A 288,358-nucleotide genomic window follows, 5' to 3' on the forward strand; every position below is an offset into this window, starting at 1 on the left:
GAGTTCCAAATGAGTATGGCAAATAGGTAACGAGTACTCGGGAGAATTGAATGACACAAACATCAAGGTTGTATCTAAGCAAGTCTTAGTTTATTACTTATGGAAAGCAAATACTTATACCACATTGGGGCCAGTTCCAGTTATACACCCACGCACTTTACATGAAAGTCATGAAACATCTGAACATATAGAAATACTTATAAAGCAGAAGGTATAAATGTCATTTAACCGCAGACTTTCTATACAAAAACGAGACATACATTGATCAGAATAGAGGAAGTAGATATGGCACATATAGCAAAGGTGGGGGCTAAGTTACTCCTTCTCTTATCTAAAAATGGCTGCTGTAGACACAAAGATGGAGTCTCATCCCTCACATCTCCTCCATTTGAGACCATGGTGAGCCCGTAAGATCCGGCCAGACGTACCCCAAATATTCCACCTCATGGATGAAATATACATCTGCTGGTAGCCGTGGAAAGTTCAGTTGCAGCGGGGTTCTGAGCTCATCCATAGTCTCACTACGGAATTGGTAAAAAGTTACTTCTGTCTGCAGTCTTTTCAAGCAGTCTTCTAATACATGGCAGAATACAATATACCACTATTACAAGCAAGATTATGACAACAATCAGTGAACTCTGGCTTAGGACAACATGGAGTCCTGATCCAAACAGGTATGCAATTATTCAAGATGGACCCTCCATCTTTGAGACATCTGTGGACTGTCACCGCCCAGAAGTACTTCAGAACAAGCTAATCTTATTCTGCCCTTTGGGATCCCTTCTGGGGAAGGGGGGTGACAGTACCACAGATACACTCATTAATCTCGATATTGTTTCTTCTTCTTCTTCTTCTTCTTACAAACTTTATTAATACACATAAGCATAAGCTTGATTATAATGTAAATGACTAATATAATTACCACTACTTGTACTTTTGTTTGAAAAAAGTCCTTTTAATCAGCCACTCCACCCTTTGAACCAGTTGGCACAATTGAGAAAGGAAAAGGTGTCTCTCATGGTCTTCACCTTTTCTATTTCAGCTTTTACCTGTAGGTTACCTTGGGGATCTATATCATGGCAACAAGTAGGTCCTACAACCTGACACATACCTCCCTCCTTTGCTGTCGGGTAGTCTAAAACCAAGGTGTGTTGATTGGTGACAATGATTATCTGATTCTGGACAATGTTAGAGGCGTTCATGAGTTTTAACACCTCCCATATCTGATCTTCCAAACAGGGGCGTAGCTAAAGGCTCATGGGCCCTGGTGCAAGAGTTCAGCTTGGGCCCCCCCTTCCCTCAGTACTTTGTGGCAAGGGACAGGGAAACACATAGCCTTCATGCCACCTGAGGCAAAAATTGAAACGGCACCTATTTTCTTGACCTTACCCCTTCCCTTCAGCCAGAGGTGTAACTTGACCAGCATATACTTTCTATAATTCCAGTGTCCTCTTATATGGCACAAGGGTCTTTGTGCCCCCTCAGGCTCCTGGGCCCGGTAGCGACTGCTACCTCTGCACCCCCTATAGCTACGCCCCTGCTTCCAAATAATCAGTTGCCACCACTAGCTTGTCCCACATCTGCATTACCATGGGGTACAAGAACAAGGTACTGAAGAACTTATTGGTGATGCTCAGCTCTACTACATGGGGTTTACCATTTGGTCTGGGTATCTCGTCCTTAGCCCTTCGATAAAGAGTATGTTTAGGTACAGCTTGCATGTCGGAATGGGGTATTATAAAGGTTGCAGGAGTAAGTCGGGCAATTGTACATAAACCAGTGACATTTCTGGGCAACCACTTGTATGCCTTATGCCCACAGACTAGGAATATACTTTCTGGGACTGCAACCACTGTACTATTAAACAACTGAGTTATCAATTTGGCCAGTAGGACACCTGCTGCCAGTTTTGATCCCTTTTCCTGACTCTCTGAGGAGTTAGAGGTTATTCCGGCAATTAAATAGAGCTATAATCAAATGGTGGTCCTGATCTGTTTACCATGAGCCAGGGTGGCTCAGCCCATCCTGCAATGGGTAAGGGTACCAACTTGTTTTTAGTTTTGGACTTAACCTGCTTCATGCCTGTGAAAAAAATAGTAGAGTTGGCCAGTTCAGTCAGTTCGGAAAAACTGAGAGGCACGGCGAAATAGGGCATACTGGCTGAACTCACAGGACTGTGAGTACAGATCCAACAGTCTCTCAATTTTTCAATGTCATTCAGTCCTTCAAACAGCAACTGATGGTGCCGTATCAAAGCATTGTCCCATTCATCATTTAGTGGACGAAACACTGCTGACATGCTCACGGTCAGGGTCCCTGCCAACAGAAGGACCCTCATCCTGTGGTTCCAAGACTTTCTTGCAGTGAGAAGCGTAGACCCAATTCATCCTTCCTTCAACTTTTACAGCACTCTCAGTTTTTTGTAAAACTTGGAAAGGACCATCAAATCTGGGCTCAAATATCTTTCTCGCGTGCCTTTTTATGTGAACCCTATCCCCAGGCACCAGGTGGTGTGTCCCTTCCACTGAGTCCGGATCTGGAATGGAAGCAAACACTTGTTTATGATAGTGCTCCAACCTGCCGGTGAGGGCCTTCATGTAACTGACCATGCTGTCAGTCTTGAGCTGCAACTGTTGAGGAAAATACAGTCCTAGTCTAGGCACAGATCCAAATAATATCTCAAAAGGGGATAAACCAGACCTTTTTCCAGGGGTGGTTCTGATGGAGTACAGGGCCAGTGGGAGGCACTCTGTCCAGGGCATTCCAGTCTCTCTCATGGCCTTCTGTATTTTTAGTTTTATCGTGCCATTAAATCTTTCGACACAGAATCTGTTTTGGGGGTGATAGGTCATGTGGAAAGCCTGATTGACTCCCAGAGCTCCCATTATCTCCCTCATCACCTCCCCAGTGAAATGGCTTCCTCTGTCTGATTCTATGACCTCTGGAACCCCATGCCTGCAGACAAGTTCACTAACCAATTTCTTTGCTATATTCTTAGAATTTGCTGCCAATACTGGGTAGGCATCCGGCCATCCTTAAAAGAGAGACGATCAACGCACACACAAGCACATATTCGTATACTCCCACTTTTGATAGTTGTATATAATCTATCTGCAATCTCTGAAACGGGTAAAATGGCCTGGGTGTGTGTTTCTTGGGTGTTTTTACTACCTTTCCTGGGTCATTCAGAGCACAGATCATGCAACCCTGTACAAACCTGCTGGAAGTTGTGGAGAAACCCGGTGCAATCCATTTCTTCAGCACAGTGTCCACCATTGGCCCTTTGGCCAGGTGTGTAGGACCGTGGGCCTCTTGTGCCATCATAGGGTAGAAAGCCCTGGGAGGCAGATTTTACCTGAGACCTTGCTCAGTCAGGGCTGCTCCTTTCTTTACCCAAGAGCCTCTCTCTCTCTCTCTCTTTCATTCATCTGCCTGAGCAGACAGTTTAACCAGCACGTCTTCAGACATGTGGTGCGGCTTCAGGACGATGACAGGGATGACCTCGGAGTTCCAAGGCTTCAATGCCGCCTCATCATGTACATGAGAAAATCCAGATGTTTCTTGTTGCATCAATTGTACACAGTCATGTGAATCATTTTAATTTAAATCATTTAAAAGAGACCCTGTACCTCCCTGCCCCCATTTCTGAATCTGTAATGGGCAGCAACGTTGCAAGATTCAGAATCGTACATCTTTTGAATGTAATTGAGTCAGGCATAAGGAGGCAGCACTGCAATCTAAGTTGACAGGCCATTGATATGTTCTTTGGCTGTACTTGACTGAGGATTCCTTGAATGTCATGAGGAGTCTGTACCACCAGGGGTAATCAAGCACAATTTATGATGCTTTTTCCACCATGAGTTGCACTGCCGCAACACAGGAAGGGGCGCCGCGCGCTACAGGATCTAATCTGGCAGAAAAGTAGACAACCGGACACTGCCTGTCTCCATGTTTCTGTGTCAGGACTGAGGTGCTATGGCCACTAAGCTCTGAGCAGAATAGATTAAAAGGTTGGTCATAGTGGGGTATGCCCAGTGCAGGTGCTGACAAAATTGCCAATTTGAGTGTAAAAAGACTCTTCTGCTTGGTCACTGAGAGAAAAAGGTTCAGTACTCAGGCAGTTGTACAAAGGCTGCATCAACATGGATGCATTTCGAATCCAGGATCTGCAATAAGACACCAGTCCCAAAAACATTTGGAGGGGTTTTTGCCCCGAGGGAGTGTGATGTCTTTTACAGCCTGTTTTCTTTCCTCGGTGAGGTGACGGGCACCTTCTGACAAACAGTGACCGAGGAAAGTAACACTGGATTGGCAAAATTGCAGTTTGTCCTTTGAAGATTTACAACCACTTTCTGCCAGAAAGATCAACAATGACAATGATGCATTTTTACATGTTTCATAACTGGGGGCACAAAGCAACAGATCATCAACATATTGCAAAAGGACTATACCATCTGGAACTGACCACCCTGTCAATGCGGACTGAAGGGCTTGAGTATACATGGTGGGTGAATTCTGGGCACCCTGTGGCAGTACTGTCCAGGTATACTGTTTACCTTTAAAGTTGAATGCAAACAGATATTGACAGTCCTTGTGGATAGGAACACTGAAAAATGCATTTGCAAGATCAATCACAGTATAACAGGAAGCCTTTGAAGGCACTTGTAACAACAAGGTATGTGGATTGGGGACAATAGAGATCTGTAGGACAATGACCTTGTTGCTTTCCCTTAGGTCATGTACCATCCTATAAGTTATAGGCTGACCTTTTATGGCCTTTTTCTTGACCAGAAACTGGAGTATTGGCGGGTGAGTTGGTGACCACCAGGACCCCCATTTGAACATATTGTTCAATCTACTCGGTGACAGACTGTTTTTGTGCGTGACTCAGAGGATACTGGCGGACCCGAGGTATACTGCACCCGGGTTTCAAATGAACCATGAAAGGAGTGACATCCAATCTACCAATATCAGTTTTACCCTTTGCCCACAATTTTTCGGGGACTGGCTGCAGGTCCTGCTCCAATTGTACCACACAGGATGTTTGGTCCGGCTCCAAGTGTAAAGCTAGAACCCGGGTTAAAACATCATCGGGAGGGTCAATATCTACATGTGTGGTACCATCCTCATTAAAGTGAATATGAGCCCCCAGTGCCTGCAGGACATCAGTACCCAGCAAATTGAATGGGATATTTTCTTTTACTAACTGAGTCACCACAGTACTACCTTTTGATTTTCAACTTCATGGGTATAGTTTCGGGAACAAAAACAACTTCCCCCGTGAACCCTGGGGTGGGTACACGTTGTCCACTTATCTGCCATGGTTTCACATAATCTGGATTAATTACGGTTTTGGCTGCCCCCATGTCAACTAAAAAGGGAACCAAGACGGAATGTATAATGTGAGTATTTACTGTGATCTATGTATTTGTATACTGCCTATTTTTCCGAAATAAAAATTGTTTTCAAAAAAAAAAAGGGAACCTGCTGATTGCCCACCTGAACTTGTATTTCGATCCGGCATGGTCATGGCAGATAAGGACACGGGGTTGCCAATTTCCTATTGTGAGGTCACCGGACCAGGAGTGTGCACTGAACCCTGGTTCTGTGAGTTCACCTGTTGTTCTTGAGGGGGTAACCGGCAATTTCTGCGTATGTCACCAGGTTTGCCACAATTGTAATATCTGAAGTCACCCCTCCTCTGTCTGGTCTGTCCCTGTTGACCAGACCATGGTCTCTGTTGTCCTTGTACCATATTGATTTTTGAGGATTTGGTAGTGGACATGTCTAGTTCCAAACCCTTAGCAGCAGCAACTAACTGAGGTAGTGCTGTCACCCTCTATTCAGGCTTACATGCCTTTAGTTTTGTCTAGACGGCAGGTCTCAGTCCTTCCATGAAAGCGGATGTCAGTAACTTCTGCCCCATTGGTCCAGTGGTATCCCAACCCATGTCTGTCCACACTGTCCGTAGTCTAGACTCAAATGCTACTACGTCTTCTTTAGTCTCCTGTACTACGTCTTTTAAACTACGGGCGCTGTAATCTTCTTTTGTCCTGGCCCATCTACCAAAATCATGCAATATTCTATCCCGATGCGTCGGCCTTTTCCCAGTCAGACCATGAGGACTGGTCAGTTTTTACCCTTTCAGCCAGTAACCGTTCTTTTAGAGGGTTATATGGTGATTCTCCCATTTTTAAGGCCACTAAGTCATTTAAGTCAGCCCATGTTGCCCTATATGTTGCTTGTATCTGTTGTAACATACAGTGGGCAGGCATAGGTCTTGTCAGCGGGTCAGGAATTCTACCTAAAAGTCCCATCTGATCCTTAGGACTCCAAGGTAAATATGACAGTATGTGTTGTTGTTCATACTGACCACTCACTGGTGGGGCTTGGGGAGCCTGATTGTCTGCCCCGTCTACTCCGTCTGCGGCCCCGTCAACTGGTGGTGGTGCTGGTGGTCGTGGAATAAAATTTGTTCTGTTAGTCACTGGGTACAGTCCTGTCCGTGGTCTGGGCTTCGGTGCCGTACAAACTCTACATGTCTCAGTCCAGTCAGGGTCCTGATTTCCACAAACACCACATGTCCAGTATCCCGGGACACCCGTGACCATCGGATAAGAGGGCGGTTAGTGTATCAACTATATTACTGTCACGGCCATGGCTATGACCGTGACTCCTGAACCGCATGCGGTTGTCAGCGGTTTTCTTTGGTGTTCAATCACAGGTGAGGGCTGTGGTATTTGCCTCACCTGTGGTTGCCGCTGGCAACAGTGTGTATGTGGCAGCGTAGCAGGCTGAGCTGTGCCATTGCAGCTCGCTACGTTGTGCATGCGGTTTTGAGTTATGTGTGTATGTGTGCACTTCCTTTTTATGTTATTGTGTGCACGTCTCCTTTAAGTGGTGTTTTCCCTTCCCTGGTGTTGGAAGGGTTAATCTCCTTCCTAGTGTGTGTGTGCACTGGGTGTGTCCGACTGTGGGGTGTGGCTTCTTGGCCTATAAAGCCTCACTGCTTTTGCAGGCCTGCAGGTTGCTTCAGCCATGCTTAGCTGAGAGCAGCCTCATGTCTTTATTACCTGCCAGTAAGAGCCACCCCTGTGGTCATAACCATAATGTCGCTTTAAGTTATTTCTAGTTATGTGTGATGTCCGTGTGATGTTTTATATGTGATTTTGTGCAGCTATGGATCTGGGTCCCTGTGTGGGGATGCGTTTGTGATCTGCACCCTGCTAACACAGGGATCCAGTCAGCAAGGCTGTGGCAGGTAGGTGGAACTCTTTGTTCACCTGCCATATCCATAGAGCTGTTTATGTCTCCCCTTTTCCTGCAGCTTGGCCGTTGAGACTCCTGCTCCTCCGTGTCTAGGAGGAGTGGGCTTGTCTTACTCAGCTCCTAGGTGAGGGTCATCTTGAGGGCTAGCAGGGACTTTTAGGTTCCGGAGCATGGGCCCTCCTACCATCAAGGTTGGCTCATGTAGCTAGGAGCCAGGGTCAGGTTAGGGATGCGTTTAGGAGGTGACCTGCTCCCTAATCCTGTCTTCATGGCCAAGCAGCCGTAACATCACCGGGCTTCACACGGCTGAGGATTTCCCCCATCCTCAGCCGTGACAATTACAGATAGGAAAACTCTATATTGTCTTAACACTTTCTCAGAGGACTCCACGGTTCACTATTTCTTCAACGGGCATTTTCTGTGATATGATACAAAATCCAAACAACCAAGACATATATAACAACACCAATCACCAATCCAACTGTTTCCCAAGACCAATCAAATTCCATATCTCAGGATAAATAGGTTTTTACCATAATAGGCTTGAACGTCAGTAAGACTTCAATAGACCCGCTGCCTCGGACCCGGTTAAAGATACGTGAAACACAGATATATTGTGTAAGAATAAAGTTCTTGCCTTACAGCGCATAATATTTTATCTATGAGTCCAGTTGTCCTCCCGTCGTGGCCGGAACTGCAGGGTCAAGAGTCCACTGGTCAAGCCCCACGTTGGGTGCCAAAGAATTGTCAGGGCAAAGACCCCTACTCTGATTTATGCTGAGTTCCAAATTAGTATGGCAAATAGGTAACGAGTACTCGGGAGAAATGAATGACGCAAACATCAAGGTTGTATCTAAGCAAGTCTCAGTTTATTACTTATGGAAAGCAAATACTTATACATTGGGGCCAGTTCTGGTTATACACCCACGCACTTTACACGAAAGTCATGAAATATCTGGACATATATGAAATGCTTGTGAGCTCCGTTTGAAGGGTCTCACAAGCGGCCCCGAACGCATCCGTCCAGCTACCAATGCATTCTGAGTGGATGCGGATCCGCTCAGAATGCATCAGTCTGGCAGCGTTCAGCCTCCGCTCCGCTCAGCAGGCGGACACGCAGCGTTCGGGTGTCCGCCTGGCCGTGCGGAGGCAAACGGATCCGTCCAGACTTACCATGTAAGTCAATGGGGACGGATCCGTTTGAAGTTGACACAATATGGCTGAATTTTCAAACGGATCCGTCCCCCATTGACTTTCAATGTAAAGTCTGGACAGATCCGTCTGAACAACTTTCAGACTTAAAATTTTTTCTAAACTATAATGCAGACGGATCCGTTCTGAACGGATCCAAACGTCTGCATTATAGGAGAGGATCCATCTGTGCAGACACCAGACGGATCCTCTCTGAACGCTAGTGTGAAATTAGCCTTAACCACAGACTTTCTATACAAAAACTAGACATACATTTATCAGAATAGAGGAAGTAGATATGGCACACCAAGCAGTTTCCATTTCTCGAGAATAGCAAAGGTGGGGGCTAAGTTACTCCTTCCCTTATCTGAAAATGGCCACTGTAGACACAAAGATGGAGTCTCATCCCTCACAGAGGGGAAATGCTAAATCTCCCCCTCCCCTGGGAAAGCACCCACATCAGAGAGGACCACCTTCCAGGGACAAGAAACCTAGCTAAGAGCTGAGAACCTCCTAGTCATCCTCTGTGGTTTACTGTTCCTAGGAGGTAGGAGACCTGGGGTAAATATTGTGATGTTCTCACAGATATGGGGGACGGAACTTGTTCCTCCTTCTCATAGGACATGGCAGTGTGGTGATGTGATATTCGTGTGGGTGCACACCTGGCATGTCACAGGGAGCATGTTTGCAAGGATTATAGCATGTGTGTCCATCTTATGCTAGCCTTCTGCATCAATCATGTGTTCGGTAAAGTGGTACAGTATGTGAGGAATTGTCTTTTTTCCACTCACCTCCATGACGGCACTTTACTATGAAATTATCCTCCTCCTACCAGGCAGGGACAGGAAGCTTCAAAAAGGGCCCTCCTGTCACGATCAGTGTGGGGGGGAAACTCCACACTGAACACAGGAGGGAAGGGGAACAGTAACTGGGCCTGGAAACTAGGGAAGAAACAGGTCACCTCCTAGACAACCCTAATCCGGGCCCTGACTACCTATCAATATGAATAGACCTTAAAGGTAGGAATATTCATAAGCAGCATACCTAGGCCCTGATTTCCCTATAAGGAATGGAATAAGTATAGGACAGAGACAACCCATTTCTCCCCAGATGGACAAATGGAAGTCTCTATCTCAGGCCCAGATACAACAACAGGGAGTATAACAAATACACGACACAACTTCTGTAGAGATGGAAGAACAGGAACACCAGAGAGGATCTCACACCAGCTCAGCCAAACCCAAATGAAGCTATCAACCGCATAGTCAGAAGGGTGGGGTGAGACTTTAAAGGGTAGAAGTAATGACCACTGAGCAACAGCTGAGAAAAGGGAAGTGGTCCTTAACCCTATCAACACCAAATCCAGAGAAATCAAGGAGGCTGTTAGATTCCTCCACGCTCAGCCAATCTCCTTGATTTCCTGATATCAGTCACCTGAGGGACCGTGACAGTACCCCTCCTTCTACGGGTGACCTCCGGGCACCCAGGACCGACCTTATCAGGATGGGCTCTGTGAAAGGCCTTCACCAGACGATTCGAATTAACATTGGCCCCTGGAACCCACATCCTCTCCTCTGGTCCCTTCCGGTGGACGAGATACTGGAGGGATCTACGGAGAACTCGGGAGTCCACAATCCTGCTGATTTAAAATTCTAAATTACCATCCACCATGACAGGAGCGGGAGGCAAGGAGGACGGCTCAACAGGTTCGACACATTTCTTCACACGCTTATACCTGTTGCCCATCTTTTTCAGGTTATTTTGAATTTTACGCCAAATCGAAGACAAAGAAGAGGAAAAGCGTTCCTCCTCAGGAATACAGGAAGTTTAAGAACCAGAAAATGTGTCAAACGGTGGATGGAATCCATGTGCTCCAAAAAACGGCGACTTATCAGTGGACTCCTGTATACGGTTATTAATGGCAAACTCAGCTAACGACAAGAATGCAGACCACTCCTCCGGGTTCTCCGAAGCAAAACATCTCAAGTAAGTCTCCAGATTCTGATTGGTGTGCTCCGTCTGTCCGTTCAACTGAGGATCAAAAGCCAAAGAAAAGGACAATTGTACCCCCAGTCGAGTACAGAACGCTTTCCAGAATCTGGAAGCAAACGGAGTCCCCCGACCAGACACCACATCAGAGGGAATGCCATGTAATTTCACAATGTTATCGACAAACACCTGTGCAAGAGTCTTGGCATTAGGTAGAGCAGACAATGCTATAAAATGCGCCATTTTGCTAAACCGATCAACTACCACCAGTATCACGTTTTTGCCCGAAGAATTTGGTAAATCCGTGATAAAGTCCATGGACAAATGCGTCCAAGGTCTGGACAGGATGGGTAACAGAAGGAGAGATCCAGAAGGCCGAGTATGTGTCACCTTAGCACGAGCGTAGGTACAACAGGCTGACACATAGTCCTCAACACACGCGATACCTTATGACGTAAATCTGAAGGAACAAACAATTTCCCTGGAGGACAAAAGTCCAGAGCATCCTCTTGGGCCTCCAACACCTTAGGCTAAAGATCAGGGTATAGGGCAGATATGACTACCCCTTCAGACAAGATAGAACTAGGATCTTTAGAATCACCCCCCCCCCCCCCCCTCGCCCTCCCAGGAAAGCTGCGCGACAAAGCATCTGCCTTGACGTTCTTAACCCCAGAGCGGTAGGTGACAATGAAGTTAAATCTGGTGAAAAACAGCGACCATCTGCCGTCTCAGACCAAACAGAGAAATCGACCCCCTTCCTAGTCATGTCTGTTAAAGGTTTAACCACAGTTGAATAGTTCAAGATGAATTTATGGTAGTAGTTGCTGTGTAGAATGGCGCATTCGCACAACATTCTTCGGTTTCATCCCGATGAGCAAAGATCTTGGTTCAGTGACGTGAACGGCGCATGCTCAGTATGCATCTTCTCTCATTGGAATAAAGCCGAAGATGTACGCACACGACATTCTAGAAAGCGGGAGCACAGGAGCGAGATCTCAGCGGTAGACCAGAGATCTAACGCTGTCAATCCATAGGGAGGGGGGCATCAGTTGCTGGAGAGGGGCTCGAACAGCTTGTGCCCAAGCAGTTTCCTCAAGAAGGCACTTTATGGCTTATTTTCAGGGGATGTCTTATTTTTATTAAGTATGGTACAACAATCTAAATTTATTCAAATACAGTTAAGTCTACTTTCACACTGGCATTTTTGCTTTCCGTTTGTGAGATCTGTTCAGGGCTTTCACAAGCGGTCCAAAATGGATCAGTTTTGCCCTAATGCATTCTGAATGGAAAAGGGTCTGCTCAGAATGCATCAGTTTGCCTCTGTTCCATCTCCATTCCGCTTTTTTAGGCGGACACCAAAACGCTGCTTGCAGTGTTTTGGTGTCCGTCTGACGAAACTGAGTCAAACTGATCCGTTCTGACACACAATGTAAGTCAAAGGGGACGGATCTGTTTTCTATGACATAATAGAAAACGGATCCGTCCTCCATTGACTTTCAATGGTGTTCAAAGCGGATCCGTCTTGGCTATGTTAAAGATAATACAAACGTATCCTTTCTGAACGGATGCAGACGTTTGTATTATTATCTGAACGGATCCGTCTGTGCAGATCCATGACGGATCCGCACTAAACGCGAGTGTGAAAGTAGCCTTAGTCGTCTTCTTCTGGAACATCGTCATAACTCTCCAAACCCAGAATTCCATCCTGAATTTTTTGCGACTCCATTTCCCACAGACTGTTGATTGTTGGTGCTGGGTGAGAGAGACCCACAGTGCTGAGTAAAACGGCAGCCACAGCTTTATTCTCCCCCCTGAGGACACACAATACCTAAAGCAGAACTTCCTGCTCCTCACTTCACTGAGGAGACTTTCACTTTCTATGCCTCCCTCTATGCCTCAGCTTGCAGCACACACAGAAGGACCTGGACCTGACAGGGGGAGCCGACCTTGTTGATGGGGCTGCCCGCACCTCTTCAGTCACCTGTGAGATAGCAGCTGTGACGATGGGGCAGATGAGAAGGGCTGCCTGTCTTCTTTACCGCTCCACGCCGTTACGCTTAGCCACGCCTATCACTATGTCTTATTTTCAGGGTATGCGCAAATACTTAGAAATCCTGCTACGGCTTATTTTATGGGTATGTCATATTTTCGGGGAAACACGGCACCTACAGATAAAAGATAGGTATCATTTTAATCAGCATCAGCAACCCTACCGGCCTATATTCCTGGTTGTATAGGGTTGACCTGGGTGACAGAGCCACTTTAAAGGGGTTGTCTCACTGCAGCCAATGACCTTATTATGTAGTTAAAGCGGACATACCCATATTTTCACCCAGGCAGCCCCTGGATTGCGCAGGGCAAGGGCTTTTTATTTACAATAATACACTGCGGGGTGGAGGCTTCCACCCAGCAGTGAGTTCGGTGACGTCACCGCCTCTGATGGGCGGGCTTTAGCGCTGCCCTAGCCGTTTTACAGGCTAGGGCAGCGCTAAAGCCCGCCCATCAGTGCCAGTGACGTCACCGGGCTCACAGCTGGGTGGAAGCCTCCACCTGGCAGCCCTAAGGAGAGACTGGTTCGTCACCGGAACTCCTGAAAATGCCTTTTTCCTGCGCGATTCAGCATCGGAGCTCTTGTCAGTGCAGAATGGGGTGGTCGGGACAGGAGCTGATGTGCATGCATGCCTATGCGTGCTCCCTGTGCTTTTTCCTACAGTGTGCTAGCACAGCCACTGCTGCTGGATTGCAGAATGGTCGTAAATAGTGTTAAGCAAACTTGTGTTTTAAGTTCGCGTTCAAAGTTTGGGTTCAGGTTATCGAAGAATCCCGTTATGGATTCCGAATTCCAATATGGTCCGTGGTAGTGAAATCCATAACTGAATTCTTCAAAAACCCGAACTTTGGACGCAGAATTTAAAACAGAAGTTCGCTCAACACTAGTATTAACCCCTGGTTCTCAGCAGTGTATAATGTGATGAAAAATGACTCAAGCCAGCAAAGGTGGCAATATGGACAATCACAATACATGTATTAACTTTCTGTACATGGTAAGTGCCATTTGCTGAAGTGAGACAACCCCTTTAACCCTTTCGCTACCTGCGCCGTACAAGCATGACGCCCACTTGCGTGTGCAGCGGGCGTCATGGCCGGCAAGTCTCTGAATTAAATGCTTTAGATACCGTGATCAAGTGAGATCACGGCACCTGAGTGCGCAAAAACGCAGAAGCTCACGCTTCCGTGTTTATTACTGAATCCCCGTGCGGCCAATCGGGACTTCAGTACATGCGCTGAATGCTTCGAATCTCTACGAAGAAATTCAGAGCATTAATGCTGCAATTCTTATTTTGGCCACTAGATGGCAGGCCAACATAAGAAATGAGCAAAATGCAAAGAAATTGTCATTTTTTTAATCGCTAAAAGATCAAAATAAAAAATAAAAAACATCATTTATAAAATCATTTATGAGCCTTAAAATGATGATAAAAAACAAAATAATGTATATATTTTACATTATTTACACATAAAAAACCTATACATATGGGGCATCGTAATCGTACTGACCCAGAGAATGAAGGGCATGGGTCAGTTTTGCCGTAAACAAAACACCGTGGGAAGAAAACCCGTAAAACGGTGGTGGGATTGTGTTTTTTCTCCAGTTCCACCCCATTTGGAATTTTTTCCCCGCTTTGGTGGCATTAGAAAGTACAACTTGTCCCGCAAAAAATAAGCTGTCAGAGTCAGACAGCTATGTGACCGGAAATATAAAAAAGTTATGGCTAACCTAAAATAGGGAAGAAAATGAAAACGCAAAAATGAAAAAACCTCCGGTATCCTAAGGGTTAAGCCACTGTCAGACAACCCTGAGATCTGTAAAAGTCAGTATACTCATCGAAGATTTGTTGCAGAAATGTCTCAGTTCCTTTTCATTCATGTTGCAAGCAAATGACCTTCTGCAAGAGATAAGAATGGGGCGGCACAGAGCCTGACTCCTCCCAGACATGTGACTGATCACATGATCATGACGTCATGAAAGGTCCTTTGCTCCTGCAGTATGTACCATGGCTGACGCCTGGAGGGTGAGTGTGGTGTCTGCTGTGTGACTTGTATGTGCTGAAGGACACGTGACATGCTAAGGCTATGTGTCCTGCCTTGTGGCAATCCGTGGCAGTGTCCACAACGAGATGTATGCATTTTGCTCACATATTCCTCAGACATTCTCGGCCCTTGCTGTCCCCAGTGAGGTCACACTACATTCCCTGTCAGGATGGAAAGTGGCAATACCTGGAGGAAATCCATGCATATGACCTGAGCCCTGTCAAACAGCTGATTGTTGGTAGTCTGCCCCCTGCCCATCAATATTGTATTCCAGGAAAATCCCCTGCAGCTCCGGTGGTCTCCTCCGCAAGACTGTTGAGGCCAGTGACTGGCTGCAGCTGTCATGGGCACGTCATCACTGTGGGGAGTTAGAGATCGGCAGGGGCCAACATTTTGGTGATGCTGGAGCTACAGGGCGTTGATTTAAAAAAAAAATTAAAGCAACTTTCCTGCTGTTAGCCCAGTTTTTAATTTGCCAGACAATCTCTTTGCATTGCCTGCCACTCCTTTAGACCCCAAGCACACAACCGTGCCTGTGTTTCAGTCCAAAAACCACAGATCCGCAAAATTCGGATCTCTTTTCGGTGCGTACTTAATTTTTTTTTCCACCCCTTCCATAGAATGGCTATTCTCGTGCTCAATACAGACCAGACCAGGGGTCAGTAGAAAATGTGGAAAGCACACGGATCCGGCAGGGAACAGCCTACCACATTCAGCATTGCTGGATCCCCATTGACTATAATGGGACCCGCCCACTTTCTGCCATAAATGCCGGGTTTCGGATGGACAAATGATGCTGCCTGCAGCAGTTTTTGCCCAGCCGGCATTTATACTGGAACAGGCGCCTCCTGGATTTAGAAACTCAGCTGTGAATGTACCCGTAGTATCCAGCAGATGATTGTTTTTCCTGCATTTAAAAAGTACAGGACCACAGGTCATTGCTATTACAAATTGGTACAGCACTTAAGGAAGAGCAAGCAACTACCACTGCCGACACTACATTGCCACCTCCCTGCTGCCAGGTAAGAGCCATGCCTGGAGCTCACTGTGGACCTGGCTGGCATATAGGGCTAAGGCTACTTTCACACTGGCGTTTTTGTTTCCATTTGTGAGATCCGTTCAGTCACAAGCGGTCCAAAATGGATCAGTTTTGCCCTAATGCATTCTGAATGGATAAGGATCCGCTCAGAATGCAGCAGTTTGCCTCCGATCAGTCACCATTCCGCTCTGGAGTCGCACACCAAAACGCTGATTGCAGCAAACGGATCAATGGGGACGGATCCGTTTTCACAGACACAATAGAAAATGGATCCGTCCTCCATTGACTTTCACTGGTGTTAAAGACGGATCAGTTTTGGCTATGTTACAGATAATACAAACGGATCCGTTCTGAACGGATGCATGCGGTTGTATTATCTGAACGGAAGCGTTTGTGCAGATCCATGACGGATCCGCACCAAACGCGTATGTGAAAGTAGCCTTATTTATATGTCCATAAATGGAGTAAGGGGAAAGTAATAGTAGTAAAAATAAACAATTCATAGTTTTCATCCATTTTCTCTTACTTTCTTCTTCTCAGCCTCCCCGAGACTGTGATGACTATTGGGATGAATGGAAGTACTGCAAGAGCTTTAAGAACCGTTTCCACTACTACTACACTCATGGTGGAAAACCAGCCTGCCAGCAGTGGAAGGCAGACTACATGGCCTGTAAGGAATGGGAAAAGAAGAAGAGTCAAGCAGCCAAGGTGACATTTTCTGAAATCTGTACAGTGACAAAGTAGCACACAGTTTTTCGAGTTGATTATGGCTAAACTATTTTTCATATCTACTTGGGTCATGTTTATTTGGCAAACTTTGCACGAGTTATATGCCGATTTTGACATGCATTTGCTGTGGATTTCACTCTGTGCATTGTAAAAACCAGCTGGAAACCTGCTGCATAAATGTACATGCTGTGAATTGAGGGTAAGTTCACGCAGCATCTTTTTAAGCTAAATATATGGAGAAATCTGAAATCCAGGTGCTTTTTTGTCATATTCATCAGCATATTTGTTTGCCAACATATTTGCTGTGTACTTTGGTCTGTAAGGCTGGGTTCACACGGGCGAGTATTCCGCGCGGATGCGATGCGTGAGGTGAACGCATTGCACCCGCACTAAATCCGGACCCATTCACTTCTATGGGGCTGTGCACATGAGCAGTGATTTTCACGCATCACTTGTGCGTTGCGTGAAAATTGCAGCATGCTCTATATTGTGCGTTTATCACGCAACGCAGGCCCCATAAAAGTGAATGGGGCTGCGTGAAAATCGCAGGCATCCGCAAGCAAGTGCGGATGCGGTGCGATTTTCACGCATGGTTGCTAAGATGACAGTCTATTCACTGTGTTATTTTCCTTTATAACATGGTTATAAGGGAAAATAATAGCATTCTGAATACAGAATGCTTAGTAGGTCAATTGAGGGTTAAAAAAAAAGAAATAAAAAAATTAACTCACCTCCTCCTCTTGATCGCGTAGTTGCCGATCTCTTCTTACTTTTTTAATCATGAGCTGCCGGCTATAGGACCTGTGGTGACGTTACATCACATGGTCCAATCACATGATCCATCACCATAGTGATGTACCATGTGATTGGACCATGTGATGAGCTCAGTGACGTCACCACAGGTCCTTTGACCACATAGGTTGAATAAAGACAAATGTCCACCAAGTTCAACCTTTCTCAAATTAATTATACAACACTAATGTTAAAGGGGTTATCCTGTTAAAGGTAATGATGACCAATCCTCAGGCTAGATCATTATCTCATCAGTGAGGGTCCAAGTTCCGGCGCCCCTTCTGATCAGCTCTTTCAGGGGGGCCCTGCTCTCATCGGGGCTCCCAGCAGCTTTCCAAGCATAGCACTGTGCATCGTATAGTGGCAGTACTTGGTATTGCAGCTCAGCCGCATTGAATTGAATGGGTCTGAGCTGAAACTAGGCCACATGACCGTTAAGGCCTTCTGCAAATGAACGTGCGCGCCCCATGGCCGTGCAGCCGCAGCAGATCATGGACCCATTCGCTTTAATGGGTGTGCGAGCCGGCCGTTCCGCAAAAAGATAGGACATGTTCTATCTTTTTTTCGGAACGGAAGTATGGGATGAAACCCCATGGAAGGACTCCGTAGTGCTTCCGTAGGGTTCCGTTCCGCACCATTCCGCATCCCTGGATTTGCGGACCCTTTGAAGTGAATGGGTCCGCATCCGTGATGCGGAATGCACACAGAACGGTGCACGTGTATTGCGGATACGCAAATGCGGATCATGTGCAATAAGCCTAAGGGTCCATTCACACGTCCGTTTTTTCTTTCCTGATCTGTTCCGTTTTTTGCGGAACAGATCTGGACCCATTCATTTTCAATGGGTCCTGGAAAAAATCGGACAGCACAATGTGTGCTGTCCATTTCCGTTGTTCCGTTCCGCATGTCCGTTTAAATATAAAACATGTCCTATTCTTTTCCGCCATATTCGGATCCTGGTACAATACAAAGTCAATGGATCCGCAAAAAACGGAAGACATTCGGATGTCATTACGTATGTCATCCGTTTTATGCGGATTCCGTTCCTGGAAATTACATTTTAATATTATTATTTTTTTTTTTTTTCAAGGAAATCCAAACAACTTTATTTGCTTATTGAAATTTATACATGTTTCCGTTTTTTGCGGATCTGCAAAAAACGGATGACATATGGAAACATTTTCAGGAACAACGGATCCGCAAAAAACGGACCGAAATTCGGATTATAGAAAAATACTGACGTGTGAATGTAGCCTAACTGTGATGTCACTGGCCTAGGAAGAGGTCTGGCCTCTTCTAACATCTGATCGGCGGGGTCCCAGGTGTTGGACCCCCGCAGATCTGATATTGATGACCTATCCTGAGGACAGGTCATCAATATCTTTTGCCTATGTAATATATTAACCACCTCAGCCCCCAGTGCTTAAACACCCTGAAAGACCAGGCCACTTTTTACACTTCTGACCTACACTACTTTCACCGTTTATTGCTCGGTCATGCAACTTACCACCCAAATGAATTTTACCTCCTTTTCTTCTCACTAATAGAGCTTTCATTTGGTGGTATTTCATTGCTGCTGACATTTTTACTTTTTTTGTTATTAATCGAAATTTAACGATTTGTTTGCAAAAAAATGACATTTTTCACTTTCAGTTGTAAAATTTTGCAAAAAAAAACGAGATCCATATATAAATTTTGCTCTAAATTTATTGTTCTACATGTCTTTGATAAAAAAAAAATGTTTGGGTAAAAAAAAATGGTTTGGGTAAAAGTTATAGCGTTTACAAACTATGGTACAAAAATGTGAATTTCCGCTTTTTGAAGAAGCTCTGACTTTATGAGCACCTGTCATGTTTCCTGAGGTTCTACAATGCCCAGACAGTACAAACACCCCACAAATGACCCCATTTCGGAAAGTACACACCCTAAGGTATTCGCTGATGGGCATAGTGAGTTCATAGAACTTTTATTTCTCGCCCAGTTTCCTTGGGGGACACAGAAGACCTTGGGTATAGCTCATCTCCATAGGAGGCGTGACACTAAGTGAAAGCTGTTAAGCCCCTCCTCCACAGCTATACCCTCAGCCTGGAGAGAAAGGCAGCCAGTTTTTGCTTAGTGTCCAAGGAGGCAAGACACTCCCTGCTCTGCAGGGCTGGTTTCTCCTTGTTTAAATTTTAGATTTTTACTCTTTTCTTTTTGTTCCAGATCATCAGGGATAACAGAGTCGCACTAGACCTCTCTGTTCTCCCGGGGTTGAGCTGCGCCAGTGCCGGTCACCCGCACTGCTGCCTCCCCCACAGAAGGCAAGGTGGATCAGGGCAGCCCAGCTCCCCTACATCCCGCCAGCGCAAGGGTCGCCCGCACGCCAAGTCCCTCTTCCAGCGTCCTGCCACTACGGTGCCAGTAGCTGAAGGGGCGACCCTGCTGGAATGGACCGAGGGTGAAGACGGCTGTGGTAAGAAAGAGGCTTCTCCAGCCCTACGTCCCCCACCCCCCCCCCCACCCTCGGTCTCCTGCGTGCCTAACCCCCATACTGGGCCTCTAGTCCCCTGCTGGATCTATGCTGGCCCCTGGGGTGCCGCAGAGCGGCAATTTCCTTCTGCCTCCCCCTGCCTGGCTCCCATAGACATGCAGCCAGTGGCTGTCTCCACAGCCAGCTACAGAAGCGGCAACTAACATGGGTGGAAATCAGCACAGGCATCTCCTACCGGAGTGTTGCTCAAGGCCTGAGGCTCCTGACGGCTGTGGAGTAAGGCCTCGCCTCCGGCCGACATTGGTAGTCCGGTGCGGCCGGGCGCCGCAAAATCTTAGCCCAGGCTCCGCGGCCTGCTAGGCCGCCATTCCGGGTCCCTGACTCTTCCGACCGGCGGGGTGGGCTCCCGCGGCCGGCAAGCCGCCATTCCGAGCCCCTGACTCTTCCGGCCGGCGGGGTGGGCTCCCGCGGCCGGCAAGCCGCCATTCCGAGCCCCTGACACTCCGGCCGGCGGGGTGGGCTCCGGCGGCCGGCTTTGGGCTTGACGTCTATGCCCAGCAGGCCCCGGCTGACCGTTGGTGCCGGTCGGTGGGGCTCCGCTAATTTAGCCCAGGTTTCGCGGCCTGCTGGGCCGCAATTCCGACCGGCCCGCGGGGTGGGCACCCGCGGCCGGTTTTGATGCCCCACTCCGCCTCAGGTCCCGGCGGTACACACCGGGCGCCGCAAATTTAGACCCCGGCTTCACGGCCTACTAGGCCGCAAGATTCCGGCCTCTGGTGGAGGGGGCGGGAACTTCTCCAGGCGCGAATTCTTCCCGCCGGGAGGTTCCTCCGCCCCCAGGGGATCGCAGCGCCGCCCTCCAGGCCGGATCCATGTTAACCCTTTGGGTACAGGCCGGCTCCCAATGGGCCTGTATGGCTGGCCCCCCTTTTCCTGACTATCTGTGCCCCTATAGGTGGCCCCCCTTTAGCCTCAGAGAAGCTGTGTTTTTAATTAAAAAAAAAAAAAAAAAAATGAAAATAAATAATAATAATAACGATTTCTATTGGACTGCGCAGGACGCTGCAGCCTCATCTGTAGTGCTGCATGTCTGCATGCCCTCTTTCCACAGGTGGCATAGTGTTGCGCTCCCAACCTGCGTAGGTGCTAGGGCATTTCCCTTTTTAGGTGGTTTTTTCTGCCCTCTTCCAGGATACGGCGCTGGCCAAGTGCATGCGGCCCTTCTGTAGGCAGCATTCATCATCTCTCCAGTTATGGTGCCTGCCATGTGCATCCCCCCCCTCCTAGGCGGGATACTGCACTCTCCCTGGCTGCCGGCTGGCCAGGTGCATGACCCCCTTTTAGGCGGAATACTGCACCTTCACCGGATACGGTGCTGGCCATGTGCATGACCCCCTTCCATAGGCGGAACGCTGCACTCTCACTGGTTTCACTGCCGGCCATGTGCGTGACCCCCTTCCATGGGCGGAACGCAGCGCTCTCACTGGATTCGCTGTCGGCCATGTGCGTGACCCCCTTCTTAGGCGGAACGCTACACTCTCACTGGATCTGTTGCCGATCATGTGCATGACCCCCCTTTTTAGGCGGAATACTGCACTCTCACCGGATACGGTACTGGCTATGTGCACGACCCCCTTCCATAGGCGGAACGCTGCACTCTCTCTCATGTGCTATGATGTACTTATGTACTATGTTGCTATGCTGCACTCTCACTGGTTTCGCTGCCGGCCATAGGCATGACTCAGGCAGCATACATACATCCCTCCGTCTGTGGTTGTTTTCTCGCAGGTACGTTGCTGGCCATGTGCAGGTACCCCATACATGGCAGGGTGCTTGCACTCTCGCTGGATCCGCTGTCGGCCATATGCATGACCCCTCTTCCGTGGGCGGTGTACGCACTCTCGCTGGATTCGCTACCTGCCATGGGCATGCCTTCCTTCCTCAGGTGACATACACACATTCTCACTGACTGTGTTTGTCTCTCACCAGTACGATGCTGGCCATGTGTATGACTCCCATATATGGCGGGTGCACGCACTCTCCCTGGATGAGATGCTGGCCATGTGCATTACCCCCCCCTTTTTTTCTGGGCGGCATGCTACACTCTCACCGGATACCTTGCTGGCCATGAGCATTGCCCTCTAACATGGGTGGAACGCTTGCACTCCCATTGGATACGGTGCTGGCCTTGTGCGTGGCCACCCCTCATTCCATGGGCAGAATTTGGCACGCTCATGAGATTCACGGCTGTCCTTGTATGACTGTGCTGGACTTGTACATGTCCCCCTTCATTGGCAGAGTAGTTGCACTCTCGCTAAATCAGTGTTGGGTGTATTATTGCACACTCACTTAATGCTAGGATAACCCTGTGCATGTTCCCCTTTCACTAGGTGGACCTCCTGCGTTCATGCTGGATTATAGGGTATGTCCTGCTTCTCTGAAGTAGGTACGGCCTTAGGCATCACTCCCTTTTGGGACCTGCCTTTGCACTCTTGCCAACTGCAGTTTGCCAGATACAATTTCCCCCCTTTTCGGGGCGGACTGCTTGCGTTCCATCGCATGCTATACTAGGCTTGTGCATAACTCCCTTTCAGGTTGCACTTTGCAATTCCGTACATGCTGTGGCACTCTGTGGCGAGCCCCCCCTTTCTCGCTAAATTAACCTTTTGCAGTGAGCGGACGTTCTTGTGCGTTGTTTGGGCCGTGTATGCCTTCTCCTCCTGTAGGTGGGTTGGCCTTCTCACTGCTTACGGGCTGCTCGTACGTATGCCTCATCTACTTCCTGCGGCATACTTTTGTTTTCTTGGGATACGATGCTTTGCCACAAACCTTGCACTCGTCTCTAAGGAGTTCATTCTGTCCACCTGACCCGGACGGGCTCTACTTGCTCTCTGCTGCACGGAGCTGGGTGGTACTCATTCATTAGTTGGCCCTTCATCCCAGGGAATGTTCGTGGTTCCTAGATGCGTGCCCATTCGTCCTTCCGCGGTATTGCTTCCCTGCGCTAGTGGTCACATGGTCGAGAGTGCGGTTGTCTGGAGCGCCCCTCGAATTCTTCGTTGGCTCTGGCAGGACTGCGGTTCCCTTGCCTGCTGCAATTTCCTCCTCTTCGGATGTAGTGTGGTATGAGTCCTTCCTCTTGGCGCCTCTACGCTACAGTCTGATCTGCTACCAGGTGCGGGCCGCTTTTCTCGGGAAGGTCACCCAAATTCTCTTGGGTGCTCGATTACCCAGGTCCGGAGGACCTCCGCCTTGGGTTCTTCAGGGTATTCTCCTTCTGCGAGGCGGTGAACCGGGCATCTCACAGTGTAGCAGGGTTCTGCTTTTGAGCTGTCCTATGGCTTCCCTGTTGCCCACTCCTCCGTTCGGTTGGAGGGTGTTATGCCGGCCTCTGTCTCGACTACCTTATCTCGCCGGCTCTGTTTGGCCCCCGCTCGGTACAGATCACTCTGATGTGGCTTCTGTCCCGCCAGACTTCAGAGGTTGTTCCTTCACTGTCCTCCCCTCTGGGGAGAGCATGGTTGTCATGTGGATGGTTCCGGTGTTCCTTTTGGCCTCGTACTGTCTCCCTTGTTCACACTGGCTGTATTAGCTGTGCCGATTTATCGAGTCTACCGCGTTCTGTCCTCCCGCTGAGTGCAGATTGTGTGGTCCATTCTAAGACAATGGTCCTGCTGTAGACTTACCTTCTCGGTAACTTGGGGGGACTACCTTTCGATCCAGATTGTCCTTTGATCTCCTACACCGGGACTGTAGAACATGGCTACATCAGCATGGACTATAGCCTGTCTTGTCCTGGCATCTGGCGGATGCTGGGCGGACCCTTTTGGTTCCTTTCCGTCTGTCCTTCTGCTCCCCCACTCGGGTGGATACGGGACAACGTTGCTCGGGGGCCGACGGGACCAGTTTGTCAACTTCTGCCCGTGTTACTGGTCTGCGCCTGATCACATTTGGCTTTTCGCCCGCTTGCCAGGCGACTCCAGCGGGTTCGCTACTGCCCGCTCCTGGCTGTATTTCGTCCAGGATCTGTCGTAAGACTTATGGTTTTTTTTTTTATCTGGGGTTCTGTGGGAAGCTGTGCATTCCCCACTCTGACTTTTCTCTCCCCATGGTTCTGTCTTTTTTCCAGTCCGGCCTGGACCTGGGACTGGGATTCCTTTACTTGAGGTATCAGTGTCAGCGCTGTTCTTCCTCTTCCAGCGTTCCCCAGCCCTCTGGGCCTGTCAAGACCTTCTTACTCGAAATGGCTCTTTGGTTCCTCTGTACTGTCCTTCGGTACCGCCCTGGGAACTACATACTGAGTTCTCGGCGCTCCAATCTTGTCCTTGGAGCCGTTACAGAAGTTCTCTCTACCCCTCCTGTCCTGTACGGTTGTGTTTCCGTATCAGTCGTGTCTCTGACGGGTGCCTGAATGGCCCCCTTTTTGTTCTGAGCCTTCTGTCTTTTCCCAGGACAGGGCTGTTCTACATCCCGTTCCTTCCTTCTGAAGGTGGTGTTTGCCTTTCGCTTCAACACTTCACCAATTTGGACGTTGTTTGGGCCTTGCAGTTTTTACTTGGAGATCTCCGACTCTTGTCGACGTTCGGTCTCTTGGGTTTCCTGGAGGTCCGCGCTTAGAGTTGACGGACTCCGGGGTGGTTTTCCTCCGCTTTATCAGATTGGCTATTGCTGAGGTTACCGCACCGAGGGCAGGATTCTGCCTTTACTGTCACCGTTCATTTCACCAGAGCGGTCGGTGCCTCCTGGGCCGGAGGCTTTGGGCTTCGGCCATGCATTTGAGCAAGGCGGCCACAGGTCTTCCTTGCACGCTTTACAGCGTTCTACAGGGTGCATACTCTGGCTTCGGCGTATGCTGCCTTGGTCCGCCTGGGTCTGCAGGCGGCGGTTCCTTGATGCCTTCGGGTGCTTCGCCTTGGAGCTGTGGTCCCTCCCCTTTTGGACTGCTTTTGAACGTCCCAAGGTCTTCTGTGTCCCCCAAGGAAACTGGGCGAGAAAACGAGATTTTTGTATAACTTACCAGTAAAATCTCTTTCTCGCTCTTTCCTTGGGGGACACAGCACCCACCCATTCGTTGTTTTTCTCTACACGGTTTCCGAGTTTGTGTTACCCGTTGGGTAGTTGGCTTGTTGGTTCCTTGTTGGACTTTGCCTTTTCTCACTGCTTGGACACGCAACTGGCTGCCTTTCTCTCCAGGCTGAGGGTATAGCTGTGGAGGAGGGGCTTAACAGCTTTCACTTAGTGTCACGCCTCCTATGGAGATGAGCTATACCCAAGGTCTTCTGTGTCCCCCAAGGAAAGAGCGAGAAAGAGATTTTACTGGTAAGTTATACAAAAATCTCGTTTTTTTGTCACAAGTTAGTGGAAAATGATGATTTTTTTTTTTTTTTCATATAAAGTCTCATATTCCACTAACTTGTGACAAAAAATAAAAACTTCCATGAACTCACTATGCCCATCAGCGAATACCTTGGGGTCTCTTCTTTCCAAAATGGGGTCACTTGTGGGGTAGTTATACTGCCCTGGCATTCTAGGGGCCCAAATGTGTGGTAAGGAGTTTGAAATCAAATTCTGTAAAAAATGACCAGTGAAATCCGAAAGGTGCTCTTTGGAATATGGGCCCCTTTGCCCACCTAGGCTGCAAAAAAGTGTCACACATCTGGAATCTCCGTACTCAGGAGAAGTTGGGGAATGTGTTTTGGGGTGTCATTTTACATATACCCATGCTGGGTGAGAGAAATATCTTGGCAAAAGACAACTTTTCCCATTTTTTTATACAAAGTTGGCATTTGACCAAGATATTTATCTCACCCAGCATGGGTATATGTAAAAAGACACCCCAAAACACCCCAAGACACCCCAAAACACATTCCTCAACTTCTCCTCAAGAATCATCATTTTCCACTAACTTGTGACAAAAAATAAAAAATTCTAGGAACTCGCCATGCCCCTCACGGAATACCTTGGGGTGTCTTCTTTCCAAAATGGGGTCACTTGTGGGGTAGTTATACTGCCCTGGCATTTTCCAGGGGCCCTAATGTGTGGTAAGTAGGTAAATGACCTGTGAAATCCGAAAGGTGCTCTTTGGAATGTGGGCCCCTTTGCCCACCTAGGCTGCAAAAAAGTGTCACACATCTGGAATCTCCGTATTCAGGAGAAGTTGGGGAATGTGTTTTGTGGTGTCATTTTACATATACCCATGCTGGGTGAGAGAAATATCTTGGCAAAAGACAACTTTTCCCATTTTTTTTTTTATACAAAGTTGGCATTTGACCAAGATATTTATCTCACCCAGCATGGGTATATGTAAAATGACACCCCAAAACACATTCCCCAACTTCTCCTGAATACGGAGATACCACATGTGTGACACTTTTATGCAGCCTAGCTAGGCAAAGGTGCCCAAATTCCTTTTAGGAGGGCATTTTTAGACATTTGGATACCAGACTTCTTCTCACGCTTTGGGGCCCCTAAAATGCCAGGGCAGTATAAATACCCCACATGTGACCCCATTTTGAAAAGAAGACACCCCAAGGTATTCAATGAGGGGCATGGCGAGTTCATAGAAAAAAAAAAATTTTGGCACAAGTTAGCGGAAATTGATTTTTTTGATTTTGTTCTCACAAAGTCTCCCTTTCCGCTAACTTGGGACAAAAATTTCAATCTTTCATGGACTCGATATGCCCCTCAGCGAATACCTTGGGGTGTCTTCTTTCCAAAATGGTGTTATTTGTGGGGTGTTTGTACTGCCCTGGCATTTGAGGGTCTCCGCAATCATTACATGTATGCCCAGTATTAGGAGTTTCTGCTATTCTCCTTATATTGAGCATACAGGTAATGAGAATTTTTTTTTCCGTTCAGCCTCTGGGCTGAAAGAAAAAAATGAACGGCACAGATTTCTTCATTCGCATCGATCAATGTGGATGAAAAAATCTCTGCCAAAAAAAGAAAAAGGAGGGGAAAGGCGTCTGCCAGGACATAGGAGCTCCGCCCAACATCCATACCCACTTAGCTCGTATGCCCTGGCAAACCAGATTTCTCCATTCACATCAATCGATGTGGATGAATAAATCATTGCCGGGATTTTTTTTTTTATATATACAAAGTGTTTGCCAAAGTATATGAACACCGCCACCTCCTCAGCTCATATGCCTCGGCAAACGTATCTTTTACTGCAGAGGAGAAATCTCGTCTTGCAGCGCCGCATACACCGACTTGCGTGTAATCTGACAGCAGCGCAATGCTTCTGTCCGAATGCACATCAGTGCTGCAGCTAGTCGATCGGTTGGTCCACCTGGAAGGTAAGAAAAAACCAGGCCGCAACGCAATAACTTTATTAACTTTAGAACAGAACATATTAACTTTTTTTAACTTTTTTACTTACCGGTAATTTTTTTTTTGTTTAGTTTTTTTTACCTTTATAGAACAAACCTCTCCTTCCCCATGGGACAATGTGCAAAGCGCAAATCGCCCAAAGATCTGGCAAAGTACGTTATGCACTTTATCCCAGGTGAAAGGAGAGGTTTGCAGCAGCTGTGAGTAAAAGGGCCCTAATAGCCCTGTGTGCCTGTCCTGTGAGATGCAATCCCTATGCTAGGTGTACCTGTGTGTGGTACTTCCGGAAACACTCACCAAAGCATAGGGCAGGGTGGTCAGGACAGTCAGGACAGAAATAGCGGGTGTCACGCCTTATTCCATTCCTGCTACAGACACGACATCTTTTTCGGGGTGACGGTTGGGTTGAGGTACCAGGAACGACACTGGGGAAATGTCGCTCGTGTAGACAGCTAACTACACTGGTGGATGGGGCCACGGAACCTCCTGGATAAAGGAGGTTCTCGATGATCTCTTCCTGGAATTTGAGGAAGGATCCTGTTCTCCCAGCCTTACTGTAGAGAACAAAACTATTATACAGCGCTAATTGAATTAAATATACAGACACCTTCTTATACCAGCGTCTGGTTCTGCGGGAAACTAAACTGGTCATTGAAGTCCACCCCTCCCATGAGCGCATTATAGTCGTGGACACAGAGGGGCTTTTCAATGACACGGGTTGCTCGCTCAATTTGGATTGTCGTGTCTGCGTGAATGGAGGAGAGCATGTAAACGTCACGCTTGTCTCTCCATTTCACCGCGAGCAGTTCTTCGTTACACAAGGCAGCCCTCTCCCCCCTTGCAAGACGGGTGGTTACAAGCCGTTGGGGGAAGCCCACGCGACTAGTTCGCGCGGTGCCACAGGCGCAAATCCGTTCTAGAAACAAATGCCTAAAGAGGGCCACACTTGTGTAAAAATTGTCCACATAAAGATGGTACCCCTTGCCGAATAAGGGTGACACCAAGTCCCAGACTGTCTTCCCACTGCTCCCCAGGTAGTCAGGGCAACCGACCGGCTCCAGGGTCTGATCTTTTCCCTCATAGATCCGAAATTTGTGGGTATAGCCTGTGGCCCTTTCACAGAGCTTATACAATTTGACCCCATACCGGGCACGCTTGCTTGGGATGTATTGTTTGAAGCCAAGGCGCCCGGTAAAATGTATTAGGGACTCGTCTACACAGATGTTTTGCTCGGGGGTATACAAATCTGCAAATTTCTGGTTGAAATGGTCTATGAGGGGCCGAATTTTGTGGAGCCGGTCAAAAGCTGGGTGGCCTCTGGGACGGGAGGTGGTGTTGTCGCTAAAATGCAGGAAACGGAGGATGGCCTCAAATCGTGCCCTGGACATAGCAGCAGAGAACATGGGCATGTGATGAATCGGGTTCGTGGACCAATATGACCGCAATTCATGCTTTTTTGTCAGGCCCATGTTGAGGAGAAGGCCCAAAAAATTTTTAATTTCGGAAACTTGGACTGGTTTCCACCGGAAAGGCTGGGCATAAAAGCTTCCCGGGTTGGCGGATATAAATTGTGTGGCATACCGGTTTGTCTCTGCCACGACTAAGTCCAAGAGCTCCGCAGTCAAGAACAGCTCAAAAAATCCCAGGGCCGAACCGATTTGAGCCGTCTCAACCCGAACTCCAGACTGGGCGGTGAAAGGGGGAACTAATGGTGCGGCTGAAGTTGATGACTGCCAATCAGGGTTTGCCAGCACCTCAGGGATTCTAGGGGCTCTACGGGCCTGTCTGTGCGGTGGCTGCGACGGGGTAACTACTGCACGTGCCACCGTACCAGCTTCAACTGCCCTTCTGGTGCTCGCCACGTCACCATGTTGTACGGCAGTGCTGGTACTAGGTCCAGGGAGGGCTGCGCTGCTGGTGTATGCCTCACCACGTGATCCGGCAGCGACAGCCCCACTCTGCTGCTCTTGAAGCGGATCCTGCATAACCTGTGGTCTAGCGACACGGGGCCGGGTACGCCTGGTGCTGCCAGGGACCTCAACCTCCTCGTCCGAACTTTGGGTCAGAGAGCCACTGCTTTCTACAGGTTCATATTCTGACCCGCTAGATTCGTCAGATGAGGGTTCCCACTCCTCATCCGACTGGGTCAGAATCCTGTAGGCCTCTTCAGAAGAATACCCCCTGTTTGCCATTTGGACTACTAAATTTAGGGGTATTCCCTGAGACTACCCAAGAAAAAAAGCAAGCCTGTCTTACAAAGGGGAGGCTAGCGAAGTACCGGAGGCCGCTGCGGTTGATAAAAAAATATCAAAACTGATTTTTTTATCGCCGCAGTGCGTGTAAAATGAATGTGCAGTGATCAAAAAAATATATATTTTTTGTCACTGCGGTGGGGCGGGCGTGGGTGAACGCACGTGTGGGCGACCGATCAGGCCTGATCGGGCAAACACTGCGTTTTGGGTGGAGGGCGAGCTAAGGTGACACTAATACTATTATAGATCTGACCGTGATCAGTTTTGATCACTTACAGATACTATAAAAGTACAAATGCTGATTAGCGATACGCTAAACAGCGAATAAGTGACTGCGGTGTGGTGGGCTGGGCGTTAACTCACGCTAAACTACCTAACCAAGGGGCCTAAACTATCCTAAAACCTAACAGCCAATACTAGTGAAAAAAAAAAAGTGACAGTTTACACTGATCACTTTTTTTCCTTTCACTAGTGATTGACAGGGGCGATCAAAGGGGTGATCAAAGGGTTAATTGGGGTGCAGGGGGGTGATCTGGGGCTAAGGTGTAGTGTTTGGTGTACTCACAGTTCAGTCTGCTCCTCTGCTGGATCCAACCGACGAAAAGGACCAGCAGACAAGCCATATAACAGATCCTATTTACTAATATGATCTGTTATATGGCTTGTGATTGGATTTTTTGAAAATCGCCAGCCTGCCAGCCAATGATCGATGCTGGCAGGCTGGTGACGAACTTGTTCTTTTAATTTTGCCGGCCCGCGATGTGCATGCGCGGGCCGGCTTTGAGCGAAATCTCGCGTCTCGCGAGATGACGCGTATATGCGTGATTGTGCGCAGCGCTGCCACCTCCGGAACGCGAATCTGCGTTAGGCGGTCCGGAGGTGGTTAAGATACTGCGCTAAGGGACATTTTATGATAGGTCTTAATGTACAGGTGTTGCAAATATATGGTGACTAGCACATGAAGGTAAATCACTATACAGGTACTAAGCTGGTTTGAGACAGTGTACCTGTAATGAAGGCTTCTGTTTGCGTGCTTCTGTCCGCGTCCCCGTACTTGGTAAGGCGATATTTTCTTCTTTACTTTTGTTACTATAATCGATTTTTTTCTTTCTTAATGTTCTGATTCAGAAAAAGAAATCCAGATGCAGAATAGTTCGGCGTGCTGCCTCGTGCCCTGGCCGGTGGCGCACTGCTGCCGCAAGTGGAGGTGTGTGCAGAGGAGTGGTTGGCGCTCACTTGGAGCTTGTGAGTGACGTCACTGACAGCGGTCATAGAGATACCAGGTATCTCTTTCTCCAACGCGTTTCGAACAGACGCTGTTCTTCCTCAGGGAGTGTTACCTGGCTGCTCACGCTCCTTCCTTATAAGCACTTCTCCAAAGCTTTAACCCCTTCCCTGCCGATCCTGCATGAATTTGTCACCGCTCATTTATTCAAAGGCAAACAGAGGTTCATAAAACTGTTTAATGCCGAGGAGTATTCCTGTAAAGGGTTGTATTTTGATTTAGGTTTTAGATCAGTATGTTTAAAGACGTCTGTTGGCTCCTCCTCTTTTTCTTTTTCCTTATATTGGTTTTTATGAGGCAGTTGGCTATTTGCAGATTTTTTTATAAAGTATTTTTTCAGGGCTAAGTTTCTCATAAATTTTCTGACCCCAATGAAGGCCTGAAATTTATTGAGGTACACCGTGGGGGCAAATTTGAGTCCCTTTTTAAGGATTTTTTCCTCTCCTGGTTTTAAAATATGGTTACTCAGGTTATATATTTTTTGTCCCCATTTTTCATCCGTTTCTGTTTCCCCTATTTGATTTTTTTCTCTTTTTTGGAGAATTTCCCCCCTCTGCATCCCCTTTTTTGTTTGTGTTTTTTCAGACCTGAAAAAAATCCTTTTTTACTGTTTTTTTGAGGCTTCCTTTCTTTTTCCTTATTGTCTCAGTTTTGTGGAGTCGAAATAATACAACCAAACAAGAGGGGAGGGGACTACATTAAGGAGATGTCCAGGAAGGAAACAAAATGGATATTTAATATGGACAGCTTAATACCCAATGGTCTAAATGCGGAGGTAGAACTGTTTGCCTTTGAATAAATGAGCGGTGACAAATTCATGCAGGATCGGCAGGGAAGGGGTTAAAGCTTTGGAGAAGTGCTTATAAGGAAGGAGCGTGAGCAGCCAGGTAACACTCCCTGAGGAAGAACAGCGTCTGTTCGAAACGCGTTGGACAAAGAGATACTTGGTACCTGGTGGTCATTGTATGACCGCTGTCAGTGACATCACTCACAAGCTCCAAGTGAGCGCCAACCACTCCTCTGCACACACCTCCACTTGCGGCAGCAGCGCGCCACCGGCCAGGGCACGAGGCAGCACGCCGAACTATTCTGCATCTGGATTTCTTTTTCTGAATCAGAACATTAAGAAAGAAAAAATCGATCATAGTAACAAAAGTAAAGAAGAAAATATCGCCTTACCAAGTACGGGGACGCGGACAGAAGCACGCAAACAGAAGCCTTCATTACAGGTACACTGTCTCAAACCAGCTTAGTACCTGTATAGTGATTTACCTTCATGTGCTAGTCACCATATATTTGCAACACCTGTACATTAATACCTATCATAATATGTCCCTTAGCGCAGTATCTTAATACATTACATTGTCTCCCCTGTGCGGCAGATTTTTGTGGTTCTGCCGCGATACCGCTGCTCTTTACATATAGCATCCACTGAGCGCCACCTTTGCAACCTCTCATCTCCAATATCTTTTGCCTGATAACGTTCATGGTTGATCTGTCGGGAACAGCTGTTAAATGTCTGAGAGCACTGTTACATATATACGTCTGTGTATTTTTTTTCCATACCAACAGTACTCTAATCAAAAGTTTCAATTTGTCTCCTCTCCAGGAAGCACTGATACAGAGCGAGAAAGCAAGGCAAAAGGAGGGGCAGAATAACAACCCCGTGTGGTCCATGAGAAAGCGCCCTCCTAGAGACTGGCATCTACCTCTGAACAGAGAGAAACCTCAGGAGCAAGACTGAGATTTCTTTCCTGGGACTGGATTTATTTCAGAGCTTATGCCATTACTACTTACCTGGAATGTTATTTTTTTTACATTTATTTGTACTTACATCATTTAGAGATTTACATTCTGTTGTAAAACTGAGCATATAAAGACTATGTTTTTTTTTTCTCCCGTGAAAACAAATGTCGAGAAAAAACAGCAAAGGGAAGAAAATATAATTTTCCTGCTTGGATTGAAAATGCAATCTGAAGTTGCTTTACTTACAGTAATCTGCCATAATTAATGTGTGAGGCTAAGCAGTCATCATATGCACACATTTATGGCAGGCTTTTCCGGCAAATAAACTATGGGGGCCATTTATCAAACCATATTAAATGACCCCCAGTGAGTGCAATGCATCATAGATCTGTAGACTGTCCTCCAGTTCCAGACTGGTACAAATGTTTGACATTTCCTACATTTAAAAAAAAAGAATTTTGCATAGTTATCATTTTTAAAGCGATGGCCCACCTTTACTAACGTGAGTGCACCTATATTTTACTGTAAATTGCACCAAAATGTGGTGCATCTGGGTTTAAATAAATTATTTGTGCATAGACTGACAAGGGGATGTGGCCCAATATGCAACATTTTGCACCACCATTCTGTTGCAAAATTCTGTCTCAAACTAAGCCAACCAATAATTGATCTGATGTTAGACAAAAGTGTCTGTCCCTGCACCAAATTTATCATCCAGCCTGAGCCACTGTGATAAATTTGGTGCAGGTTTAGACAGCCGGTCTGCCTCAATGCCATCGATTTGATTATTAAATTTGCTCTTAGGCTAGGGCTACATGGAGATGTGTGTTGTGCAACAATAAGTCACACGGCAAAAAGTACTACATGGCGATATTTTTGTAATGATAGTCACTGGTGTCACACTGTGACATTCTGCGACTGTGACGCTCACACAAAAATCCAACTTGGATGGATGTTTTTGTCCTGTCGCACCATTGACAATCATAACAAAAAATGTCACAAGTACCATGTCACCGTGTAACCCTGACATTTAGTGTTGTACAAAGTCGAGTCACATTATTATGACCACTTCCTACTTTCAATGTCAGTAGCGCATCACTCCTGAAGGAAGTCACGGGTCATGAGCTGGCGTGGTTGGTATATAAGGTGCGATAGGCTGTCTGCACATATATCCCTTGTTGCTGTCATGGGTAAAAGGGACGATTTATCAGAGTTGTAAAAAAGGGATCCGTATTTTGCAGAACGCAAAATACATACAGTCGTGTGCATGAGCCATAGGCCTCATGCACACGACCGTTGTGTGCATCCGTAGCCGTTGTTCCGTTTTCCGTGATTTTCTGCGGACCCATTGACTTTCAATGGGTCCGTTGAAAACTCGGAAAATGCACCGTCGTTCATCTGTGGCCGTGATCCGTGTTTCCTGTCCGTCAAAAAAAATATGACATGTCCTATTTTTTTGACGGACAACGGTTCACGGACCCATTCGAGTCAATGGGTCCGTAAAAAAACACGGATGCACACAAGATTGGCATCCGCATCCGTGGCCGTTGGCAACTTTCACACAGACGGATCACAGATAAGTCTGCATAAAAGCTTTTTCAGATATGAGTTTTCACTTCGTGAAAACTCATATCCGACAGTATATTCTAACACAGAGGCGTTCCCATAGTGATGGGGACGCTTCAAGTTAGAATATACTGAGAACTGTGTACATGACTGCCCCCTGCTGCCTGGCAGCACCTGATCTCTTACAGGGGGCTGTGATCCGCACAATTAACCCCTCAGGTGCCACACCTAAAGGGTTAATTGTGCGTATCATAGCCCCCTGTAAGAGATCAGGTGCTGCCAGGCAGGAGGGGGCAGACCCCCTCCCTCCCCAATATTATATTCATTGGTGGCCAGTGCGGCCTCCCCTCTCCCACCCCCCAGTTAAAATCACGTTCTGAATCCCCCATTATTGGTGGCCAGTGCGGCCTCACATCTCCCCCCCCCCCCCTCAGTTAAAATCACGTTCCGAATCCCCCATCATTAGTGGCCAGTGCGGCCTCACCCCCCCCCCCAGTTAAAATCACGTTCCGAATCCCCCATCATTGATGGCCAGTGCGGCCTCACTCCTCCCCCCCCCCCCCCCAGTTAAAATCACGTTCCGAATCCCCCATCATTGGTGGCCAGTGCGGCCTCACATGTCCGCCCCCCCCCCCCCTAGTTAAAATCATGTTCCCCCATCATTGGTGGCAGTGGAGAGTTCCGATCGGAGTCCCAGTTTAATCGCTGGGGCTCCGATCGGTAACCATGGCAACCAGGACGCTACTGCAGTCCTGGTTGCCATGGTTACTTAGCAATTTTTAGAAGCATTATACTTACCTGCGAGCTGCGATGTCTGTGACCGGCCGGGCGCTCCTCCTACTGGTAAGTGACAGGTCTGTGCTATAGGCAATGCGCCGCACAGACCTTTCACTTACCAGTAGGAGGAGCGCCCGGCCGGTCACAGACATCGCAGCTCGCAGGTAAGTATAATGCTTCTAAAAATTGCTAAGTAACCATGGCAACCAGGACTGCAGTAGCGTCCTGGTTGCCATGGTTACCGATCGGAGCCCCAGCGATTAAACTGGGACTCCGATCGGAACTCTCCACTGCCACCAATGATGGGGGAACGTGATTTTAACTAGGGGGGGGGGACATGTGAGGCCGCACTGGCCACCAATGATGGGGGATTCGGAACGTGATTTTAACTGGGGGGGGGAGGTGAGGCCGCACTGGCCACCGATGATGGGGGTTTTGGAACGTGATTTTAACGGGGGGGGGGGGGGGAGGGGGGGCTGCACTGGCCACCAATGAATATAATATTGGGGAGGGAGGGGGTCTGCCCCCTCCTGCCTGGCAGTACCTGATTTCTTACAGGGGGCTATGATACGCACAATTAACCCTTTAGGTGCGGCACCTGAGGGGTTAATTGTGCGGATCACAGCCCCCTGTCAAAGATCGGGTGCTGCCAGCCAGCAGGGGTCAGTCATGTACACGGTTCGTAGGATATTCTAACTTGAAGCGTCCCCATCACTATGGGAACGCCTCTGTGTTAGAATATACTGTCGGATATGAGTTTCACGATCTAACTCAAATCCGATGGTATATTCTAACATAGAGGCGTTCCCATGGTGATGGGGACGCTTCAAGTTAAAATATACCATCGGATTGGAGAAAACTCCGATCCTATGGTATATTAACTCCTGACTTTACATTGAAAGTCAATGGGGGACGGATCCGTTTGCAATTGCACCATATTGTGTCAACGTCAAACGGATCTGTCCACATTGACCCACGGATGAAAAAACGGTCACGGATCATGGACCAACGGAACCCCCGTTTTGCGGACCGTGAAAAAATACTGTCGTGTGCATAAGCGAACTCTACTCCAAAGTAGACAAATGCTCACTGCACCTCTGCTAACAAAGTTGTATCGGCAGAAACTGCTTCAATTTTGGCAGCAGTATCGTAATTGGACCTCCTCTGATTAGCAAAGGGCTGCCTTCTCAGATCAGTCATGTTTTCTGCTTCAGTGGATGGATGGACGTTGGTGTGTCAGGTAAGAAACATCAGAGAACAAACACCCTGCAACCATTACTGGAAGAACACAAGCTGGTGGTGGCAGCGATATGGTCTGGGGAATGTTGTGTGACATTCTCTGGGCCCACTCAGCCATGTGGAAGGCACTAATTTGGGTATGATTCCATCCTTGCAGATCATGTACATCCATACATGCTGATTGTCTTCCGTGGGGCGTATGGGATCTACCAGCAAAACAATGCAACGTCACATGGCCAGAATTGTGCAGTCTTGGTCATGGTGGAGCATGACCAAGACTTCCAAGTACTCCACAGCCCTGAACCCAACTGAGGATTTGTGGGACCACCTCGATCGTCGTGTTCGCTCTATGGATCTGGATCCTCTCCCACACACCCTCCAGCAGCTGTGGGATGCACTGCAGTCAGCATGGCTCCAGATACCTGTGACAACCTACCAGGAGCTTATTGAGTCACTCCCAGCCCGTCTAGTCTCGATATTAGCTGGTGGTCATAATAACGTGACTGGAATGTGTATAAACTACCCTATTGATAGCTGACAGTAAAGCTCAAGCTTCACTGTGCATTATCACATCACAATGTCATGCATTAACTGTCTAACGTGCCTGTGGGTGGGACCTTCTGTTCTGTGCAGGTGCTGAACAGCAAATGGACACATCCAGCGCATGCACAGATACAGAGAAATATGTTGCCTGTATCTGTGGATGCGTCAATTTGCTGCAGAGGATGTTTATTTCATTGCGGGACAGTATACAGTCATCCATGCATTTATGGAGCATGTGACTGTATATGGCATTTTGACAAATTACACTGGAAATTGACTAAGCTCTTTAAAATAAAATGATCACAATATTTATCCTGTGTGGCAAACATCATAAAAATGAACTTTAGTTGAATCAAGTCATTTTTATTGAAGTTTCCAATTTTATACATACATATAGCTGGTATATATTCATTTAAATGAACAAATAAGTACCTAATTTGGGTGAAACAATAACCAAAGGCTAAACATATACAATTGTATAACCCCCCTTACCCGCACCATGCCATGTTGACATTATACCTGTCTCTCTTGATTCGTGGTATTATAATTCCTTATCCCCACTATGTCCTACCTGTCAATAGAACTATATTATAGTGTTCCCATTTGTTCATTGTCCATCAGTTTCACCCCAGTTGTATAGTTAGGAGGCGTCTAGATGGCAGTCCTGGCGTTCGTAACCATGGTCCCCAGATAGACTCAAATTTCTTAAGTGTTCCTCTTTTATAGTACACTCCCCTCTCTAGTCCAATTATCACATTCATACGTGCAATGTACTCCTCTTTAGTTGGTACTGTAGTGCTTATTCAGTATTTCCTAGCCTGATATAGTGATCTACTTTTACCAATACTAATATCCTCTGTGGAATCGTCCTGTAACAGGCCTAGTATACATATTAACGGTTCGGCTGGAAGTCTGATTTTATATACCTCAAAGATGATATCCAGAACTATTTGCCAGAAGGGGCCCATGGCAGTGCATTCCCAAAACATGTGGAGTATGTGCGCTTCAGGAATATCACATTTAGGGCAGTTAGATGTGGTACATATACCCAGCTTATAAAGAAACATAGGTGTCCTGTATACTCTATGTATTAAGTACAGTTGTGAGAGTCTGTGCGTCTCACACAAGGATAGCAAGGGGCCCTTAGACAGTACCTCCAACCACTGTGCATCGGTTTATAGGACTACCTCTCGGGACCATTTCTCCCTAACATTCAAAGGAAAACGGTCCTGATAAAATGAGAGCAATAGCTTGTAGAATCCTGAGATCACTCCGGTGGTTTCTCCTCCCTTTCTAATTTGTTCTGCTATCATAGACGCCTGTATAGTCAAATCCATTGTCTTCCCCTGCACTGCCAAGGCATGGCGTAATTGTAAATATTGGTAAAAATATGTATTGGTGAGGTTAAACTCTTCCTTCAATTGTTCAAAGCTTTTGAAAATCCCATTAGTATAGAGTTGTGATAACCAGTATATTCCCTTTTTTCCCCCAAGTATCAAAGCCTTTCAGCTTAAGAAGTTCGGAGAGATTGGGATTGTTCCAGAGAGGTGTAAGGGCACTACATCCCGAAATTTTAGTGATATCTTTTAATTTCTGCCATACTTTACAGAATAAAGTTATGCTTGGGACATATCCTGGGGGACGAATAATTGAGCCAAGTTCCAGTATATACCCAGGCAGGCCTCCCTCCCATCAAATAAGACATCAGTGCACCCACTGAGCCCGAGCTGCCAATTGTACCACATGTTTTGCTCTGCTGAGCCTGTGCCGCCAAAAAGTACAACCACGGGTTGGGGATCTCCAGTCCACCACCATCCTTGTCTCTTTGTAGGGTTTCTAAGCGGATTCTTGGAGACTGCTTATTCCATATCAGGGATCTGAATAAGCCCTGTATTTTAGAGAAATGTCGCATTGGTATCCACACTGGGCTGTTATGCAAAACAGAGAAATTGTGGCATTAGTACCATTTTAACTAAATTAGCTCTTCTAATAATTGATAGTGGCAACCTACACCAGCTAGTCACCTTTTTAGTACTCCTATCAAGTAATGGGGTCAAGTTTAAATCGATATAATCTTGTGTTCTATATGACACCTGTATTCCTAAGTATTTGAACGTCGTGGCTAATTGTAGAGGGGCTATCTTATCCTGGAGCGATAGCGGTACAGAATCTAAAGGGAGCAAGACTGATTTGTCCCAATTTATGGTTAGACCTGAGTAAGCACCAAAATCTGCAATAAGCTTCATTACATGCGGTATAGACTGGTCTATTTTGTCCAAAAAGAGCAACATGTCATCAGCATAGAGTGCAATTTTCTCTTCTATGCTTCCATATACTAGTCAGTCACTTTGGGATCAGTACATATTATCTGTGCCAGTGGTTCCACAGCCAGAGCGAAAAGCATTGGCGACAGCCCTGACGTGTACCTCTCTCTAAGGTAAATGTATCAGATAATAACCCATTTATGCGTACTTGGGCTCTTGGTCTTCCATATAATAATTGTACCCAGGACATGAGTTTAGAACCAAACCCCATAACTTCCATTACCCCCTATATGAACTTCCACTCAACGCTGTCGAAAGCCTTAGCATCATCGAGCGAAAGAATTTGCTCGGTTTCCCGTCTTTCCGCTAGACATCTGCAAATTAAGGAACAATCGTCTAATATTGATGGCTGTAGATTTACCTGGCATAAAGCCAGTTTGGTCCCTATGGACCAGGCTAAGGATTACCTTTGCCAACCTATTGGCCAAAACTTTGGCCAGCAGCCTGACATCTGTGCATAACAAGGATATAGGCCGATAAGACCCCGGGCACGTGAGATCCTCACCAGGCTTGGGCATCACTATTATTATTGCCTCTTCCATGGACTCAGGCAATCTACCTTATGCTTCTGCCAGCTCAAAGACTGATAGAAGCTGTGGCAGCAGGAAATCTTTATATTTTTTCAGTAGCTCCCCTGGTATTCCACCCGATCCTGGTGCTTTCTCATTTGAAAGTCCCCCCACTGCCTCCTCTAGTTCCTCCAGGCTTAGAGGTTCTTCAAGACTCACTATTTGTTCCGCCGTCAGCACTGACAGCCTAATGGAGGCGAGAACGTTCCGCATCTCACTGTCACTGCGCTGTAATTTGGTTGAATACAGTTGTTTATAGTACTCCCTAAATACTGTCATAATGTCCGGGCCCTCCGTTGTCAATTACCCGTCGCATCCAGCAGGCATCCTATAAAGGAAGGACCCTACTGAGCTTTAATGACAGGGGCCAGCATATGTCCCACACTTTCTCCCTCCTCAAAGTATTTTTGTTTCCAGAAAAGCCTTTTACTGTTCGCTAGCTCCAACTGATGATCCCTATATATTTGCTGTGCTTCTTCCCAGTTAGACCAATTCATACCAGTGGGACTTTCTACATATTTACACTCCGTGTCAGTGACTCTAGACTGCAATTCTTGTGTCAATTCCCTACTTTTAGATTTATGCCTTTGAATACGTTTAATGAACATCCCTCTAACAAAAGCCTTGAATGAGTCCCATACTACCCCCATGTTTATTGACATGAACTCTTGCATCTCTGTCAGTATTCCCACTTCATCCCTCAATATAGTCAGCCAGAAAGGATTTAGCCTCCACAGACCTTTATCTCTTCTAGATGCAGAACCTAAGCTCAATTCAACCCTAATGGTGGAGTGGTCCGAGAGACATCTGGGCATGGGGATATGCCTGATCAGTTCTTTTCCGGTATAGAGCTCCTGTGACGGAACTCAGTGCTGTAAAAGAAAAACGCTAGTGTGAAAGTACCCTAACCCCCATCATCAAATCCCACAGATATCATTCCCCGGACTCCCCCCCCCAGTCTACTAAACTTTTACCACTGTTAAATTACCTCTAGTGAGAATTATTTTAGTACAAAGAGACAGTATTGCGGTCATGGTGCGGTTCCCCAAAACTTACAAACATAACATAGTTATATAAACACATTCCCCTCTGCGACGCGGGGATTTAGGCTATAAACCAAAATATACCTAACGGCTATAGGCAACGTGAGTGTATATACTACCTAAGATAAAGAATAAAAAATTCCCCCTGAACTATTCTTGCTCTCACTATCCTTACACTATTCTCCCGTACTTTTCTTGCATACTACACAGATATGCATCCTATTTTACTTAACTTAGTGCAATAATCTATAACACACACCAATACTTTAAGCTACATTTCCTTCCCCAGAACAGTCCCATATTTCTCTGGTACCCTTCAAACTGATGTCACAGCCCCCTGCATATACTCATCATCCCGAAGGTGGCTCCGGATTTGTTGGTAGATTTGTAGCTTCCAGCCATTGCGCCGCTGCATTAGCTGTATCAAAGATGTGAACCTTTCCTTCTGCCACTACTCTAAACCGGGAAGGATATAACATTGAGTACGGTAGCTGCCATTCCCTCAGGCGGCGTTTCACTTCCACATATTTCGCCCATTTTTTCTGTACTTCTGCAGATAAATCCAGAAAGATGAGCACTTTTCTGCCATTTATTAGCAAATCTTCATGGTCTCTTGCTTTCCTCAGGATAGCATCTCTGTCCTTGAAATGCAGCAACTTCATCAGGATAGGTCTTGGAGGAGCCCCTGGTGGTGGTGAGCGGAAGGGCACTCTGAACTCTTTCAATAGCAAACATTAGACAGGGAGTCCTTTCCAAATTTCTCAAATCACCCACTGCTCAAAGAAAACTACAGCATTTGTGCCTTCCACTTTTTCTGGTACACTCACAAGGCGCAAATTATTTCTGCGAAGTCTGTTTTCCAGATCATTCGCCTTATTTAGTAGATAAGAGACATCATGGGTGACTTTTCCTAAGTCTTTTCTTAAAGGAGACACTGTCTTCCACGTCTTTAATTCTCTCCGAGACCATGCCTAATAAAAGACATGCTTTTTTGCAAGCTCCCTACTTGTGTATTAAGAGAAATAAGGGCTTTGCTGCAGTTAGTGACTGCTTTAAACACATCAGTTATTGTGGGTTCAGTTGCTCCCTGTGTAGGCTTTCCACTACCTTCTCTCTCTCTCTTCCTCGGCCGTGCCTGCCACATCCTCTCCCTCAACTCCTCGATTCTCCATGCTGCCTGAGTTGCCTGCCGACATACCAAAAAGTGAGTACACCCATCGCTCAGTTTCTTCCCTCTGCTGTTCCTCGTGGACTGCCAGGGTGCTTGTAGGATTCGGTCTGGCAAACTTCTCCAGCTGCGGTCTCTGCAGCCTTCTCTCCCGCTCCTGCACCATCTTGCTTAGCGCACGCCGCTGGCCCGCTCTCTTTCCCCTCCCTCTCCTCCTTACTTTGCCACTTCATAAGAAGGGTGGCTAGCCTGCCCGATCTCCTGTACCGTATATCACTGTTTTAGAGGTCTTTATGTAGCTCTATTTTATGGACGCAGGAGAATTTTCAGGATGTTTGCACATACCGCGCTAGGCCACGCCCCCCATAAATAGGAACTTTTAGTACCAGGCACAACCACTACCATCAGTACAGCGCTATGCCTGGGGAACAAAGGAATGTGGAGCGATGTGGCCTCTCCAGTCAGCTAATCGGTGGGGGTGTCTAAAATTGGACCTCCGCTGATTTGATACTGATGGCCTTTTCTAAGGAAAACCTCTTTAAAAAATCACCTTGTGCTTTATTACAGGTCACCTGGATAAGATGACATCTGTGAAGAGGTTCATGAGGAATTTGTGTTTGGTCTGTGTGTCCGTCTTTTGCCCTCCGTGTGTCATCCATATTCCATGGACCATGCTAAATGGGAAATTAATTTGCAGAGTATCTCCTTGCAGTGATTCCCTGACATCTCATAAGGCCTAATTGCGTCACTCGCTACCATGGTGTAATATAGGAGCAAATCCGGTCCTTCTGCAGTAACCGCTGATCAATGTTGCAGAGGCGGTGTAAGGTTTAGTGCTAGGCTGGAAAGAATACCATAACGCTCCTTCTCCTGCAGCCAAAGAAGGGTGTGTTGTACTCTCTCAGGAGTAAACATTGTGATCATATCACATTACCCTGTGTAACCTGGGATTTCTGATGCTCTTGACTCAGGTTTACAATAAAGCTGGAAAAAATAAAAAATATCTACCTTACGTATCTCAGCAACGTAGAAGGGAAACTGTCCAAAAGGAAACATTTTGAAGTTCTATCTTTCTCCTTCATGGTAGGATTCATTCCTGTTCCATTTCTCAAACTTGTGTGGTAAATTTACCAATCACATGAGACCTAGACGCAATCAAAAACATTACAGGACCCTTAAACCAAAAGGCCGTGTTCACATCAGCACTTATGTTTGCTTCAGACAGTAGTAATAGATCACTCACACGACGGACAAGAATAATGTCTGAGTATAATGGGATCCACCAGTTTGTCATGCGACCCGACATTTTACCAGACAAAATAAGTGTAGCAGGTTGCACTATTTTATCACACATTTGACTCTGCAATGGCGCCTCTGACGCAAACACAGCCTTAAGTACCCTTTACACTAAACAATTTAGCAGACGATTGACGGGAAGGAATCATTCCTGGCAAAGCGCCTGCTCGTCAGTGAAGGAGACCGCTGCTATTACATGCATCGATCTCCTCCACAATATGGGGGAGGAGCGATCGCTAAGGTCATCCCCCATACAGAATCATTGTATGCCGGCAGCAGAGTGCAGTTTAGACGGCCCAATCTACTGCCAGCCAATGATGATTTAGGTGTACGCACAAACGATCATATTATCCGATAAATGATCATCAGCGCAACCTTTACACCGCCACAAACACTAACGAGCATTCCAACCAACACTTGTTAGCAATTATCTGTCTGATTCTCAGGCCACACTACCGTTTTTCTTTTCCAGTGTTGAGTTCAGTCATGGGAGCTCAATACTGGAAAAAAAAAAATGCACTCGGAATGGAGAGCATTCCGTTCAGGATGCATCAGTTCAGTCCCTCTTACGTTTTTTTGGATGGAAAAAATACCAAAGAATGCTGCAGTTTTCTCTCCGGCCAAAAATACTAAACACTTGCCGGAATGCCGGATCCGGCATTAATTTACATTGAAATGTATTAATGCCGGATCCAGCACTAAGTGTTCCGGCAAAACGGATCCAGCTTTCTGGTCTACGCATGTGCAGACCTTTCAAAATACAAATTTTTTTTTATACCAGATCCGTTTTTTTGGATGACACCGGAGAGATTGATCCGGTATTTCAGAAAACCACAGAAATAAGATAATAATGCACTTAGTAAAGTAGATGCAAACATTATACATGGACAAAGTCCTCACTCTGATATAATAATATCTGAGACACTTAGTCAATATATTTTGATCAAAACACATCTAAGCCCGCCTACCAATGCCAAGGTGGTCTCAGGTCAGGCGGGTCCTACGCTAAACCTACCTAAGCCTTGGTTCTTCTATGTTCAGGAGCGCAGACTCCGCACAGATGGTGTGCTGCTCCTAGTCGCCTCCATGTACATCAAGCAACCAATGGGAGGAGGAGCCAGCACACCCATATGTACCACCTAATCAAGGCGCTCTATTGGATAGGAAGGGCAAAAGTGCAGAGAAATGCTACTCCCAAGATAAAATAGGTGCACATTCACACTTGAAGGTGCCACTCCCTCAAGCAAATACTACATAGACAAAAAATCCGGTATTTCAATGCATTTGTCAGACGGATCAATCTGAAAAATGATGTATTGAATGGATATGTCGCACTAAAATAAGGTGGAGATCCAAACAGAGGTGCTCCCACTAACAGACAACACCCAGTCTGAAAGAGGTAAAAGGTATAAATAATTGAGGTGGGGCACACTCTAAAAGTATAGGGATCTTTATTAACATATAACACTATTTATCACAATACGATATGGTATCAGCATATATAATTATAGAATAGAAGAGCAGCAGATAAATATTATCACCAATATTAAGATAGTAAGTTTAAAAAAAACAACAATAAATAGATATACAATAAAAATATATAATCGGACAATAAATATAACTATGGATCCCAATAAATATATTGTGAAGTTCATACAATCTGTAATAAATTGAACTGTTCAATGATGATCATACCAGTTAATAATAATGATCGTGCAGATGATCCACTGATCGTATTTGGTATATTAATCCATAAATTTTTAAATTTTTAAAATTTTTGTTGCGGTAATGCAGATAATCCTCTCCTGCAAACAGTCCTTGATCACAATTGTTAACAATAGTCAGCATCCCAAGCGTGTGCAGCCTGAAGACAGTCCTTAATCACAATTGTTAACAGTAGTCAATATACCAAGCGTAATCAGCCTGAAGATTTTATTGAGCAGTGAACTGGCTGTTCATACGCACAGCGGCGTCCCGCTGTATTTGCTATGAGAAGCGATCGCTTGGAAGAAGTATGCAAGATCTTACCCAAGGATTTGGTTGTGCTGGATAATGCGCTCTCGACTCGGCGTGTCTGTCGTATCTCCGGTCTCAAGAGCTGATGTCCAAGTTTGAATTTTGGCGCCAGTGAAGTGTGTTTGCTACACGAGGTATGAGCCGATCGTATAGTAGCGATTAAATCACTGCGGCAATTCGTTGGTTTGGACAGCAATCTTCCAGGCTTCCTCGGTCTTGCAGGGTCTCTCTTCCCAATGGGGGGGATTAACACCAGACGCGTTTCGGGGATTTAAAGAATGACCCCTTACTCAGTGGGGGTCATTCTTTAAATCCCCGAAACGCGTCTGGTGTTAATCCCCCCCCATTGGGAAGAGAGACCCTGCAAGACCGAGGAAGCCTGGAAGATTGCTGTCCAAACCAACGAATTGCCGCAGTGATTTAATCGCTACTATACGATCGGCTCATACCTCGTGTAGCAAACACACTTCACTGGCGCCAAAATTCAAACTTGGACATCAGCTCTTGAGACCGGAGATACGACAGACACGCCGAGTCGAGAGCGCATTATCCAGCACAACCAAATCCTTGGGTAAGATCTTGCATACTTCTTCCAAGCGATCGCTTCTCATAGCAAATACAGCGGGACGCCGCTGTGCGTATGAACAGCCAGTTCACTGCTCAATAAAATCTTCAGGCTGATTACGCTTGGTATATTGACTACTGTTAACAATTGTGATTAAGGACTGTCTTCAGGCTGCACACGCTTGGGATGCTGACTATTGTTAACAATTGTGATCAAGGACTGTTTGCAGGAGAGGATTATCTGCATTACCGCAACAAAAATTTAAAAAATTTAAAAATTTATGGATTAATATACCAAATACGATCAGTGGATCATCTGCACGATCATTATTATTAACTGGTATGATCATCATTGAACAGTTCAATTTATTACAGATTGTATGAACTTCACAATATATTTATTGGGATCCATAGTTATATTTATTGTCCGATTATATATTTTTATTGTGTATCTATTTATTGTTGTTTTTTTTAAACTTACTATCTTAATATTGGTGATAATATTTATCTGCTGCTCTTCTATTCTATAATTATATATGCTGATACCATATCGTATTGTGATAAATAGTGTTATGTGTTAATAAAGATCCCTATACTTTTAGAGTGTGCCCCACCTCAATTATTTATATCAATCTGAAAAATGCCATCCATTTGCGTCCAAATTGTCGGATCTGGCAGGCAGTTCCGACGACAGAACTGCCTGCCGGAATCCTCTGACGCAAGTGTGAAAGTAGCCTAAAGGGGCCTTTAAATGCGAACACCAGGACTCAAGCACCCAGCTAGCCTAAATAAGCTTCCCAGGATCCTGAAAGAGCTCTATGGGACAAGAGAGCCAGGACCCAAAAGCCAGCAACTGGAAATAGTCCATTAGGATACCCAAAATAGAACAAGGTGGGGCTCAAACATCAAAAGCATATAGGGAGCATTGTAGGACCCAGGATATCTCAGAATCAGTGATCCAGATAGCCTCTCACTGATCCCTAGAAACAGGGCTAATGGCTTGAATTTGATAGGATTCAGGAATTAAGATCAAATAACATGCAAGATCCTGAACCTAAGCATAAAACCCAGGAGTTAAAATCCAAAGGTGGTATGGTAACCTGAAACCAACATGCTGTAGCTAGCACCACTTGTCCCTGGAGTCAAGAACCAGGTGTGACAGCCGCCACAATAAAAGTGAAAGGATGGAACCTATGAGGGGGATTCAGATTTCAGAAATGATGAAACACAAGTGTCAGGAGACAGACATGCAGGAAAGCATTCACATGACCAAGCCAGTGCGGAACCCAAGTGTCAAGACCTAATACCACATGAGACATATAAAAACAGGCATTAACCCTAGGTATGTACCTCTCACTCAGAAGTTTGCCATTCTTTTCAGTTCAGTTATTACTTTTATGAATGTTTTCGTTGTCACACACTTCTTTGGTTAAAGAAAGTCACAAACCTCCCTTACTGACACCCAGGCAATACGTGCTAAATGTTTAGATCTTGTGTCTGCTTCAGAAAGGTCTACAAAGCACTGGCAAGAATAAACTAAAACGAGTGCAGAAGAAAGCGACATTGCACGTCACCTCCAATCAGATTCGAGCTCCATTTTTCCAAGGTCCTTTGGAAACTTGAAGCATTTACCCGATCGGCTGCTAGGCTCTGTGCATCATGTGTAACCTCATCAATGTCACCCCACAACCCCTAATGGCTCCTGCTTCCTAGGAAATGCATTAGAGACATAATAAAATACACTGCTATAGTTCTAGGCGAAATAGGCCCTAAACAGTTAAAGGGGAAAGTATTAACCATTCCAACACTGTCCAGGTTTTGTTTTACGTTGATTATAGAGTTTTATTAACCCATGTTCATCATAGATTTTATTTGCATAACTAGCACGTACACCTTTAGAATTAAAATCAGCACAAAACTCCGTATCCATTGTTCCTTTCATCCTGCTTAGAAAAGTGTCGCAATTCATAATCACCGTCACGCACCCCATGCCCCTTCATTGCTGGGTGTACACTTTAGTTATATCATTGTACTTCCCATCAGGTGGATTGTATTTGGAGATGGGCGGAGTGTTACATGGTCCTGAATTTTCCAGAGGCAGCATTCCTGCGTCACAGCGGATAGCGGCATTATAAAGCTCCTCTGACTCCAGGCGCAATTCTTCCAGAGCTTTTCTTTGAGATTCCAAGAGACATGCAATACCCCTCTGTTCGGCATCATGTTCCTGCTGCTTGCTCCAAGACCACTTTTTAATAAGTAGAGCCCGTCTTTCTTGTTCTTCTTCAGAAAGCTGTGGTGGTTTCCTAATTCTATGAAGAAAAAAAATACACATACATTAAAAATAAATAGTAAAAGGCTCCATAACCGAAGACTTTATTATCACTCTAAACAGCCAAGAAGAGCGAGGTGATCGGGGAGAACCAAAAATAGGACTAGAACAAGATCTTACTTTGCTTCGTAACCTCCCTAAATACTTGGCTACATAGATTTCTTTTAAAGGGATTTCTAGTTTTTATTTTTAATTTTTTTTTCCCAGAGAAAGGGCTGTATGAGGAAAAAAACAACAACTCACCTTCTGATTGTTCCTCCGATCCTGCGCAGCCACTCTTGTTCTCATGGGCTCTGATCCCTGCTGTGCCTGCAGTAGTCACGTGTCATTTATGGTTCACTTGACTGCTGTCGCCAGTCACTGGCCTCAGTGATCATGTGCACATGAATGTGACCGCTGCAGGCCCAGTGGGGAACAGGAGGGACATTCAGAAGGTGATTGTATAGTCTTTATTGTTACAGTCCTCTGGCAATTTTTAAATTACTACTAAGTGTATGTCTAGTTCTGATCATCATATGAAATTAAAGCGGATGGCCAGTATATATTACTAGCTGCACATGCATGCAGCAAGCAGTAATCTATATTAAACTATCAGCACTGACGTCAGATATTTTAATAAGAATAATTCACATTCACAGGCAGGTCCCCTGACCTGTGTCCCGGTACTGCGCTGGGAACATGGCTGCTGAAGGAGGATCCCGTCCATCAGCTGACTGTAGACGGACAGTGAAGCTAGTGCATGCGCAGTCTGTCTCCAGTATAAGTGAATGGAGGGTGTTGATGGTTGGTATCATCCATTAGCAGCCACATGCCCAGCTCCAGTTCCCTAACCTTCGTGTAAACAGGAATTATTCTTATTAAACTACCCGACATCACTGACGATAGTTTAAGGCCGAATGCACACGGCCGTGTTCCGCGGCCGAGAGCGGTCTGTGGTATGCCGGCCTGGAATCCTGCTGACAGCAGGAGCGCACGGCATCATTGGTTGCTATGACGCTGTGCGCTTCATGCCGCCGCTGCACTACAGTAATACACTCGTATAGTGTATTACTGTAGTGCAGCGGCGACATGAAGCGTACGGAGTCATAGCAACCAATGACGCCGTGCGCTCCTGCTCTGAACAGGAATCCAGGCCGGCATACCACAGACCGCTCTCGGCCGCGGAACACGGGCGTGTGCATTCGGCCTAATAATGATGATCACAAGCTGTATGCATGTGCCATTACCAGCTATTAGTATAAACTGACCAACCCCTTTAATCTACACACAAGTGGAGTCATTTTATAAACACATTTCATTACTTATCTTTTACTGATCTGTTACACACTGTGTTGTGCTCCAGAGCTACATTCACAATTCTACAGGTTTCAGAGCTACCTGTAACATTCCTTGCACAAACACAATGTATGAACAGAGCCGGAAGCATCGTCATAACTAGGGATCAAATCGATATTGATTTTTTAGAGCAGATACCGATAATCTGTGAACTTTCAGGCCGATAGCCGATAATTTATACCCATATTCTGTGAATTTTCATTTTTGAAAAAAATTCCTACACAAATCTACTGAAAATGAATGTTTTTTTTGTAAATTTTTCTTTTTCATTTATACGTAATATTTTGGTGTGTTTTTTTTACTAACTTTTAGCCCCCTTAGGGGCTAGAACCCTTGTCCTATTCACCCTGATCGAGCTCTATCAGGGTGAATAGGACCTCACACTCTCCCTGCTGCCCTGTGCATAGTACACAGCAGCAGGGAGCTAACTATGGCAGCCAGGGCTTCAGTAGCGTCCTGGCTGCCATGGTAACGGATCGGAGCCCCAGGATTACACTGTTGGGGCTCCAATCAGAAGCTTCCACTGAGGAGGAGGGGAGAGGGGACCCTGTGGCCACTGCCACCAATGATTAATACTGGGGTTGGGTGCACCCCAGTCTCTTGCCACCAATGAGAGGAGGGGAAGGGCTGTGGCCACTGCACCACCAATGAAGATAACTATCATTAATTCATATACAGGAGGCGGCCTCCTGTATATGAATTAATGAGAGGGTTATCTTCATTGGTGGTGCAGTGGCAACAGCCCCTCCCCTCCTCTCATTGGTGGCAGCGGCACAGGGGGAGGTAGACACTGCTTCCTTCTCCCCTGTGCTGCTGAGGGAACACGGATCGCACTGCAGCAGCGCCATCCTTGTTCCCGATTCGTTATCGGCAAAATAGATGCCGATACCTATAACTTTCAAAATCCTGAATATCGGCCGATAATATCGGTAAAATCGATAATCGGTCGATCCCTAGTCATAACACCAGGCAATGTGCAGAAATCCATTACAGAAGCTCAGCAAAGCTAGAAGAAGTGTGTTTGTTGGCAATCTTGCTTACGGTTTCCAATAATGAACAAGCAGTTGTTAAAATTGCACTAAATTATACATAAAGTGTAAGTGTTGCTCGTAGAGGAAATACTCTCTGAAGTTTAACTGTCATTTCACTTTATTTTTAATGCTCTGTAGGGACAGGGATGTTAAGCATTTTGTAATATACTTTATTAGGGGAATGTGTGTTTTGTCCCCTATAAAACAGGGTGTAGGGTCTCCTCAGCAGTCCTCTAATGGCGCCCATCTTCAGCATCCGTCTGAGCACTGAAGATGTGGACCATACAGAGGCAGGTTTCTCAGTCTATTTTCTAACTAACTCTCCCAGCGCTGACCACTGCAGCCCCGACACTCTTCCTAGAACTAAACACACTGGGAAGATAGGAAAAGGAGTGGGGCTGCAGTGCTTAGCACTACGAACCTCATCTTCTCTCTATTTTTACAGTGTGTTCAACAATGGGAAGATAGGGAGAGGATCAGGGCAGCAATAATCATTGCTGGCAGCAAGTGAGACGGGCAGGGATAGTTAGGGAAGATTGAGGAGGTAGGGGCTGGGGGAGCTGAGACGCCTGCCTCTGTATGTTCTACTGTTGTCTTCAGTGCTCATTAGGAGAATGAAGACTGGCCCTTCTTAGAGGCTTGATAAAGAGACTCTTTACACACAGGTTTCTAGTTTACACACACATTTCTCTAATAAAATATATTACAAAAATATTTAACATCCCTGCAAATGTCACATCTGTGGATAGAACAAACTGTAAAAAAAGAAAGAGGTCAATTAGGCCTCATGCACACGGCCGTTGTTTTGGTCTGCATCCGAGCCGCAGTTTTGTCGCCTTGGATGCGGACCCATCCACTTCAATGGGGCCACAAAAGATGTGCTGTCCGCATCCATTGCTCCGTTCCGTGGTCCGCAAAAAATATATAACCTGTCCTATTCTTGTCCGCGTTATGCGGACAAGAGGCGGCAGTTATATCAATGGCTGTCCGTGCCATTCCACAAATTGTGGAACGCACAAGGACGCCATCCATGTTTTGCGGATCCGCGATTTCCGGACCGCAAAAACACACAACAGTCGTGTGCATGAGGCCTTACTGTCATCTCTTCTAGTGACCCCAGGTGAGGGATACACGATATCACTCCCCCTCCTCAATGCCCACTTCAGTTGTGGTAGCTTTGTGCATGTAAACCTAGGCCTTAGGGTCCATTCAGACGTCCGTAAGTGTTTTGCGGCCCCCAAATCGTGGATCTGCAAAACACGTATACTGTGATAGAAATACCCTATGATAGAAATGCCTATTCTGGTCTACGATTGCAGGCAAGAATAGGACCTGCTCTATATTTTTTGCGGGGGCCGCAGAACGGAACTATGGATGCGGACAGCACAGGGTGTGCCGTCGGCATCTTTTGCGGCCCCATTGAAATGAATGGGTCCGCACCTGTTCCGCATGTGAATGGACCCTAATTGGCACATATAAAGTCAGCACATCTTAAACGTTTACGCTGGGTTCACACCAGAGCGTACGCTCTGTATGTGCGATTGTAAGGGCGTTTACAATCGCGCCGCGGAGACAAGCGAACGCCCATTGTCGCGCGTTCCCGGAAGTCTATGTACGGGAACGCGCGACACTACGCCCCAAAGAAGCTCCTGAACTTTTGGGGCGTCGGGCGTTTTACAGCGCGATTGTACGCGCTGTAAAACGCCCAGGTGAGAACCATGCCGATAGGGAAGCATTGGTTTCTCCTTGTTGAGCGTTTTACAGCGCGTAGGAACGCGATGTAAAACGCTCAGGTCTGAACTGGCTGTTACTTTTGGAAGATCTTGTGCACCCAAGGCTGACCATACACTTTAGATGGCTGTTGGTCGATCCTGATGTCAGGGGGAGAGCCAGGAGAGCCCAGTGTTGGGGAAGAGACAAGAGACCCCTAAACACATTAGACAGTTGTCTGTCTCCCACCCAAATTGGTGGGTTTAACACTATGATAGGACTTTTTATTGATGTACCTGCTTTCATCCAGAAACTTTGCTGATGAATGTGTAAAGTCCTCAATGGGTATAAGTTCAGGTGGGACACGCTCCAGTTTCTTAAGTCTCTTCCTCAGGCGCTCCTTTGCTATTAGTTCCCTCTTGGGATCCACCTTCTTCTTCTTTTTAGGTTCAGCTCTATATGTGGTGGAAACAGAATATTAATGATTCAAGGGGTTGTGCCATCTGGCTGCTTCCACAGTCAAATGGGACTAAGTGCCAGTCCTAGCTGGCTGGGCTTACGAAAACAGCCGAATGGGAGCTATGCAACTAGCATGTAGTGAATGGACGCCATGCAAACAATGTAGCTGAAAAAGACACACTGCTCCCGTAACAACCAGGAGGTACGTAAGCCGCGTGGCTTTGTTCTACGCTGTTTATCTCCTATTCACTATTATGTCAGTTATGGAAAGAGAGGAATGCCGGCCCTCTCGGCTGTTTCTGGAAGCTCAGCCACTAGGGCCAGAGCTTAGTTCCATCTCGCTGTTTCCACGGTGAGATGGGACTACCCCTTTAAATGTTGACCACAAACGGCAAACATAACCCATAGACAGTCAATTAAACTAAAATTAACTTTTATACCATACACAGGTATTCAAAAACTAATCAGAAATAATAAGAATATACTGATCTCTTCTTCCCTCCATATTAGGCTACTTTCACACTTGCGTTCGGGGTTCCGCTTGTGAGTTCCGTTTGAAGGCTCTCACACGCGGCCCCGAACGGATCAGATCTCCCTACCCCTGAGTGCGCACGTGCCCAAAAATCATCAGTTGCAGTTCATCCTTACCACAGAGCTGAGTGCTGGATACCGAGCTCACCAAATAGTAGAGCTGAACTGCAACTGATGATTTGTGGGCGCCTGCGCACTCAGGGGTAGGGAGATCTGATGAAACATTTTGCGCTGCAAAATCTCTATACCCCTAAGTGCGCACGCGCGGTGTACGAAGTACTTCTATCACGGCGTTGCAATGATTCTTTGCTAAGCCGGTGGATGTGCGCTTCCCTCCTCCAGCTGATTCCTGTGCGGCGTCACTTCCGGTATAGACTTTTCGCAAGGTATAGAGATTTGGCAGAACACCGGCATTCAGGCAAGTCTTCCGTTTTTTTCGCTGGAGATAAAACCGTAGCATGCTACGGTTCTTTTGCCTGATCAGTCAAAACTACTGAACTGAAGACATCCTGATGCATCCTGAACGGATTGCTCTCCATTCAGAATGCATGGGGATAAAACTGATCAGTTCTTTTCCGGTATTGAGCCCCTGTGACGGAACTCTATGCCGGAAAAGAAAAACGCTAGAGTGAAAGTACCCTAAGAAATGAAAAGCGAGCTGCCACACATTTTTTTGTTGTGCGCTTATTGTCTATTTTTTTTTTTTTATATTTGAACGTTTTTTCCAGGCTATGTCCTTCTCTGTGGAGCAGTATAAAAAAATACAGTAAAGACAAAACGTCATGCAAAAACGCAATAAAAAAAAAAAATGCAAAAAAAAACAAAAAACAAACAATGGATGTCTATGGGCCAAGTTTGCATTTTTCTTGCTCGCATAAGGCAACAAGCTATGCTATCCTGAAGCAGCAGAAACCTTTCAAGTACACTAATCTTGGCCATTTTCTTACCTCATAGGAAGTACTGAGCGAAGACCTAGCAGAGAGGTTTGCCAGTGACTTTCACGCCTCCATATCCAAGGCGGGCTGCAGAAGAAAAGTGGTAGGAAAGACTTAGCCCAATAGGTAAATGCCCAAAATGATACAAGTAGTTAAAAAAAAAGTTAAAATTGGTATTCCAGTTAGGATAGTGGATTAACTATTAGACTGGTGGGGCCCACTGGGACCCCAGCCAATCATGAGGATGGGGGATCCAGTTGAACTTTATTGCAGACTGCTGGTAAAAACTCATTCATAAACTTCTAGAAGTAATAATAGAGGAATGCCACAACATGGAATTATATGAACAGATTCTCCAGAATGATTATCACATGTGGAATGCAAGTAGTTACTAGACATATCAGAAGAGGGGCCGGGTCCTCTTTAAAAGGGTTATCTGGGAATCAAATATTAATAGTCTATCCTCAGGACAGGTCAGCCATATCTGATTGGTGGGGGTCCAAGTCCTGTCATCCCTGCTGATCAGCTGTTTGAAGAAGCCGTGGTGCTCCAGTAACCACCGCCGCCGCCTATTACTAGAACACAGACATTTGTGTTCATTGGGCACATGGCCTAGGAGCAGCTCAGTCCCATTCAAGTGAATAAGGCTGAGCTGCAATACCAAACACAGCCACTATACAATGTACAGCGCTGTACTGCGTAAGCTGTAAGGAGTTCAGAGCGCTGTGTTCTCTTCAAACAGTTGATTGCGCCCCACCGATCAGATATTGACCATCACCTCCTGGAAAACACCTTTAAAAAAAGGCAAAAAAAAAGTGTTTCAACGGGGGACTTTCTGAAGGACCCTAAGCCGGCCATGCTCCAGCCTCAGTTACACATACAGGGTTGCTCCCTGTTCATTACACTACGTGCCGTCTCTTCTGTAGCGGCGGCGTGGTGTAAGTACTTGCTCCATTCAAGTACTTGAAATTACACTCGCTTTCGAGATGACGGACAGTGTAATGAAGAGGAAGCAGTGGTCACATAAACAGCTGATCAGATATTGATAGGTCCTGACGATAGGTCATCAATATATATGGCAGGACAACTCCTTTAACCCCTTAAGGACCCATGACATAGCTGTACGTCATGGGTCCGATCCCTAAACATGGCGCCCGCATGCGCCGAGCCCAGTGACACTATTGAGGCTGTTGCCATCAGGAGCCGTAGGATCGGACAGGCGCAGGCCGTCGGCGATACTGCGGCTGCGCGAGATTTCATGGGCAAGAAAGGAGGACGCAGGGTTCGTCTGTTGAATAAATCATATGACGTAGCGGAGGGGGCGGCGCCGTTCGGCTCGGCTGTGGGAGTAAATTTATTTATGTGGAGGCGTGCTGGGCTTGAAATAAAGGCGGGCTGGGCACTGCAGGGGGGCGTTACTGGGCACTAGAGGAGAGGAATAACGCCCCTCTGGGCACCTTGAAGGTTCATTAGCATATCTAAATGACAACAGGAATAAAAGAAAGAAGACCCTTGCTGGAATGAAGGCAGTTGAGTGAACATTGCTATGTTAACAGTTTAATATGCTCAAACTAGGTGACAGATTCCCTTTAAAGTTGGTATCACTGAAAAGAACAGATTGTCCTGCAAAAAATAAGCCCTCGCACAGCCCCGTACACATAGCTACAAAAAAGTAATAGGGGTCAGAATATAGTTATGAAAAAAAAAAGTAAATAAAAATTTCCTCAAAGGTTTTAAATTTATTTTTCTGTATTAAAACGCAAGAAAAATTATTCAAGTGTGGTATCTTTGGAACCGCACTGACCTGGAGAATGAAGATAACAGGTCAATTGTACCGCATAGTGTACAGTGGGAAAAAAAAACTAAAAAAAAATATCTTATGGCCGTGTTGACAGAAAATCACTGGAGCTTTGAAAAGTGTTTTTTCAGATTTATTTTAATGTCTCCCTTCAGAAGAGCCACAGAACATGGGGAAGCAGGCAAGAACAGGACCCTATTGGGTGGTGGGGGGGGGGGGGGGGTATGCATTTAAAAAGGAAAAACCTGAGATAATCCCTTTCAGTATCAAACTAGACTGTGTCTTTAAGGGGTTAATATTCTAACCCAAAATACTTGTGGAGTGCTGGAAAACACTCAACTCAAATTGAACCCTCATTTTTCCTTTTACAGTAATAAGACAAAACAATGGCTCCCGGCGATCACATCCTGGCACAGCCTCCTATGAGCGTCCACACAGCAGTCGGTACTCACCAGCTGCGGCTGCCTTGTCTGCACGCCTGTAGAAGCGTGTTACACGCCGCCGCATTCATGCTGCCTGACTCCAGACTGGTCTGCGGCTCTGACTCCTCTAACCTCGGCTCGCACGGCTTCAGAGCTGTGCACCCTGCGCTGGGACCGGCCGGAAACTAAAGCGCAGCCGTCGGGTTCCTGTGTGAGAGGAGTGGCCAGGAGGGGCGTCCTCAGTGCATTATGTGATAGGGCGGTTTCTGCAGATGCCAAAACCTGGCACAGCGGGGTCAAATGGTGGATGGATTGTTATGCATGCCTCCCAAGCCCCTCTTTTTGACCTGGGGAACGAATGCATAGATGTGCATTAACAAATGTACTAAAAGTGCTCCTTACTGAAGTGTCTGTACAACTTAACCCCAAATCACAGACAGGCAACATTTTTTACGGAAATTGGAAAACCATACTGAATGATAAAGATTATAAGTAGTCCATGTCTATAGCTCAATATACGGATCAGAACTCATTACCAGCATTTACTGTGAGCTGTAGAATCATGATGATTACCACCACAATAATCTAGTCAGGTACCACCAGCCTCAAAAAAATCACGGACACATCTATTTTTTTTCACGGACAGATGAAAAAAGTTGCCGATTTTTACGGACTGTCCAGAAATTTCTGGACGGTTGGCAACCCTGATTCCCTCTGGATCCTTGGTTTTCAGGAAAATAGCTGTTTACCTGCAAAACCATGCAGCCATTAAGAGTCTTGGAATCTGCGCTGCCATGCATAAGGGCACAGATTTTTTCCACTTGGATTTTAACCCATTTGTGACATCCACTGTACATGTACGGCAGAAGTTGATATGGCGCCTGCTCAGGAGCTTACTGGGACCCACAGCCAACTGGTGACTGCTGTATTATACAGCGGACACCTGCCAGCAGTGTCCGTGATCGACGATAACTCTTGTTATGGACAACCACTCCTTCTGAGGGGTAGTTTACCAGCAATTTTACCATAGACCTCAATGGCAAACCATTGCAGTCTATGGTATAAGCCAAGGTTCTGCAACTTTCGGCACTCTAGCTGTTGTGAAACGACAAATACCAGCATGCTCTATTCACTTCTATATGAGTTCCATGAAGAACCAAGCAAATTAGAATGCTGAGAGTTTACAATAAACAACCGTTTGCCAAGAGGTTAGCAACCTTAGGTACAAGCAGTCTAATCATCGCATGTTGAAGGGTATTCTGGTAGGTACGAGTTATCCCCTATCCACAGGACAGGGGGTAACTATCAGATTAGTGGGGGTACCACCAGTGAGACGGGGGCCCACAAGTTATGGCTCTTGGAAGGCAGGGAAAAAAACAACAACTGCGTTATAGTAGCTAGGTGTAGATCCACCAGACCCTGTCAGTTGGTCTCATCCATGCACTGAAGTATTTGATGGATATTCTTTACTATGGGACTGTTATTTGTGATGTTCCCCTATATACTCTATTTGGCAGGTCTAACATTATTACATTTTTGCTTTGCAGTGATTGGTTCAATTATTTTGCCTACAGGAGTTGGCAAGAGAAGATATAGACATTGAGAACGTGGTGCATGTAGCCTAGGGTGGCTCAGTGGTCAGCACCGTTGACTTACAGCTCTGAGGTCCTAGGTTTGATTCTAACCAAGGACTCCATCTGCCTGGAGGTTGCATGTTCCTCCCACACTCCAAAGACATAGTGATTAAGAATTTAGATTGTGAGCTTTGCTGGGGACTGTGAGTGATGGCAATGTCTGTGGAATACTGGCACAACTGCTGACCACACTCACCACTGTCTGCTTTCCAACTTCAGTATAACTGCGCAGGCTGAAATAGGAGACCAAATTAGTTTTATCATGATTGTTTTTAACCATATCAACATTTAGGGGAGTCTGTCAGCACCAAAGTCACACAAGTGCAACAAGGGTAGGCCTCAGATGCTCAGTGCACCATAGCTCTAGCCCTTTCCCCTCCCAGCGCCTTCCGTTCTTGCTCCATTGTGGCCAATGCTTTGTCCAGGCTTTGCCCATGTTAATGCTGGGCCACAGCTATGGTGCACAAAGCCTATCGTTCCCAGTTCTTGGTGGTCCTAAGAGATAACCTGTATATGGATTAAAAGACATCTTTCTTCATTTCAGGATCGGTTCTGGCAGCTAAAGGTATGGATATAATATGGAGAGGCAGCCCTCCGAGGCTTTGGGCACAGTTGGATGGCACACAGTGACTATCTAGTCAGGTTGACTGTTAATGTAACCATTGAGCTGAGTATGTTTTAGTGGGTAGCATGGTTTCCTTACAGCACTGGCATGGGGGCAGAAGGGGACTCGGAACTTAAAATGGTCGTGGAAACCTAAAAGTGTCCCCAAGTTGTAGGCGAGTCCAACTGACAGAAGGCGGGATAACATAAGTAGGCAGCGCCACCAAAACTGTAGTGCAGCACAAAATTCCGCTGCTGCAGAACAAAATATCGCCGCCCTTGCTGTAGTGTTCAAGTGTATCACTGTCCTGAGGATGGCGATGCGGGTGAATTCAGGAGGGGACCTGCAGCCACCGTCCAGGTGCATAAGAACCTGATGGGATCATTATGTACCCAGTCAGTGGCCGCGAGAAGGGCTCAGGTGGCACTCCTGGAAATTTGTCTATGGCCAGTACATGAGGGTAACTACCAGGGTTGCAGGCGTAGTAGCTGCTGTGGGGCCCAACAACTAAGGGGCCCCTATTCACTCAGACATAAGGTGTAATTTTACTATAGTCTCATGGTTACTTCTGCTGTTTGCAGTTATTGTTTTTGCATTTTTTGTCCTGTTGTCTCCATTATACTTGCATATGATGTCACTGATTGCATCATTTCAGCGTTATAACATCAGTGAGTAGATTTCCCTGTACCATGACTCTCCGTATCACTGTGTGCATTACCATGACTCTCCGTATCACTGTGTGCATTACCATGACTCTCCGTATCAGTGTGTATTACCATGACTCTCCGTATCACTGTGTATAACCATGACTCTCCGTATCACTGTGTTTATTACCATGACCCTCCGTATCACTGTGTGTATTACTATGACTCTCCGTATCACTGTGTATTACCATGACTCTCCGTATCACTGTGTGCATTACCATGACTCTCCGTATCACTGTGTGCATTACCATGACTCTCCGTATCAGTGTGTATTACCATGACTCTCCGTATCACTGTGTATAACCATGACTCTCCGTATCACTGTGTGTATTACCATGACTCTCCGTATCACTGTGTGTATTACCATGACTCTCCGTATCACTGTGTGTATTACCATGACCCTCCGTATCACTGTGTGTATTACCATGACTCTCCGTATCACTGTGTGTATTACCATGACCCTCCGTATCACTGTGTGTATTACCATGACTCTCCGTATCACTGTGTGTATTACCATGACTCTCCGTATCACTGTGTGCATTACCATGACTCTCCGTATCACTGTGTGCATTACCATGACTCTCCGTATCAGTGTGTGTATTACCATGACCCTCCGTATCACTGTGTATAACCATGACTCTCCGTATCACTGTGTTTATTACCATGACCCTCCGTATCACTGTGTGTATTACCATGACCCTCCGTATCACTGTGTGCATTACCATGACTCTCCGTATCACTGTGTGCATTACCATGACTCTCCGTATCACTGTGTGCATTACCATGACTCTCCGTATCAGTGTGTATTACCATGACTCTCCGTATCACTGTGTATAACCATGACTCTCCGTATCACTGTGTGTATTACCATGACTCTCCGTATCACTGTGTGTATTACCATGACCCTCCGTATCACTGTGTGTATTACCATGACTCTCCGTATCACTGTGTGTATTACCATGACTCTCCGTATCACTGTGTGTATTACCATGACTCTCCGTATCACTGTGTGTATTACCATGACTCTCCGTATCACTGTGTGTATTACCATGACCCTCCGTATCACTGTGTGTATTACCATGACTCTCCGTATCACTGTGTGTATTACCATGACTCTCCGTATCACTGTGTGTATTACCATGACCCTCCGTATCACTGTGTGTATTACTATGACTCTCCGTATCACTGTGTGTATTACCATGACTCTCCGTATCACTGTGTATTACCATGACTCTCTGTATCACTGTGTGTATTACCATGACTCTCCGTATCACCGTGTGTATTACCATGACCCTCCGTATCACTGTGTATTACCATGACTCTCCGTATCACTGTGTGTATTACCATGACTCTCCGTATCACTGTGTGTATTACCATGACTCTCCGTATCACCGTGTGTATTACCATGACCCTCCGTATCACTGTGTGTATTACCATGACTCTCCGTATCACTGTGTGTAATACCATGACCCTCCGTATCACTGTGTATTACCATGACTCTCCGTATCACTGTGTGTATTACCATGACTCTCCGTATCACTGTGTATTACCATGACTCTCCGTATTACTGTGTGTATTACCATGACTCTCCGTATCACTGTGTGTATTACCATGACCCTCCGTATCACTGTGTGTATTACCATGACTCTCCGTATCACTGTGTGTATTACCATGACCCTCCGTATCACTGTGTATTACCATGACTCTCCGTATCACTGTGTGTATTACCATGACTCTCCGTATCACTGTGTATTACCATGACTCTCCGTATCACCGTGTGTATTACCATGACTCTCCGTATCACCGTGTGTATTACCATGACTCTCCGTATCACCGTGTGTATTACCATGACCCTCCGTATCACTGTGTATTACCATTACTCTCCGTATCACTGTGTGTATTACCATGACTCTCTGTATCACTGTGTGTATTACCATGACTCTCCGTATCACCGTGTGTATTACCATGACTCTCCGTATCACTGTGTGTATTACCATGACCCTCCGTATCACTGTATTACCATGACTCTCCGTATCACTGTGTGTATTACCATGACCCTCCGTATCACTGTGTGTATTACCATGACTCTCCGTATCACTGTGTGTATTACCATGACTCTCCGTATCACTGTGTGTATTACCATGACTCTCCGTATCACTGTGTGTATTACCATGACCCTCCGTATCACTGTGTGTATTACCATGACTCTCCGTATCACTGTGTGTATTACCATGACTCTCCGTATCACTGTGTGTATTACCATGACTCTCCGTATCACCGTGGGTATTGTACCAATATTATGACATCAACGTGGGCTTCATTGTACACATTATTGCGCTATTATTACATCAATGTGTACATTATCCCTGTACTTTGACATCACCATGCACAATGTTCTATGCATTTATAAAACATATACAGTTGCAAGAAAAAGTATGTGAACCCTTTGGAATGATAAGGATTTCTGCACAAATTGGTCATAAAATGTGATCTGATCTTAATCTAAGTCACAACAATAGACAATCACAGTCTGCTTAAACTAAAAACACACAAAGAATTAAATGTTACCATGTTTTTATTGAACACACAATGAAAGTAATCACAGTGCAGGTGGAAAAAGTATGTGAACCCTTGGATTTAATAACTGGTTGAACCTCCTTTGGCAGCAATAACGTTAACCAAACGTTTCCTGTAGTTGCCGATCAGACGTGCACAACGGTCAGGAGTAATTCTTGATCATTCCTCTTTACAGAACTGTTTCAGTTCAGCAATATTCTTGGGATGTCTGGTGTGAATTGCTTTCTTGAGGTCATGCCACAGCATCTCAATCGGGTTGAGGTCAGGACTCTGACTGGGCCACTCCAGAAGGCGTAACTTCTTCTGTTTAAGCCATTCTGTTGTTGATTTACTTCTATGCTTTGGGTCGTTGTCCTGTTGCAACACCCATTTTCTGTTGAGCTTTAGCTGGTGGACAGATGGCCTTAAGTTCTCCTGCAAAATGTCTTGATAAACTTGGGAATTCATTTTTCCTTCAATGATAGCAATCCATCCAGGCCCTGACGCAGCAAAGCAGCCCCAAACCATGATGCCCCCACCACCATACTTCCCAGTTGGGATGAGGTTTTGATGTTGGTGTGCTGTGCCTCTTTTTCTCCACACATAGTGTTGTGTGTTTCTTCCAAACAACTCAACTTTGGTTTCATCTGTCCACAGAATATTTTGCCAGTACTGCTGTGGAACATCCAGGTGCTCTTGTGCAAACTGTAAACGTGCAGCAATGGTTTTTTTGGACAACAGTGGCTTTCTCTGTGGTATCCTCCCATGAAATCCATTCTTCTTTAGTGTTTTACGTATCGTAGATTCACTAACAGGGATGTTAGCATATGCCAGAGACTTTTGTAAGTCTTTAGCTGACACTCTAGGATTCTTCTTCACCTCATTGAGCAGTCTGCGCTGTGCTCTTGCAGTCATCTTTACAGGACGGCCACTCCTAGGGAGAGTAGCAGCAGTGCTGAACCTTCTCCATTTATAGACAATTTGTCTTACTGTGGACTGATGAACAGCAAGGCTTTTGTAGATACTTTTATAACCCTTTCCAGCTTTATGCAAGTCAACAATTCTTAATCGTAGGTCTTCTGAGAGCTCTTTTGTGCGAGGCATCATTCACATCAGGCAATGCTTCTTGTGAAAAGCAAACCCAGAACTGGTGTGTGTTTTTTATAGGGCAGGGCAGCTGTAACCAACACCTCCAATCTCATTGATTGGACTCCAGTTGGATGACACCTCACTCCAATTAGCTCTTGGAGATGTCATTAGTCTAGGGGTTCACATACTTTTTCCACCTGCACTGTGAATGTTTACATGGTGTGTTTAATAAAAACATGGTTACATTTAATTCTTTGTGTGTTATTAGTTTAAGCAGACTGTGATTGTCTATTGTTTTGACTTAGATGAAGATCAGATCACATTTTATGACCAATTTGTGCAGAAATCCATATCATTCCAAAGGGTTCACATACTTTTTCCTGCAACTGTACAACACTGACCTATACACACTCTTTTTTTTATGGTTCCAGTTGGCTGTTCCGTCCTATTCTGATCTGTTTTTACAGATCGTTCTCCCCCAGTGACGTCTATGGGACTTTGAAAAAAATTGGATTGCAAACGGATGGCTCCGGTTTCTTTCACACGACCGTTTTTTGTTTCCGTTTACAGGCCATTTTTTGCATTCCGTATACCGTCCGTATACGGAAACCATTCATTTCAATGGTTCCTTAAAAAAGACGGAATGTACTCTGTATGCATTCCGTTTCCGTATTTCCGTTCCGTTGAAAGATAGAACATATCCTATTATTGCCTGCAAATCACATTCCATGGCTCCATTCAAGTCAATGGGTCCGCAAAAAAAATGGAACACATACGGAAATGCATCCGTATGTCTTCCGTATCCGTTCCGTTTTTTCAGAACAATCTATTGAAAATGTTATGCCCAGCCCAATTTTTTCAATGTAATTACTGTATACGCCATGCGTAAAAACGGAACGGAAAAATGGAACAGAAACCGAAACACAACGGAAACAAAAAAAGGAACAACGTATTCGTGAAAAACGGACCGCAAAACACTGAAAAAGCTATACGGTCGTGTGAAAGAGGTCTAACTTAGTGTTCCTTAACTCTATCCCTCAGGGACCACCTACCTGCCCATGATTTGAGAATATCCCACAGAACAAATACCTGTGGCAGGTCCTGATGCACTGACACTAATTATATCACCTGCTCAATACTAACGAAACCCTGAAAACATGACCGGCAGGTGGGCCCTGAGGACTGGAGATGAGGAACATTGCTTTAACTGATCAGTTTCCTACTAACACCAAAAGACAAATCAGAAAATGGCTTCAAAGAAGCCTGGTACAGACCTGTGCATTACGGAGACACTTCTAAAGACCCTGTGTCAGCACCATAGGCCCACCTAGACACCCTTGTAGACCATGCCAAAAGTGTGACAAGAGACTCCTCGCGTTTTTTTTTTTCCAGAAGGAAAATCCAGATGTAAAACTGAACAGAAATGTACACAAAACAGATGCAACTGGGGGGAAAAACAGACGGTATTGTCCATTTTTCCTGATTGAAAACGAACAGGACATGAAAACGAACAGGACAAAGGACTTGGTTTTGTGCATGACCCTTTAGAGGAGTTTCTTTTGTTGAGTTATTTCTATCAACAGCCAATTTTAGGGTTTGTTCACATCTACGTCTGAGGCTCCATTCAGGGTCACTGTTGCAGACTTTTCTTGTCTGGTAAAAAAGCAGCATCCTGGACCGAAAGCTATTGGATCCCTTTACAGTTAATGGGGTCTGTAAGGTTCTGTTATGCGGCGAATGAGGCAGTTTCATTATTTTTGCTCCTCTATTAGCAGGGCAAGTTCTAATACTGGTGTTAACCCAGACATAACCAGTGATAAGCAACAACTGTGGTATTGTGGATTTACAAGGAGAAGTTATCTTTACAGAGCTGAACCCGGACAAACCTCTATTTTCACCCAGGCAGCCCCCTGACTTGAGCATCGGAGCAGTTCATGCTCCGATGCTCTCCTTTGCCCTGCGCTACATTGCGCAGGGCAAGGGCTCTTTTGTTTATAATAACACACTGCCAGGCGGAAGCTTCCGCCCGGCAGTGTGTTCGGTGACGTCACTGGCACTGATGGGCGGGCTTTAGAGCTGCCCTAGCCGTTTTACTGGCTAGGGCAGCGCTAAAGCCCGCCCATCAGTGCCGGTGACGTCACCGAGCTCCCTGAACAGCCGGAAGAAGAGGCTTTGCTCGCCTGCAAGAGACCTGGTACGTCACAGAGTCTAAGAAAACAGTCACTTCCGGCTAAGAATTTCCTATATGAAAACAGGGCTTCATGAATATGTGGGCAAAGGTAGGACATGCATGTATGTAATATGTACAGTACAGACCAAAAGTTTGGACACACCTTCTCATTCAAAGAGTTTTCTTTATTTTCATGACTATGAAGGCATCAAAACTATGAATTAACACATGTGGAATTATATACATAACAAACAATAGGGAAACAACTGAAAATATGTCATATTCTAGGTTCTTCAAAGTAGCCACCTTTTTGCTTTGATTACTGCTTTGCACACTCTTGGCATTCTCTTGATGAGCTTCAAGAGGTAGTCCCCTGAAATGGTCTTCCAACAGTCTTGAAGGAGTTCCCAGAGATGCTTAGCACTTGTTGGCCCTTTTGCCTTCACTCTGCTCCAGCTCACCCCAAACCATCTCGATTGGGTTCAGGTCCGGTGACTGTGGAGGCCAGGTCATCTGGCGCAGCACCCCATCACTCTCCTTCATGGTCAAATAGCCCTTACTTTCAAAGTTTTCCAAATTTTTCAGCTGACTGACTGACCTTCATTTCTTTTTCTTTACTTAGCTGCTTTTTTCTTGCCATAATACAAATTCTAACAGTCTATTCAGTAGGACTATCAGCTGTGTATCCACCTGACTTCTCCTCAACGCAACTGATGGTCCCAACCCCATTTATAAGGCAAGAAATCCCACTTATTAAACCTGACAGGGCACACCTGTGAAGTGAAAACCATTTCAGGGGACTACCTCTTGAAGCTCATCAAGAGAATGCCAAGAGTGTGAAAAGCAGTAATCAAAGCAAAAGGTAGCTACTTTGAAGAACCTAGAATATGACATATTTTCAGTTGTTTCACACTTGTTTGTTATGTATATAATTCCACATGTGTTAATTCATAGTTTTGATGCCTTCAGTGTGAATCTACAATTTTCATAGTCATGAAAATAAAGAAAACTCTTTGAATGAGAAGGTGTGTCCAAACTTTTGGTCTGTACTGTATGTCCCTCTAATACTATTAGGGCTCTTTCACACTTGCGTTGTCCGGATCCGGCATGTACTCCACTTGCCGGAATTACACTCCTGATCCGGAAAAACGCAAGTGTACTGAAAGCATTTGAAGACGGAACCGTCTTCCAAATGCTTTCAGTGTTACTATGGCACCCAGGACGCTATTAAAGTCCTGGTTGCCATAGTAGTAGTGGGGAGCGGGGGAGCAGTATACTTACAGTCCGTGCGGCTCCCGGGGCGCTCCAGAATGACGTCAGAGCGCCCCATGCGCATGGATGACGTGATCCATGCGATCACGTGATCCATGCGCTTGGGGCGCCCTGACGTCACTCTGGAGCGCCCGGGGAGCCGCACGGACGGTAAGTATACTGCTCCCCCGCTCCCCGCTACACTTTACCATGGCTGCCAGGACTTTAGCGTCCCGGCAGCCATGGTAACCACTCTGAAAAAGCTAAATGTCGGCTCCGGCAATGCGCCGAAACGACGTTTAGCTTAAGGCCGGATCCGGATCAATGCCTTCCAATGGGCATTAATTCCGGATCCGGCCTTGCGGCAAGTGTTCCGGATTTTTGGCCGGAGCAAAAAGCGCAGCATGCTGCGGTATTTTCTCCGGCCAACAAACGTTCCGTACCGGAACTGAAGACATCCTGATGCATCCTGAACGGATTTCTCTCCATTCAGAATGCATTAGGATAAAACTGATCAGGATTCTTCCGGCATAGAGCCCCGACGACGGAACTCTATGCCGGATGACAATAACGCAGGTGTGAAAGAGCCCTAACACCAATGTCCCAAATCCCAGACAACCCCTTTAATAGAAAACTGCAATTCCAGCGTGTTGTTTTTGGCGTGGATTCACACCAAAAAACATGCAGACACTTGGGGGGGGGGAAACAAAAACAAAAAAAAAACATGTGCTGCCTCCTATTGAAACGAATGGGAGGCTGTTTAGGCCTCCTGCACCCGACCGTGGTTTGGTTCCGCATCCGAGCCGCATTTTTTGCGTCTCAGGTGCGGACCCATTCACTGTCCGCATCCGTTGCTCCGTTCCGTGGCCCTGAAAAAATTATAGATCATGCCCTATTCTGGTCCGTTTTTGTTTTTTGCGGACGAGAATAGGCATTTCTATAACGGGCCGCCTGTTCCGTTCCGCAAATTGCAGAAGGCACACAGACGGCATCTGTGTTTTGCGGATCCGCAAAACACGGCACGTTCGTGTGCAAGAGGCCTTAGAGGCGTTTTTGGCATAGAAAACGCACACAAAACTCAATGTGAACTGACCCTTAGGGTACATCCACTCCGTCAGGTTTCTGCCTCTAGTTTTAGAAGCCAAAACCAGGAGTGGATGATAAAAGGAGAGAAAGTATAAAAGGACAGATACGACTTCTCTTTTTTGAGTTTACACCTAGTTTTTCCTTCCAAAACTGCATCCGGAAACCTGACCGTGTGACTGTGCCCTAAGTCCAACCTAAGTGACTTTGCCTGAGTGGCCATTTTGGGCTGAGGAGAGGCTGACTTTTGTGGTCCTCTACAAGATTAGTGAAAGGAAGTCCAGAAAAAGGTCTCCTCCCCTTAAGAACTACTTTATCTCAAAAATGATTTCCATTGCTGAAGTGACTGATGTCCTTTAGTAAACTGCCCACCCCTGTACCACAGAGCACCCCCCCCAGAAATGAGCCCTCAGCTCTGTCTGCCTGTACCCCAGGCTGAGGTGTGAGGAGCCTCTGCCTGCCGCTCATCTCTGCTGCTGGTGTCCCTCCCTCTACACAGCTCTTAACAAGGAACGCCTGCTTCCAGGTCTATGTTTCCAGTAGGACATTTTTAAACCTTACTTCCCGCGGGCTTCCGGTCTTGGTGCGGGTTGCCGGAGCGGGATGGAGCGGCGCTGAGAGGCGGCTCCGAGAAGCCTGCACAGGGGAAAGCCCCGGTGCTCAATGGGCGGCCGGAGCTGACACCCTGCTCCGGGCACAGCGGGACAATGAAGCTTCTGAAACCCACCTGGGTTAATCACAATGGTGAGGGGGGGCCAGCAGGTGGGAGAGAGTGGCCCCCGGGGGCCACAGAAGTTGGAGAGCTCGCTAAATTATTCGCAACTTTTAACGGTCTTGACTTTGAATGGGAATGTGCCTGTGTGTCCTATTTCAGTCTAGGCATTGCAGTGCCCACGGAGGCTGCCATAGATACCTGTATGGGCGAGGTCACTGCTGCCAGGAGGAGCAGTAGGAGTTCTCTATGATGTCTGTGTGATCAGAATACTCCCCATACAAGCAGCTGTCACCTGCACAGGATGATGCAACACCTGGCATGGTGGTACCTCCCTCCGGGCACTGTCCATCACTCTGGGTCACCAGTGTGGACGCTCTTGTAGATTTGGGTTGGGGTCGCCCTTCATCCTTGCGGCGGATGACAAATATCGCCTTTCTTGTGTCATGTGAATTAACCTGAAAACCTCTCTCTGATTTTAGGTAAACCAATCTTTTCCGTGGACATTCATCCCGATGGCACAAAATTTGCTACAGGAGGACAAGGTGTGTTTTCTGGTACTGTTTGGCGTAGACAGGGGCAGGTTTTAGCTGCATGTTGTCGGCCTGGATTGTGGGCACGCAACACTTAGGGGCCGGAAATGCCACGGCTGCGATGCAGGAGAGGTGATGGCGTCTAGTAACTGTTGTACAGCAGGCAAATTGTGCGCGGCTTTGGCTCACATGAGGACCTGAGTATGGGTGAAGCGTATAGTTACATTGTGTATGGGCAGGGTAAGGGTACTTTCACACTAGCGTTATTCTTTTCCGATATTGAAATCCGGTAAAGGGTCTCAATACCAAAAAAAAAACTAAACGCAACAGTTTTGTCCTATTGAATTCTGAATGGAAAGCAATCCGTTCAGGATGTCTTCAGTTTCGTCCCTTGTACGGTATTTGACCAGACAAAATACCGCAGCATGCTGTGGTATTTTTTCCGGTGAAGATCCCGGAACAATACCGCACTTGCCGGATACTGCATTAATTTCCGTAGAGATCTATTATTGCCGGATCCGTTTTTCCGGTCTGTGCATGCGCCGGGACATAGGAGGAGCTATTTTTGCTTTTGAACTTTAAAAAAATTTAAATACCGGATCCATTATTCCAGACTGGATCCGCAATACACCCGACCGGCACCCCCATAGAAATGCCTATTCTTGTCCTCAATTGCGAACAAGAATAGGACATGTTATTTTTTTTTTTTCCGGAGCCACGGACCAGAAGATCGGCGGCACGCTCCGGAAATGCGGATGCGGACAGCACACTGCCCCATAGAGAATGAATGGGTCCGCACCCGTTCCGCAATTTCCGGAACGGATGCGAACCCATTCTACAGACGTGTGAATGGACCCTAAGGTTCTGTTGCGGGAAAAAAAAACATCTGTTGCCATATAAATTTTTTGCTGGACTCTGCAGGATGAGAAAGCGTAGTGTAGTACTCCTTTTGTTTTGTTTTTTCCCTTTTTCTCCCCCTAATGTATGTAGTGGTGTGAACAGCCCATAAGATGTATCGCATAAAATAATTTTAACAGTTATGGACACCTTTTGGGAGCATTTATTTAAAGGCTATGTACATCTTCTGAGGCAATTTTTGTTTACGATTGTATTTTACTCATTTTTGGCTAAAAATCATATTTTCAATTGGCCTTTATTAAAAATTTAGAGCCGTTCTGTCACAAAGTTAACTATTTTCTAACTGTGTGACGGGTACTTTCACTTTGTGCCGGTCGTCTAATAACCCTTATCTCTAATTTACTAACACTTATTTAAGCCACATTCTTATCAGTAAGATAAGAACTAAGCTATAATGAGTGTTTATGTCCGAGATCACAGATAAGGAGCCCGTCAGATTAGCTGGCTGACGGAGCATAGAGTACATTCAGATCCCTCTATTAGAGCATCTCAGCTCTGTACAGAGATAAGGGCTCCATATTTGTAATAAAGACCAATTAAAAAATATATATATTTAGATCAAAATGAGTACAATGCAGTAATTAAAGAAATTGCCCCCAAAGGTTTACCTAGCCTTTAAAGGGATTTTCAGAGATTATTATTTTTTTAATTGATTATCCCTATCTGATCGATGAGGGTCCGACAACTGGGACCCCCCGCCGATCCACTGTTTGATAAGGCACCAGCGCTCACAATAGCGCCGTGGTTTTCTCTCAGTTCACCAAACACAGCGCCGTACATAGTTAGCGGCTGTGCTTGGTATCATGCTCAGCCCCATTCACTTCAATGGGGTTTAGCTGCGCCTAGGCAATGTGACGTCACATGGCCTGGGAAAAGCTGAGAGAAGGCCAGGTTTTGCGCACTGGTCCCATCTCAAACAGCTGATGTGCAGGGGTCCCAGGTGTCAGACCCCCACCGATCAGATACTGATGACCTATCTGGAAGATAGGTCATCGGTTAAAAAAAAAAAAAAATCTAAGAAAACCCCTTTAACTCATTTTGGGTTAAAAAAATAATAATCGGCCTTTATTAAAAAATTTGAACAGTTTCTATCCTCTACAGTCTTCAGTTTATCGATATACTATTGCTCTTTGCCTCACACTTACACCATCAGGGCTTGATGTGTAGCCCTTATCGCTTCACTCCTGACAGCTTATAAACAGTCATTATAGCTAACCTCTTACCAAACTGGTAAGGTTATGGCTTGAGTGAGTGTTTATGAGCTGTCGGGAGTCCAGAGATAAGGGATCCAGATGTGCTCATAGATTTTAATACCAATATGGTTAAACACTCATATTGAGATGCACCAGTATTCCCTCAATAATGTCGTCCATTCCCAGGGCAAGATTCTGGAAAAGTTGTCATATGGAATATGCCACCTGTTGTTAAGGAAGAAGATGAGAAGAATGAAAGTATTCCCAAGATGCTGTGCCAGATGGACAACCACTTAGGTACCATCCTACATGGCAGATAACTGCTCTGGGGGTTCACATGTCTTGTTTGAGCAAGAGGCAAGATATAAGATGGTGTCCAAGAAGCCAGGGATGGTGACTGGCACTGGAAGAGCGCACTGAGCAGTCTGTGCTGTCACTATGGAGTTGGATTAATAATTGCGTACACTCTGTTTCAGCCTGTGTGAACTGCGTGCGATGGTCCAACAATGGAGCCTATTTAGCGTCCGGAGGAGATGACAAGCTCATCATGGTGTGGAAGAAATCTGGGTGAGCTCAGGACAACTGCACCCTGGCTTGTACTGGAGTGAATTGGTTATTACAAGTTTTTTAGTATTTTTTTTCAGATGGTGAACTATAGTGGTAGGTTGTAATGAGAACTCATCTCTAGGAAGCCAGAGAGATCGCCGGCACGGTTCTTGATCAAATTGGATGCTGACAAATACAGAACCATCAGGCATCGCTCTCGCTTCTCATCACAGATGTCCGGGAAACTTCATAAGAGTAAGGCCTCATGCACACGTCCGTTGTGTGTTTTGCGGTCCGCAAATTGCAGGTCCGCAAAACACGGATGGCGTCCGTGTGCGTTTCGCAATTTGCAGAACGGCACGGACAGCCATTAATATAACTGCCTATTCTTGTCTGCAAAACGCGGACAAGAATAGAACAGGTTATATTTTTTTGCAGACCACGGAACGGAGCAACAGATGCGGACAACACACGGAGTGCTGTCTGCATCTTTTGCGGGCCCATTGAAGTGAATGGGTCCGTATCCATGCGGCTCGGATGCGGACCAAAACAGCGGCCATGTACATGAGGCCTAATGTGCAGCCCTTTCAGCCACTTTCTGCTCTGCCAGCAGATTCATGTTACCACAGGCATTCGGAAATACAGGCTCCTTGATAAGAGTGAATCAGTTTCCAACTTTCATTTTTCGGAGCTCCTTTGGAAAATGAAAGTGGAATCCGATTGGTTGCCATGGGCAACTAAGCCAGTTTTCCTTTACACCAGTTTTGATAATTCTCCCCCATGTTCTCGGTGTTATTTTAGAGAAAATCTAGTTTTAAAAAAAAGAGCGCGGCCTGAGGAGAAGTGTCCACTGGAGGCTTCCCTTCAGCATCTCCCTGCCTGGCCCATCTTGATTGTACCCTTATATGCAAATAAGGAGGCACCTGCCAATCAAATTGGACCGCCACTCAGCGGACACTTCTCCCCGAGCCATTAGATTTTCCCTGAAACCATACAGGGATCAGAGTAAAACATAACCCATCATGGAGCCTGTCAGTATTTCATGCTGCCAGTGGTTTGGGTGACACAAATCTGCTGACAGGTTCCCTTCAAGCTCTTCACACTCTCAGCTACATTGCTAAAGGACTATCGTTAGCATTGCTGCATATGTACACACACAGATATCGGATACAGTCCTCATAACCGCTGCGTGCCAGATAAGACCAGTGACTGTATGTTGGCTATACGGTATTAAAGTACGGAGTGACATTGATGAGCTCTTGTGTCTTAATCTCTGAACAAGTCCCAGGACCTCTGCGGAAGCAGCACATAATGGATCGTAGTTCAGTATTGCTTCTTAGAATGCATGGTATATCCTGCCTCCTCCTGAAACCTATAGGAAGCTGTTCTGCTTTGTGCTCGTGTCTTAGATACATCGGACCCAGTACTGTTTTTGGCTCCAGCAGCAAATTGGCAAATGTAGAGCAATGGCGTTGCCTCTCCATTCTCAGGAATCATACAGGAGGTAAGTCACTTGGTGCCCTACCGTCTGTAGTTTTGTGTGTTTTTGTATTTGACTACCCGTGAATTTAACTGTCTTCCAACTCCTTTTAGATGTCATGGATGTCGCATGGTCTCCACATGATGCGTGGCTGGCTTCTTGTAGTGTCGATAACACCGTTGTGATATGGAATGCCCTTAAATTTCCTGGTAAGTTGGCTAAATATACATCATTTCTGACCCTAATTATTTAGTCAACCACTTTGAGGCATTTTCAGGACGCATCCACCTGTGGCAAGTTCACTGTGGTAAATGTGCAGCAGATTCGGAGGAAGACTAGTGCAAAAACCGCCTGAAATGGGCTGATCTTCGTAGTAGATTTTCTCCACTGCTTTTAACTTTTGTATTGCAAAGGTTAAAAGCCGTGGGTTAGGGTCCATTCACACGTCCGCAATTTCGTTCCGCATTTTGCGGAACGGAATTGCGGACCCATTCATTTCTATGGGGAAGCATGATGTGCTGCCCCCGACACGGAATTGCGGACCCGCACTTCTGGGTCCGCATTTCCTTTCCTGAAAAAAATATAACATGTCCTATTCTTGTCCGCAATTGCGGACAAGAATAGGCATTTTCTATTAAGTGCCGGCCATGTGCAGTCCGCAAAATGCAGAACGCACATTGCCGATGTCCGTGTTTTGTCGATCCGCAAAACACACACGGACGTGTGAATGGACCCTTAAACTGACAGCGTAGAATTTACATGCCGCAGATTAAGGACCTGCAGCACAAGTACGCTGCGAGTTTTCTCTGCAGCCTGTGGATGAGATTTCTAAAGTTTGGTTGTACTGTAAAATGCTATTGATTTGCCGCAAGCAAATCCACTGGGACAAACCAGCAGCATTTATACCATATGTGTGAACCCATCTTTAGAGTGTTTGTATTTGATGTTATCTTGCAGAGATTATAGCCACGTTGAGGGGCCATTCGGGGCTGGTTAAAGGACTTACATGGGACCCTGTGGGGAAGTATATTGCTTCTCAAGCTGATGACCATAGCCTAAAAGTCTGGAGGACCATGGACTGGCAGCTAGAAACTAGTATCACTAAGCCATTTGATGAGGTACCAGGTATATCATGATCACAACGTCACAAAATTCCACATAACCACTTGCTAAAAGCAGTCTTACACTTTGCAGTGTGGAGGAACTACCCATGTCTTACGTCTTAGCTGGTCTCCTGATGGACATTACCTTGTATCTGCTCATGCAATGAACAACTCCGGTCCTACAGCACAGATCATTGAGCGTGATGGTTGGAAAACGAACATGGACTTTGTAGGCCACCGGAAAGCTGTCACTGTAGTCGTAAGAATCCTTTTTTTTTTTTTACTGATGAAATACAAGTCATATGCTAAAACCCAGTTGTGCATTTGAGTAGTGCAAATATTTGACACGAATACTTAAAGGAGGTTCCATCCTTTAAGCGATGGCCTATCCTCAGGATAGCCCATCAATTAAAAATGGCTGAACAACCCCTTTAAAGGGGTTTTCCCGGACTAGGGCATTGGTGACCGATCATTTGAATAGCCTGAGGATGGGCACTACACAGTTGTGTTCTGGCTCCGTACACCGTTTACTTCCTGAACTGTGGTGATGCCGGGTGTTCGACTCCCACCAATCTGTTATTGATTACATATCCTGTGGATAGGTCAGCAATATATTTGTCCATGAAAACTCCTTTAATGAAGCTTTCCTGTCTTGTCATTTCATTTTTAAGTACAGTAGATAAGAAGTTATTGGGCCAGATTTATTAAGACTGCCGTCTTTATATGCCAGCCTTAGCAAAAAAAAAAAGTATATTGGAGTAAAATATGCAGAATTGATCAAGAGGCACAGTTCTTTGAATACATTTGCTACATCTATCTGCTGTCCTTGTGCCAGAAACTGAAAAATTTCACACCAGCTTCTGGCATAAATGAGAGTAAATGCAGTGGTCTGTGGGAGGCCACACTTCTCCTGCTACGTCCCACTTTTTCTGGCCACTTCTGAAAAGTGGCAAGAAGCTTGCAAAGTCTCAAATTATGCTGCACATATAGCCTGCACCATTATTTGCGACTAACTTTTCTTGTTTAAAATGTGCCCTGTTTTGTGTGTAATGCTTTGTACCTTTTTCTGTGTTAAAGGAGACCTACCAGAAAAAAAACTGGTCAAATTCTGATGACATTTCCTTTTCGGTTGCAATACTGTCAGGGAGACGTTGTTGTGGTTTTTTTATTTTTTTTATACACCAAATCTATTTCCTGCTTTAGGCCTTGTTCAGTTTTTTGCCCTCTGTGTGTTATCTGTATTCCATAGACACTGCTCAGCTGAAAATTAATTTCCAAAGCATTTTCAATCAGTGGTCAGTGAAAAACGGACCAAACACAGAAGCGACACGGATGCCAACCATGTTTTTTCACTGACTCAGACTTCAATGGGCATCTTTGGTCCGCATCACAGACCAAAGTAGCTCAAGTCTCCTTTATTTATTTTTATTTTTTCACTACGTGAGCAGACACATTAGTCAATGGGTACATTTGCTGTTCTAAGAAAATGCAGATGGCACACATCGGTGAAAAACAGAAATGTGAATGAGGCTTTAGTGTGAATAGTGGCAGTCTGTAGGTGTACATAAAGGGACATAAATATATTTGGTGTCTTTAGGTAACCTCTGCACCTAACAAAAGTTACATGTCGCCATATCTCTTGTAGTGCAGCTTTTTTCTGTTAATCTTAAAAGGGTTTTCCAGGAATTAACTACTGATGACCTTCCTCTAGATAGGTCATCTGTATCAAATCGGTAGGGGTCTGACATCCGGCCCCCCCCCCCCCCCCACCAATAAGTTGTTTTTAGAAAGGCAGCGGTGATCCTGTGAGCAGCTGATCAGCAGAGTTACTGGGTGAACAACTGATCGGCGAGGGTCCCAGGTGTCAGACCACCATCGATCCGATACTGATAAGGCTTTGTTCACATCAGCGTTCAGCCTCTCCGTTCTCCTGCTCTGTTTAGGAGCAGGAGAACGGAAAGGATGGAAAAGGCACATAACTGACGCCAAACTGAGTCAAACTGAGCCCCATGGACTATATTGGGGGTCCGTTATGTTTCCGCTCAGAAGATGATTTTTAAGCGGAGACAAAAGTTGTGCATGCAGGACTTTTGTCTCCACTTAAAAATCATCTTCTGAGCGGAAACATAACGGACCCCCAATACAGTCTATGGGGTCCTAAGGGCTCAGTTTGGCGTCAGTTATGTGCCTTTTCCGTCCTTTCCGTTCTCCTGCTCCTAAACAAAGCAGGAGAACGGAGAGGCTGAACGGTGATGTGAACGAAGCCTAACCTATCCTGAGGATAGGTCATCAGTAACACAAAATATCGGAAAACCAACCTTATGCTAAGTACTTAAATGGGATGTAAAAACATCTATCCCCAAAATCTGTTTGGTGGGGGGTCTGACTCCCAGCACTCCTGCCTATCAGCTGTTTGAAGAGGCCGCGGCACTGCAGTGAGCACTGCGGCCTCTTCCTAGGCCAGTGATGTCATGTTCATTGGTCACATGGCCTATTTACAACTCTGTCCAGTTCACGTGAATGAGCCTAGACTGTAAAACCAAGCACAGCCACTATACAATGTACGGCGCTGTGCACTGTATGCTTTAAGAAGTAGTTGATCGGCGGAGGTGCCGGGAGTTGGACGCCCACCAATCAGATATTGATTAACACACCCTTGGAATAAAATAAGAAAGTAACTGGTTTACTAGCACCATTTAAATACTGGAAACGTAATTCTTTCATTGCATTAAAATATTGTTGTGTTTTCTTCCAACAGAAATTTAATCCAAAAATCTTTAAAAAGAAACAAAAAAATGGAAGCTCAAGCAAGTCCGGCGGTCCATACTGCTGCTGTGCAGTGGGGAGCAAGGACCGCTCACTGTCTGTGTGGGTAAGGAAATCTATCCCTGGTTCACCGATACATTAAAAGGGTTTTTCAATATTTTTTTTTTTGATCGGTGGGGATCCGACATCCGGGGCCCTGTCGATCAGCTGTTTTGAGAATGCAGAGGTGCTCCTGTGAGCGCCGCTGCCTTCTCTCAGCTTACCAAGCACAGTGCTGTATGTTTTGTAGCGGCTGTGCGTGGTATCGCACTGGCTCCATTCACTTCAATGAGGCTGAGCTGTGCCTAGGCCTTGTGACTGAAGAACGTTTCGTCACTGGACCTAGGGAAAGCTGTGAGAAGGCCACAGCAGGAGTGCCCGTACCTTCTCAAACCGCTGATGGACGGGGGTTCCGGGTGTCGGACCCCCACCGATCAGATACTAATGACCTATCCAGAGGATAGATCATCAGTAAAAAAGAAAAAACTCAGAAAACCCCCTTATGTACAAAAGAAACGGATGATACAGAAGAAACGGATGCACTCAATTCAGCCAGAAGAAGGTATACACATGCTGTTTCAGCCGTCCTAAGAATTTCTGCAAGACTGCCTTTACCCTCTTCCTGATTTTTATTTTATTTTTTAAATATAAATATGCTTAATATTTAGAAACCATTTTGGGAGGGGGCATATACAAAATCACCAAAATCAGAATTTTCACTGATAGGAGAAGCTGCTGCTTATTATAAGCAGCTCTCTTAGACAATACAAGCCTGATGAAGGATTTTTACTGCCCAAAACCTTGCACCAGCCAATGAAGAGCACATGGCAACATTGAAGAATATTGCAGATAATTTGCATATTGTCTTCCCCTTGCTGGTTGTTTCTTTTTCATACAAAGCATGCTCTGCTGTGGAGCATTATGGGTATGCATGTGCAGTAGCCTGAACCCTCTTCAATGACACGGAGTATGTGTGGACTGCGTAACGGATCTTGGCTTTGGTGCTTTAGGCTCTTCCCACCAGCATTTCTGCAGTTTGCAAGCTTTTTTGTTTATCGATGTTAGTCACATATTAATAATTTATTGAACTGCATATAGACATAAAGGTGAATTTACACTGCCCGGTTGTCAAACGAACACTTGTTCCTGATAATCTGCCCGTTAAAAGGTGCCGCATATCACCAAATGATCATGCGAAATGCTTGTTCATCGGGTTAGACAGACTTTCATGCGGACACCTAAATTATTTCTGGGCAGCAGATTGTGCTGTGTGAACAGTGATCTGCTGCCCTGAAACAATGAATCTGTATGGGGAAGAGCGACTGCAGTAGCCATTGCTCATTCCCCATATAGTGGAGGTGATTGATGCCTGTAAATGCATTGTTTGATCTCCCATTATTGAGCAGGCAATTGTCAGGAAGGAACTCTTCCTTCCCGACAATAGCCTGCTCCATAGGGCCATGTAAACCTGCCTTAAGGGTATTTTCTTTGGATTTATATACTTCTTTCTATTGCAGCTTACCTGCCTTAAAAGACCATTGGTGGTGATCCACGACCTTTTTGACAAGTCTATAATGGACATCTCATGGTAACTAATGTATACTCAACCACTTTACTGTAGCTTTTCTGTACAATTCAATAGTATAAGTGATCACAAGGGCTCCTGCTGTTCACTGTCTCCGAATTGATATTGACACCTATGGAGAGGGGAGGAGAGCGAACTGCTGAAGCAGACAGAAGGCAGAGATGAGATGCGGTTGCAGCTACAACTGAGTGATTTATATCACGCCGGAGCTGTATTATCAGGTGAAATACTATGCAGCTCTGGGTGGGATAAATCACTAGATGAGCAGCATCTGGTCTCTATCTGCTGTAAGCTGATCTCTACATTGTATGGACTTCCATATACGGATTTCATCAGTCAATTCAGAGAACGTGATGAGCGCAGTCACTGTACTTTCACACAATTTCACTTAATAGAGAATGGTGTAACTAGCAAATTTCTAAATCGCTTCATTTAAAAAATATGCCTGCATCCACCTGAAAGAAAGCTGTAAATTCTAGTGATGTCCGGATCATGACCGAATCGTTCTTTTGAATCGATTCAGTTCACTGAACCGGAAGAGTCGGTTCCTGTGACTGAGCCGATCCGAGTGAAGCCGCTCAGTCAGATTAGCATAGAGGCAGCAGCAGGCAGTGGAAGCTAGACCCGCCCTCCAACCAATCAGAGGCAACCAGCACTGACTCACAGCACAGGGGGAGTCGTGCAGGGACTCAGAGAATCGTCTGAGAGTTTATTAGTTAAAAGAATCGAATGAGTCAGAGACTGTGTCACCGAGTCCCTGCCAGGCCTCCTGCTCTGCGTCTCCCGGTCTCCCGACAAGTCCGTCCGGGGGGAGGGGGGGGCATTAATATAGCATGTAGCGGTGCTGTGTGTGTACAGGGTGCATGCAGCAGTGTAGCATGTAGCAGAGCAGGAAGTCTGGTAGGGACTCGGTGACACGATTCTTTTAACTCTAAGAATCAAATGAGTCTCTGACTCATTCGGTTCTTTTAACTAATAAACTCTCAAACGATTATCTGAGTCCCTGCAATAACTATACATTGTAATTACATCACAGTCTGCTCCACTGCATTCACTGCAGCAGAGCTGTGTTTGCCAGGAGCGAGTCCCTCCTGACCTTCGGTTCACTTGAGAGCCGACTCAGCAAGTGAACCGAAGATCTGATGAGCTGAGCATGCGCATTGATCTTCGGTTCACTTGCTTCTGCCGGCTCAGGAAGTGAACCGAAGATCCGATTCATGAATCGGTTCTTTTGAATGAACTGATTCAAATGAACCGATTCATGAAAAAGATCCGAACTACCTATCTCTAGTAAATTCATGGCCACTAGGGGTCCCACTTTCACCTAAGTTGCAGTCCACTGCCTGTTATCAGGCAAGATCCATCCTTAGTAATAGAGACAGAAGACGACTCACAGGAAATGGGGGCATGTCAGAGCTAGCTGAGATCCTGAGCCTGATAAAAGAACTGCTTCTACACTGCTTTTGAAGATTACAATAGCCTCCTGCCTTTCTGCAAGTGTAATGTCCCCCTCCTTATCTGTGAGCTCCGAAGCTGAAAACAAACATAGTGGGAAGTAAGGGAAAGGATGTCACAGCAGTGTAGGGCTGACAGATTTTGCATAAGGCGACGCCCCCTGCTTCTGAGTGAAATGCATCTAGTTGTGCAGCTGAAGAGGGGAATGATGAGGCAAAAAAGATCTATTCCTTCATAGTTGTACAAAGAAAAGCACAGCCATTATGCAAACCTCAGGTACGCTTTAAATAAAATATATTAGTGTTCACTATTTTCACCTATATGGGTACTGAGCAGTGATAGCGTCTGAATTATTTTGATAAACTGGCTGCTGTTGATTTTCTCAGGTTTTTATAACAGCTTCATATTGGAATTAACATAAATATATATTTTCTATATAAAACATATACAATTGTGTAAATTTTTGGATTTCAAGATTATGAGTATATAGAATAATAAAGAACCAAAGAGTAAAAGGTTTGCCCTTCCAGTCATTCTAGCCCCAAGGGCATATCTGAACCTCTGGAGAAGAAACAGAAGCTTTTATCCTATCACTCAATCACTTCTGCCAATCGTTACATTTCATCATAATGTCACAAGTGGCAAAATCCTGTTGTCTGTCTGGTTGGATTACAGGACCCTAAATGGACTTGGCATATTGGTGTGTTCTATGGATGGATCAGTTGCATACTTGGATTTCTCACAGGATGAGCTGGGTGACCCACTGAGCGAGGAGGAGAAGGTACTGAAATATGCCTTGCTATTTTTTGCTTTTTATCTGCTGTTTTGTAGCTTTAATATAAATAGAAAGGTGCTCATTTTGTGTATTTATTTTTTTATTGTGCATCAATAATTGCAGAATCACATCCACCAAAGCACTTATGGAAAAAGTCTTGCCATCACAACTGAGTCCCAGCTGCCTAACACCATTATTGAAAACCCCGAAATGCTAAAGTTTCAACAGAAGCAGCATTCACATCTGGATGGGGAACATGCAACATCTGTACAGAAAGATATCCCAGTGCAGAAAGTGGCTAGCATGGTAAATGGTGAAAGCTTGGAGGACATCAGAAAGGTAGGAAATTGCAAGACCACTGTTTTTGTTTTTTGTTTGTTTTTTGTATACGGCTGTATAAATCCATAAATCATTAAAGGGGTTATCCAGTAATTTGATATTGATAGCCTATCCAAAGGATAGGACATACGGTAATATCAGAACGGCGGGGCTCCTGGGAGTCCCTTCACAGCATTCCAAGCACAGCGCTGTACATTGTATAGCGGCTGTGCTTTGCATTGCAGCTCAGCGCCATACTCTTGAATGGGACTGAGCTGCGCCTAGGCCACATGACTGATGTGCAATGACATCACTGGCCTAGGAAAGGACCTAAGTGCTCACGGAGCGCTGCGGCCTCTTCGAACAGATGATTGGCTGGGGTCCTGGGAGTCGGATCCCCGCTGATCTCATATTGATGACCTACCCTGAGTATTGGTCATTAATATCGAATTCACACATAACCCTTTAAAAAAGATTTTCCCATGATTTTTTAACTGATGATCTATCCTCTGGATAGGTCATCAGTATCTGATCAGTTAGGTCCCGACACGTGGGACCCCCGACGTTCAAATGTTTGAGAAGGCAGCGCTGCCTTCTCGCAACTTACCGAGCACAGCACCGTACATTGAATAGAGGCTGCGCTTGATATCACGCTCAGCCACAATCACTGAATGAATGCTTCTGCAGTCAAATATGCAAAACGTGCTGCTGTTTAATTAGTGCCACTAAATTGTTAAAGTTTTTTTTTTTTTTTTTTTTTTTTTTTTTTTTTTGCTACTAAAATATTGATGAACTATCCTACAGATAGGTTATCAGTATTTCAGTGTGAGTCTGACTTCAGGCAACCCTGTCGATCAATTGTTTGAAGGGACTACAGCTATCGGATGTTGTGTAGTGCCTGTGCTTGGTATTGCAGCGCAGTCTCATTCACTTAAAGGGGTTTGATTGATATAAAAAAATCGGACATCATATAGTACATGATAATACCTTTCTAACACGGCTAGAACCAGCCCCGTACCGCACAAGGGTCCAGAGATAGATTATCTTCAGCTTGGCAGCTCAGGGGGTGTATCATTTCTGCTGCATTTCTCTATCTTTAACTACCACAGCTTCTGAAAGAACATATGGCTGGTGGCAGTTGAAGTTTTAAACTAAACACGTTTAACCCCTTAAGGACACATGACGTACCGGTACGGCATGTTTCCCGAGTCTTTAATGGGTTTAAAACGCGATTGCGGTGGGGGTTAATGAAATCATTCAGCGGGCATCCTGTCACAACGCCGGGGGGGGGGTCATGTGACCCCCTTCCCCCCCCCATATCGGCGATCGCAGCAAACCGCAGGTCAATTTAGACCTGCGGTTTGCAGCGCTTTCTGCAGTTTCTGATCCCCGCGGTCCCTGACCGCGGGGATCAGAAACTTTAAAATGCCGAAATTAAAGATTTTTCACCCCCCCCTGCACCCCTGAATGATTTTATGCCGGCGGGTGGTGCAGGGGAAGGGGGTTGCAGGCGGTGCGGCAAGCGGGATCGCGAACCCCCCGCCCGCCGCCTCTTGAATATTCATTGGCGTCCAGTGGGTATACCAGAGTGTCAGCACATTGCTGACACTGGTATAAACGGCTGACATCTGTGCTGTGATGTCAGTCGTTTAACCCTTTCCATACCACGGTCCGTACGGACTGCTGTATGGAAAAGGTTAACAGTCAGGGAGCTCCCTCCCTCTCCCATCGGGGGGCTGCTGTGCCTTTGCAGCCCCCAGACAGGATGGTGTCACAGAGTGAGGGAGCCCTCCTCCTTTTCTGCTCAGTTGTGTTACACGGGGAAGGTTCCCATGGCAACAGGACGCCTTCTCAGGCATCCTGCTGTCCATGGTGCTGAACAGATCTGTGCTAAAGGCATAGATCTGTTCAGACAAAGTGTAAGTAAAATACAGTACAATACACTATATAGTGTACTGTATTATACAGACATCAGACCCACTGGATCTTAAAGAACCAAGTGGGTCTGGGTAAAAAAAAATAAAGATAAAAAAAACACATTTATCACTGAATAAAAATAAAAAAAATAAAATACACTACACATATTAGGTATCGCCGCGTCCGTAACGACCTGATCTATAAAACGGTCATGTTACTTTCCCCGCATGGTGAACGCCATAAAAATGAAAAAAATAAAAACTATGAGAAAATTGAAATTTTGCCCACCTTACTTCCCAAAAAAGGTAATAAAAGTGATCAAAAAAGTCGCATGTACGCCAAAATAGTACCAATCAAACCGTCATCTCATCCCGCAAAAATCATACCCTACCCAAGATAATCGCCCAAAAACTGAAAAAACTATGGCTCGTAGACTATGGAAACGCTAAAACATGATTTTTTTTTTTTGTTTCAAAAATGAAATTATTGTGTAAAACTTACATAAATAAAAAAAAGTATACATATTGGGTATCGCCGTGTCCGTATCGACCGGCTCTATAAAACTATCACATGACCTAACCCCTCAGGTGAACACCGTAAAAAAAGCAAATTTTTTTTTTGTCATCTTACGTCACAAAAAGTGTAATAGCAAGCGATCAAAAACTCATGCACCCCAAAATAGTGCCAATCGAACCGTCATCTCATCCCACAAAAAATGGGACCCTACCTAAGATAATCGCCCTAAAACTGAAAAAACTATGGCTCTCAGACTATGGAGACACTAAAACATGATTTATTTTGGTTTCAAAAATGAAATCATTGTGTAAAACTTACATAAATAAAAAAATTGTATACATATTGGGTATCGCCGCGTCCGTGACAACCTGCTCTATAAAAAATGCCACATGATCTAACCTGTCAGATGAATGTTGTAAATAACAAAAAATAAAAACGGTGCCAAAACTGCTATTTCTTGTTACCTTGCCTCACAAAAAGTGTAATATAGAGCAACCAAAAATCATATGTACCCTAAACTAGTACCAACAAAACTTCCACCCTATCCTGTAGTTTCTAAAATGGGGTCACTTTTTTGGAGTTTCTACTCTAGGGGTGCATCAGGGGGGCTTCAAATGGGACATGGTGTCCATAAAAACAGTCTAGCAAAATCTGCCTTCCAAAAACCGTATGGCATTCCTTTTCTTCTGCGCCCTGCCGTGTGCCCATACAGCAGTTTACGACCACATATATGGGGTGTTTCTGTAAACTACAGAATCGGGGCCATAAATAATGAGTTTTGTTTGGCTGTTAACCCTTGCTTTGTAACTGGAAAAAATATATAAAAATGGAAAATCTGCCAAAAAAGTGAAATTTTGAAATTGTATCTCTATTTTCCATTAATTTTTGTGGAACACCTAAAGGGTTAACAACGTTTGTAAAATCAGTTTTGAATACCTTGAGGGGTGTAGTTTCTAGAATGGGGTCATTTTTGGGTGGTTTCTATCATGTAAGCTTCATAAAGTGACTTCAGACCTGAACTGGTCCTTTTAAAAAGTTGGTTTTTGAAACTTTATGAGAAATTTCAAGATTTACTTCTAAGCCTTGTAACGTCCCCCAAAAATAAAATGTCATTCCCAAAATGATCCTAACATGAAGACATATAGGAAATGTAAAGTAATAACTATTTTTGTAGGATTAATATGTATTATAGAAGTAGAGAAATTGAAACTTGGAAATTTGCAAATTTTTCAAACTTTTTGGCAAATTTGGTATTTTTTTTTAAATAAAAATGAATTTTTTGGACTCCATTTTACCAGTGTCATGAAGTACAATATGTGACGAAAAAACTGTCTCAGAATGATCTGGATAAGTAAAAGCATTTTAAAGTTATCACCACATAAAGTGACACTAGTCAGATTTGCTAAAAATGGCCTGGTCCTTAAGGTGAAAATGAGCCCGGTCCTTAAGGGGTTAACCAGCTCAGTGAGATGGACAAAAAAAAAGGAAAAGAACAAACCGCAAGTGACGCTATACAGAAATTTTATTGAATAGCTCAGTGACTATATTAAATTGATATGTAATTAATTACTTACAGTTACAAAAGTATTTAGATCCAGGTGCTGTTTTGAAAAGTATGTGACACAACCCTTTAAATTGAGACTAAGCTGCGTAAAGGCATTGTGATCAATAGACTTCACATCCCAGGCTGAGGAAGAGGCTGCTTCACACCCCTGAGCTCCACAGCCCTATCCAAAAGTTGATCATTGGTGTTGCTGCCAGTTGGAGCCCCAATGATCAGCTATTGATGAGGCCTATCCTGAAAATAGGTAATCAATATTTAAAAGGCAACCTTTCACCATGAAAATGCAAAATCTGCAGATAGCATGCTATAGATCAGGATTTGATGTATAGTTTATGGGAAAAGGTTCAGTATAACATGTATTTAATTTAATTTTGTGTTAATTCTGGGCTTTGAAGTCCAGGAGGCGGTCCTATCTGGGGGAAGGCTGTCAATCACTGATAGGACCACCTCCTTGACTTCAAAGCCCAGAATAAGCAGAGATATAAAGCAGTAAACTACAAGTTAGGGCTTGTTCACAAGACCCTGGTTTGGTTCCACATCCAAGCTGCATTTTGTTTTTTTTGCGGCTCGGGTGCGGACTCATTTACTTCAATGGGGCCGCAAAAGATGCGGACAGCAGTCCGTGTGTTGTCCAATCCATTGCTCAGTTCCGTGGCCCCCGCAAAAATTATGTCATGTCCTAGTCTTGTCCGTTTTGCGGACAAGAATAGGCATTTCTATAAAGGGCAAAGGGCAAATTGCGGAAGGCACACGGGCGGCATCTGTGTTTTCCGGACCGCAAAACACAGCACAGTTGTGTGAACAAGCCCTTATACTGAATATTTTCCCATAAAACATAGATCAATCTGCTCAGCTCCTCCTGCTCTATATTATGCAGGCCTACGCTCAGACACCATGTTCAACATAACAGGTTTGATTTAACTTCCAGAAAACCCCTTACTAACACACTCAACTGGTTCTAAGTAAGTTTTACTGTAGTGAACATTTTGAGATGCCAGGCAGACATATTCCTTGTTGCCAAGTATAAAATAATATGAATTTAAAAGGCATGCGGTGTGAGTTCTAATTAAAAAAACTAATGACAAAACCCAGTCGGCTACACTTTGTATTGGCTCATCATTTTAAGGCGTCATTAGTATCCTCCCTGTCCATGCCCACCCCTTCAGTGTCACTTCTCTGTCTACTTAGTGGACCCTTTCGGCTGGCATTAAAATGGGTCTGACGTTCAGTACTAGCAGACCTATAGTCATCTGTGCGCAGACATTTTCCATGGAGACGGCTGGTCTAATTTAGCCTTTTCTTCTTTCTCTGTCTTCATGTCCAAATTGTCTAAAAAAGGACATTTTCTCTAGAGCGGCTTTCTTTGCTTCACTGAAATAAACCTTGTATTTTATTAGTTAATTATATAGAATTATTATTTTCAATAGAACCTTTTAAAGAAACAAGTGGAAACTAGGACAGCGGATGGACGGCGTAGGATCACCCCTTTGTGCATTGCCCAGCTGGACACTGGGTTTGTATGAAATATTAAACTTAGAATTATCTTTTTAAATCTCAATCATTTAATTGACTATGTGTAGTCAATCCTGCACTATGTTGTATGCACTTCTTACTCTGGCTATTTGTATTTGCAGGGATTTTTCTACAGCTTTTTTCAATAGTATTCCTATATCTGGGTCAGTCGCAGGATCCATGCTGTCATCTCAGAGCAACCAGCAGCTCTTATCCCTGGATTCAAACACCAACAGCTCTTTAGGGGCGAAATCCACCCTAGAACCCACAGGGAATGCAAAACCATCAGAAGAACCTGCCAACAAAGAGAGGTATCATGAAATGAGAGGATGTCTAATGGTGCTAACCATGGACTGGGAACGGCTAGTTCTCCTGTCTCTCCTAGTCATACAGAATTCTTCAATGTGGTAAAATTGATCCAATTATCTTGTGAATCCATATCTTGAGGGAAAATGTTCCTTGTGTAAAATATTAAATAGTTTTGGACATTAATATACACTATACCAACCAAATACCTAAGATTGCAGCAGCATTTGTCCCCCTCCTCTCTCAGCAGGGGGGGGGGGGGTAATGGTAGGGGGTAAATAGGTGACATTATTTATAGCACATCGTTTATGGTTATTGTCGTGATTATAATGCATGGACCGTCTTGATTTTCTGCAGAATAGGCAGATTTATGTATGGATCTGGAGAAAACTGTATAATATTTTTTTTGTGGCACAACCCCTTTAAAGGAGATTTCCAGAATTATGGACCTTTTTAATAATCACCTGCAGAGTATGGTAATTAATGAAAAGAAAAAAAAAATCATACTCTGCAGTGATGTCTCCTCAAGGTGCACATGACCCAGCAGTGACGTGCACACATGAGCCTGTCCATACATTTTATAACTTCACATTGCCACGAGGGATAATAAAAAAGGCCATAATCCAGAAAACCCCACTGTGAAACTGGTATAAAATGTCTTCAATTTTTAAACCCTTTTACAATTTTTCATTTTAGTGCAAGCATTGCTCCCATTGCTTCTTCAACGCCCACAAGCGTCTCTGCCCAGCCGAAGATTGAGCCCATGAAAGCACTTGATTCTCGATTCACTGAACGATCAAAAGCCACCTCAGGGACAACAGGAATTTCACATGTGAACCAGGTCGCTAATGACCGGTAAAAAAAACTAAAAATTTACAGTATCCGATACAAAATTCTATCATATTTTTATTTATCGTTAGTCTCTGTGAAATGCCTGATGGGTATGTGTTGCTAAGGCTACTTTCACACTAGCAATTTTGCTGGATCCGGAAGGTTTCATCAAAAACACTTCCGTTACTGAAAATACAGCCATCTGCATCCATTATGAACAGATCCGGTTGTATTATCTTTAACATAGCCAAGACGGATCAGTCATGAACTCCATTTAAAGTCAATGGAGGATGGATCCGTTTTCTATTGTCAGAGAAAACTGATCCGTCCCCATTGACTTGCATTGTGGGACATGACAGATCCGTCTTGCTCCGCATCCCAGGACAGAAAGCAAACTGCAGCATGCTGAGCTTTGCTCTCCGGTATGAGAACGGAATGTATTTTGAGCATTCCGTTCTGTTCTGTTACGTTTTGACCCCATTGACAATAAATGGGGACAAAACTAAAGCGTTTTTTTCCAGTATTGAGACCCTATGACGGATCTCAATACCAGAAAATATTAACTCTAGTGTGAAAGTAGCCTGTTCACCCGCCGGAACAGCCTGCCAGAGTTCCTTGCCGCTAGTGTGAAACTAGCCTATGACAGTTTTTTTCATTTTCTTACCTTGAATAGACCAAAAGATCATAGTGCATCAAAAGAAGCAAAGCCTCGTGACTTAGAGAGCAGTAGTGACAGTGAAGAAAAAAATCTTGCAACTAAGTCTCTCACCAAACGAAAAGCTGAAGTGGATACAGACCTTGGAGAGAAAAGAAAAAAGGGGCGACCTCGAAAAGACTCTCGGCTTATGTCCGTTTCCCTCGCTGTGCAGGTTACTGGAACTTGTTTTTATTCTTAACACCACCAATTGTGCAATGGGCAACGAAATGTAAAGTGCTGTACAGTCTTTAAAGGGAACCTGTCACCTGGATTTTGTGTATAGAGCTGAGGACATGGGCTGCTGGATGGCCGCTAGCACATCCGCAATACCCAGTCCCTATAGCTCTGTGTGCTTTTATTGTGTAAAAAAAACTTTTTTAGATATGTAAATTAACCTTAGATGAGTTCTGTCAGAGATGAGTCCAGCGTTCTCTGACTGAGCCCAGCACCGCCCCGCATCCTCCGAATCTCCACCTTGCTCCCTGACGTCACAAAGCTAGAGCTAGCGCATGCGCAGTGTCGGCATAATGTTCCTTCCCTGTGCTGGCATCCGCCTCAGGAAACTAACTACGCTAGCTCGTGCATTGCGAGATTACAGAGCTCTAGCTTTGTGACGTCGGGGAGAGGGCTGCACAATGGTAAAGTGGCACACATTTGTGGGAGTTTTTATCATGTAAAACAGAAAATGATTACATTTTAAAACACAAATGCACATATACTGTAGGGTACACTGTACAATTACAGTATAAAAAATGAAACTGCAGTAAATAGACACTCTTATACTCACCTTGCCAATCCACTGGCATTTTGATGGCGCCCGATTCCCCCTGGCACTCCACTTCCTGCTCCTATCTTGACACTGCAGCCAATCACTGGCTGCAGTGATGATGAACCACTTTAGCCTGTGATTGGCTGAGCAGCATTGTCCAGTTGTTTCCTGCTGTCTAGATAGGAGTAGGAAGTGCAATGCAGCAGGGACCCAGGCATCATCAAAACGGCAGCGGTGGGGGATTGGCGAAGTAAGTATAAAGTGTTTACTTTTTGTAACCATTTGATGGCCATCAGAGAGCTTTTTTTTTTTGTACTAGAAAGCTCTTTCTTAGGTCCATTCACATATCCGTATGTGTTTTGAGGATCTGCAAAACATGGACACCGGCAATGTGTGTTCTGCATTTTGCAGACCGCACATAGCCGGCACTCTCGTAGAAAATGCCTTTTCTTAGAATAGGACATGTTCTATTTTTGTCCGCAATTGCGGACAAGAATAGGACATGTTCTATTTTTTTTGTGGAACGGAAGTGCGGATATGCAAATGCGGATGCGGACAGCACATTCCGGCCCCGTTGAAAATGAATGGGTCCGCACCTGTTCCGCAAAATTGTGGAACAGATGCGGACCCGTTTTGCGGACGTGTGAATGGACCCTTAGGTGTATAAAGAAAACACTCCAAACTCATGCCGTGGGTTTTTCATCTCAATAATAGATATACATTAACAGTTAATAACGTATGTATTAGTTATGACAGTAGTTGACATATTACTGTATTTTTGACACATATTGGCAGATATATTTAAGGGCTTCTTCATGATTTTCATAAGACAGGTCATCAATATCGGATCAGAGGGAGCTCCCGACTCTCCCCCTTATTTGCCTGATACTTTTGTTCTGGCATCGGCTTTCTCCTCTCTTCCCATTAACAACCCTAAGGCCCCTTTCACACGGGCGAGTATTCCGCGCGGATGCAATGCGTGAGTTGAACGCATTGCACCCGCACTGAATACCGACCCATTCATTTCTATGGGGCTGTTCACACAAGCGGTGATTTTCACGCATCACTTGTGCGTTGCGTGAAAATCGCAACAAGCTCTATATTGTGTGTTTTTCACGCAATGCAGGCCCCATAGAAGTGATTGGGGCTGCGTGAAAATCGCAAGCAAGTGCGGATGCGGTTTGATTTTCACGCATGGTTGCTAGGAGACTATCGGGATGGAGACCCGATCATTATTATTTTCTCTTATAACATGGTTATAAGGGAAAATAATAGCATTCTTAATACAGAATGCATTGTAAAATAGCACTGGAGGGGTTAAAGAAAAATAATAATTTAACTCCTCTTAATCCACTTGCTCGCGCTGCCGGCATCTCGTCTGTCTCCTTCTTTGCTGAACAGGACCTGTGGTGACGTCACTCCGGTCATCACATGATCCGTCACATCAGGTCCTGTTCAGCAAAGGAGACAGAAGGAGATGCCGGGCTGCGCGATCAAGTGGACTAAGGTGAGTTAAATTATTATTATTATTTTTTTAACCCCTCCAGCGCTATTGTACTATGCATTCTGTATTCAGAATGCTATTATTTTCCCTTATAACCATGTTATAAGGGAAAATAATACAATCTACACAACCCCGATCCCAAGCCCGAACTTCTGTGAAGAAGTTCGGGTTTGGGTACCAAACATGCAGGATTTTTCTCACGCGAGTGCAAAACGCATTACAATGTTTTGCACTCGTGCGGAAAAATCGCGCGTGTTCCCGCAACGCACCCGCACATTTTCCCGCAACGCCTGTCTGAAAGATGCCTAAGGCTAATTTCAAATGAGCGAACGTACATCATCTTTGCGTTCATGAAATATCTATATTGTGCATTTTTCAATCACCCCTGTCGCCATAGAAATTAATGGGGCTTGCTTGAAAAATGGAAGGCATCTGGATGCAATGTGTTTTTCACTGATGGTTGCTAGGAGATTTATATTGTTTTTCCACAATTGTGAAGAATAACATCAAAACTAATTGCATTTGTGTGGAAAAACAAAATGAAACCCTGAATGCAATTGCAGAAATAAATGATTAAACTTGTATGCAAAACCATCAATTTTTTCCTGTACAGATCCTGACCCAATCCTTATAGGTCATCGGTATCTGATTGGTGGGAGTCCGACTCAGGGACCCCTGCTGATCAGCTGTATGAAGAGGCTACTGCACTTAGTGAGAGCTTCGGCATCTTTCTAGGCCATATGATGGCACATTCATCAGTCACATGACTTAGACACAGCCCAGTCTCATTCAAGTGAGACGCTGTCCAGTCAATTTGGAGCGCTTCACAGTGATGCAGAAGATATGGCATTGATTAGGTAAATTTCGCTAGGTCATCCAGTGTCAACAAGTCATTCCAGAGCGTCTTCCCCTCCAGTCACAATGGCGTCTGCTCCGGATAGGCTCGCTTACAAAGGCTGATCCCGCAAGAGTATTGCAAGAACATCATGTCTTCTGAATTGCTGTGAAGTGGTCCGCATTAATTGGACAGTGTCACATCAAGGGAGAAGGTATCATCCATTTTTAGACCACATTTTATAAGTTTTGATGGCAGGATACACCAAAACCTGTGGAAGACTGACAAAATAAGACTCAAAGTAGGACGGGAGAAAAAATTGGTAGAAAAGTTGTCTTTCTGAAAGTCATGTCTAGCATGTTGCAAATTATATAGAATTGTGGCCCATACACTTCATATATTTATGCTACTTTCACACTTGCGGCAGTGTGATCCGGCGGGCAGTTCCGTCGTCGGAACTGCCCGCCAGATCCGCCGATCTGCCGCTGACTGAAAGCATTTGTGAGACTGATCCGGATGCGGATCCGTCTCACAAATGCATTGCAAGGACGGCTCCGTCTCTCTGTTGTCATGCGGACAGACGGATCCGTCTTGCACATTTTTTTCACATTTTTACTGGTCTGCGCAGGCCGGAAGGACGGATCCGGCATTCCGGTATTCTGAATGCCGGATCCGGCGCTAATACATTCCTATAGGAAAAAATGCCGGATCCAGCATTCAGGCAAGTCTTCAGTTTTTTTCGCCGGAGAGAAAATTGTAGCATGCTGCGGTTTTCTCTTTTGCCTGATCAGTCAAAACGACTGAACTGAAGACATCCTGATGCAAACTGAACGGATTACTCTCCATTCAGAATGCATGGGGACATACCTGATCAGTTATTTTCCGGTATAGAGCCCCTGTGACGGAACTCTATGCCGGAAAAGAAAAACGCAAGTGTGAAAGTACCCTTAGAGCAGCAGGTTTGTGCCACAAATTCTGCCGCAAATCAAGACACTTTCCGGACACAGTGATATTGATGTATCGGATTGTTAAGTGAAGATCGTATTCATATGGATTATTTATTTTCATTTATTTCACAAAATTTCTTTAACACCTGGCACTATTTTTAGTGATAATGAATTAATGATTGATGTAGATAGTTAGTTAGTTAATTACTTGTTTTATATTTCATTAAGAAATTTAGTGAAATAAATGAAAATAAATAATCCGGGGGGACATAATCTTCACTTGATCCAATAGATCTCCCCCTTGTGTTTATGTTCGGCATATACAGTGAAAATGCTCCTGAACATAACATAGTTTGCCAATGTATTTTTCATTCAATTCAGTATCTTTCTGAAGAAATGAAGCCTGGAGGTAAAACAAAAGGCCAATAATCCACAAAACAGCGGCTATAAATGAATATACAGCAAGAGCTGGAGTCTTTGGAGGATGTCATGGCTTATTCCCCAGCATAGCTTTGGTTTTAATCTATCTCTCATTTTAAAGGTTGTCTGAGAAATCACTTTAATTTTTTTATTACCAGTCTCAGGTGGCTTCAACATCCGAGAAGGACTTAACATGTGTTACACCAGCATTATCAGTTAGACTGCCGATACCAGCCATTCAGAAGTCCTTTACCTTACAGGTCAGTCATCTATACATTTTTACATATTGGGGGCATTCACACAACTGTGTTCATTTTGCAGTCAGCAAATTGCAGATCTGCAAAACAAGGATGACAGTTGTGTGCGTTTTTTCCGTATTTTATGAATCAGCAAGTCCCGCCCCTTTGTTAGAAATGCCTATTCTTGTCCGAAAATGGACAAGAATAGAACTAGCTTTGCAAACAAATACAGTTAAAACCTAACATAAGCACTTTTTCATGGTACTTGGGTGCCAATGATTTGCTTAACTTTTCAGATTAGTCAAGATCCCTCAATATACATTGAAGTAGAGAATGACCTGCGGACAGTAGGAGGATCAAAACTAAGCCAGCTCAAGTGTAACCGAGAAGGGAAGGAGTGGAAAACGGTGCTCACAAGCCGCATTCTTGCAGCAGCAGGAAGCAGGTTAGTGGCGTCCCATGGCTGTCTCCTCCTAACAATGTTATGCATGCAATATATTTTGAACAATATTTTTCTTTTTCAGTGAGTTGGTATGTGTAGCCTGTGAGAAGCGAATGTTATCCATGTTTTCCGGTAGTGGCAGACGAGTATTTCCTCCTATCATTCTACCTTCCCAAATCTCTACTGTACAATGTACAGGTCGTTTTGTCATGGCTCTTACATCCTCAGCTGCTCTTTCTGTATGGTAAGAACAGTTTTGCCTAAGGTGCTTGCCCACCGTAGTGTATATACATTGCAGTGTAATAGGAGATTCCAGGTATATAATTGTGTAGCAGCTATACATATTTTTTATCTTTTTTTGTTTTTTGTAGGGATGTCCTGAATCAGAAATCTGTTGTAAAGAATGAGTCTTTATTGCCTATTTTAGCAGGTAACCACTTTTATACTGTTCAGATTTTTAACCATATTATTATTATTATTATTATTATTATTATGGTCTTCACATTAATTGATAAAATGCCACTATTTCCTTCCTTAATATATTCTTTTTTTATCACTATTTTTGACTCAGGGAGTGATTTGACGGTTTCTCAAACATTACTTACCCAGAGAGGTATACCTGTACTAAGCCTGTCTAATGGGAAAGCATATTGCTTTAATCCTGCACTCTCCACGTGGTAAGATTTCTAAGTGTTTTTACAGATATGTCACTATTAAGATCAGTCTCTATGCTATTAGTCAGTTTTCCAGAGCTCTTCTTTCCTGTTCAGATCCTATAGGCAGCCATGAACATAAGATTAAAGGGGTTTTGCCGTTTGTTTAAACTGATGATCTATCCTTTGGATAGATCATCAGCATCTGATCGGCGGGGGTCTGACACTCAGGACCCTTGCCGATCAGCTGTTTGAGAAGGCAGCGGCGCTGGCAGTAGCGCTGCGGCCTTCTTGCTGTTTACCGCAGGCCCAGTGACGTCACGACTAGTATCAATGACCTGGGCGGGGCTAAGCTCAGTTCACTTGAATGGAGCTTAGCCCCGCCCAGGCCGCTACCTTCTCAAACAGCTGATCGGCGGGGGTCCCGGGTGTCGGAACTCCGCCGGTCAGATGCTGATGATCTATCCAGAGGATGGAATATAGTCATAGTTTCAACCAGTGATGAGAAAATCCAAACTGTCAGATATAATATTTTTTCAAATGAAGCTGTACCGAAATGGTCAAAATTGGTCACCTTTTGGCTGACTTATCTTTTATGATACAGTAAAAATTAAACAGTTGTAAAACCCTGTGAAGTGGATTGTTTTGTGCTATTCAAAATCTAATTATATTAAAGGGGTTTTGTAAGACTAATATTAAATGGGTTGTCTCACTTCAGAAAATGGCATTTATCATGTAGACAAAGTTACCACGAGGCACTTACTAATGTATTGCGGTTGTCCATATTCCCTCCTTTGCTGGCTTGTCATTTTTCTATCAAATTTTGCATTGCTTGTTTCCAGGGGTTACGTGCACCCTGCAATCCAGCAGTGGTCGTGCTTGCATAAGCCAGATCTTTTTGCTATAGTGTGCAAGCATGGCCACCTCTGGATTGCAGGGTGGTCGTAACCCCTGGATATGAGCAGAGTATAATGTGATGGACAAATGAATGAAGCCAGCAAAATATGGACAATCAAAATACATTAGTAAGTGCCTTGTATTAACTTTGTCTATACAATAAATGTCATTTTCTGAAGTGAGACAACCCGTTTAATGACCTATTCTTAAAAGGTTTGTCTTGCATTTTGATACTGACAGCCTATCTTCAGGTTAGGCCATCAATATCATAACATCTCTATCCATTACACAATGGACGGAGCTGCGCTCCAGAGCTACAACGAAACAGCTGATCAACCAGGTGTCGAACCCCAACCATCTGATGTTGATGACCTATCCTGAAAATATCAAAATCCTGGTCAACACCTTTCAGCTCTGACATTGAAGACTCTCCTAATAACAGTCAATCAATATTAAAAAGTCCCAGAAAACACCTTTCTACTGTTTATTACCTAAACCTACCATAAACACTTAAAGTTTAGTTCATGGGATTTGGTAGCAATTCGATAATGCCTATTCCTCAGCCAAAACGCCTTACAGGAACACTAAACCAAAAAATTCATAGATGTCCTCACTGTTTGCTGAGTCTGGAGCACATTCTGCATGATCAAAACAGGTTTTGTACAAAAGGAATACACTTAGAGTATGGTGGCTCACTCTGTACACAGCTGTGGAAGTGGGTGCTGCTAAGTCTACTATGACTCACCCAGTCATAAAAGGGATTGTAGTATATGTATGTAGAGAGACTGAGCACTCGCCAGCTGGGCCAAGTGGAGACCAAGAACAAGTATATATAATGTAAGAGTAATTTATTGGTGGAATATTAATAAATGGCTCTGAAATTATAATGCAATAAAATATAAAATACAATACTAATATAAAATGATGTAGTACCCAAATAACGAATTAAAATGTAATAATAGCACCTACATAGATACAATAATATAACATAGACAATGCTAAAAAGAGATAAAAAAGGGCAAATATAGTAATATAGATGATATAAAAAACAGTATAAAATGTAGAAGTGGTTATATATTCGATAAGTATTCGGTATATATTCGATGAACCACTGCACAGTCCAGTGAAGAAATATGCCAGGTATAGTGTCCGATGATAAAAGCGGATAAATGTCCCTGTATTTAAAGAGATAGATTCGCTTGTATAGAAACAAATCAACGTATAGTCTAGGAATAGGAATGCACCTGTTATATGCCGTCTGTTGTGAGTATAACCGTGGCGTCCCACGAGGCTCACTGAATCAGATTAGGCAGTACCTGGGTCTAGTCGCTTGCTCAAGGTGGTCATGTAGCTCTCAGCATGAGAGATTTCTTGATAGCTTTTCACCGATGTTGCAAGCCTGGACCTAGTTGGTAATTATCAAGGCGTCTTACTTCGTTCGCATTTGCGCGGTGTCACTGTTCCGGCAAAATTAGAATCCAATTGTCGGGATGTTAGGGTCTCATAAATGTTCATCAGCTGATGTCCTAAGTGTACAGAAACCAAACGCGTTTCGGGGTCCTTTCCTGGCCCCTTCCACTGAGGAAGGGGCCAGGAAAGGACCCCGAAACGCGTTTGGTTTCTGTACACTTTGGACATCAGCTGATGAACATTTATGAGACCCTAACATCCCGACAATTGGATTCTAATTTTGCCGGAACAGTGACACCGCGCAAATGCGAACGAAGTAAGACGCCTTGATAATTACCAACTAGGTCCAGGCTTGCAACATCGGTGAAAAGCTATCAAGAAATCTCTCATGCTGAGAGCTACATGACCACCTTGAGCAAGCGACTAGACCCAGGTACTGCCTAATCTGATTCAGTGAGCCTCGTGGGACGCCACGGTTATACTCACAACAGACGGCATATAACAGGTGCATTCCTATTCCTAGACTATACGTTGATTTGTTTCTATACAAGCGAATCTATCTCTTTAAATACAGGGACATTTATCCGCTTTTATCATCGGACACTATACCTGGCATATTTCTTCACTGGACTGTGCAGTGGTTCATCGAATATATACCGAATACTTATCGAATATATAACCACTTCTACATTTTATACTGTTTTTTATATCATCTATATTACTATATTTGCCCTTTTTTATCTCTTTTTAGCATTGTCTGTTATATTATTGTATCTATGTAGGTGCTATTATTACATTTTAATTCGTTATTTGGGTACTACATCATTTTATATTAGTATTGTATTTTATATTTTATTGCATTATAATTTCAGAGCCATTTATTAATATTCCACCAATAAATTACTCTTACATTATATATACTTGTTCTTGGTCTCCACTTGGTCCAGCTGGCGAGTGCTCAGTCTCTCTACATACATATACTACAGGTTTTGTACAAATCCTGAAAAAAAACTAAGGGTTTAAAGAGGACCTATCGCCACTCCTGACATGTCTGTTTTAGTAACTACTTACATTCCCCATGTGATAACAATTCTGGGGCATCTATTCATATGACAGCAGTTCTGTCACTCATCTATCACTTGCCAGGTGGATTCGGTCAGCGAATCGGAGCTGTGGCCGCGCAAGCGCGGTGTGCTCCCATTCACTTGTATGGGGAGAGTGCTTGGCGGTGGCCAGACCCTGGAAAACCCGGGGTCCTCCAGCCACCACTCTCCCTGTTCAGTTCTCGGCATAGGTGTGGGGCCCAGAGGTGGGACCCGCACCTATCAGACAATGGGGGCATATCCTAGCGATATGCCCCGGTTGTCTGTGATGGGAATGCCCCTTTAAAAAAACCTGTTATGTTCTTTAGTAAATTGTTTTTATGTATATACTATTGCTGGTTATTGTTTTAGTTTTGTGTAGTCATTGCCAAAGTACACATTATTTCCATTTCTTAAGAGGTTTCTCTTAATTGCTGACTTCTGCACTTCAACAGGAACCTGGTATCTGATAAACAAGACTTCTTGGTGCAGTGCGCAGATTACAGGAACTGTTTGCCCTCACAGGAAGCCATGATATGCTCTGGACCACTAGCCATAATCCAAGGACGAGCGTCCAAGTAAGAAAATCTTATTATATTCCAGCAGGTGTTGCTAGGTGATGAATTAAAAAAATTTTTTTTAAGGATTATTCCCATCTCATACATTGATGGTATATTGCTAGGATATGCTATCAATGTCAAATAGGTGTGGGACCCACCTCTGGAACCCATTCCTATCTCCAGAACGGGCACCCCAAAGTGTAGGAAGAGCAGCCGCACAAGCATGGCCACCTTCCGTTCTCAGCTATGGGACTTTCAAAAATAGGTGAGCGTGCTCCCTCAGCTATTTTTGGAATTTCATTAGCAGTGAATGTAGAGCACGCTGCATGCGCAGTGTCCTCTCCTTCACTTTGGGGGTCCTGTTCTAGAGATATTGATGGCATATCCTAGTGATATGCCATCAATGTCGGAGATGGGCCAACCTCTTTTAAAGTATACCTTCAATACTACTAAAATGAAAACCTACACATTACATAGTGCCTTGTAACGTAAGTCATGAGGTGCTGAAACTGTTAAGCTTCCAAGGAGCTTCTTTGCCCTGCTAACAAACAGGTGGCATTTTTTTTAATTCATTTTTTGCACCTGGTGGGTCCTTACACAGATGAATTTGCACTGGCATTTTTTTGGGCTGTGAAAACGTCAGAATATCCACGCGCCTCTTTTTAGCCACCTACATTTTTTTGCAGTTTCGTTGCCCACTAGCGTTGTCTCTATGGAGTAAGCATGCTGTGTTTTTGCACAGAAACCAAAGAGATATAAAATGGCACCTAATTTGCCAATACAACAGGAGCAACAACATGTCCTGTGTTTTATAGCTCCCACAGACCTTCAGCTAACATCTGGAGCTGATATTTTTACCATTAAACATGTACACATGCAGAACAATGTAGTGAACCTAAATGTTTCCAGACTTTGCCTTGCATCAAAAACTATTAATTAAAAATGCTCGTATTTTTTATTACCTTTTAATCATTGATTTAATCTCGTGTCACGTGCAGTGCAGGCAGACAGGCCGCTCACCTTTTTACAATGCCTCACCAAGTGCAGCAGGAAACAACCATGGCTTACCTTGAGAATCAGATTGCAGGGGCCCTGATACTACAGTCAAGCCAGGAATACAAATACTGGTTGCTCATCTATGCACGTTACTTGGTTAATGAAGGTGAGTTTTGATCTGCTTTGATCTTACTGTTTTCCCAAGCAGTCTTTCATTTAGGGTCCATTCACACGTCCGTACGAATGGTCCGGATCTGTTCCGCAATTTTGCGAAACGGGTGCGAACCCATTAATTTTAAATAGGGCTGAAACGAATGCGGACACTGTGCTTTCCGGATCTGCAATTCCATTGCCGAAAAAAATAAAAATAGAACATGTCCTATTCTTGTAAAAAAAAAAAAAGGTATTTTCTATTATAATGCCGGCGATGTGCGGTCCGCGGAATGCACAGTGCTGGTGTCTGTGTTTTGCGGATCCGCAAAACTCATACGGACATGTGAATGGACCCTACGAGTGCAAAAATATATATATACACTAAGTAAACAGTTATTGTACATTAAAGCAGATATGAAACATAATTGTCTTTACACTACATAGGTTTTGAGCAAAAGCTTCGTGAAGTGTGCCAGGAACTCCTTGGCCCTGTCCATCACTCATCTGACAGCCAATGGGAATCTAAAATATTGGTAAGCTACTTGGTATTCTTGTAAATACAGAATTATTTTAAATGTTAATCTGTGTAAAGGGACCTTTAGAGTATTATCTGGCACAAATAATCATATAAATCATTGTTTCTGCACTGCAGATCATGCTGTGTAAACAGCGATCCACTGCCCAGAAACAATGGTTCTGTATGAGGATGAACAATTGCAGTAGTAATTGTTCTTCCCCATACTGTGGAGGTGATTCCTGCATGTAAATGCAGCTCTCGCCTCTAATGAACAGGCAATTATCTGGAAGGAGTGGTTCCTTCCCGATAATTGACTGCTCAATCGGCACATGTAAGGCCTCATTCACACATACGTGGATTTTCATGGACCACGGTCCGTGAAAAAACGTCCTGCTAAGTGCTCAAGCGCACGGTGTCATTGGTTGCTATAACGACGTGAGCTTCGTGCCGCCGCTGCTGTACATATGGGAGGTAAAACCTGCCAAAATTAAAATTAAATTGAAAAACCTAAAATTATCATTAAAATAACATTTTAATTTCATCTAGTGTCTGCAAAATCCATGCCAACATTTAAAAAGAAAATTCAATTCCTCCATTTGAGTTTTCTTTTCCAAGTCAAAAATAAATGTAAGCGTGAATAGCCTTTTTCATTTTAAATTTCCACTTTGTCAATTAATTCTCCTCTTCATATAGTGAGTTTTTCATGTCAAAATAATAAATTAAATGAAAACACCAAGTAGAAGCCTGAAATGGTAGATTGAGATTTCAAATTAATCTCTTGCAGGCATTTTCCCTGCCAAAGTCAAATGAAAAAGCCCATTTGAATTTTCATTTTAACGTTGTACTAACATTTACATTCATTTAAATGAGCAGCAGTGGGCGTGGTGCAGCATGCAAAAACTAGACTTTCTCGCTGGTATCATTGGGGGACACAGGACCGTGGGTATAGCTTGCTGCTGCCACTAGAAGGCGACACTAGGCTGAAAAGTGATAACTCTTCCCCTGCAGGCTATACCCCCTCCAGCCTGGAGAGAGCATGTCAGTTTTTAGCTTAGTGTCGTAGGAGGCAGGCCTCCCTGCTTAGCAGGGTGGCTCTTTTACAATTTTGTTTTTATATTATTTCTTAAGGGGCACAGATTCGCATGCGTCTGTCTCCCTGGGAGGCTGGCTGGTGTTGCCTGTTCCACCGCCCAGCCTCCCCCAAGAAGACAAAGCGGACCAGGGCAGCCTCGCTCCCCTGCTTCCCGCCAGCAAGAGGGCCACCTCCTCCCCAGCCCTTCTCTGCCTGGACCCCTGATGCCTGGTGTCAGCGGTCGTGGGGTGGCCCTGCTGGTACAAGACTAAGGGTGAAGAACACAGATGAAGACAGGTGAGTATTACTCTCCCTCCCTGTCCCCCTCACATGGCCCCCTTCTTAAGGGGGTAGCGAATCCTCCACCCGTCGCCCATCTCACCTCAGTACGAAAGGGTTAATCCCATTCCGCGGCGGCATCTTATTTTCTGTCTCCCACCCCTTCCTGATCTAGACTTATCAGGAGGGAGCATTCAAGGGGATTCCGCAACAAACAGGCACCTTCGGCGCCCTATTCCGGACCCCCGCTCTCCGACCGACCGGGTGGGCTTCCCGGTTGGCCAAGCGACACTTCTCGGCGACTCCTTTTCGGGCGCCCGCTAAGCCATCCCAGGAGGGCAGGCAGAACGGATCCCCTTGTCCGCCGAACGCCGCAAAATCTAGGCCCCGGCTTTATTTTGGGCCTACTGAGTTATTTCTTTCTTTTACCTCCGGCCGCGTTATTACTCCTCCGATGGGCTTACGCGGTCAGTGAACACAGGCGGCCGCATTCCGGATATCGATCCAGGTACGCTCTGTTTTGACTAGTGGTGAGTCCCGGTCGGCCGGCGTGTTAATTTAGTCCTCGGCTTTGCGGCCTTCTAAGCCGCAACTTCCTCCCTCAGGTATGGGGGAAGCGGATCCTTTTTTCTAGCGCGAATCTCCCCGGGAGCCCGCTGGCTCCGCCCCGGTCCTTGGGCGGCTTAACCCTTCCTGCACAGCCACCTTTTTAAGGCCCCTGTTTACTCTAGGTTTCTATCTGCAGGCTCAATGTGCCTTAATATGGCGGTATACAGCCCTTCCTGACCTCCTCTCCATATGAGGCTAGGTCCTCACCTAGAAAAAATTAAAAAATAATAATTATGCGCCATACAGATCCTGCCCTCCTCAGCCCACATCACCGCAGGATCACCTTGTCTGGTGTACCAACTGGGCCTGTACTCCATCCTGGACAGTGGAGGACTTCTCTCAGTTCTCCCAATCGCACTCCGGGGCTGTTGGTGGATAACGGTCCACCTGCGCAAATCCAGTGGAGTGCATCTGAGGATTCCCAATCCGCCCTCCGGGCCGTTTGGTTGATTATGCTCCAACTGAGCAAATCCAGTGCAGTACACCTTAGGGATTTCCATTCCGCCCTCTGGGCCGTTTGGTTGATAATGCTCCAACTGCGTAAATCCAGTGGGGTACATCTGCAGGATTCCCAATCCGCCCTCTGGGCCGTTTGGTTGATTATGCTCCAACTGAGCAAATCCAGTGCAGTACACCTTAGGGATTTCCATTCCGCCCTCTGGGCCGTTTGGTTGATAATGCTCCAACTGCGTAAATCCAGTGGGGTACATCTGAAGGATCCCAATCCGCCCGCTAAGGCCGGTTGGTTGATAATGCTCCAACTGCGCAAATCCAGTGGAGTACATCTGCAGGATTCCCAATCCGCCCTCTGGGCCGTTTGGTTGATAATACTACAACTGCGCAAATATCAAACTGCGCAAATCCAGTTGAGGACAACTGAAACTTCCCATCCACCATCCGGGGCGTTTGATATTTCTCCTCCTGCGCAACACAGCGGAGGACCTCTGCAAGTTCCCAATCCACCCTCCTGGGTCGTTTGGTTAATAGAGCAGACCTTTAGTTCCATTCCACCTACGGGTAGTTTGGTTCTTATGTCAGCACCGCCACAGCCTGCAACAGCCATGGGCTAGAGGCTGAGAGGTGGAACTGCGCACGAGCGGGCCGAAGCAGGACATTTATTCGGACTCTGACATGAATCCGGATCATTTTTACAAGATTTCATCCGTGCTAGCCGGTTTTGGTGTATGCATTAACCCCTTCCTTATGCATTGGTGTATGCATTAATGCCTTCTGTCTATCGCACTACCCCCTTTCCTAACCGGAGGATTGCGCTACCATTGGTTGCTATTCCATCTCTCATTTGCCATCACATACTTCCTATGGCATTACAGTCTACAAACGATCCATTAACGGGGGAATCACTATGCATCTTTGCATGCTGTATTTCAACTACGCCACGTCTCTAGATGCCTTGGCTGCCTTCACAGGTGGTCCGTGGCAACAGTTGGTACCCGCTGGTACCTGATATTCTCCATCTAGTTCTAGTGGCATATGGATACTAGGGATATTCCTATATTGTATCCCTCTTTTCTTCATGCACTTATTGGAGACACAAAAATGTTTGCCTTTGTGCTCTCAGGGGGGTCACCCAGCCTTATGTGTCCTAGGGTCTCCCCATCCCCATGAGCCTCCACCGTTCAGGTCAGTCACACTGCACAGGGTACTGTGATCAAGATCCAGCAAGCAGGATATTCGACTGACTCCGGATGCTTCGTCCACCACTCATCCTTATCTAAGTGAGGGTGTTATGCTGGCACTCCGCAGTGACTACTACAACGACTTCTCCTTCGCAGGGTAGTCTTCACGCTAGGGCTAGATGCTCCTAATCGCTGTAGCGGGACAGCCCCCCTCAGGTAGGGGTTCTACCCTGGTACTTATTTGGCAGTTGCTCCTGTTCAGTGCCCTTTTCAGGTGGAGGGTTTAAGCTTAGCTCTACTAACTGGGCCAGCTTGATACCAGGTCTTCTACTGGATGTCCTCAGGCCTTCCCCTCATGTCCACGCTGGCGGAGCATGCGGTAGCCCCTACCGCACGAGGGGTGTTTGAGTCACCATTACATGCTAAGGTTCCTACTGCATAGTTCTTTCGTCAGGCAACGGATTCCCCTAACACGAGAATCGGTGACCTCTATGGTGTGGCCTACTCCTCAGCTGGAGTATGGTGTGAGCATTACTCTTGGGGCTTCCCTTGTATGGCCTCCTCTTCAGGCGGAGTATCGCATTACCACTAGATTCTGTAGAGCGCCAGTCTCACATGGGAATGTGCTTTTAGTTCTGGCCTCTTTCTGGTTTACTACCAATAAGGGTCCGTGGCTCTGACAACTGTTGTCCTTCTGTCGTCGGCTCGGGCGTGGCGATGGTGTAGTTACCATGGCTGATCAGCACCTACCTTTGGGTGCGTTCTACTGGGTAGTTCAGTCCCTACGGCACTCGTCAACACTAGATTGCCGTTCTAAGCGGGACTTGGATTCTAGTAGTCATTCCGTAACGCCATTGGTGCTACCTCTCTTCAGATATCAGTAATGTCTACGTCACCTCAAGCCAATGGTGGTTGTTCTTCACTGCTCATTCCAGGGGTATAGCGGGTGTCTGTTACGACGTCCCCCACTAGTAGGGGTTTTGTCCCCGGAGCAGATCACATTCTTCCTTTCCGATCTCTCCTCGAGTTGGATAACTGATCTCCTCCTTATCCTTCTGTCTAGCTGACCAGTAGCCATGGGTTGTACGACTCTGGAAGCCCATCTCTATTTTGAATGCATTGGACGTCGTAATCGAACTTCACCTGGCAAGAGTATTTCTCTCATCTTTGTTCCACTCATCTGCCCTTCCAGGCAGCGTTGCCGCTTGGTTAAAATATGGTCACTGACGGGGCTTCCCATCACTGGTGGTGCTCACATTGGCTTTACTTTACCTTTCTCGCGTGGTATTGATGCTTTGGCCGGCAGTGGGGGTTTCTTAGTGATTCTCAGCAGCTTCTCTCACTAGAAATCTCTCCACAAGCCTCTACGGCTATAAGGGCGTTGGTCTACCAATATTCCGCTCCCTAGGGGGGCGTTCTCTTGACCAGAGGTGAATCCTGCGGACTTGGCCTTTTGGTTCTACTTCTACAGCTGCGGCCAGGAGCCAGCTGTTTGGTGGCGTTATTATTATTTTTTTCTCAGAGTTGGTACGCCTTCTTGTACGTACTTTTTTCTTTAAGTATGAACACAGGGCAGTGTTCCGTCCAGGATCCTCTTTTTTCGCAGAAGGTGGTCGCCTTTCCACGCCCTCACAGACATGGGCTTCTCTTCTTTCTCTCTCGCATTACTCAGACCGAGCTCTCCATCAGCCATGTGATATGGCCTCTGAGCTTGCTTGTCCTTGACTAGCGCTTACAGCCGTACGGACTTCTACCAATTTTTATCCTGGGGGCCCTTGTCAATGCTGACTGCATCCAAAGGATGTTTTCCAGATAGATCCGTTCTACAGTTGCTCAGACATTCCGCCCTTGGGTAAGGCAACGCCCAACTGAGTCTTGGCCCACCCGACCAGCGGACGGCGCTTCTCGGGTCCATCTCCTTCATGCAGTAGCTTTCCAGTGTGGAAGGCAGTATCTTGGTCCTCCGGCACACGTTTTTCTCCATGGGCATGTGATTTGTTCCCTCCCCGTGGACTGCTTTAGGACGTCCCACGGTCCTGTGTCCCCCAATGATACTAGTGAGAAAACGAGATTTTTGTGAAACTCACCTGTAAAATCTCTTTCTCGCGTAGTTCATTGGGGAACACAGCTCCCACCCAGTTATTTCTGTTTGCCGTGATTGTTGGCAGTTGTGGAGCCAGTTTTGATCCGACTGGCGTTGGCCAGTTGGTGGTGGTTTAGTTTTTTCTCCTACTCCTATTGCTTGGGCACAAACTGACATGCTCTCTCCAGGCTGGAGGGGGGTATAGCCTGCAGGGGAGGAGTTATCACTTTTCAGCCTAGTGTCGCCTCCTAGTGGCAGTAGCAAGCTATACCCACGGTCCTGTGTCCCCCAATGAACTACGCGAGAAAGAGATTTTACAGGTGAGTTTCACAAAAATCTTGTTTTTGTACTTGCCGTAAGATCTGTTTCTCTTCCATTCATTGGGAGACACAAGGCGGCAACCTGGTCGTCTTTGCACAACTTTTTCAAGTTTTACAGGGTGCACACCTTCGCGGCTGCGTACGCGTCTCTGGGGCGTAGAGTTTTTCAGACGGTGGTTCTTTGATTGGCAGAAGGGTTCTTTGTTATGCCCACCCTTGGGGACTGCTCTGTAACGACCCATGGTCAAGCCTGTGCCCTCCAATAATACGGATGAGAAAACTACATTTCTCGTTAATGGCATTGGGGGCACAGTACCATGGGTATATGCCCAGCTACCACTAGGAGGCACTTGATATAAAAAAAAAGGTTGGCTCCGCCCAGGTAAGCTATACGCTCTCCACAGCACTAGGCTGTTCAGTTTTAGTCTAGTGTCTGTAGGAGGCAGATCTGACCTGCTTTTTTTGCTGCAGGTCTTGCTGCTATTTTATTTTATTTTTTCATCTTAACTTTCTCTTGAATGCATTGGGGGACATAGCACCATGGGTATATGTCAAACTGCCACTAGGAGGCTGACACTAGAAGTAAAAAGTGTTGGCTCCTCCTATCTGGGCTATACCCACTGCAGATGCACGAGCAAACCAGTAGGTGGTCATTCCACTTCCTTTGCGGCTCCCCCGGTCCACTCCAAGGCCTCCCATCTACTTTAGTCCCCGGCTTTTGCCGGGACTAGGCTGCGTTTTCTCCGCCCCCCCCCTGGTGCTTCTTTTGCCCTGTTTTTCCCCTCTTGATTCTCGTGCAGGACACCTGGTCCTGTCCCTTATCCTATAGCACTTTATTTTTTTTCCCACGTTGGCCCTTCTTGTAGGTCTTGTTTCCCAGGCACCTGTCCTTGGGATCCTGACTGTCTCCAATTTTTTTCTTTTGGAACCTTTTTATGCTAGGGTCTCTCCTGGTCCTGTTGGGTCACATGGTTCCTCTGCACCTGTGCACCCTTCTTTTGGCATGAGTTTTCTACCCCACCCTCAAGGACTGCTTTTGGACGTCCCATGGTACTGTGTCCCCCAATGCGATTAACGAGAAAATTAGATTTTTGTACTTACTGTAAAATCGGTTTCTCATTCAATGTATTGGGGGACACAGATCCCACCCTCTGTTTTACTTACTCTCCCTGTCACCGGGCTGCGGTTCTCGTTTTCCCTTCCCGGTCCAGGATATGTTGGTTCTTCGCTTTTGTTTCTCTCTCCTACTGCTATTGGTACAAACTGAATAGCCTAGTGCTGTGGAGAGGATATAGCCCACCTGGGCGGAGCCAACCTTTTTTGATATCTAGTGCCTCCTAGTGGTGGTAAAAAATCAGCACCCAACCATTCTTTGTTGATGGTCCTTTTCGGGCCTGTGTGGTTCTGGGTTTTCCTGTTTTTGTCTTGCATCTCCTACTGCTTTTGCACTTACTGATTTAGCTTCGTCCATGTAGGAAGGGTATAGCTGAAGGGGGAGGGAGGGGGGGGGGCCCTCACACCTTTTGTGCTTAGTGTCCGCCTCCTATCGGCAACATCCTCTTTTTGAGGAGTGAATTATACTAGGATTAAGCATCTGCAGTGGCATGCCGGCAATCCCACATAAGTGCGAGTTTGCTGAAGCGGTGATACTGTGGCGCCTGAAGACGCCGGACAGTAAGTATCTCACCTGTGTCCATGCCCGATGGGGTCCCCCGGGTTAGCCCCCCTTTTCTGGCCAGGGGATGGGATTCACTATTATTCCGGTGTTCTTTTGTTTCCCCTGCCCCCCCCCCCCTTTTTACTTATCCCTGTTCCATCCTCGTGGGGTGCTTTCCCCCCCCCCCCCCCACCCCTTCCTTCTCCTTTCTGGCCACCCACTCCTCTCATCGGCCTCTCCTTCTAATTTAGTCCCCGGCGTCGGCCGGGACTGGGCCACATTTTTCTCCGACCTGTCCCTGGGTCCCAGATGCTCCTTTTGCCCCGTTTTTCCCCTCCCCGTGTGTCGCTTTACCACAGGAGGACCCCCCCACCTGTTTTTCTTTCTCCGGAGGGCCCCCGTTTTCCAGCGGTTCCTACCCGCCGGCGGCGCACCTTTTTTCGGCCACTTCATAAATCAAGTCCCCGGCTTTTCCTCCGTCTAGGCCGCATCCTTCTCCCGCCCCGCTTCCCCAGCTTTTTTCTGGGGGGAGGGAGTTTTTATTTATTTTTTTGCTTCTTTTCTCCTAGCCCCTCCATTTTGCGGGGACTTTTCCAGTACTCTGGGGATCTCCTCGTATCTCTCCTGCAAGCTTCCTGTATGTTTGGTGGCTGCTGCAGCACCTCTTCGGGGGAACAGCACCTGGGGTTTGGTAGGTTGGCCTCCGGCTGGCAATTTTTTTTTGCTTTTCAGGCTTCCCCTCAGTCTCCATGTCCCCTTCCTGAGAAGACTGTCCCAGTCTTCACCCCCCTGGGTCGCCACGTACTTACGTGCGCCTGTTGCAATAGGAAGTTGCCATGCGGTTGGCCTGACCCTCTTTGCACGCAGTGCCTTGTCCCCAGACTCCCTCAGGGCTCCCCCCTTCTGCGTAGGTCCATCCCGAATATGCCCCTTCCCTGTCCCAGGCCATAGGGAATCTAGCCCTACCCTCCCAATCCATGGTGGAGTTATTGGACCGCTTGCCTGCCCAAATGCGTCCGCCTCTGCCCCCCAGGGTCTCCTCTGCTGACTGGGTATGCTCACACTCAGACCAGGTCCAGTAATCAACCTAAGGTTGTCTCAACTAGGCCCTGCTCCTCTTCTGTGTCCTCGGGTCACTTCCAGGACAGGTCTGAGGCTGGCGATGACTCCTCTCCTATGCACTTTCTGCTGCTTGGGGGACACCTCTGACTCAGATTCTGGATCTGGGCAGAGCACGATCCGGTCTGTGACCATACAGACTAGGGTCTCCCCTCATAGGTCCCGCTCATACTCTACATCCTGGTTTCCTGCAGAACAGGACTAACTCTGAGGGAATCACCTCGGGTACCTTTTGCTTCATCAGGGGACTCCTCTGCACCAATTCGGTCTCTGAGCAGAGCACCAGGCTGTCTTCCACCATACAGAAGTATCTGGTCGGAGACAACTCTCCACTGAGGGACGTCTCCTCTCTGTGGTTGGTTTCCCCTTTAGGAATTCTTTGTTAGAACTCCTCTGGTTGTAAAGGTACTTCCCATCCACTAAGGTACGCCAGTTTGATGCCTCTCCAGTGTGTGGGGGTGCCCTCGCCAGACCATTGGCACGCCTATGCGGTGCCCCAGGTACGTATGCCTCCCCCTTCTGGGCTGTAGCCCTGTTCTGTTCGTGCAAACTGTGGTCTATTGGCTCTTGCACGGCTCTTTCTGGTTTTACTGTGGTCTGAGCAGGGGATCTTCCAGTTCCTTCCTCTGGCTCTCCAGTGTGCATTTGTTAACCTCTATTTCTACGCAGGACATCTGCCCTGCTTCCTCTCCTCCAGAATTTTCTTTTTTCCCAGCCTTGGGTCGAGCTGGGTGTTTCCTTTTTGCTTTTTTCTTGCATTTGGGATTTTCTCCCAGGCACTTATCCTGCGATTCTGGCAGTTTCCCACTATTTATCCTTTGGGATTCTCCCTGGTCCTGGAGCCTCTCGATCCATTCCTTAGTTTTCCTATCCCCCATTTCATGCTATGGCCTCTATTAGTCCTGTTGGGTCGCAAGATTTTCCTGTACCTGTACACCCAACCGTTTGCATGGCTGTTCTTTCCCACCCTCAGGAACTGCTTTGGGACATTCCATGGTGCTGTGCCCCACAATGCCACTAATGAGAAAACTGGATTTTTGTACTTAACGTAAAATCCCTTTCTCGTTTAATGCATTGGGGAACACGGATCCCACCCTCTGTTTTTATAGCCCACCTGGGTGGAGCCAACACTTTTTTCTTTTGCTAGTGGCAGCTGGGCATATACCCATGGTGCTATGTCCCCCAATGCATTGAACGAGAAAGGGATTTTACGGTAAGTACAAAAATCCAATTTTTTTTTCTAATTCCACCCCATTTGGAATTTTTTTACCGCTTCCCACTACATTTTATGCCATAATTAATGGTGGCATTAAAAAGTATAACTTGTCCCGCAAAATATAAGCCCTTATACAGCTATGTGACCAGAAATATAAAAAAGTTATGGCTCACGGAAAATAGGGAAGAAAAATAAAAACTGAAAAACCTCCGGTCTCCTAAGGGTTAAATTAATCTGAATTAGTACAATGTTAAAACGAAAATTCCAATGGGCTTTCTTTTTCATTCTACTTTTGGAAGGGAAAAATGCCTGCAAGAGATGAAATTGAAATCTCAATCTACCATTTTCAGCTTCTACTTGTTTTCATTTTGATTTATGATTTTTGACATAAAAAAAACCCACTATAGGAAGAGGAGAATTAATTGACCAAGTAAAAATTTAAAATAAAAAAGGCTATTTACGTTTACATTTATTTTTGACATTTATTACCCACACTGGACTTGGAAAAGAAAATTCAAATGGAGAAATTGTATTTTCTTTCTAATTTTGGCATGCATTTTCCAGACACTAGATGAAATTAAAATGTTATTGATCTATACAAGTGTATTACTGCACAGCGGCGGCACGAAGCGCAGAGCGCCAAAGCAACCAGTGACGCTGTGCGTTCATGCACTCAGCAGGACGGGTTTTCACAGACTGTGTGATCTGTGAATGAGGCCTAAAGGCACCATAACGCTAGCCATACACATTTACAGTTTATTGGCCATAATGCAACCAGTCACACGTCCATGGGGTTGTTTGTATGAACAATCCCACCAGCAATTTGCCAGACTATACTAGCAGATCACAGATCATTTTTTTTTTATTAAAAACAGGGCAATTTTATGTGCAAAGATTATACCATACATATCTAATGTCAGGTTATTACACATGAAAGTTTCCAATCTGATCATATTTTTGAGACCTAAATCTGCTGTTTATGTAAAATTCTCAAACAAAGGTCTGCCAAAATTGCCTATTTTTAGCCGACTTTTATGTTATGTGTATGGGCAGTTTTAGATTCCTATTTATCCTCTTAAATAGGACCTTTCATAGTGTTTTTTTTTTTTTTTTTTTTTTGTTAAACTAAGTACCTTTACAAGCGGGGTACACTCAGCTAATGTTGAAACGCCCTTGGCTGCCCACTGTGCCACCCTTCTGTTTTCGCGCCCTGTATGCTAATAGTATCCGTACAGTGAAGAGGAGATGCCAGCGCTTCTCAGTGGGTGTCCAATCACAGCGGACCACATCACAGCCAGGGAGAAGATGAGTTGTTTTTTTTAGCTGTGACGTGGTCCGCTGCGATTGGACTACACCACAGTTGGGGAGAAGGAGACGCCCACTGAGAAGCGCTGGGGACTCCTCTGCCCTGTACCGATGCTATCTATTAGTATACAGGGCGTGAAAACAGAACGGGGGCACAGCACAAATATACTCCCAAAATTTTTCTGACACACAGTGCATATGAGTTCAAATGCTGTAGTGCAGGGATGCCCAACCTGCGGCCCTCCAGCTGTTGTAAAACTAGAACTCCCACCATGCCCTGCTGTAGGCTGATTGCTGTAGGCTGTCCAGGCATGATGGGAGTTGTAGATTTGCAATAGCTGGAGGGCCGCAGGTTGGGCATCCTTGCTGTAGTGGATTTATTCATTTACACAGTACAGTTTTTATTCTGTGAAAATGTGGATTTTAGGCCAGTCTTAAATCTTCCCGTGTACGAACAATGTCTATTTTTATTTCTTTGAATCCAGAGTTATATTATAATGTAAAAACACTTTAATCTGTAGAAAATGTAAATGGTAAAATAAAACTCCCTTTCTTGACTGTATTGGATCACTGTATTCGCTTTGACCTCCGCACATCTGATGACAAGTTGTGCATTTATTTCTGATATTCCAGGGATTCAGGAAAAGAGGTCTGCTACAGGAATTGCTCCCACTTATTGGACAAAATCTTCGCTTCCAACGTCTTTTCACTGAATATCAGGAGCAGCTGGACAGTCTAATGGACAAATAATTAATTCACAACTTTAACCTCCATTTGGTTGTTTCCTTTGTGTGCTTGCCTGCTAGTTTGGGAAGATGACCAGCATGGCAGTGTCCACTGTGAGAAACAAAGGTGCTGTGAGGAACATGCATGGACATAAAGGATGGGTTTAAATAAGCCTTTCTTGGCCTGTCGAGCAGCAGCTAGAAGCCCTGTAATTATTCCGTCTTTCATGTTTGCTGGAAAACTGAAGATTTCTGTTAATAGTAAAGGCTGAATGACAGGATGTTGGCCATTGTTTGAAAGAAAAGCACAGTACGTTACTAAAACACTTGAATTTCGTTGCCCCCATCCGTATTTAGGGTTGTGTCCCATTGCTTAATCAAGACCTTGCACTATAGAAATGTAAAGATGGCGGTCGCATTGGAGTGGTTTTTTTATGTTGTTTTTTTTTTCCCCAGCCAAATTTCATCTGTGAATATAAGAAGAATGCTGCCCCACTTCAGACTATTTTTATACTAGACTGTACTAACTTGTAATGCACTGTCCACAGGCCAACAATCACCCTACTTGCCCGCTGAATGTAGGACGTTCCGAATATGACTGCTGTGTTTGAATAATCTGATTCTGTACTCATTCAGTTTTTGACTTTTAAATGTTTGTAAAAGACAGGGTTTTTTCCATTCCTTTTTTAACTACCAATTAAAAAAACAAAAAAACATTTTGCATTACACTTCTATTTGTAATCCGATTTAAGTTCCTCAGATGTAGGGAAGATGTATGGTAATAAACAGTTCAAAGGCTGAGCGTGTGCAGTACACGCTGACTTCTACACACTGGCCACACAGTATATAATACAGTGAGGGTCCATTCACATGTCAGTATTTTTCTTTTCCAAACTCTCGTTAAATTTTTTGCGGATCCGTGTTTCCGCAAAAACCTTCTGTTTTTACCAACTGTGCATCCGTTCTGTTTTTCTGCAAAAAAAACTGAAGGAGGAATATATGTTGCTAGGGTACTAAAGAATTATTTTTTTCTCGCTCGAATCATTGGGGGACACAGGACTGTGGGTATAGCTGCTTGCTGCCACTAGGAGGCGACACTAGGCTATACCCCCTCCAGCCTGGAGAGAGCATATCCGTTTTTAGCTTAGTGTCGTAGGAGGCAGACCTCCCTGCTTGCAGGGCGGCTTCCTTTTGTTATTTTATCTTTTTTCCTTTTTAGGTTTGGGGAAACAGAGTCGCCTAGCCACTCTGTCTACCCCGGGAGCAAGGCCAGTGTCGGAATCCCTCACCGCTCGCCCTCCCCAAGAAACAAAAGTGGACCAGGGCAGCCCAGCTCCCCTGCTTCCCGCCAGCCAAGGGGTCACCTGAATCCGGCAAGACCCTCCGCCATTCCAGTCTCCTGCCACTTCGGGTGCCAGCGGCTGAAGAGGTGACCCTGCAGGTACTCTGAGAAAGGGTGAAGAGAAGAGGATGAAGATGGGGTGAGTAGTCCGCATTGGGTAAGTATACTCAGCCCCCCCTCCCCCTTCCCCTTGGTCACCTCATCATAAGATGGAGGACATTTTTCTTCAAGTGAGCCATTCCCTGGTGAGGGCCCCACATTACCTCAGCCCCCAATGTAGGTTTTGGGCTTCTGTCCATATCTGGGTTCCCCTATCTAGTTATTTATATTCGTTCCGGCCTGCGGGGTCTGCGTCCGCTATCTAAAGGGCGCATTTCTAGCATTCTGCAGCCTCACGTTATACGGCCTGCGGGGTGAGCTCCCGCGGCCGGTATGCAACCAGGGTGCTTGAGAGCGCCGCTCCAGACACTCCGCTTCCCGGCCGGCTATTTGTTAGGCCGGGCGCCGAAAATTTAGGCCCCAGCTTCTCTTCGGGCCTGCCGGTACTCGGCCCGTGCTGTTTTTTGTGGCCACGGGATGGGTTCCTGCGGCAGGTGGACGCGAGTGGACACATCCGCCCACCGATCAAAGACCCTCTGTGGTAGCCGGCCGGCAGTACCGCCCGGTAGGCCGTGCGCCAAACTTCATGTCCCGGCTTTGCGGCCTCCTAGGCCGCAACTTTCATTCCGGTTATGGAGGGGGCAGGTTCGTCCTTTAGGCACGAATTCTCTCCGACTAGTTGTCCCCTCTCCCCCAGGTGCCTGCTGAGCTCCGCCTCCGGTCCTCTGAGCTGGGTTAACCCTTCATGGCAAGTCGCATTTTTGCAGCCGGCACTGGATTATCCAGTGTCCCCTTTCTGCAGGCCAAATACCTTCAGTTTAGGAAATGTAACCCCTTCCTGCCTCTTATTCATTTAGCGGGGGCATCACAGGTAGTCCTGCCCCCCTCAGTCCACATCACCGCAGGTCCACCCTGATGGTGGGGTACGGGACTGGGCCCATGTCCTATACGGACAGTGGAGGATTGCTCACAGTTTCCCAATCCGCCCTCCGGGTCGTTTGTTTGATAAAGGACACATGAAGAATTCCCAGACCACCCTTCTGGGTCGTCTGGTTTATATGCCACCACCTGTGCAATCCAGTGGAGGACCTCTGTAACTCCCCAATCCGCCCTCCAGTCCACCTGCGCAAATCCAGGGGATCACATCTGAAGGATTCCCAATCCGCCCTACGGGGCCGTTTGGTTGATAATACTCCACCTGCACAAATCCAGGGGAGCACATCTGAAGGATTCCCAGTTGATAGCGCCTTCTTGTACGTCCATTTGTCATTTGCATCAGGCAGTGCTCCGCCCAGTATCTTCTTTCTTGCAGAAGGTCGCCGCTTTCCAGGTCATCTCAGACATGGTTTTCTCTTCTTTCTTCCTTATATTTTTAAGGGCGGGCTCTCCATCAGCCATATATTTTGGCCTCTGAGATTTGCTGGTCCATATCTAGCGCATTCCGCTGTACGGACTTTTACCTGGTTCTGTTGGAGGTCCTTGTCATAGCTGACGACTTCCAACGGGATGTTTTTTTTCCTGGGATGTCTGCCTGACAGTTACTTCCTAGCGGAGTTATGGCCTGCCCGACCAGCGGTCGGCACTTCTCGGGTTCATCTACTCCAGGCATTGCTTCTAGAAGGCAGCGTCTTGGTCTTCCGGCAAGTTCCCTGAGTTTTCCGGGTACTTTCCTAGACAGCGACTGTTGCTGCTCCAGGCAGCAAGATCTTGCAGGCGGCAGCAGATTACGCATCCTCAAGGGCGTTTTTTTTTTTTTTTTTTTTTTTCCATGGGCGTGTGATTTGTTTCCCTCCCCGTGGACTGCTTTAGGATGTCCCACGGTCCTGTGTCCCCCAATGATACTAGTGAGAAAACGAGATTTTTGTGAACTCGCCTGTAAAATCTCTTTCTCGCGTAGTTCATTGGGGGACACAGGACCGTGGGTATAACTGCTTGCTGCCACTAGGAGGCGACACTGAAAAGTGATAACTCCTCCCCTGCAGGCTATACCCCCTCCAGCCTGGAGAGAGCATATCACTTTTCAGCCTAGTGTCGCCTCCTTGTGGCAGCAAGCAGCTATACACACGGTCCTGTGTCCCCCAATGAACTACGCGAGAGAGATTTTACAGGTGAGTTCACAAAAATCTTGTTTTTTCTATTTCCTGGAAACGGATCCGCAATTGCAGATGACATATTGATGCATTCCGCTTGTCATCCGCATTTTTGCGGACCCATTGACTACATTGCGGACAATAGTAGGATAAGCTCTATTTTTTTATTTTATTTTTTTCGGATCTGCATGACTGAACGACTGATGCAAACAGCGGAATGCTGTCCGCATTTTTTGCAGGGCCATTGAAATGAATGGGTCCCCATTTTGTTCCGGGAAATTTGCGGAACGGATGCGGATAACAAAATACTGATGTGTGAATGGACCCTAATGCTTAGTTTGCATAGAAATTTGTAAAAAATAATTTTTGATCTGCACATTTACAGGATAAAGATGAGTGCACTCCTTAGGGTCCATTCACACATCCGTAGCGTGTTTTGCGGATCCGCAAAACACAGATAACGGTAATGTGCGGTGTCTGTCGACCCGCAATTGCGGACAAGAATAGGACATGTTCTATATATTTTTTCGGGAATGGAATTGCGGACCCGGAAGTGCGGGTCCGCAATTCCGTATCCGGGCAGCACATAGTGCGGCCCCATAGAAATGAATGGGTCCGCAATTCCGTTCCGCAAAAACGTGTGAATGGGTCCTTAGAGACAGGAGAGAAACACTGAAGCAGTAAATAGTCCTGATCCAGTTAGTGACATAGACTTAGTAATTTATAGATTTAGTAAACACGTTGATGCTCTATCAAAGTGGTCGGCAATCTGCGGCACGCGGACCGCTTTCTGCTGGCACGCCAGATGACGGCAAGACTTTTCAGTCTTGTCGCCATTTGTTGAATGCCCTGCCGTGCTGTACCTCTGAACATAAAGATCTTCAGACTCGTCTGCTAGGCTCGCCCCTCACGCTTCCCACCTCGGACTCCACAGAGGCGCGATAGCAGAGAGTGACACTCTGCCACGCTACTGGCTGGCCACTACTGTACCTCGCCGCTGCACATCTCCTCCTCAGGACTGCCAGAAATGAACAAACGTATTTAAATGTACTGAGAGTGTGGGTGACCATATTGTGTGTGGGGAGATGGGGGAAACAAGCATGTGAGTAGATTGGGATGGGGGAAGGGGGCAGGATAGTGAGTTTAGGAAGATGGGGAAATAAGCAATGAGACCAGATTGGGACTGGAGGCATGAAGGTGACCTTGGGGAGATGAGCATGTGACCAGATTTGTGGTGGGGGGAGGAAGGTGAGCTTGGGGAGATGAGCATGTGACCAGATTTGTGGTGGGGGGACGAAGGTGAGCTTGGGGAGATACAGGAACAAGCATGTGACTAGATTGAGACTGTGGGCAGGAAGATGAGCATGTGACCAGATTTGTGGTGGGGGGAGGAAGGTGAGCTTGGGGAGATAGGGGAACAAGCATGTGACCAGATGGGGATGGGGGGGGGGGGGGCAGGATTGTGAGTTTAGGGAGATGAGCATGTGACCAGATTGGGGAGGGGGTGAACTTGGGAGATGGGGGAATGAGCATATGGCCAGATTTGCGGTAGGGGGAGGAAGGTGAGCTGGGGGGGGGGGGGGGGGGAACAAGCATGTGACCAGATTGGGATGTGGGGGGCAGGATAGGGAGATGGGGGAATGAGCACTGTGACCAGATTGAGGGGGGGGGGGGGGAGGTTGGTGAGCCTAAACGCGATTGCTGGGGGATAGAGGATGAAGGGAAACCAACTTTTTGACTACCGTATTTTCCGGCGTATAGGACGACTGGGTGTATAAGACTACCCCCAACTTTTCCATTTAAAATAAAGGTTTTGGGCTATACTCGCCCTATAAGACTACCCCTGAATGCCCAGCCCTCCCTGTCTTCAAGACTATCTTCTCCAGTCCAGGGAACTGACTGGGATCTGTGAATGGCACTGTTATGGGGAGGGGGATCTGTAGATGGCATTATGGGGAGGATCATCTGTGGATGACACTGCTATGGGGGGATCTATGGATGACACTATATAGCAGTGATCTCAAACCTTTTAGAGACCGAGTGCCCGAACTGCAACCCAAAACCCACTTATTTATTGCAAAGTGCCAACACAGCAATTTAACCAGAATACTACAGTCCAATAGTATATCTTCCATGTACTTTATCACTTATCTATAATAACGTGCCTAGATTCAGTGCCCTGTCTGTGCTGTTCATAGTGCACCCTGAGCTGATGAATGACAGGAGAAGTCTAAGGCATATTGGTACACTGTAGACTTTTTCCAGGGGCGGGTGCCCACAGAGAGGGCTCGGAGTGCCGTCGGTTCGCCACCACTGCTATATAGCATCTTATGCTATATGTGTCATCCACAGATCCACCCCATAACAGTGCCACCCACAGATCTGCCCCCCCCCCCCCCCCCTCCCCTGAACCGTGCCATCCACTGATCCCCCTCCCCGACTCACAGGAGTACATTTATAAACTGTAATCCTTAACTTTAATCATCGCTCATCTCTTTACTAGGATACCTTACTCTCAGCTCCGGTAACAGTAGGCAGTGCGGGCGGCGCTCACTCACTGACATCACGTGCCTGCGCCGCCTAGTGGGAGGAGCAGGCACGTGACGTCAGTGAGTGAGTGCCGCCCCCCGCACTGCCTGCTGTTACCAGAGCTGGGGGTTAGAATATACCATCGGATCTGAGTATACCCTGCGTATAAGACGACCCCTGACTTTTGAAAATAATTTCTAGTGTTAGAAAGTCGTCTTATACGCCGGAAAATACGGTACTTTGGGGGAAGAAGTGATGAGCCTGAAAATTATTTCTGGGAGGGGTAGGGGAACAAGCTAACTGACTACTTTGGTTGGTGCGGTGGGGATGGGGAGTCGGAATGTGATTAGTCTGTGAGGGGAGTGAGATCTAAGTGTGATTGGTGCAGCTCTGTGGGGGTCACCAGTATATGGGGCACTAATGTATATTGGACATTGGTGGGGAAGGGCAGCCCTCAGTCACTTAAAATGAGTGAGGGCTGCACTTCCCCACTGTCATTAAGTGTACGGTTGGTGGGGGGGGGGTCCCCCATATATTGGTCCCTTAGGAGGATTCCGAGGAGCAGTGACAATCTTTAGGCCCCTTTCACACGAATGATACGGATAAGGTCCAAATGCGTTCAGGAAAACTCGCACAATTTCGCAAGCGAGTTCAGTCAGTTTTGGATGCGATTGCGTTCAGTGGTTCAGTTTTTCACGCGGGTGATAAAGAAACCGAAGGTTTACAAACAACATCTCTTAGCAACCATCAGTGAAAAACGCATCGCATCCGCACTTGCTTGCGGATGCGTTTTTCACGCAGCCCCATTCACATCTATGGGGCCAGCGTTACGTGAAAAACGCAGAATATAAAACATGCTGCGATTTTCCTGCAACGCACAAGTGATGCGTGAAAAACAAAGCTCATGTACACAGACCCATTGAAATGAATGGGTCCGGATTCACTGTGGGCGCAGTGCGTTTACATCATGCATTGCACCCGCGCGGAAAACTTGCTTGTCTGAAAGGGGCCTTACTTTCTATTTTTCTGAAAAGTTGGAAACCTCTTTAAGCCTTACAGGTCAGGCAGTGTTGTAAGTACCTGGTGTATGTCACATATTTGTGTTCCATTACTTTCCCACACACCGAGCGTTTCAGCTTTGGTTTTTTTTTTTATTTTTAAATTGGCACTCCGTACAAAAAAGGTTGCCGACCCCCTACTCTATCAAATACACATTCTGGAGCATGTTTTCTTATAACTCTGAGTCTGCACTGTGCTGTTCTTCAGTTGTCCCTCCTAAACTGACAACTGGGTGTTACCAGTGAAAGGTGTGTCTCTACACAGTCTAAGGCCTCTTTCACACGACCATTTTTTTTTCCGCTTACGGGCCGTCTTTTGCGTTCTGTATACGGTACCATTCATTTCAATGTTTCAGCAAAAAAAACGGAATGTACTCCGTATGGATTCTATTTGCATTTTTCCGTTCCGTTGAAAGATAGAACATGTTCTATTATTGCCCGCAAATCACATTCCGTGGTTCCATTTAAGTCAATGGGTCCGCCAAAAAAAACGGAACACATACGGAAATGCATCTGTATGTCTTCCGAATCCGTTCAGTTTTTGCGGAAGCATTTATTGAAAATGTTATGCCCAGCCCAATTTTTTTCTATGTAATTACTGTATATGCCAAACGGAACAGCGGATCCGTGAAAGACGGACCGCAAAACACTGAAAAAGCCATACGGTCGTGTGACAGAGGCCTAAAGCCTCATTCAAACGTCTGTGTCTGTGCTCAAATCCGTGAGCAGGTGGTCATTGAAGCTGTCCGTGAAGGATCCGTGTTTGGTCCGTTTGTCCGTTTTTTTTTGCTGTCTGTGTTGCATCCATGTTTTCACTGACACTGAACAGCTGAAAAATAATTTTCAAAGCATCTCTTCCTAATGATCCATGAAATACAGATGCAACACGGATGTCATCAGTGGTTTTCATGGACCCATAGACTATAATGGACGTGATGGATCCGTGAACACGAACAAAATAGAGCATGCATCCGTGCTAAAAACACTGACCCACGGACCGTGCTGAAACACTGAAGTCTGAATACACACATTAAAATGAATGGGGACGTGTGCTGTCCGCGGAGAACACGTACAGCACACATCCGTCAAACACTGACGTGTGAATGAAGCTTAAAGAGGACCTGTCATCGGTCCAAACATTGTGAACTAAGTATCATGATCTGTAAAGCGGCGCCCAGGGATCTCACTGCACTTACTATTATCCCTGGGCGCCGCTCCGTTCTCCTGCTATGCCCTCCGGTATGTTCGGTCACTTGGTTATAGTAGGCGGTGTCTGCCCTTGTTCTCTTGGGCGTCTCCTTCTCACAGGAGGAGCAAGACTTTTGGAGACTTTGTAAAGTATGGGTGGGTCAGGTGGTAAGTTCCTCCTCATGGGGGAGAAATGCAGGGGTTATCATCCTTCTGCATAAACGTTTAGAATATACAGTAACAACCGTCACATCAGTCGAGGAGGGTAGAATACTGAAAGTGGTATTAGAATCACCAGCAACTATTTATAATGTGTATGTATCCCAACAAAACTTCTACAAAGCATTGGAGGTTAATATCCTACAAGAGGGCAGAGGCCAGCTGGTGGTAGCAGCAGGTGATTTCAATAGAGTCCATGACAAAACAGAAAACAGACATCAGAGTAATCCACAAAAGGGACCCACGTCTAAGGGCGTGCATACTCTTTCTCCATTACTTCACTCCAAAGGATTGGTGGATGTATGGAGACATCATCACCCAATGGAGAGAGAGTTTACACATTTTTCCCATTCTCATATGTCCTGGCCGAGATTAGATTATTTTCTAGCCTCTCCAAACATTCTGCTTAACGCTCAAAATGTAAGGATATCCGATATGATCATATTGGATCATGCCCCGGTAGTAATGCGGATATTAGATGATGTGCCACATGGCTCATATTTTATATGGAGACTCCCCCAGCACCTTATAGCTGACGAAGATTTTGCTGATAGACTTAAGGGATGGTGGTGGGAATTTTCCCAGGACAACAAAGAACATACTCCAAACTACGCCCTTTTCTGGGACACAGCAAAAGCTGTTTTAAGGGGCCGTATCATGGCTTACACTGTAGGGAAGAAAAAAGACACAAGAAAGAAATTTGATGAAGCCACTAAGCGGCTCAGGGAAACATACACTACCTTTCTAAACAATCCAACGGAGTCCAATAAAACAGGCAACCAAATGGTATGGGGACCGCAAGAGGGCAGACTTATTCCAGCATGGTAACAAGGCAGGAAAGCTATTGTCTAATCTTACTAAACCATATATTAAACAATCCCATTATCACCCCCTGAAAGACAAGCGGGGAACCCTTCACACCCACCCGGAGGAAATCGTGGGTCTATTTGGAGAATATTTTCAATACCTTTACACCGAGGACCCCTTTGTGGTGGAAAGGGCAATGGACCTTTTGAATAAAATAAACTTATCCAAATTGTCGGAAGAGTTGCAAGACTCTATAAACAGAGAGAGATTACTGAAGACAAAATAAAAACGACTATGAAATCCCTCTCGAACGGTAAGGCTCCGGGGCCAGGTGGCTTCCTGTCCAAATTGTGTAAAATATTGTTGGGGGAAATAGCCCCTACTCTCACTCCATTATACAATTCTGTCATGAAAGGCGGTAGGTTGCCACCATCAGGCCAGATGGCATATATAAAGATGCTTCCTAAACCTGATAAAGACCTGACTCAGCCAGGATCTTACAGGCCCATATCACTCATTAATCAGGACGTCAAGCTTCTTTCAAAAATACTAGCCAATCGACTAGCCTCTCTGCTGCCGTCCATAATCGGAGATCATCAGGTAGGCTTCATGACAGGTAGATCGGCAGTAACTAATATAAGGAAGATCCTTAGGGTACAGGATGGGCTAAGAGGGAAACAGCACAGGGGCAATACGGCTTTACTGGCTGTTGACGCCGAAAAAGCCTTTGACAACGTAATTTGGAAATGGCTTGACCTGGTTCTAGACACCATAGGCTTTTCGGGGGAATTCTGCAACTGTTTAAAAGCTCTATATTCAAAACCCCAAGCAAAAATATACATACCGTGTTTTCTGTCCAATACAATAACAGTAGAGAAAGGAACCAGACAGGGGTGTCCTTTATCCCCATTATTTTTTAACATAGCTTTAGAACCACTTGTTCTATACCTACTGAAATCTGATCTGTTCACAGGAATTAAAGTAGGGCATAGAGAGATCAAATTAGCCTTTTTTTGCTGATGCTCTTTTACTTTATATAGATTCTCCGGACTCACATCTCAAACCGGTACTAGATGGCTCGGTAACAGGATATAAAATAAATGTTTCGAAAAGCCAGGTCCCTTTTCTCACTCATAATAAAAATGACACACGGCAATATAGAAATGTAGAAGTTAGAAAAGATTACATGAAATATTTAGGGATAAAGATTGGGCGCTCTGCGGCATTGATATCCTCCCTTGATCCAAAAGATAGAACATGATTTGATTAAATGGAAAGATTTGCCACTCTCATCAAGTGGAAGATCTCACCTTGTTAAAATGTCATGTTTCTCTAAACTTCTATATCCCTTGCAGACAATCCCTCTACTACTGAAACACGATGTCAGAAAACTCCAATCGGCATTTACTGCCTTTCTGTGGAAACAAAAAAGACCACGAATAGCTTATGAGAAACTTACAATGTTAAAATGGGAAGGTGGCCTTCAGTTGCCAAGAGTGAGGCATTGTTACTTGGCTGCCTTGTTTCGGCATGTTAGAGATTGGGTATGGGGCACCTCCCTTTTCTCAGCTACTCCCCTGGAGCAAGAATTAACCGATCCGTGGCATCTGACAGCGATATTGCACACAAAATTACGGGACATTCCACCTCAGATCAAATAAACTATAGTCCTGAGAGATACAATTATGTCATGGAAAGCCATCAGGAAGATTTACCGGCTCCCATTCTATGTGTCGCCTCAGATGCCATTGTGGTCTTTGCCATCTTTTCCCCAGGGAAGGAAAAACAAGATGTTTCAGGTTTGGAGAGATAGGGGTATACATAAACTACATCATATCTTGGACTCTAGCGGCCAGGCCCTAATTCCCTGGGAAGAATTCAAAGTCAAACACCAATTGCCAGCTCCGCATTTCCTCCCTTACCAACAGATAAAATCTTACTGTAGATTACAGCCAGAAAAGTTGGGAGAGGTAGATAGACTGCTATGGTTCGACACGCTTTTAGGCAAGGATGCATCTATACTCTCTCTGGCAGAAATATACCGCAAAATACACAGTACACAAATGTTCGGCCTAGTTGATAGGGCCTTCTATACCTGGGAAAGGGAGCTGGAAGATAGTGACATATCCAAAAAAATGAGGGATGGGCTTGAATATATCAAAATGAACAATGGAGGGAAACACAATTGCGAATAATACATAGGGCTACTTATGCGTTCGATTTGTCTTACAGAGATGCCCAGCCCCTTACCTGAGACACTGTCCTAAATGTGCATTGCCGAAGGCGGGACTTTTACATAGTTTATTGTCTTGCCCGAAGCTGCAACCACTATGGTCCCGGACCGTTGATTATATTTAGAGTGTGGGGGCTGGAGGTGAAATTTAACCCTCAACAATGTATTTCCCAGTATATCCCGAGGGATCAATCAGATGAGCAAGGCCCAGGGGTAGCAGAGGGATGCATACATATTTTACTTGTCAGAATCAACTTTGGGATAAGGGGTTTTGGGGTAATAGGTGTTGGTGGGGGTTAATAAAAAAAAAAAAAAGAAGATATTTGAACTGACATATCTTTTATGTTATGAAATGTCAATGGTTCTTTATTTTGTACAATCTGTCTTGATTAATAAACAGAATAAAAAATAAATACATAGCGCCTCCCACCAACTAGTTACATAGAGGCTCCCCTATCACTGCCCCTAACACCCAGCTAGTTCATTAGCTCCTCCCACCAGCTACTTACATAGACACTCCCCTATCACTGCCCCTAACACCCAGCTAGTTCATTAGCTCCTCCCACCAGCTACTTACATAGTCACTCCCCTATCACTGCCCCTAACACCCAGCTAGTTCATTAGCTCCTCCCACCAGCTACTTACATAGATACTCCCCTATCACTGCCCCTAACACCCAGCTAGTTCATTAGCTCCTCCCACCAGCTACTTACATAGACACTCCCCTATCACTGCCCCTAACACCCAGCTAGTTTATAGCTCCTCCCACCAGCTACTTACATAGACACTCCCCTATCACCCAGCTAGTTTATAGCTCCTCCCACCAGCTACTTACATAGACACTCCCCTATCACTTCCCCTAACACCCAGCTAGTTTATAGCTCCTCCCACCCAGTTACTTACATAGACACTCCCCTATCACTGCCCCTAACACCCAGCTACTTACATAGACACTCCTCTATCTTTGACACGCCCATGGACATAACATCACAGGAAATAAGAAAGAGCTGCATGGACATAGTCATGTGACCACAGCCCAGAACAGAAAATAGAAGCAATAAAGATAAAATGCAAAATTACAGCTACCTCCATAAATGATTATTTTAAAGCAGCGGTCCCCAACCGCCGGGCCACGGCTCAGGACCGGGCCCTGGAAGATTGTTTGCCGGGCCGCGGCGATCAGGGCCGTCTTTAATGCGGTACTAATGAAGCGTTTCCACAGCTATCGGCTGTGCATGGCTGCGCACAGCGTGAGGTCGCTCTGTGACCTCACACTGTGCGCCGCGATACACAGCCGACAGCAGAATGAAGAGGATCGCGATGGTGACCAGGAGCAGGAGAGGTAAGTGGTTTTTTTTTTGTTGTTTTTTTTTATTATTATTTGCACTGGGGGCTGACATAAGGGGTGATGGCTGACCTGGGGGGCTTATGGCTGACATGGGGGTCTTATGGCTGACATGGCTGGCACCCTCTAAGCCCCGCCCCAGAACACCCGGTCCCTGGGAAAATTGTCTTGCATGAAACTGGTCCTTGGTGCAAAAAAGGTTGGGGACCACTGTTTTAAAGGATATTGATTCAAAAACGGAAAAGCCCTTTAGGGTCCATTAACATGTCTGCAAAATGGGTCCCATTCATTTTCAATGGGGCCGGAATGTGCTGTCCACATCCGCACTCCCGGATCCACACTTCAGGATCCGCGCTTCCGTTCCGCAAAAAAATAGAACATGTCTTATATTTGTCCACAATTGCGGACAAGAACAGGCATTTTCTATGAGAGTGCTGGTGATGTGCAGTCTGTAAAATGTGGAACGCACATTGTCGGTGTCCGTGTTTTGCGGACCCGCAAAACACATACGGACGCGTGAATGACCCTTACAGAGGGACTGCCTGTCATGTAGAGTTTAGAGCTGAACATCCTGAAAGTAAACAAAAAATTGTATAATAATTAGCATGTTGATTCTGTGCTGTTCCCGCGACGCTTATCCTTCCGGTTTACAAGCTGATTGTAAAGACGTTAAGTTAGTGCAACACCCAATTACTGCCATGTGACATCAGGGTGGACCTTTGATTGGTGGCCAAGATCATGTGACGTCACAACGTTCTTTGCGAAAAAGGGCCGGGATCAGTCGTGAATTATTTTTCTTTCTTATATACATTTTATTTACTTCTCAAGTTGTAGTATGTTTAGCCCTAATACGTAGAGAATGTATCTATTGGTGATTTAGGCTATGTTCACATGTAGTGGATACAGCATATGAAATTCACACACACAAACACCACTTTGTGTTTTTTCTCCTGTAGATTTTTGAAATGCTGCAGCATTTTAAAGGGTTTCTACCACCTCATTTTGACCTATTTAGCTGTCAGACACTAGCGATCTGCTAGTGTCTGCTGTACCTAACCATGCTATTGTAATCCCTTTCTGTGCAGCGGTTACCCTAAAAAACATAGTTTTATTGGTATGCTAATGAGCCTCTAGGTGCTATGGGGGCATCTTTTCAGCACCTAGAGGCTCCATCCACTCACTATTTCTGCCGCCCAGCGCGCTCCAGCCCGCCCCTCTCCTCTAGATTGACAGGCCACTCGCGCCTGCGCCGTGTGCTTCTGTATTCGGCGCAGTGACTGTTGGACTGCTCCCTGCGCCGTAATCGGCGCAGGTGCAGCGAAGATGCCGGCGCAGGGAGACAGTCACTGCGCCTGTGCCGAATACAGAAGCACACGGCGCAGGCGCGAGAATTCGGCCGAGATAGAGAGAAGTAGGCTGTCAATCTAGAGGAGAGGGGCGGGCTGGAGCGCGCTGGGCGGCAGAAATGGTGAGTGGACGGAGCCTCTAGGTGCTGAAAAGATGCCCCCATAGCACCTAGAGGCTCATTAGCATACCAATAAAACTACGTTTTTTAGGGTAACCGCTGCAGAGAAAGGGATTACAGTAGCATGGTTAGGTAGAGCAGACACTAGCAGATCACTAGTGTCTGACAGCTAAATAGGTGAAAATGTGCTGGTAGAAACCCTTTAATGTGTGAACATACCCTTGAAATTTCTGGAATCCCTTATAAATACGTGCAGCCCGCTACACACTGCATTATATCCAAGATGAAGAAGCCTCTCGATTTATGTCCCTCATGTCTGCAGGCACCAGCACTTGCTATAGATGCAGAACGTCACCGATGACCCAGGACCAGTGCATTTCAGCACCAGACAGCGCTTTGGACGTCCCTGTTGGTACTCCTCTACAGCGTGATAGTAGTAAGAGTACCAACATGGCTACCGCTCCACTTCCGGTCCGTCACTTCCGGAGTGTGGGAGCGGTAATAAGGGACGACCGGAAGTAGTGGTATTTGTAGCTTGTTTTCTTGAGTGTTAGGTTTGTTGGTGTCGGTGGTTGAGACAACAGGAAAGATGGGGAAGAGACAGCATCAGAAGGATAAGATGTGAGTGAGGCGCGTCATCTCCTTGTCGCATGTCACAGAACTGCCATTATTCTTCTGTAATGGGAATACTGGGGCACCAATGGGCTGTGTGTGGCTGATGATGAACAGTCCTTATTTTACAGCCTGCACTTATCTATTGTCTTTTATGTTTATGTATAGCAGTTTATTATACACACACACACACACACACTTGGCTAGTAGTAGTGCTGTACACATTTGTTAAAGGGGTTATATGGTTTCATGATACTGGATATGTGAACGGAAAAATGAAAAAGTTATGGCTCCAGGAAGACGGAAGAAAAATGAAAACGCAAAAACCTCCGGTATCCTAAGGGTTAAAAGGATTATCCAGTTTCCTGATACTGATAGTCTATCCTCAGTGTAGGTCATTAGTATCAGATCGCAGCAGGTCTGACCCCTGCCAATCTGATAGTGATGACCTACACTGAGGATAGACTATCAGTATCAGGAAACTGGATAATCCTTTTAACCCTTAGGACCCCAGAGGTTTTTGCGTTTTCATTTTTCTTCCCTCTTCCTGGAGCCATAACTTTTTCATTTTTCCGTTCACATATCCATACGAGGGCTGGTGTTTTTGTGGGACAAGTTGTACTTTCTAATGCCACCATTTAAAACGGCATAACATATAGTGGGAAGCAGGAAAATTAAAGTGGAATTGGGATAAAAAAAATAAAACCCAATTCCTCCACAGTTTTAAGGGTTTGTTCCCTTTGTGGCGAAACTGATCTGTGCTAGGATATGCCCCGACTGTCTGATAGGGACCTCTGGAACCCGCACCTGCCTCGTAAACGCAGCCGAAAACGAGATTGGCAGAGTGGTGGCTGGCAGTGCTGGCTCCAGCCACCGCCAAGTGTTCTTATTGGCCTGCTGAAAATAGCCGACCACCACTGCGCGGCCACCGCTTCCATTTACTTTTATGGGGCCAACAGAAATAACCGAGCAATTACTCAGCTGTATTCGGCGGCCCCATAGAAATGAACGGAGGGCATGCACAGTGCGCCCTCCTTCACTTTGCCGGCTGCGAGATAGATGCTAGTCCCGCACCTATCAGACAATGGGGGCATGTCCTAGCGATATGCTCCCATTGTCTGAGATGGGAAAACCCCTTTAAAGGGAACCTGTCACCGGGATTTTGTGTATAGAGCTGAGGACATGGGTTGCTAGATGGCCGCTAGCACATCCGCAATATCCAGTCCCCATAGCTCTGTGTGCTTTTTATTGTGTAAAAAAAACCAACGATTTTTATAGGTATGTAAATGAACCTTAGATGAGTCCTGTCTCCTCCATGCTTGAGAGATAAGTCCAGCGTTCTGACTCTGAGCCCAGCCAGGCCCACTGTGAAGGAGCCCAGCACCGCCCCGCATCCTCCAAATCTCCTCCTTGCTCCACGACGTCACAAAGCTAGAGCGCCGTAATCTCGCAATGCGCGAGCTAGCGCATGCACAGTTCGTTCCCTGAGGCTGATGCTAGCACAGGGAAGGAACACTATGCCGACACTGCGCATACGCGAGATTGCGGAGCTCTAGCTTTGTGACGTCGGGGAGCAAGGAGGAGATTTGCAGTAAGCGATGCTGTGCTGGGCTCCTTCACAGTGGGCGTGGCTGGGCTCCGGAAACGTTATTAGCCTTATATATATATAATGAAGAAAATCCGCAGCACTCCTTGAAGTATAGAAAAATGTAGTTTTATTCACACATGTCTGATTTTGACATGTGTGAATAAAACTACATTTTTCTATACTTCAAGGAGTGCTGCGGATTTTCTTCATTATTTCAAAGTCCTGAATCCAGGGACCACCGCTGGCACCGCACAGCTACGGCTGAGTTAACAAGGAGTGCTGCCTGAATTTTTTCTATATATATATATATATATATATATATATATATATATATATATATTCGTTTTTTTGACATAATAAAAGCACAGAGAGCTATGGGGCTCAGCTCTATACCCAAAATCCAGGTGACAGGTTCCCTTTAAGGAGCTAGCACAGGAAGTAGATTACATGGAGTGACTTAAAAAAATGATATAAAAAAATACTTAGAATGTTCAAATATAGGCCGTTAATATGTGAATAAAATAATTTTAATGGCAGTATCCCTTTAAGAGGTGCACGCCTCTTAAAGGCTATGTACACCTTTGGGGCATTTTTTGTTTTTTTGGTCTTTATTACAAATATGAAACCCTTATCTCTGTACAGAGCTGAGATGGTCTAATAGAGGGATCTGAATGTTCTCTCTGCTCTATCAGCCAGCTAATCTGACGGGCTCCTTATCTCTGCTCTCTGACTTTATAAACACTCATTATAGCTCATTTCTTATCTTACTGATAAGAATGTAGCTTAGTTAAGTGTTTATGACCTCTCAGTAAAAAAGTAATTTTGCACAAGCAAGCGTGCACTGAACTTTGTGACTTTTCTGATGCCAGTTTTCTGGCGTACAGTGATTGATAAATATTCCAAATAGTTTGAGTCTGGTGTGTTTGAGGAGCGTGCTTCCCACTCCCCTCTTGAATGGGGCTGAGCAGCAACTGGGCCATGTGACCGATGTATGGTGACATCACATGTCCTCTACGTGAGCGCCGCGGCCTCTTCTAACAGATCCCGGGAGTCGGACTCACGCTGATCTGATATTGATGACCTATCCTGAGGATAGGTCATCTATATTTCCCAGATAGCCCCTTTAAGTGACCACACACACACACACACACACACACACACACACACACACACACACACACACACACACACAGCTATGCCTCCCAAACACAGTGATGCACTCTCATAGATTATAACCCCTTAGATGGCAAATTTGGGCCATCAAAAAAATACACATCCCGCAAAAAAAACAATCTCTCATATGGTTATGTCGAAGGACAGATCCCGATTGGCATCACTGCACTTGGTTATGTATTACATTATCGTTCTCTCTTCTTTGCTAAGGTGTAATTCTGCTGGGTTTTTTTTCAGGTACATCACCTGTGCAGAGTACACCAACTTCTACGGAGGAAAGAAAGCAGGTATGATCTTTTGGGACGGGGCCAATAAGTAGCCATAGTTCGTTATTGTGTTCTATATAGGGCAGAGTTTATTATGTCCTGCACTCCAGAATTCTGACTTCAAAAAGTCTCTCAATAGGGTTTTGTCACTTTTTGGGTACAATTGTTCAAAAATTTGTGACATTTTGCTTTTTTTTTTACACCACTCGAGTTTTGAAAAGCGGGTGGAAAATGGACACTGTTAAGGCAGTTCTGTTACTAGAATCAACCCTATTAAACCAGGTATACTGCCTGGTAGGGCTCATCATGCTGATTAAAACCATACTTTTTTCTTTTTTTTTTTGTCTGTATGCTAAACAGCTACAGAGATATCTGCAATTTTATTCATATGCAAATTAGAGGTTCGAGCACCAGGAGGCCTTCCTGAATCCTTTGAGCACTGCTTTGTAACAGCCCCTGTGCTCTGCACTCCCCTTGCTAGACATGCTGAGAGGCAGAGCTGTGATTCAAACCTGGGATCTCTGTACACAAAACCAAGTACTTACTGCCAGGATATAGGATTACCACTCGGAAGCATTTTTTTCTATGCTTATAAGCCAACATATATTACTAGTGTCTGTATAATCATACATTGTGCCTGTGAATAAAGCAGTCTTATGTATATCAGCTTTCTGAGCAGATCTCAGTTGTGGTGAAGCTATAGTACATAGTGTATGATATGTAAATGCTAGGACTCAGCTCTGCCCTCAGCATGTCTAGCCCTGTCAATCAAGTGGAGGAGGGAGTGTGCAGAGCACAGGGGGTGTTACAAAGCAGTGCTCAAAGGATTCAGCCCCGTCTCCTAGTGCTCAAACTTCTCATTTGCGTATGAGTAAAAAACGCAGATATCTCTGCAGCTGTTTAGCAGACAGACAAAAGAAAGCATTGTTTTAATCAGCATGATGAACCCTACCAGGCAGTATGTCTGGTTTAATAGGGTTGATCCTGGTCACAGAGCTGCTTTTAACTATTACTGAGACTTTTTTTAAAAAGTCGCAGAAACGTTGCTACTCCAGTTTTCTACACCACCCGGCCCCAACTGGAGGGACTTTGCATTTCTAGACAGAAGTGTTAGGTTGATGCATCAAAGCAACTTGAGACGTTTGATAAAAGTACGCCAATGCAGACTCCAGCATTACTGACTTTTTAGATATTACCATCATAGTCTTTAGACTTGGACCTGTAGTAAAATGTGTACACTTGACAGCATGTGATGGTTTTCGGGCAGTGGGATGCATATTACGTTCACGCAGACATTACAGATTTTCTTTTTTGTTGCGCAGATATTCCGAAGTCAAACTTCAGACGCTTACCATTTGATCACTGCAGGTTTGTTATTTCTGACTTCTGAAAACAGGAGAACTAGATTGCACTAATTGCACACTGATAAACCATATTACAGAGTTGCTTGTGGTCGCTTGTACTATTGATTTATGCAAAGTTGTGTGAAAAGTTAGTGACCATTTAAAGGGGTTCTGCAGTTTTTTTAAACTGAAGATCTATCCTCTGGATAGATCATCAGCATCCGATCGGAGGGGTCCGACACCCGGGACCCCTGCCGTTCAGCTGTTTGAGAAGGCAGCAGCGCTGGCAGTAGTGCCGTGGCCTTCTCGCTGTTTACCGCTGGAACAGTGACTGCACTAGTATCAATGGCCTGGGCTAAGCTCTGTTCACATGAATGGAGCTTAGCCCTGCCCAGGCCATTGATACAAGTCGTGACGTCACTGGGCCAGCGGTAAACAGCAAGAAGGCCGCGGCACTACTGCCAGCGCCTTCTCAAACAGCTGATCGGCAGGGGTCCCGGGTGTCTGATCCCGCCGATCGGATGCTGATGATCTATCCAGAGGATAGATCTTCAGTTTAAAAAAACTGCAGAACCCCTTTAACCTTGGAAAGAAATTAAAATATTGACCAAGCTGCAATTGAATACAAATGCAAATTTAATATTTTTTAAATTTTTTTATTTATTAAAGGGATATTTTGGTTATATCAAGTTATCCCCTAACCACAGGGTGCGGCCTCCCTGTTTCATGAAAAGTGAGGTCCAAGCAGTTGCCTAGAGGGTAACTTGATGTAACCAGATAACCGTAAGTTTTCATGAAACGGTGATTCTGGATTTGTCCACTTTTTATTTATTGATTTATTTTGTTAATGCATAAAATGAGGCAACTTTGCAAAAGGACTTAATTAAAGATGTTCTACTGTTTGGTTTCTGCAGCTCCTGTACAGGCTATGTGTTTCCATGGTAACTGACATCAAGCAACCCCCTGTTCTCCAATACCAAATGTACGTTAACACAGAATAGGTGGGAAAAAGTGTGAGACTGCAAGAATGCAGGATTATGCTACGCAAAATGTATTAGTTCCCTGTTACCATGGAGACTCTTGGTCTGCAGAGGAGGTGTAGAAGCTAAACAGTAGGACATTTTTAAGTATGGTCTGTTGCAAAATTATTTCATTTTAATGTAAAATGATTATAAAGTGCCATGGAATATGTGGGTGCTATATGAATAAAGATTATCATTATTATTTTATACTTTTTGGGGCATTAATAAAAATGTTTGTGAACGTAAGGGTTTATCATTATACAGGGTGGCCCATAATAAAGTAGCCGGCCTCCAGTGATAGTATGACAGGATGAATGAGGAAGTGGATTTTATATATTTTTTTAATTACCCACAAGTCACAAGATGCTGAAAATGGTCCCCGTTCACATCTATACAGCAGGTCGGATTATGTCGGCGGATACGGCTTGTGATGCTGCGGATGGGGTTTGTGATGCTCTCCGTGAGCTCATCCAGGGGATGTGGCTTGTTAGCGGACACTTTCTGGTTTACATTTCCCCACAGATAAAAATGGCATGTAGCAAAGTCTGCAGAACGTGGCAGCCATAACCCCTTGCTCACAGTTCATGAACCCGCACCAGTGAGTTCCCTGAAGTGCGGCATGGTGCTCCATCTTGTCGGAAAAAGCAGGACATTTTTTCCAACAGTATCCAAAGATGCCTAGATGTGATTGGGGGCCACTTTCTTTTTTTTTTTAAATCAGATCATTTTTATTGAACATTTTACAGTGTAAATACACGTTTTTCCACAATACATACAAGGATGACATAGAGACATATTGTCCATAGGACTAATAACAAAAAGGGCACCAAATTATGTGTATTAATCCAGTTCCAATCCCACCCCACCCTAACCTACAAAATACAAAGGCACATTTTTAAACATTTCTATTCAGACATCGAAACGACAGCCATGGATCCCACAGTTTTTCAAATTTCGCTGGACATCCACGCTTCTGGTACACCATCCGTTCATAACTTAGCATTGTGTCAACCGCACTTAGGAATTCGCCTAGGATTGGCGGCGCTGTCTGTATCCAATGTAAGGCTATTAACTTCCTAGCGACATATAACATTCTCCCTATAGCTATTTTATGCACCTGCCCAGTGGCCAATTCAGAGACATATCCTAACACACACACTTTCGGGTCAGAGGGTATTCGTACCTTGTATACATCCTGTATTGTCTGACGTACCAACTCCCAGTATCTCCCTAACCTCTCACACGTCCACATCATATGCAACAGATCTGCAGACACCACAGAACATCTTGGACATTCATCCGTGGGTCTGAACCCTATACGAAACAAAAAAACCGGTGTTTTGTAGACCCTATGGACAATAAACAGTTGCGAGAGTTTACGTCCTTCACTCAACGAAGAGAGAGGTATCGCCTCCAGTATGTCAGACCATTGGTCATCAGTTAATTCGCCAACATCTTTCTCCCATTTACTTTTAGCCGTAAGCGGATGTGACATTAGAAACTTCTCAAGCAGCAACTTGTATATACAGGAAATCATACCTCTCCTCGTCCCCCTGGACAGAATCTGGTGCAGTGCAGCATCTCTCCCAGCCACCACAGTCGTACCTTTAAATGTGGAGTTGTATGCATGTCTCACCTGAAGGTACTTATAAAAGTGAGTTCTAGGCAGATCATACTTCTCTTGAAATCTGGCAAATGACATGAACTTCTTTTCCTCCAAAAGATGGCCCAACCTCAGAATACCCTTCCTTTTCCATGCCCCAAACTCAGACAGGGAGAGGAATTCCGGCAGCACAGGATTGCCCCACAGTGGGGAGTATATTCTGTATTGCCGAAAACCCCCCTCAGGAGCTTGACCTTATTCCATACGGACTGCATCAAGTGTCCCAAATCGCCCATCGGACCACTCTTTCCAGCCCCCCTAGTCTCCAGGATCATCATTAGGTCATTAGAAGACAAGCAATGTTTAAACAACTGACACGACATCTCACTTGACTCCAGTTCCATCCACCCCTTAAAATGTTGGCTTTGTGCAGCCAGGAAGTACACCCAGGGGTTTGGGACTGCAAGGCCCCCTTTTGTTTTAGGATATTGCAACGTTTCAAGCTTAATTCTCGGTTGCCCCTTCCGCCATATGAGCTCCCTGAAAGTAGCATTGATAGGAACAAATTTGGATTTTGACAGCCAGACCGGGGAGTTATGTAGAACATAGAGTAGCTGGGGCATCAACACCATTTTAATGAGATTAGCTCTTCCCGCCACCGACAGATATAGTTTACACCATGCCTTAGTCTTATTACGAAATTTGATAACCAACGGGTCAAAATTAAGGCGCCCAAAGTCTCGGATTTTCGGAGATATATGAATACCCAAATACTTAAAGGTCGCTACACATGGAATATTTCTATCTCTCACTGTCTGTGATTGCACTTGCCCGTCGAGCAGCATAATCGCCGACTTACTCCAGTTAATAGTCAGACCCGACAGATCCCCGAAGCAATCAATGATTTTCATAGCCGCTTCCAACGATGGACCAGTATCTCCCAGAAAAAGCAAGGTGTCATCTGCATACATCGCCACTTTATTATTAACTGTCCCATATTGGAACCCCCGGATGTCCATTGATTTACGAATTGCTGCGGCTAATGGCTCAATCGCAACTGCAAATAGCAGAGGCGACAGCGGGCACCCCTGTCTAGTACCCCGACCCAGACAGAACTTGGGGGACACCCCTCCATTCGCCCTGATACATGCTTCGGGCTTAGAGTAGAGCACCCGAACCCAGGATATATACTCATCTCCAAATCCCATATATGCCATAACTCTCCACAGGAATCGCCACTCAATGCTGTCAAAGGCCTTGGCCGCATCTAATGAAAGGATAGCTCTATCTCCAACATTATCAGCTGGAAGTTGAATACTGGCAAACACTCTTCTAATATTAATTGACGTTGATTTCTGAGGCATGAAGCCAGTCTGGTCAGAGTGTATGATAGACAGAATCACTTTAGACAGACGCATGGCCAAGACCTTTGCAAGCAACTTAACATCAGTGGAGAGTAACGATATCGGTCTATATGAGTCAGGGAGAGAGTGATCCTTGTCCGGTTTAGGAATGACTACTATTACCGCCTCCTGCATAGACGGAGGAAGCTCCCCCCTCTCCTTGGAACAATTGAATACCTTCAGAAGTTCCGGGAGCAACACTTCCGCAAAGGACTTATAAACTTCCGCCGGAAGCCCATCCAAACCCGGAGCCTTGTCATTAGCCATAGCAGCCAATGCCGCCTTCAATTCTTCTAGCTCAATCGGCTCCTCTAACCGCATACTGTCTTCCCTAGAAAGCTTAGGAAGATCTAAAGTGGCCAAAAAGGTGTCGATCTCCTCATCTGAGCATGTCACCCTGGAAGCATACAGAGAGGAATAAAAATTATTTAGTATATTCAGAATGTTATCCGTATCACGCCTGAGGACGCCGCCAGCATCCAACAGGCCAGATATACATTGTGATCCTTGCTGCGCTTTTGCGATAACAGAGAGCATATGGCCTACACTCTCACCTTCAGTAAAAAATTGCTGTTTGTAAAACAGTCGTTTCCTCTCTGCTACCTCCAAAAGGTGACACCTCAACTCCTCCTGCCTAGTCTTCAAGGTATTGCTTGTCATGATAGAAGGATTTAACACAAAAGCTTCCTCCGCTATCTTCATATTGTCATGTTTCTGTCGATCAAGCTCTCTAGATTTAGATTTAATCCGACTGACTGTTTTAATAAAGGATCCTCTGAGGAAGGCCTTCATCGCATCCCAGACGACTAACGAAGACGCAGTCCCTTCGTTTATACAAAAATATTCCCTAAGGGATTGAAGCATATCGGACGGGTCCCCCATCAGTTTTAACCAAAAGGCATTAAGTCGCCAGTATCTAACCCCCGGCCTGGCTGTCACAGAGATATCAAGGGCGATGCTAAATAAGGAATGGTCAGATAGGGTCCTAGAAAGATACTCTGAGGTCTGTACAAATGGGAACATATGAGCATTTACCAGACCTAGGTCTATACGCGACAGGGAGCCATATGTCGAGGAGCAACACGAGTACTTCCTGTCCAGGGGGTGGGTCTCTCTCCATACATCCATCAGACCTACTTCCCTCAGTATTTTTGCAAACGAGGTTTCACCCGTACTACTACCACTAGGTGTGATCTGGCATCTATCAAGCGAACTGTCAAGCACATTATTAAAATCTCCCACTATTAACATTGGAAGTTCAGGAAACTCTGCCATGAATTCTATAAGCTTCCTTAAAGGCACCGAGGAAAATGGTGGGGGTATATAGATTGTTGCTAACACCATTCTCATCCCTTGGACCACACAATGCATTCCTATAAACCTTCCCTCTTCATCCACACATACCCTCAGGCATTCAAATATGATATTCTTATGAACTAGGATACTAACCCCCCTGGAATGCGAGGAGAAGACGGAATGCACCGAATAACCCAACCACGGCTTTTGCATGACATGTATAGATTGTTTGGTCATATGCGTTTCTTGCAAGCATATTATTGCCGGCTGATATCTAGACAGGTAACGGAACAGACCGTGTCTCTTTGTAGCATCCGCCATTCCCCTCACATTCCAGCTAAGTATTCTCGTAACAGGTCCCATAAGAATGCATACATATATAAAAGTACATTTGAGATCTACAACTTTCCACCTCCCAGCAGCCGCAGGGAAAAACAATGTTAAATACCAGATTACAGACTCCCATCTCTTCTTTTTTTCCCCCCCGGACAAAATATACCAGGACTGTACGTTTCAGCATTTTAGAATTGCCATCATAAGCACCTTTAACGATAATAACCCCCGCTATTCCCATCCCCCCTCCCTCCCCCCACCCAACTATCCCTCCCCAGGCAATGAACATATACAGCATAATTAGATTCAGTAATGAACTTGGGGCCAACATTGTGAACCTGGCCCAACAGCGCCTGAAGCAGCACAGCATCCAGCACGGTACCGTACGCAGGCACATTAGAAAGGTGGGGAGCAGCCTCGGGCGTATGCTCTACCCACAAAATTTCTTCAGCAACCGGCTAAAGAAAAAAGAAAATGTCCACAACGGTGGGTGGACGGTCCAGTGGACATCAGAACTTCAATCAGGAGCAGGAATGTCCAACAGTCTCAGGTGTCTGTTGATGGAATCCTAAGGCGACGCTCATTTTGATCCAGCCACTTGACCGCAGCGTCCGAGTCCTCAAAGAACACCGCGGATCCAAACGCCACCACCCTGAGCCTGGCCGGGAACATCATGGAGTACTGTACTTGCAAATCTCTCAGCCTCCGTTTAATCTCCACAAAGCGAGCTCTTTTTTTCTGTACATCCGACGAATAGTCAGGGAACAGTGACACCTGAACTCCATTAATTTTTAAATCAGGATGAGACCTTGCGGCCCTCAGTATAGTGTCTCTGTCTCGATAGTGCAGGATTTTGGCCAGTATTGGACGTGGCGGACGTCCTGGCGGCAAAGGCCTGGTGGGGACCCTATGTGCTCGTTCCACAGCATAAAGTGCAGAGAGTCCTCTATCACGGAATTTTTCCGCAAGCCATTTTTCAATAAAATCAGTAGCCTCTGGGCCCTCAGATTTCTCAGGAATGCCCACCAGCCTTATATTGTTGCGGCGAGAGCGGTTTTCTAGGTCGTCTGTTTTAGCATAGAGTGCCGCTATATCCTTTGACGCAGCCCGGCTCTCTCTCTGTAGGGTAACAGCCCCATCTTCCAGATCCGAGACCCTCCTCTCTACCTCTGAGGTGCGTTCAGCCACTTTATGCAGGTCATGACGGATAATGGACATGTCCGCTTTTAGACTTCCAATATTAATATTCATGTTCTGGAGGGTGGCGTTGCAGCAAGCAATAGCTGCCATTACATCTTTCAAGGTGGGCTCAGGGGCATTAATCACTGGCAGGCACTTCTCAGTGCTGCACCCGCTGACACTCGCCCCCCCCTCATGCTGAGCTGGGAATTGCTGGTCGTCATTACAGGGGCCATCTTGCTCCCCTAAGCCTTCCTCCACTTGTGCCAGGGTGTCCTCTCCTTCTCCCCATACCTGACTGGGGGACTGGTGTGACTTGTGAGCGAAGCGCTCCAGCCGCGCTGCCGCTCCCTGACTCACCGCCGCCCTCAGATCAGGCCACTCTTCCTCCTCAGCGCCATCTTGGGATCTTGCCTCTCTGTCCTGCCGGCTCGGCGTTTTGCCTCTCTTTGCAGGCATAATGATTTTTCTCAGCACCGGACCGCTTGCTGGCTATGTCCCCCTCTCCTTCAGGTGTTGTAAGGATATATCTCCACCGTTTTAGGTATTATAGACAGGATACTTGCCGGAGCTAGTGCGGCATGCGTCCTACTCCATGCGCCGCTAGGCTCCGCCCCTTGGGGGCCACTTTCAGTATGTTTTGTGAATTGTGGGCAATTAAAAAACAATCCACTTGTTCGTTCTTCTTGTCATACTATCACTAGAGGGTGATATATCCAAATCACAGCTCTTAAAACACTTTCCAGGACGTCCTCCATGACAGCACCACATGGAGGATGTCTCCCCGCCCACTATTGGGACAGGAAACAGAGAGAGGTTTAAAATTCCCCCCACCCCACATACTCCAGTGTTTTTCCTGTCCCAATAATGGACGGGGGAGAGATGGGGTCTCTAGAATTTTTGGACCAGGGCGGAGGCTGGGATCGGGGGGCATGTACCTCTCCTTCCTTCTCTTTACGCCCAGCTAAGACCTCCTAAACTGGGGGTCCCTTAGCTTCCCCAGCCCTTCCGGTACTGACCTGACGGCAAAGTGGCTGACTTCAAGGTCGGAATATACGGCCGCGGGCGGGGGGGATCGGTAGCCGCAACCCCAGTGGGGCTCTGGGCTCCAGGCTTGGTCCTCTTCATCTCGCTAAGGGCCGCACGAGTCAGGAGTGCCGCGTGTCTGACGTCACTTCCGCCAGGGTAAGGGCAGCCGGAAGTAAGATGGAAGCACCCATAGTGGGTTCCTCCAGCGGCTGGAACGCAAGTGCGCTCCACACAAGGTGCCTGGAAACAAGATGGCGGTGCTCTACAGCGTTTTTCATGGTGTCGGACTCTTGAGCCCTGGCTTACCGGCCTCGTGTCCTATCCGGTTGACTCTCTTAGGATGAGTCCCGGAAAGGAAGAGGAGGAGCATCGCGGCAACAGGAGGGCCCTATTAGGAGAGAGCAATCCCCAGAGCCTCCTGTCCATGGTCATGTGAGTAGAAAACTAGACTTGATAAAAAAAAAAATTGCTTGTCATGTTTCCTAGGGGGACAAAGAGACTACTCATAAGGTGGAGCCTAAAAAATTTGCTACCTGCAACAAAAGGCTTCAAGATACATGCGCAAAAAAATTATGCGCGGATTGTATCAATAAAATAATGAAAACCGCATTCTCTCTTAACGGACCTTAAAGCAATTAAAAGGGAAGAAGTAAAAGCATCTGTGACATCCCTTGTGCCCCCTCCAAATACCGGTCATACCCCGAGAGCTAAGTGACCTAGAGAGCTTTTAGATTCCGACTCAGAGAATATGGATGTACAATATACTCAGTCGGACTAAGGAGATGAAGAAGAAAGATTCTTTACCCTCCATGTCCTATGATGAGCAGCGGAAATACTGCTTCTTATCAGATGAAATGGACTCTCTTCTCACTGCCATTCAGGAAACTATGGACATAGACGAACAATAAAAAAAGATCCGTTCAGGACGAAGTGTTTGCAGGCTTAAAGGGAATCTGTCACCTGGTTTGACCATATTAAGCTGTCATCATTGCCATGTTTAATAAAATACCTTATTTCCTGCAGTGGTCTTCTTTCTTCTCTTCATGGTTTCATTTTGTTCAAAAAGCGATTTTTGTATTATGCAAACAAACCCCGAAGGTGCCCAGAGGGGCGTTATTTATCACCCTTTGATCCCAGTAACGCCCCCCTGCAGTGCCTAGCCCGCCTTAATTTAGAACCCAAGCACGCCTCCTCGTTATGAACTATCGTCCCACAGCCTAGTTCAACGGCGGCGCCCCCTCCGCTACGTGAACTAATTTATTCAAGCTACGCACCTGGAATCTTCATTTCGTCTGCTGGAAATCTCGTGCAGGCGCAGTACCGCCTGTGCAATCCAATAGCTCCTGAGGGCAACAGCGATAAGAAGACGTTACTGGGCTCGGCACATGCCCAGTGACACTTTTGAGGCTGTTGCCCTCAGGAGCTATTCAATTCCTGAACAAAAATATTTGCTGACCTGGTATGGAGAAAATACAACTCTGATGGAAGACTCAGTACAGATGTTAGTTGATCATACTCAGTGGGGATCGACCAGTATTATTTTTTTTTTTTTTTTTTTTTTTTTTTTTTTTTAATAACGTACCAATAATCTGTGAACTTTCAGGCAGATAGCCGATAATTTATACGGATATTTTATATCTCATAATAAATATATTAGTTGGTAGTCACTGAGGTGGTGGAAATTGGCATTTGGCACTGGTATATTATAAATGTAAATTAATAAAGCCTTTAGTTGGTAGTAAATTTATAATTTACATTTATAATATACTAGTGCCAAATGCGAATTTACCCCCCATCCCCCCCTCCTCACTGACTTTTTTTAACCCCTATCAGACCTCAGATCAGACCATTATTAACCCCCTATCAGACCTCAGATCAGACCATTATTAACCCCTATCAGACCTCAGATGAATAAAATAAAAAAACTCCTCACCTCTCCTGCACCGCGGCTCCTCTTCATCTCCGGGTCTGGCGCCTCGCTCCCCCGTGTTCTCCAGCCTGCGCTCCACTGTTACCTCACAGCGTGCAGAGTCAGGTCATAGTGCGCGGACTACGTCCTGACGCTGTACGGGGTCAGGGCAGTGCAGCGCAGGCCCCATCAAAGAAGACCAGGGAAGGTGAGTATCGGAAGCAATTGCTGCGTTTCTTCCCTGCTCCCGGCACCCGATGCATACTAGTGCGCGCTTCCATAATGGAAGCGCTCACTAGTATTCGCTTTATACGCATTTTCGGTATATCAGCAAGGTTAGATGCCGATACCGATAATGTACAACATCCTGAATATCGGCCGATAATATCGGTACTTCCGATAATCGGTCGATCCCTAATACTCAGACTGTGATTTCTCTCCTATAAGACCTAGGTTGGATCCTAAATTGGGGAAAATCAGATCTAACACCCGATACCAGGAAAATTTTCTTAGGAATTGTACTAGATTCGACATTGCAAAAGTCCTTTCTTCCAGTGAAAAGACAGGAAAATATAATAGAAAAAATAGGAATTTTCAGAAGAAATCCATTTGGACGATCAGAGAGGCAATGAGTGTCCTAGGCCTGATGGCAGCTTGTATCATGACAGTGCCATGGAGCCAGTTTCACTCAAGATCGCTTCAGAAGATTATCCTCTCTGTTTGGGATGGGAACCATCAATCCCTAAATCAAAAAATTCTCATCAAAGACGACGCTCGGAAATCTTTGGAATGGTGGAAAAATATGGACAACCTGTCAAAAGGATTTCCCTGGAACCCAAGCCTCTATATTGTTGTAACAACAGATGCCAGTCAGCAGGGATGGGGGAAAATATGCCAGTCAGCAGGGATAAAAGGGAAATCCTCAAAATACTGAGAACTCCGAGCAGTTTGGGAGACTCTGCAGCAGGGTCAGGATCTTCTGCTGGGTCAGCACATAAGAATTTTGTTGGACAACATGACGACGGTGGTGTTTATCAAACACCAGGGAAACAAGATACCCTCTACTTCAGAGTCTCTCCAGCAGGATTTTTTATTGGGCAGAGGGAAAAATCCTATCAATTTCAGTGGTGCACCTAAATGGGTCAAAAAATCAGTCGGCAGATTTTCTCAGCAGGCATTACCTAGACCTAAGCGAGTGGTCCCTAGACAAACATGTTTTCCTGGATTTGACAACGAAGTGGGGAGATCCCGAAAGAGACCTTTATGCCACACGGAAAAATACTCAAACAAATGCCGCCTTCTCCCGGGACCCAGCAGACCATCTGATGGCGGTAGACGCCTTGTCCCAGAGATGGCATAGGAAGCTGGCCTATGCTTTTCCCCTCTTCCCTCTAATTCAGGCTATTCTGAGGAAAATCAGGATGGGGTCATCAAATGTAATTTTAATAGCCCCGTTCTGGCCGAAACAAGCGTGGTTTCCTGTCCTAACCTCATTGGCCTTGGAAGATCCGATAACGCTTCCCCCTGAGATCAGATCTGCTGACTCAGGGTCCAATTTGGAACCCGGAAATAGGCAGGCTAAAGTTAACAGCGTGGCTTCTGAAAGGGACTTATTAAAATTACAAGGGGTTTCGGACAATGTAATATCAACCCTTCAAAAAGGCCATAAACAAGTAACTGCTGCCATCTATAATAAAATTTGGAAAAAATTCTATTCATGGATAGCATTGAGAAACTGAAATCTGCTGCTTCCGGATTTGGGGGAAATCCTAAACTTTCTACAAGATGGCTTTGATAGGGGTCTTAGACCAAGCACCCTAAAAGTCCAGATGGCAGCCTTGAGTTGGTTTCTAAATTATTCTCTGGCAGAAAATAGATGGTTAAGCAGGTTTATAAAAGCAACCACACGGATCAGGCCAACTCTGAAATCCTCAGTCCCACCTTGGGACCTAACTATAGCTCTCAATGGCTTAATAAAGGAACCCTGTGAACCTATGCAAGATGGCTCTTTGAAACATATATCCCAAAAAAACTGCCTTTCTAGTGGCGATACCATCGGCCCGCAGGTTAGGTGAAATTCAAGCTCTAAAGGGAGTCTGTCACCACATTTGGACATTATAGACTGCATACATAGCTTTCTGGCAGAACTTTAGATGAATCAAATGGTACTTTTGTTGCATTCTTCTGCGGTTCACCTGTGGCAAAAACTGGCTTTTATTAATATGTAAATGAGGGCTTGCAAGAGCCCAGGGGCAGCGTTAACTTCTTTGGAGGCTGCTCATCCTCTTTTGTTAATATCCCCTCCACCCAGCCTCTGCCCGCCCTTCTCTTCCCTTGCGTCGTCCTCCTCTCCCAGCGAAATCCCGCGCCTATGCTCTGCCTCGCTTGGCAGGGGCATGCGCACTGCGATGCCCACTGTGGGCACGGCTTGGCTGGAGCATGTGCAGTAGCTACCGTGATGCCGTGCCCACAGTGGGCATCGCAGTGCGCATGCCCCGGCCAAGCAAGGCAGAGCGTAGGCGTGGGATTTCGCTGGGAGAGGAGGACGCAAGGGAAGAGAAGGGCGGACAGAGGCTGGGGTGGGGATCTTGGCAAAAGAGAATGATCAGCCTGGGCTCCAAAGAAGTTAACGCCGCCCCTGGGCTCTTGCGAGCCCTCATTTACATATGAATAAAAGCCTGTTTTTGCCGGAGGTGAACCGCAGAAGAACGCAACAAAGCTACCATTTGATTCATCTAAAGTTATGCCAGAACGCTATGTAAGCAGTCTATAATGTCCAAATGTGGTGACAGACTCCCTTTAACCACCCTAAAACCTTACCTTAAAATTTTAAATGATAGGGTCATCCTCAGGCTAAATCCAACCTTCTTACCAAAGGTAGTTTCTACGTTCCACCTAAATCAGGAAATTATATTGCCTACCTTTTATGCGGATCCAAAAAATGACAGGGAAAAAAAGCTTCCACTTGTTAGATGTCAGGTGTTCTCTTCTGATCTATTTAGAAGCTACCAGTGGATTTAGGCAGGACGCTAATCTGTTCATACAATTTGCCAGCCGAAACAAGGGCAAGAAAACTTCTAAGACAACGTTAGCCGGGTGGATAAAAACGACAATTGGGGAATCCTACCAGTTGCATGGAATATCCTGTCCTCAAGATATCAGAGTCCATTCCACCAGAGCAGTTGCAGCTTCGTGGCCAGGACACGCAGAAGCCTCTCTTGACCAGATTTGCAAGGCGGCTACGTGGTCAAATTCTCCAACCTTTTGCAAACACTATAGATTAGATATTGTGGGAAACCATGACCAGAGGTTTGGACAGAAAGTTCTCCAAGCCGTAGTCCCTCCCTAAGTCTGTATATTAATCTGGTATTACTCCATGTGGTGCTGTCATGGAGGACGTCCTGGAAAGTAAGAATTAGTTTTACCGGTAATTGTATTTCCAAGAGTCCAACATGACCGCACCTGGAGTTCCCTCCCCAATTTCCCTTTAAGGTTGTTATTTCACTATTATTTGTTAAAGGGGTTTCAGTAGATATCCATTATTGGGTGATAATTTAAAAAACACTGGTGTATGTGGGGTGGGGGTAACTTTTAACCTCTCTGTTCCCTGTCCCAATAGTGGGCGGGGAGACCTCCTCCATGTGCGTTTGTCGGACTTCTTGAGACTTGCTGTTGTGTGACACATGTGACCGTGTAGCGTCGGCCTTAGTCACACTGCAGAAGATCTTGCACATAACTCCTAACTTAGCAAACCAAAGTCATGAAATTATTTTTGTTTCTTTGTGCAGGAGTTAGTAGTACATCTAAAAAGAGCTTTCTCGTTAATGTCATTGGGGGACACAGCACCATGGGTATACGCCTAGCTACCACTAGGAGGCAACACTAGATATCAAAAAGGTTGGCTCCGCCCAGGTGGGCTATACCCTCTCCACACACACTAAGCTAATCAGTTTTAGTCTAGTGTCTGTAGGAGGCAGGCATGACCTGCTGTTTTTTTGCAGGTCTTGCTTTTTTATTTTATTTTATTCCTTTTTCTTTTCGTCTGTAGGTCTCTGCCTGCTGCAGGATGGGGCTCCATCGTGGATAACCACTTTAGTTGCACCCCCTGTGGGCCCATACGTTGAGTACTTTGCCGGTCACCCAGTCCCCCATTACTGCATCCGCAGTGGCATGCTGGTAATCACACGTAAGTGAGAGTTTGCCGAAGGGGTGATCCTGCGGCGCCTGAAGACGCCGGACGGTAAGTATTACCCCCTGCGTGCCTGTCCCATGGGGTCTCGGGTTAGTTCCCCTCCTTTGGCCAGGGGGTAGGTTTCACTTTATTCCAGGGGCCTGGGAAACCCTTCTCCTCCCTGGCCACCCATGCCCCTCCCCGGCCTTCGCTTCTACCTTAGTCCCCGGCTTCTGCCGGGACTAGGCCGCATCTTCTCTGGCCTGTCCTCGGGTCCCAGGTGCGCCTTTTGCCCCGTTTTTCCCCTCCCTGAGCGTCGCTTCTCCGGCCCCCGGTTTCCCGCGAGTCTGTCCCTCTGACAGCTCACTTTTTCCGGCCGCTTCATTAATCGAGGCCCCGGCCTTTACCTTGACTAGGCCGCATCCTCTCCCGCCCCTTCTGGTTTCCCAGGCTTTTTTCCTGGCCCCTCGCCGATCCTCTCGGCTTTTGGGAGGGGTCTTTCCCCCCCACCCCCCTCATCTCATTCAAGCACGTGGGCGAAGTTTTTACTTAACTCCGTCTTCAGGGCCTCCATCTTGCCAGCATCGAGGATCATCCCATACAGCCTTCCTGCACGCTTCTGCGGCTGCTGCAGCATCCCTTCAGGGACACAGCACCTGGGGTCCTGTAGGACAGCCTCCAGCTGACTGTTTGTTTTTTTCTTTTTTTCCAGCTTCCATTCCCAGCCCACCTTCTGGGTCGCCACGTATTTTCCATGTGCTCATTGCTGTAGAAAGTTGGCATGCGGTCAGCCTGACCCTGTTTGTGCACTGCCCCCCCTTTCTGCGTAGGCTCCTCCTGAATGCGTCTCTTCCCTGTCCCAGGCCATAGGGAATCTGTCCCTACCCTCCCAATCCATGGTGGAGTTATTGGACTGCTTGCCTGCCCAAATGCCCAACTCTTGGTTCTCGCGCAGGACATCTAGCCCTGCTCCCTATTCTCTAGCTTCTTATTTTTCCCACCTTGGGTGGAGCAGTGTTTTTCCCCTTGTTCCCTTCTTGCATATGGCCTTTTTTCCCAGGCACTTGTCCTTGGGATCCTGGCGGTCTCCCATAATGTTTTTTCTTTGGACTCTTCCTGCTCCTGGAGCCTCTCGGCTCACTTCCTTAGTTTTCTATCTACCATTTTGTGCTATGGCCTCTCCTGGTCCTGTTGGGTCACATGGTTCTCCCGCACCTGTGCGCCCAACTTTTTGCATGACATTTTCTTCCCACCCTCGGGGACTGCTTTGGGACGTCCCATGGTGCTGTGTCCCCAATGACATTAACGAGAAAATTGGATTTTTGTACTCGCCGTAAAATCAGTTTCTTGTTAAATTCATTGGGGGACACAGATGCCACCCTTTGTTTTCATTTTCTTTCTGTCATCGGGCTGCTGCTCTTCTTTCTTCCCCGGTCCAGGACATGTTGGTTCTTTGCTTTTGTTTCTCTCTCTCTCCTACTGCTATTGGTACAAACTGATTAGCCTAGTGTCTGTGGAGAGGGTATAGCCCACCTGGGCGGATCCAACCTTTTTGGTATCTAGTGTCGCCTCTAGTGGTAGCTGTGCGTATACCCATAGTGCTGTGTCCCCCAATGAATTGAACGAGAAACGGCTCTTGCAGTGAGTACAAAAATCCAATTTCTTGTGCCGTTACCTTCTCTACATGCAATAAAATGCTTGATATTTGATATATTCCAGTCGTGTATTGAAGTTTAGTTTGAACATTTGACAGTACAGTTCTGAAGATATTTTAGTCGGATCACACCAAAAAGTTATTTGGTCTTCCTGTTACTGATTTGAAAACTTGGCTTCAGTTTGTCTTTACAGCCCTTTGAGTATCCTGTGTGCACCCCGGATGGAATTGTGTTTGATTTGCTGTAAGTACATGCATGTATTTGGAGGGTTTATTACATTGTCAATGCAAACTTATTCTGGTTATAGACAATGAACTATCTAGTGGATAGGGAATAACTATTAGATCAGTGGCGGTCCAACTGCTGGGACCCATGCTAATAATGAGACGTGGGGGGGGGGGGGGGGGGGCGCAGGGGCTATTTTAAAATGGAGCGGCATGTACACTGGTGTTCAATTTATTTCCTGTGGGATGGCCGAGTACAGCGCTATGCTGTATCCATCAGTCCCATAGAGACTGAATGGAGATGCAGGTTGCATGCTAAACCATCCTCTCCATTCATTTTGGGGTATGATCCCCCTGCTCTCATCATCAGTGTGGGTCCCACCTGGTTAACTTGGACCCCAACTGATCTAATAGTTATCCCCTTATGTGGCTAGGGAATAACTTCATGCATCTGGAATACCCATTTTAAAGAAAGACAACTTCTTTGCTAGCATTATATGATTAGACTAGGATTATATGATGGGATTTTTCTGGAGGTGGGCTTATTAAGAGCACATGTAACATTGCAGGGAATGTACATTAATTTCATTGGCACTGGTCCTGACGTGATTGTTAGATGTAGATTTACCAGTCTGACCATCTAAGTTATGGTCACTTTACAGCAGGGGTACACAATCAGTGCCCCTGGAGACACGTATATTACTTTCTGGAGTATGAACTGGGGAGAGTGGGATTGTAAGGGTGCCTGTTCTACCTCCAGGATTCCCATCTATCAGGAAAATATCAGACATTCATGCCAAATACTTTCAGTATGTCATTTCTGAAGTAGTATGGGATTGGTAAAATCTAACAGTGTGGTCCGAAAGGGTTGTGCATGCCACCTTTGCGGTCTGTCGTTTAGCCAGACCACAAAGGTAACATGGTAGAACATTGCTTAGGATTGTCCTATAGACTGCCCATTAACAATAAAAGAAAAAAAGAACTTAGTGAGAACTGTGAAATTTCTCCAAACAAAATATTTCTGCGCGTTCCACACAGTCTGCTCCATTGCAGACATACATATAATATTACACTGTATTATAATGTACCAGAATATATAATTTTCCAGTTTTTACCCATTGTGTATTCATGGATTAATCAGCACCCTTGCATTAAAGGGATTCTGTCATCAAGATTTTTAATATGGAGCTGTTCAAATCATCCTCTCAGTCTCCATTATCTAATTAAAAATATACTAGTTTTACCCCCACCTGTCCTTTTCATTTTGGATAAAAATCGGTTTTATTAATATGCTAATTACCTTACTAGCGTGCCCAAGGGGCTGTCCCTCCGGCCGTTTGTGCCCAGCCGCGCCCCTTATCTCGTAGCCCAGCGCCGCCCCACTGCTAATTATGCACTCCTCTCATCACCGATGGTGCGCCGTAATCTCGCGCCCGCGTGGTGTCGCGGCAGCAGCCTCAGCGAACGAAGTGCTGAATAGAGCGAGTACTTGTAATTGCACTACACCACCGCTGCACAGGGGAAATGACGCGTAGTGTAATTAAGAAGAATCAGCATTGGCATGGGGGGGGGGACACCTGTCGATCAGATATTTACCTATCCCGAGGACAGGTTATCAATAAAAACAGGCTGCACAACCCCTTTTAAATCAGTCACAATATTTCTGACCAATGACGCATTTAGAAGTGACGGCTGAGCAAGCAATTATCGGGAATAGACTGTTACCTTCCCAGCAAGTGCCTTCTCTTCTAATCTCAATCATTTCCATGTGCCTTCTCCAAACATCTCTGGCTTCAACTTATCTCCCATAAGGATTTAAAGATTCTCTAAGCTTCTTTTTCCCGACAATTGCATCATGATAGAGTTAGGACACCCATACACATTAGATCAGAACAGACACTCCCATCAAAATTGTTTTCATCTAATGGGAATGAACATCTTAAAGGGTTGTTCACCCTCCTGGCCAGGACTGTAAAGGGAAGCATACTTGGCTTCTCCTGGCCACTGGGTCCCTGTTCCTTCAATCTCTTGCTGTCAACATCTGCTTTCACGCTACTGCAGCCAATCACTGGCAGTAGTGGTGACCAATTGGTGTGATGCAAGTGGGGAATCAAAACAGATGTTGATAGGGGGTGACCTGAGCTCAACGGGGCTGAAGGGGGGGGCAAAGGAGCTGGGACCCAACAGCAGGGAGAACTTAAGGGTACTTTCACACTTGCGGCAGAGGATTCCTGCAGGCAGTTCCGTTGCCATGCAGATTCCGGCAATCCGGACGCAAACGGATGGCATTTGTCAGACGGATCCGGATGCGCATCCGTCTGACAAATGCATTGAACTACTGGATCCGTCTCTCCAGTGTCAACCGGAAAAACGGATCTGGTATTTTTTATTTTATTTTTTTGCATTTTTAAAGGTCCTGCGCAGACCGGAAATCCAGATCCGTTTTTGCCGTAACACTTTGGGGCCGAATCCGCATTAATGCATTTCAATGGAAATTAATGCCGGATCCGGCATTCCGGCAAGTGTTCAGGATTTTTGGCCGGAGAGAAAACTACCGCATGCTGCAGTATTTTCTCCTGCCAAAAAAACATAAGAGGGACTGAACTGATGCATCCTGAACGGAATGCTCTCCATTCAGAATGCATTTAGGGTAAAACTGATCAGTTTTTTTTCCCGGTATTGAGCCCCTAGGACGGAACTCAATGCCAGAAAAGAAAAACGCTAGTGTGAAAGTACCCTAAGTATACTTCCCTTTGCAGTTCTGGACAGGAGGGGGGTCTGCCTAAACACCCCCAAAAGGTGAACAACCCCTTTAAATTCTGTTCACATCTGCATTGTGGTTTCTGTTTTTAATTGAAGCAGTGAAGATGCATTTGCAGATTTGATGCATGGAGGCCCACATGGAGGTCACATGTGCTGAAGTATGCAGAGGGGGCTTTGATACGTGTGTGTGTGTGTGTGTGTGTAATTGTATATACCTTTACACTGTCTAGTCTAACTATACACCAGCTATTAGTTGGCTTGCTTTACACCAGAATCTGGCTCCAAAATTTGGCACACCTTAAGCCACACTCTTTTCCCAACAAGCTACTCCCTAAGGCTGGGTTCACACTTGAGCGTTTTACAGCGCATTCAAACGCGCTGTAAAACGCTCAACACATGAAAACCAATGCTTCCCTATGGCCCTGGTTCTCACTTGAGCGTTTTACAGCGCGTTTGAACGCGCTGAAAAATGCCCTACGCTCAAAAAAGTTCTTGAGCTTCTTTGGGGAGTTTTGTCGCGCGTTTGCGGCCATAGGACACTGCTGTCAATCACACAAACGCGCGTTGACTATGGACAAAAACACGCTCAAAAATGCGCGTTAAACGCGCATATCAAATACGCTCAAGTGTGGACCCAGCCTAAAAGTTTTTTTTTTTTTGTAGAAGCATTGTTCCATGGATAAAGAAATTTGGCACTAACCCCAGCACAGGAGAGGTGAGTGTACTAATCAGATGCTTGTTTTCCTTTTTGCATTCTGTTATTAAAATCAGTTGTTAAGTAATGAAAAGCAAGGGAACCAGCTATATAGGGGTATTTCAATTGTAGAGGTTTATGGCATATCTGAGACCTGCACCCATCTCCCCTGAACCCAGAGTGAGGTGAGGCTCCATGTGCATATCTCTCTCCATTTACCTCTATGGGAGTTGTGCTTGCTCAGCCAATAAAAGTGAATGGAGAGGGCGGCACAGCCACTTTAATTCTTGTATTGAACACCAGTGCTAAACTCGCCCCATGGACAGGTAAGTGTTTCTGGAAAGTTCAGATGACTAAGCAGAGGCAATAAGTTAGAGGAATCCTGATTAAAAAAATAAATATGTAGTGGTGGCAGTACCTGTAGGACACTGAGTAATGCCTAGAACTACATTCACAGTGTCACATGGAGGCAATTTATAAATGCTCCAGACTGTAAAAAAAAGTCAAAAATGTAGGTGCAATTCCTGTTTTGTACAAAAATTTGTGCCCCCCCCCCCCTCTTACACTGTGCTTGCTGTTTTTCTTGGGGAAAAAAGTGGACAAGGTCTGTGCAAGCACAACAAATTTAACAATACTTTCACCAGGAACTCTTCCCAGTTCCATGCTGGCATAGGTTTCATGGACACTTATTTCATTTAAACCTGGGATCTGTACATACAAAACCATCCACTTGCCACAAGCTAGAACATTACCACATAGAGAAGCTTGTTTTTTCTATGCTCATAAGTCAACACATATTACTGGTGTCTGTATAATCATACATTGTGCCTGTGAATAAAGCAGTCATATGTAGATTAGATTTCTGAGCAGATCTCAGTCTGGTGAAGCTATAGTACATAGAGTATATGATATGTAGATGCTAGGACTCAGCTCTGCCCTCAGCCTGATGTCTAGCCCTGTCAATCAAGGGGAGGGGAGTGTGCAGAGCACAGGTTACAAAGCAGTGCTTAGAATATTCAGCCCCGCCTCCTGGTGCTCAAACTTCTCATTTGCGCATGAGTTAAAACACCGTTATCTCTAAGGTATTGTTTTTTAAAGGTTTATCCAAGAGTATAAAGTGTCCCCCTATGTGCCGGGCCCCCCACATAGAATATACTTACCCCGCACCCTGCTCCCCTCACCGCCGCTGCTACTTCTCCCCGTGCAGGATTGAAAACATCCGTTGTCGGGAAGGGCGGGGAGCAGCCAATGGCGGACGGGGACGAGCCTACCTAGCATCACCCGCGAAGCTATCGAGGCTCGGCCCCGCCTGCCATTGGCTGCTCCCCCCCGACACCGGCTGTTTTCATCAGTGTACGGGGAGAAGCAGCAGTGCGGGGACCAGGAGCGCCATGGAGTAAGTATATTCCATGTGGGGGACCCGGCACATGGCGGGGGACACTTTATACTCTTGGATAACCCCTTTAATTATCATGATGAGCCCTACAGGCAGTATGGCTGGTTTTAATATTGTTAATCCTGGTGACAGAGCTGCTTTAATAAATTCCCCCTGTAATCTGTAGTCACCAGAACTATTAAGTTTTATTCACACATCTGTTTTAGTTCTTTGAGTGTTCATTGCCCTCCGTGTGTCTCTCTGTTTGTCCCAGCACTGCTAGACTGAAAAGGCTATTTCCAGATCATCATTCCAGAGCAAATGATTGGTGAAAAATGGACTGAACACGGATGCCATGTTTTAGATATCTGTGGATTCCACAGACCTGTACAGTTCAAGGCTACATTCACACAAACGTATTTTGTTTCCGTGTCTTGCCGTTTTTTTTTTGCGGATAGGAAGCAGACCCATTTATTTCAATGGGTCCACAAAAAAGCGGACAGCCCACAGTGTGCTATCCGCATCCATATATCTGTTCCATAGCCCTGCAAAAAAAAAATAGAACATGTCCTATTCTTGTCCGTTTTGCCATCCGTTTTTTTTTTTTGTTTGTTTGTTTTTTGTGCATCCGCAATTTGCGGACCGCAAAACACATATGGTCGTGTGAATGTAGCCTAATGGACATGATTGGCCTGGATAAAGGAACAAAGTAATGTAGGCCCCACAGCTTTTCTGCCGGCCAATAGTCCACCAGAAATAATTGAATGCCTGAATTCACTGGTTTTGTGTGCGGTCAGTGGAGGGCATGAAGAGCAAGCTGCTTACATGTGAATAAGGCCCTAATTTGAGATCCCTGAAAAACACTTGCTTATACTTATATAACAAAGCAATGAAGCAGCACCCCAGTACCTGCCAGCCACGTATAGGATTTATGCATAGTTTACAATGTGACATTTCAGTTTCTCAATGAAATTTCAAGACTCCATTTTCCATTGCAGGTCTGCAAAGTTGCATTGTAAATTATGGGCGAATAAATACTATGCTTGGCTGGAACTAGAGTGCTGCTCCTTTTAGTTGTGGTTGATTACTGACCTTGTAGTCTAGGGGTGGACTGCATTGACGAGTTTTGGCAATACAATTCAGGAGGGCACCTGCCGCCGATGGTCCTACATTAACTAATGCCGAAAGCATCAGATCTTTATGTACCTGGATGGCGGCCCTCTGGACATCGGCCCACTGGGAAATTTCCCTGTAGGGTCTATGGCTTGTCCGCCCATGTTGGACTATGTTGGATCATTTGAAGCTCTGCACCCACTGTATCAAGTGGACAGCCACTTTTTGAAGGGCTAATCCCACGGAAAATATTACAATACAATTAAAGCATTTCAAATGAAGTATCATTGCAATATACATGCAAAAAATTGTTCTGTGTTTTATGTTCATTTCAGTTTTTTTTTTCTGGTAGCGTCCCCTGCTTTCTGGTCCACCTTCTCCTGTATTCGGTGGTAGACTAAAATGCTCAGTAGCTTCCCTGCTCCCTTTCCCTCCCCTCAGTGCCAGCATAGTGATCTCATAGAGAAGCAGGTCAAGCGGCCCAGACACCATTCATTCATTCATTCATTCATCCATCCCTGATTATTTATTTTACTTATATAGCGCTGACATATTCCGCAGTGCTTTACAGACATTATCATTGCTTGCTGTCTCCCATGGGGCTCACAATCTGGTCGGTAGCTCTATTCATTAACAGCGGATTCCTGTACACAAAATACGTACCATATACGGATTGCTAATACGTGAAAGAGGCCTTAAGGGGTTGTGCAAGAATGGGACGGTTTATGAGAAACACCTCTGCCCCAAACTTGGCAGGACCTGTAAAGAGAAGATTACTCGCATGCTTCCCGGCACTGGCTACCTGCTTCTTCTCCTCCGGGCTTGAGATGCTCCTCTGGGCTCCCTTGCTGTAAACATTCCCGAGCATCTCTGGCCTTAAGGAGGAGTGGGGAGCCAGCATCGAGAAGCATGTAAGTCATCGTCCCTGTATGTGTCCTGCTAAGTGGGGAGGGGTTTGCCCACCATTCTTGCACAACCCGTTTAATTCAGGTACTGACTAATACATATAGCATTTCCATATAGCTATCCCATTGTAAAGACCACAACATACTTTCCAACATTTGTAAGTTGAAAGGAGGGACACATGAGCCAGGTTTTTTTATTTTTTTGGCATGCCGCACGACCAATCCGTGGATGCTTGTAGTAATGGAGGATGGAGAATCCTCTACATGTGACAGATTTCTTCTACTGAGACAGACAGAAGAGGGCCATTCAAGGACAGAGTCGGTGTCAGCAGTGCAGATCTGTCTTGGTGAATACTAGATGCTTCGGATGTGCTATATTGGATTGAAATGAGCTAGCCTGTAAATCATGTAGCCTATGTACTCTTTGTAATATAAACGGCCAACAGAGGTCAAACAACAATATAAACGTCCCAAACATTCTTTATTCAATTCCAAATTTCAACACTAGATGGTGATAGATGGCTGTGAAGTGCAGCTTAGGATCTGTTTCGAGAGCTACTTTTAGCACTTAACATGTTAATTCACTGACAGATCATAATGGTGGTGAAAGGGTGAATCGGCTGACATCGAACAGAAGTAATATGTTTATAAGGCACTTGTTTTCTTCTAGAGTTGAAGGAAGTTGTGGAGAGGCAGTATCTGGATCAGTAGGTTAATGATTGCACTTTATCTCCAGGAATGTTGTTTACAACCATGCAGTGGCAGTCATGGTTCATTTCATGCTTCCTTTTCACTTTCTTCATCATTTTAGGTACCACCAGTTGAGTCTTTCCCATCTCATTTATTTGAGGTGTTTTTAAGAATCTTTAACACAAGTTCATTTCATTTATTAGAGAATAGTTTACCCTTGCAAATTGCTAAATCACTTCTTTTAATCACTTCATGCCTGCCTCCACCTGAAAAAAAAAGCTGTAAAGTCATGACCACTAAGGGTCTCACCTCCACCTAAGTTGCAGTCCACTGCCTGTTGTCAGGCAAGATCCGTCCCTGGTAACAGAGACTCACTAGACGGCAGAGAGTAAGTGCTGGCTTGTCAGAGCTAGCTGAGATCCTGAATTTGATAAAAGAACTGCCTATACACTGCTTTTGAACATCACATGATCCTATTGCCTTTCTGTAAGTGTGATTTCCCCCTCCTTATCTGTTTTGTGAGCTCTGGAGCTGCAAACTAACATAGTGGGAAGTAAATAAAAGTATATCATAGCAGTACAGTGCTGGCAGAATGGAGACTGCTTCTGAGTGAAATGTATCTAGCTGTGCAGCTGAAAAGTGAAATAACATTAGGGAAGCCCAAACATAATTGCTTCTTTACAGTTATTATTGTACAAAGAAGCAAAGCCATTATGCAAACTTTTTTGGTAAGCTTTAATGGGGATTAATAGTAAGTAACAGGCTTTTGAGGTGTCTCACAATAAAAGCCACACAATAACAGATCATCATCTTAATAGATGTCAAAAAGTTAGATGGTAAAATCCCCGAAATAAATGTTACTAACCCCTATTGATTTCCACTGTATTACATTATATACTGTCCTGTGTATGACACTTCCACTTTATTTGTTTAATCCGGATTCCTATATGGTTTCCTCCTATTCGGTCATCCAAGATTCTGGTTTTTCAAGCAGTTTTTGGCATATTATATTACAGGTATATTAATATGCACCCATATAATTATGCGTTCCACCCTGACCTTCTGCATGCTTTGGATATCTGGCATTCTATTAGCGTGCATAAGCATGTGTGCACAAGTCAGACTTCATAGAGAAAAGGCAGTAAATGCTTCATTCATGCCCCACAGGTATGTGGCCCGTGTCACAACCTCCTAGTCTGAGCTATGTTGAAATGTGACTTAAGCCATGGTTACGCCAGGTGTGTCCTTAGTTGAATGATATTCGACAAGGTATCCATTACTGTACGGAGTCACATTTCAGGCATGAGCATTCCCTTTTCTAAATTCTGACGGTATAGTATATTTAGTATCTATTTTGGCCTGCTGTCTATGTGTACTAAAAAGTAACATGTCATGCATACCCCCTACAGGGAATAGTCACCAACCCCTTCTTAGAAAGTAGGTCACAGACTCTCCACCCTACCATTAGTTAACTTGCCTCCTGCCAGATGGGCAGCAATAAAACCAAACTCATGAGAAATACAGTTATTGTTAATATTAGTTAACCTATTACAGCTTGTCGTGCCAGACCTGGCTGTGTTACATAGCTGGTTATGGATGATAGCACTGGGGAATGTAAAAGGAGCGGTGTTGTAATACAAGAGAAAACAGGTTCTAGGTAGACATTAGATAGCTGGCTGCTGAATAATAGTTTGGCTGACTGCTATCTGCCCAGGCTTCCCCTATAGTATGCATCAATATGATGTTTTTGTCTCGATGCCTCTAAAATGAAAAATAAAGCAACTTTGGTTAGGTCACTTCAGATTTTGTTTCTGAAGCTCCTGCGCAAATTATGTCTCCACGGTAACGTACAACAAATCCGTGTAGTCTAATCTTGACGTTTATATTTCCTTCAATATGTCCCCCACATCATGAAAAAGTACATTTGGTAGGTTAAAGATAGCAGAGATAATGACCGCAGGATCAGACTACACAGAGTTTGTTGTCTGTTACCATGGAGACACAAATGGTAGCCTTTTTTAAAATATTTTTTTATTTACAACCTATTGAAGAGTTGCCTTAATTCTCATTTTAGATGCATTGGGGCAATAAAAAATAAAAAAGGTAAAGGTGGATATTATAGACCATTGACTTTTGCACTTAACTAGGCCACAGTCATTCCTTATTATTACTATTCTTTTATGCAGAAACTGGAAGCCAAAGCCCTTATTAAGCTGAACTTTGCCAAGAATCAGGAAGGTAAGTTGTCTTTAATGTGCCTGTTTCAGCAGGGCATACCTTGGTATAATGATGCATGTATGAATACAGTGTTTGGCCATAGCTGTATTATAAACTTTGGGCTCTTCATATGACTTTATTCTTTTTAGGGCTTGTTCACACGCCCGTGTGCCTTCCGCATTTTGCCGAACGGAACAGGAGTCCCATTATAGAAATGCCTATTCTTGTCCGCAAAACGGACAAGAATAGGACAGGACTCATAATTTTTGCGAGGCCACGGAACAGAGCAACGGATGCGGACAGCACACAGAGTGGTTCCGTATACGGAACGCAAAATACGTTTGTGTGAACGAGCCCTTAGTCACATATTTATCTCAAGGGTTAACTTAGATGATGGTTTTACCTGTCTGCAGTGGATTTGCATATGCTCAGACTACCAGACAGAGTCCGTGGGTTATTATACATAGAACACCTGCGCTTGTTTTGTTTCCTACCTCTTTCATGTAATTATTAACATTTTAATTCTTAAATGGGCTGTCTCACTTCAGCAAATAGCATGTATTATGTAGAGAAAGTTAATTCAAGGCACTTACTAATGTATTGTGATTGTCCATATTGCTTCCGTTGCTGGCTGGATTCATTTTTCCATCACATTATACACTGCTCGTTTCCATGGTTATGACCACCCTGTAGACCATCAGTGATGGTCATGCTTGCACACTATAGGAAAAAGCACCGGCCTATGTGAGCTCCCACAGTCCCGCCACCAGGGCACAAATCATAATTAGAATACTGTAAGATATATCCTCCTGAGACATATGTGATTGGGTGCAGATATTTCATATACAATAACTGCTATGTTTTGTATTTAGGAACCTGGTGTCCACCACCAGTGCTGTTCTGTCAGGGGAAAAGTATGCTGTGACAATAAGTTCTCCAACACTGAAAAAAATGTAAATGTGGTCTGGCCACCTTTTTAAAGAGGGATCTCACCTTTTCAGTGTTCCTGTGCTGTGGCTCCCTTCCCTGCTGGACCAGAAGTGGTGATGTGCTGTATACATCAACATGACTGATGCCAGTCAATAGCCTTAGCGTTGACGTCAGCACGTGACGTCCACATACACATCATTGTTGAGGCCATGTATGTGCTGGCAGTGGTCACATATGGCTATGCCGCACCCCACCACTTCCACTGTGGACATGAGCAAAGTTCTGGAACCTGGATGCTGTAAAAAGTTGAGTCTGCATTTTTTCAGTTTTGGACAACCCTTTTAAGACTTGAAGGGGTTGCTCAAGATTTAAGTTCATTTAGAAAAAAATATTTTAATGCACTGAATGTAAGAAAAGAAGCTTCTTTGAAATATTCTTTGTGTTGAAAAAGCCTGCTTCCACTATTACATCTTGCAGCTTCATCTACCAGGGACCTACAGGTGGTGACCTCCAATCCATTGAGATGTTACATGAAGGACTTGTGTTAGTTCAGACTACTCTGCGGCTGGGTTCAAGCTGTGTGTAGCCCCTCACTGGGCTTTCAGTTGAGGATATAGGTTTGAATTCCTGTCTGATTTGCTGGACAGGATAGCGCAGTCTGCCACTCATTCTGTTGGGCACAGCAAGCAGGTTTAACAGGGCCCAGAGGTGAGGTTTGTCTCACTGAAGTGAATGTACCTGTTGCCGTCATATGTTTGAATGCAGTTTTTGGGAATTCAAACATATATACAGAAGTCCCTCAAGTTACAATATTCATTGGTTCCAGGACGACCATTGTATGTTGAAACCATTGTAAGTTGAGTAATCGGTTCCAAAGCCCCAAAATGTCATCCAAGATGAGAGAAAATGATGATTTAAGAAAAATAAGCAGATAACTAGTACAGATAAACAAAGTCCTTACATATAGCAGTCAGGAATAGCTGATAATTAGCAACGAATACAGCTTTTTTTTACCAGAGAAGTGGCCTTGATTGGTTGGATCTGAGTCTGAGGCATTGTATGTGGAGTCTGGTTTCAACTTACGATGGGCCAAATAAGACCATTGTATCCTGAAAATATTGTGTCCTGAGGGATCACTGTACTGCCAATGGAAAGCCCAGAGGAGGGCTGGACCACAGGCACAATCCAGCCTAACTCCATCATCGTTTCTGTAAAGTGACATGTTTTGTGTTATACTAATGTAATACATATTATTATTCTAAGATCTTTTCTATTATAGGGAAGTATCACTGCCCAGTGCTATTCTCTGTATTTACCAATAATTCCCACATTGTGGCCATTAGCAAGACAGGAAATGTCTTCTGCCATGAGGTAAGTAACTGCAGACACCTACCCTGTATGGTAGGTAATGTACAACTTCTGCACTGAGATCAAGGTGTCTCTTTGCACAGTGCAATATTACACGCTTGTAAAATTAGACTTCAGACAATTTGCTTTAATAGACCCATCGGTTTGTTTATGTGTTCAACCCTTGCAATAAAATTAAATACGACATTTTCCCACCCAGGCTGTAGAACAATTAAATATTAAAGCGAAGAGTTACAAAGACCTACTGACTGATGAACCTTTCACCCGCCAAGACATTATAACTCTACAGGTAGGAACTTGCATCATCCAGTTCTCTAGGGGCTTGGAGCTGTACAAAGTGTTTGCTGCAAGTAAAAAAGTAATGCAGGTGGCCTCGAAGCATGTTGTATACTGACTGGCGTATTGCTCCCCTAGAAGCAGGGTCAATGCTTCCATGATGGGGAGTGTGTGTGTGTATATGTATGTGTATATACACTGCTCAAAAAAATAAAGGGAACACAAAAATAACACATCCTAGATCTGAATTAATTAAATATTCTTCTGAAATACTTTGTTCTTTACATAGTTGAATGTGCTGACAACCAAATCACACAAAAATAAAAAAATGGAAATCAAATTTTTTAACCCATGGAGGTCTGGATTTGGAGTCACACTCAAAATTAAAGTGGAAAAACACACTACAGGCTGATCCAACTTTGATGTAATGTCCTTAAAACAAGTCAAAATTAGTCTCAGTAGTGTGTGTGGCCTCCACTTGCCTGTATGACCTCCCTACAACGCCTGTGCATGCTCCTGATGAGATGGCGGACGGTCTCCTGAGGGATCTCCTCCCAGACCTGGACTAAAGCATCTGCCAACTCCTGGACAGTCTGTGGTGCAACGTGACGTTGGTGGATAGAGCGAGACATGATGTCCCAGATGTGCTCAATTGGATTCAGGTCTGGGGAACGGGCGGGCCAGTCCATAGCATCAATGCCTTTGTCTTGCAGGAACTGCTGACACACTCCAGCCACATGAGGTCTAGCATTGTCTTGCATTAGGAGGAACCCAGGGCCAACCGCACCAGCATATGGTCTCACAAGGGGTCTGAGGATCTCATCTCGGTACCTAATGGCAGTCAGGCTACTTCTGGCGAGCACATGGAGGGCTGTGTGGCCCTCCAAAGAAATGCCACCCCACACCATTACTGACCCAATGCCAAACCGGTCATGCTGGAGGATGTTTCAGGCAGCAGAACGTTCTCCACGGCGTCTCCAGACTCTGTCACATCTGTCACATGTGCTCAGTGTGAACCTGCTTTCATCTGTGAAGAGCACAGGGCGCCAGTGGGGAATTTGCCAATCTTGGTGTTCTCTGGCAAATGCCAAACGTCCTGCACGGTGTTGGGCTGTAAGCACAACCCCCACCTGTGGATGTCAGGCCCTCATATCACCCTCATGGAGTCTGTTTCTGACCGTTTGAGCAGACACATGCACATTTGTGGCCTGCTGGAGGTCATTTTGCAGGGCTCTGGCAGTGCTCCTCCTGTTCCTCCTTGCACAAAGGCAGAGGTAGCGGTCCTGCTGCTGGGTTGTTGCCCTCCTACGGCCTCCTCCACGTCTCCTGATGTACTGGTCTGTCTCCTGGTAGTGCCTCCATGCTCTGGACACTAAGCTGACAGACACAGCAAACCTTCTTGCCACAGCTCGCATTGATGTGCCATCCTGGATAAGCTGCACTACCTGAGCCACTTGTGTGGGTTCTAGACTCCGTCTCATGCTACCACTAGAGTGAAAGCACCGCCAGCATTCAAAAGTGACCAAAACATCATCCAGGAAGCATAGGAACTGAGAAGTGGTCTGTGGTTACCACCTGCAGAACCACTCCTTTATTGGGGGGTGTCTTGCTAATTGCCTATAATTTCCACCTGTTGTCTATCCCATTTGCACAACAGCATGTGAAATTGATTGTCACTCAGTGTTGCTTCCTATGTGGACAGTTTGATTTCACAGAAGTGTGATTGACTTGGAGTTACATTGTGTTGTTTAAGTGTTCCCTTTATTTTTTTGAGCAGTGTATATATATCTCTCATGACACACAGCAGCTGACATGTATTGGTGTCATTTATGGATTTTATTCATTGTTTGCACTTTATTATCATCAACTTTTGTAATTCACATGTAATCATGCGTTTTATAATTATTGCTATACACTGTATCATGTTATATCACATTGTATTCACTTTTTTTATATATTTATATTATAACGATTATGTTGATTGATTGCTCCACCCTCTAATCATGTTTGTCTATTTATACCTTGTATTACACTTATGGTTTATGCTTGAGAAAGGCTCTGTGGCAACCGTATGAGATTCATTCTAATCCTAAGGCCTCATGCACACAACTGTGTGCATATTTTGATCTGCCTAATCCGGATACCGTCCATGTGCATTCCACATTTTTCTCACTCTCATCGACAGAATGGACTATTCTCGCCTGAAATACGGACTAGAATCGGACATGATTTGCGTGCCCATGAAGCCTAAAGCCTATATATTTGGTTATAATGTCTGTACTGCACAAACAGAATTTAACTAATTGACTTCATATTGGAAATAAGTGGCATTTTTCATAACCTTAAAATTCACAGTCATATTTTGGGAGTTTCCTATGGTCCTACTTAGCTTTACTGTAAAATCACATGGGAGCGGGGCCTTTTTTTCTCCTTCACAAGGAGCTTTGTATTAAAGGGTTGTCCTACCTGTAAAAAATAAATAAAAAGCTGTCAAGCTGGCATAAGACAAAAAACAAAGAATTGATACTCACCAATTGATCAATCTCCGATTGGCTGAATAGTCATATCCTGTTTGTCAGGAGGGACCAGGAAGTGGAAACCTGGAGTAGAGACCTGGGAAGTGTCTGAATGGGAGCAGCGAAGATTCAGTGACTACGACAGTTTTTGTTTTTTATGCCATTCTGACCCTTTTTGATTTTTTTTTTTTTACTAACCTATCAAATTCCAAGATGCCTCTCCCATATAAGGTTTTCTGTTTTACGACAACATTGTTATGCTTTATTGTTCTGAAACATGAATGATGCATAGAATTCAAGGCACCTAAATTGTGACCATGTGTTCTAGAGGTGTTCTAGCCATGGAGACCAGTGCAGAAAGTCTGGACTTGGGTAGTTTGTGTCCTAGATGTTTATTCCAAAAGCTGTAGATCTTGTGTAGTATATGGCATGGCAAAAATATTAATGTGAGGTAAAGTATAAAAACTCTCATTACAAAGGCCGCCAGTGACTGGAACTTGATTTGAACTTTGTGACTGCTCCAGCTTGGTTTTCTGAGGAAATGATTAATGAATGGGCTGCTCGGTATCCTGGTGGCACAATGCCATTGTTTGTGACCACATTTCTAGGAACCATGTGCAGGGCTGCCTTTTTGGGTGCTAGTATAGGTATTATTCTACAGATAGGCTGATGTACTCAGTTTCCATTACTTTCCTATTACTGACCTTTTATTATGGCAGTAGAAGAGCATAATAGGTGCAGATTTACTAATCCTGTCTAATAATTTAAACCTAGAGCAAAAAAATAAAAATAATACAACTCAACCAGAGACAAATGGTGTATAGAGAGTCCATGGCCAATGTAGGGCAGCAGGGATCCTCCCCTGGACCTCAGGTATAGAGGATCTTCAAAGAGATTGTAGTGGTCCTGCGCCCAATAGGTTAAAATGTAACTTTTAATTCATCATTGCACGCCCCTCCTCAAAACCATCCCTTATTGTCTAGTGAGGGGCAAAAAGCATCTTAAAGCAAGTGCAGTAATATCGTGCAGAGCGAGCGTGTACATCAGTGTTTTGGAGCAAATAGAGCCACATTTCTGGCACTTTTAGCTTAGGGTACTTTCACACCTGTGGCAGAGGATTCCAGCAGGCAGTTCCATCTCTCCGGTGTCATCCGGAAAAACCGATCCGGTATTCATTTGAATTTTTTTTGAATTTTTAAAGGTCTGCATATGCATGGACCGGAAAGCCGAATCCGTTTTGCCAGAACACTTAATGCCGGAACCGGCACTAATACACTTCAATGTACAGGGTGGGCCATTTATTTGGATACACCTTAATAAAAATGGGAATGGTTGGTGATATTAACTTCCTGTTTGTGGAACATTAGTATATGTGAGGGGGGAAACTTTTCAAGATGGGTGGTGACCATGGCGGCCATTTTTAAGTCTGCCATTTTGAATCCAACTTTTGTTTTTTTCAATAGGAAGAGGGTCATGTGACACATCAAACTTATTGGGAATTTCACAAGAAAAACAATGGTGTGCTTGGTTTTAACGTAACTTTATTCATTCATGAGTTATTTACAAGTTTCTGGCCACTTATAAAATGTGTTCAATGTGCTGCCCATTGTGTTGGATTGTCAATGCAACCCTCTTCTCCCACTTTTCACACACTGATAGCAACACCGCAGGAGAAATGCTAGAACAGGCTTCCAGTATCCATAGTTTCAGGTGCTGCACATCTCGTATCTTCACAGCATAGACAATTGCCTTCAGATGACCCCAAAGATAAAAGTCTAAGGGGGTCACTGGATATGCGAAATTGCTACATGATGATGTGTTTCCCTCTTTATGCACTGAAGCTGGCACGTTCCCTGAGTTTTTCCAGCAAGATGGTGCACCCACCACCACATTATGGGTGTCAGGTCCGAGCATTCCTAGATGAACAGTTTCCTGGAAAGTGGATTGGTCGTCGTGGGCCAGTTGAATGGCCCCCAAGGTCTCCCGATCTGACCCCATTAGACTTTTATCTTTGGGGTCATCTGAAGGCAATTGTCTATGCTGTGAAGATACGAGATGTGCAGCACCTGAAACTACGGATACTGGAAGCCTGTGCTAGCATTTCTCCTGCGGTGTTGCTATCGGTGAGTGAAGAGTGGGAGAAGAGGGTTGCATTGACAATCCAACACAATGGGCAGCACATTAGACACATTTTATAAGTGGTCAGAAACTTGTAAATAACTCATGAAAGAATAAAGTTACGTTAAAACCAAGCACACCATTGTTTTTCTTGTGAAATTCCCAATAAGTTTGATGTGTCACATGACCCTCTTCCTATTGAAAAAACAAAAGTTGGATTCAAAATGGCCGACTTCAAAATGGCCACCATGGTCACCACCCATCTTGAAAAGTTTTCCCCCTCACATATACTAATGTGCCACAAACAGGAAGTTAATATCACCAACCATTCCCATTTTATTAAGGTGTATCCATATAAATGGCCCACCCTGTAAATTAATGCCGGATCCGGCATTCCGGCAAATGTTCAGTATTTTTGGCCGGAGAGAAAGCTGCAGCATGCTGCGGTATTTTCTCCGTCCAAAAAACGTAAGAGGGACTGAACTGATGCATCCTGAACATAATGTTCTCCATTCAGAATTGTCGGGTGGTAATAATTCAATTAAGAATTATTAATTATGGTCATAAAATAATTAATCATAAAAAAATAACATTTATAAAATTTGTCATAAATTCTTAAAATCATGACCTGGTGAATTGTAGACAACCTAATTGATACAATTCACATCTGAGTCCGACTATTTCCTCAGATAAAAAGGTTCTTTTTGACGTGAGATGACGTTAATGATAAAATGTAGTTCTGCATTATACAATAATACACAGGTATTATAAAAATATGCAGATTTATAGGTTACAAGATTATAAACATATATAAGTAAATAAACACAATGATACATGCAAATGAATATATATAGCGTTAACATAAAGCATTACAAGCTTAACAATACATGTGAGTGGAAATAACTTGTCACATTATAACCAAGATATTATTAGGTTAGGATATCAAAGTATGAACATAAGTTATACGCATTACTTCTGTTCAGAGAAAACCTCATGATATCAGGATGGGCATGTCTAATCCTAGACATCATTATAGAATGCTAAATACATTCTGCCCCCCCTAACCAACTACACATCACATGACTTCAAGATGGGCAAATCCATCCAAGGATATAACTTTGGTAAGACTATTAAGACAAATAACAGGGATCTAGGATCTTAAAATGGGAAGGACTTGACGTCTTTCCGGTGGGAATCCATCACTTAGCTTGGCGAAGAATGTTCTATCAATATCAATATATATATATAAAAGCAATCATTTAATGCTTTGCTAGATTATGAGTCTAGATTCTTCTGCAGGTAGAATGAAGCCTCACAATATCCTAAGACTACATCTCAATATGGAGATGATCAATTTATTTAATCATTTATTTATTCGCCAATCTAGATGGTATAATTTCACCCACACTATCAAATTAGTCTTAATAAAATGAAATATCATTTTCTGTGTCTCTTACCAAGTCCTAGCAGGAATCTCACTTCTGCTCCTAGGAAAGCTGGGTGGTCCATCATAGCGCATCTCATTATGGCTTCCATCTTGATAGACCTCAACTTCTCCTCTCCTCCCTCTCTCTTTCTCTTGATCGCTCTCCCCTTCTACTCCGCACACAAATAATTATTTTCCCCCTTATCTAAGAATCATCCCCTTTAGATTAGGGATTCCCAATCAGGTAGGGTGGGTGTATTCGTATGCTAATAACCTCATGACGTTATTTCAACTCCTAATATGGCATAGGACAAATAATGAAATAATATAATGTTGCCCATCTGCCTCCAGATGGCACTGCGGTACTGTAGGTGAATATAACAACTTTTTAAGCATTAAAATTAAATATCTAATAATACTTTCACATGAACTTTTTGACCTATCTACCATAAATCACTGAGGAAGGTATTTTCCTTACACTTTTAATTACCTATATCCTGGACTAGTTGGAGTTGACTGTCTTCTCTTATCTTTTGAAATATGGGTTGACTTGATGAAAATTTTATGTAGCGGCTTTGATGCTGGGCATCGGAACTTGTAGATTTCACTTATGTACTCCCATGAATAACTATTGTTTTGAAATCCAATTAACTTAAACTTACTGAGTTGTTTCTGTACCTTCTAAATGGTAAATACATAGTATGACATATATATAAATCGATACATTGTTACACATAGATAACACATCATATGAATTATTGATTAACATATGTTGTAAACTAAATATACCATACAGAGATATATATATATATATATATAATATAATTATGTATATATAAATTGAAGCTCATACAGCAGGTGTGCTCCAAGGACATGAGTCCTTATTAAGTAACCACGTCCCCTCCAGACAGACATGTTTCAGGGAGTTGGCTTACTCCTTAACAGATGGTCTCATATCTGTAGCACTAACTTTTTAAATACAATGTCCATTTATGTTCCCAATTATATATATATTTTTTTATATAGACTGAACTTGCCATGAACTCATCTTGGCTTCCTCAGCCACATAATATAACTTTGGTTCAAGCTGATCCTATTCTTAAAGGCAATGAGATGAGCATTCATTTTGATTATAATGTCATTAGATAATATTGTATACGTATGAAAATGCCCAACAGAATGCATTAGGGTAAAACTGATCAGTTTTTTTCTAGTATTGAGCTCCTGTGACTGAACTCAATGCCGGAAAGTGGAAGTACCCTAATTAAATATCCTACAGTGTCCTCTGAATGTCATGCATTACACGTAGAAAATATTCTTGTAGGATATGAAAAACTAGGTAAAGATTAGGCCACTTACAAGATCTGTATATTTGTATGATCGTCATAACACATTGGAAGTTTAGAAAGCAACACTGATCTATACTGAGAAGCAGTTCTCTTTTTTATGTAGCACCTTTCATCACTTCTGGAGAGATGATGAAAGATCAGGTGGGCAGATAGAAAAGGCCAATACAGTGACACAGCTTAGGGGAGGTCCGATGACCATTGAAGACCAATTGAAGCTTGGTTAAAAGTTAGGCTACTTTTACACTAGCGTTGTTTTAATCCGGCGTTCAATTCCGACACCGGAACTGCCTGCCGGATCCGGAAAAACGTGGGAAAACGGATTACATTTGAATCCTGATCAGGATTTTGATCACAATGAAAAAATGCATTGGAAAAAACGGATCCGCCATTTATGGACTTTAACTTTTTTTTCACATTTTTCGGGTTTAACATGCAAAAGCCGGATCCGTTTTGACTGAACACACAGCGCCAGATCCGGCGTTAATGCAAGTCAATAGGAAAAAGGCCTGATCCGGCGTTCAGTCAAAGTGTTCAGGATTTTTGGCCGGAGGTAAAAATACAACATGCTACGGTTTTCTGAAAAGCCTGATCAGTCAAAATGACTGAACTGAAGACATCCTGATGCATCCTGAAGGACTGACTCTCCATTCAGAATGCATTAGGATAAAACTGATCAGTTCTTTTCCGGATTTGAGCCCCTAGGACGGAACTCGGCGCCGGAAAAGAAAAACGCTAGTGTGAAAGTACCCTTAAAACATCATTTCCGGAGGCACCTGGAGCCCATGGTAGCTGCGGTCATATAACATGGGGCATTATGAGTAGAAGGAGAAGGATGGTGCAACTGAGGTTAAAGGATCTACCTGGCATGGCTTGGACACTGTATGGAACAGAGCCAAACCTCTTTGGTTACATGCCTAGATGATGTCTTGACAAAGAGAGTGGAGCTGTTTTCCACCTGTGTCAAGCGGTGAAAAGCTACTGGACGTCCTGTCAAGGGGGACGGATTAAAGTAGATGGGGAATGCTTGTGAATGTCAAAGGGATCTCTAAATGTATATCTTGCTAAGATCTTGCAAATGCAACATGGTTTTGTCTTCCTGGAATACCTCTTTAATGTCTTATGGTCCATGTTCCATGGATAATGTTTAGACATTGGCCCCTTTTAGGGTATATTTATGGAAACTGTAAAGAAACTTCTAGCACAGACCAGGAAATTAAAGCACTGATGCGATTGGTTAGTATAGTGGTCATGTTATTGTTACCTGAACCCAATAGGGTCTTGATTATGTCACCAGGATCAGAGTCTTTTCAATTAACTTTTGGTGAGTATGGTACTGGTATGGGGGACCTCAATCACCACATGAACAGACTTGTGAGTCAGTTTTGCACAAAGTCCAACGGAAGTGTGAGCAGACATTGACCTCTTCATAACTGCAGTCTTTGTGATCCTGTCTAAAGCTGTCTGCCGGATGAGCTGTTTATTGAATCTGCTTAGTGGAGCAGCATGTTTATTCCAGTGGGAAGAGGTTAAAAGCCTCTGCCAGACTCCTATTGAGTTTTAAAAACAAGGACCAATTAAGTGGCTAAGGGCTCTTTCACACCTGCGTTATTGTCTTCCGGCATAGAGTTCCGTCGTCGGGGCTCTATGCCGGAAGAATCCTGATCAGGATTATCCTAATGCATTCTGAATGGAGAGTAATCCGTTCAGGATGCATGAGGATGTCTTCAGTTCCGGTACGGAACGTTTGTTGGCCGGAGAAAATACCGCAGCATGCTGCGCTTTTTGCTCCGGCCAAAAATCCGGAACACTTGCCGCAAGGCCGGATCCGGAATTAATGCCCATTGGAAGGCATTGATCCGGATCCGGCCTTAAGCTAAACGTCGTTTCGGCGCATTGCCGGAGCCGACATTTAGCTTTTTCAGAGTGGTTACCATGGCTGCCGGGACGCTAAAGTCCTGACAGCCATGGTAAGTGTAGCGGGGAGCGGGGGAGCAGTGTACTTACCGTCCGTGCGGCTCCCCGGGCGCTCCAGAGTGACGTCAGGGCGCCCCAAGCGCATGGATCACGTGATCGCATGGACGTCAGAGCGCATGGGGCGCTCTGACGTCATTCTGGAGCGCCCCGGGAGCCGCACGGACTGTAAGTATACCGCTCCCCGCTCCTACTATGGCAACCAGGACTTTAATAGCGTCCTAGGTGCCATAGTAACACTGAAAGCATTTGGAAGACGGTTCCGTCTTCAAATGCTTTCAGTACACTTGCGTTTTTCCGGATCCGGCAGGCACCTCCGGCAACGGAAGTGCATGCCGGATCCCAACAACGCAAGTGTGAAAGAGGCCTTAGTCTAAGTGATTGACTGTGGACTGACTTATCAGCTACTTTGGTCTCACTAGATTGTGGACTGACCGACTGGCACAAGCTGTTACTGTGGATTTACAGTGCCCCCGATTTTTCAGGCAGATTATCGGGAATGACCTGTTTCTGCAAACGCTCGTTCCCTCGGCAATGTCAATGCAGCAGTCTCCTTCACTTAACGAGTAGCCAACTGTGCTCTATATCGTGCCTTTACTGTAGACTGTGGACTCTCAGACCGCACCAGTGGTTACACCAGACTGTGGACTGACCTGGCAACAGCTTTTATACCAGACTGTGGACTGACTGGCAACAGCTTTTAACCAGACTCTGGACTGACTGGCAACAGCTTTTATACCAGACTGTGAAATCTGACTGGCAACAGCTTTTATACAGACTGTGGACTGACTAGCAACTGCTTTTATACCAGACTGTGGTCCTGACTAGCAACAGCTTTTATACCAGACTGAGGATCAGGACTAGCAACAGCTTTTATACCAGACTGTGGAACTGACTAGCAACAGCTTTTTTACCAGACTGTGGACTGACTGGCAACAGCTTTTATACCAAGACTGTGAACTGACTGGCAACAGCTTTTATACCAGACTGTGGACTGACTGGTGTCAGCTGTTACCCTGGACTGTGGACTGACTGGTGTCAGCTGTTACCCTGGACTGTGGACTTACTGGTGTCAGCTGTTACCCTGGACTGTGGACTTACTGGTGTCAGCTGTTACCCTGGACTGTGGACTGACTGGTGTCAGCTGTTACCCTGGACTGTGGACTGACTGGTGTCAGCTGTTACCCTGGACTGTGGACTGACTGGTGTCAGCTGTTACCCTGGACTGTGGACTGACTGGTGTCAGCTGTTACCCTGGACTGTGGACTGACTGGTGTCAGCTGTTACCCTGGACTGTGGACTGACTGGTGTCAGCTGTTACCCTGGACTGTGGACTGACTGGTGTCAGCTGTTACCCTGGACTGTGGACTGACTGGTGTCAGCTGTTACCCTGGACTGTGGACTGACTGGTGTCAGCTGTTACCCTGGACTGTGGACTGACTGGTGTCAGCTGTTACCCTGGACTGTGGACTGACTGGTGTCAGCTGTTACCCTGGACTGTGGACTGACTGGTGTCAGCTGTTACCCTGGACTGTGGACTGACTGGCAACAGCTTTTATACCAGACTGTGGACTGACTGGCAACAGCTTTTATACCAGACTCTGGACTGACTGGCAACAGCTTTTATACCAGACTGTGAACTGACTGGCAACAGCTTTTATACCAGACTGTGGACTGACTAGCAACAGCTTTTATACCAGACTGTGGACTGACTAGCAACAGCTTTTATACCAGACTGTGGACTGACTAGCAACAGCTTTTATACCAGACTGTGGACTGACTAGCAACAGCTTTTATACCAGACTGTGGACTGACTGGCAACAGCTTTTATACCAGACTGTGAACTGACTGGCAACAGCTTTTATACCAGACTGTGGACTGACTGGTGTCAGCTGTTACCCTGGACTGTGGACTGACTGGTGTCAGCTGTTACCCTGGACTGTGGACTTACTGGTGTCAGCTGTTACCCTGGACTGTGGACTGTGGACTGACTGGTGTCAGCTGTTACCCTGGACTGTGGACTGTGGACTGACTGGTGTCAGCTGTTACCCTGGACTGTGGACTGTGGACTGACTGGTGTCAGCTGTTACCCTGGACTGTGGACTGACTGGTGTCAGCTGTTACCCTGGACTGTGGACTGTGGACTGACTGGTGTCAGCTGTTACCCTGGACTGTGGACTGTGGACTGACTGGTGTCAGCTGTTACCCTGGACTGTGGACTGTGGACTGACTGTGTCAGCTGTTACCCTGGACTGTGGACTGTGGACTGACTGGTGTCAGCTGTTACCTGGACTGTGGACTGTGGACTGACTGGTGTCAGCTGTTACCCTGGACTGTGGACTGTGGACTGACTGGTGTCAGCTGTTACCCTGGACTGTGGACTGTGGACTGACTGGTGTCAGCTGTTACCCTGGACTGTGGAGTGTGGACTGACTGGTGTCAGCTGTTACCCTGGACTGTGGACTGTGGACTGACTGGTGTCAGCTGTTACCCTGGACTGTGGGACTGTGGACTGACTGGTGTCAGCTGTTACCCTGGACTGTGGACTGTGGACTGACTGGTGTCAGCTGTTACCCTGGACTGTGGACTGTGGACTGACTGGTGTCAGCTGTTACCCTGGACTGTGGACTGTGGACTGACTGGTGTCAGCTGTTACCCTGGACTGTGGACTGTGGACTGACTGCTGTCAGCTGTTACCCTGGACTGTGGACTGTGGACTGACTGGTGTCAGCTGTTACTGTAGACCAGGGCTGGCCAACCTGCGGCTCTCAAGCTGTTGTAAAAACTACAGCTCCCACCATGCCCTTCTGTAGGCTGATAGCTGTAGGCAGACTGGGCATACTGGGAGTTGTAGTTTTGCAACAGCTAGAGAGCCGCAGGTTGGCCATCCCTGCTGTAGACTGTCCATCAGGCACCAGTGGTTACACTAGACTGAGGACTGACCAACCAGCATAGTTGTTACACGGAGCTGTGAACTGACTAACCAGTGCCATCAGTTACAGAACTTTGGTTGAGGACTGGCAGGAAGGAGTAGCAAGAGTACTATGCTTGCCCAAATATTAAAAGGGGTCCAGGCTGGTCAACTCTGCTAAAGTATAATACAAAGTGAGCATTGGATTGTTTGGATCAATTAAGTTGGTTTTGTCTAATTTATCATTTGATCCCTGTAGTTTTGATCCATCTGCACAGAGTTTAATTGCAATAAATGAAACAGAAATGAAGATAAAGGAAGCAGGCATTTGATAAGATGGGAACCATGCAGCAACGTGATGTAGTTCTAGGACCGTGCATATACAGTGAATATGTAACTCTTGTGATCATGAAGGACATTTGATTTCAAATCCTTTTAAATTAAAATGAACTAAAATCTGTGAGAAATGAGTCAGTAGGTAATCGGATGGTCTACAAATGATTATTATGAACTCTGCCACCCAAATCCTCCAAAGGCCATTAGTAGTAACTCAAAGGGTAATGCGGCTTTACACCGCACGATGTTACAAGATGATGTCCGCAAGAAAGCATTCTTTCCCGACAGTCCCAGCTGCTCGCTCAGTCTAAGGAAACTGCTGCAGTTACATGCAGAAATCGCCTCCACAGTATGAGAATGAGAGTTGCTGTTGCGATCCCTTGTCCCCCATACAGAATCATTGTTTCTGGGCAGCAGATCGCTGTTTAGACAGCACGATCTGCTGCCCAGAAACGATAATTGGTGGTGCCTGCACGAATGACAGGATCACCCGATGAATCAGCGTTTCGCTCGTTCATCGGGTGATCAGTTGCACGTTTACATGGGCAAATTCTTAGGAATGGTCGTGCCTATAATCTGCCTAAAATAGGGCCTTAAGATATATCCTTCTAGGGGATAAGATCATGAATGGTTCCCACAACTCGCCCTTCAGATATTAAATAGAGACCTGATAATGCATCTATTTCCTGTTCTCTTTTTATTAGTATTCGTATTAAAGGGGTTCTGCACTTTCATTTAACTGATGATCTATCCTCTGGATAGATCATCAGCTTCTGACACCCGGGACCCCCGCCGATCAGCTGTTTGAGAAGGCCGCGGCGCTGCTGGAGCACCGCTGCCTTCTCAAACAGCTGATCAGCGGGGGTCCCGGGTGTCGGACCCCGCCGATCAGAAAGCTGATGATCTATCCAGAGGATAGATCATCAGTTAAATGAAAGTGCAGAACCCCTTTAAATTACCTAAAAAAAAATAAAAATTTTTTATATTCAGTTACAGATTTGATATTTTTTGCTTTTTGTTCACCAGGATCCTTCAAAGCTGGAAAATTTAATGTGTCAGATTCTTTCATGTCAAAAACAACCTGAAAGTCATAGACCCCGGTGAGTTTGGTTATCTGTTATTTCTGACTATGGACTGGAAAACATATTGTTCCATACCTTTTTTGACTTTTAGCACTTGGCAAACAGGTTAGGCTACTTTCACACTAGCGTTTTAGTTTTCCGGTATTGAGATCCGTCATAGGACGCTTTAGGCTACTTTCACACTAGCGTTCGGAGCGGATCCGTCTGATGTTTCATCAGACGGATCCGCTCCGATAATGCAGACGTTCGCATCCGTTCAGAACGGATGCGTCTGCATTAAAACCTAGAAAATTTTCTAAGTGTGAAAGTTGTCTGAGCGGATCCGTTCAGACTTTACATTGAAAGTCAATGGGGAACGGATCCGCTTGAAGATTGAGCCATATTGTGTCATCTTCAAGCGGATCCGTCCCCATTGACTTACATTGTAAGTGTGGACGGATCCGCAGCGTTCAGGTGTCCGCTCACTGAGCGGAGCGGAGGCTGAACGCTGGCAGGCGGATGCATTCTCAGTGGATCCGCCTCCACTGAGAATGCATTGGGGCCAGACGGATGCGTTCGGGGCCGCTCGTGAGCCCCTTCAAACGGTGCGCACGAGCGGACACCCGAACGCTAGTGTGAAAGTAGCCTTAGTTTTGTCCACGTTCATTGTCAATGGGGACAAAACTGAACAGAATGCTCCAAAATGCATTCTGTTTAGTTGCGTTCCCATACCGGAGAGCAAACCGCAACATGTTGTACTTTTCTTTCCGTCTTGGTATGCGGAGCAAGACGGATACGGCATGACCCCCAATGCAAGTCAATGAGGACAGATCCATTTTCTCTGACACAATAGAAAACGGATCCGTCCTCCATTGGACTTTCAATGGAGTTCATGACGGATCCGTCTTGCAATGTTAAAGATAATACAAATGGATCCGTTCATAACGGATGCAGATGGTTGTATGATCAGTAACGGAAGCGTTTTTGCTGAACCCTGCCGAATCCAGTAAAAACGCTAGTGTGAAAGTATCTTAAGTTGGTTGATGGTTGAACAAGCAATCATCTTGTGAATGATCTTTTTTGCAGACAGTCATTTTAGTCCATTTTGGCTCTTCTAGTCCTTCAAACTGGCCATGTTCAATAACACTGAGTAATGGACAAAATATCTTTCTGGGAGCATTCTCTCAGAAAAAGATCTTTAATCCATTAATGATCTTTCTTTGAATGAAAAATCTTTCGTGACAAATTTCAAACACCACTAACTTTTTAGAAGCTGATGATCGGTCGGTTAAGGCTACTTTCACATTAGCATTTTTTTGCGAATCTGTCATGGATCTGCAAAGACACTTCCATTACAATAATACAACCGCATGCATTCGTCATGAACGGATCCGGTTGTATTATGTCTTCTATAGCCATGACGGATCCGTCTTGAACACCATTGAAAGTCAATGGGGGACGGATCGGTTTTCTATTGTGTCAGAGAATCCGCTTCGGCAGACGGACAGCAAAACGAGCAGAATGGAGACTGAACGGAGGCAAACTGATGCATTCTGAGCGGATCCTTTTACATTCAGAATGCATTAGTTCAAAACTGATCAATTTTGGGCCGCTTTTGAGACCCCTGAACGGATCTCGGAAACGGAAAGGCAAAACGCTAGTGTGAAAGTAGCCTAAGGCTAGTTTCAAACTAGTGCCAAACTTTTCCGGCAGAGGAACAGCCTGCTGGAGTACATCGCATCCGGCATATCCAGAAACTTCTGGAGCATCACCATGCCCCATTGACCTGTTGGGGATCTTGCCTGTTTAATTAGAGCCAAGATTCTGCTTGCAACAGTTTTGGTCCGGCTGAATCGCAACACTAATACCAGAAACAGGCCCGTTCCCCGCCATGTCCAATTATAGCCAATGGGCTCCAGCGGGGGAAAGGTAGTTTCTGGCTATGCCAGATACAATGAACTCCGGCAGGCTGTTCCTCTACCGGAACAGCCTGCCGCAACAGTATAATGCTAGTGTAAAACTAGCCTAAAATAATTGTTCATTGTTAAATTTCACCCAACGAGCGATCACTTTGGTTTTAAATTGTCTATATTCATCAACCTTAGACGAATGTGTATGGTACCTTTTTTATTTAGGGGTTTGATATTCACAAAACCTTATTCTCAACTTAAAAGCAGAAACCCTCTCCAAAAGGATTTTGGGCCCCTTCATCGTCAGCATTTGGGCTCATGTACACGACCGTATGTATTTTGCGGTCCGCAAAACATACGGATGACGTCCGCGTGAATTCCGTATTTTGTGGAACGGAACAGCTGGCCCCTAATAGAACAGTCCTATCCTTGTGCGTAATGCGGACAATAATAGGACAATAATTAATTGGGTGTATTGGGATGGCTCACCCTCCAAATTACAAGGAATGGGTGCTCCCCCTAAAAAGATGACCCCAATCTTTTAAAAGAGAAACAGATAAATAGTATAAATGAGGGGCACACCTACATCTAGAAATCACATAGAACACTAGCCAATATATCACTAAGAATAGTTTATTAGATATGTCCTTATATCAGATAAAGGTACCTCAATTAATCTCACTAAAATAATTTAAATAACATAAAATACATATATTAAATTAAAATAAATATGATTATAACCAAGCTATGGGGTTAATATTATGTACAATGATGTTGGACATCAGTCACATGAATGGTTACTGATTCAAAGTTCCTGAGTGGCAGCCGATGGTTAGCAATATAGTCTCAATATTTGTCCGTTGTATATCTGCGGGTATTTAATATGAAAAGTTCCAATATAGTTGGTGATTAATAAATGGATATAATGTCCTTTCAATTTGCTGAATAGATTTCTTCACAGCTATAGCATTGCTACTACACTGTAATTTGTTTCCACATGTTACTCACTTTTTGAGGCGGTGGAGTGCCCAGATATTTGTGCTTAGCGTGGCGTCCCACGTGTTTCCAGCACAGATGGTCTTACCTCCAGTCGGCTTTTTAAGGTGAGTGAGATGGGCTTTCAAACTGGGAAACAGTCCGCTTTGACGTCAGGGGCGGTGGGTGGTTGGACCCTCTTTAGAATCCGGCGTGACTTTGTGTCTATTAGTTCAAGACACGACGGGATTTTAGTTTCTTCGTATAGAATGTTCGGAAGCACTTGCAAAAGTTCAGAGACGGTGCACAGGTCGTATGCTGCGGTTTCTTCTTTTTTTTGAGACTTGTGTACACCAGACGCGTTTCGGAGTTAACAGACTCCTTCCTCTCTGTTAACTCCGAAACACGCCTGGTGTACACAAGTCTCAAAGAAAAGAAGAAACCGCAGCATACGACCTGTGCACCGTCTCTGAACTTTTGCAAGTGCTTCCGAACATTCTATACGAAGAAACTAAAGTCCCGTCGTGTCTTGAACTAATAGACACAAAGTCACGCCGGATTCTAAAGAGGGTCCAACCACCCACAGACCCCGGCGTCAAAGGGGACTTTTTCCCAGTTTGAAAGCCCATCTCACTCACCTTAAAAAGCCGACTGGAGGTAAGACCATCTGTGCTGGAAACACGTGGGACGCCACGCTAAGCACAAATATCTGGGCACTCCACCGCCTCAAAAAGTGAGTAACATGTGGAAATAAATTACAGTGTAGTAGCAATGCTATAGCTGTGAAGAAATCTATTCAGCAAATTGAAAGGACATTATATCCATTTATTAATCACCAACTATATTGGAACTTTTCATATTAAATACCCGCAGATATACCGCGGACAAATATTGAGACTATATTTGCTAACCATCGGCTGCCACTCGAACTTTAAATCAGTAACCGTTCATGTGACTGATGTCCAACATCATTGTACATAATATTAACCCCATAGCTTGGTTATAATCGTATTTATTTTAATTTAATATATGTATTTTATGTTATTTAAATTATTTTCGTGTGATTGAGGTACCTTTTATCTGATATAAGACATATCTAATAAACTTTTCTTAGTGATATATTGGCTAGTGTTCTATGTGATTTCTAGATGTAGGTGTGCCCCTCATTCATACTAATAATAGGACAAGTTGTATTTTTTTGAGGAACGGACATCAGGAAACGCACACGGAGTAACTTACGTTTTATTTTTTTACTGAACCATTGAAACGAATGGTTCCGCATGCGGTCCACAAAAAAAAACGGAACGGACACGGAAAGAAAATACGTTTGTGTGCATGAGCCCTAAATGTGAGAAAAAGATTGTATTGGGAAAACTTCTTCACTCATCCAATTTATAGCCTTGCACAGATCAAACTTTTCTTATTTTTTTTTTATAAGCGTGAGATTTCTGTGTATACTGTATTTTTTTTTGCTCCATAAGGTGCAACAGACCATAAGACGCACCTAGGATTTAGAGGAAGAAAATAAGAAAAAAAAATATTTTTGATAAGACCCTCAATCCTTTTCAGACCTCAGATCAAACCCCCTAATCTTCATTAGACCCCATATCAAACCCCATTCTTTAATGGACCTCAAATTAGACCCTCATTCCAGATAATACACTAATATCAGATCAAATCCCCACCAGATCTCAAATCAAAGCCCCATTAATTATAGGACATCAGATCAGACCCCCAAATCAGTCAGCCATTCATGATTAGATTTCAGATCAGACCCCATTTCTCATTGGACCTCAGATAAGACCCCCATCAGACATAAAATAAATAAATAAATGAACTAACCTCTCCTGCCCTGGATGGGCTCACCACCTCAGATCCAGCAGTTCTTCCTGCACTCACTATACCAGGGGTAGGCAACCTCCGGCACTCCAGCTGTTGTGAAACTACAACTCCCAGCATGCATATTTGCTCTTCTCTTCTCAGAACTCCCATATAAATGAATGGAGCATGCTGGGAATTGTAGTTTCACAACAGCTGGAGTGCCGAAGGTTGCTGATCTCTGCACTATACGTTTCTGAGTTGGGAATAACCCTTATAAGAATGAATGCACTGAATAGTTGAAATATGCTTCATCTGCTGTGAATCTTCGGAGCCACAGCTTTATGTACTGCCTGCACAAGTTGGTACAATGTCCGATCACCTGTCGGGTGGGCAGCTGTTTGTGAAGTATATCTGAAAGTACTGCGGTCCATTAGAATATTCCCATTAATGAAATACAGATGGAGTCATTCTTTTATATTGAAATGAATATTCTAGAGGAAGAGAAGGCTCGCCGGGACCCATCCTACCACCTGAAAAATGCCAACATGGAAACAAAGGAGACACTTAGTGAACTGTACAAGGAATTCAAAGGAGATGAAATGCTGGCGGCCACCATGAAAGGTCCAGAGAAAAAGGCAACCGATAAATTAAATGCGGTGAGAGACCATTAACGTTTGCAGCTTTCTCTGTTTAATGTGTAAAATATAAACTACTGTACATCAGGTAGTTTTTCCTAGTGTGTGGCAGTGATTGTTTTTTGTTTTTTAATGCAGGCGCATTACTCTACAGGGGCGGTGAGTGCATCGTTTACCTCCACTGCAATGACTCCAGAGACCACCCATGAGGCTGGTAAGTCTCCGCGGCGGGCCACCTTCCCTGCCACATTGTATCCAATCACATTGTTACTGGGGATATATTGTCACTTCATATAGTGTTTTGTTGGGACCTTCTATCCCCGATAACTGATCTTTCGTTTTTCTTTCTCGCCACATCCCGCAGCCGCCATTGCAGAGGATACGGTCCGTTATCAATATGTAAAAAAGAAGGGCTATGTTCGTCTTCACACCAACAAGGGTGACCTCAATCTGGAGCTTTACTGTGACAAAGTGAGTGGCTAAATACATAGATTAGGTGTTTAGAATGATGTCTAATAAAGTGACCGGCGCTGGTTTAAAGCACTGAGGCAGCGCATGGGGATACATGCAATGTAATTGTTAATCACTTGGTATGATTCATAGTGTGGGCGGATGTGTCTAGTCTGAGATAACTATCAATATGCTGCTTTTCACATTTTCCTTTATCACTGATGTGCTGTTTGCCGAAATGTTAGAGAAAAACGCAACATAATTAAAATGATAAACCCTAACAAGACTTCTTCGAGGCTTGACTGCCGAATGATAACTGAATGTTTCGTCAGCTCTGCCTAATATAAGGCTCTGTAGCTACCATAGCAACACCTTATCGGCTTCTAGATTTATTCACCCCCCCCTCTGTTACTATGGCAACAGGGATCCGGGTGTGTCCAACAAGTTACTAACTGTGGGGGTGGTGAATGAGAGAAACATAAAGTGTTAAATATTTAAAGAAGTTGTGACCCATTTTATGTGACCTGAAAACCATGGGGATATCATCTGCATTATGCTCCATACTAAACCAGGGAATTGTAATATGACGATGGAGCAGAAAAAGTGGTGGCACGGGCTCAAAAATTCTGTACAGTAAGGCCCCTTTCACACGAGCGTGACGGATTAGGTCCGGATGCGTTCAGTGAAACTCGCACCATTTTGCAAGTTCGGTCCGTTTTGGCTGCGATTGTGTTCAGTTTTTTCCGCGTGAGTGCAATGCGTTTTGATGCGTTTTTCACTCACGTGATAAAAAGGTGAAGGTTTACAAACAACATCTCCTAGCAACCATCAGTGAAAAACGCATTGTATCTGCACTTGTTTTCAGATGAAATCCGTTTTTCACTGAAGCCCCATTTACTTCTATGGGGCCAGGGCTGCGTGAAAAATGCAGAATATAGAACATGCTGTGTTTTTCAAGGAACACAGAAGTGATGCGTGAAAAAAAAAACGCTCATGTACACAGACCCATTGAAATGAATGCGTCTGGATTCAGTGCGGGTGCTATGCGTTCACGTCACGCATTGCACCCGCGCGAAAAACTCGCTGATGTGAAAGGGGCCTAAAAGCCATCAAATCAGGCCTTAAAGTTTGACAGTCTTTTTCCTGAAAGGGATTGGACAGCTTTTTTGGTAATCTAAGAAATACTGTAGTTATTCCAGACAGTGAATTGAGTGGCAGTGCACTTGCTCGACCTGCCACTCCACAGATATGGGCACATAGGACCCCCTTTCTTGTGGTTGGACCCCACTGATCAGATGCTTTTTGCCTACTATGTCGGCAGAGGATAAGTTGATATCGTGACACGACCCCTTTAAATATTTTCTAACATTTCCCAGTAGTTCTTTAGCTACATGTTGTTCCAGAGTGACAACGTATTGCCTACTACAGGGTTGTCTGGAGAGTTGGGGTCTGACCGCTCGGACCTCCACCAATCACAAGCACAGGGCTCCTGTATCATGCATTGATTGATTATGCGCACTGATGCAAGTCTACAGGACTGCCGAAGATAGCTGTACACTTCTAATTTCAGTAGTCTGCATGGAACAGCACTGAGCATGCTCGACCACTGCTCCGTTCTGTGTTCGTTTCATGAAGCCACTTTTGTGAGTGAGGTTTACCACTTGCTTATAGCACCTATCTCACAGGCCTTCAGGTTGAATGTGGCATTGCATCGTGGCCATGAATATGAATGGCCGTCCATATAATGCACTGATGGCTCAGGTCTACATAGTGGGATCCACTTGTACAGAGCAGCTTTATGTTCTGATTCATGATCCATGCGTGTTGTGAGAACCATACACATAATGTAAATCCATTGAATATTGATTTATTCGGTTGCTCATTTATTGTTCCTCATATACATATTCACTCTTTTAGACTCCAAAGACTTGCGAGAATTTTGTCAAGCTGTGCAAGAAAAATTACTATGATGGGACTATCTTCCACCGCTCCATTAGGAACTTTGTGGTATGTATACCTCTAGCAAATTTATTATCTAAAAAGACACCTAACAAAATGCGTCTGTGTTCCCCAAAACAAGCCTATACCAGAGATTTTTCCAAAGGCTTAGGAGAAAAAAGGAAAAGGGTGTTCCCCCTCCACTCTAATATTACAAAATTAATTAGTAAGGAATGGACCGATCTGGAAAAAAGACAGAGTGTCTCTAGGGTCCTGACAAGGAAATATCCCTTTTCAGAGGAAGATACGTCCTTTTGGGACAAATGTCCTAGAGTGGATGCCCCGGTAGCAAAGATTACAAAGAAATCGGCTTTACCCTTTGAGGATTTGGGTCTCCTAAAGGACCCGATAGATAAGAGAAGCGAGGCTCTACTAAAAAAAGTCCTGGGAGGCTTCCATGTCCATCCTTAGACATAGCGTTGCCTCAACCTATACAGCCAGGTCCATGTCCATCTGGTTAAATCAGTTAGAAGAACACCTAGTAACAGGAACCCCTAGAGAGGATATTTTAGCATCTTTACCAGTACTTAAGCAGGCGGCAAATTTTTTGGCGGATGCTTCGGTCGACTCTATAAAACTAGCAGCCAGATCAGCGGCCCTCTCAAATTCCACCAGAAGGGCGGTGTGGCTTAGGTTCTGGTCAGGTGATGCGGCATCAAAAAACAAGCTTTGCGGCATCATTTGCGAAGTTGATAGGGTGTTCGGGTCAGTCCTGGACGACATCCTAGAAAAAGCCACAGACAAAAAGAAGGGATTTCCCTCTGAACAAAGGAATTTTCGTCAAAGACGATTTTTTTCCTACATCTAGGGGCAGACAAGACCAGAAAAGAAAAGATTTTTCTTCCCGGTGGCGTTCGGGAGGTTTTTTGTTCAAACCCTCAGACTCCTCTAAAAGTCATCAAAACAATGACGCCAGAAGCAAGGTAGGAGGAAGGCTAAAATATTTCCTCCCAGCTGGGATAATATTTCCAACTCCCCTTGGGTGTTCGACGTAGTCTCATCAGGCCTAAAACTGGAATTCTCCTCTCTTCCCCAAGATGTGTTCCACATTACCAAAAAAAACAATCCAGTTCAATCGTTAATCTTAGATCAGATAGAGATCCTTTCTCGCCCAGTTTCCTTGGGGGACACAGAAGACCTTGGGTATAGCTCATCTCCCTAGGAGGCGTGACACTAAGTGAAAGCTGTTAAGCCCCTCCTCCACAGCTATACCCTCAGCCTGGAGAGAGAGACTGCCAGTTTTTTGCTTAGTGTCCAAGGAGGCAAGACACTCCCTGCTCTGCAGGGCTGTATTCTCCTTGTTTAAATTTTAGATTTTTACTTTTTTATTTTCTTTTTGTTCCAGATCATCAGGGACAACAGAGACGCACTAGACCTCTCTGTTCTCCCGGGGTTGAGCTGCGCCAGTGTCGGTCACCCGCACTGCTGCCTCCCCCACAGAAGGCAAGGTGGACCAGGGCAGCCTAGCTCCCCTGCATCCCGCCAGCCCAAGGGTCGCCCGCCACGCCAAGTCCCTCTTCCAGCTTCCTGCCACTACGGTGCCAGTAGCTGAAGGGGCGACCCTGCTGGAATGGACCGAGGGTGAAGACGGCTGTGGTAAGACAGAGGCTTCTCCAGCCCTACGTCCCCGTCCCCCCCCGGTCTCCTGCGTGCCTGACCCCCATACTGGGCCTCTAGTCCCCTGCTGGATCTATGCTGGCACCTGCAGAGCGGCAATCTCCTTCTGCCTTACCCCCCCCTGCCTGGCTCCCATAGACATGCAGCCAGTGGCTGTCTCCACAGCCAGCTACAGAAGCGGCAACATAGTTTATTTCTACCACAGGCACCCGGTCTCTGGGTCCCCCCCCATCTCCTACCGGAGTGTTGCTCAAGGCCTGAGGCTCCTGACGGCTGTGGAGTGAGGCCTCACCTCCGGCCGACATTGGTACTCTGGTGCGGCCGGGCGCCGCAAAAATCTTAGCCCAGGCTCCGCGGCCTGCTAGGCCGCCATTCTTGACTCTTCCGGCCGGCGGGGTGGGCTCCCGCGGCCGGCAAGCCGCCATTCCGGGCCCCTGACTCTTCCGGCCGGCGGGGTGGGCTCCCGCGGCCGGCAAGCCGCCATTCTGGCCGGCGGGGTGGGCTCCCGCGGCCGGCTTTGGGCTTGACTTCTATGCCCAGCAGGCCCCGGCCGACCGTCGGTGCCGGTCGGTGGGGCTCCGCAAATTTGCTGGGCCGCAATTCCGACCGGCCCGCGGAATGAGCACCCGCGGCCGGTTTGATGCGCCACTCCGCCTCAGGTTCCGGCGGTACATACCGGGCGCCGCCAATTTAGACCCCGGCCTCACGGCCTGCTAGGCTGCAAAATTCCGGCCTCTGGTGGAGGGGGCGGAAACTTCTCCAGGCGCAAATTTTTCCCGCCGGGGGGTTCCTCCGCCCCCAGGGGATCGCAGCGCCGCCCTCCAGGCCGGATCCATGTTAACCCTTTTGGGTACAGGCCGGCTCCCAATGGGCCTGTATGGCTGGCCCCCCCTTTTTCCTGACTATCTGTGCCCCTATATGGTGGCCCCCTTTAGCCTCAGAGAGGCTGTGTTTTTAATAAATATATATATATATATATATATATATATAATAACAGATTTCTATTGGACTGCGCAGGACGCTGCAGCCTCATCAGTAGTGCTGCATGTCTGCATGCCCTCTTTCCACAGGCGGCATAGTGTTGCGCTCCCAACCTGCGTCGGTGCTAGGGCATTTCCCCTTTTAGGCGGTTTTCCTGCCCTCTTCCAGGATACGGCGCTGGCCAAGTGCATGCGGCCCTTCCATAGGCAGCATTCATCATCTCTCCAGTTATGGTGCCTGCCATGTGCATCCCCCCCCTCCTAGGCGGGATACTGCACTCTCCCTGGCTGCCGGCTGGCCATGTGCATGACCCCCTTTTAGGCGGAATGCTGCACCTTCACCGGATACGGTGCTGGCCATGTGCATGACCCCCTTCCATAGGCGGAATGCTGCACTCTCTATGGATTTGCTGCCGGCCATGTGCGTGACCCCCTTCTCTAAGCGGAACGCTGCACTCTCACTGGATTCACTGCCGGCCATGTGCGTGACCCCCTTCCATGGGCGGAACGCAGCGCTCTCACTGGATTCGCTGTCGGCCATGTGCGTGACCCCCTTCTTAGGCGGAACGCTACACTCTCACTGGATCTGTTGCCGATCGTGTGCATGACCCCCCTTTTTAGGCGGAATACTGCATTCTCACCGGATTCGGTACTGGCTATGTGCACGACCCCCTTCCATAGGCGGAACGCTGCACTCTCTCTGATGTGCTATGATGAACTTATGTACTATGTTACTATGCTGCACTCTCACTGGTTCCGCTGCCGGCCATAGGCATGATTCAGGCAGCATACATACATCCCTCTGTCTGTGGTTGTTTTCTCGCAGGTACGTTGCTGGCCATGTGTATGTACCCCATACATGGCGGGGTGCTTGCACTCTCGCAGGATCCGCTGTCGGCCATATGCATGACCCCTCTTCCCGTGGGCGGTGTACGCACTCTCGCTGGATTCGCTGCTGCCATGGGCATGCCTTCCTTCCTCAGGTGACATACACACATTCTCACTGACTGTGTTTGTTTGTCTCTCACCAGTACATTGCTGGCCATGTGTATGACTCCCATACATGGCGGGTGCACGCACTCTCCCTGGATGAGATGCTGGCCATGTGCATTACCCCCCCTTTTTTTCTGGGCGGCATGCTACACTCACCGGATACCTTGCTGGCCATGAGCATGGCCCTCTAACATGGGTGGAACGCTTGCACTCCCATTGGATACGGTGCTGGCCTTGTGCGTGACCACCCCTTGTTCCATGGGCAGAATTTGGCACGCTCATGAGATTCACGGCTGTCCTTGTATGGCTGTGCTGGACTTGTACATGTCCCCCTTCATTGGCAGAGTAGTAGCACTCTCGCTAAATCAGTGTTGGGTGTATTATTGCACACTCACTTAATGCTAGGATAACCCTGTGCATGTTCCCCTTTCACTAGGTGGACCTCCTGCGTTCCTGCTGGATTATAGGGTATGTCCTGCTTCTCTGAAGTAGGTACGGCCTTAGGCATCACTCCCTTTTGGGACCGGCCTTTGCACTCTTGCCGACTGCAGTTTGCCAGATACAATTTCCCCCCTTTCGGGGAGGACTGCTTGCGTTCCATCGCATGCTATACTAGGCTTGTGCATAACTCCCTTTCAGGTTGCACTTTGCAATTCCGTACATGCTGTGGCACTCTGTGGCGAGCCCCCTTTTCGCTGAATTAACCTTTTTGCAGTGAGCGGGACGTTCTTGTGCGTTGTTTGGGCCGTTTATGCCTTCTCCTCCTGTAGGTGGGTTGGCCTTCTCACTGCTTACGGGCTGCTCGTACGTATGCCTCACCTGCTTCCTGCGGCATACTTTTGTTTTCTTGGAAAACGATGCTTGCCGCAAGCCTTGCACTCGTCTCTAAGGAGTTCATTCTGTCCACCTGACCCGGACGGGCTCTACTTGCTCTCTGCTGCACGGAGCTGGGTGGTACTCATTCATTTAGTTGGCCCTTCATCCCAGGGAGTGTTCGTGGTTCCTAGATGCGTGCCCATTCGTCCTTCCGCGGTATTGCTTCCCTGCGTTAGTGGTCACATGGTCGGGAGTGCTGTTGTCTGGAGCGCCCCTCGAATTCTTCGTTGGCTCTGGCAGGACTGCGGTTCCCTTGCCTGCTGCAATTTCCTCCTCTTCGGATGTAGTGTGGTATGAGTCCTTCCTCTTGGCGCCTCTACGCTTCAGTCTGATCTGCTACCAGGTGCGGGCCGCTTTTCTCGGGAAGGTCACCCAAATTCTCCTGGGTGCTCGATTACCCAGGTCCGGAGGACCTCCACCTTGGGTTCTTCAGGGTATTCGCCTTCTGCGAGGCGGTGAACCGGGCATCTCACAGTGTAGCAGGGTTCTGCTTTTGAGCTGTCCTATGGCTTCCCTGTTGCCCACTCCTCCGTTCGGTTGGAGGGTGTTATGCCGGCCTCTGTCTCGACTACCTTATCTCGCCGGCTCTGTTTGGCTCCCGCTCGGTACAGATCACTCCGATGTGGCTTCTGTCCCGCCAGACTTCAGAGGCTGTTCCTTCACTGTCCTCCCCTCTGGGGAGAGCATAGTTGTTCATGTGGATGGTTCCGGTGTTCCTCTTGGCCTCGTACTGTCTCCCTTGTTCACACTGGCTGTATTAGCTGTGCCTATTTACCGAGTCTACCGCGTTCTGTCCTCCCGCTGAGTGCAGATTGCGTGGTCCATTCTAAGTCAATGGTCCTGCTGTAGACTTACCTTCTCGGTAACTTGGGGGGGGACTACCTTTCGGTCCAGATTGTCCTTTGATCTCCCACACCGGGACTGTAGAACATGGCTACATCAGCATGGACTTTAGCCTGTCTTGTCCTGGCATCTGGCGGATGCTGGGCGGGCCCTTTGGTTCCTTTCAGTCTGTCCTTCTGCTCCCCCACTAGGGTGGATACGGGACAACGTTTGCTCGGGGGGCTGACGGGACCAGTTTTGTCGACTTCTGCCCGTGTTACTGGTCTGCGCCTGATCACATTGGGTTTTTTCGCCCGCTTGCCAGGCGACTCCAGCGGGTTTGCTACTGTCCGCTCCTGGCTGTATTTCGTCCAGGATCTGTCGTAAGACTTATGGTTCCTTTGTCTGGGGTTCTGTGGGAAGCTGTGCATTCCCCACTCTGACCTTTTCTCTCCCCATGGTTCTGTCTTTTTTCCAGTCCGGCCTGGACCTGGGACTGGGATTCCTTTACTTGAGGTGTCAAGTGTCAGCGCTGTTCTTCCTCTTCCAGCGTTCCCCGGCCCTCTGGGCCTGTCAAGACCTTCTTACTCGAAATGGCTCTTTGGTTCCTCTGTACTGTCCTTCGGTATCGCCCTGGGAACTTCATACTGAGCTCTCGGTGCTCCAATCTTGTCCTTGGAGCCGTTACAGAAGTTCTCTCTACCCCGTCTGTCCTGTACGGTTGTGTTTCCGTATCAGTCGTGTCTCTGACGGGTGCCTGAATGGCCCCTTTTTGTTCTGAGCCTTATGTCTTTTCCCAGGACAGGGCTGTTCTACATCCCTTTCCTTCCTTCTGAAGGTGGTGTTTGCCTTTCGCTTCAACACTTCACCGATTTGGACGTTGTTTGGGCCTTGCCGGTTTTACTTTGAGATCTCCGACTCTTGTCGACGTTCGGTCTCTTGGGTTTCCTGGAGGTCCGTGCTTAGAGTTGACGGACTCCAGGGTGGTTTTCCTCCGCCTTATCAGATTGGCTATTGCTGAGGTTACCGCACCGAGGGCAGGATTCTGCCTTTGCTGTCACCGTTCATTTCACCAGAGCGATCGGTGCCTCCTGGGCCGGAGGCATTGGGCTTCGGCCATGCATTTGAGCAGGGCGGCCACAGGTCTTCCGTGCACGCTTTACAGAGTTCTACAGGGTGCATACTCTGGCTTCGGCGTATGCTGCCTTGGTCCGCCTGGGTCTGCAGGCGGCGGTTCCTTGATGCCTTCGGGTGCTTCGCCTTGGAGCTGTGGTCCCTCCCCTTTTGGACTGCTTTTGAACGTCCCAAGGTCTTCTGTGTCCCCCAAGGAAACTGGGCGAGAAAACGAGATTTTTGTATAACTTACCAGTAAAATCTCTTTCTCGCTCTTTCCTTGGGGGACACAGCACCCACCCATTCATTTTTTCTCTACACGGTTTCCGAGTTTGTGTTACCCGTTGGGTAGTTGGCTTGTTGGTTCCTTGTTGGACTTTGCCTTTTCTCACTGCTTGGACACGCAACTGGCAGTCTCTCTCTCCAGGCTGAGGGTATAGCTGTGGAGGAGGGGCTTAACAGCTTTCACTTAGTGTCACGCCTCCTATGGAGATGAGCTATACCCAAGGTCTTCTGTGTCCCCCAAGGAAAGAGCGAGAAAGAGATTTTACTGGTAAGTTATACAAAAATCTCGTTTTTACAAAAGGAAGCTATAGTGTCAGTTCCCCCAGAAGAGCAAGGACCAGGTTATTATTCTCCTATATTTCTAGTCAGGAAACCAAATGGCTCATACAGAGCCATTATAAACTTAAAAGGACTGAACCGACATCTACTTTACAAACAATTCAAGATGGAGAGCATAAAATCCACGATAAGTCTATTACAAAGAAACATCTTTATGGCAATTCTAGATCTCACCGACGCGTACTACCATATTCCAATCTGCAAAGAACATCAGAGATTCCTCAGATTTGCAGTACAACAAAACTCGGTAGTACACCATTTTCAATTCCAAGTCCTTCCTTTCGGCATTACGTCAGCACCAAGGGTCTTCTCCAAAGTGATGGCAGAGGTGATAGGAGACCTTCATCTAAAAGGCATATTAGTTGTGCCTTACCTAGACGACTTCCTAATAGCAGCAGGATCAGAGAGTCTTCTGTTAGAACACATAGAGTTAGTGAAACACAGCCTAACGGATCTGGCATGGCTAATAAATGTGGAAAAATCAGACCTCCGGCCCGAAAAAAGAAAGATCTTTTTAGAAATGCTGCTAGACTCGGGACTCATGAGGACCTTCCTCCCACAAGAGAAAATTCAAACTATCAAGCAAGAATTTACTCTATTCCGCAGCAGATCGAGAATGACAATCAGATCAATAATGAAGATCTTGGGTCTGATGTCCTCAACTATCCCAACAGTGAAGTGGGCCCAGGCTCACTCGCGAACTCTTCAATCTTTCATGCTCAGAAGGTGGAACAAGAGCATAGCTTCACTAGAGCTGAAGGTAAAAGTCCCTCAGTATGTAAAAAATTCCTTAAATTGGTGGTTGATCAACAAGAATCTAAACGCAGGCGTCCCGTGGCAACAAACAAATGTAGTCACGATTACTACAGATGCCAGCAAAAACGGCTGGGGAGCCTTTACAGACAGATCCGTAGTACAGGGTGGCTGGCAAGGAGATCTAAATCTAGCCTCTTCCAACCTGAAGGAGTTAACCGCAGTCTGGGAAGCCTTGAATGCCCTTCACTCAGAAATCTGCGAAAAAGAAGTAAGAATACTCTCAGACAATACCACAGCTGTAGCCTATCTGAACAGGCAGGGAGGCACAAGAAGTCCATCCTTAGCGAAGGTCACAAGAGAAATTTTCCAGTGGGCAGAAAGGAGCATACTGTCAATATCAGCGGTTCACATAAGGGGAGAAGACAACACAGTCGCGGACTTTCTCAGCAGGGATGTCATAAAGGAAGGGGAATGGTCCTTAAACCCAAAAATATTCCATCAGATAGCACAAAGATGGTTCCTTCCAGAAGTAGATCTGTTCGCCACGCGTCAAAACAGACAAACAGAAAAGTTCGGCTCTCTAGCCTATACAGATCACCCACTCATAGTGGACTCTCTCTCCCACCCGTGGCCAAAGGTAAACTTATATGCCTTCCCTCCCTTTGCGTTAATCCCCAGAGTGCTGCAAAAGGTGCTACAGGAGAACCACAGGCTGATCCTGATTGCACCTTACTGGCCCAAGAGATCGTGGTTCCCTCTCCTAGTGAGGATGTCAGCAGGAGACGTGTGGCTACTACCAGAAATCCCGGATCTCCTTCATCAAGGCCCAGTATGGCATCCCAGGACAACGCAACTCCAATTAGCAGCATGGAGACTGAGCGGGAGATATTAAAGGAAAAGGGCCTCTCGGACGAGGTAATTTCCACAATTCTTTATAGCCGCAAAAAGGTGACATCTAAGATTTATGACAGAATCTGGCAGTCCTTCAGAAAATTTACAGGTGGTGATACCAGAGGTCCCCTTGTAATCACTAAGGTCCTAGAGTTTCTCCAGTCAGGACTACAGAAGGGGCTGAGAGTCAGCACTATAAAGGTCTACATATCAGCTTTGAGTGCCTTTCTTGATGTAAAATTGGCAGAGGTAGACCTTGTTAAGAGATTTGTGAGAGGGGCTCGAAGAAAACAACCAATAGTGAGGTACACTGTCCCCCCTTGGGACTTGAATCTAGTGTTGGTTGCTTTATCAGACAGTCATTTTGAGCCCTTATCTGAAATATCACTAAAATTACTTACCTTTAAAACTGTTTTCTTAGTAGCTATCACCACGGCTAGAAGGGTGGGGGAAATCCAGGCCTTCTCGTGCAAACCTCCCTACCTATCCATCAAGGATGATAGGATAGTACTGAGACATTCTCCCTCTTTTTTGCCTAAGGTGGTCTCTAAGTTCCACTGTCTACAGGAAGTGTCCCTCCCTTCCTTTGGATCCCCATCAGGCAGTCAAGAGCAAAGACGGTTCCATAACCTAGATGTGAGAAGAGCAGTACTTGCCTACCTAAAGACTACGGAAGATCTCAGAAAAACGGACAGACTGTTTATTCAATTTGCAGGTCCAAATAAGGGGAACGCGGCAAGCAAAACATCTGTTAGTCGATGGATCAGATCTACAATCTTGACTTGTTAGGACTTAAAATAGGTTCCTCCTCCGGTGGGCCTGAAGGCCCACTCAACCCGATCTGTGGCATCCTCTTGGGCTGAATCAGTGGAAGTTCCGTTAGAACAGACTTGCCAGGCAGCCACCTGGTCGTCACCTTCCACTTTCTTTAGACATTACCAGTTAGACGTGTTAAAGAACAGGGAGTTATCATTTGCTCGCAGGGTATTATCTGCGGTTGTCGTCCCCTGATATAGGATTCCTCTGTTATTCCTCCTGTCGTGCCGCTGGGGGGGGGGCGGCGTTTGGAAAGATTTCAATTACTTACCTGTGGGGGCTAGAGGAAAAACAAATTACCGGTAAGTAATTGAAATCATTACATCTAGAGAACAGCTTCTTAGAATGAAGGTACCACAACGATCAACTGTTCTAATGAGTCAGAACACACACACACACACACACACACACCCCTACCCCTCTTCTAATAGGGTATGGGGTAGTTCAGGGTACAACCCGTTTGGCTGCTATAGGACAAACTAATACATTGGGGCATTTTTTTCTTATGAAACTTATCCAGAATCTTGGTCTGGATGGCATGCGCCAATTTTATGAAGTGCATTAGACACTCTACTTCTCATTTTGCCAGGAAGAATGGCTTAGGGGTGTAACTTTGCAGAAACTTTCATGGCTTAATATGCACCAACATGCGGCAAAACTCAGACAAAAGTGTCTAAAGTTGCACCAGATTTATCATCCAGCATCAGCCACTCTGATAAGTTTGGTGCATTTTGCACATTGTCTAGTCTAAATTTTCTCTGTCTAAATTAGGATTACTAAATCTGTCCCATCACGGTAGAATGTATGTTTTGTTATGTGTGAGCCCCTTAGGCTCTCTAATTAATGAAGGACATCTTAGAAACCTACATTTTCTTTATATTTACAGATCCAAGGAGGAGACCCTACAGGCACAGGATTAGGTTTGAGGCATCCACTGTGTTTTCTCCCCATTCCTCCCCTTACTCTGTGACTATGAGATCAATTCTTCTCTTTCTTAACAGGTGGTGAATCCTGCTGGGGAAAGCCTTTTAAAGATGAGTTTAAGCCAAACTTAAGTCACACAGGTCGCGGAGTTCTTAGCATGGCAAATACTGGACCTAACACCAACAAGTCCCAATTGTAAGAGACTGGTCTCTAGCAAATTTGTAGGGTCACTGCCATTTTATTTATCACCTTCTGTCTTATTCCTTTATCCTACAGCTTTATAACGTTCCGCTCCTGTACATATCTAGACAAAAAACACACAGTGTTTGGACGGTAAGTCAACAGGAAATCTTTTATCACGATGGTATTTTACTCCCGTTATGTGGTGGTATCATGGATTCTGCTCAATTCTTTCTTTAGAGTTGTTGGAGGATTTGATACCATTACTGCCATGGAAAAAGTGGACACGGACCCGAAGACTGACAGGCCAAAGGTGATATCATATGTTTAAACATTTTAACTGGTCCTGTTTATAATCCGTTCCGGAAGGAAATAGGGATATTTTTATTTTCAGTTGTCACACATACATTAAAGTGGTTATCCCATGAGTATAATAAAAAAAAATAGTACATGACAATCTCTTTCTAACAAAGCTAGAACCATCCCTGTAACTCACATTGATCCAGAAATCTCCGCATTCCTTGCTCAAGGGGAGTGTCTTCTGCAGCTCAGAGGGCGTGTCGATTCTGCTGGAGCTCTCTCCCGATCACCGCTAAGGGGGGCATGTCCATGTTCTAACTATCACAGCTTAGGAGGCAGTTGATGGAGGAAACTGAGCATGTGCAGCCATCTCAGTGAGCAGGACAAAGAAATAAGAAAAAGAACAAAGAGCAGGTGGCGCTGTACAGATACATTTTCTAATTACATGCAATTTAAGAAAGTTTTCAGATCCAGGTGCTGGATTAAAAACTGTAGAATATTTTTAATGTTACAACCCCTTCAAGTACAAACTGACTAATTCATCAGAGGAGATATGGTTTTCTAGGCACCAGATTAAAAGAAAAGTGATTTCCACTTTTATACGTAACTTTTATAAATTAGTGCTGTAGTAATTAAAGACCCTGTACCTCCAATTCATTAGAACAGAAGACCAACAAAACTGTGTATTATAAACTACATATTATCAAATGGTATTATTCATACCATTCTGGGTAGTTTTTCTGCATTACAATAATAACCTTACTGCACCTTTTTTCAGGAGGACATCCGAATAGAAAGCACAGTGGTTTTTGTGGACCCATACGAGGAGGCAGATGCTCAGGTGAGTGGCATCATTCCTGTATCTTACATTACATTTTAAAAGGCCGCTAAACCTACAAATACAGCTCAGAAAAGTATAACCATTTAAAAAGCTGAAAATATTCATAAGGTCTCAGGCACACTGTCGTATCTGATTTTCGGTCCGCAAAGAAAAAGATCCTTCAAAAACTGATACTTTTTATGGGCATTCTGTTTTTTTTTTTTCTCACCCCCTTCAATAAAAAGAGCTGTTCTCATCCACAATTCAAGAATAGGACCTGACTTGTGGTTAAATTCCTAGTCTGGATACATCTACTGTATCTGTGAAAGAAAAAAAAACAGATGTTTGAATAGCCCGATTGACTTGTATGGGTCAGTGTGCTATCTGATATAAAAACGGATAGCGTGCTGACGAAAAATACAGTTGTGTGAATGAGACCTAAGTATGGAGGTAAATATTTCTGGGTAGTTAAGCTGGACATGTCTATTCAAGTAGTGATCACGGGGGTTGTCATAGATGCTGCTTGTCCTTGTTGTCACCTCTATAACCACTTGAACTATTGCGCCTGAAGTACTGCTTCATTCTGTCACAGTCAAGCAAACCACCCTATAACCCAAGGCTGACATTTGTCAATTAACTTAGCACTACTGTGATTGTTCTGCCTTATGTACTTCTCAACATATTTCTGATATTGTTGACCAGTCCTTTTAAATTGTTTAGGTCAACCTGCAATGCTCTGGGATGAACAAGCTGCTTTTAAATACATATAGTATATTTTCTCTTAGGCCTCATGCACACGACCGTGGAGCCGCCATGCCCATGTTGCAGACCACAAACAGCTAGATCAGCAAATCACAGACACCAGCCGTGTGCACTCTGCATCGTGGTGCAGATCCATTGACTTCAATGGTCGGATATTGCAGATCGCAGACACATTAAAGTCAATGGGTCTGCACCGCGATGTGGAGTGCACACGACCAGTGCCCATGTCTTGCGGTTCCACAGTTTGCGGTCCACAACATAGGCATGGCGGCCCCATGGCCATGTCCATGAGGCCTTATACTGAGAGGCAGTGTGATCTGCAAACGGCAGCTTTGCAAAGACCTGTCTGGGGAGGACTAGTACTGTATTACTAAATAATCTTTCATACCTTTCAGGTCGCTTTAGAGAGAGAGAAGGCTCAGAAAGAGAAGGAAGAACAAGAAATGAAGGAACGGCCGGTGCTGCCTAAAAAAGAGCAAGCACAAGAGCCCAAAACCTACAGGACAGGGGTCGGAAAGTATATCAACATGACTGCAGCGTAAGTGAGAGCTGCTTGTAGAAAGACAAAATTACCTATGCTAACGTGCTTTTTATTGACTGCCTTTTCTGATATAAAAAGTACCATGAATAAATCAAGTAAGCGAAAGTTTAAGAATTTAATCGCCTGTGGACAACCTGATATGAGGACACATGATAATAATATCTGATTGCTGGCGTAATCAGCAGATTGGGTGCCATCGCAGCACTTTGCATCCTGTGTGTTTTCAGTGAGTAGTTTATTTTCACGGTCCTCCTTATAAGGATGAGTTCCCCAGGGAATACCTAAGGTGCTTTCTTTCTGCCCTTAACAGCTGCTTATACCAGATGATCAGGAGTCACATGAGAGCGCGCACCTGGACAGTGTAACATTTATTTTTCCTGTTTCAAGACCTGGCAGTGACTGCGGCAGCTTTATGCCAGCGTCATGCCAGAGATATGTATATGTCGCTCATCTCTGGTAAACCCGATCTTTTAGAATCCCTAAAATCAGTATTTATTCAAAGGAAACTCTCCTTTCGTCTTGTGTTTTCACATTAGAGTTATAAGGTTGGCTGTCTAAGCCTTGTGTAGCCAATTGTTCACACTATTCTACATGTGGTGAAAAAAATTCCATGTGGATAGGATCTGTTAAATCGAAGTGTCTGCTACTGTATTCGGCTTTTACATGTGGAGATCTGCATGCAAAGTCTGCAGCCTTTTCATCCTGTGTGGACCCACTCTTCGATTCCAAGCATTCGTTTTCCTATCTTGACATCAGCCGTTGCCACACATCAGTGGTGCCACTTATCTCCCAGGGAAATAAAATTTCAGCTGGTTTAAAATCAACTCGGGTTCTCTCCAGACACATAATATGGTCGGTGAGGATCTACTGATAAATAAGTGGATATAATGTGTGGGACCTGCATAAAGGGAATGTGTCACCCTGAACATGGTGTCTGCAGACAACATGGTAGAGCAGGAGAAGCTGAGTAGATTATATAGTTTCATGCTAAATAATTTAGTATCACTTTTTTTTTTTTTTTTTTTTCATTTAAAGGGGTTATGCCATGATCGATGTAAAAAATGAAAATCAGACATCATGTACATGACAATCTCTTTCTAACAAAGCTAGAACCAGCCCTGTACCTCACATGGAACCAGAGATCTCCCCACTCATTGCTCTCATTTGTTCTGCGAGATTTATTTCAGGCTGGCTACTGAGTAGGCATGCCCTTTCTCAGGAGAGGTGTCCTTTCTCTGGGGCATGTCCTTTCTGCCAAAGCTTTTTCCCTGTAACTGCCACAGCTTCTAACAGAAGATATGTCTAGTGACAGTTAAAGATTTAAACTGAGCGTGTGTGACCACCTCTGTGAGGTGGACACGAAATAAGGAACAGAACAACAGGTGCTGCCTACAAATATAATTTATTGAATAGCACAGTGGCTATACTACATTTTTAATTTACATGCTGTTGCAAAAGTATTCAGATCCAGGTTCTGGTTTGAAAAATGTAGAATATTGTTTGTGGCGCAACCCCTTTAAGTCTCTGCTATTTCTGTGCCTAGAAGTCCAGTGGATGGTCCTAATCCAATGACTGACAGCCTTCCCTGTATGACTGAGCATACAAAAAATCTGTGAATCACTGACTGAGCAGGGATTTTTCTGAATAAAATATAAGTTATACCAATATCAATCTGCTCGTTCGTCTTGCTGTATAACATGCTGCCTGTCAGTTCAGTCTGATGCACAGTTCTCTTTAAGATCTGCATATCAACCTGTCTACTTGTCCCTAGACAGACGTGTTATTAACAATGCTGCTAATAATATATGATTTGCTCTCCACCCATAGGAAACGTGCTGCTGAGGAGGATGGCAGTGGAGCCTCTACCAGCAAAAAAGAGAGAGTGACTCGTGGCTTTGGAGATTTCAGCTCTTGGTAGAAACTTTAGGGCAGCACCGCCATGAACTGCGGATCACATGTTCCCCCTTCTGTGACACATTTGACAGGCAGGCGCTTCTATGACGTACAGAGCTGTATTTTCTCAGTCTGTAGCTGGGATTTATTCACTTGTGTTTTGTTAAGGGACCACTAACCAAGAGCTGTTTATTTCCTCCCGATCCAAGAAAACATTGATGAGAAGAGAACATACTGCACGAGCCACTAAGAAGAAGAACTTGTCATTGTACCTTTCAACCAATTTTTCATTGGTCCTCTTAAATGGATTATGAATTTTTAGCCTTTTTTTGTCATTTGCAGTTTAAAGGGTATGTGTGAGATAAAAAGGCAGCCGTAAAGATCATAAAATAACCCCAAAAAAGTAATAGACGCCCATTTTCTCCTCTGCTTCTTCCAGCATATCGCTCTGGTTCTTCCTACCGGTGTTTTACACCACATCTCTGCTGCAGTCAATAAATGGCTTCAGCAGTGACATCCTATTTATACTTCTGAGGCCAGCGAGTAGCTGAAGGGTGTCCTGGTGTGTACGGGACATCACCGCTGCAGCCAAGAAGATTACTTCAGCGCTGCAGGACCAGAGCGTGATGCTGGAATAAGCTTTTTCTGTTATTTTATTTTATTTTTTTATTTTATTTTTTCTCGGACAACCCCTTAGCTGTTTTGTATTGGTGCATGGGAGCAGCCATATTATGCTGGGGTGAAGTAGACTATATTGTTCCTCAATGATATTGGTTACAGGTAGTCCATACAAATGCCTGCCTCATCCCTCCTATCTCCAGTGCTGGGAACAGAATTATTCTATATCCTGTGTAAATGATGATTATATAAGATGCTAATTGTACATATAGCATTCCTTTAAAATTTTGTGACAGAATATTTTAAAGGGAATCTTTTACCACTATTTTGGACTATTATCTGCTCTAGTACGCAAGTAGTTTTGAAGATGAGTCCAGATCACCATTTTATATTTTCCTATTGCCCCCCTGTTCCCCCTTTTAAAGCAGCTCTGAAATAGATTGTCAGGACTGCTGTGCACGTGGACAGACTTCTCTCCATTATGCTAGCACAGCAGTCCAGACTGTGTATTTTAGCATTGATTGCTAACAGTGGGAGGATAGGTAACTAAAAGATGGAGATCTGGACTCCTTTTGTGCAGTACTACTCGCGTATTACTGCAGATTATAGTCAAGAATCATGGTGACAGATTCCCTTTAAAGAATGCGCGGTTCTCCTGACTTGTCTTTTTAAGTAAATACTTGAATTCCCCTTGTAATATTTCTGGAATATGTTTTCTCATAACCCTGTATTGTACCATTCCTCTGTTATTCCTCATAAAGTGTATTGATAAATTGACTATGGGTCCTTGACATTAGCCTTGTGAAAGGGGTGTTTCTCTATACATTCTGACACTGATCACTGTTTACAGTGTCGGACTGAGACACATAAGTGGTAACACCTAGTTGTCAGAATAACAGAGGAAAAGCGCAACACAGAGTTCTAAGGAAAGACGCTCCAGAATTGTTATTTCACGGATAATATAGGTGTCAGGAGACTGACAGATCCTCGTTTTAGGTTGCTGAAGCCTACTGAATGTTTCTGTAAACCTGCTTGGAATCTCCTATCTAGGTTTTCCTCTCCCTTTTCTGTCTTTCATTTTATTAGTCTTTAACTTGTTTTGTGTATAAAAAAAATATATATAAATATTTTCTTGATTAATGTGTGAACATATTTTTGTTCATTAGTGTCTCATAAAACACTTCAAATCACTTACATCATTTATATATTTATTAAAAAAGACCCTTAAAGGGAACCTGTCACCTCCCAAAACCATCCCAAGCCGCCAGCAGTACCTGCGTGTAGCCAGCAGCCTGTTTCTGATGATGCCTTTCTTCCTGAAGTCAGATTCAGCAAAAGTACTGAAAACGTTGTTTTATCCCCTGCCCGGCGCGCTTCTCCACACATGCTTGAAGTCAAGGGGGCAGCGGCCTCCTTTCTTCACGTCACGGAAACCACGCCCCCTTCCCTGCCCCTTCGCTGTGACTGGCAGTTCGGCTGACTTATGCAGAGTTCAGCAAAGTGCTGTCAGTCACAGCGAAGGGGCAGGGAAGGGGTTACCGTGACGTGAAGCAAGGAGGCCGCTGCCTCTGTGACTTCAAGCATGTGTGGAGAAGCGCGCCGGGCAGGGGATAAAAACGTTTTCAGTACTTTTGCTGCATCTGCCTTCAGGAAGAAAGGCATCATCAGAAACACACTGCTGGCTACACGCAGGTACTGCTGGCGGCTTGGGATGGTTTTGGGAGGTGACAGGTTCCCTTTAAAGTGGTATTCTGGTTAGGTCAAGTTATCCCAGGATAGGGGTTAACTATTTGGTCATTGTGGGTCCGACTGCTGAACGGCCACCAATCAAGAGAGTAGGGCCCCGTACTCCCGAAAAGAATGGAGCTGCCGCTCAGCCGAGTACAGCACAGTTATATAAAGGTGAATGGAGCAGCAGCATGCATGCTCGACCTTCTGCTCCATTCATTTTGGGGGTAGAGGACCACTGTTCCATTGATTGGTGGGGGTCCCAGCAGTCAGACCGCACTGATCTAATAGTAATCCCCTATCCTGTGGATATGAGTGATCTTCACCTAACTGAAATACCACATTAATTGTTGCACTAATACATATAAGGTTGAAGGAGTTTTAAATACCAGAATACTCACTTTTTAGCTCTCTCGTCTGGAGTAACCAATGCTGCCCTGCACACAGCAGTGGTAGAATACAAACCTCATTTACCACAGCCTGCCTTATGTGAAAGTCTAAGACAAGTGTATTTCAGATGTGTGACCTGGCCCGATGGCAGGTTTAACTGACCTGAACTCACAACATCATAAATCCCTATGATGCTGTGAGTTGGACCTGTAAATTTGCGGTCAGGCTAGGCCATTTGTCTGAAATACGGACGTTCATTACCAGGTGCACTGCTGAGACTAGATTGTTTGTTAGTCATGGACTGATGATTATACTTCTGAACAATTTGCTATTGGCAAACTTCTAAATCCAGCTTTGGTTTGATAATTAATCAGTTTCACCACTGTTCATGTACTTCCAGTTCAAGTTGTATTTTTTTATTCTATTCTATGTATCCTGAGTGTTTGTTACACATTTCTGACATTGTGATTTTTTTATTTATTTTTTATTTATACGGTTTTTATACTTAGCCATTCTACTCGCTTTAAATTTCTAAAATACTGTTTGGTTAGAAAATATTCTGTGACATCTAAACATGTAGCAGAATAACTAAGCATTGTCGGATAGAAACACAGCATAATATACTCTCTTTATAGCTGCTCTGTGTGTAGTGCTGTATTTCATAATGTAAAGCTCCTGCAGGTGGCGCTATAGGCAGCACTGTCACTCTTATAGCCTCAGATTAAAATAGACCATCTAGCCAGTCTAACCATCCAATGGAAGTTTGGCTTGGTGTTCTTCAGATCTTTCTTACTTTTTTGGGTTTTTTTCACTATACATTTTTATTTTATATATATATATATATATATATATATATATATCTCTATATCTATCTATCTCTCTCCTCTCTGCAAGCCCTTTTTCTAAGACGTACTCATACCTGTGTGTTTAGCTCATGCACTGTACAATAATGGAGACCGCCAGGTGCACTATCCCTGTACAGTCAAAGTGGTGGGGGCAAGGCAGGAAATGGAAAGGAGCGGAGCCTCGGGTGCAACAAGGTTCATCGGCGCTGCCCTCTTTGTGCACCCAGGGGCTAAATAGCATAAAATTAAAAAGCTTATTTCTACATAATGGGTCCATGTATTGAAATAGGACCAAGTCTGTTACAAAGTACTGACAAGCGTGCATCTCGCATGCAAGTTGTTTTCATAAGGATGTATCTGGTGACAGATTCCCTTTAAATGCACCTGTACTGTTGATTAGCGATGAGCGAAACAAGCTTCGGATGTTACATCCAAAGTCGCTTCGTTCAAAACTTCAGATTAATACTGTGCGGAGATCAGTCTCCGTACAGTAATAGAATATATGGGCTCTGATGAGCCAAAGTTAGTTATTCGTGAAGTCGTGCGTGACTTCGTTGCATAACTTCGGTGGTTGATTTTCAAAGTGGAAAACCACTTTAAAACTTGAAACAGAACATCCGAAGCTCGCCTCACTTATCACTACTGTTGATGTATGCAAAGTTCTGTGAAACGACAGTGATCATTTAACAAAGAAGGTATCTGCCCTCAGCTATTCTAGTTCTTATACAGATGAGGTCTCAGTGAGTCAGGAAGCCTACGGGTCTGTATCATTATACAAAGCTCTTCCTGAAACATTAGATTAATAGCCAGTCCCACAAAAAGACGGGTATGGCTGACAATACTCTGTGTATGGCAGTCTTAAAGGGGTTCTCCAGGAATTATTTATTTTCTTTTCAATTATCTTTTTATTAATTTTTATAATAAAGATGTTAACAGATGAGGTAGGTCATCTAACAATAGTAAGCATACATGGTATTTGGCTCGATCTTGTTAAAAGTGGGGACTTGCAGAATCCCTTCCAAAGTAAGTTGTTTATACCAATAAGCGCATCCTACAATGGTTAACTGAGGTTATAATACCTGTAACTGGTGTACATAACTGAATGAGGGGGGGGGGGCATGGTGAGCATATATTGACTTGCTTTAATGTCTGGTTGTATTGATAGAATTATTTAAAACTGCCTCCAGCAATGTGTCCTAGGATGTGAGCAGGTCTGTTTGCCTCCACTTGTAGAGCTGCCAAGAGACAGTGTGGGGATGGGGCGTCACTACACTCTGGCACTTGCAAATACTACGTACGGGTGAGTTTTCCTGTCAGGCTACTCAGCCATGATGGCATATTGTAGGCAGGATCACATCATTACCATCTATTGTAGAGAAGTGTAGTTCAGCCCTCACCCCCTAGGCAGTTCTGCAAGTTGATGAGGCATCCTCTCCTGTTCACATTCTAGGACAGGTTGCTGGTGGCCATTTTAAGTCCTTCCAAGAGAACACATTTAAGTTTTTGATAATCACAGACCTAGATGAACCTGCACATTTTCTTTTCTTTAGTAAAGCCTTATTCACACGTCAGTGATTGTGAGCCAAAACCAGGATTGGAGCCTCCACAGACATTAGGTATAATGGAAAGATCTGCACCTGGTTTTGGCTCAAAATTGGGGATGAGCGAATCGACTTTGGTGAAACATCCGAAGTCGATTCGCATAAAACTTCGTTCTAATACTGTACAGAGCAGAATGTATTGGCTCTGATGAGCTAAAGTTATTACCATAATAACTTCAGAAATTAATTTATACTGTAAAAAAACATTTCCCGAATTCTTGTTCGGTTCCAAGTGGTACCTTGGAACCGAACCCGAGTTTGAGAAATGGTTACTTTTAGTATAGATCAAATTCTGAAGTAGTTATGCGAAGTCCCGCGAGACTTCGCGAAGTAATAACTTCGGCTCATCAGAGCCAATATATTCTAATACTGTACAGAGCTCCTACTCCGTGAAGTATATGAACAAAGTTTTATACGAATCTACTTCGGATGTTTCAACCAAAGTCTATTCGCTCATCCCTACTGACAATCACTGACCAAACACTGACTGTCGGAATAAGGCTAAAAGCACAAAGATGTGTCATTATAAACATGCTATCAATAAAAGAAGTCCACCTTTCTGTCCAAGAATCTATAAAGTCAAGTTATAAATGAGTAAAATCAAGGCATGTAACCAACACGTATGTGTACTGAAATAACACATTATATGGACAGGCACTCGCCAGTAAAGTACTTGGCAGTAAGGCCTTGTGGCTCTGTTCCTTAGGGGAGGTAGTAATAGTATTGGCATGTTACTGAATGCATGGGGGCTGCAAGTTGCATTCCTGAGAGGACATACCCACTGACTGCTGTCACTATCTTGTTTTTAGGCGTCTAGTACCCGTGCTGCCCCTGTGGCCTGGTACTCCTTACATGGAGGAGGATGTTGTCACAGCTCTGTGGTCACACAAGCTCCATGTGCTGCAGTCTGATATAGTCATAGAGCTGTGTTGATAACCTTCCCCCTTTACCAAACCTGCATCCACCACATAATCTGTTTTCCACTAGGCTTTGCCAGTTTTTAGTATATAATGTGGAGCTTTCCTGTTACCTCTTAGTATCCCCATGTTTGTAGAGCCTGGGGTGATGTTTAATGCAACATATTTTTCCTTCTAAAACTGCCGATAGCCAATGTGAACTGTGGCATATATAAAGGTACCTAGTCACCCATGTGCTCAGTCTCATTTGTGTACCTTTTTCTTAACACACTTGGTAGATTTCTTAGGAATATTACATTTATGTAGGCAAATAAAATAGTGGTTTTCTGGCGCTGGCCCTTTATTTAGAATTGTATTACAGCATCAATAAAATCCTAGCAGCCAGCGACGGTGCCATTTGTTCTCCAGTTTACTGTAAGTACGACTGGCATCTCTGCACGTCATCCCATGAGTCATAGGTTGTAATTGCAAGTGTTTTTAGCGAGTCTGACATCTCTGCTTTGTGAGATGACACACACTGACATTCAATCATATCACAGGTTATATTATTTTCATTGTAAACATACAAACTATGGCCAGAAGTATCGGGAGCTTTTACCACAGCCTGTTCTAATTCCATAGGCATTAATACGGCATTGGTCTATCCTTCCTGCCTTTTGGGAAGGCTTTCTACAAGATTTTGGAGTGTGTCTAGGAATTCATCCAGTAGAGTATTTGTGGGGTCAGACACTGATGGTGGACTCAAGGGTCTGGCTCTTATTCTCCATTCTAGTCCAGCCATCGCACGACAATATTTATAATGATAGTCTATGGTGTCATGCTGCGACACGGCAGTCGCAAAAAAATCCATTCAAAATGGATTCGTCTGCGACTGTCGAGTCGCAATCGCAGCATGTTGCATGTCACCATAGACTATTATTATAAATATTGTCGTCACATGTTGCAGTGTAGTTGTGTAGACCTAGCCTAAAGGTGTTTTTTTTTTTTTTTTTTTTATGGGGTTTCAGTGAGTGCTATGTAAGGGACAGTCAAATTCTTCCACACTGAACTCACCTAACCAAGCATTTATGGACCTTGCTTTGCGCATACATGCTGGAGAAGAAAAGGTCCTTCCCCAAACTCTTCCTACAAACTTAGAGCAATACAACTGTCCAAAATATTTTGCTATGGTTAAGTATGAACATTTCCATTCACTGGAACTAAGGGACTTAAACAACCTCTGAAAAACAACGGCACAGCATTATCCCTCCTCCACCAAACTTTACATATGGCACAATACAGTCAGGTAGGTAACGTTCTCCTTGTCCATCAGACTGCCAAATATAGAACTGATTCATCAACCCAGAATCCAGTGTTGGCATGTTTTACACCACTCCATCTAAGACTTGGCGCTGCAAGGCTTGCATGCAGCTGCTCGGCCATGGAAACTCATGCCATGAAGCTCCTGGCTCATAGTTTTTGTGCTGATGTTAATACCAGAGGAGGTTTGGAGTATTGGTGAATTTTCTGCAATATGTGCCTCAGCATTCCGTGACCCTGCTCTGTAACTTTACATGATCTGCTACTTCATGATTGAGGTCCTGTGGTTCCTAAACACTTTGGGGGAGATTTATCAAGCTGGTGTAAAGTAGAACTGGCTTGGTTGCTATGAGCAACTAAGCCAGTTCTACTTTCCACCAGTTTGATAACTCTCACCTTTTCTCTATTCAAGAATACCACTCACAGTTGATGGTGAAATATCTAAGAGGGAAGAAATGTTATGAACTGACTTGTGGCAACAGGTCTGCAATCCGGGAGATACAGTGCGGACAGTTGGATGCAGATCGCGGACCCCATTCAAGTGAATGGGTCTGCAATCCGCATGCGGCGGCCCCATGGTCGGTGCCCGTGCATTACGGACCGCAATTTGCTGTCCGCAGCACGGGCCCAGCCGTCACACGTTAGTGTGCATGAGGCCTGAGTCTAAGTTTCAGAACTTTAAAGTCTTCTCACCCCCTTTTTCTGCCACCAACTCAATGCCAGTTTGGGCTTCAAACCGCCCTTACACATTAGGTACAAGACTACCATAGATACCGATTTTGGTGGGAAATGCTGACTATCCGATGTGTCGTAGGTATGTTGGATTGTAATTGTTAGGCCATATTCTCAAATGACAGAACTGTAGAGCTCATAGCTGGATTGTAGCCAAGGGAAAGGCACTTGGTCACAGATAAGCCATGCCTTGTCCATTTCAGAACTCATTATTTGTTATCAGATTGTTTGCTAAAAATACATTCAGGTAGAGAACCTCCATCAACTACAATGATGAATTCTCAAAATGCCAGCGCTCTGCCCTCTCAAGCTGCTAAAGTTTAATTATACCATTTATTCATCTTCATACTGATCCGTCATTCCAATGCATTTCTGTAACATCTTTATATGTCGGGACACAGATGTGACCTAACAAACTGTATAAAACATATACACTCGAATATTCTAGTGTTTGATGACAGTGCAGCCTGTACAAAAGGGATTCTGGAGTTCTCTACACCGGCAATGAACTTTCCTGGACAGAACCCAAGCCAATCCGACATGCAGAGTGCTTTTAGTTTTTCATTACGTGACACAGTTCTAAAGTCTACTTCAATGTAAGGCAGCTAGAAAATCATCCTAAAAGTTTGTCACTAATAGAATATCAGGATGTGCTTAGCAAATGTAATTACCATAGGATGGATCTAAGTTTTTGACAGAAAACTCAATAAACCTTGTACAGCTCCAGAAGGCGATGGTTAAATTGACAATGACAAGAAAACTTGTTTGTAGTATGAAACCTCTTTGGGACCACCACCTAGAATTTCATTGAAAAGTGGTCTTCTAAGTGGAGTGGTCCTCTAAAAGAAATAACCAGTATAGATGATGTATGATTAAACTGGAAATCGATCACAGGAAATCTAGTATGGATAATGGAAGTTGCTTCAACATTTGCCATTTTTCCTGCTCCAGGAGACTGGTATACAACAATGGTACATTGCCCTCTTTGGAGTCTAGGACTGGCATGATGTAGCAATACTTGGGGTCATTTATCAAACTGGTGCTACTATAGATGGTCTAGTGTAGACACTATGGCTGTGGAGAAACTGGAACTAGCATCATGGGGCACTAAGGCTGAAGGCAATGGAGAAGTCATCTTGTAGCTGTGTGGCCGTAAGCCCTCTGGTAGGTTTGCACTGTTGCAATTATTGATAGCATTATGGGGTACTGTGATGTTGACAACTACTGCTCCTTTGTGGGCACTATGGCTGGTACAATATAGTAACTTGTTTTTGTTTGTTTTTTGCGTTATATCCTAGGTGATATTAAAGGTTTTTTTCTGGATTTTTTTTTATTGATGGCCTATCCTCATGATAGGTCATCAATATGACTCCTGGCACAACTTGTCGATTTAACAGTTTGAGGAAGCAGAAGCACTCGCTGGAGTTCCGGTGAGCACCACTGCCTCCTCACAGCTTACCAAGTACAGCACCATCCATTAGATAGTGGCTGTATTAGGTTTTGCAGCTCGGCCCCATTCATCTGAAAGAGACTGAGCTGCGGCTAGACCATGTGACCAATTAATGTGACGTCACGTAGCCTAGGAAGAGTTCTAAGCATTCACTGAGTGACACTGTGTTCATTCAGCAGATTGGCAGAGATACCTGGACTCGGACCCCTGCAGATCTGATATTGCTGACCTATACTGAGGATAGTCCATATAAAAATGCCAGAAAGTAAATTCCTTTATCTTCTTATTAATTCAAATACATAATACACTTAAACATGACGTTCACCCAGAGTGCATCTGTCGCTTGGGGATTCACGGATTGTTTGCTATTGTTCTCTGTTTTCAGTAGCATTGCAGCAGAGTTGATGCTTGAGGTGGATAAGAGAGTACTAGACGCTACTTGCGACATTTTGAAGGACTCTGCCCACTTTAGCATGCATAAAAAAAAATAGAGAATATTTCCATATTTATAATTGTTTATTCCTAATGTATAAGAGAAAGAGAAAAATACTTATTGACACTGCAGAAACCTCCTGAGTCACCAAGTATCCTTAGTCCTTATGCACACATTTAAGTAATGGCCGTCACAAGGCCATTTTTAGCACCAATGAAAGTCTATAGGGCAATTCACATGGCCGTTCTTTTAATGACCAGTGAATAGTGTCCATCCAAAAATACGACATGTCCTATTTTTGGCAATTTTCACGGCCAGACAGCCCCCATTGAAATCAATGGGACCGTTTTTTAACACCCGCTCAGACAGGAGTGCACTTGTCTAACCGCTGTTAAAAATGGGTACACTTTAACAATATGGCCATTTAGGTGTTAAAAAAAAAAAACTCCTCCTCACTTGCTCGGGCTGCAGCAGTCTCTTCTCTCTTCATTGAACAGGACCTGCAATATGCGTGATGACGTTACCATGCAGGTCCTGTTCAATGAAGAGACTACTGCCGTGTGAGCAAGTGGAGGAGGTGAGTTTTTTTTTTTTTTTTTTTTCAGATCAACAAAAAAAAAATAGCTGAGGGCATTATTTACACCATGGGGGAAATAATACAAGCAGGGGGCCTACATTGGGACCATTATTAAAGCGGGGGGGGGGGGGGCAGTAAATAAAATAGCTACACTATGGGGGACATTATTTTAGCTGGGGCCCTAAATAGGGCATTATTAAAGCTAGGGGAGTAAGAAAAATAGCTACATTATTTTAGCTGGGGGCCAAATGGTGGGCATTATTAAAGCTTGGGGGCAGTATATAAAAATTAGCTACACCGTGGGGAACATTATTTTAGCTAGGGGCACCATGGGGGGGTCATGAAAAAGGGTTGCAAAGCGGATTAAAAACTGACATTAAAAAGACGCATGGCCAGAAAATGGATGCACACACTGATGCAAAATGGCCATGAAAAACTGACAGTGTGTCTGTTTTTAACTGACCTTTTTTTTACTATAAGGTGTGCATGTAGCCTTATAGTGTGGAGCAGCACATAGAAGACTTGAAGGAGGGGGATGCAGCTGCAGTTTCTCTCTGTTTTAGTGAAGCATTACAAACAGCAGCAGAGGCTGACCTCTAATTTACAGATGAGCAAATAGATTCTAATGAATTGGTTTGTCTCATCAGCAGGGCTTCTTCACTTGTGAGAGGCTGTCCCCAGAGAATAGGTCATCAGTATTTAAATCTCAGAAAACTCTTTTAAGGGGACATCATACTGTGTGAGAGTGCACTTAGAGGACATCACTTTGTTCTGGGGGCATTTAGGAGGGCTTCATTCTGTGAGGGGGCACTTAGGGGCATCATACTGTGTGGGGAGGCACTAAGGAGGCATCACACTGTGTCAGGGGCACTAAAGGAGCAACATACCGCGTGGAAATACTGGGGGCACTAAAGGGATAACATACTGTCTAAGGCCTCGCACACACAAACGTTGTGTGCACATGGATGTATTGCAGCCCGCAGTACACGGGCACCGGCCCGTGTGCACTCCGCATCACAAATGCGGACTCATTCACTTGAATGGGTCCGCAATCACGGAGATACGGAACAGTGTTTCTGTCCGTGCCTCCGTTGAATGGGTCTCGATCCGTCCCGGCCGCCGCACGGACGTTGTCCGTGCATTTTGTCCCCAATACACGGAACGGATGCATAATGTTCGTGTGCAAGAGGCATAAGGGGCATCATTATTGTTAGGTGGTACTTAAGGACATTCTGGCTCCATGGGGAGACACTAAGGTGGCACTATTACTGTGTGGTCAGCAGAAAGGGGATTAGGAGGTATTAGAGGTCTTGCTTATTCTAACAAAAAAAAAAAAAGCTGAGGTGCTACATGCCACTGACATAATGCTGTCATTGTTATTCAGTACATTCCAGAACTCGAAGGGTTACATAGCATCATAAATCAATAAAATGCTATGCGTCCCCGGCAGTGCTGGAAGGTTTCGCAGACACACGCTGTGAGTTCAACACATTGAACTCACTCGTGTAAAACCAGCCTAAGTCACAGTGCGCTTCACTGTGACACTTGTCGCTGTGCAGGCTGGTTGCATGTGATCTTTCGTGCTGGCTGCGGGCCGTTACCCATGTATGCTGGTTGCTTGGGTGCTGAATGTTGGCTGCTGCCTTAGGCCTCTTGCACACGAACATGCCGTGTTTTGCGGTCTGAAAATTGCGGATCCTCAAAACACGGATGCCGCCCGTGTGCATTCCGCAATTTGCGGAACGGAACAGGCGGCCCAATATAGAAATGCCTTCTTGTCCGCAAAATGGACAAGTATAGGACATGATGTATAATTTCCATTTAACCACCATAATGGCAACCAATTAGAGATTGGCCCCTGACCTCTGTAGGGGCAGGAACAGAGAAAGGTTAAATCTCCTCCTCCCACCACCGTTCACCAGTGTGTTCCTGCCCCTACAGCGGTCAGGACAGAGGAAGACCTCTCTGCAGGTCAGGGAGGAGAAAAGGATTCAAGTTTGTTTTTCTTACATGGGCACTGCATGGGAAGTTCGCGCTTCCCTTGCGGTATTATGCTCCCAGGTACGTCTACTGGCCTCTAGCGGTATATTCCAATGCTGGCAGAGAGACGGAGGGGTCACGCTTCCTGTTAATCAGGACCCTACCCTGATGCTGCCATCTGCCTCCTATCTCCTAGTGAGACTAGCAAGCATTGACGCAAGTGCCACGCGGGTCACGGGCATCCGACGTCACTTCCGGGTTCAGAGAAATACAAAGAAATCTGCAGCACTCATCATATGTAGAAAAAATAGTGTTGGTTTATTCCATAAGAACAGCAAGGTGATGCGACGTTTCGACCGTCCTCTGTCTTTTTCAAGCAATTGCTTGAAAAAGACAGAGGACGGTCGAAACGTCGCATTACCTTGCTGTTCTTATGGAATAAACAAACACTATTTTTTCTACATATGATGAGTGCTGCGGATTTCTTTGTATTTCTCTGACGCTGGGATCATCAGCCAGGATCCCCATCTGCTTGCACCACCACTACCACAGCTAAAGGTATTTTTTATGGTTTCCCAATTGTTAGTTGGGTCTAGTAGTGCTGCCGGATCTCTTTATATACTTCCGGGTTCAGGACACGTGCGCATACCCGGAAGTGGTTTTAATAATGGGGCCCGGCGGTGATATCTGTTCTACAGGTCTCTTGAGCTGGTGCCAGGAGGAAGATGTCGGGCCCCGATATGCAACCGTCCAGGGAGCTTGAGACTCCTTCTCAGCAAACTGAGTTCCCCATGGGGGATGTGTCTGGCAGCTGGCTTTGAATGTATGTGGGGGCCATGCATTATCGGTGTCGGGGGGGCGATGTTTTTTTTTTCCCCTCTCCCTCTCCCTTAGGGTCCATTCACACGTCCGCAATTTCGTTCCGCATTTTGCGGAACGTAATCGCGGACCCATTTATTTCTATGGGGCAGCACGATGTGCTGCCCGGATACGGAATTGCGGACCAGCACTTCCGGGTACGCAATTCTGTTCCCGAAAAAAATAGAACATGTCCTATTCTTGTCCACAATTGCGGACAAGAATAGGCATATTCTATTAGTGCCGGCAATGTGCGGTCCGCAAAATGCGGAACGCACATTGCCGCTGTCCGTGTTTTGCAGATCCCTGGATCCACAAAACACATTACGGACGTGTGAATGGACCCTTAATGGTATGGCTCCTGTATGTATTTTGAGTCAGTAGGCCAATGGCATATACATGTAGATATATTTAAGATATTCTGCACTGATAGTCTCTCTATTCTTACTACAGGTCTCTAAAGTGGCTTTGAAAAAACCCAAAAGAAGTAATAAATGCATTCAATGCTATACTAAACTTCCCGAATAATACAAAAAAAAAAAAACTCTGTAAGGAGTGTATAGCGGGAGCTGTAGGGGGTGTTTCACACGAGCGGACGCCGTGCGTGACATCCGCTCCGTGAATGAGAGCCAAGACCCGATGCGGACAGCAGAAGCACGGAGCATTAACATGACTGATAATGCTCCGTGCCTCTCTGTGATCTCTTTACTACGAAATCACAGTGACAACGTAATCTCACTGTGATTTCGTAGTAAAGAGATCACAGAGAGGCACGAAGCATTATCAGTCATGTTAATGCTCCGTGCTTCTGCTGTCCGCATCGGGTCTTGGCTGTCATTCACGGAGCGGATGTCACGCACGGCATCCGCTCGTGTGAAACAGCCCTAAGAGAGGAACAACCATCTATTATGCAGGAATTCAGATCGATGATCCACGAGGAAGTTAAGTCTTCTCTTGCATCATTCCGTGAGCAGACCATTGGACCTCAGCCTCCCAAACACCAGAAGTTAGCGAAGAGTTCCTCCTCAGAATCTGACGGGTTGGAAGATGAAGCTTCCTCGTCCAAAATATGGGATGATGAAAATCCCTTATCAGAAGGAGAGGTGGTAGAGGAATCTAAAAAATTATATTTTTGCACTGAAGAAATAAATGACCTTTTAAAAGCAGTCAGAAATACGATGGGGATAGAAGATATTCAGAAACCCCATTGGGTACAAGAGGAAATGTTTGGTGGACTTAAGGCCAAAAGATCTAGTCTTCCCCATTAATGAATACTTCAAAGAGATGGTAATAGCTGAATGGGCGAACCCAGAAAGACTTGGAATCTTTAAAGAGTTCAGGAAGGGGGAAGGAGGGGGGGGGGGGGGAAGGGGTTAACCTCTGTTAGTTAGGGGCTAGTAGAATAGCTTTAAAGATTAGGAAATTGAACGAGCAGTCAATGTAATAATGTGTAAGTAATGACAGCTGGAAATCAGCTTTATGCATGTAAGGGATTGTTCAACATGTATCAGATGTACAGTATCTTATGTGTCAAGCCCTGTCATTTTGTCATACTATTGTGACATGTTATTGGAATGAAAAATGACAAAAGCTAATAAAGAATATATATTTTTTTAAAAAGAGTTCAGGAATAGGCTCTCATTTGATCCCACTGAGTCAGAGGTTTTTAATGAAATATCAAAAATTTATATACAGGTGGCAAAAGTTAATAAAAAAAACGTTGCTACCCTTTGAAGACTCAACTCAGTTAAAAGACCCCATGGAGAGAAAAACTGATAGCCTCTTGTGAAAATCCTGGGAGGCAGCCATGTATAGTATAAAAACTAATATCGCAGCTACTTCAGTGGCCAGGTCAATGTACCTCTGGCTAAATGAACTAGAGAAACATCTAGCTAATAAAACTCCAAGGGAAGAAATAATAGTCTATTCCCTTACTACGGTCAGCTACGGGATTTTTAGCAGACGCTTCTGTGGAAACAGTAAGGTTTTCGGCAAAAGAAGCAGCATTATCAAACGCCGCTAGGGGAGCACTCTGGATGAAGTCCTGGACAGGAGATAAAATGTCTAAAATGAAATTATGTTCAATTCCCTTCTCTGGAGAGTGTGTGTTTGGGCCAATCCGGGACAAGATACTAGAAAAGGCCACAGATAAGAAAAAAGGGTTCCCTGAAGAGAGACCCCCTAGGAGAAAATTGCCCTTTTGTCCCCAAAATCAGGAAAGGTCTTATCGGGGGAAGGGAAAAACAGGACGATGGAGTTACCAGAAAGGGGGGCGCGGTAGGGGTTATCTCCTCAATCCCCAAAATAAGAATACAGACAGACAATGACTCCAGGATAGGCGGGAGACTAAAAGGGTTTGTTCCTCAATGGGAGTCAATAACTTCAAACCACTGGTCCATAAACATAATAAAAGAGGGTTACAAAATAGAATTTTCCTCTACCCCTCCAACAAGGTTCTGCGTTACTTACCATTCCTCAAATATACTCCCAAAAAATATATGGGCAGGTGTACAGGAACTCATAAATTTAGGAGTAGTTGTTCAGGTACCTCAGTCTCAATGGGGACAAGGATATTACTCAAACCTGTTCCTTGTAAGAAAACCCAGTGGTTCCTACAGAACCATAATAAACTTAAAGGACCTAAACAGGCATATAATATACAGAAAATTCAAGATGGAATCACTGAGCAGTGCCATCCCACTGATGGGGAAGACCGCACTAATGTGCACGATCGATTTAAAGGATGCGTACTATCAGGTTACGATCAAAGCTCAGTCTCAAAAAGACCTAAGATTTGCCTTAAAAGACCCTACAGGGAACATGGTACATTTTCAATTTGTCGCCCTCCCCTTTGGAATCTCCTCTGCACCCAGAGACTTCACCAAGCTGATAGTGGAAATGGTTTTTTTTTCTGAGGAAAGAAGGACTAACTATAGTCCCTTATCTGGACAATATTTTAATAATATCAGATTCAAAACATCAAATGGAAGGAGATCTAAACTGATTTTGCCATCTGTTAAACGATCTAGGATGGGTAATAAATCAAGAAAAGTCGGTCCTGTTACCAGGCACGAGTATGAAATTCCTAGGCATACTCCTAGATTCTACAAGAATAAAATTACAGGAAGCGACAAGAAATTTTCTGGGAAGATCATACTCCATCAGAGGAGCTATGAGTCTCTTAAGATTAATGACAGCCTGCATCATGGCAGTTCCTTGGTGTCAGATCCACTACAGACCTCTACAGGCCTGGTTACTGAGGAAATGAGACAAATGCCAAACATCACTAGACCACAAATTTCCGATCCCGGGACATGTAAAAAATTCCATCCTATGGTGGCTAAAATCAAAAAGATTGGAAAAGGGAGTAGTCTGGCAAAAAGTACCATCAGTAGTAATCCAGACGGATGCAAGCAGTACAGGATGGGGAGCAAAGGTCGGAAGAGATCTCTATCAAGGGATCTGGTCTCCAGAGATAGCTTCTCAGTCATCAAACTATCGCAAACTCAGAGCAGTTTGGGAAACCTTAAAGGTAGCCAAGAAGGAATTGAGGGGCCAGCACTTAAAAATATTCTCTGACAATGTGACAACTGTATCTTACCTAAGACATCAGGGAGGTACAAGGTCAGTAAAGCTAGGGAATCTGTCGGGGAAAAATATTCTCCTGGGCGGAAAATACAGTGAAGCCCATATCCGCTATACATCTAGAGGGAAGCAAAAATTGCGTAGCATAGGCATGCTTAACCTGCGGCCCTCCAGCTGTTGCAAAACTACAACTCCCAGCAGGGCATTGTGGGAGTTCTAGTTTTACAACAGCTGGAGGGCCGCAGGTTGAGCATGCCTTGCGTAGCAGATTTCCTAAGCAGGGAAAAGATAGACCAAGGAGAATGGTCGTTAAACACACAGGTTTTCAACTTGATTGTGAAAAAATGGGGTCATCCATCCATAGACCTATTTGCATCAGGGGACAATTCAAAGATTCCAATCTTCGACTCTCTAATTCCTAGGGACCAGCCCGAGGCAATAGACGCATTCTCCCAGACCTGGGCTTGGGATCTCGCTTACGCTTTTCCTCCGTTCCAGCTAATTCCCAGAGTTATACAGAAGGCCATTCAGGAGAAGGCAAATCTGATCCTGATAATGCCATTCTGGCCCAAAAGTAGTTGGTTCTCCCTATTGAAGATACTATCACAACAACCATAGATCCTTCCCCTCAGGAAAGACATTCTGACGCAAGGCCCAGTAACGCATCCTCGCCCAGAATTCTTCAAATTAACAGCATGGATCCTGAATCCGACATTTTGAAATGCAAAGGTCTATCAGAGGAGGATATATCCACTCTGAAGGCGAGCAGGAAGAAGGTGACATCATCCATATATCTGAGAATATGGAAAAGGTTCTGTTCCTGGGCAGGAAAAGTCACACCAATCACTCAGAACCTAATATTCAGCAGATTATTCAGTTTCTTCAAAAGGGCCTAGAATTGGGCCTTAGACGCTCTACACTGAAGGTCCAATTATCAGCCCTAAGCGCTTTCTTTGATTCAGATTTGGCCAGCCATAGATGGGTTAAAAGATTCATCAAAGCTGCATCTACAGTAGGTTAAAACCTACAGTCGTGGCCAAAAGTTTTGAGAATTACATAAATATTGGAAATTGGAAAAGTTGCTGCTTAAGTTTTTATAATAGCAATTTGCATATACTCCAGAATGTTATGAAGAGTGATCAGATGAATTGCATAGTCCTTCTTTGCCATGAAAATTAACTTAATCCCAAAAAAACCTTTCCACTGCATTTCATTGCTGTCATTAAAGGACCTGCTGAGATCATTTCAGTAATCGTCTTGTTAACTCAGGTGAGAATGTTGACGAGCACAAGGCTGGAGATCATTATGTCAGGCTGATTGGGTTAAAATGGCAGACTTGACATGTTAAAAGGAGGGTGATGCTTGAAATCATTGTTCTTCCATTGTTAACCATGGTGACCTGCAAAAAAACGCGTGCAGCCATCATTGCGTTGTATAAAAATGGCAAGGATATTGTGGCTACTAAGATTGCACCTCAATCAACAATTTATAGGATCATCAAGAACTTCAAGGAAAGAGGTTCAATTCTTGTTAAGACGGCTTCAGGGCGTCCAAGAAATTCCAGCAAGCGCCAGGATCGTCTCCTAAAGAGGATTCAGCTGCGGGATCGAGTACCACCAGTGCAGAGCTTGCTCAGGAATGGCAGCAGGCAGGTGTGAGCGCATCTGCATGCATAGTGAGGCGAAGACTTTTGGAAGATGGCCTGGTGTCAAGAAGGGCAGCAAAGAAGCCACTTCTCTCCAAAAAAAACATCAGGGCAGATTGATCTTCTGCAGAAAGTATGGTGAATGGACTGCTGAGGACTGGGGCAAAGTCATATTCTCCGAAGAAGCCTCTTTCCGATTGTTTGGGGCATCTGGAAAAAGGCTTGTCCGGAGAAGAAAAGGTGAGCGCTACCATCAGTCCTGTGTCATGCCAACAGTAAAGCATCCTGAGACCAGTCATGTGTGGGGTTGCTTCCCATCCAAGGGAGTGGGCTCACTCACAATTTTGCCCAAAAGCACAGCCATGAATAAAGAATGGTACCAAAACACCCTCCAACAGCAACTTCTTCCAACAATCCAACAACAGTTTGGTGAAGAACAATGCATTTTCCAGAACGAGGGAGCACCGTGCCATAAGGCAAAAGTGATAACTAAGTGGCTCGGGGACCAAAACGTTGACATTTTGGATCCATGGCCTGGAAACTTCCCAGATCTTAATCCCATTGAGAACTTGTGGTCAATCCTCAAGAGGCGGGTTGACAAACAAAAACCCACTAATTCTGACAAACTCCAAGAAGTGATTATGAAAGAATGGGTTGCTATCAGTCAGGAATTGGCCCAGAAGTTGATTGAGAGCATGCCTATTTTTTTTGCGGAACGGACATACAGAAACGGAATGCACATGGAGTCATTACAGGTTTTTTTTTTGCAGCCCCTTTGAAATGAATGGTTCCGCATACGGACCTGTAAAAAAGCAGAACGGAAAAAAATAAGTTTGTGTGCATGAGCCCTAATAGAGTGGGTAAAAGGAGGTCCTTTTCTGCAGTCAGTAAATGGCTCTCTCTCCATGTGCGCTGACCCTAAGGCCAGGCTGAGACAAGAGAGTTCAATGCAAGAAACACGCTGACCTCTGTTCTTTTTACTGGATCACACCTCATTCTAATGATTTATAATACTGTGTGTCTCTGCTACACCCATATCTGCTAAAATACACTGACAGCATTACGTCAGTAGAATTCAGTAGATTTGAGGTCTGGTTGAGACACACAGGCTTGTAAATTATTATAATGCAATCCTGTCAGAGGAGCAGAGGTTAGAACGGGAAATCACACACAGCGTGTTTCTCTCTTGTCTGAAACTAGCCTAATAGTACCCCCTGACCCAAATACTAATCCTAATAGTAACCTTAACCCTAGCTACAACCCCCAATGTAGTTTAATGATGCATGAGGTACAAGGTATAGTAGATGCAGTGTGTACAGATACAGAGTACAGGTGAAACTCGAAAAATTTGAATATCTTGCAAAGTTCATTTATTTCAGTAATGCAACTTAAAAGGTGAAACTAACATATGGGAGACTCATTACATGCAAAGTGAAATATTTCAAGCCTTTATTTGTTATAATTTGGATGATTATGGCTTATAACTTATGAAATCCCAAAGTCAGAATTTTGAGGTCCCTTTGCTCAGGGGATATGGACTAATTAGCTGACTAGAGTGTGACACTTTGAGCCTAGAATATTAAACTTTTTCACAAAACTCAAATTTTAAGCTGCATTAATGCAATTCCTTTTAATTTGCATTACTGAAATAAATGGACTTTTGCACGATATTCAAATTTTTCGAGTTTCACCTGTATATACAGCAGTGAACTGATATATCTGTTCTTACTGCAACTATTATACCTTGTACCTCACATATCAGTACACTGCTGTATATACTATATAATAGATGCAGTGGGTATAAATATATGGTATATACAGCAGTGAACTGATATGAGGTAATGTCACACCTGCTTTCCACTCCATTTTAGCTTTAACCATACTGGAATGGAGTGGTTAAAAAGGAGGTCCTCCCTTTGGAGTCAGTAATCTACGCTGAACCCTATCCCACTAACCCTAACTCTACTAATCCCTAAGCCTAGACCCTAACCCACACAGCCACATTCAAGCTAAAGGAAGCGCTTACGCTCTTTACTTATATAGCCTAGAGCCACATGGCCATCAACAACATGTAAACCATACCTCCCAATTTTCGAAAAGAAGGAAGGGGGACACTATGTGTGGCGTGCAAAGTGCGCCACGGCAATTTTTTTTTCCACACTAGGCCATGCCTCTAACTCCACCCAAAACATAACTACACACCTAATCCCACCCAGTCCCCTAAATGCCCCCGCATAGTAATTATTACCCTTTAATGCAACCACACAGTATTTATGTGAGCATTGTGCTCCCTTCACAGATTATGCCCAGATATGTGCCACCTCACACTAATATGCCCAGTTATGTGCCCCCTCACAGTAATATGCCCAGTTATGTGCCCCTCACAGTAATATGCCCAGTTATGTGCCCCTCACAGTAATATGCCGTTATTTGCCCCCTCACAGTAATATGCCGTTATTTGCCCCTCACAGTAATATGCCCAGTTATGAGCCCCCTCACAGTAATATGCCCAGGTATGAGCCCCCTCACAGTAATATGCCCAGTTATGAGCCCCCTCACAGAAATATGCCCAGTTATGAGTCCCCTCACAGAAATATGCCCAGTTATGAGCCCCCTCACAGAAATATGCCCAGTTATGAGCCCCCTCACAGAAATATGCCCAGTTATGAGCCCCCTCACAGAAATATGCCCAGTTATGAGCCCCCTCACAGAAATATGCCCAGTTATGAGCCCCCTCACAGAAATATGCCCAGGACTGTTCCCCCCTCAGAAATATGCCCAGGACTGTTCCCCCTTCACAAAAAGTTTAAAAAAAAACTCCATATACTCACCTCCTTCAGCAGCAGGATCCACATCGGCTGCACTAGTCTGTGGAGGAGGAGGAGCAGAGGCTGACTGCCATACGGCCCGACCTTCGCACAGACCAAAGTTGTGGAGCGCCGGGGCAAGAATGATAGAGCAGGGCGCCAATGGCTCTCTGCTTCATCATTACAGGCAACTGTCGCTGCTTCTTATGGAAGCAGGGACTGCTGCCAGAAAGTGGGACATACCTCCCCCGTACCGGGATCGCGGGACAGCTACTGAAATTCGGGACTGTCTTGCAGGATCTGGGATGGTTGGGAGGTATGTGTAAACAGTGACTCCATGCCTACTTTTACCCACTCCATTCTAGCTTCTACTAAAACTGCAGGACAACCCATTTCCCTCCAACTCCAGCCTCAGTGCTCCTGTCTTACACATCCCCAAGAGAGGTGAAACATATGAGGACAATACTGCTGCCAGTGCGGGAGAGGTTTTCAGTAGACAATACTGCTGCCAGGGGGATCTAGTAGATTGGGTTTCCAGCAGACAGGGATCCTGGGTGGAAGATACAGTCAGGTCCATAAATATTGGGACATTGACACAATTGTAACATTTCTGGCTCTATACACCACCACCACAATGGATTTGAAATAAAACAAACAATATGTGCTTTAACTGCAGACTGTCAGCTTTAATTTGAGGATATTTACATCCAAATCAGGTGAACGGTGTAGGAATTGCAACAGTTTGCATATGTGCCTCCCACTTGTTAAGGCACCAAAAGTAATGGGACAATTGGCTTCTCAGCTGTTCCATGGCAATGTGTGTGTTATTCCCTCATTATCCCAATTACAATGAGCAGATAAAAGGTTCAGAGTTCATTTCAAGTGTGCTATTTGCATTTGGAATTTGTTGCTGTCAACTCCCAAGATGAGATCCAAACAGTTGTCACTATCAGTGAAGCAAGCCATCATTCGGCTGAAAAAACAAAACAAACCTATCAGAGAGATAGCAAAAACATTAGGCGTGGCCAAAACAACTGTTTGGAACATTCTTAAAAAGAAGGAACGCATCGGAGAGCTCAGCAATACCAAAAGACCCGGAAGAACACGGAGAACAACTGTGGTGGATGACCGAAGAATTCTTTCCCTGGTGAAGAAAACACCCTTCACAACAGTTGGCCAGATCAAGAACACTCTCCAGGAGGTAGGTGTATGTGTGTCAAAGTTAACAATCAAGAGAAGACTTCACCAGAGTGAATACAGAGGGTTCACCACAAGATGTAAACCATTGGTGAGCCTCAAAAACAGGAAGGCCAGATTAGAGTTTGCCAAACGACATCTAAAAAAGCCTTCACAGTTCTGGAACAACATCCTATGGACAGATGAGATCAAGATCAACTTGTACCAGAGTGATGGGAAGAGAAGAGTATGGAGAAGGAAAGGAACTGCTCATGATCCTAAGCATACCACCTCATCAGTGAAGCATGGTGCTGGTAGTGTCATAGCGTGGGCATGTATGGCTGCCAATGGAACTGGTTCTCTTGTATTTATTGATGATGTGACTGCTGACAAAAGCAACAGGATGAATTCTGAAGTGTTTCGGGCAATATTATCTGCTCATATTCAGCCAAATGCTTCACAACTCATTAAACGGCGCTTCACAGTGCAGATGGACAATGACCCAAAGCATACTACAAAAGCAACCAAAGAGTTTTTTAAGGGAAAGAAGTGGAATATTATGCAATGGCCAAGTCAGTCATCTGACCTGAATCCGATTGAGCATGCATTTCACTTGACTTTCACAAAACTGAAGGGAAAATGCCCCAAGAACAAGCAGGAACTGAAGACAGTTGCAGTAGAGGCCTGGCAGAGCATCACCAGGGATGAAACCCAGCGTCTGGTGATGTCTATGCGTTCCAGACTTCAGGCTGTAATTGACTGCAAAGGATTTGCAACCAAGTATTAAAAAGTGAAAGTTTGATTTATGCTGATTATTCTGTCTCATTACTTTTGGTCACCTAACAAGTGGACATTGAATATTGAACATTGAACTGTGAATTTTAAACAATTCGAGCCACAGGAGGCCACCATTGACATATAAAATTGATCAATGCATTTTTAACCAGTCGTTTACTATATCTTTGATATTTTTGATATTGTTTTTAGGTTTTTATCCATTTCTCTACATCATAATATATCAACATGGGGGCATCAATTGATTTTAGATGTTTTAGTATTTAATACACAATCTTTTAAGATGAATATTGATTATTTATGGATTTCCAATAAAAACGCATCAAAAACGCATCAATACCGCATATGCGTTTTTTTGGATATGATGCGTTTTTTGGTGCAATGTGATCTATAGAATGTAGTGAGTTTGCACAGTGAAGACCAATGTGGAAGGTATTTATCTTATTAGAGAAAAGAGCATTATTCGATCCAAATCGATTCCATGGTAAAAATCCATTACAGAATTTGAGGACAACCGGATTCATTTCCCATTTTGCAAACTCACAAATCTCCCTATAAAAGGAGCAGCATTATGGAGGGGAGGGCAACCACTGAGGAAGGGGCCACTAAGAGCCCCGAAACGCGTTTGGTACTGGACCCCCTCATTCAACACAAGGACCACCAACTTCTACAGCTCTGAATTCCTCTGGAGAAAACTTATTGAGGACCTATCACATGCATTTGTGGAGCTGTGGAGCTGTGGAGCTGTGGACTGTGAAAGAAACTACTGGCGCCAGTAAGTGAAAGCTTGTTAAAGTAAAAGGACATCAGCTGTCGAAATTTCTTGAAAACTGCTAAGGCAAACCGCATATTACTATTCCACAAACAAAATCGATACTCACGTGAATAAAGCAGTAGCGGAGGATCGCATCTGGATCACCACGCGGGACGCCGCGGTCTGTCGATTGGATCCGCCTGCAGACTTCTGTTTCGTGAGTAAATAACATAACCATAGATGGAATAAGTATTTGCGACTAATATAATCGTCACAGTCCTATCTCTTGACGTTGCAACTTGGTCCTTATACAGACTAATCTATATACCAAAAATTCGGACAATCTACGATTATATGTAGATGTTGGGACATTGGATCGAATATCTTGAATATAATACCACTCTTCATATGATTATTTATACGAAATTTTGGACTTGTGTCTATTGATGCAAAATTTATGGACATCAGATTTAAGGATAACCATTGCGTTTTATTGGAACTCTGTGGTTTTAATAATTAATTGTTTTTATTGTGAAGGTACTATATAGTCTGGCCAGACCTATTTATTGTGTTTATTGATTCTAGTGTCATTATATTATTATCAGTATTATTGTTTTTGCTAATTTTATCAGTATTATAGCATTTTATTTAATAAAGTACCACATACTCTATATATTGCGAGTGCCCAGCCCTTCTTTTGAAAGTTTGATTTATGATTATTATTCTGTCCCATTACTTTTGGTTCCTTAACAAATGGGAGGCACATATGCAAACTGTTGTAATTCCTACACCGTTCACCTGATTTGGATGCAAATACCCTCAAATTAAAGCTGACAGTCTGCAGTTAAAGCACATTTTGTTCATTTCATTTCAAATCCATTGTGGTGGTGTACAGAGCCAAAAATTTTAGAATTGTGTCGATGTCCCAATATTTATGGACCTGACTGTATAAGTGATTTATTACTGCTTCTGCCTTCTCCTTTGCTCAGTGCATAGAGCTCAATGAGCGCTATATGGTGAATGGAGAAAGCGGCTATGCTGCTTCCTCCAGTTGACCTGGTGATCATGTGTCAGGTTGGAGAGGGGGGTGCAATCCTTTGCTTGCTCTGGGCTACGGGAATTAATGCTAGACCACTGCATTGCTCTGTTTATGTGCAGTGTAATATCCCTGCCTGTCAGTATTTTCTAGACAGACTGGCAGTCTGTTAAAACCAAGCCTCTGTCTCTAATAGCAACATTATTGCTAGCATCATCTAAGAGGTTAAAGGGGTTCTCCGGGAATTAAGAAAATAAAATTACTAAAAATATTTAAAGATTACTTTATTATAAATATATTCCCAAATACTGATGGACGAACATCGGCCTGGAAAATTCGTGAACACGCGTTCACGATCAAATGTTCGCGAACCGCATGTTTGCGGCGGCCCCATTCACTTTAATAGCAAGCGAACCTGAAAAACCTTCAGGTCATATTTGCAGCCAGCAAACACTTGCTAGAAGTACACAAATAGTCCCACAACATGGACAGTGATATACAGTCCTGATCAAAAGTTTAAGACCACTTAAAAAATGGCAAAAAATCATATTTAGCATGGCTGGATCTTAACAAGGTTCCAAGTAGAGCTTCAACATGCAACAAGAAGGAATGGGAGTGAGACAAAACTTTTTTTGAGCATTCAACTTAATGAAAACAACAAATAAACTGAAACAGGCTGTTTTTCAGCTGATCAAAAGTTTAGGACCACACCTCCAAAAAAAAAAAACGAAACCCCCCAAAAAAGAAATCCAACTTCCAAACATGAACTCCGTAATGAGTAGCTCCGCCGTTATTGTTTATCACTTCAGAAATTCGTTTCGGCATGCTTGATGCAAGCGTTTCCATGAGGTGAGTGGGAACATTTCTCCAAGTGGTGAAGATGGCCGCACGAAGGCCATCTACTGTCTGGAACTGTTGTCCATTTTTGTAAACTTCCCTTGCCATCTATCCCCAAAGGTTCTCAATTGGATTTAGATCAGGGGAACATGCAGGATGGCCCAAAAGAGAGATGTTATTCTCCTGGAAGAAGTCCCTTGTCCTGCAGGCATTGTGTACTGTAGCGTTGTCCTGTGGAAAAACCCAGTTGGTACCACACAGATGAGGGCCCTCAGTCATGAGGAATGCTCTCTGCAACATCTGGACATAGTCAGCGGCCGTTTGACGCCCCTGCACTTGCTGAAGCTCCATTGTTCCACTGAAGGAAAAAGCACCCAAGACCATTATGGCGCCCCCTCCACTGTGGCGCGTAGAAAACATCTCAGGTGGGATCTGCTTGTCATGCCAGTAACGTTGGAAACCATCAGGACCATCAAGGTAAAAGATTTTGACCGCATAACACCTCTGTTCAGTGACCGGATAACACCACCATACCGTGACCGGATAAAAGGGTATAAGAGGGCACAGTACAGGGAATGACTAGGGGCACTGGCACAGGGTGTGGTAAGAGGGTACAATGCAGGGTATAAGGAGGCACAGTACGGGGTGGGGGCACAGTTACATGACCCTGTGACATTAGAAGGTCCTTATGGTGAATGTGGTTCATACACCACCATAATGAGAGGCAGAGGAGTGAGACAGGGGTGTGATTATGTGGCTAGAGATAAAAAATTTAACTGTCGACCAGTACAGGCCCCAAAAATGTGCCAATAGGCATTCAACTGACAGCACAGAACTTTGTATTCTGTAGCTGGAGGTGCATTAGGCGGTCACAGGATAAATATGTAACTGTCGCCCAGTACATGCCCCAAAAATTAGGCATTCATCTGACATAAAAGGCCTTTTATGCCGCTGTATATACATAAGGCAAGGACCATTTTTTTTTGTTCTGGGTGGTGGCGGATATGTGTGGGCTGGCATGAGGAAATTCCATGTGGTCATCACAGGTGTTGAATTCCTCCGAGATCCATGCCTCATTCATTTTTTTAAATGTGAGGTAGTCCACACTGTCTCGAGCTAGGCGAGTGCGCTTATCGGTCACATTTTGTTCATTTCATTTCAAATCCATTGTGGTGGTGTACAGAGCCAAAAATTTTAGAATTGTGTCGATGTCCCAATATTTATGGACCTGACTGTATAAGTGATTTATTACTGCTTCTGCCTTCTCCTTTGCTCAGTGCATAGAGCTCAATGAGCGCTATATGGTGAATGGAGAAAGCGGCTATGCTGCTTCCTCCAGTTGACCTGGTGATCATGCTGCGCTGAATGTCTTTTCGGACAGGACACTCGACGAGGGGCAAGCCAAGAGTTCCATGGCAAATTGTGCCAGCTCTGGCCACAGGTCAAGCCTGCACACCCAGTAGTCAAGGGGTTCCCCGCTTCTCAGAGCGTCCACATGGTCCGTTAACCCAATGTAGTCGGACACCTGTCGGTCTAGGCATTCCCTGAGGCTGGATCCAGAGGGCAACTGTCGATGGGTTGGCTGCAAGAATTATCTCATATCCGAAATGACCAACACATCTTCAAACCACCCTCTTTTTGCAGGCGCGGTAGGATTGGTACCTGCACCTGTTTCGCTGTGGCCTGGAAATGCTGCATTCTGACAGCCCTCTGTGATGCTGGTAACATGTCCGCCATTTTGTGTTTGTATCGGGGGTCTAAGTACGTTGCCACCCAGTACTGGTCCTTGACCTTTATGCTTTTAATACCGGGGTTCTCTTAAAACACTGGAGCATGAATGCCCCCATTTGCACTAAATTGGAAGCAGTGTAGCGCCCTGGCTCCTGCTCCTCGCCCAGGAGAATGTCGTCCTCGGTCTCCTCCCCCCAGCCACGGACAACACCAGGGATCCCCGAAAAGTTTAAAACCTGCTCTTCTTGCTCCTCCTCCTCCCCCCAGCCACCATCCTCCTATAACTCCTCTTCAGACTCCTGCTGACCTGTCTCAGATGGAGTAGCCCCCCCTAGGAATTAATTCAGCATTGTGACTTCCTCATCTTCCAGCTCCTGCTCCTTGACGACTTGATCAATGACACGACGCAATGGACGCTCCAGAAAGAAGGCGTAAGGTACGATGTCACTAATGGCGCCCTGGCTGCGACTGACCAGTTTGGTGATCTCATCAAATGGCCGCAGAAGTATGCATGCTTCGCGCATGAGCAGCCACCGGTGCAGTGAAAAGAAACCAAGCTCCCCAGAAGCTGCCCTGCCGCAGAGTTCGTACAGGTAGTCGTTAACGGCAAGTTTCTGCTGGAGCAGCCTATCAAGCATATACAAGGTGGAGTTCCAGCGCGTCGGGCAGTCACAATCAGACAGCTGATGGGCAAGTGGTGTCGCCGCTGAACGTCAGCAAGGGGAGCCATTGTCGTGTAAGATCTTCTAAAATGGCCAGAGATTTTCCTTGCCTGCCGCAAGACATCCTGGACCCCTGGGTATTTGGCAACGAATCGCTCCACGACTAAGTTCAGGATGTGTGCCATGCACGGCATGTGTGTCATTTTGTCCTGTTTCAGCGCGCTCAGCAGATTGGCACCATTGTCGCACACCACTTTACCAACTGTCAAATTGAGCGGGGTTAGCCACTGATCGGCCTGTGACCGCAGAGCTGAAAGGAATGCAGGACCGGTGTGGCTCTTGGCTTCCAGGCACAACAGCCACAGCACAGCATGGCAACGTCTCACCTGGGACGTCGAATAGGTTCTGGGGAGCTGGGGTGGTGCAGCGGAAGAAGCGGTAGCAGTGAAAAAGGAGGAGTCAGCTGAGGAGGAGACGGAGGATGGAGTAGGAGGAGGAGGAGAAGAAGAGGCAGGCCTGCATGCAATCCGTGGCGGCAACACCAAATCCACACGGGTGCCACTGGTTACATGCTTGACGGCCGTCAGAAGGTTCACCCAGTGGGCAGTAAAAGTTATGTACCTTCCCTGCCCATGTTTGCTAGACCACGTGTCTGTGGTCGATGTATCTTGGCACCGACACTATGTGCCAGAGATATATTAACTTGCCGCTGAACGTGGCCATATAGTTCAGGGATGCCCTTCTGGGAGAAATATTTCCTTCTGGGGACCTTCCATTGCGGTGTGCCAATGGCCACAAATTTTCTAAAGGCCTCCGAGTCCACCAATTTATATGGCAGTAGTTGGCAGGCTAGCAGTTCCGACAAGCCAGCGGTCAGCCGTTGGGCAAGAGGATTATCCAGCTCGAACATTTGGGCCACGGAAGCCTGCCTTGTGCTAGATGAATGCGACGACGGCACGGTGGAAGGTGGAGTGGAGGACAAATGGGAGGAGAGAGGAAAAGGAGAAGAGGCAGGACGTGGAGCGCCAGGAGTGTGGCTTTGTGGGTTCTGACGGTGTTGCTCCCACTGGCTCGGTGATGGGAGACCAGGTGCCTTCTTAAGGCGGTCATCCCTAGGTGAGCTTACCGCGACTTATGCGTTGACAGCACAGGCTGCAGATGGGAACACTATTATCAGAAGCTGACACCTTAAAGGGTTTCTGTCACCCCATTAAACCGTTTTTTTTTTTTTTTCTTTACTAATAATCCCTACACTGCGATCTCCTCATACATAATCTAATTAATGATTTTGGTTCAGTAGAATTTCTTAAAAATCGATTTTTATAATATGTAAATTACCTTGCTACCAGCAAGTAGGGCGGCTACTTGCTGGTAGCAGCCGCATCCTCCGATGGTAATGACGCCCCCTCTGCTTGTTGATTGACAGGGCCAGCGGACGGGATCTTTCTCCGCTGGCCCTGCCTGTTTTGATTCAATATCTTGCGCCTGCGCCGCGGCCGTACCTATATTCAATCTGCGCAGGCGCACTGAGAGGCGGCCACTCACTCGGCCGCTCCATCCTCAATGCGCCTGCGCCGATGACGTCACATCTACACCCGGCGCAGGCGCATTGAGGAGTGAGCGGCCGAGTGAGTGGCCACCTCTCAGTGCGCCTGCGCAGATTGAATATAGGTACGGCCGCGGCACAGGCGCAAGATATTGAATCAAAACAGGCAGGGCCAGCGGAGAAAGATCCCGTCCGCTGGCCCTGTCAATCAACAAGCAGAGGGGGCGTCATTACCATCGGAGGATGCGGCTGCTACCAGCAAGTAGCCGCCCTACTTGCTGGTAGCAAGGTAATTTACATATTATAAAAATCGATTTTTAAGAAATTCTACTGAACCAAAATCATTAATTAGATTATGTATGAGGAGATCGCAGTGTAGGGATTATTAGTAAAGAAAAAAAAAAAAAACTGTTTAATGGGGTGACAGAAACCCTTTAAAAAAAGCCCACACTGCGGAGCGATGTGCCGGTGTCCTGGGAGGGCAAGATGTGACTGTGCATGGTGGATGGCTCGCTCAAGATACATTTGCAGTCTGCTTTTTGCCTCCTGTGCACTGCGAGTTCTGCCTGTTTCTCCTCCTTCTCCTCTCTATCTGCTGCTCCGTTTCTCCCTCTGAACTCCCCTCTTCCTCCTCTCTTGTGGGCACCCACGTGACATCTATCGACACGTCATTATCGTCACCTTCACCACCACTGACATTAGAGATCTCGGAGTAGGCAGCAACAGCGGGGACCACCCTCCTTGGGCTGATCTGGGTACTGTCGTCAGACCACTGGGTGGCGGCCGTTGCTACCTCCTCTTCCTCATCCGATGCCAAGAATGGCTGCGCATCGGTAAGGTCTGGGAATGCATGGGAAAATAATTCATCTGACTCGAGTGGAGGGGCTATTGTGGTGGTGGTGGTGTCTTTGGGGGTGCACACAGCAGAGAGTGAGGAGGGTGCAGAAGCGGAAGGCTGAGTGAGCCACTCAACCAACTCTGGTGCGCCCTTTGAAGTTATCGCACGCTCCTTCTCCAACTTCCCACTTAGGCTCCGGCCTGGTGCACCTGGCCGACCCCTACCATCCCTGTGGAACGGTCTGCCTCTTCCTCTGCCTGTCATTTTCTAAATGACCCTCTGCCTAAGTCTGTAGAGAAGAGCAGTATTTGTGGAAGAAGGTATATTGCAGCCCTCAATCACTATTTGGTGGAAAAAGGTATATAGCATTAGCACCTATCAATCAGTATTTTGTGGAAGAAGGTATGTGGCACCCCTCAATCAGTATTTGGCGGAAACAGGTATATAGCACCCCTCAAACACTATTTGGCAGAAACAAGTATATGGCATCCCCTTAATCAGTAGTTTGTGGAAGCAGGTGTATCATAGCCCTCAATCAGTATTTAGTGTATAAAGGTATATAGCAATAGCACCCCTCAATCAGTATTTGGCGGAAACAGGTATATGGCACCCCTCAATCAGTATTTTGTGGAAGCAGGTGTATCGCAGCCCTCAATCAGTATTTGGTGGAAGAAGGTATATAGCAATAGCACCCCTCAATCAGTATTTAGTGGAAGAAGGTATATAGCAATAGCACCCCTCAATCAGTATTTAGTGGAAGAAGGTATATGTCACCCCTCAATCAGTATTTGGCGGAAACAGGTATATAGCACCCCTCAATCAGTATTTTGTGGAAGCAAGTATATGGCAAGTATATAGCACCCCTCAATCAGTATTTGGCGGAAACAGGTATATAGCACCCCTCAATCACTATTTGGCGGAAACAGGTATATGGCACCCCTCAATCAGTATTTTGCGGAAGCAGGTGTATCACAGCCCTCAATCCGTATTTGGTGGAAGAAGGTATATAGCAATAGCACCCCTCAATCAGTATTTAGTGGAAGAAGGTATATGGCACCCTTCAATCAGTATTTGGCGGAAACAGGTATATAGCACCCCTCAATAAGTATTTTATGGAAGCAGGTGTATTGCAGCGCTCAATCAGTATTTGGAGGAAGAAGGTATATAGCAATAGCACCCCTCAATCAGTATTTTGTGGAAGAAGGTATATGGCACCAATCAATCAGTATTTGGCGGAAACTGATATATAGCACCCCTCAACTAGTATTTGGCGGAAACAGGTATATAGCACCCCTCAATCAGTATTTGGCGGAAACAGGTATATGGCACCCCTCAATCAGTATTTTGTGGAAGCAGGTGTATCACAGCCCTTAACCACTTCCCATCTGGGCCATTTGTCCCCTTCCAGACCAGGCCTAATTTTGCAAATCTGACATATCTCACTTTATGTGGTAATAACTTTGGAACGCCTTTACTTATCCAAGTCATTCAGAGATTGTTTTCTCGTGACACATTGTACTTCATGAAAATTTTGAAAAATTCGCAATTTTCTAAATTTCAATTTCTCTGCTTTTAAAACAGAAAGTAATACCTCAAAATATTTATTACTTAACATTCCCCATATGTCTACTTTATGTTGGCATCATTTTGGAGATGTCATTTAATTTTTTTTAGGACGTTAGAAGGCTTAGAAGTTTAGAAGCAATTGTTAAAATTTTTAAGAAAATTGCCAAAACCCACTTTTTAAGAACCAGTTCAGGTCTGAAGTCACTTTGTGGGGCCTACATAGTGGATACCCCCATAAATGACCCCATTGTAGAAACTACACCCCTCAAGTTACTTAAAACCGATTTTACAAACTTTGTTAACCCTTTAGGTGTTCCACAAGAATTAAAGGAAAATGGAGATCAAATTTTTAAATTTCACTATTTTGGCAGATTTTCCATTTTAATCAAATTTTTTCTTTAACACATCGATGGTTAACAGCCAAACAAAACTCAATATTTATTATCCAGATTCTGCGGTTTACAGAAACACCCCACATGTGGTCATAAACTGCTGTATGGGCACACGGCAGGGCGCAGAAGAAAAGGAACTCCACATGGTTTTTAGATGCCATGTCCCATTTGAAGCCCCCCTGATGCACCCTTACAGTAGAAACTCCCAAGAAGTGACCCCATTTTGGAAACTAGGTGTGATGAATACCACACCTCGTGCCCACTCGACGTCAACTACGTCGGGCTCACCAGACGTGGTATGGTCACGGGTCTACCAAAAACGTGAAGTTACGCCCTCCAGTGGAGCACGTAAGGTCAGGTTGGTATAGCTTACACACACACCTCCTGTCCACACGGGCACAGAGAGGCAACAAGCTGAGAGAGCCTTTTCACTGCCGCAGTGAAACAGCGACTCCTCAGCCTGGGTATCTGCCACCAGTTCTAGTTTGATATAAGCCTGGTCCGCTAACGGGATTATATAGGGTCAGAAACCAACCCGTGGTAGCTTATAACTAGGCCAAAACACGGACGTGGGGATTCGTGATCAAGATACAAGATAGCACAAGATTAAATTATAGATTTAATCGCCGTATGGGCACACTAGATATAACGCAATATACACAGACAATATACACAGTGGTCTGAGGTTACCGATTACAGGTTATATGGTTACAACAGGGTTAAGCAATGAAAGTCAGTTACCGGGTAAGATGAAAGTTCCTTTGAGATGTTCTTTGCTGGAGTCCACATGAAGGGCTGTGATCTCCGCTATTTCCTGGGTCCCTCTAAACACATAGGATGTAGGATGTGACCCCTCTTCAGAGAAAGACGCGCCTACTTGCTGGCACCAGACTTTTAACCTGTAGCCGGCCCCTCCCCTCCCGGCCTCAGGGAGGGGTCCACTCCCCCTCTTCTGGGCTGGCAGCAAATGACCCACAAAACCCTTTAGGGTTCATGGCTCCAGACCAGAGGGTCATAGGGAGATGGTACTGGGACCAATGGACCTGCCTGGGTTCCGGCTACAAGTAGAGCCCAAACCTGGTACCGTTATGTGGTTTCTATGGGGAGATATGGATATCTCTCTACCCTGACCTCGTCTCATTAAATAAAGACCATGGGAACGCACCTCGTGGCCACCGGGACACAAATATGTATCCGGTTTGCGCCTGCGATGGCCAGGCGGTCATAATTCCTTATGAAAGGTAGGTGCCAACATGTCTGGGAGGTCTCATTGATCCTGGGCAAGGGCAGATACCCCCTGCTGGGGGTTTTCCTGCAATATTCCGTTGGCTCCAAACTGGTGGAGGTGAGGTGTGACCTTCTCCTTGAAGCCTGGACCCCCTGGGAGGGGTGGAAACTAATTTTGCATGTACACTGAACATGCCAAGAGGTGCATCAGATGACAATCAGGCCTGAGGCTTTGAAGCAGGGCCCTCCTGTGGAGTTCACTACCTCCGCTATCTGTCAGCACATGGGGGTGTGAGGACATGGCTGACAGTAAATATTAATCCATATTCCTCACACTAGGTGATAAGGTGCCAGTTTTATTGGTACTATTTTTGGGTACATATGATTTTTTGATCATACTTTATGGGGCAAGGTGACCAAAAAATTGGTTGTTTTAGCACAGTTTTTATTTATTTATTTTTACAGCGTTCATCTGAGGGGTTCGGTCAAGTGACATTTTTATAGAGCAGATTGTTACGGACGTGGCGATACCTAATATGTATACTTTTTTCTTATTTATTTAAGTTTTACACAATAATAGCATTTTTGAAACAAAAAAAAAATGTTTTAATGTGTCCATGTTCTGAGAGCTATATTTTTTTAAATTTTTTTGAGAGATTTTCTTATGTAGGGGCTCATTTTTTGCAGGATGAGCTGACTGTTTTATTGGTACCATTTTGTGGGACATACGCCTTTTTGATCACTTGGTGTTGCACTTTTTGTGATGTAAGGTGACAAAAATTGCTTGTTTTGACAGTTTTTTTTTTTTTTTACGATGTTCACTCGAAGGGTTAGGTCATGTGATGTTTTTATAGAGCTGGTTGTTATGGACATGGCAATACCTAATATGTATACTTTTTTTTTTTTATTTCACTTTGACACAATAATAGCATTTTTGAAACCAAAAAAATATGTTTTAATGTGTCCATGTTCTGAGAGCTATAGTTTTTTTTCTTATAAAGGGGCTCATTTTTTGCGGGATGAGGTGACAGTTTTATTGGTACCATTTTCATTGGATATATGCCTTTTTGATCACTTGGTGTTGCACTTTTTGTGATGTAAGGTGACAAAAATGGCTTTTTTTTCCAGTTATTTATTTATTTTTATGGTGTTTATCGGTCTGGGTCGATCAGGTGATATATTTATAGACACAGCAATACCAAATATGTCTATTTTATTTAATTTTTTCTATTTTTAACATTTTTTTTTATTATTCCTTGGGGAATTTTTTTTTTTACATGTGAAACCTTTTTTTTTCATTTTATTTTTTTACCACTTTATTTTTTTATGTTTTATTTTACACTTTTCGTCCCCCATAAGGTCATACAAGACCTCTGGGGGACATTTACTTCACTTTTTTTTTTTTTTCACTGTCGATTTCTCCTGTAACTGGGGCTGACATAGTAGCCCCAGTTACAGGAGAAATACACCCCCCCCCCCCCCCCCCCCAGACAGGCTGTACAGCGCTGTACAGCCTCCAGTGCAAGGCTGATCGAGGTCTCTGAAAGACCTCACACAGCTCCTGCACTCTTCGGTCCCAGCGATTACATGACCGACGGGCCGGAACAGGAAGCGCATAGCGCTTCCTGCTCTGCATACACTGCGCTCGTCGAGCGCTGTGTATGCAGCGATCAAGAAGGCAGGGACACCTGGGCACTGTCCCTGCCTTCTCTAAGGGTTGCCCTGCTGTCACTGACAGCGGGCAACCCGATCAGCAGCTGCACGATTAGTGTGCAGCTGCAGTTTCTGAATGGACGTTCTGGAACGTCCATTCAGAAATAGAGAACCACCTTCCGGACGTTTATAATCAGTACTTGGTGGAAATTATAAGTACAAAAATTCTCTTTATTAAATAAACACAATCACATTGTCATAAAAACAGCAGTAAACAGGTATGTTGTAGTGAGGAAAGACACGAGGAGGACCGGGGGATCGACACACATGGGCTCACATAAGTTAGTGAAGAGCGTTGCAACAAAGCCAGAAAAAGAAAAGAAAAAGTAACTCTGGATGGTTAAATCCAATGAGAATATACATAGGCAGTGTTGAAATAAAGACAAGCTCAGAAAAAGTACCCAGTATTGGTGCGCCGGTCCCTCAGTCTCCTTGTCCCAACGCCGTTTCGCCAGCAACCTGGCTTCTCCCGAAAGGGGGGGAATCTGTGGAGGACACTGAAGGGGGGCTCTGTGGAGGACACTGAAGGGGGGGATCTGTGGAGGACACTAAAGGGGGGTGATCTGTGGAGGACACTGAACGGGGGGGGGGGAACTGTGGAGGACACTGAAGGGGGGGATCTGTGGAGGACACTGAAGGGGGGGATCTGTGGAGGACACTGAAGGGGGGGGGGGGATCTGTGAAGGACACTGAAGGGGGGGATCTGTGGAGGACACTGAAGGGGGGATCTGTGGAGGACACTGAAGGGGATGTTGGGGTGGGAGGTCCTGGAGGGGTGTTTGGGTGGGAGCTCTGGAAGGGGTGGGAGGTCCGATAGGTATGTGGGGGTGGGAGATCAGGGAGGGGGGCCATATTTATTTTTGCTATGGGGCCCAGTCATTTCTAGGTACGCCACTGATTGTTAAGATTGGGCGGGCACTGGAGCGATAGAGCGCCCTGCTGTAGGAGAAGCTGTCGGGAGATGAAAGGAGGAGGGGCCAGCTCTTGGTGGTGTTGGGCACACGGCGCAAGGATGGTGGTGGAGGATCTGACTGAAGCCTAAAGACCAGACATCAAGGTAGACCTGCAGAAGAAGGTGACAGCGCAGTATGTGATGTATACATGTGTGTAATGTATGTAGTGCAGTGTGATAATCACATACTGCACTACATACATTACACACATGTATATATCACATGCCCCCTCACAGTAATAATGCTAAGATATGTGCCCTCTTCACAGACTTAATGCTCACACATGCCCCCTCACAGTAGTTATGCCCAGATATGTGCCCTCTTCACAGTAGTTATGCCAGATATGTGCCCTCTTCACAGTAGTAATGCTCACTCGTGCCCCCTCACAGTAGTTATGCCCTGATATGTTCCCTCCTCACAGCTCACAGTAGTTATACCCTGATATGTGCCCTCCTCACAGTAGTTATACCCTGATATGTGCCCCCTCACAGTAGTTATGCCAGATATGTGCCCTCTTCACAGTAGTAATGCTCACACGTGCCCCCTCACAGCGTTTGAATTTCTTTCTGGCAAAGCTACTTGGTTCTGGCCCGCGAAATTTATAAAAAGTCTAGTGCGGCCCTCAGAAGAAAAATGGTTGGGCACCATTGATTTAGTGGAAGGAGGTATATAGCAATAGCACCCCTCAATCAGTATTTAGTGGAAGAAGGTATATGGCGGAAACAGGTATATAGAACCCCTCAATCAGTATTTGGCGGAAATAGGTATATGGCACCCCTCAATCAGTATTTTGTGGAAGCAGGTGTATCGCAGCCCTCAATCAGTATTTGGGGGAAGAAGGCATATAGCAATAGCACCACTCAATCAGTATTTAGTGGAAGAAGGTATATGGCGGAAACAGGTATATAGCACCCCTCAATCAGTATTTGGCGGAAACAGGTATATAGCACCCCTCAATCAGTATTTTGTGGAAGAAGGTATATGGCACCCCTCAATCAGTATTTGGCGGAAACAGGTATATGGCACCCCTCATTTTGTGGAAGAAGGTATATAGGACCCCTCAATCAATATTTGGCAGAAAGAGGTATATAGCACCCCTCAATCAGAATTTAGTGGAAGAAGGTATATCACAGCCCTCAAGCAGTTTTTTTGGGGCAACAGGTATATCACACCTATTGCAATTAGTTTCTCCAATAGCGTTTGTCCCTCTATCTAGCTGCGGTATCGCAGCAGAACCGCACACAACTGCTGCACAATACAAATACACTATAATATAATTTCTGTGTTAGAAAGTATATTATAAGTATATCACACCCCTCTATATCACACCTATCGATAGCACACCTATACCAGTCCTTAAAATAACTTTTGTGGCCCTATTATTCACTGAGGAAAATAAACTGTCAGATGACATGCAGAATGTAAAAATAAATTCCCCATTAAAAGTGTCCTGTCTGACCCAGGAAGAAGTAGATCAGCGACTTAAAAAGATTAAAATAGACAAATCGCCAGGACCGGATGGCATACACCCCCGTATCCTAAGGGAATTAAGTAATGTCATAGCCAGACCCTTATTTCTGATATTTGCGGACTCTATACTGACAGGGAATGTCCCACAGGATTGGCGCATGGCAAATGTGGTGCCAATATTCAAAAAGGGTCCAAAAACAGATCCTGGAAACTATAGGCCGGTAAGTTTAACATCTGTTGTGGGTAAACTGTTTGAAGGTTTTCAGAGAGATGCTATCTTAGAGCATCCCAACGGAAATAAGCAAATAACGCCATATCAGCATTGCTTCATGAGGGATCGGTCATGCCAAACTAATTTAATCAGTTTCTATGAGGAGGTAAGTTCTAGACTTGACAGCGGCTAATCAATGGAAGTCGCATATCTGGACTTCTCCAAAGCATTTGACACTGTACCACATAAAAGGTTAGTATATAAAATGAGAATGCTCGGACTGGGAGAAAACGTCTGTATGTGGGTAAGTAACTGGCTCAATGATAGAAAACAGAGGGCGGTTATTAACGGTACATACTCAGATTTGGTCACTGTCACAAGTGGAGTACCTCAGGGGTCAGTATTGGGCCCTATTCTCTTCAATATATTTATTAATGATCTTGTAGAAGGCTTGCATAGTAAAGTTTCGCAGATGACACTAAACTGTGTAAAGTAATTTACACTGAAGAGGACAGTATACTACTACAGAGGGATCTGGATAGATTGGAGGCTTGGGAAGATAAGTGGCAGATGAGGTTTAACACTGACAAATGTAAAGTTATGCACATGGGAAGGAATAATGCAAGTCACCCGTACATACTAAATGGTAAAACACTCGGTAACACTGACATGAAAAAGGATCTAGGAATTTTAATAAACAGCAAACTAAGGGCTCTTTCACACTTGCGTTCTTGTCTTCCGGCATAGAGTTCCGTCGTCGGGGCTCTATGCCGGAAGAATCCTGATCAGGATTATCCTAATGCATTCTGAATGGAGAGAAATCCGTTCAGGATGCATCAGGATGTCTTCAGTTCCGGAACGGAACGTTTTTTGGCCGGAGAAAATACTGCAGCATGCTGCGCTTTTTGCTCTGGCCAAAAATCCGGAACACTTGCCGCAAGGCCGGATCCGGAATTAATGCCCATTGAAAGGCATTGATCCGGATCCGGCCTTAAGCTAAACGTCGTTTCGGCGCATTGCCGGACCCGACATTTAGCTTTTTCAGAGTGATTACCATGGCTGCCGGGATGCTAAAGTCCTGGCAGCCATGGTAAAGTGTAGCGGGGAGCGGGGGAGCAGTATACTTACCATCCGTGCGGCTCCCCGGGCGCTCCAGAGTGACGTCAGGGCGCCCCAAGCGCATGGATCATGTGATCGCATGGATCACGTCATCCATGCGCATGGGGCGCTCTGACGTCATTCTGGAGCGCCCCGGGAGCCGCACGGACTGTAAGTATACTGCTCCCCCGATCCCCGCTCCTACTATGGCAACCAGGACTTTAATAGCATCCTGGGTGCCATAGTAACACTGAAAGCATTTGGAAGACGGTTCCGTCTTCAAATGCTTTCAGTACACTTGCGTTTTTCCGGATCCGGAGTGTAATTCCGGCAAGTGGAGTACACGCTGGATCCGGACAACGCAAGTGTGAAAGAGGCCTTAGGCTACTTTCACACTTGCGTTGTTCTTTTCCGGCATAGAGTTCCGTCACAGGGGCTCTATACCGGAAAAGAACTGATCAGTTTTATCCCCATGCATTCTGAATGGAGAGTAAGGCTACTTTCACACTAGCGTTGTTTTAATCCGGCGTTCAATTCCGACACCGAAACTGCCCGCCGGATCCGGAAAAACGTGTGAAAACGGATTACATTTGAATCCTGATCAGGATTTTGATCACAATGAAAAAATGCATTGGAAAAAACGGATCCGCCATTTATGGACTTTAACTTTTTTTTCACATTTTTCGGGTTTAACATGCAAAAGCCGGATCCGGTTTGACTGAACACACAGCGCCAGATCCGGCGTTAATGCAAGTCAATGGGAAAAAGGCCTGATCCGGCATTCAGTCAAAGTGTTCAGGCTTTTTGGCCGGAGGTAAAAATACTGCATGCTACGTTTTTCTGAAAAGCCTGATCAGTCAATAAGACTGAACTGAAGACGTCCTGATGCATCCTGAAGGACTGACTCTCCATTCAGAATGCATGGGGATAAAACTGATCAGTTCTTTTCCGGATTTGAGCCCCTAGGACGGAACTCAGCGCCGGAAAAGAAAAACGCTAGTGTGAAAGTACCCTAATCCGTTCAGTTTGCATCAGGATGTCTTCAGTTCAGTCGTTTTGACTGATCAGGCAAAAGAGAAAACCGCAGCATAGTACGGTTTTCTCTCTGGCGAAAAAAAACTGAAGACTTGCCTGAACGCCGGATCCGGCATTTTTTCCCATAGGAATGAATTAGCGCCGGATCCGGCATTCAGAATGCCGGATCCGTCGTTCCGGCATGCGCATGCGCAGATCGGTAAAAATGTGAAAAAATGTACAAGACGGATCCGTCGCTCCGCATGACAAGCGGAGAGACGGATCCGTCCTTGCAATGCATTTGTGAGACGGATCCGCACCCGGATCAGTCTCACAAATGCTTTCAGTCAGCGGCAGATCGGCGGATCACACTGCCGCAAGTGTGAAAGTAGCCTAAGCTGCAAAAAAACAGTGTCAGGCAGCTGCTGCCAAGGCCAATAAGATAATGGGTTGCATCAAAAGGGGCATAGATGCCCATGATAAGAACATAGTCCTACCACTTTACAAATCGCTAGTCAGACCACACATGGGGTACTGTGTACTGTTCTGGGCTCCTGTAAACAAGGCAGACATAGCAGAGCTGGAGTGGGTCCAGAGGAGGGCAACTAAAGTAATAACTGGAATGGGGCAACTACAGTACCCTGAAAGATTATCAAAATTAGGGTTATTCACTTTAGCAAAAAAGACGACTGAGGGGAGATCTAATTAATATGTATAAATATATCAGGGGTCAGTACAGAGATCTACAGTTGCAAGAAAAAGTATGTGAACCCTTTGGAATGATATGGATTTCTGCACAAACTGGTCATAAAATGTGATCTGATCTTTATCTAAGTCACAACAATTGACAATCACAGTCTGCTTAAACAAATAACACTCAAAAAATTTAATGTTACCATGTTTTTATTGAACACACCATGTAAGCATTCACAGTGCAGGTGGAAAAAGTATGTGAACCCCTAGACTAATGACATCTCCAAGAGCTAATTGGAGTGAGGTGTCAGCCAACTGGAGTCCAATCAATGAGATGAGATTGGAGGTGTTGGTTACAGCTGCCCTGCCCTATAAAAAACACACACCAGTTCTGGGTTTGCTTTTCACAAGAAGCATTGCCTGATGTGAATGATGCCTCGCACAAAAGAGCTCTCAGAAGACCTACGATTAAGAATTGTTGACTTGCATAAAGCTGGAAAGGGTTATAAAAGTATCTCCAAAAGCCTTGCTGTTCATCAGTCAACGGTAAGACAAATTGTCTATAAATGGAAAAAGTTCAGCACTGCTGCTACTCTCCCTAGGAGTGGCTGTCCTGTAAAGATGACTGCAAGAGCACAGTGCAGACTGCTCAATGAGCTGAAGAAGAATCCTAGAGTGTCAGCTAAAGACTTACAAAAGTCTCTGGCATATGCTAACATCCCTGTTAGCGAATCTATGATACGTAAAACACTAAACAAGAATGGATTTCATGGGAAGATACCACAGAGGAAGCCACTGCTGTCCAAAAAAAATAAATTGCTGCACGTTTACAGTTTGCACAAGAGCACCTAGATGTTCCACAGCAGTACTGGCAAAATATTCTGTGGACAGATGAAACCAAAGTTGAGTTGTTTGGAAGAAATACACAACACTATGTGTGGAGAAAAAGAGGCACATCACACCAACATCAAAACCTCATCCCAACTGTGAAGTATGGTGGTGGGGGAATCATGGTTTGGGGCTGCTTTGCTGTGTCAGGGCCTGGACGGATTGCGATCATCGAAGGAAAAATTTATTCCCAAGTTTATCAAGACATTTTGCAGGAGAACTTAAGGCCATCTGTCCACCAGCTGAAGCTCAACAGAAGATGGGTGTTGCAACAGGACAACGACCCAAAGCATAGAAGTAAATCAAAAACAGAATGGCTTAAACAGAAGAAAATACACCTTCTGGAGTGGCCCAGCCAGAGTCCTGACCTTAACCCGATTGAGATGCTGTGGCATGACCTCAAGAAAGCGATTCACACCAGACATCCCAAGAATATTGCTGAACTGAAACAGTTCTGTAAAGAGGAATGGTCAAGAATTACTCCTGACCGTTGTGCACGTCTGATCTGCAACTACAGGAAACGTTTGGTTGAAGTTATTGCTGCCAAAAGAGGTTCAACCAGTTATTAAATCCAAGGGTTCACATACTTTTTCCACCTGCACTATGAATCTTTACATGGTTTGTTCAATAAAAACATTGTAACATTTAATTCTTTGTGTGTTATTAGTTTAAGCAGACTGTGATTGTCTATTGTTGTGACTTAGATGAAGATCAGATCACATTTTATGACCAATTTGTGCAGAAATCCATATCATTCCAACGGGTTCACATACAATTTCTTGCAATTGTATCCCATCATCTATTTATCCCCAGGACTGTGACGAGGGGACATCCTCTGCGTCTGGAGGAAAGAAGGATTGTACACAAACATAGAAGAGGATTCTTTACGGTAAGAGCAGTGAGACTATGGAACTCTCTGTCTGAGGAGGTGGTGATGGTGAGTACAATAAAGGAATTCAAGAGGGGCCTGGATATAGCTACTAGAGAGGGGTCGTTGATCCAGGGAGTTATTCTGATTGCCTGATTAGAGTCGGGAAGGAATTTTTTATTCCCCTTAGGCCTCCTGCACACGACCGTTGTGTGCACCCTTGGCCGTTGTGCCGTTTTCCGTTTTTTTTTTCGCGGACCCATTGACTTTCAATGGGTCCGTGTAAAACTTTGAAAATGCACAGTTTTGCAGCCGCATCCGTGATCCGTGTTTCCTGTCCGTCAAAAAAATATGACCTGTCCAACGGTTCACGGACCCATTCAAGTCAATGGGTCCGTGAAAGAACACGGATGCAATGGGTCCGTGAAAGAACACGGATGCACACAAGATTGGCATCCGCGTCCGTGAACCGTGGCCGTAGGTTACTTTCATACAGACGGATCCGAAGATCCGTCTGCATAAAAGCTTTTTCAGCTGAGTTTTCACTTTCTGAAAACTCAGAACCGACAGTATGTTCTAACACAGAGGCGTTCCCATAGTGATGGGGACGCTTCTAGTTAGAATATACTACGAACTGTGTACATGACTGCCCCCTGCTGCCTGGCAGCACCCGATCTCTTACAGGGGGCTGTGATCCGCACAATTAACCCCTCAGGTGCAGCACCTGAGGGGTTAATTGTGCATATCATAGCCCCCTATAAGAGATCAGGGGCTGCCAGGCAGGAGGTCCTGGTTGCCATGGTTACTTAGCAATATTAGAAGCATCATACTTACCTGCTGCGCTGTCTGTGACCGGCCGGGAGCTCCTCCTACTGGTAAGTGACAGGTCTGTGCGGCGCATTGCTTAACCCCTTAAGGACCGGGCTCATTTTCACCTTAAGGACCAGGCCATTTTTTGGTGGCCAGTGTGCGCCCCCCCCCGGCCCTCCTCTATTGTTTTAATATCATTGGTGGCCAGTGTGCGCCCCCCCTCCCGGCCCCCCCTCTATTGTTTTAATATCATTGATGGCCAGTGTGCGGACTCCCCTCTCCGCCCCCTCCCGATCATTGGTGGCAGCGGAGAGTTCCGATCGGAGTCCCAGTTTAATCGCTGGGGCTCCGATCGGTAACCATGGCAACCAGGACACTACTGTAGTCCTGGTTGCCATGGTTACTCAGCAATATTAGAAGCATCATACTTACCTGCTGCACTGTCTGTGACTGGCCGGGAGCTCCTCCTACTGGTAAGTGACAGATCATTAACCCCTTAAGGACCTAGGACGTACCGGTACGCCCTATTTCCCGAGTCCTTAAGGACCCAGGACGTACCGGTACGTCCTGACTTAAAATCTGTATTCCGGCGCCCCAGGGGTTAATTGGAACGGGATTTCGGCTGAAATCATTCAGCCGGCATCCCGTAACAATGCACCCCGTATCGGCGATCGCAGCAAACCGCAGGTCAATTCAGACCTGCGGTTTGCTGCGCTTTTTGCAGTTTCTGATCGCCGCGGTCCCTGACCGCGGGGATCAGAAACTTTAGAGTGGCGGTGGGGTGGGGGCGTTGCGGGAGGCGGGCGGAGGCGTTGCGGGAGGCGGTGGGGGCGTTGCGGGAGGCGGGCGGTGGGGCAGGCGGGATCGCGATCCCCCGCCTCCCCATGAACGATCATTGGCTTCTAGTGGTTGTACCAGGGTGCCAGCACATTGCTGGCACCCTGGTATAAACGGCTGACATCTGTGAAGATGTCAGCCGTTTAACCCTTTCCATACCGCGGTCCGTACGGACCGCTGTATGGAAAAAGTTAACTGTCATCGGTCAGGGAGCTCCCTCCCTCTCCATCGGGGGGCTGCTGTGCCTTTGCAGCCCCCCGATGGAGAGGGAGAGAGCCCCCAGAGAGCCCCCCTCAGCCCCGTGCTTACCCTTCCCCGTCTGCGAAGTTCTGGGCAGACGGGGAGGGTTCCCATGGCAACAGGACGCCTGCTCAGGCGTCCTGCTGTCCATGGTGCTGAACAGATCTATGCTAAAAGCACAGATCTGTTCAGTGTAAGTAAAATACAGTACAGAACAATATATATTGTTCTGTACTGTATTATACAGACACCAGACCCACTGGATCTTCAAGAACCAAGTGGGTCTGGGTCACAAAAATGTAAAAAAAAGTGAAAAAAGTTAAGATAAAAAAAAAAACATTTATCACTGAATAAAAATTAAAAAAATAAAATAAACTACACATATTAGGTATCGCCGCGTCCGTAACGACCTGATCTATAAAATGGTCATGTTACTTTCCCCGCACGGTGAACGCCATAAAAATAAAAAAATAAAAACTATGAGAAAATTGAAATTTTGCGCACCTTACTTCCCAAAAAAGGTAATAAAAGTGATCAAAAAAGTCGCATGTACGCCAAAATAGTACCAATCAAACCGTCATCTCATCCCGCAAAAAATGAGACCCTACTCAAGATAATCGCCCAAAAGCTGAAAAAACTATGGCTCTTAGACTATGGAGACACTAAAACATGATTTATTTTTTTTCAAAAATGAACTCATTCTGTAAAACTTACATAAATAAAAAAAAAGTATACATATTAGGTATCGCCGCGTCCGTATCGACCGGCTCTATAAAAATATCACATGACCTAACCCCTCAGATGACCACCGTAAAAAAATAAAAATAAAAACAGTGTAAAAAAAGCCATTTTTTGCCATCTTACGTCACAAAAAGTGTAATAGCAAGCGATCAAAAAGTCATATGCACCCCAAAATAGTGCCAATCAAACCATCATCTCATCCCGCAAAAAATGAGACCCTACTCAAGATAATCGCCCAAAAACTGAAAAAACTATGGCTCTTAGAATATGGAGACACTAAAACATTTTTTTGGTTTTAAAAATGAAGTTATTGTATAAAACTTACATAAATAAAAAAAAATGTATACATATTAGGTATCGCCGCGTCCGCGACAACCTGCTCTATAAAAATACCACTTGATCTAACCTGTCAGATGAATGTTGTAAATAACAAAAAAAAAAAACGTGCCAAAAAAGCTATTTCTTGTTACCTTGCTGCACAAAAAGTGTAATATAGAGCAACCAAAAATCATATGTACCCTAAACTAGTACCAACAAAACTGCCACCCTATCCCGTAGTTTCTAAAATGGAGTCACTTTTTTGGAGTTTTTACTCTAGGGGTGCATCAGGGGGGCTTCAAATGGGACATGGTGTCAAAAAAAACAGTCCAGCAAAACCTGCCTTCCAAAAACCGTATGGAATTCCTTTCCTTCTGCACCCTGCCGTGTGCCCGTACAGCAGTTTACGACCACATATGGGGTGTTTCTGTAAACTACAGAATAAGGGCCATAAATATTGAGTTTTGTTTGGCTGTTAACCCTTGCTTTGTAACTGGAAAAAAAATATTAAAATGGAAAATCTGCCAAAAATGTGAAATTTTGAAATTGTGTCTCTATTTTCCATTAAATCTTGTGCAACACCTAAAGGGTTAACAAAGTTTGTAAAATCAGTTTTGAATAGCTTGAGGGGTGTAGTTTCTTAGATGGGGTCACTTTTATGGAATTTCTAATCTAGGGGTGCATCAGGGGGGCTTCAAATGGGACATGGTGTCAAAAAACCAGTCCAGCAAAATCTGGCTTCCAAAAACCAAACCGCGCACCTTTCACTCTACGCCCTACTGTGTGCCCGTACAGTAGTTTACGGCCACATATGGGGTGTTTCTGTAAACGGCAGAGTCAGGGCAATAAAGATACAATCTTGTTTGGCTGTTAACCCTTGCTTTGTTAGTGGAAAAAATGGGTTAAAATTGAAAATTAGGCAAAAAAATGAAATTCTCAAATTTCATCCCCATTTGCCAATAACTCTTGTGCAACACCTAAAGGGTTAACGACGTATGTAAAATCAGTTTTGAATACCTTGAGGGGTGTAGTTTCTTAGATGGGGTCACTTTTAGGGAGTTTCTCCTCTAGGGGTGCATCAGGGGGCTTCAAATGGGACATGGTGTCAAAAAACCAGTCCATAAAAATCAGCCTTCCAAAAACCAAACGGCGCACCTTTCACTCTACGCCCCGCTGTGTGGCCGTACAGTAGTTTACGGTCACATATTGGGTGTTTCTGTAAACGGCAGAGTCAGGGCAATAAAGATACAATTATTGACTTCATTTTACCAGTGTCATGAAGTACAATATGTGACGAAAAAACAATCTCAGAATGGCCTGGATAAGTCAAAGCGTTTTAAAGTTATGAGCACTTAAAGTGACACGGGTCAGATTTGCAAAAAATGGCCTGGTCCTTAAGGTGAAAATGAGCCCGGTCCTTAAGGGGTTAAGCAATGCGCCGCACAGACCTGTCACTTACCAGTAGGAGGAGCTCCCGGCCGGTCACAGACAGCGCAGCAGGTAAGTATGATGCTTCTAATATTGCTAAGTAACCATGGCAACCAGGACCTCCTGCCTGGCAGCCCCTGATCTCTTATAGGGGGCTATGATATGCACAATTAACCCCTCAGGTGCAGCACCTGAGGGGTTAATTATGCGGATCACAGCCCCCTGTAAGAGATCGGGAGCTGCCAGGCAGCAGGGGGCAGTCATGTACACAGTTCGTAGTATATTCTAACTAGAAGCGTCCCCATCACTATGGGAACGCCTCTGTGTTAGAATATACTGTCGGTTCCGAGTTTTCACGAAGTGAAAACTCAGCTCTGAAAAAGCTTTTATGCAGACGGATCTTTGGATCCGTCTGTATGAAAGTAACCTACGGCCACGGATGCCAATCTTGTGTGCATCCATGTTCTTTCACGGACCCATTGACTTGAATGGGTCCGTGAACCGTTGTCCGTCCAAAAAATAGGACAGGTCATATTTTTTTGACGGACAGGAAACACTGATCACGGATGCGGCTGCAAAACGGTGCATTTTCCGATTTTCCCACGGACCCATTGAAAGTCAATGGGTCCGCGAAATAAAACGGAAAACGGCACAACGGCCACGGGTGCACACAACGGTCATGTGCAGGAGGCCTTAAGTGGGGAAAATTGGCTTCTACCTCACAGGTTTTTTTTTTTGCCTTCCTCTGGATCAACTTGCAGGATGACAGGCTGAACTGGATGGACAATTGTCTTTTTTCGGCCTTATGTACTATGTTACTGTGTATTAGCTAGCGTTTGGTGTCCCTAACTGTCCCTGCTCCAAAATGCAACCTCAACCTACACTGGCAAAACACATAATGTAAAATAGCTGCCAGATCGGGTTTTGTTATAGGGTTGGGAGTGTGTCCATGTGCTGAAACGTCTCAATTGGCTGTCCTGTCCCACCTGATGGATGTGTCATGGGTCAAAGTTCGGCGATATGTAAAAAAATATGGCGCGTGCGAATATCGCCATATGTTTGCATGTTCGGCGAATGGCGAACGAGCATAGTTCGCCGCGAAACGTCCGCCTGGCGAACTGCAAGGCCATCTCTATTCCCAAATGCCTTTAATTAGTTATAATGGCTGAATTTGTCCAGGGAGCAATCATCAGGGGTAATAAAATGGCCACCGTCCTATTAGTACACATAAAACCTGTCCTAATCACACAAGAGGTAAAGAGCTGCCTCATCCTCCTCTCTGCTCTACTTGTCACTGAATATGATCTTTAGCTGAATCTCTATAACAATGGAGTCCATGAGGAGGCGTGAAATACAGGGGAATGTGACCAATGAGCAGCAGCACTTGTATGCAGTCTCAATTACCACAGTCTGTCCTGTCCATCCTCTCTGTCCTTCATGTCTCCTCATGATCCCTATTCCCACATTCAGCTGAAGAACATATTATACTGTATTCAGGATCATAATCCCTGACAAGTAGAACAGATGAGAAGGATGAGGCAGCTCTTTACCTCAGTGTTGTGAAGTAACTTGTCCTCCTGTGTGATAAGGACAGGTTTGGTGTGAACTAATAGGACAGGTGCCATTTTATTTCTCCTAATGATTGCTCACTGGACAAAACGAGCCATATAACTAGGGATGAGCGAATCGACTTCGGATGCTTCATACGAAGTCGATTCGCATAAAACTTTGTTGTAATACTGTATAGAGCAAGCTCTCCGTACAGTATTAGAATGTATTGGCTCCGATTAGCTGAAGTTTTTACTTCGCAAAGTCTCAAGGTTTTTTACAGTAATAATTAATTCACCAAGTTATTACATGAAGTCTCGCGAGACTTTGCGAAGTAATGACTTCAGCTAATCGGAGCCAATAGATTCTAATACTGTACGGAGAGCTTGCTCTATACATGACGGAGGTACTGGTTAATACCACTCGACCCCTATAAACATACCTCCAACCCACCTCTAACCATCTACCTCCCTCCGCCCTCCCTTCCCCAATAAAGACACTGACACCGCTTCATTGGATTAATTTTGGCCACAGCAGCCTATTTATTACAAACATACATAAAATATTATATCAAATATTATAACACTGTAACCTCATAAATGCCAACCAAAAACACATGTCCCTTTTTTCCGAAGGGGGAGGTCCTTGAAGCCCTAAACCCAAAACCGTGCCGAGGTGAGCCAACTTACCCCCAGCCGTTGACCACTAGCTCGGAGGCACCCCTGATGGCTCACCCTGACAGTTCCGCCACGTCCACCCAACAATCCTGGGAGTCCAGCCCCACCTGTAGGGCCCTCCCATCCTCATTACCATCAAATCACACCGACTCCAAGGACCTCCCACCGCCTTACTGCCGTGACAATCTTTCTTCCCCACAGACTGCACCCCACTACTCAACCTCGCCCTTACCCCTTATTTTCCATCCCCTTAAAAACCTTCACACAGGGCGGGTGGGTGGGCGTTTGTCACCCAAAATGGCCCCTGACCGGCTGCTGCTCGCCTCACTTAACCCCTTGACCACCCCCACTAGCCCAAATTGACCAATCCCCCGCCCCGGGGGAAAAGGAAAGGAGGAGGGGGGGGGGTCTCGCTAACCACCCCCCCGTCATGGTCGCCTCCCCTCAAGGCTATCGCCCCCCAGTCCGGCTCTACTTGACGGAGGTACTGGTTAATACCACTCGACCCCTATAAACATACCTCCAACCCACCTCTAACCATCTACCTCCCTCCGCCCTCCCTTCCCCAATAAAGACACTGACACCGCTTCATTGGATTAATTTTGGCCACAGCAGCCTATTTATTACAAACATACATAAAATATTATATCAAATATTATAACACTGTAACCTCATAAATGCCAACCAAAAACACATGTCCCTTTTTTCCGAAGGGGGAGGTCCTTGAAGCCCTAAACCCAAAACCGTGCCGAGGTGAGCCAACTTACCCCCAGCCGTTGACCACTAGCTCGGAGGCACCCCTGATGGCTCACCCTGACAGTTCCGCCACGTCCACCCAACAATCCTGGGAGTCCAGCCCCACCTGTAGGGCCCTCCCATCCTCATTACCATCAAATCACACCGACTCCAAGGACCTCCCACCGCCACAAACGCACAGGCTTGACTTCCCTCAAGCCCGTGCGTCCCTCCACACCTGTACCGCAATCTCCATGCCCTCCTGTATCGCCAAGCTCCACATATCCAAACCCAGGGCGTTTAGGTGCACCCCGTCACTCCGCCAAAATCCCCCAACACCCCCTTCTAAATCCCTATGTCGCACCGCTAAACCCCCATTCCTCACCATAAACCTCCCAATAGCCCTATTAACCTTCACCCGGGCCTTGTTCAAACTCTCCACCGACCGAGCTCCTCGCCAGACCGACCGCGGCACAATATCGGACCATACTGTGATCATACCCGGATACAACACCCATAACTTTAACAAATCTGATTTAACGTCTCTCACCAACTCCCTAAAGGGCCGAGCCCCCAAATCATTCCCCCCTACATGTAGCACCAACACATCAGGCGCCCTGTCTTGCCTAACAAATCTATTGAACTCCGGAAGAACCCCACTCCACATCATCCCCCTCCTGCCAATCCACCTTACCACCGCCACTTCACGAGCCAATCCAAGCTGCAAACCGTCCGGCCTAACCGCAGCCCTGGCAGCTCCCCACCACACATACGAGTGACCCAACAGCCAAACCAACGCTGGATCTGAACCTGCAATGACAAAGAAAAACACAAGAAAACAGGAAGCAAGCCAAGCAACTGCAAATCCCTTCATTCAACCACACCTTCAGGTCTTACATATGACCTAAAACGAATCGATTCCCACCTACCGATCCTTTTTATTACTTCATCCCCCAACCCCCATCTAGCTGCCTCTGTTGCCGCCCCAATTCTAAATGAATGGCTGGAAAAACCTACCTCCCCCACACCTAACCCCGCCAAACACCGCCTAAAAACTGCCACAAACTGAAATCGAGAGAGAAAAGAACCATCATCATGAACTAATAACGGATTGAGCCCTTCACCCACCTTGTCCCCCATGAAATTCTCCGCACAACGCACCGGGCACATCAAGCAACCCGGAATTGCAAACAAAACCACCCGCCGCCCTTTTCCTTCCATATCAGTCTTGGATCGCCTGATCACGAATTCAACCCTATCTGGCCAAACATCAACGTCATCTCTAAACAACCCCCCTTTTCTACTCACCGTCGGGCTAACTAATTCACCCAGCCGCAACGCCCCAAAAAACGCCAATGAAAACGCCAACCTGAATAACTTTACCTCCCCCCCTGACCTGCATACCTCCCCCAACTGCTCCCCCATTCTAACCAGCAACGTAAATGACACCGGCCGCCGAGAGTCCACCCCTGCCTTCTCCCGCCGCCAACCCCTAATGGCCCGCGCCACCAAAAACGATTTAGTCACGTCCGTCACTTTCCTGAGCCTAAAACCAAAAGCCAGTCCCGCCAAACAACTATTCATCCTAGAAACGGACCAACCCTCATCCCTGCAATGCCCAATGAACAACAACATCGGTATCTCTAAATCCTCATTGCCCACCCCCAAACTCCCCTTCCACTGCTCCCAACATTCCCAGGCCTTTGCATACCGCTCCCACGTACCAGGTGCCAGAGATGACCGAATCAGTCCTGCCACCGCTACTCCAGAACGTTCCACAGCAAGGCTGGACACTCCACCCCCACCTCCGCCGCACCAGGAGCTAGCTGACGGAAACGGTCCCACTGTGAACGAGAGAGGGCATCAGCAATACAGTTGTCAACCCCAGGCACATGCACAGCCACCACCCACGCGTTGATTACAAGGCACTCCAACACCAACCTCTGTAACAACCTAACCACTAACGGTGATGAGGCCGACAAACCGTTAATCGCCTGCACTACCCCCAAGTTGTCACAATGAAAACGGACTTTCTTGTCCCTGAAACACTCGCCCCACAACATTACCGCCGCTACAATTGGGAAAAGTTCCAATAAGGCCAAGTTCCGTACCCAACCCCTGTGCACCCAACTATCCGGCCACTCTCCTGCGCACCACTGCCCCCCACAATACACGCCGAACCCGCACCCCCCAGCCGCATCCGAAAATAACTCAAAATCTACTGCATTAACAACCTCCCCCATAAACAAAGACCTCCCGTTATACTTAACTAAAAACGAACCCCAAACCGCTAGATCAGCCTTTAACTCCCGCCCCAACCTAATGAAATGATGTGGGGCCCGCACCCCTGATGTTGCCCCAGCCAATCGCCTGCAAAAGATCCTGCCCATAGGCATGATCCTGCAAGCGAAGTTCAGCTTACCAAGGAGCGACTGAAGTTCCCTAAGCTTTATCTTTTCCAACCTCCCCGCCCTAGCCACCTCCTCCCTCAAATCCTCCAATTTATCCAATGGCAGCCTACACTCCATCCGCTCTGAATCAATCACAATTCCCAAAAAACTCAATTCAGCTGTAGGCCCCACCGTCTTCTCCCCCGCCAACGGAACACCAAAACGCCCAAACACCCCGCACAGCGTATTCAGCAAAACTGAACAAACCCTCGAACCCGCTGGGCCCACACACAGGAAGTCATCCAGGTAATGGATGACGGAGTCACAACCTGCCGCATCCCTAACCGCCCATTCCAAGAAAGAGCTAAAGGCCTCGAAATACGCACACGACAGGGAGCAACCCATCGGCAAACAACGGTCCACAAAAAACCCCCCCATCCAAAAACACCCCAACAAATGTAAACAATCCGGATGCACCGGCAACAGACGGAACGCTGCCTCAATATCCGTCTTGGCCATAAGCGCCCCTCTCCCAAGCCGCTTCACCAATGCCACTGCCGCGTCAAATGACGTATAAACCACGGAACACAAAGCCGGGTCTATGCCATCATTGACCGACGTTCCCCTAGGGAAGGACAGGTGGTGAATCAGCCGGAATTTATTGGGCTCCTTCTTCGGGACCACCCCCAGCGGAGACAGGCGCAGGTCCGCTAAAGGCGGCTCCGAAAAGGGGCCGGCCATCCTACCTAACATAACCTCCTTCCCCAACTTATCCGTAACAACACCCGGATGCTCCAATGCCGAACGCAAATTCTTCTTAACCAAACGAGCCCCTGACTGAACAAACGGAATCCGAAAACCTTCCGCAAATCCCGTTTCCAACAAAACCGCCGCCTCCCTATCCGGGTACCTATCGAGGTAAGGCCGCATCTTTTCCAGCCGCACTGGCGTCACCCCCTTTTCCAAAACCATCCCCCCCTCTCTGCCTACCTCCCCGGAAACAACGCGAGGCTCCGTGTGACCCGCCGCAGGTAGAGCATTCGTGCTTGAACTTGCACTTTGCCCCAAACTTGCAGCTCCCTTCGTTAAAAAGGAAGCACAGCCCCTTTGCGGCTGCCACCGCGAATCCGGACTGCCCCCCACCACTAGATTCCCCCCGAAAGGACTGCCCGGCCCTAGCTGGCGCTGTCACCTTCAACCACAAAGCAATGTCTTTGTGGTCCCATTTGATCCCTTGACGCACTGCCTTCCGCTGCCTAAACTGCTCGTCGTACCGCAGCCACGCAATCCCTCCGTACACCCTATACGCTTCACCTATCGCATCCAGATAACAAAAAAGCGCGGAGCAGCACTCCGGCTCTTTTTCCCCGATAACACTGGCTAAAATCGCGAACGCCTGCAACCAATTGGCAAACGTCCGCGGAATCAGCCTGTGTCTCCGCCTCTCCTCTTCCTCTTTCTTGCCCTCATCCCGTTTCGCCCTATCCAAATTAAATTTTTCCAAGGGGAGCAGGGAAAAAATATCCACATACTCCCCTTTCCATATTTTTTCCCTCAAATCCTGTTTTAAATGAGCGCCCAACGGTCCCTCAAAACAGACATACACTTCCCCCTTAGCCCTGTCATCCAACCTTGCCACCTCTTCCTCCCCGGCTCCCCCCGCCTGCGTTTCCACCGAGACCGAACTCGCCCGCGCCTCTGGGGCCCCCGATCCGACCGCCCCCACCCCGCCGAGGCCCCCAACGCCCCAAGCCGGTAACGGGGACATCCCCCCCCTACCTAACCCCGCAACCAAACCCGCCAAACCCCCCAGCAACTGGCCCAAACCCCTACCTAAATCCAGCTGGGACCCCCCACCTACAACCGACTGGGACCCCCCATCCCTACCAGCTAACTCAACCCCCAACTGTACTAGAGAACCCCAGGATGCCTCACCTGGCTGCGTGGGTGCTGTGACCCCACCAGCCGCAGATCCTGAATCCTGACGCTCTGTTCTCCTCAGATCTTCTTCAGCCAGGTGTCCCCTGACCACGCTGGAGCCAGGGACGTCGCTGGCAGGCTGCCCTCGTCCATCTTCAGAGGAGGCGGAGCCACCCTCCTCCTCTCTCCCTGTTCCCGCCGAGGGCCTGCTGGCGGTGGCCTCCACACTCACCGCAGCCCCGTACCGACCGCCAACCTTCTTCTGCAGGGGGCCCCCAGCCACCGATCCGTGGGCTGGAGCCGCCGAACCCGGTCCTGAATCCAAACGCCGCGTCAACCGCCGGGCAGACCTGGCCTGGCCTGCAGGTGAGCTCCGCCGCATCCTAGGATTCCTCCCACGCCCGGGGGTACAGGGAGGAACAGTATCAGCTGTCCCCCGGCGTGAAGGGTCCCTGGTGGGGCTCCTTTTCCGGCGCTGAGCCCGAGGGGACGCCATGTCAGGGCTGGGGCGCGCCGGCGGCCTGGCCCGCCGCGGCCGGGATGCCACAGGCGGAGGAACAGCTGGGACCTCCGCCTCCCCTCTCAACAGCTGCTGCACTCGCTCCTGCAGCCACTCTTCTCCTCTCTCCTCCGCCGCCCTCCGCAGCTCCTGAATTAAAGCCTCCATGCCGGTGAGATTTAGACCTGGCGCTCGTCCGTTTGTCACCCAAAATGGCCCCTGACCGGCTGCTGCTCGCCTCACTTAACCCCTTGACCACCCCCACTAGCCCAAATTGACCAATCCCCCGCCCCGGGGGAAAAGGAAAGGAGGAGGGGGGGGGGTCTCGCTAACCACCCCCCCGTCATGGTCGCCTCCCCTCAAGGCTATCGCCCCCCAGTCCGGCTCTACTGTATTACAACAAAGTTTTATGCGAATCGACTTCGGATGAAGCATCCGAAGTTGATTTGCTCTTCCCTAATTATAACTAATGAAAGGTATTTGGAGATATGTTTATAATAAAGTAATATTGAATTATTTTCATTTTCTTAGTTCCCGGAGAACTCTTTTAAACCACTAGGATCAGTGGTTTCAATGGGAGCTTGGCTGTTGCATATCCCTGGGCTCCCACATTGATCGCATGGGCACAGCTTCTGAACCAGTGCAATCACAGTAACATACACATGGATCGCCAATTAAAGGTATTCCATAATGTACATGTACACCATATTGCACTAAGAGGTTAAATGGAACCTATCGTCTGCTTTGGGGCTTCTAAACCACTACAGTGGTGTTATGCAGCTGGGATTTAGGATTCCAAACATGGCCATTGCAAACCATCCCGTCCCTGCAAAAGGAAGTAAATGGAGTTCAAACTTACCGGAAGAATATTCTGGGACTTTTCTCCAGCAGCATCGGGGACATGCAATGTGTGTGATGAAGCCAAAGAAGATACTTCTCACTTCACTGTGCATGTAAGCACACCAGGCACATGCACAGTGAAAAGTTTCATCAGCTTAATTGGCTCAGTCCAGGGCTCTCCTGCTACTAAGTTTGAATATCATTTTCTTTGTTTTGCGTGAATGGAAGGATGTTCTCTAGACAGATACCCCAGCTCCACTTTATTTCATTCCTGGTTTTGGCATCTAAAAACCTGAAAGTGTAGTAGCACCTTCAGGGTCCTTTTACATGGACCAATGATCAGGCAAATTATCGGAAATGAAGCAGACGTTCTGAATAATTGCCGGATCTTCAGAGGAGATGAGGGTTGCATTTACATGCAGCAATCACTACCACAGTATGGGGATTAGCAATTGCTTGTTCCTCATTGTCCCAGGGCAGTAGATCGTTGTTTAGACAGTACGATCTGCTGCACAGGACAGATTTTTGGTGCCGGCAGAACGACACAATCACCCAATGAACAAGCAAACGCTCGTCCATCGGGTGATCGTGACGTTCTGCTGGCAACTGCAACTTTTACACAGGCCATATATCAGAAACAAGCATTTATACAAACCCTCATCCCTGATAATCTGCCAGATCATCAGTCCGTGTAAAAGGACCTTTACACGGTCACTTCTACAAAAACATATGTAGGAGGATATCAATCCAATCAATCCCATTTGTTTACATCACCTTCCCCCATGAAACCCTGTCCTCTCCTGTCAGTTCAGGGACACTCAGCACTTCCAGCCTCCAGCAGACTGTTGGTAAATAGGGATAAAACCCCTGGGGGGATGGGCCACCCGGTCAGGCCTACTTACAACCCATTCCCTTAAATAAGAGACCGACAACCATTTTACTTTTAATGCTGGGTGATGATCGGCCACAGCTTACTTTATTTAATCATAACACCATAACTGTAAATGGCGCAGTATGCCGGCCGCTGGCCTCCCAGCGGGCAAGTCTGCCTTGTGCCATAACCAAACTCCATACAGAATTATATACCGCCAGCTGTGACTTGTTTTCATAACGTCAAAAACATCATTTATATTTCCATCATCATCCTTCTTTCCTTTTTTTTTTTTTTTTTATTTCTTTTATATTATTATTATTATTTTCTTTTTTTTTTTTTGATTATAATTTTTTTTTTTTTTTTTTTTATAATACCTCGCGTGAGGAAAACGGATGCAATACATCAAAACCATCAACCTTTTCGGGGAGGGCGGGTGGGAACCAGCACATCCACCGTCAAGAGGAAGTGAAACGCTCACTCCCAGGAATATATAGCCCCTCAGCACCGCCCCATTCCCACTGGATCATGGGAAGGCCTCTGCTCACAAACCCTTAAAGGGGCCATGACCCCATTATTTACTCGGGGCAAAGGGGGATCAGGAAGTACCCCCAGTCTCTTATCACCCTCCATAGGCTGTCGGGCGCTCCCCAGTTTCTCCCATTTGTTATGTCAGGTCACGGGATTGCCTTGTTTAGGGGTTTGTGCTCATTCTGCAAGAAGCTTTGTTTCTGTAAACTGTCCATCTCATCTGACCACTCATACAGACATTGCTCATTTACTGGATTAACTAGTAGCATATAACATGCTTTTATAAAGACCACTGATGAAAAAAAAGAAAAATGTTTATATACCATTACTAATTAACCAGAAAAAGGAAATGTTTATGGATTACAGTCAATTAATAAATGTTAGAACCTAGATTTATATATATATTCCTCAGGACAGACCCCAGAGGAGCATAGGAGGACTCCTCAGGACGAATGGTGTGAGATCAGAGTAAACCCAGCACCATTCACAGATCTCCTATGTGTTGGCAATACATTTTCATGTAGATTATTATTTTTTTTTAACTAAACGGTAGGAAATATGCAAGAGTCAGGTTCTTACTATGAAAAAAAAAAACCTGCATAAAAACACAATTTTGTGAAATCTAAAGATCCGATGTAAATGAAAAGATAATGCATCTTGTGAGAAGGTGACTGATGCTGAGGATAGGACCTGGTTTCCAAACATTTATAGTCAATGTGAGCAGCTAGTTTGTACATAAGCCTGCTAAGTGTCTTGGCTCTCTGCTTGTCATGTAGCTGGCAGTCAGCCCCTGTAACATAAGATAACAAGCTCCGTTACAGAGTGACATATCTACTGTATGACCCCATTACTGAGAAAGCTATTTGCAATGATGACAACGCTGGAGCAGTACGCTTGGTTTTAACTTTTGGATAGGAAATGTAGGAGTTGTTGCTGTAAGATTGACACCCTCTCTCTGTCTCCATCTCCCCCTCTCCTATGACTCTGTATTAGCACCCCAGCAGCTCTCCTGTTTTGCAGCCGAATCAATTGCACTGACTCACACGCTGCTGACATCTTCCTCAGGCTGAGCTATGACATCAACTTCTTAAAATAGAGCCTGCTGCTGGAATTGCTCCCAGCCTCCCTCCATAGGCCCTCTGTGGTTAGCTGGTCTATAGGTCCCTTATCTACCCTGTGCCTCATACATAAAGCTCGAATGGAAAAACGAGTGTCTCAGCTTTCATTCTGCTCAATAACAATTTATGCTTTCTATCTTCATGTTCATGATTGTTGCTGTATTCATGCTCCACCCACAGAATCCAGTTCCCAGATACATATTCACTTACAATTCCCTGAAATTATGAACAATTAGATGACCAATTTCGCTTATATTCTATGAAAACCTAGACGTGATCAGCATGAAGTCATCCCTTGTCCCACAACGTTTCTGGACGCATTTGAATACAAGAAAAACCTTCCAAACCATGTACTGGTAGTTGTACTGCCCTGTCAATCGCTTCCTTTATGGTTTTCTGACAAATAAAGTTGAATGTTGGCTGTTCTTCTTAAGAAGAAGCCCATTTTATTGGATTCCATATTTTTGGGAATTATGATTGTATCCGAGTGAAAACTGAAAATGTTTACTTTTGGGGTGCTGATTGTCAATGTGAAATAAATTATATATCTGCATAGATTATTTTTCTGTTATGGCAAATAGGGAAGGGCGAATCGATTTCGTTGTAAGGAGCTCTGTACAGTATTAGAATGTATTGGCTCCGATGAGCCGAAGCTATTACTTCGCGGGTCTCGAGAGACTTCGTGTAATAACATTATGAATTAATCATTACTGTAAAAAACCTTGATAGTGAACTCGGGTTCGGTTCCAAGGTTTTTTACAGTAATAATTAATTCACAAAGTTAATACACAAAGTCTCGTGAGACTTCACGAAGTAACTTCGGCTCATCGGAGCCAATACATTCTAATACTGTACAGAAATCCAGCCTTGTACAGTATTACAACAAAGTTTTATGCGAATCAACTTCGGATGAAGCAGCCGAAGTCGATTCGCTCATCCCTAATTGTAAACATTGTCCAGAGGTTTTTTTTTCTGGAGTATCGCTGACCCTTTCAATAGTTTTGACAGGAAAAATAGGAATACCTGTAGCTCCATTCTTGACATTGCAAATACGAGAACCTTGGTGAGCCCCACAAAAATCAATGGTGCCCATCAGTGCACATTTAGATCCATTTGGGGAAGGATCCAACACAGCATCATGTCTCCTGTTATAAACAGAAGCTATGACATTAGTGTGAACAGAATCGTACATGTATTTTTTTTGACTGATGATGAAATGGTACATTTAACAGAGTGTGTTCCACAGGATTGGCACTTAGTAAATGTGGTGCTAATATTCAAAAAGGGGTCAGAAACTGCGCCCGGAAAATATAGGCTGGTAAGTTTAATACCTGTCGTCGGTAAACTGTTTGAAGGCTTTCTAAGAGATGCTATCTTGGAGTACCTCAATGAAAAGTGAATAACGCCATATCAGCATGGCTTCATGAGGGATCGGTCATCTCAAGCTAATTAAATCAGTTTCTATGAGGAGGTAAGTTCTAGACTTGACAGCGACGAATCAATGGATGTCGTATATCTGGACTTCTCCAAAGCATTTGACACTGTACCACATAAAAGGTTAGTATATAAAATGAGAATGCTCGGACTGGGAGAAAACGTCTGTATGTGGGTAAGTAACTGGCTCAATGATAGAAAACAGAGGGCGGTTATTAACGGTACATACTCAGATTGGGTCACTGTCACTAGTGGAGTACCTCAGGGGTCAGTATTGGGCCCTATTCTCTTCAATATATGTATTAATGATCTTGTAGAAGGCTTGCATAGTAAAGTATCAATTTTTGCAGGTGACACTAAACTGTGTAAAAAGTAATGAACATGGAAGAGGACAATATACTACTACAGATGGATCTGGATTAGATTGGAGGCTTGGGCAGAGAAGTGGCAGATGAAGTTTAACACTGACAAATGTAAGGTTATGCACATGGGAAGGAATAATGCAAGTCACCAGTACATACTAAATGGTAAAACACTGAGTAACACTGACATGGAAAAGGACTTAGGAATCTTAGTGAACAGCAAACTAAGCTGTAGAAACCAGTGTCAGGCAGCTGCTGGAAAGGTCAATAAAATAATGGGTTGCATCAAAAGGTGCATAGATGCCCATAATGAGAACATAATCCTGCCATTTTACAAATCACTAGTCAGACCACACATGGAGTACTGTGTACAGTTCTGGGCTCCTGTGAACAAGGCAGACATAGCAGAGCTGGAGAAGGCTCAGAGGAGGGCAACTAAGGTAATAACTGGAATGGGTAGACTACAGTATCCTGAAAGACTATCAAAATTAGGGTTATTAAGTTTATAAAAAAGACAACTGAGGGAAGATCTAATAACAATGCATAAATATATCAGGGGTCAGTATGTAACGCCCCAGAGTGCACCCCGCTGCACCCCGCTACTGTCTTTACTGGTTAACCTCATGTCATCATGTGTATTTATTTCAGGTCCAAACACTGTGCATTTCCTATTTTGTAACTGTTTATGTTCACGTATAATGTGCCTGGTTCACCAGCAGGTGGCAGCAAACACGGCAGAGCTACAGGTACATCGAATGGAGCTTTCCATTCCATTCTAACCCCCTCTGTGGAGGAGTGGGCAAGTCCCACTTCTTGCAGCAAGGGTGGGTCCAAGTTTAGTTGCAGTCTAGCTTACCCCCAGCTAGGGGAAGGAAGCAAGTACTGGGCACGTCTCTGCTGGACGTGCCCAGGCCAAGCATTGCTGGATATGGAGACCACAGTTTGGAGCCTCAGGAGCCAGGAGGAGATTTCTCTTGCCTAATTACGGTAAGAGACAGACTATAAGAGAGAAGTTGCAGCATAAAGAAGAAGCTAAGTTTTACAGCAAACCTGTCAGTACAGCAGAGTCGGAGAGCAACAGATGTAGCAGAGTTGAGTTTGCCTGCCAGAGTTTAATGCTAAAGCCTGCTGGGACCAAGACAATGTTTGAAGACCGTTTATTCAAGTAAAGCTGCTATTGAACTTCATACCAGGTCTGGAATCAAGTTACTTTCATCCCTCACTTACTACCCCCTATTTGATATGTATCTTGTGTAGTTTGGGTATTAGGGAGAGTAAGGGGTATATATCTAGTGCTGATACACGTGTAGGTGAAGAGCGGCTCTGTATCAGCACTAGATATATACCCCTTACTCTCCCTAATACCCAAACTACACAAGATACATATTCCTACCTTCTGTCTAATACACATACACACCCCATGATATGTACTTTCACCTTCTTGTGTTACAGACCCCTCAGATAGGATTAGGTGGCTGTGTCTTCGCCAATTCCATTAACCATTACCACACCACACTATTAAAGGGATTCTGTCTTCAGATTTAACCCCTCTAACCTAAACATATGCTCATGTCCAGACTAATAAGAAGAATCCTAAGCTGGCCTTATTAAACCTCACTGTGGCTCTATTTGCCCAGCGCCGCCTTCCCTGTCTCCTGCGCCGCCTTCTACAGCTCAGCGCCGCTGGGCACCAGACAGCGAGGGGTGCGGCCGGGCACCCTGTATTAACGGACCTCCCCTTGGGCACCTTAAGTAAGTGATTGACAGGTTATAAAAACCTTTTTTGGGGGCAAATAGACCCACAGTGAGGTTTAATAAGGCCAGCTTAGGATTCTTCTTATTAGTCTGGACATGAGCATATGTTTAGGTAAGAGGGGTTAAATCTGATGACAGAATCCCTTTAAATAATGCAGCTGCGCCTGCCAGGCTTGAGCAGGTATATGTGTTGTGACAAACTGCCCTTTGCCACTGGGCATTATAGAAAACTTATGGCTAGCCTCCTGCCCTACGACTATGGCCCCGGGACATATTACCCTTCAAGAACAGTGTAACAGAACTTTGCTGCATGTCTGCACTGTTAATAGGACCGAACGCGGTCAGCGGTGTATACTAAAGATTCTGTGGAACTAAAATCGGATGCGCAAATACACGAACACCGCTGACCCTTACCTTCTTCCATACTGAACTTTCAGCTCCAGAGACTAAGTCCCGTTCGAAGATGGGACTTAGTCGTTTTTCTGCATGAAATTGACCGACCGCACAGCCCAAATCTATGGAACTGTTTTGGGCAGGAAATTGTGCTTGCGGTCGGTCATAAAGGACTTCCACTTAACTTTTGATCCGCTGGAGGGATTTGTGTGATTTTTGGAAGTGTTTATGTTTGATGTATGCTGAGTTTAAATCTTTTATGGAGATGGAATGTATGGTTTTAAAGTTACAGTGTATGTTTAAAAACTGTATTTTTACTGTCTGTGATAGTTATGTTAATCCATAATTATATCACAGACAAAAGGGAGGATTTTGTGCATTTTGGTGGTGATTCCTGCCCTGTTGTTCCCACATGTGTATTGGTGATTTCCCTTTGTCCTGAGAGATAATTAAATTGCTCTTCGGGTGTCTCCAGGGCAGAGAGGAGGAAACCATGATGCATTGTGGGGATGTGTTGTATCCTGAGTGCTACGTGTCTGTCCTGTATCACAGTCCTCCTTCTGGTCCCCTAGGGGCGTGTACACCAGATGGGGACCTGCATAAATACGGGCGGGTAGCCCTCAATAAAGAGGTCAGTTCAGTTCATGTTTTTCTAACCCTTCAAAACGGAGCCTCGTCTCGTTATTGGAGGGAATTGCTGTATCACGCTGGGGATTGCTATGCTCTGCATATTCCCTGGAGGAGAGATCTTTCCCACACGGTCCTGAATGCTGGAGGTTCATTCAGGGTGGAAGGAAGACGGCGCGGCTCCAGTTAAGCTACGGCGGTTGTGGAGTCTGCGGTGGTTGTGGTGTCCATTTCGGTGCTTGTGGTCCTCGGCGCAAGCTAGGAAGCGTCCATTGACGGAAGGTGATCCGTTACATGTGTGAATATGGATTAGGGAAGATGCTGAGATCTGGCTGTACCTGAAGGGGTCGAATACAGACTCCTCAGATAGGATTAGGTGTCTGTCTTCGCCAATGCAATTAACCACTACCACACCACACTATTAAATAATGCAGCTGCGCCTGCCAGGCTTGAGCAGGTATTTGTGTGAATAGGGATTAGCAGGGAAGATGCTGAGATCTGGCTGTACCTCACACACACAGATGAAATAACTCCAGTCTCCTCACTTGTCCACTACACTAGTCTCCAGTTACAGTGTGGAGTACACGTCTCTCCACTGACTGACACTGCCGCCTGCCATTTCGGTCGGACAGACTCAGTCCCACTCCCAGTCAGCCCTCACCTCAGCCACTTGAAGATGAACACCTGACCGAACTGTACCCGTACTGAGCACGCACGCCGCCCGCCAAGCCAACCACCCACACTCCAGCAGCTTCCTTGTATGTGCCATTCCTAGTCTGCACCTCCACCTCCTCCACTTCCAGTGAACCGCCGCCTAGACTGCCTCTCTACCTCCGCCCTCTGGCTCCGAGTCCGACCGCCCCCTATCACAGCGCCACCCACGCCCGGCCCACTCGCCACATTTTTTTTTTAATCCTCAGTCGGCGGCGGGCCCCCAGTGGCGTAGGGCCCCATAGCCATTGCTATGGCTGCTATGGCAATCCCTACGCCACTGGAAGGAAGGCAGCAAATGTTGTACATTCTGGTTACAGTGCATTTCTCTCTGAAATTCTGAGGACAATGGGTCGTTACAGACATTGTTCAGAAGAACAGCGTACCTTGATTAAAAAGTTGATTGGAGAGGGGAAACATATAAAGAAGCGCAGAAAATTATAGGCTGCTCCGCTAAAATGATCGCAAATGCTTTTAAATGGCAACCAAAACCTGAAAGACGTGGAAGAAAGCGAAAAACTACCATTCGAATGGATAGAAGAATAGCCAAAATGGCAAGCACTCAGCCAACATCAGCTCCAGGAAGATCAAAGAAGGTCTAAAGTTACCTGTGAGTACTGTTACAATTAGAAAATGCCTATGTGAAGCCAAGCTATCTGCAAGAAGCCCCCGCAAAGTCCCACTGTTGAAAAAAAGACATGTGCTGAAGAGGTTACAATTTGCCAAAGAGCACATTGACTAGCCTAAAGAGAAATGGCGCAACATTTTGTGGACTGATAAAAGTAAGATTGTTCTTTTTGGGTCTAGTGGCCAGAGACAGTTTGTCAGATGACCCCCAAACACTGAATTCAAGCCACAGTACACTGTGGAGACAGTGAAGCATGGTGGCGCAAGCATCATGATATGGGGATGTTTCTCATACTACGGGCCTATTTATCACATACCATGGATCATGGATCAGTTTGAATACATCAGAATACTTGAAGAGGTCATGCTGCCTTATACTGAAGAGGAAATGCCCTTGAAATGGGGGTTCCAACAAGACAATGACCCCAAACACACCAGTAAACGTGCAACATCTTGGTTCCAAACCAACAAGATTGACGTTATGGAGTGGTCCGCCCAATCCCCGGATCTTAATCCAATAGAAAACTTGTGGGGTGACATCAAAAATGCCGTTTCTGAGGCAAAACCAAGAAATAGAGAAGAACTGTGGAATGTAGTCCAATCATCCTGGGCTGGAATAGCTGTTCACAGGTGCCAGAAGTTGGTTGACTCCATACAACACAGATATACATCAGTTCTCAGAAACAGTGGTTATACAACTAAATATTAGTTAAGTGATTCAAAGGAAAGCAAAATCTTCAAACATTTTTCAGTTTACATAGTTAATGTCTGAGTTTGTAAAGAAGAATACCAACACTGCTATTTTTTTTGAACAGTCTAATATTCAAATTTTTTAATTTTTTTTTTAGAGGAACAACACAAATTTGCTATATTTTTCTTCATGTTTTGATTCGGAATAGAATGTGTAGTGTTCCCAATGCATTTGTGTGTATGGAAATAAAAGTTATTAGAAGGATTTTGAGCTTTATTCACTTTTTTAAACACACTGCCATACAATAACTTGATAACGCCTAAATACAGTGACTGGATAACACCATCATATTGGATAATAACGCCATACAGTGACCGAATGACATCGCCATACAGTGACTGGATAACTCGCCATACAGTGACCGGACAACGCCGCCATACAGTGACTGGATAACGCCGCCATACAGTGACTGGATAACGCCGCCATACAGTCACCGGATAACACCGCCATACAGTCACCGGATAACACCGCCATACAGTGACTGGATAACGCCTCCATACAGTGACTGGATAACGCCTCCATACAGTGACTGGATAACGCCTCCATACAGTGACTGGATAACGCCTCCATACAGTGACCGGATAACGCCTCCATACAGTGACCGGATGACGCCTCCATACAGTGACCGGATGACGCCTCCATACAGTGACTGGATGACACCTCCATACAGTGACTGGATAACGCTGCCATACACTGTATAACACCTCCATACAGTTACTGGATAATGCCTCTATACAGTGACTGGATGACGACTCCATACAGTGATTGGATATAGGGTATAAGGGGGCACAGTATAGAGTATTAGAGGGCACAGTACAGGGTATGGTAAGGGGGCACAATGGAGGGTATAAGAGGGCATAGTACAGGGTAGGAGGCACATTATAGGGTATAAGGGGGCATGGTAGAGGTTAGGAGGCACAGTACAGGTATATCCTCTTATACCCTTGGACTGTGCCACCAACAGTGTATGTTTAGGGGGCACAGTCCAGGGTATCAGACTCACCAAAGCTGGCAGGGAGTCTGAAGCAGGAGGGTCCTGACTCCTGGCTTGCAGGCACCAGCGGTTCTCAGAGGTGGGTAGTGGGCGGCAATTCGAAGCTGCAGCTTGGCGGGCATACAAACGTGCGGCTGGCCGGGCGGCCACACAATATGGCTGGGTGGAAGGGTGGGCAGCCATTCAACCATGCAGGCTGGCTGAGCAAGAAGGCAGGCAGCCATACAAACGTGCCTCAGCAGTAGGAACCTCCCCACCACCGTCAGGGAAAGAGTGGAATAGCACCAGGGCCGTCTTTAATATTGTTTGGAGTCGGACCCTGGGCAACCCCACAGATCATCCTCCCACCCCCCCTTGTACTTGTTCCGCTGATCCGCTCTGTACTTGCCAGCTGTGCGGGCATGAGTTCGGTCCCTTCGGTGCGCAATCCCGTCCTGCGGCGCGTGATCCCGCGAGACCCCTGATGGCGCACCGAAGTGACTAAACTCATGCCCGCACAGCCCGCAAGTATGGAGCGGAACATGTACAAGGGGGGTGGGGGGATGATCTGTGGGGTTGCCGAGGGTCCAATCAATATTAAAGACAGCTCTGGAATAGCCAAATAAATAAAAAATAATTAAAGAATTTATTAGAGCCCTGATGCCCACCCCCCCTGCTGCTGCTCCCGGGCCCCTCCTCAGCTCGCTTCCCTTGCTTCCCCGATAGCTACGCCACGTTTTTTTTTTTCATGCATCGTTTCTGAATTGCTTAAGAATAGCAGCATGTTCTATAATATGCATTTTTCATGCAGCCTTGGTCCCATAGAAGTGAATGGGAAAACACATTGCGTCCGGATGCAATGCGTTTTTTACTGATGGTTACTAGGAGATGTTCTTTGTAAATCTTCAGTTTTAACTGAAGCACTGAATGCAATTGAAGACAAAATTGATTGAACTTGCTTGCGAAATGGTGCGAGTTTCACTGAATGTATCCTTAGCCAATCCTTATCCTTCGTGTGAAAGAGACCTTATATCATCTATAAAGTCTTAAGGGTACTGCCACATAACCAGGTTTCCTAATGCAGTTTTGGAAGCCAAAACCAGGAGTGAATTAAGAAAAAAGAGAAGTTGTACAAATCCATTTTACCCTCTCACTTTTTGGCTTCCAAAACTGCACCAGTAAACCTGACCGTGTGGCCGTATCCTTGTAGGTTTTGCATTAAAGCAATAGACCCTAATGGCAAGTGATTATCTCAGAAGGCAGCTGAAAATGTTTTTTTTCTTGGACCTTTGGGGCTCACTATGGCTTCAGGGACTGGACCTGCTGCCTCTGGTGGTGCCAGTCCAACCCTGATTCTGAGATATGGCTTTATAAAAGAAAAGTGATTCTGGTATTTTGACTTCTGATATTTGTGACGTGGTAGGTTAGGGTTGCACTGGTTTATAAAAAATGTCCTCCTTTGTCAACTTGAATGTTGGAAAGTACAGTATCCCGCTTTTCATGTCGAAGTGTGTAGGTGGTTTCCAGACAGGAAATAACGGTGCTGAGGACAGATGCTGTTCCTGATGACATGTTCTTCATAAGCACATGTGGGATGCAGCTGTTGTGGAAAACACATGCCTCTAACAGTAGAAATGAAACAATGGAAAATAGCCTTCTTCAGCTTATCCCAGAGGGAGCGAATAAGAACAGAAGATAATGAATACTGCAAATGACATCAGCCTGAAACATTGTTTAGGCTATATTCACATTAGCGTTTTTTGCAGATCCGTCATGGATCTGCAAAAACGCTTCCGTTGCAATAATACAACAGCATGCATCCATCATGAATGGATCCGGTTGTATTATGTCTTAGCCATGGCGGATCCGTCATGAACACTGTTGAAAGTCAATGAGGGAAGGATCTGTTTTCTATTGTGGCAGAGAAAATGGATCCATCCCCATTGACTTACATTGTGTGTCAGGACGGATCCGTTTGGCTCTGCTTCGTCAGGCGGACAGCAAAACACTGCAGGCAGCGTTTTGGTGTCCACTTCCAGAGCAGAATGGTGACTGAACGGAGGCAAACTGATGCATTCTGAGCGGATCCTTTTACATTCAGAATGCATTAGGGCAAAACTGATCTGTTTTGGACCGCTTCTGAGAGCCCATGACTAGAGTTGAGCGGACACCTGGATGTTCGGGTTTGGACGAACTTCACAAAAAAGTTCGAGTTCGGGACCCGAACTTGACCCCGAACCCCATTGAAATCAATGGGGACCCGAACTTTGGAGCACTAAAATGGCTGTAAAAAAATCATGGAAAGGGCTAGAGGGCTGCAAATGGCATCAAAATGTGGTTAAGAGCATGGCAAGTGCTCTGCAAACAAATGTGGATAGGGAAATGACTTAAAATAACATAAAATACGTAAAAATAAAAAATTATAATCTTGATCTAGGAGGACGAGGTCCATATGGAGTAGGAAGTTGAGGAGAGGGTGAATGTGGCTGTGGATGTGGAAGCGGCGTGGAGGAGGAGGTAGCCAACACTGGTTTTTAGTTATGTTTTTTATTTTATTTTATTTTTACCTCCAAGGCGTAAAGGGCAAGCTCAGGCCATATGCCCAATTTGGAGACCAAGAAGTTGAAGTGGGCAGACCTATCAGTCAGTTCGTGTAGGCGTGTGCACACATACTGCCCACCATGTCGCACGTCTCTGTGACGTCCACAATCCAATTGGATATCTTCTCTATCAACTTTCGATGTTCTTTTCTGCGCCTACCATGGTGATCACGGTTAGCGGGGAATCGGGGTTCCAGGCCGGAGAGGTAGCCTGAGAAAAGGATACCACATCCAAGGGAGGTCAATGGAAGAAATGAAATGTGATCGAGCGGAAATGTGGAACAAAGTATTGAAGCAGAAGCTTCCAAGTTAAGGAGGGGGCGTGCGGCAATTACCCACTCCCGACTCGGAGGTAGTGACGATAAATAACAATACAGGACTCTTAAGATGCCCTGTTATTGGAATGATTAATAAAAAATTACAGGGAATGTCACAGCGGTATTTTGGATTTGGAAACGTTAGACAGGAGAGGCCCTGCTGCCGCTTTGTTGACTCTAGATAACTTCTGCCTGATCGCACATCCCCGTGACGTCCACGATCCATTTGGATATCTTTTCTATCAACTTTCGATGTTCTTTTCTGAGCCTACCATGCTGATCACGGGTAACAGCGAATCAGGGTTCCACGCCGGAGAGGGAGCATGAGAAAGGGATACCACATCCAAGGGAGGTCAATGGCTGCAATGTGATCGAGCTGAAATGTGGGACAAGTTATTAAAGCGGACGGATCGAATGAAAGGAGGGGGCGCGTGTCAATTAAAGACGAATTTTAGAAATTTAACTCCCTGTCACCTATGCAGAGCAGGGGTTTTTCATCTGCAAAAATGGGTTAATGTCACCCACCAACGGAACAGACGATTTTTGAAAATTACGGGCCCTGTCAACTAAGCAGAGCAGGGGTTTATTCACGGCAAAACTGTGTTCATGTCACCCACCAATTGAACAGCCGATTTTTACAAAAATTAGGTCCCTGTCACCTATGCAGAGCAGGGGTTTGTATACGGCAAAATTGGTAAAATGTCACCTGAAAATGTAACAGACGATTTTTTGAAATTTATGTCCCTGTCACCTATGCAGAGCAGGGGTTTATTCACGGCAAAAATTGTAAAATTTCACCCAAGAATGTAACAGACGCTTTTGCAACCTTCTCCCTCTTCTGCTATGCTGGTGGCTCTGTGCGACCACCGCCTCTTCCTCCGAACTACACAGGTCACTCGCATGACCTTGATTCCATTTGGGGTCAAGGACCTCATCATCCTCCACATCATTTTCCACCCAGTCCTCACCCCTGCCCTCCACGTCTGTCTGCACACTGCAGAAAGCCACAGCAGTTGGCACCTGTGTTTCGTCATTATCAGAGACGTGCTGCGATGGTCCTCCCATGTACTCATCCTGAAACATAAGTGGTTGGGCATCGGTGCACTCAATCTCTTCCGTTTCTGGGGTAGGGATAGGTGGATGGCCCTGGGAAACCCTGCTAGCAGAGTCATCAAAAAGCAGAAGTGACTGCTCCATGACTTGGGGCTCAGACTGCTTGGCTGATTTCCAAGGGGGTCAGGTGAAGGACTGATGGCCATGGGCTGCAGGTGCTAACTCTGATCTTTCAGCAGGAGACTGGGTGGGAGACAATGTGAAGGAACTGGAGGCACTTTCAGCCACCCAATCTACAGGGTGGGCCATTTATATGGATACACCTTAATAAAATGGGAATGGTTGGTGATATTAACTTCCTGTTTGTGGCACATTAGTATATGTGAGGGGGGAAACTTTTCAAGATGGGTGGTGACCATGGCGGCCATTTTGAAGTTGGCCATTTTGAATCCAACTTTTGTTTTTTCAATAGGAAGAGGGTCATGTGACACATCAAACTTATTGGGAATTTCACAAGAAAAACAATGGTGTGCTTGGTTTTATCGTAACTTTATTCTTTCATGAGTTATTAACAAGTTTCTGACCACTTATAAAATGTGTTCAACGTGCTGCCCATTGTGTTGGATTGTCAATGCAACCCTCTTCTCCCACTCTTCACACACTGATAGCAACACCGCAGGAGAAATGCTAGCACAGGCTTCCAGTATCCGTAGTTTCAGGTGCTGAACATCTCGTATCTTCACAGCATAGACAATTGCCTTCAGATGACCCCAAAGATAAAAGTCTAAGGGGGTCAGATCGGGAGACCTTGGGGGCCATTCAACTGGCCCACGACGACCAATCCACTTTCCCGGAAACTGTTCATCTAGGAATGCTCGGACCTGACACCCATAATGTGGTGGTGCACCATCTTGCTGGAAAAACTCAGGGAACGTGCCAGCTTTAGTGCATAAAGAGGGAAACACATCATCATGTAGCAATTTCGCATATCCAGTGGCCTTGAGGTTTCCATTGATGAAGAATGGCCCCACTATCTTTGTACCCCATATACCACACCATACCATCAATTTTTTTGTTCCAACAGTCTTGGAGGGATCTATCCAATGTGGGTTAGTGTCAGACCAATAGTGGTGGTTTTGTTTGTTTTGTTTGTTAACTTCACCATTCACATAAAAGTTTGCCTCATCACTGAACAAAATCTTCTGCGTAAACTGAGGGTCCTGTTCCAATTTTTGTTTTGCCCATTCTGCAAGTTCAGTGCGCCGATCTGGGTCATCCTCGTTGAGATGCTGCAGTAGCTGGAGTTTGTAAGGGGGCCATTTGTGAGTAGCTAATATCCGCCGAAGGGATGTTCAACTAATGCCACTCTCCAGTGACATGCGGCGAGTGCTACGCTGTGGGCTCTTGCTGAATGAAGCTAGGACAGCCACTGATGTTTCCCCCCTCACATATACTAATGTGCCACAAACAGGAAGTTAATATCGCCAACCATTCCCATTTTATTAAGGTGTATCCATATAAATGGCCCACCTTGTACTATCGCCTGTACTGGCCTCACCCTTCGTATAACCGCATTCGGCCCTACCAAAAAACGCTGAAGGTTTTGTCGCCTACTCGCACCTGAGGAAGGTGTTTCACTTGTGCGTGTAGCTGGCACAGATCAACCACGTCCTCTCCCTGCAACAGGAGCTCCACCAGCAGCACCACGACCGGGGCCACGTTCCTTATTTGACGCTCTCCTCATTCTTTGCGTTCACCCACCAAACTAACAGATGGTTTATGTCAGGCGACAATGTAACCGACAATGTAACCGACAATAGTCAACAATTAAGTTCACTGAGAGTAAGGCAGTGCCGGTGTCATAAAGATGAAAAATTTCTTGAGGTCACACAACAGTGTGACAGGTGAATTTTATACAATTACTTCACAGTCACAAAAAATGGTAATTTGTCAACCAACAATGTAACTGCAGTATTGATTGGTTGTATTTGACTGTGACAAATGCAGCAAAGGCCCCAAATGTAGGGTCTTGCACAAAATGGGTGTTTTTTCAATACCAGAATATAACAGCGGTATCTAACACTTGTATTGGACTGTCAGAAACTTAAAGCTTGTATTTCACTGCGATAAATGCAACAAAGGCCCCAGATGTAAGGTCTTGCAAAAAATGGGTGTTTTTTTTACCAAGTATATAATTACAGTATTTAAAGCTTGTATTTCACTGTGACAAACGCAACAAAGGTCACAAATGTATTATCTTGGCCAAAATGGGTGTTTTTTTTTTTTAAACCAGAATATGACAGCAGTATCTAATGCTTGTATTGGACTGTCAGAAATGCAGCAAAGGCCGCAAATGTATTAACTTGCCCAAAATGGGTGTTTTTTTTAAACCAAAAAATAATTGCAGTACTTAAAGCTTGTATTTCACTGTGACAAATGCAACAAAGGCCCCAGATGTATTATCTTGCCCAAAATGGGTGTTTTTTTTAAACCAGAATATAACAGCGGTATCTAACGCTTGTATTGGACTGTCAGAAATGCAGCAAAGGCCGCAAATGTATTATTTTGCTCAAAATGGGTGTTTTTTAAACCCTGTATATAATTGCAGTATTTAAACCTTGTATTTGACTGTCACAAATGCACATATGCTGTGCTGGTGCACTGAACTTGCACAAAATGGCCGTCAACGCCCACCTAACTAACAGACGGTTAAAGCACTGCACCCACAAAACAAAATCGCTGTAGTTAACAAACACTTCTGATAACAGATTCTTTCCTATTCTCTTCCTCACAGCAGCATCCTGGCCATTAGTAGGCATGGCTGTGATGGCTTCTAAGGGCACACGAGTTAAACGCTTGTTGATTGGCTGCTCTGCAGCCTTTCAAAAAGCGCCATTACCTCGCCGAGCACCAAACTCGAACCCGAACTTTTACTGAAAAGTTCAGGTTCGGGTCCAGGGTCCAAAAATCCTAAGTTCGGTATGAACCCGAACTTTACAGTTCGGGTTCGCTCAACCCTACCCATGACGGATCTCAGAAACGGAAAGCCAAAACGCTAGTGTGAAAGTAGCCTTAGAGAGCTCGCCACTCACATCAGGCCTGACATCAGTGTCTTCCTTAGGCCTTCTTCATACATACTTCTTCTTTTCATCTTTCCTGAATTTTTAGTGTAAAAAAAATATAAAAATGCCATACCAAGAGCAGGCTCAATTGTGAAATCAAAAATTGCATCAAAGGGATAGAAAAATGCCACAAATACAGTAGTTTTATGTTTTACTAGAAACTTTCATGTAACATCTTGCTGCATAGTTTAAAAAAAATATATAAAAAAACACTGGGAAAGAAAAATGAAAAAATGCTGAGCACTGTAGTCCTCCTCAGAAGTCCCATTGAGATGAATAAAGCAGCAGTGAGCATGATCAATGGTTGATCCATCAATATGAAGAAACACAGGGCCCCTGATCTTACAAGTGGTGGAGGTTCCAATATTTGAACCCCCACTGAATAAACTCTTAGCTCTTGGTCTGTGGATAAGATATGTTTAAAACCTAGCACAACCCCTTTATTGTTTTATTGATATAAATTAATCTGTCATTGGTTTCCTTGGACTTTTTATAAAAAGCTGCACTTGCATAGACTGCAAGCTCTTCTGCCTGGGTTCTGACCAGATGTATCTGACTGTTATGCAGCAGAACAGGAAAGGAAGCGCACACATTCGGTTGGTGCCAAGGCAGAAGAGCTTGCAGCCTGTGCAAGTGCAGCGAAGACCAGGGGCGTACATAGAAATCACTCGGCCCCATAGCAAAAATCTGAATTGGGCCCCTTAACCCCTTAACCCCGCCCACTACCCACCATGGCCCCTCCCACTACCTGACCTGGCTCCTCCCATGCCAGGGGGGGGGGGTTGTTAGAAAGGAGTAGGTAGGTGTCCTCTATGAGCCCCCCCCCCCAACCCCTAATGCCCCCCCAAAAATCTCAGGACAGTGTGCTTTCTTCCTACTTCTCCCCCATGGGCATTTTGGGGGTCATAGAGGACAACAGGACTCACTGGAGTGGGATTGAAGCATGTCCCACCCTGTCCTGGCTGTCCCCCTCCCTCCCCACCCCTCCTCTCTCTTGCTGCCTGGCCTGTCAGGTAAAATCTGAGTATCTGACATTATCAAGACATCGACTCGATCATACCTAGTCTCTGCAGTGCTGAGTGCTGACTGTCAGTCTGCTCTCTCTCTCTGTCTGTCTCACTGGTCTCAGGCAGCCAGAGCCAGGCAGTGACACGGCAGCCTTCAGGCAGGAGTCAGGACGGATGAACGGTTCTTCAGACCAGCCAGGGACAGGGTGCTTCTTCCTTCTTCATCTCCTCTCAGGCACACTGGCGACGGCCGACGGCGGACCAATTCTCCCGCCTCCCTTGCGCACACTGCCACTGGCCAATCAGCAGCTGCCTCAACAGAATTGCCTTGTGCTGATTGGCCAGGCTGGTTGCAGGCTGGTTTGATCCTGTCTGATTCCACAGCAGACAGCAGTCAGGATCAGCAGGTCAGGAGGAGGTCAGGATCTGGTCAAACTTTGGCGCCGGGGGGGGGTGGGGCGATTGCGGAAGAATAGTTGGCTCATAAAAGCAGAGCAGCCGCATAGCGCTATAGGCTGCCATGAGTGGGCGGGGCCAAATAGTGTGGGCGGGGCCTTCTCTGCGGGCACCATAGCAATGGCGTGGTCTGCCTCTATGGGCGGTACGCCACAGGCGAAGACTGTGACATCAGTGGATTATGTATTAATCTATCGATCTTTCTTCCATGAGTTAGAAGGTAGAACAGTTTTTATAATAAAATCACAGCTTTTTATTTCTGTCATATATAGCATATTCTGCACTGCTTTACAAATGTTATCATCACTTGCTATCCCCAGTGGAGCTCACAGTCTAGATACCCTATCAGTGAGTCAAATGAAACTGGAGTACCTGGAGGAATCCCACACTGCCCTTGGTCAGATTTGAGCCCAGGACCCCAGCACTGCAAGGCACCAGTACTGACATCATGCTGCCTGGCAATCGTTGGTGTTCATTAAAGGGGTTGTCCGAGTTATTTTTTTATTCTTTCTATGTTCCTCACTGGGCAAATGTAACAGCTTTCCAATTAACTCACTTTATCTGCAGTGCCTAGTTTCACAGATTTCACTGAGGGTCACATGACCTGTGATGTCAGCTTCTCTCCCTGCTCTGATAAAGGTTGTTTACAAGCCTGTAAACCAGACATCACTGTGCTGGCCACACCCCCCTTCACTGCCATCTACTCTCTCTCCTAGGATTCTTAACCCCTTCAGCTGCACAGACTGGGTAGCTGCAGCAGTGAGGAGACAATGCTGGGCACAGGAGCTGACAGACTAGAGAGCATTGCACAAGAAGGTAGGGGGAAGATCCTGTGTGTATTAGCAGTGTCATTATACAGCTGGGACTTGTAGTTCTACACTTACAAGTTGCTGTTGATTCTCCCAGCACTCAGGGCAGGTCTTGTATCCACTCCCTTAGCAGTGTCATTATACAGCTGGGACTTGTAGTCCTACACATACAACATGCTGCTGATTCTCCCAGCACTCAGAGCAGCTCTTGTATCCACTGCCTTAACAGTGTCATTATACAGCTGGGACTTGTAGTCCTACACATACAACATGCTGCTGAGTCTCCCAGCAGGCAGACATGTCACTCAGGGCAGCACCTGTATTCACTCCCTTAGCAGTGTCATTATACTGCTGGGACTTGTAGTCCTAAACATACAACATGCTGCAGAGTCTCCCAGCAGGCAGACATGTCACTCAGGGCAGCTCTTGTATTCACTCCCTTAGCAGTGTCATTATACAGCTGGGACTTGTAGTCTTACACATACAACATGCTGCAGAGTCTCCCAGCAGGCAGACATGTCACTCAGGGCAGCTCTTGTATTCACTCCCTTAGCAGTGTCATTATACAGCTGGGACTTGTAGTTCTACACATACAACATGCTGCAGAGTCTCCCAGCAGGCAGACATGTCACTCAGGGCAGCTCTTGTATCCACTCCCTTAGCAGTGTCATTATACAGCTGGGACTTGTAGTCCTACACATACAACATGCTGCTGAGTCTCCCAGCAGGCAGACATGTCACTCAGGGCAGCTCTTGTATTCACTCCCTTAGCAGTGTCATTATACAGCTGAGACTTGTAGTCCTACACATACAACATGCTGCAGAGTCTCCCAGCAGGCAGACATGTCACTCAGGGCAGCTCTTGTATTCACTCCCTTAGCAGTGTCATTATACAGCTGGGACTTGTAGTCCTACACATACAACATGCTGCAGAGTCTCCCAGCAGGCAGACATGTCACTCAGGGCAGCACCTGTATTCACTCCCTTATCAGTGCAGGGGGAGGGGTAGAGGTTGTTTTTATTGCATGTAAACAAAGGGCCAGAAAATAACCAGGGAAATAAGGATTTTTTTAAATTTTTTTTGCTAAAACTTGCTTAGCTTAGTTATATGTTGCTGCCCATCAGATTTTCAGTGCTATATATTTTTTTTTTCCATAACTCGGACAACCCCTTTAAGCTACTAAATCTCTTGGAAGTTGCCGCTGGTCTTTGCAAGGAAAGTATTGGATTAGATGGTGCCCTTTAAATTTCATGGACAACCTTGGTATCTGTGACATCCACTAAAGTAAGAGGTCTGGCTATTAGTACCCTTTGTGACATTCATGTGCCCTAGGAGTAAATAATAACAATCTGGCAGGACTGTGCCCATGTGCTGGGTACCAGTGGCAGCACAATCAAGCTATAGTAGGTTGGCATTTAGATAATAGGGTGAGCAGCAAACCTATTCACTGACCAAGGCGAAGGAAACTACTGTAACTATGCCATATTCATTACCCATTCCAGCTGGGAGGGACTTCATAGAATTTGTCGGCAGATAAGAACCATTTGGCCCATCTAGTCTGCCCAATACTTCCTACTAGATGATCGACCAACTACCTCTGTCCCTTTAGGGACGATCCATTTTAGGGTACACACTTGTATGTACTAACATTACACCATCACTGAACATGGATTTTTTTCCACCTCTGTTCCGGTATCATTGACACTTGTGTTGGATATCACTGAAAAAGGGGTGACCCATGATTCTCTCTTTTCCTGCGTGATTCTCAGAAAAAGACCCTTAGGATTGAATTAGAGAAAATGATGCCCCTCAATAAATGGTTAAAAGTGTTTCAGGCCATGCCCTGTTCGTATGGACCGACACCATGTCTGTTTAACACACCACATAGGGAATAATGCAAAGGAAAGGGAGGATCAGATCTGCTGTGTTGGACCCGTTTCAGGGCTGCAGCCCAACTATCTATTAGGGCAAGCTCTCTGTCTCGCCAGTACTATACACTGCGTGCAGAATTATTAGGCAAATGAGTATTTTGACCACATCATCCTCTTTATGCATGTTGTCTTACTCCAAGCTGTATAGGCTCGAAAGCCTACTACCAATTAAGCATATTAGGTGATGTGCATCTCTGTAATGAGAAGGGGTGTGGTCTAATGACATCAACACCCTATATTAGGTGTGCATAATTATTAGGCAACTTCCTTTCCTTTGGCAAAATGGGTCAAAAGAAGGACTTGACAGGCCCAGAAAAGTCAAAAATAGTGAGATATCTTGCAGAGGGATGCAGCACTCTTAAAATTGCAAAGCTTCTGAAGCGTGATCATCGAACAATCAAGCGTTTCATTCAAAATAGTCAACAGGGTCGCAAGAAGCGTGTGGAAAAACCAAGGCGCAAAATAACTGCCCATGAACTGAGAAAAGTCAAGCGTGCAGCTGCCAAGATGCCACTTGCCACCAGTTTGGCCATATTTCAGAGCTGCAACATCACTGGAGTGCCCAAAAGCACAAGGTGTGCAATACTCAGAGACATGGCCAAGGTAAGAAAGGCTGAAAGACGACCACCACTGAACAAGACACACAAGCTGAAACGTCAAGACTGGGCCAAGAAATATCTCAAGACTGATTTTTCTAAGGTTTTATGGACTGATGAAATGAGAGTGAGTCTTGATGGGCCAGATGGATGGGCCTGTGGCTGGATTGGTAAAGGGCAGAGAGCTCCAGTCCGACTCAGACGCCAGCAAGGTGGAGGTGGAGTACTGGTTTGGGCTGGTATCATCAAAGATGAGCTTGTGGGGCCTTTTCGGGTTGAGGATGGAGTCAAGCTCAACTCCCAGTCCTACTGCCAGTTTCTGGAAGACACCTTCTTCAAGCAGTGGTACAGGAAGAAGTCTGCATCCTTCAAGAAAAACATGATTTTCATGCAGGACAATGCTCCATCACACGCGTCCAAGTACTCCACAGCGTGGCTGGCAAGAAAGGGTATAAAAGAAGAAAATCTAATGACATGGCCTCCTTGTTCACCTGATCTGAACCCCATTGAGAACCTGTGGTCCATCATCAAATGTGAGATTTACAAGGAGGGAAAACAGTACACCTCTCTGAACAGTGTCTGGAAGGCTGTGGTTGCTGCTGCACGCAATGTTGATAGTGAACAGATCAAAACACTGACAGAATCCATGGATGGCAGGCTTTTGAGTGTCCTTGCAAAGAAAGGTGGCTATATTGGTCACTGATTTGTTTTTGTTTTGTTTTTGAATGTCAGAAATGTATATTTGTGAATGTTGAGATGTTATATTGGTTTCACTGGTAAAAATAAATAATTGAAGTGGGTATATATTTGTTTTTTGTTAAGTTGCCTAATAATTATGCACAGTAATAGTCACCTGCACACACAGATATCCCCCTAAAATAGCTAAAACTAAAAACAAACTAAAAACTACTTCCAAAAATATTCAGCTTTGATATTAATGAGTTTTTTGGGTTCATTGAGAACATGGTTGTTGTTCAATAATAAAATTAATCCTCAAAAATACAACTTGCCTAATAATTCTGCACTCCCTGTAGAGGTTTCAGAGTCCATAGAACAAATTCCAACATCTTGACCCAAAAAGCAGAGTTTTTCAAGTTCCCTATTATGCCTATACACCCTGTTTTTTTTATCAGTTCATAAAGTTCGTCTATTAGACACCAGACACTTTAATCAATAATAGTGTCTACTATTAGCCTAAATGAACTCTAAAATGTCACACCATAAAGATATACCATAGAGGGTAAAATAAAATAAAAAATACTATGAATGAAACAAACAGATCAGTTATTTTAGTTACATTAGTTTTTCAGCTCTTGCATAAGCAGTGCACATATAAAGCTGTATCACATAACCGTTATAACAGCACTGGTGTCCTACACATGCTTGAGGCCCAGGAGGAGTATGCAGGGGGGCCATTGTTTTATGGGGACTGGTTTCCTGCTATTTAGGTTCAGTTGAGCTCAGGAAATGGGATGGCAATGTTTGCAGACAGCAATATGTAATGTCTGACCTAGAATGAAAGCGTGAACTCCAGTGTTGCTGAAGAATCCAGAGGAATATGGAACCTTAACCCTTTAAGGACCCTGAGATTTTTCCATTTTTGCGTTTTCTTTTTTTCACTCCCCGCCTTCTCATAGTTCTAACCTTTTTATTTTTCCATTCATATCGCCTTATAAGGGCTTATTTTTGCGGGACAAGTTGTACTTTCTAATGGCACCATTTACGGTTGCATACCATTTAGTAGGTAGCAGGAAAAAATTCCAAATGAGGTAGAATTGGGGAAAAAACGCAATTCTGATAAAGGTTTTTTTTTTTTTTTTCTTGGGTTTTAATACTGTTTTTTTTTTTATATGTTTTTTTCATAACCATATTCTGACCCCTTTAACTTTTTTGTAGCTGTGTGAGGGCTAATTTTTTGCGGGACGATCTGTTCTTTTCAGTGATACCAATTAATTAAGTGTGTGCGACTTTTTGATCACTTTTTATAAAAAAAATTATTGGGTAGTTGAAGTAACAAAAAATTACTATTTTTTTTTTCCCCCGCTACACCATTTGCCGTATGCCATTAATATTGTTATATTTTAATAGTATGGGCATTTTTATTTTAAGGAAAGGGGGGTGATTTGAACTTGGTTTTAGTTTTTTTTAAACTTATTTTACAGGGAACCTGTCATCGGGATTTTGGGTATAGAGCTGAGGACATGGGTTGCTAGATGGCCACTAGCACATCCGCAATACCCAGTCCCCATAGCTCTGTGTGCTTTTATTGTTTCAAAAAAACGATTTGATACATATGCAACTTAACCTGAGATGAGTCCTGTACGTGAGATGAGTCAGGGACAGGACTCATCTCAGGTTAATTTGCATATGTATCAAATCGTTTTTTTTAAACAATAAAAGCACACAGAGCTATGGGGACTGGATATTACGGATGTGCTAGCGGCCATCTAGCAATCCATGTCCTCAGCTCTATACACAAAATCCCGGTGACAGGTTCCCTTTAAGTCACCTTGGGTGACAATAACTGGCAATCATTCGATTGCCCATAGTATTCAGTGATGGCTAAATATCAATCATTGAAGACTTCATTTGCACTATATCAACAAAGGCTGCCACCTAGTGGCCTGTATTGATATATACATCTAATTGACTCTATAGCCTGCTTGAGGCTTCGGTCAATAAGATTGAGGTAACAGGTCCCCAGATACCAGATCGAGGTAACAGGAGAACGCTGTTACCGGAACGGACGTGCGTGACTTCCGGTTCCGGTCTGCGCAGATGCCGTGGTCACATTTGACCACGGCATCTGAAAGGTAAGATGCAATTAAAATAGCAGAGACCCCGCGGACGCCATGTTTAGGGATCGGACCCATGACGTTCAGCTACGTCATGGGTCCTTAAAGGGTTAAAGAAAACTTTTCACCACAAAATAACGATGTGATCTCCAGGCAGCCTTTTATGGAACAGAAGGAGCTGAGCAGATTAAAATATAGTTTTATGGGAGAAGATTAAGTAAAAAACCTCTCTTTCACTTATATCAGTCACCAATAACATTCTCTGTGTAAGTGTGTATACAGAGATACCTGTAAGTCACTGATAGCTGTACACAGGGGAAGTGTTATCAGTGATTGATAGCATTCTCTGTGTAAGTGTGTATACATATATAGCTGTCAGTCACTGATAGCTGTACATGGGGGAGGTGACATCAGTGATTGATAGCATTCTCTGTGTAAATGTGTATACAGAGATAGCTGTCACTGATAGTTGAACATGGGCAGTGTTAGACCTGGGTGCCTAAGGCCCACCAGTAAAACACATTTTGGGGGCCCACTGTAAACCTACATATAAATATCACCTACTTACACAACGGCAGCAGTACAAGACACTACAAGATGATGGATTATGGGGGTCCCTGTAGTGAGGTCTAGAACCTTGGGAAAGAGGATACTGGCTGGTCTGCCTCTGTACCAAGAAGTCTTCTCTATCACCCAATGTGTGTATAATAATAAACTGGGTAGTTTGTTAAATAATATACACAGTTTTTATTCCAGCATAGGCTGGTATCTGTATGTAGTGCAGTCAATGTACGGGGCCATGTGCAGAGGGTGGGGGGGACTAATAGCCTACCTTGCTCAGGGGTCGATCGGGGGATTCACCTGTTCCCCTGTGAGCCAGTCCGAGCCTGTACACCGGGGATGTGTTATCAGTGATTAATAGCATTCTCTGTGTAAGTGTGTATACGTAGATAGCTGTTAGTCACTGCTAGCTGTACATGGGGAGGTGTTATCAGTCTATGTACAATATCTCACAAAAGTGAGTACACCCCTCACATTTTTGTAAATATTTTATTACATCTTTTCATGGGACAACACTGAAGATATGACACTTTGATACAATGTAAAGTAGTCAGTGTACAGCTTGTATAACAGTGTAAATTGGGTGTGCACTCTGTAAGGGATCGCTCTCTCTCAGGGGGTCTCAATCGCAGATTTCTTGCAGACAACTGGATTGAAGTCCAAACTATGCTTTATTTTCTAGCACTTTAGCACAATACAGCAACCAAAATAACTCCTGCCTGTTCAGGCACTATCTAATACATAATTAATTCCCTGACTCACCTCTAAAGAACACAGTTCACACACATGATCAGATGCGGCTTCCTCAGACTAAACAGTCCAGCAGCCTCCAGGCTGTGACTACAACATCATCAGTACCTTTGGGGGATTGTGACCCAAAAGTCTGCCTGACTCTGGCCATGTGACCCTCTCTCTGCGCAGGCGTCACTAGGTCCCTCAGACTCAGGCTTCCTCAGCCTTTCTCTCTCACTCTCAGGCCTCCCCAGCCTTTCCTTCCCTCTAACACACAGAGAGTTGGTTTTATACCTCCTGGATTAGAGCAGGCCTCACCTGCGATCCCCTCAGGTGAAAGGGAATACCTGTGGCGGAATGGTGTAGAGTGGCCGATCCCACTACCAAACCTATCCGAGTAAAATTCAGCCCAGAATAAAATGTATACAAAACTGTCTCAGCAAACTATACTATGCTGAGACCACGGTGTGATACACACTCCTTCCCGCACTGTCCACATTACCACATACACCCCCCCCCCCCCCTGTTCAAACCTGTGGGGGGTGAACACTTGTACCAACCGGATGCTCGTGACAGGGCATCCGCATTATCTTACAATCTTCCGGCTCCACGTTCCCCCTGGAAGATGTGGCCAGCGTCACACTTTTCCCTTTATTCTGCAACACCCAGGCAAGCAGAGCTTGGTTTGTCACCAACACTGACTCTACCCAGAACACACCTTAAACAACATTGTCTCAGCAAACTACACACTGCTGAGACCACTGCAGCTTTCCGGATTTTAGTTAACTCACCCAGCTGAGGTATCTGGGTGTGATACACACTCCTTCCCACACTGTCCACACTACCACACCTCACAATAACTCAACACATAGACATTAATGTCTAAACTGTTGGCAACAAAAGTGAGTACACCCCTAAGTGAAAATGGCCAAATTGTGTCCAAAGTGTCAATATTTTGTTTGCCCACCATTATTTTACAGCACTGCTTTAACTCTCTTGAGCATGGAGTTCACTAGAGCTTCACAGGTTGCCACTGGAACCATATTCCACTCCTCCATGACGACATCACTGAGCTGGTGGATGTTAGAGACCATGCGCTCCTCCACCTTCAGTTTGAGGAGGCCCCACAGATGCTCAATAGGGTTTAGGTCAGGAGTCATGCTTTGCCAGTCCAGCACCTTTACCTTCAGTTTCTTTAGCAAGGCAGTTGTCGTCTTGGTGGTGTGTTTGGGGTCGTTATCAGCCCAGTATACAAAGAGAGGGGATCATGCCCCACTTTAGTATGTCACAGTACATGTTGGGATTCATGGTTCCCTCAATGAACTGTAGCTCCTCACAGCCGGCAGCACTCATGCAGCCCCAAACCATGACACTCCCACCATGCTTGACTGTAGGCAAGACACACTTGTCTTTGTACTCCTCATCTGGTTGCCGTCACACGTGCTTGATACCATCTGAACCGAATAAGTTAATCTTGGTGTCATCAGACCACAGGACATGGTTCCAATAATCCATGTCCTTAGTCTGCTTGTCTTCAGCAAACTGTTTGCAGGCTTTCTTGTGCATCATCTTTAGAAGAGGCTTCCTTCTGGGACGACAGCCATGCAGAGCAATTTGATACAGTGTGCAGCGTATGGTTTAAGCACTGACAGGCGGACCCCCCACCACCTTAACCTCTGGAGCAATGCTGGCAGCACTTATACGTCTATTTTGAAAAGATAAGCTCTGGATATGATGCTGAGCACGTGCACTATACTTCTTTGGTCGACCATAGAAAGGCCTGTTCTGAGTGGAACCTGTCTTGTTAAACGCTGTGGGCCAGATTTATCATGACTCTGACAGCTCACTCCACTTTCACATATGTGATTTATGATCGGCCCTTTAAGACTGTAATAAATGTGGTTTGACGGTAGCAGTTTATCCGTCAGTAAGCAGCTTTACAAAAGTCGCACATCTTTACGAAAAAGTCGCAAGTTTTTATGAAAAAGTTGCATGTTCTATTAAAAAGTCTCATAAGATAAGCATGGTCCTCACTGGAGTGAAATTGCGACTTTTTTGCGACTTTTTAAATAGTCCCAATAGTAAATCTGTCTAGAGATTCATTTACATAAGAAAACACGCCCACTTTCAGAAAACTGGCGAGCATAGTGCAGAGCAGAAAAAAGTCGCAAATTTGTGCGCAGTTTTAGCGTTTGGGACTTTTTCTGGGACTTTTTCACTCCATTATTCTGACCTGAGCTAATGATAAATCTGGCCCTGTATGTTTATTGGCCACCGTGCTGCTGCTCAGTTTCAGGGTGTAGAGCAACAATTCTCTTTTTCAGATCCTCAGAGAGTTCTTTGCCGTGAGGTGTCATGTTGAACTTCCAGTGACCAGTATGAGAGTGTGTCACTTGCTCGCCATTCACACCTAAGACCTTATAACACTAAAAAGTCACATGACACCGGGGAGGGAAAATGACTAATTGGACACAATTTGGCCATTTTAACTTAGGGGAGAACTCACTTTTGTTGCCAGAGGTTGAGTGTTATTTTGAGTGCACACCAAATTTACACTGTTATACAAGCTGTACACTGACTACTTCACATTGTGTCAAAGTGTCATATCTTCAGTGTTGTCCCAGGGAAAGATATAAAATATTTACAAAAATGTGAGGGGTGTACTCAATTTTGTGGGATTCTGTAAGCATGTATACATATGTAGCTGTCAGTCACTGATAGCTGTACATGGGGGAGGTGTTATCAGTGATTGATAGCATTCTCTGTGTAAGTGTGTATACATAGATAGCTGTCAGTCACTGATAGCTGTACATGGGGAGGTGTTATCAGTGATTGATAGCATTCTCTGTGTAAGTGTGTATACATAGATAGCTGTCAGTCACTGATAGCTGTACATGGGGAGGTGTTATCAGTGATTGATAGCATTGTCTGTGTAAAGTCTCATTCACATGTCAGTGTTTTGGTCAGTGATTTCCATCAGTGATTGGGAGCCAAAACCAGGAGTGGAGCCTCCACAGACATAAGGTGTAATGAAGAGATTTACACCTGTTCTGTGTTTAGAGCCACACCTGGTTTTGGCTCTCAATCACTGACCAAAACACTGACATTTGAATGAGGCATAAGTGTTTATACAAATTTAGGCTACTTTCACACTGGCGTTTTGGCTTTCCATTTGTGAGATCCTCTTAGGGCTCTCACAAGCGGTCCAAAACGGATCAGTTTTGCCCTAATGCGCTCAGATTGCATCAGTTTGCCTCTGTTCCGTCTCCATTCTGCTTTGGAGGCGGACAGCAAAACGCTGCTTGCAGCGTTTAGGTGTCCGTAGCGTTTTGGTGTCCGTCTGACGAAACTGAGCCAAACGGATCCGTTCTCACACACAATGTAAGTCAATGGGGACGGATCCTTTTTCCATGACACAATCTGCCACAATAGAAAACAAATCCGTCCTCCATTGACTTTCAATGGTGTTCAAGATGGATCTGTCTTGGCTATGTTAAAGATAATACAAACGGATCCGTTTTGAACGGATGCAGGCGGCTGTATTATCTGAACGGATCCGTCTGTGCAGATCCATGACGGATCCGCACCAAACGCGACTGTGAAAGTAGCCATAGCTGTCAGTCACTGATAGCTTTACATAGGGAAGTGTTATCAGTGATTGATAGCATTCTCTGTGTAAGGCCTCTTTCACACGGGCGTGTCCGGATTAGGTCCGGATGCGTCCCCGTGCATTGCGGCAAACCCGCGCAAGTAGGAATGCAATTGCAGTCAGTTTTGACTGCGATTGCGTTCCGATGTTAATTTTTTATCGTGCGGGTGCAATGTGTTTTGCACGCGCATGATAAAAAACCGACTGTGGTACCCAGACCCGAACTTCTTTACAGAAGTTCAGGTCTGGGATAGGTGTTGTGTAGATTGTATTATTTCCCCTTATAACATGGTTATAAGGGAAAATAATAGCATTCTGAATACAGAATGCATAGTACAATAGGGCTGCAGGGATTAAATTTTTTTTAACTCACCTTAATCCACTTGTTCGCGCAGCCGGCATCTCTTCTGTCTTCATCTGTGAGCAATAGGACCTTTGATGACGTCACTGCGTTCATCACATGGTCCATCACATGATTCATCACCATGGTGATGGATCATGTGATGAGCGTAGTGACGTCATCAAAGGTCCTATTGCTCACAGCACAGATCAAGACAGAAGAGATGCCAGCTGCGCGAACAAGTGGATTAAGGTGAGTTAAATATTTTTTTTTAACCCCTCCAGCCCTATTGTACTATGCATTCTGTATTCAGAATGCTATTATTTTCCCTTATAACCATGTTATAAGGGGAAATAATAATGATCGGGTCCCCATCCCGATCGTCACCTAGCAACCGTGCGTGAAAATCGCACCGCATCCGCACTTGCTTGCGGATGCTTGCGATTTTCACGCAACTCCATTCATTTCTATGGGGCCTGCGTTACGTGAAAATCGCACGAAGAGGAGCATGCTGCGATTTTCACGCAACGCACAAGTGATGCGTGAAAATCACAGCTCATGTGCACAGCCCCATAGAAATGAATGGGTCAGGATTCAGTGCGGGTGCAATGCGTTCAACTCACGCATCGCATCCGCGCGGAATACTCGCCCGTGTGAAAGGGGCCTAAGTGTTGTAGGAAGGTGCAAGGGTCCGTCATTGATGGAAGGTATGTGTCACCGAGATTCGTGGCCTCGGTGAGATAAGAGCCGGTAATTTTATGTGTCAGCGGCAACTAGTGCTGGCTAACACGGTTTTGCTATTTAGTATGGCTGTAAAGCCGATCCGGGCCGGCTCTTACTGGGAGCAGCCAAAGTGTAGGGTGGGTGGCTGCTCCCCACGTTCCAGGCCAGGTCTTGGTTTGGGCTATAAAACACAGGCAGCACTGTCAGGTGGTAGGAATTTACTCCTCTCTGACAGTGAAGCTCAGTCAGTCTCTGTGTTGGGACCTGGGCGTTTGGGCCTGGGTAAAGGCCTGTTACCTTGTGGGCGTGAGAACAGGTGGTTTCTGCTATGTCCAAGGACTTCTGCATTGCTGCATGGTATGAACAAACACCAGACTCAAGGTGACTGTTTTCCTTGAAACTGACGTTTTGTTTTGCTTATCCTTATGTGTGAATAAACACTGAACTGTTTAAGTTAAAGACGTTGTCGTTGCTTCTATACTGCGTCCGCAAGCCTGTCTACCAGAGCAAATCCCCCACAATTGGGGATGCGGGCAAACGCAGTGAGGCAGGCCTGAAGGCCGGAAAGTTCTTGTTTTCCCTGTTACAAGTGCATGTCCTACATTAAGCCGGCAAGGTTATGACCCGTGTCCCCTGACAAAATGGAGGCGGTCGTGAAGGCCCTTGTGGAGGCTAACTTGCAGCAGCGGGAGGCTAACAAGCAGCAGCAGGAAACTAACCAGCTGCTATTGCAACAACATGTCATGGCATTGCAAGCAGCAGGAGCATCCCTGAACGTTCATGATGCCCGGAAAGCTGTCCGTGCGGAGATCCCTAAGATGACCCCCTCGGATGACGTCAAGACCTATCTGGCGGTGTTCGAAAAGGTGGCCGTGAGGAAAAAGTTACCCCGAGACCAGTGGGCTGAGGTCGTCGCTCCGTTCCTGGCGTCTGGACCCCAGCAATTTTTTTTTCGATCTCCCCGATGATCAAGCGGCCGACTACCTGACCGTAAAAGTGGAGATCCTGGCAAGACTGGGGGTGAATGTGTTGGTCCGGGCCCAGCGAGTGCATCAGTGGGAATTTAACCCGGTTGAACCCGCCAGACCACAGTATTATGACCTGTTACACCGTTTGCAAAAATGGCTGCAGCCTGACGTACTGACCCCCACTGCTATGCTGGACCGTCTCTTGGCGGATGTGTTCTGGAGGGTTTTGCCGTACCCCCTCCAGCACTGAATCGGCCAGGTGTCTCCGGGTAAAGCCTTGGAGATGGTCGACCTGATGGAGTGCAACGAGGCCACCAGAAATCTACAGGGGGGGTTCTACGCCCGGTACGTACCCCCTGTAGACCCAGCCCTGGTGGTCTGCTGGCGATGTCAGGAGCCTGGACACATAAGTGCCAACTGCCCCCATCGGGGTGAACCCATGGACATCAACTATGGCTACCGCAACTCATTATATGCCAGGAAGTTGTGTGCCACAGGAACCTCCGAGACTATAGACAATAGCCACCTGTGTCAGGTGGAAGTAGGGGACATTCTGGCGGTGGCTCTGCTGGATTCAGGGAGCCTGGTGTCCCTGGTAGGAGATGCCCTGGTACGGCCCGCCGAGTATACTGGCCGAAAGGTCGGCATAGTGTGTATTCATGGAGACTTAGAGAGACCAGGGCAGTGGGATAGTCCTTTATCAACGGTGGCCGGCAGGTGGGCTCATGAGGTGGCTGTCGCCACAAAATTGCAGTATGAAATAATTGGAAGAGACTTCCCTGGTTTCCCGGCACTATGGCCGGATACGAAAGTTACCAATGACCCGGCTCAGGGGGTAGACCAGAAGCGATGGAATCTGAGTCCGAAGGGCCAGCGGTAGGGGTGACCGCCACTTCGGTGGAAGAGGGGGAGACAACCCCCCTAAGGCCCCTTTCACACGGGCGAGATTTCGAGGTGAACGCATTGCACCTGCACTCAATCCGGACCCATTCATTTCTATGGGGCTGTGCAGATGAGCGGTGATTTTCACGCATCACTTGTGCGTTGCTTGAAAATCGCAGCATGCTCCTCTTTGTGCGTTTTCCACGCAACGCAGGCCCTATAGAAGCAAGCAAGTGCGGATGCGGTGCGATTTTCACACACGGTTGCTAGGACACAATCGGGATGGAGACCCGATCATTATTATTTTCCCTTCTGACATGGTTATGAGGGAAAATAATAGCATTCTTAATACAGAATGTATAGTACAATAGGGCTGGAGGGGTTAAAAAAAATAAAAATAATAATTTAACTAACCTTAATCCACTTGTTCGCGCAGCCCGGCTTCTCTTCTGTCTTCATCTTTGCTGTGCACAGGAAAAGGACCTGTGGTGACGTCACTACGCTCATAACATGGTGTCACCGCCAGATCTCTAAGAAGCTCTGACAGACGTTCTTCTGTACCTCCTGCATGATGTTCTTTTGTTTTGCTTTCACTTTGTCATCTCTTTCCCTTCTCCCAGCTGTCATCTATTCACACTGATTGCCTCCCTTTATATCCCCTCCCATACTGCCTCACTTTGTGGTTTATACTACTTCCTGGATTGTGCTCTCTGCTAGAAGCTACAACTGCTAGTTCCTCAGATAAGTCCCTTCCTTTATTTGTGCTTTTCTGCTGGCTTGATTCTAGGTGACCCTGACTCCCTCCGTATTAAGTGCAGGGAGCCGGTGGTCGTGTCCCCTCACTATTGTAGGGTTTTCAGGTGTCATATAGTCGAGGCACGTGGGCATGCAATTATCTATCATAGAGATCTTTGCATGGGCTGAGCAGTAAGGGAGAGCTCTAGGGCTGTTATAGGGCTTACCCATATGTTCCTTAGTTTGGGATCAAGTCAGTCTGATGTTTATTTGTGACTTCCAGTTTTCTGCAACACCATCCGTGACACATGGTCCGTCACATGATCCATCACTATGGTAAAAGATCATGTGATGGACCATGTGATGAGCGCAGTGACGTCATCAAAGGTCCTATTCCTCAAAGAAGAAGACAGAAGAGAAGCCGGGCTGCGCGAACAAGTGGATTAAGGTCAGTAAAATGTATTTATTTTTTTAACCCCTCCAGCCCTATTGTACACTGCTCAAAAAAATAAAGGGAACACAAAAATAACACATCCTAGATCTGAATTAATTAAATATTCTTCTGAAATACTTTGTTCTTTACATAGTTGAATGTGCTGACAACAAAATCACACAAAAATTTAAAATGGAAATCAAATTTTTCAACCCATGGAGGTCTGGATTTGGTGTCACACTCAAAATTAAAGTGTAAAAAACACACTACAGGCTGATCCAACTTTGATGTAATGTCCTTAAAACAAGTCAAAATGAGGCTCAGTAGTGTGTGTGGCCTCCACGTGCCTGTATGACCTCCCTACAACGCCTGTGCATGCTCCTGATGAGGTGGCGGACGGTATCCTGAGGGATCTCCTCCCAGACCTGGACTAAAGCATCTGCCAACTCCTGGACAGTCTGTGGTGCAACGTGACATTGGTGGATAGAGCGAGACATGATGTCCCAGATGTGCTCAATTGGATTCAGGTCTGGGGAACGGGCGAGGCAGTCCATAGCATCAATGCCTTCGTCTTGCAGGAACTGCTGACACACTCCAGCCACATGAGGTCTAGCATTGTCTTGCATTAGGAGGAACCCAGGGCCAACCGCACCAGCATATGGTCTCACAAGGGGTCTGAGGATCTCATCTCGGTACCTAATGGCAGTCAGGCTACCTCTGGCGAGCACATGCAGCCCTCCAAAGAAATGCCACCCCACACCATTACTGACTCAATGCCAAACCGGTCATGCTGGAAGATGTTGCAGGCAGCAGAACGTTCTCCACGGCGTCTCCAGACTCTGTCACGTCTGTCACATGTGCTCAGTGTGAACCTGCTTTCATCTGTGAAGAGCACAGGGCGCCAGTGGCGAATTTGCCAATCTTGGTGTTCTCTGGCAAATGCCAAACGTCCTGCACGGTGTTGGGCTGTAAGCACAACCCCCACCTGTGGACGTCGGGCCCTCGTATCACCCTCATGGAGTCTGTTTCTGACCGTTTGAGCAGACACATGCACATTTGTGGCCTGCTTGAGGTCATTTTGCAGGGCTCTGGCAGTGCTCCTCCTGTTCCTCCTTGCACAAAGGCGGAGGTAGCGGTCCTGCTGCTGGGTTGTTGCCCTCCTACGGCCTCCTCCACGTCTCCTGATGTACTGGCCTGTCTCCTGGTAGCGCCTCCATGCTCTGGACACTACGCTGACAGACACAGCAAACCTTCTTGCCACAGCTCGCATTGATGTGCCATCCTGGATAAGCTGCACTACCTGAGCCACTTGTGTGGGTTGTAGACTCCGTCCCATGCTACCACTAGAGTGAAAGCACCGCCAGCATTCAAAAGTGACCACAACATCAGCCAGGAAGCATAGGAACTGAGAAGTGGTCTGTGGTGACCACCTGCAGAACCACTCCTTTATTGGGGGTGTCTTGCTAATTGCCTATAATTTCCACCTGTTGTCTATCCCATTTGCACAACAGCATGTGAAATTGATTGTCACTCAGTGTTGCTTCCTAAGTGGACAGTTTGATTTCACAGAAGTGTGATTGACTTGGAGTTACATTGTGTTGTTTAAGTGTTCCCTTTATTTTTTTGAGCAGTGTACTATGAATTCTGTATTAAGAATGCCATTATTTTCCCTTATAACCATGTTATAAGGGGAAATAATACAATCTACACAACACCTAACCCAAACCCAAATTTCTGTGAAGAAGTTCGGGTACCAAACATGCCGATTTTTCTCACGCATGTGCAAAACGCATTACAATGTTTTGCACTCGTGCGGAAAAATCGCGCATTTTCCCGCGACTCACCCGCATCTTATCCGGCCCAAAAACATGACACCCGTGTGAAAGAGGCCTAAGTGTGATGGTGGGAGACGTGGAGGACACGGGTCCGGAGTTGGCAGACCTCAACGTCTCCGGAGATAATTTTGGTTCAGCACAGCACTAGGACCCGACTCTATCCTGAGCCTGGAAGAATGTGGTAGTAGTTGAGGGTGAGCCGCAACAACCGGGGGCCAAGTCTCTGTTCCCCCTTTTTCCTTTTTGTGGTTCAACAGGAGATGCTGTACCGGGTAAATCAACTATGGGGTGAGCATATTGAACAGCTGGTGGTGCCCAAGGCGTATCGCAAGCTCGTGTTGGAGTTAGCCCACCAACATGTTATTGGGGGACACCTGGGCCAGCAGAAAATGCAGGACCGGATTCTACAGCGGTTCTACTGGCCAGTGTGTTCAGAGAGGTGGAAGAGTATTGCAAGTCTTGCCCAACCTGCCAGATAACCAGACCCCAGCCACATTTCCGTAGTCCTCTGGTCCCTCTCCCGATTATTAAGGTTCCATTCGAGCGGATCACTATGGATCTCATAGGCCTAGTACCGAAGTCCGCTAGAGGGCACCAACACATGTTGGTCATCCTCGACTATGCCACTCGGTACCCGGAGGTGGTGCCACTGCATCATACATCAGCCAAACTCATAGCTAAGGAGTTAATGGAGATGTTTTATCGAGTGGGTCTGCCTAAGGAGGTTCTGACTGACCAAGGGACCCCGATTATGTCCAAGGTCATGAGGGAACTCTGTAGGTTGCTCCACATAAAACAGCCCACAACAACCCACACCGCAAAAAAGTGTTGTTGAATACGTCACCCAGATGCAAGGACGGATGAAAACAGTGTTACCTCTGGTTAGGGAGCATATGGAGGCAGCACAGCGAGCCCAGAGTAGGGTCTATAATCGGCAGGCTCGGGTCCGGAACTTTAACCCGGGTGATCGGGTGTTGGTTCTGGTACAGACTGTAGACAGTAAGTTCTTAGCTAGGTGGCAGGGGCCCCACAAGGTACTTGAAAAAATTGGAGAGGTAGATTACAAGGTACACCAGCCAGGGAGGCGAAAGCCAGAGCAGGTGTACCATGTGAATCTGCTCAAACCATGGAGAGATAGGGAAACCTGTACGGAAGACAGCCCACGACCAGGGTTCTTAGGGGAAGCGGTTTCGGCCCCTCTGTCTGTATCAAGGGCAGCGGCTGCCACAGTGAAAATTGCTGACAGCCTCTCCTCTAAACAGGCCCAGGAAGCCAGGGAGTTCATTAGTCGGAACACGGATGTATTCTCGGACTTCCCTAGATGCACGTCCATAATCCGGAATGACATTATCACTGAGCCTCAGGCAAAAGTCCGGTTAAAACCGTACCGAGTACCCGAGGCTCGGCGACAAGCCATCGCAGAGGAAGTGCAGCTAATGCTCCAGCTAGGTGTCAATGAGGAGTCAAAAGGTGAATGGGCCAGTCCGATAGTCTTAATACCCAAGCCGGATGGGACATTGCGGTTCTGTAACGACTTCCGCAAACTGAATTAGGTGTCCAAGTTTGATGCATATCCCATGCCCGGAGTAGATGAGCTTATTGAGAAGTTAGGCCAAGCCCAGTATTTTTCTGTGTTGGACCTCACCAAAGGGTACTGGCAGGTACCTATGATGGAGGCTGCCAAGGAAAAAAACGCTTTC

General features: G+C 45.5%; 4 protein-coding genes across 4 annotated transcripts; 3 read left to right on the forward strand and 1 right to left on the reverse strand.

Moving 5' to 3' along the window:
- The first annotated feature begins 14,445 nt into the window (after positions 1 to 14,445).
- Positions 14,446 to 32,337, forward strand: C2H22orf39 (chromosome 2 C22orf39 homolog). The gene is made up of 3 exons (XM_040416348.1): positions 14,446 to 14,522; positions 16,121 to 16,288; positions 32,053 to 32,337. Exons 1-3 carry the CDS (start codon positions 14,505 to 14,507, stop codon positions 32,185 to 32,187), a joined length of 321 nt encoding a protein of 106 aa, XP_040272282.1. The 5' UTR covers positions 14,446 to 14,504; the 3' UTR covers positions 32,188 to 32,337.
- A 14,807-nt stretch (positions 32,338 to 47,144) lies between these two features.
- Positions 47,145 to 56,031, reverse strand: MRPL40 (mitochondrial ribosomal protein L40). Its single transcript, XM_040416347.1, has 4 exons — positions 55,875 to 56,031; positions 53,637 to 53,711; positions 51,996 to 52,154; positions 47,145 to 47,603 (listed from the first exon to the last, which is right to left on the reverse strand). The coding sequence occupies exons 1-4, from the start codon at positions 55,931 to 55,933 to the stop codon at positions 47,291 to 47,293; spliced, it is 606 nt and encodes a 201-aa protein (XP_040272281.1). The 5' UTR covers positions 55,934 to 56,031; the 3' UTR covers positions 47,145 to 47,290.
- Positions 56,032 to 67,457: 11,426 nt separating this feature from the next.
- Positions 67,458 to 111,850, forward strand: LOC120988701 (protein HIRA). Its single transcript, XM_040416349.1, has 25 exons — positions 67,458 to 67,679; positions 68,130 to 68,192; positions 70,478 to 70,588; positions 70,768 to 70,858; positions 72,247 to 72,341; positions 72,431 to 72,526; positions 73,275 to 73,435; positions 73,512 to 73,679; positions 76,179 to 76,292; positions 77,743 to 77,813; positions 79,941 to 80,046; positions 80,164 to 80,379; positions 85,783 to 85,868; positions 85,990 to 86,178; positions 86,870 to 87,028; positions 87,678 to 87,873; positions 92,335 to 92,436; positions 92,712 to 92,860; positions 92,940 to 93,101; positions 93,229 to 93,287; positions 93,429 to 93,534; positions 97,355 to 97,477; positions 98,458 to 98,621; positions 99,053 to 99,141; positions 111,056 to 111,850. The coding sequence occupies exons 1-25, from the start codon at positions 67,643 to 67,645 to the stop codon at positions 111,170 to 111,172; spliced, it is 3,030 nt and encodes a 1,009-aa protein (XP_040272283.1). The 5' UTR covers positions 67,458 to 67,642; the 3' UTR covers positions 111,173 to 111,850.
- A 14,161-nt stretch (positions 111,851 to 126,011) lies between these two features.
- PPIL2 (peptidylprolyl isomerase like 2) lies at positions 126,012 to 195,371 on the forward strand. The gene is given in 21 exon segments (XM_040416351.1): positions 126,012 to 126,143; positions 129,133 to 129,182; positions 130,484 to 130,529; positions 146,285 to 146,347; positions 149,755 to 149,806; positions 156,055 to 156,106; positions 158,295 to 158,386; positions 158,583 to 158,672; positions 172,313 to 172,335; positions 172,337 to 172,386; positions 177,549 to 177,709; positions 177,827 to 177,902; positions 178,053 to 178,159; positions 180,056 to 180,145; positions 190,511 to 190,544; positions 190,626 to 190,743; positions 190,825 to 190,881; positions 190,969 to 191,041; positions 191,807 to 191,869; positions 193,006 to 193,148; positions 194,979 to 195,371. Coding segments are annotated over 21 exon segments (1,563 nt in total). The 5' UTR covers positions 126,012 to 126,111; the 3' UTR covers positions 195,070 to 195,371.
- Positions 195,372 to 288,358: the final 92,987 nt, after the last annotated feature.

Source organism: Bufo bufo, chromosome 2, assembly GCF_905171765.1.
Source record: "Bufo bufo chromosome 2, aBufBuf1.1, whole genome shotgun sequence".
Classification (NCBI taxonomy): Eukaryota; Metazoa; Chordata; class Amphibia; order Anura; family Bufonidae; genus Bufo; species Bufo bufo.

What these genes read in the sequence shown, in the direction of transcription:
- C2H22orf39 (XM_040416348.1), top strand. An exon ending in AGAAGAGTCAAGCAGCCAAG is followed by an intron (nt 16,289 to 32,052) that starts GTGACATTTTCT and finishes TCTCCTCTCCAG; the next exon opens with GAAGCACTGATACAGAGCGA.
- LOC120988701 (XM_040416349.1), top strand. Translation starts at nt 67,643, where the DNA reads ATGAAGCTTCTGAAACCCACCTGGGTTAATCACAATG. An exon ending in ACCGCTCACTGTCTGTGTGG is followed by an intron (nt 76,293 to 77,742) that starts GTAAGGAAATCT and finishes TTTCTATTGCAG; the next exon opens with CTTACCTGCCTTAAAAGACC. An exon ending in GAACCTGCCAACAAAGAGAG is followed by an intron (nt 86,179 to 86,869) that starts GTATCATGAAAT and finishes TTTTCATTTTAG; the next exon opens with TGCAAGCATTGCTCCCATTG.
- MRPL40 (XM_040416347.1), bottom strand. Translation starts at nt 55,933, where the DNA reads ATGAATGCGGCGGCGTGTAACACGCTTCTACAGGCGTGCAGACAAGGC. An exon ending in AGACAAGGCAGCCGCAGCTG is followed by an intron (nt 53,712 to 55,874) that starts GTGAGTACCGAC and finishes TTTCTTCTGCAG; the next exon opens with CCCGCCTTGGATATGGAGGC. An exon ending in CGCTCAGTACTTCCTATGAG is followed by an intron (nt 52,155 to 53,636) that starts GTAAGAAAATGG and finishes CACCACATATAG; the next exon opens with AGCTGAACCTAAAAAGAAGA.